The sequence below is a fragment of the Cynocephalus volans genome, chromosome 4 (genome assembly GCF_027409185.1).
Source record: "Cynocephalus volans isolate mCynVol1 chromosome 4, mCynVol1.pri, whole genome shotgun sequence".
NCBI classification, from domain to species: domain Eukaryota; kingdom Metazoa; phylum Chordata; class Mammalia; order Dermoptera; family Cynocephalidae; genus Cynocephalus; species Cynocephalus volans.
This window is the reverse complement of record NC_084463.1, coordinates 112,325,611-112,562,027: the sequence shown is the minus strand read 5'-3', so window position 1 is coordinate 112,562,027 and position 236,417 is coordinate 112,325,611. Positions and strand designations below refer to the sequence as shown.

The window sequence follows — 236,417 nt, the reverse complement described above, 5'->3', positions numbered from 1 at the left end:
AGGATGAGGTGGGGGGTAAGGGACTTGAAGAAGGCTGCTGGAGCTGGTAATATTTTGTTTCTTGATCTGAATACTGGTTACATGGATGTATTCACTTTAAAAATTAATGGAGCATACACAGTAATTTGAGCATTTTCTTGTATGTATATTGTACATCAATCAAAATGTATGAACTTATCACAAAAATAGTTAATTTTTTAAAATGAAGCCATGGGACTACATGCTCTGTAGGGTCCTTTTTATATTTATGGTCTCCATTTCCAACTCCTGGGTGGCCCATGTCACTCAGAAATCCATAGGTCCTCAACTAGGCAAGTTCTGTCCCCAGCCCTTCTCTTAGCAGATCACATGTCTAGCTAAGCTGGGGCTGCCCCTCAGCCACCCAGCACTGTTCTCATCCTGGTTCTGTCATCATCTTCCCTCAATAATTCCAATAGTGAGCGCTTTGTGATTTACAAGACAGGATCACGTAGTGGTGAAGGATATGGGTTCAAGGTGCCATTCTGTAGCCAAGTGTCTGTATAATCTTGTGCAAGTTACTTAACCTCTCTGTGCCTCTGTTTTCTCATCATAAACGGAGTGCTCACCTCATAATATTGTTGGGAGAACCAAGAAAGTTAGTATGAAGAAACTACTCGGCTCAGTGCCTGGCAGATAATAGTCTTAGCTCAATAAATGTTGGTTATTAGAATCTGATTTGAGACTCCTAAATGATATTATCATCACCTCCATTTTATGGACACGTAACTTGAAACCCAGAGTTTAATAATTTGCTGCAGATCGCATCACAGCCACTAACTGATAATATAGCCCTTAGTATTTGTTCTCCAAATTATCCATAGAATTCACAATTTTTAGCTGATATTATGGTTCTTCAGAATAAATACTGTATTTTCCAGCTAGGTGCAGTCACAGGACTAAATTCTGACCATGGGACATAAGCAAAAGTATTCTGTGGCAGCTTCCAGGAACCATTCTAAAAAGATAAACGGGAATAGACGCTCAGTTTCTTGTACTACCAGACTATGTAACACAGGCCAACCTTCCCACTCAGAATGATTGGAAAAGCTGGACAAAACATAAAATAAATTTGCTTGAGAGCATTGGAAGGCAAACAAAACTTACAGGGCCAAGATCTTGGAGAGGAAGAAGCCCAGAAAGATGAGCCTGTCACTTTGGGACCATTTTCCCCCTAGGACACCTGCCAATTGCAGAAGAGGCAGCTGAAAAGCTTAGAGGTTGACCAGAGAAGTTGCCAACCTCACTGGATAAGTAGACAAAAGCTCAGGTGCCCCCAGACTGGAGGGACTCCCATGAAGCCACCCCTTGCTCTGGTTTGGGAGTCCAAAAGAGTCCACTCTGTATACAAAGAGAAAATAAAAACATTTTTGGTTTAAAAAAACCAAACAAAACTGAGAAGAATTATTAATAGTTGACCCAAACAAAAGGAAATACTAAGGTGTATGGCAGAAGATAAATCATCCCAGATGTAAGGTGGTGACACAGGGAAGAATAAAGAACAAATAAAAGGATAAATATAGAGGTAAATCTCAAAGCATATTAACTATACAAAATAACAAAAGGAATGTTTTACAGTGTTTAAAAATATAAATCAAATTAAAATATATAAAAGGAGAAGCACTAAAACAGGGAAGTGAGCAAACGAAGATAGATGTTCTGAGGTCCAGACATCGTCTGGGAAGAAGTCAGAGTAACAATTTATATTGGACTTGAAAAGTCAAGGATCATGCTGTAATCTCTAGGGTAACCATTAAAAGAATAGTGAAAGAGTAACTGTAAGTACTGAGAAAACAGAGAAAACATTAGAGTCTAGGTGCTCCATTCAGACAGATTTCATAAATTGTGTAAGTAACCAATATCTGTAATATTTAAGGCAACTTTTCTTTTGCACTGTTTTTATTTTACTGTTACTTTTTATTGTACAGCTTAAAAGCCCAGGATAGAGGTAAACCAATCATCTCAAAGCAAATTAAAGTAAAACTCAAACTGAAGTGGCTTTCACTAGGAAAGGTATCTTTCCTAAATGTGAATGCCATCTGTTATGGGTCGAATTGTGTCCCCTAAAAAAGGTATGTTGAAGTCCTAACCCCCAGTACCTCACAATGTGACCTCATTTGTAAATACATCCATTGCAGGTGTAATAAGTTGATAAAATAGTATGTTAGGTCATACTGGAGTAAGGCACCCAATCCAAGAAGACTGGTGTCCTTATGAAAAAAAGGCAAAATTGGACATAGACATGCACAGAGGGAAAATGACTGGAAGACATAGGAGGAAGCCAGCCATTGGAGTCATGCTGCCACAAGCCCAGGAAAACCTGGGGCCACCAGGAGCTGCAAGAGGCAAGGCAGGATCCTCCCCTAGAGCCACAGAGGAAACATGGCTCCACAACACCTTGATTTTGGACTTCTTGCCTCAAAGAACTGTGAGAAAATAAATGCCTGCTGTTTTTAGTCACCCAGTTTGTGGTACTTGGTTATGGCAGGCCTAGGAAACTAATATACTATCTAGGGGACAAAATGGGAGCCACTGCAGATCATGATGAGAGTTTCATGGAGGCTCTGGATCCCAATCAGTATTCAGAGGTCGTTTGACCACATGAAAGTAGGAAGAGGAAGAGAGGAGCCAGCCAGAGCCTTTTGGGGAGCTCTTTGATCACTAAAAGCAAGGTGTGTTCTTGGGACAAAAGGAATGTGTGAGATGAAACGCATCTGGAGTGGGCGGTCTCAAGTGAGAAGCCTCATTGCACGCCTCCCTTGGGAAGGCTGGGATATTGGTGAGCATGTCTTCCAGGAGTCCCTCTTATCTGGGTGAAGGTAGCCCAGATGGTAGCAGTGGGTGGGAAAGCAAAGGCTTCTCTTGGTGGGCAGGGAAGGCCCAGGGCAGAGGGAGTTGAAAGACCTCGGCCTTAGTTGGTGACATGATGGACTGAGGGTGGGGATGTTTTAGGATCACACAGGATGATGCCACTCAAGGAGCCTCTGGACCCAGCCATGAGAGAATGTGTCCCAAGTTCTTTGAGAGAGAAGACCTGCTTACCTACTCTTCAGGAGTCTAATAATGAACTGTAGACATTGGTAGAGGGATTTCCTCACCTGTGCATGGTAGCCGAGTGCCAGCTGTAGAGGTGAAGCCCTAAAATCAGTAGCCCCTGCTGAGTTAGCTAGCAGAGGAATGGAGAACACACCAGGGCAACAGCAGCAGGGGCAAAGCTTTTAAGGACAGAAAGAAACAGGTACGAGCCACTTCAGACCCAGCCAGGCAGGGGAGGGTATCTGGAGTCCCAGTGACTCTTGGTGTGTGGTCCTTGTCATGAGCCACTGAGATTACACCCACAGACTTCATTGTCCTCTTTTCCGCCCCTTCCTAGGGCAGAGTGATCTTTGTTACTGTTGTAATCCACCTTCCCCCCACACCCCATCTTCAGACTTATGTGGCCTGGAGGAGCAAGAGTCTCCGCTTCCATCTTTGCTGGGGAAGATATTAAAGCTATTCATACTTCAGACGTGTCCTTTGAGGGAGGAAGATTAGAAGTATTACATCTAATGATGAGATGGAACCAGATATCCAAAGCCAGATGGTGTCTTCGGGAAACACTGAAGGGAATGCTTGAAGGACCGTTGGCCAAAGGGCTGTGCAAGAGGCTGGATGTCTGGTCAGCAGAGGCCAGTGCAGAAAGATGGTCCCCAAAGAGACTCCACATGCAGCTGGGTGAGCCAGATGACATCAGAAGAAGTGATGGAGCTCTGAGGAGTGCACTTCCTGGTCTAGTTTACTGCTCAGATCTCCTCTGGTGGAAACCGCCCCTTCTTACCCCTTGTGCTGAGCTGTGAAGTGTCATTTTCTGTTTCTGTGGTTGAGATTTGAACAGCTCGAGATTCACCATGGCCATTCCAATTACAGTGTCATAGTCTAGCCATTCTTGATTTAAAACTGGAGACTACATACAGCAGACTGTCTCTCTGCAAGGGAGGGAGGACTGACGGAGGGAGGGGGAGGAGCAGCCCCATTTCACAGATGAAAACATTGAGGCACAATCAAGTCATTTGATATCATCCGGGAAGCAGCTGCACAGCTGGATTTAGAGGACTGAATTAGTGACTTAGCCTGGGTTACTGTTCAGAAAGATTATACTTGTTGGTTTTTGATTTGTTTTCAAATTATACACTTCTGGCTTTGTTTACATATACATACATATATGCCTTCAAAATGATTAAGGAAACATTGGCTTTTATTCTGGGGATGGGAAGGAAACTGAATTCGTGGGTCACTGGTGCATTTAGAGCTGCTGCCCCAGTGTCAGGCTGCTGGTTCTAGTTTCACAGAATGCGGTTTCCAGTGACTGCTGCCCGCCCCCACCCCTTGCTCCTCCCCCACCTCTGCACAGTCTTCCTAAGGGTCTGCAAAGCCACCTCACTCTCAGCTGGTTCCCCAAACACTCCCTCAGTCCCCTTTCTCTCACATGCCCTTGGCCCTGTGTGCTTGGTTCCCTATCCTTAGGACTGGGGATGTCATTATATAGCGCCATGCTTCTGAATTTTGGAAGAAAGTATCCCCCACGGGTCTGTGACAGTGTGTCAGGGGTATTTGATCACCCAGGACAAAAGGCATGTTCCCAGAATACTTATTATTAAAAGATTTTTGTGAGAGGTGGCAGAGGTTAGATTCTGTCCTGAATGATTATTTTCATGCTAACTCTAACATGAAAATGCTATGTATGTATAAATGTAGAATAGAGGGAAAAACAAAATACCTGGTGTCAAAGTGACAGCTTTGGCTTCTGTTCCTAGATTTCCCCTGAGCAGGGCTGGGCCCCCATGTGTTGGGGAGGGGGCGAAGGGAAGGAGGGGAATCAGCAGGTAAGCACAAGGCACACTCCTGTGTGGGGACAGAGCGAGGCTGCACAGTCCTGTGGTCAAGGGCCCAGGCTTCCTTAGGTAAGTGCCTGAGTCTCTTTTTGTCTTAGTCTTGTCATCTCAAAATGGGGATACCGTTTAAGGATTTTGCTTTCAGGATTAGATGGGGTAATGCACTGGCAGAGCTTGTCACAGCACCTGGCAGGTGAGAAGAGCTGAATTCACAGTAGCTATGACCATTATCAGGATCAGAGGGGCTCCCCAGGGGAGCTGTGATGCCACTTGTTTTGCTTTTTTTGTATTTCTGAAAATGAGCTGGGAGACAGCATGAGCATAAAATTACCAAGCGTGCCCGGGGGGTTGAGGGATAGTGAGTTGCGGCTGTCTATCCTATCGAGTGTAGAAAGGCGGGGAGTCTGGGGCTCTGTGAGCAGGAGGAGGGAGGGCAGGTGAGCCTAGCACATGCCCAGGGAAGCTTGCAGAGCACCATCCAAGGTGGCCAGCTGCTCCTTGGAGCTTTTTACTCAGCATGCAAGTGCTCATAAAACCAGATTTCTGCAGTTCTATTTCTTTTTCATTGATATTCTGTGGAAAAGTGAATCATTTCAAATATCTGCTCAGCAGATGAAAGCTTTCAAACAATAGGGGGAACTTAGTGTGGAATGATAGGAGCCCCGGGGACTGACCACTTCATTATGTTGATGTGGCAATTCCTGGCATTTTATGTGCCCACAGTTTACCAGTTTGCATGTGCTAGGGTTAAGATCAGAGGAGAAACAAACTCGGCCCTGAAAGAGTGTCAGTTGAAGGAAGAGGCCAGTTCTGTGCAGAAGAGAGCGTTCCCGTTGAGTAATGAAATACAAAACCAGGCTTCCCCAGGGAAGAAGGCGAGAGAAATGGGGGTGGGGGGGAGGTAGCCTGGGTCTCAACCCACCCTCCCCAGCCCCGAAACTAGTTTTCTCTGTTGAGAGAATACGCCCAAGGCGAGTCCTCGTCACTCCTTCTCTCCCATTTGAATCCAATCTGCTGGTCAGGTAAGTCCTTCCAGGTGCCCTGTGGTAACAAAATGTCTCATGTTAATTCAGACTCCCACACGAAATCAGAGCTGTGTCCAGGTTCTTTCACTGAAAAGAAAGAGATGAAAGGGACACTGCCCTCGGAGGTGACAGACCAAGCCCACAGGAAAATGTTTTGATTCCTGAGACACAAAACCATTTCTTTTTGGTTCATTTCAGTATTTATAGCAGTGCACATATAACACATTTCCATCCGCCCGAATTGTTCCCAATTGTTGGAGCAAATTAATCTTTTACAAGCTACTCAGCAGTGAAGTTAGAAGATAAACAGTAGGTGAAATTGTACACTTTCCCCTCTATGTGAACCTCCTTACTACAATAAACTCCCACATTTGTGCTCGCCACGTCTGAAGACTGCCACTCTGTTCATGTGGAGGCCCTGGCTGTCCCCTGCCACCTCTGCCCTGCTGAGGTAGTTCTCTGATCAACCACCTGGGTGGGGCATGCTGCCATTTTCAGTTTGGAAGGAAAAGCCCGTAAATCTGCTTCCTGGGAAGAGAGACATTGCTGAATTGTCATTTGCCTCCAGAATGCAGAAAACATCAATTTCATTGCAGCTCATCAGAGTTGGAAACACCTGCCACTTCCTTTCTCAGTTGCAATTAACAGGCTGCATCTTGGCATTGATTGATTCCAAGCAGCCTAACCCTGCCAAAGTCAAGGTTTAAATGAAACCGTACAACCTGATATTATTTTTCACAGTTTTAGAAACATGAACTTATTTTTATTGCCAAGAAGCATTATGATAGAGGGAGATATAAAGCTTTATGCTTGAGATAAACGTGAGTAGAATAGATTGATGCTTATAATAAAAATAGTTCTTTATCTTTGAGGGCAGTACTTATTTCTGCATCTTTGCATTTACTTGGAGATGAAGTGGAAAACTAATATTCTTTCTATATCCCAGCACCTAGCACAGGGCTGCAGAACCCCACAGGCATTCAGAGAATGTTAAACAAACAGATCAATAAATGAATGGCTTGGGAGAGTAAGCTTAAGATCTGTCTTCTTGGTCCAACTTATGTAAAATTCTGAACTTATAACCATCATAAGCCCTTTGGTTTAACTTAGAAGCTGTGTGAGACTGCGAAATACGACCTGAAGCTAGGGCTTTATGTCCCATTCAGGGTCCTGTATTGTTTGGCTTTGATCACGTTCACCAGGGCTCTTTTATAAGGCGGTAAAGGCTCTGTCCGTTTGCATATGGAGAAACTGTCTTCAAAATGTACAATATTGTGAATAAGGAATGAAATCATTTAAAATAGTTCAACAGCCATAATATTTGTGTCCTTTGGAAATGTCATTGAAATAGTTTTTATGTACTGGTAAAACAGGAAGTCAGTGTAAGTAGAAAACTGCTAAGTATGAGGTCTTAACTTGGCTAGATAAGACAGAGCCTTAAACCACAGAACACAGTGTGTGGAAGAAAGTGAACAGATTGCTTCTCTCATCTTCTAACAGAATACTGGGACCAAGAACCACTTTCCTTCTTGGTCCTCTTGGGAGGATCTATCTTTTAGATGGAAATATAACAAATTAAAATAAGTGGCAATTAATTGTTTTGCACAATAACCACCCAGACACTACTCATTTGAACATCATCTGTTAAATGGATACAAGCATCCAATGGTGCACTTTTACATGAATGAAAAACTGAAGTTATAGAATGAAAACTATGAAGTTACTAGAATGAAAACTGAAGTTATAGATCTCTTTCTTAACATGAGTTAACATTCCTGTGCATCTATAATCTTACCTCTAAATGCCTGGTGGCTGAAAATATTATTTTGACTATCTCCGTATATCTTTAATACTCCATAACTCACTGACCCCAAACATCTGGGTTTTTTGTATATTAAATCGATTGTATACTAATTTCTTGGTGCTAATAGGTCTTCTCTACATTGAAACACAGGAAAACCAGAATTATGAGGAAATAATATTATCATTTCCACCAAATATACAAATAAATAAAAACTGATAAATAGTCAGAAGTGGCACAGTTTTCATAGTACATATGTAGATAGGTAGGTAGGTTGATAGATATACAGATAGATAACCTCCACATATCCCCTAGTAGTAGAAATCAGGCACTAGGGCACATGATTTAAAAAAAAAAAGAAGGAAGGAAGGAAGAAAGGAAAAGGGAAAATAACCATAACCTTTGGAACTGGGTATATCACAGAAAGGTTGTGTTTAAATACCACCCAAAACTCTGACTGACTTGGAGAAGTCCAGTCGCACATCTAATTTCTGGCTTGTCAGCTGGCCAGATTCGTGTGCACAGACAGCAGCTCAGATAGAAGTGGTTCATGGGTCAACTTATATTGAGAAAAATTTGGTCTTGAGTGAGAGCCAACTGTTGCAAAGCACCTTGTCTAACAACACATTTAAACACTTGCAGAAATGAGAGTGGCCAAATATACAACAAAGAGTTCCTTAGTCTCTCATCAATAACAAACTAAATCTTCAAAGAATCCCACTGAGGGAAAACAATTATTTTATGACAACATATCACCATTTAAAATCTTCTCTTCTTTGCTTCCCATATGAACTGTCAAAATGCTCCAGGAATTTTGACATGTCAGTTCACAAAGTCCATCTCTCCGCTTTCTTTTCATATTGAAAACGTCATAAAAAATCCATGACCCAGTTTGGGATTTGGTAAATGGGGACACTGCCCTCAGCCTCACCTTGGAGTCAGAAGTAATTTTGTCCTTGTCCCATAGAGCTCCTGGGCAATCCCTGGGGAGAATCAGGACACTTCTCTGTTTGGGCCCAAGAAGACCGCCACGGAGAAGCTCCTTTGCCTTGTGTTTGGTTTTAGCGGCAGCACCAAACTCATCAGTATTTTATCAATAGATGAAAGAGTTTCCCTCTCTGCCATCACCAACCCTTATAAAAAGAATACTTCAAAATCATTCATTTTCTAAACATGCTTTTCATTATGTTCCAGGAGCCATAAAGAGAGTACTGTGGGAACAAAAAGCTTTTTAAGGCCAACAGTATTTGGTGAAAACTAACAATCCTGCTGGCATAAAGTTAGTTTTATTTCCTTTTTTCTTTTTTTAATAAAATTAAGGCTCAAATTATTAAACTCTCATTGCTTATGTATATTATATGAAGGCTTATAAATACACCTGGTAAATTAAATTCACCCTGGATTGAATTAACACCTGCTATATGAGTTATTTGCTTTATGTAATCAGTAATCTTGAGGTTTCTCCTCTTTCTCTGGAAACACAATTTAAATATTAACCTAATCTTTAAACTGCTGCTGCTTCTTTCTGACATTTGGAAACTGGTCATCCATGCAAAAAAAGGCAAATAGGGATATATTAATGAAAAGGCCGCTTCTTAAAAATCTTAAAACATGTAACTCAAGGAACTGGGAAGAAAAATGATAAAAGCAGCAGCAGGAAAGTCAAGCCTTTGTGTCACCTTCTAGGGGAAACAATGCTGGTCATCAGCCAAGGACACCTCCAATCTGAGAGCCTGGGTGAATTTGACTGCCAGTTTCCAAAGAGTTTTTGTGTTTTCTTCATTATAATCTCTAGAAGAATCTTGGGAAGCTGTATGAGAGATTATTAATTTTTTAAAAAATGCAGGAGGATATAAATTAAGTTCCAGGCATGATAAATCCTGCAAAAGGACTTGTGGGAATGTATGCTTGGCCTGGTCCGGTCCGGCTTGCCTTGAGGCACAGGGACGGCGGGCCTGCTCAGGTCCTGCTCAGCCGACAGCCCCTGGAGGACAGGAAGCTTTCAAAGTGCTGGTCTTCGGCCTTCTCTTTCACGCGTTGTTCCTCTAAGGAATCTACCAGTTTGTCCCTTTGCTCAATCACTTGCATCATCTCGGTGAATATTTCTTGTTCCTCATTTAGATCGTCCGCATCTTTCTGGCTCTCTAAAGAAAAAAAGAAAAACACTCAGGTAAGATTGGGCCCCAGGAGAGTTCCTGGCATGGGCGTTCTTGGTTGTTATGTTCTGCCCTTTAATTTCAATGGAGAAAACAAGGAAATGAATTTAACACCAAGGAACAGCCCTTAAAGCCACAGATTAGAAAGACAGGTGCTTTGTGAAGTAGTCAGCTCCGTTTTCATCTTGAGACTGTATATAAAGCAACAGGAGAAAACCGCTTTGTGAGAAGGAGTTAATACCAACCAGGACCTATCAATTCCCCCCACTTCCCTTCCTGCCCCCAAAAGAAACTAACAAAAACAACAAAAAAGCTGTTGCCATAAACATGTCTGAGCCACAGCAATGAACTCTATGAGAAAAGTTTCTAAGTAAACCATCTGCACCAGTGGCTACTATTTCAATGATGAGAATCTTTTTTTCATTTGTCCCTACAAATGACAAATTGTAGCCTCTTGTGCAGAGAGATACGTGGACTCCAAGTGAGGCCACAGCTGTCTAACAGGACATATTTCCAGACTGACCCTGTTCTTCCTTTTCCCAGTAGGTGACTTTCTTCCTAACTGTCCTGACACACCCAACTGTGTGAGGAAGATAGGATTGCTGTAATAAAAGGAAGGGCGAGAGTAAGAAACAGGTAGTAATGACTTCCTGGCACTCAAAACAGGATTTTAAAGCCATGTTTAAGTCTTGCCAACCAGATTGCTGCCTTGGGAGAAGACTTTCTAGATCTCTTTAGGCCCTCCCATCTAACACAGGAGGACCAGGCAGTGGCGAACCCGACCCCAGGGCAGAGAAGGCACTGGGGTCTCTCCTCAGGCTGAGTTCTGAGGTCTGGGCCAGGAAGAAAGTAGGTGTGATGAAAGGGACTCAAGATGCACCATGCCCTGTGTCCTTCCTGTTTTATGGGAGGGAGAAGAGAGGCTGCAGAGGCATAGGGTGAGGGCTCTGAGCTCAGGTCTTTCCATTCTGGGTCTTGGAAGCAACCAAGGGGGCAGGAAATGTCCTACATCACCTGACAGGAACTCGGGGGCTGAAGAACTCTTGGTGGCCCCTTGTTCAGAACTCTGGAAGAAGCCAGTTTGAAGGGCGCCCCTATGTACAGACATGGGGCAGTAATTCAAGGCTGGGCAGAGCAGAAGGGTCTGAGTGTAGCTCCCCAGGTCTCCGTCTGCTGTGTGTGGCCTGGGCAGAGCCCAGAAGTGCCCACTTGCTCCAAAACTACCACGGGTAGCTGGCGAGTGGACCTGCCATGAGACGCCCCATTTGGGGGGAAGTGATCCACAGTGAAGGCTGTCTGGTAGACATGACACCAGCCGTGCACCTCAGCTGCAAGCTCTGACACAGAGAGGGCCAGCCCAGTGACAGAGGCAGTGGTGGGGACCTGGTGCATCAGAGCATTCCACACAGTCACAAGGTCACACACCCTACCTCTCCCCATTGCCTGGAAGGCACCCTAGGGAGAAACGCAGAAGAAAGCAGGGGCCCTCTTCCAAACTGAACGTTTTCATCCCAAAGAGACCGAGCGTTTCCTACAAGGACTGTTTAAATGATTGCATCAGACTAAGTTTACCACAGTGGGATAGAGAGTTTTTGTTTTTTTCCCTGCTAACTAGTGGGAGGAGGCTTACGTGCAGAATGAGCTCGGGTACAGACGAAATGAAGCTACATTTTTGGGGTACGTCTGAGAGGAGTGAGAAAACACATGAATTTCACTTCTTATTAAGAATTAAAAAGAAACAATCTTAGAGTCTTTGGTGGTATTTATATGACTATCCTAAAACAGAACAAATTAAAATTTTTTTTATCACATGTGTAAACCAGATATTAATTAGACATTATGGTTTGTTAATTTAGAAATATTCTAGGATTGGTATTCTTTATTTAAAAAACGACACAGAAAAATAAAAAATTCCTCTCTCAGGCTTGTCAAAGAGGGACCCATCTGAGCCCCTCCTGACAAAAGATGATGTATACCACTTTAATCTGTTCTGTACGGTGCAGCTCTCAGGATTTTGTTAGAAATAGAATTCTGTTGCTATAAAGAAACAGTCTGCAAATTACTATCATATGGGAAAAGAGACCCTGTGGTCTGTTCCTAAATCTTAGCCTTACCGTTTACCTTGAGTGTGCTATTTAAATTCTCTGAGATTCAGTTTTCTAATCTGTAAAATGGGGATAAAATACCTAAATAAAAATGCTGATGGTGTCCAATATTTACTGAGTGCTTGCCCTGTACCAGGCAACCCTAGAAGGTAGGTGTGATGTTAGTTCCATGAGGTATACAGACATTATTTAACTTGTTCCTTTACACCTAAGTCTAAATGTAGGAGAATCATGCATAGATCTGGCCCCACACAGGCACAAAACACAGTGAATATGCCTTTCTGGCTGGAGCCATTGAATGCATAAATCAGTATACAGTATGAACAGAGTTTATTTCTACTCTCCCTCCTTCATGGTGGTATGATTTTCTCATGTGTGATGCCCTGGCCCAGCCCAGGCTGGGAGGGAATGTTTCCTTTCCGATTTCTCAAGCCTGGCAGAACTAGGCACACCTTCCTCTGGCCCAGAGCACCACTGCAGTGGCCTCAGTGTGCTATCATTGCTGGTCTGGGCGGGGGTCTCCCCAGTGAGACCACAGACTCCCAGAGGGTAGGGGCTGCTCATTACCACATGCCAGGTCCACAATAGGTTCTCAATAAACACTTGTTAAATGAATGGATGGACAAGTGAATGAGTGAATAAATGACTTTGTTCCTATCGGCACATAGGATGGAGGAAAATGCTGCCCTCACAGCTGGAGCAAACAAAGTTAAATGGGGGCTTGCTGTGCACATGCTGGTGGGCGAAAGGAAGGCTGGCTCTGTGCTTCCTCTGACTCTTGGGCTGGGGGTGCGAGGCGGGAAGAGCGCTCCGCTCTGGGATTTGCAGCACACTCTGCTCGTGTCTTTCTGGGGAGAAATATCTTTGACAAGGGCCCTAACCATTTCACCATACTCACCCGCCTTGAGCATTTTTTCTCTTAATTTCTGCTCCAGTCTGCTTTGGTGATCTTCTAGTTCTAGTTCTTGGGCCCTGGATAAGAGAAAATGTTCAAACTTTGTAAATAGTAGGGATTTGTGTAGGGACATGGACGAAAGAGCCCATAGATGGTAGCTACTGCATTCCTTTTGTCTTACCAAGACTGGGGTCATAGGAGAGCTCTAAACTGAAAGTTCTGCTGTTGCCGGGCTCACTAAAGGTGCCTAGAAAGATTGCTGAGATATGCTGACCTCAAGAGATGATGGGGAGCCGCTGATTGCGACGTGACCTCAGCAGGCTTTTGGAAGCCCATCCAGACCACCCTTTGTGGATGGGCTGGAGGTAGGGAGAATAGTGAGGAAATGACTAAATAGTCCAGGGCAGAAGCAAGGACAATCTGAAACTCTTCTCTCTTTTAGGACTTCGACATGACTTCAAGTACCACCTCTAATAACCCCCAAATCTCTGAGTATGGTAAACAAGAAAACAAAAGTGAGATATTTTGTCCAGGTGCAGTCAATAAAAGTAGACATTCTCCAGATGTGACAACAACCAAACATGTCTCCAGACATTGCCCAATATCCTCCAGGGGTATTGCCCCTGCTTGAGATCCACTGGTCTAAGGTAAAGGCCTTGCCTCTCAGGAGCAAGTGCGTCCGTTACCTTTGGTGATTAGGCAGACAGATATGTCTAATTCTGGGTTTGGTTAGTGTAGTGGGTTGAATGGTGACCCCCTCCCCTCCCAGCCCCCAAAGATGTGTCCATGTCCTATGCCCCGGAAACTATGAATGTGACTTTATTTGAAAAAGGGGAAACTATGAATGTGACTTTATTTGAAAAAGCATTTTGCAGATATAATTAAGGACCTTGAGAGGAGAGTATTTTGGATTATTCCAGTGGGTCCTAAACCCAATGACAAGTATCCTTATTAGAGACAGAAGAGGAGAAGACACACACACACACAGAAGGCCATGTGAAGACAGAGGCAGAGGCTGGAGTGATGCAGCCACAAACTAAGGAATGCCTGGAGCCACAACAAGTGGAAGAGGCAAGGAAGGGTCCTCCCCCAGAGCCTCTGGAGGGAACACGGCTCTCCCAACACCTTGACTTTGAACTTTGGCTTCCAGAACATGAGAGAGTAAATTTCTTTGTTGCAAGCCATCCAGTTTGTGCTGCAGCCCTAGGAAACTAATACAGTTAGCAAACCCATCTGGGCTCTCATACATAGCCAAGCTAGCCATAATTGTTAATAAAGGTGATTTTTTGATGTTCTGTCTAATGATTTGGTTGCCTTCTTTCTCACCTAGTTGAGAACTCAGCCAGGGAAGAGTGGTTGCATTCATTACACCCCTTCGATAACCCCCAAAATTACCTCTCAGGGTGGAGGTGAAAATGAAATAAGACAGCATAAATGAAAGCACCCAGCACAACTTGCGGTGCTCAATTAATTTCTATTAAATGCTACTTTCCCTCCAAAATGGTGACAGGTATAGTGACCTTCAACTTTTTCAGAGTGTGGTGAGATCCAGCTCTACTTTCTGATCTCCCAACCAGGCTGCAAACCCTCATTTGGAGAGGACAGCCAGACAGATCTCAGTCCCTCATTCCTAGAGAGCCACAGGGAAGTGGCCAGGCAGGTCTCACAGAGCCCTTTCCATGATTCACAGTCTGAGGCTAGACTGAAAGTAGGGGTAGACTGAAAATACCTTATCCAAATGCCCTTCAGCTCCAGACCCATTGCTTGAAATCTATTTCAGTCATAGGACTCCACAGAGAGAACAGACAACTAAAGATGCTTTGCACTAATGCCAGTATGATATGCAAGACACAAAATATCAATTTGCCTCAATCATTATTCTGTATGCACAAAGAGAAAAAATCCTGGGACTTCAACCTAGGAGGGTGAGCCAGCCTCCTCCCACCCCTTTGCTTTTAGGACTCACTGTTATCTGTGTTGCCTTACTTACATGATCAGTAGCTCCGACTCATATCGCATTAATTTATTCTTCTCCAGAACCAGCTTAAACCATTCCTGCAAAAGCTGTGCTTCATTCTGTGTGCCTGAATCTGCTTAAGAAATCAACAGCAAATGGGTTAGATTGGCATTTCTCTCCCCATGATCAAACTGCTTTGGAGTCACTTTAGCGGGCCGTGTTTGTAGCAAGCAGGGCTCTGCGGGCAGCAGCTCCCCACACCCCTGTTGATGCCTTGAGGTAATGGGCATGACCAACAAAACCCACCTGCGCATATTCTGGAGGAAGGTCCTCTTGGATATTTAGGGCATGACAACATCAGCTCCAAGGATCATATGCCCTTGATAACGTCCTACCACAATGACTCTTTTTCCTACTTGTATGTCCCCCATGAAACATATATATTTATGCATAACATCTTTGACCAAAGAAAACCCTAGCTGCTGGCTACTATCTCCTTCTCCTTTTTTCTCCCGAATCAAATACCTACTGAGTACCCAGGTGGTATGTGGTTCCCATCATGGGGCAGGGAAGCTCACACCACATTTGGTCATAGAGGAATGGTGACTGGCATTATGCTCTTTTGCACAAATAAAAGCCAAATGACAAAAGAAAAGGTTATTAGCTTTGAGTCTCATGGGGAAAAAGTTATATTCACACATCTTACAACTTGGATTATGGCCTTTATTAAACAGACAAATAATCATGAAAAAATTGGTATTGCTTCTTAGATACTCATGTTAGATGCTAAATGTTTAGAAACTAAAATGTTAAAATCTAGGCATATTTGAGAAGTAGCAACATAGAGGTGGCTTTCTAATATTTCACTCTGAAATGAGAACACATGCTGTATGACAATGCTCATGGCCATTTTAGGATTTATACTGGAGGGTCCCGTAGGCAGGGGGTGAAACAATGCAGGCATAAGATTTGTATGGCCTTAACCACACAAAGCAAGTTGCTTAACCTCTTGGAGCCTCTGCTTCTTCATTGGCTAAGCTGGACTAACAAGACACATAGGCAATACAATAATGAGCTGCTGTTTATTACACAGCGATCATATGCCAGTTGATGAGCAATGTGTCTGAAAAGTAGAATCTCATTTAATCCTCACAATAGACTCACCAGTAGATTCTATTATAATCTCTACTTGAGATCTAAGAAACAAAGGTTTAAAGATTAAAGTAACCTGCCCAGGTTCACAATAAATGGTGCAGCGAGGACTTGAACTCAAGTGTGTCTTACCCTATGCCCATGCTCTTTGCTGCTATGTATGCCTCTCCCTCCCCTCTTTTCAATCCCTCTCTCTTTCTACCATTCATGTAAGGTAAATAATGCCCCTAGTACATTGCCTTGCACATAGCAAGTAATCCATATAAATTAATTCCGTTTTCTTTCTGTCTCCTTGACTTTTTACTGATAAAGAAACTAGGGCCCAGAGAGTTTATATGCAATGTCCCAAATTATATAGTTGATAGGCAAATGGGTGCTAGAATGCATATCTTGATTGCTGGTCTATTCATTCATTCATTCATTCATTCAATAACTCATTAATTGAACACCTATGTGCTGGGTACTGTGTTAGGTACTGGGGATAGAGTGATACGTAATACTAAATATCACAAGAAATTTGGAGATAGTAAGGTATAGCACCTCCTACAAAGGATATTGTTAGGTAATCTTTTGGATCATATGGCCTCAAGGAACTAGAATAAAATAAAACTTTAGAAAACTGTCACAACAAAGCAACAAAAAAAAGCTGGGAATATAGAGGAGGAGGGTTTTCCTGGTTAGGGCATGAGGCTGGGCTTCCTGAGGGACGTGGTGTTTGGACTGGGGTATTGAAGAATAGATAACACTTTTGAGAGGAAATAACAAGGATGGAAGAGGGCATTTTCAAGAAGTTGGAAGAGCATGAAGAAAGATGAGGAGATGGGAAAGAAGGTGGTGGAGACAGGGATTGGGAAGGCCTAAGGGGACCTGGAGGGGTGGGTGATGAGGCCTGGGATTTTATGATGATCTCATCATAGAGGCTCCTGAGAGTCATGCTAAGGCATTTGTACTTTATGCTGTAGAACATGAAGAGACATTGCAGGTGGTGGAGTAAGACAGTGACATGTGGAGTTTTACATAGGAAGGATTAAAGGGGAAAGAGAGAGGAAGGGTGGAAATAAGATGTTATTCTTTCTTAGGTTTCTTGAATGAATGAAAGAACAAACATAAACATATAGAATGCCAATATCTTCTAAGCATTGTCTGTGGTGCTGGGGGACAGATATGAATAAGCACTGGTTCCAGCTCTTCAGGAAACTGGAGGCTTGCAGTCCACTGGGGAAACCAACACTACATAGGCAAAGAGAACACAAGATGCCCCTTGCTATGGGAGCACAGGAGGGGAGCAATTGGTCCTGTGCAGTGGAAGAGAGGGCAGGCCTCTGAGAAGGGGCAGCAGGTGAGCTCAGTCTAAAGGGAAGGGAAGCGGGTGAAGGACAAAGCATCTGAGGACATTAGTTGTTGAATGAAAGAACAACGTGTAGAAACCAGAGATTATATACTCATGTAACATAGAAAGAAGAGCATATGCTTTAAACTCAGACTTGGGATCAAACTTCTACTCTTCCACCTACCACTGTGTGGGATTGGGCAATTCACAGTCTCCCTGAGCCTCAGTCTCCTCATCTGTTGGGAAGCTGCGTTGGGATTATGCACACAAAGCCCTTAACCCAGTCCTGGAACACAGTCCAAGCTCAATAAGTGGTAGTGGTCATTATTCAGATCATACAGCATATGAGATGGAAGAACGCTCGGGGGTCATCGGGTCCAGCCACGGAGCCAGCACGGGAATTCCTTCTACCTCCTCCCTGACAGCTGGCTGCCCCAGTCTCTACTACAAGTGTACTTTCAAAAGATCATGGAAAGATTCATATTATGTTTTGATTCTATTTTTCCATGAACTTTTCTCCGTGTGATGAGGGGGCTCCCTGCTCTCCAGGGAGCTCACTGCATGGAAGTATCAAAAAATTCTTTCTATTGGACTTCAGTGGGTTGGTTGGCTTCTAGCCACTAATTCCAGGTTTTCCCTCTGGAGGAATATAGAAAACACGTAACTATATATTTTAGATAAAAGACCTGTAGATATTTGAAGACAGGTCTCACAATTCACTGAAGTTTGCTTTTTCATAGTTAGCACCTCTAGATCGTTGATCATTTTGCCTTTTGAGGGTGGCCCACCTCTGCTCACCCTCTAATTTTCCAGGATATATCTTAAAGAGAGTTCAGAGTCAAACAAAATGTCAACAGCCCAGAGCGGAGGAACACTTGCACCTTCCTACTGTGCTCAGGGATTGCAGAAGTCTTTTCAGCAGCATCTTCACTGTGGCTCTTATTAACTTGTAAATGAACGCTGGTCTTTCCACAGTAGTGGTGGTAAAGTCTGATGCCTTCATGTTCTGTTTGTACAACTGATCTTTTTCTTAACCCAATTCAAGACTTTATATGCATCTTGTTAAATATCATCTTGTTTATTTTGTCCCATCACGGAAAAATCTTTTGAATATTTTATCCAGCTGACACACTTCTCCCAGCTCTGGGATTTCTGCAGGATTAATAAATGGGCATCCTGTACCTTTCTGTGATATTGAAAAACAAAATGTCAGTTGGTACTGGACCAAGAACAGAGCCATCTGGCCCATCATTAGGCTTTTTTTTTTTTTTTTTTTTTTGTCGTTTTTTCGTGACCGGCACTCAGCCAGTGAGTGCACCGGTCATTCCTATATAGGATCCGAACCCGCGGCGGGAGCGTCGCCGCGCTCCCAGCGCAGCACTCTACCGAGTGCGCCACAGGCTCGGCCCAGGCCCATCATTAGGGACCCTTCTCAGCCTTGAGGTGGAGCTGACTCTAAAGGCACAAAACTGGTGTCATCCAGCCCACATTGCTCTATCTTGTCCATGAGGCTTTTACAGGAAATTTGATAACAAAATGATTTCCTGAAATCAAGCTCCACCATATCTGCCATGTTCATTGGCACTAAAGCCTTGCAACTCCACCCAGAAAGGAAAATGACATTTGTTTTTTACAGCTTCTCAGTAAACACCAGTGGTTCCTAGTAATCTCTAAATTTCCTTCTAAATACTCACAATTTCTTTCATAATCCTTTCTAGAATTTTGACAAGGATCAGAATTCCTATTTCTCTCCCATATGAAAAGTAGAAAATGTGTTCATCTCTAATCTTTTTGTTCTGGAATTGTCCGTGAGTTTTCAAACACTGATGTTATATCTGCAAGTTATTGCAACAGCAGGGACTTCATTCACTCAGTTCATTCCACAAATTCTGATTGAGCAATGCCACATCCAAGACAACCTGTGTACCACCTTTCACCTGGGCTTAGAGACCTGAATTCCCAGCTCTCCTGTTCTTCTTACCTATCCAGATTCAATCTCTTCTTCTAGATATTTGTTTAATGTTTCCAGATTGAGACCGTTTTTCCTGACAGAGAAAACAGAAAAGCTGAGAGTTGAAAGCTCTCCTCATCTAACATACCATCTGCCACAGCCCTGGGCCTCTCCTTTCCTTGTTCTTAATCCAAAAGTAACAGCTTAAAGGCACTATTTTGCTGTCTTTACAGTATTTTTTTTTGCTGTTTTTCAGATTCAGCCTCTTTGCTCCATTATACCCACACATTCTAGCCAGACTTTTATCCCAGATTACATGTCCCTTTTTCAGTCTTATGTGTCCTCCCAAAGTCTGGTCTGTTAGAGAGTGGCCTGTGCTGCCACACTGACTTCTGTTGAGGCCGTACTCAACAAAGGTAGGTTGAACTGAATCACTTATTTAATTTTCTCTCTTCGATGGAATACTTTGCAATTTTATTGGCTACAGTTCATTCTTTAGAGTCTTCCTTTCTTCAGTAGTCAAAATCACTTTGGGGGATATTTGGTCATGGAATCATATTCAGGTTTCTAGGGAATCTGCCTTCCCCAAGTGTTGGGTACAGATAGGTGGTGCCTAGCCTGGCCTTGACTTGCTCTCGACTTTAACAATGCACTGAGATGTTCCTTCACAATTTCCATTAACTCCCTGTCACCCACCGGATTCCTTTGTGGGACTTGGTGAGGTCTGGATCCGCGTTGCCCCTCCCTGTAGATACAGTACAGTGAAGGGAAAGAGGCATGGGCTTTGAGGTCAATCAGACCTGCTTCTGCCACTCTTACAATCGTGTGACACTAGGCAAGTAACCTCACGTCTGTCTGCCTCAAGCTCCCCCTGTGGAAAATGGGGAGGGTGATAGTACCTACATGAGGTACTATAATTGGTTATAGAGATTGAATGAAATGATACATGTAAAATGCTTAGCATTGCACTTGGCACAAGTAAACACTCAGTAAACTGTAGTATTGTTATTACCACATTGTCCTTTCTTCCAGTGTCTGGTATAGTTCCACGTGGATTACTTCCTGTTCACCTTTAAAACTCAGCTAGAATGTAACCCCTGACTTGATAATATGAGGGTACTTCCAAAAGTTTTTGAGAGAATAGAATTGAAAGACAGTACAAATCTTTCAATGAACTTTTGGAAGTGCCCTCACACATGGCTAAACTTTATCTCATAACTCAACTTGAGGTTAAGAAAAACTCGTAAATAATTATTACTTTTGGGCCTCATATCAACGAGAAGGTCATGCAGCTGGGTGGTCATCAGCACTCCTCAGGAAGACTCAAGTACCCAGTGCCTGCACAGATTGCCTGCTTAGCCACATCTCCATTTGGTCCCACCAATGCTGTTTGCTGAAAGCCCTTTCGGGGCAAGGTGGTGACTCCTATGTCTCAGAACCAGGATGAAGCTAGAAGGTGCTGTCAGCAGGCAAGCAGCCTCTGGCTGTGCATAGGATGGCCCCAGTATCCAGACCTTCCTCTCACCCTCCGCCTGGGTCCACAGTCAATGGCTCTTCCTTTCCTGCTGTTCTTCCATGTCACTTTTTCCTAGGCAAAATGTAAGGATTCAACTTGCTAAAATGAAATAATCAAAACCCAACACAAAACAACTTTAAATTAATAGAGTCATTTATACCAACCCATTTCTGCCCAAGAGTGCTCTCAAAAATGCTAAGCTCATTATGTCACTCTTACTGAAATTCTTCAATAACTCTCCACATCAAGTTCAAACCGACAAGCCTGGGAAATCTTAGTCCCTGCTTACCTTAGGGTGACTGGCATGTAATGATCGATAATTTTTCCTGAATGGATAGTAATAGAGAACAAATGAATAATCTATTCTTTAAAGTCATTTATTTTTAAACCATTTTCTTTTGTAGGTAATACTGAATGCTTCTCTGGTTGTGTACTGGTATGTAGCTTTTCCAAGTTTCCAAGTTGAGTCTTGTTCTGCCGTCTGGTTCATAACTATAATTCTTTAGATGTGATTTTCCACCTCTTTAGAATCTATGGGAAGTCCTAATTCGGTGTTTGCTGCAATTTTGGTAATGCATTCGATGTCCTCGCTGATGATCTGGGGCATTTTTTTAAGGGGGTAGTAGAGCAACTGTAGCGCTGTGCAGGGCATCTCCCCCAGACTGGCTGGATCTCAGCTCTTGCCTTTTGTTCTTTGGCCTCTGGTCAGCTCTAAGCTCCGGTGCTCACCCACAGGCCCGTTTCATTTAAGTCTCTACCAGCTTTCAGTACCCAGAGCTCTGGGTATATCACCTCCCACAGGCTCCTCACATCTGATGATGATAATCCAGAAAGCCATGCTGTGGATCTGGCCTGCTTCAGTCTTGACAAACCCAGGATGTTGGTAACTAGCTCATGATTCCATTCTGGGAGCCAGAGGCTGCAGCTGAAAAAGAAAAATTCTAGCCCTTCCTTTTAAAACCACTTTTTGATTTTGTTTATAACTGTATATTTATCATAAACAGAAAAAATGAGTTTTTCTTGTTTCCTAGCTTTATTGAAATGAAATCATTCTGTATGTAGTCTTCAGCAACATGCTTCTTCTACATTCAATATGATGTTACAAAAATACATCCGTGTTGCTCATTTACTTCCACTGCCGTATACATAATATTCAGTGGTATGAGTGGATCACAAATCATCCATTTTCCTTTTAATGGATACCTGTGTTGTTCTTATAGTTCTGCTATTATGAAGGATGCTGCTATGAACATTCTTGTATTGTCTTCTTGTCCATGTGGGCAACACATCTGGAAATTGTATTGGTCCATTTCTGTTGCTTGGAACACATCTGGTGAGGGTTTTCTTTGGTGGTGGCTTTCCAGCAATGCAAGAGTCTCACATGGCAGAAAATGGTGGCGCAGAGAGAGAGACCGCTCCTCGTGTGCTCTCCTTTTAAAGTCCTTAGAACCACGCCCATGACCACCATTTTTAATCCATTAATTGGGCATGGTCCTCAGGATCCAATCACCTCTTGAAAGCCCCACCTTTTAATTACCATAATAGGATTTCCCACCCTCTTAACAGTCACAGTGGGGACCAAGTGACTAATACCTAAAACTTGGGAGACACAATCCATATGAGGAATGAAATTTCCAATATTCAGCTTTGCAGCATAGAGCCAGATTGTTTTCCGAAGTGTTGACAATTTACACTCCCACCAACACTGAACAAGAGTTCCCCTTGTTCCTCAGCCTTGCCAAATACTTAGTATTATCAGATTTTTAAAGTTTTAATAATTTAAGAGTTTAAAATAGTTTCTTATTGAAGTCTGAATTTGTTTTTTCCTAATTACTAATAAGGTGAGTGTCTTTTTCATAGGTTTATTGGCCATTTAGTATTCTTCTGTAAAACATATATTTACAGTATTTGCTTATTTTTATATTGGGATATTTGCCTATTTCTATTGATTTGTAAGAGTTTGGGAATATTCTGGAATATTAATTCTTTTGGGGCTATATTTGTCCAATATATTTTCTGAGTCAGCAGCTTTTCATTTCCTGTACGATGTCTATTGACCACCAACGTGAGGTCAAAATAGATTCTTCTCAACTTTTCAAGTTTCATTTTTCACACTTAAGTCTTTAATCTTTATGGAATTGATTTGTTTGTATGGTGTAAGGTAAGACCCAATTTCATTTTTTCCTGTATGAAAAACTAATTGTCTCAGAATCCCTATTTCCTGTGATCTGCAATACTACTGCTGGTTTATATCAAGTTTTCATATATGTGAGATTATGTTTGGGTCCTTTGGTAACTTTCAGTAAAATATTAAAATTGGCTCCATAAAGGTGACACACATTTTTTGTTAGATTTACTTCTAGGTACCTTATGTTTTTTACGTGAATGTACATGATATCTTCTTTATTTCATTTTCTAGTTGCTTGATGCTGAGATACAGAAATGCAATTGATCTTTCTAGTTTGGTCTTATGTCCAGTCACTGTGATAAAGGCTCTTATTATTTTTAATAATTTATTTGTGCCTTCTTTGGGGTTTCTATGTAGACAACCCAATTCTTTTGGTGATTGTTAAATCACCCTTAGATTGACAAATTTTAAAATTAGTGGGACTATGTGTTCATTATATCCTTTGTCTTTTTGAATCTTTGCTATATCTGGGTCTATGTCTGCTCTTTTTCATTCCTTGTTTATTTATTTCTGTCTTCTTATTTTCAAAAATAAATTTAAGACCTTTATTAGTCTTTTCAACATTTGGCGTGTAATGAGTCCACTGACTTTCTACAGAGTAGCCAAAAAGGCTGCAAACAGAGCGGAATATGTGATGAATGTATCACTGATATTTGTTTAGTAAATTGGTCTCCCATAGACTGTGAACATCCCAACACAGCTTTGCTGCATGTGCAGAGCCTAACTATCCTCTGACCCTGAGCCATTCCTGTAACTAGTCAGGTAGATAATTCTGAGCAGCAGGTCAGGAGACCACAGCATGACTACTGCACAACTACTTGCTTCCTGGGAAAGGGGGGCTGGCTCATTCATTACTTGCTATAAAAGCTGCTGAGTCTTTGCCCTGGGCTCCTTAGTGGTGGCATAACCCATTGTGTGCGCAGGTGTATCTGGGCCTATCACGTCACAGCACGGGACTTGGGGACAGGCAACTTGTTCTACCATGCTGATGTTCCTGCAGATTGCTGTGTTGTGAGTAATAAACTCCTTGCTCTGATGCACAGAATTTCATTGTTTACTTTCAGCACCTAAAGAGTTGAGGCAAACCAGCCCATCATCTTTGAAGTCTTCTTGTTATTCATGACCATTCTCTGTAAGGTTGGAGTTATTTGCTGACAATATGCCGTTATATCATGTGATAAATAACATTATGGGTGTTTCCATTTTAATGACCACTTGTATTCAGACAACCAGACTTCTCTAGGATCACAGAGCAATCTCAACCTTTCCCCTGCTCTGCTGAGCTTTGAAAGCACATCACCACATGGAATGACTGACAAGGGGGTCGTTGCCCTTCAGTACATTTAGAGAACAAGTAGTTATAGAAGGTCACCTAAAGGATATCCATTCCCTAGAATCCATTCCCAAATTATGGCAGACTGTCAGAGAGGCATGCCTATGAACTATAGCATGCTGTTTTCATTGTTGAACTGTTTTTACTGAATTATTGTTTTTTGGGGTGGGGTAACTATGAGTTTACACTGAGAGATGAGGCATATGAAATTAATGCATTACACATATTTATAGAAACCAGCTTAAACCTCTCCTAGGGAGCATAGTTATAAGTAAATGTGAATAAATGAACCGACAAATGAATACAATTTGAGAACTCACTGACCACTGAGTTTAAGGTGGCACCCTCCTGTCAGTCATTCCACGTGGTTACCATGCTTTCAAAGGTCGGCAGAGCAGGGGAAAGGTTGAGATCCCTCTGTGACCCTAGAGAAGTCTGCTGTGTTTTGTAATGATAGGGATATAAAAGAAAAGAGAAGGAATTAATCTTTTTGAACATCTATTATATTTCAGGTCTTTTTGAGGTGCTTTACTAACATTGTTTCATTTAATCTTTTCTTTATACCATCCCTAAAAGGTTGGTATTATTAGTCCCATTTTACAGATGAGAAAATTTGGCAGAGGAGTAATTATAAAAAGGCTACATCAGGATCCAAACTCAGGAGTGTGTGACTTTCTATACCTGTGCTCTTTCCAGGACACCACAGTGTTACATAATCCAGGAAGTCATTATTCCTTCTGTTTCCCAGCAGCAGTCCCGATGAAAACCGTAGAGTATAAGCCAAACTACTTCCCTCTTCCTGGGTAGGTTTTCATTGAAATTTCTCATCATAATGTGTGCTCTTGCTGCCACCTGCTGGCAACCTTGCACATCCTGACTTTTTTTTTCTCCGTTAAACCCTCAACCTTTGTGAAGGAGAAACCATCTGGCTCCGAAAAAGGCAAGAAACTCAATACAGACAACCAGCTGGTTAATCTCCCCAAAAGTTGGTAAAGGTATAAGGGAGTAATAATTCTCCTCTATCTCCCTTGGGGAAAAATCCTTTCTCCTTTAAGCTGCTCTTAAGTTTTCATCAGATTTCATCTGTCTCTAGGTATTGAAAGAAAGCACAGAGGCTGTTACATGGTCTCTTGCTAAATTGGAGTATTCCATGGCTCCACTATGTAATACTGATCACCACAGTGACAACCAACAAACCATTAGGTAGCAAACAATGCTTTGACCAAGAAGAGTCTAAGTGCCTCTAGCAAAGCTAGGCTTGGTCTCCTCACAGAAGGTGGTGGACCCAGGGGAGTCAGACCACTGCATATCTTGTTAGCCTCCTGGTGCCTTCACCTGGGCAGCCACACCACGTGGGGACTCCACTGCCTTTGTCATAGAAACCACACACACACACAAGCCCTGCAAAACATAATGAGTTGTTATCTGGGGTGAATTGTTAGATTTTTGTTTTTCTTTGTTTCCCTTTCCTTGACAAAATGGGGAAAAACCCTTGCTGGGGGCGGGGGAGCTTATTTCTGACTGTTGGAAAAAAAGAAAGCAGGAATTGTTGTCAGGACAATTAGGAGCTCATCAAAGCCTCATTCTGCTCATCAGCCATCAGTGCCCTCCACCCGGCACCCCCGCATGTTCCTCTAATTCAATGCTCGCCTAATGAATAACTCGCAGGAACAAAAGACCCTTTCAGGCGGGCTCACATAATTATTAGAGGAGCCTTGCGTAACTGTCGCAGACTACTCGTGTTTTCAGGCCTGTCTCTAAATTTGGTTATTCACAACCTTTATAGCTCAATATTATTGCCTAACTGTGATCATTTTCTAATTATCCTAATAATACCTATTAAATAATTCCCATTAAATCACTTGAACCGGAGCAGCACAGGCCAGCTCAAATACAACTTAACCTAATAAGCATTGGTCATTCATTAAGCAACAGGGCAATTTTTAAAGGAATTAAATAGAATATTAAACTGCAAAGGAATATTATTATTGCACAAATGTTATTACAAGTTAGAGTGTATTAATTGTGATGCCTGGTTTGCAAATCTTCCATTCGGTCTTCTTTGAGGCCACCCTCCAGGACTTGATTCTTTTAGTCTCCAGCCTCTTGTTGATCCACATCTGTCACCCACACGAGGACAATCAGGGAGAAAAAGGCCCATAAACTTAACAGGGGAATTAAATTACCCAGGATATAAAGGGAATGAATGGAATCCATCTTCTGGCTGATTTGGCACACCTTTGAAAACACTACAAGCCGGCCAGCTTTCTTTAGCTATAACTCAAAATAACCTTTTTTGTTTGTTGTTTACATTGGGGATGAGGGAGATTTTTCAGAAGAAGCTTTAAAAATTTGATTTCTATAATTTAAATTTCAAGTGATAAAGATTAGAGAGACAATTCTTCAAAAGTGTATTCATGTGGATACTTAATAATATTTTGTAAAATAAGATAAGGTAGTATTTATTGACTGCCTACCAATACCCCTAATTCTCAAAATGTGAGGATTTTGAGCTCCATTTTTTAGATAAGGGATATGCAGCCAGAGAAGTTAAGTGATTTTTCCCAGGCCTACCCAGCCTAAATGGAGTGGAGCAGAACTTGAACACAGAGCTTTTGGATGCCTACAACTCCTCTTTTCTCACTGTACCACGTGTTGACATGTGTTGTTAATAGCAAACTGAAAGATGCCCTAGCTTTGTTGGTTTATTATTTTCATTTCTGGGGCTCTCACTGAAATCAGCAGATTCCTAAAGACAAGTACAGGAGCTTTCTCGATTGAAAATTTGACCAAACACCAAACAAGGGCAGTTCATTCTATAGAAAGTCCCAATTGCAGCTGGAGAGGCAGGCAGTGATTCTCATTCTAATCACTAAGAAATAGTCATCATTTTTCTAATGAAGCCTACTTCTGATGAGTGAATTTGGGTTATCTTTGCAAGGAAATCCACAGTGTATTTTACGAAGAAAAGGAACAAATATTGATTAACCATCTACTCCATGCCAGGTACTAGGCTGGGGGTTTTATGTAAACTGTTTTAGCAGCTAATCCTCACCACAAATCCAAGAAACAGGTTCAATCATCACTCCCATTTTACAAACAAGTAAATTGAGGCAAGAAAGGGTAAAGAGTGACTCCAACATTTCCCTGATATCTAGTGACAAATTAATCATGCACTAATGAAGCTAAAACCTCAAAGCCCCTTGCTTGGACCGGCCCTTGCCAGGCTCTGGGAGCAACCCTCACAGTTTTGCATGTGTGACTTTGTATGAGCCTCGGGCCTCAGAAAATCTGCCCCTGCTAGAACTATCACTCTCAAATAATTGAACTTTTAAAAGAACTGAAACCCTAAACTTTCACTGGGTTATTTACAAGTAACCTATTGTTTACATTATCACACACAGAAATGTGTTTTCAGTGTTTGGTTTTTCATTTTAAATCCCAAATACAGAAGCCTGAAGACATCACATAAGGAAACTAAAGAGACAATACCCACAACGAACTCTAAGGGCCCCTCCAATTCATTAGCCATACCACTTGCTGGGAAAAATATAGGAAAACGGTCAGGGCCCCTCAGATGTTCAGAATCTTGCCAAGCATTTGGTGTAAATATGCCCATGCACCCAGGTGTTCCTTGGCTATTGACGAATGTGATTGCGTATGTGCACCCAGGTGTCCTGGGTTATGGACTTGAGTATAAAGGACTAATGGCTCTGCTACAGGGCGCTGCCCCCTGCTTCTCAGGATGCTCTGGGAGGCTACTAGGTGGCTGCTCCTAGCTCTGAACAAAGCCTCATAATTTTTCACCCACGGCTCCCAGGATCTTTTCCTATTACCTAGCTCGTGGACCTGCATGTGAAGGGTTTGTGACCTAGTTTGTGCAACAGGCTTGAGGGGTCTGTGAGCCCAAGCCCTAGCTAGACACGACTGCTGGAGAGTTTCCAAACAATAGGGATTTTGTTAAGTCATCCCATACCTGACAACATTTCACTGGCCCCTCATTTGTTAAAGATATTTCACGTCTTTTCACCTTTGGCCTTTGCAGGTGCTGGGTACTGTTACCTCTGCCAGAACAATCTCCTCACCTCACTGGTTCCTCCCTGGTCCTCAGCCCTTCCAGGAAGCCTTGCCAGTGGCTCCCCTCCTCCCAGGGCCAGTCAGAAGCCTCTGGGCTCTGTTTGCATTGCACCCTGAGGCTTGTTCCTATCACAGCACACATCATACTGTACGATAGTTTGTCTATTTACATGTCTGTAGCCCTCAATGGACTGTAAACTTCTTAAAGCAGAAGCTGCATTATACTCATGGTTATAGAGCCAGGATCTTCATGTCTACCACACAGCAGGCATTCACCGGATGAGTTCTGTTTGAATCTAAGAATCTGAAGCTATCCGTGGAATCGTTACCATTTACTGCTTTACCTTGGGCCAGGCAATGTGCTAATTTAAGCCTCATAAATAGTTTCCTTTTAAATCTTTACATTTCCTCTGTAAGGTAGGAAACCACTATTATCCCCAGTGTAGATGAGAAAATGAAAGTTTATAAAGGTGTATAACGTGCCTGGCCCATGGGCATACAGGTTGTAAAGAAATAAATCGGGACTTTGACTCTAACTCCAGGCTTTGAATCATTACTAAAACTGCTTGAACACCCACATATTTCTCTTGAACTTACCTTAACCCCTGAATTGCAAAGAACATTCATACTAGCCAGAAGAGAGGCTGGGCAGACCAGAAACCCAGTTACGAGGCCCATAGGCTGACTAGTGGCCCTAGAAATTTCAAATTGGACCACCCGTTTGATTTTTCACATGTCTATATTGACAGACCCACAGTGGGTGACAAGGTCTCATTGCTCTGCCTAGATGGTTAGACCAGTGCTATTTTCAGACCATAGACACAGACCAATGCCGGCTACTTGCAATCTGCTGGGATGCCATACCTGCTTCTCCTCGCAACGCCTTCTCTAGCTTCACGCCCTGGATCTCGGAAGCCCTCTGCCGCTCCTCCACCTCCTCCAGCTGCCTCTGGATGGCCTGCAATGTCAGGATCGCAAGTCACGTGGGGACTCTCCACACGTGGAGTCATGCGAGGGGGCCGATTCTGCCACTTACTCTCCAGGAGGAAGAGGCACTCTAACTCATGATGTTACTGCCTTGATTGACTGGGCAAGGACCTCTGAGTTCCCAAACAACTAGACCTTGATGTTTCCCGTTTTTAGTATGACACATAAAAGCTAGGAGTCTGTGTGTGTGTATGTTCAATCTGCCCTCAAGTAGACTTTAAAACAGTCCCCTTTGACAAGGCCAAAGATATCCTTTAGGACAGAGGCTGTTGGGCTAGGTGGGTGGTCCTGATGGCTCCCAGACAAATGACTGGAGCTGCAGCCACTACTCAGAGTAGGGTAGGGGCTCTGGGGACAAACACAGAGTATGCTCACATTCTGTTTTTCCAAGAAGAGCCAGCAGATACCTCCCAAGAAGTTGGTCTGGAGCAGGAGAGCTGGGCCAACCCCTGGGACTTGGTGTTCCTTTTTCAGATTGTCCTGCTCCTGGGGCCGGCCCGTGGCTCACTCGGTAGAGTGCGGTGCTGATAGCACCAAGGCCCCGGGTTCGGATCCCATATACGGATGGCCGGTTCGCTCACTGGCTGAGTGTGGTGCTGACAGATTGTCCTGCTCCTGTCATCGGCTACAGATTATACCTATTCTTTCATCACACCACAGGTGAGTGCCCAGGGTTCTTTCACTGCAGAAGTGTACTGTGGCTGTGTTACTGCAGGTTATTAAGACAAGGCACAAGACGTTTAACCCATAAGAGACAAGCTCATTCTCTCCTGGAACTCACCATAGGCACCTTTTAAGGTTTAGGTTCATGACTGGGTTTGTATTTACACATTTATTTTCCCTACTAGCTATTACTCTCTTGTATACATTAGGAAGGACAATCAGGGTAAAGTCTTTTCTGTATATATTTTGTTCATCTCCATCAATTTTCTCTGCTTTCAAACAGCCCGCTGCCAAAAGGCACATCCCCTGGCAGAATGGACTTTGCTCCTGACCTAACAGGTATATTAAAGGAGCTGTCAGCTGTTTGGGCAGATGGAATGCCTGTGTTCCTCCCCTACCTTTCTTCAGCTCTGTCTCTGTATCACTCCCTTTCCTCTTTAACCCCACATCTTTCTAAATCTCCCCTGGGAAGTTCTGGTCAAGATGGTAGAATAGATGGTCCCCAGTGTCAATCTCTCCCAGAAATCAACCAATTTACAGCTATATAAAAAAGCAACAACAGCCAAGCTGGGGCCGCTAGAGCTCAGGGGAAGAGGAGGAGAGACCTACAGAGTGCATGAAGGTGGGAGAAGCCATGATGAGAGAAATAAAAAACTGCTGTGATCATTTCATGCCACTGCCACTTTAAAGCTGGAGCTGCTGAGCACACAGAGCAGAAGCCAGCAAAAGCTGGCAAAAGCAACTCCACTCAGATGAAGTTGTTTGGAGGCGGCAGGGGAAAAGAGGACCTTGGTGGCCCCCAGCCCAGCAAGACCACTAATAGGGTTCTCATGGACCCACGGAGGAGCGAGGAGCCACAAAAACTGAAAAAATGGAGCCACACAGATGCCAGTGAGTCATTGCAAGGGACGGGTGCACAGCCCATCCCATGGGAAGTGTTTGCAGCATGGGTGGTGGGGGAGACAGGTCCAGTGGGGGAACACTGGGGCACAGCAAGGACAGCTGATTTCCACCTCAATCAGTGTAGGACCACTCAGAGGAGACTGGTCAGGAATATAGAATTACATAGGGTGCAGTTTGATGAAAAGACTCAGGCCCAGATCAGAGTTACTACACAACACAGGTACACTGAGTCTCTGGAGAGCCAGAAGTACCTATAAAGTCAACCATTATAACCTGTGCTGCACAAAAAAACCTTCCCTAGTGAAGCAGCAGCAAAGCAGAAATTTAGCTAAATCACAAAGCTCAAGTACTGGTCCCAACAGAAAGTTCCCCCACTTTAGAAGTAAGCAAAGGACAAAAAAATTATTTCCAGCTCAGACACATCGCCAGCACCTTGGGTCTGCTCAGGGATGTGAGGCATGGATGTGAGGCATGGATCCGGGGACCAGAGCCCCCTCCCACAACCAGGCACACTGCGCCAGTGCCTCGGGGCCCGCCTGGGGACCTGAAGGATGGAGCCGGGGACCGGACTCCCCCCAACCAGGAACACTGTCAGTGCCAAGCAGAATGCCAAAAACATCATCTCCATGTGGGTGGCCCACCGTAGCCACCACAATAACCACGGCTGCTGCAAAAGCAGCTAGATGCCACAACCACCATGCAGATGGTCCGCCAGCCACTGGAGTGCATTGACACAAGGAGAGTCACCAGCAGAGACCAAGGAAAGGAAGAGGATGTTTCTCTCCTCAAAGCCCATTCCAGAGTGACAGAAGAAGCATCTGCTCTACGATAATATTGGGGGACCTGATCACACCTCTGCATTGGACAGATCATCTGGGCAACAGATCAACAGAGTAACCATTATTCTTTAAGGAGAGAAGAAAACTAGGGTAATTAGAGGGGGGGAGGGGAATGGGGAGAGATCAGACAAGGAGCATAAAGAATAAGTATGATTGGTAACAATACATATGCTAATATATTGATTTGATCAATGTATCTCAACACTGAACCCCCAAAATATGTATAATTAATTTTGATTCAATAGAAAAATAAATAAATAAATCTCCCCTGGAATCACAGGTACAGTGGCTGAGGCATCTTTGACCCTGTGCAGAGACCCAAGCAGGAGTGGGGCCTGAGCCACCTGGCTCTTCTTGTCTTAGCTACCAGTGTTTAAACTCCAAACGTAAAATCTGAAATAGATGGTAATTCTATTTAAAACTGCTTATAGTTTCATGCCCTCTTCTTCTCAGCCTCTCTTTTAAAGACAATTTTATCTTCATATATCCATCTCTTGCTGGCATGGTGTGAAATTGCTGACAAAGGGAACATTTAAATGACTATTACTGATTACTGTGCATTTACAGCTTTGTGGTTGTTATGGACTAAATTGTGTCTCCCCCAAATTCATTGTTAAAACCCTAACCCCCAAAGTAACTGTACTTGGAGACAGAACCTTGAAAGAGGTAATTAGAGTTAAATGAGGTCATATGGGTGGGACCCTATCCAATAGGCCTTGTGTCCTTATCAAAAGAGAAAGAGATACCGAATCTCTCTCTCTCTCTCTCTGCACACACAAAAAAGGCAGTGTGGGGATACAGCAAGAAGGCAGCTGTCTACAAGCCAGGAAGAGAGGCCTCACCAGACACCAAGTCTGATGGTACTTCAACCTTGGACTTCCAGCCTCTAGAACTGTGAGGAAAATAAATTTCTGTTGTTTAAGCCACCCAGTCTGTGGTATTTTGTTACAGCAGCCCAAGCAGACTAATACAGTGGTCATTCTTTAGAAACTAAGGATGAAAGTTTCTCAGATTAAAAAGGGCTACTATGGGTGCTAGCAGGTTAAGACTCAAAAGGCCTAATTCTTCCCTTATTACCACCTACTGTCTACAGTGAAAATATGAGGAGAAACTGCTGAGTTTGCAAGTTAATATCATAAAGACTTGTCTTGTTCCTAGATGAAAATTTGGAATGTTTCAAGGAAGCCTGTTTAGAAGTTGAAAGTGGACAGAGGTGAGTTAATGGGAGTTTTCTCTGTCTGCCAGGTGAAAGGGTCAGCCATTGGGAAGGGTAAAGATGGTTGTATTAAATGACTTCATTCTTGTCAGAAACAGGATGACATGGCCAGGTAAAGGGACTAGCTGGAGAAAGGGATATAAGGGTACACTGGATTAATATGAGTGCTCATTCTAAGTCCTTACGTCCTAAAACCCACTGTTCTTCAAAACTAGATTTGGGGTCATTGGGGGACAGAGAATGCCTTGACTTTCTGCTTTATTTTGCCTGTGACAGTGACAGAGGCGGGCAGATTACCTTGGGCAGAAATCTTTGAAGTAAGCAATCAGGCCAGGAAACCTATACTGGTATGCTGGATTCTTATGCTTTCAACTAATCTTGGAATAGAGACAACCCCTAATAGGTTGTCAGTTTAGCAAAGACACTGAAGGGAATTGGTGGAAGGTTTGTGTCCGCACAGAGGACAAAACTAAGGTCATTGCTCTGTGGCGGTCAGGGCTCGGGATGATTCCCAAGGCTATGTGTTGGTGCTGGTCCAGCCTCACTTTGCAGGTCATATGTGTGCAGATGGAAAGGTGGTTGGAAACAGGCTAGCTCAATGCCTGGGCCCACCAGGCCCCAGGCTCCCTCTAGGGTTTGAGTCAGGGCCTTTATAATGGCCACAAACCTGAGAGAGAATGATCTTACTCCAGCCTGTTTCCCCAAATACAACACAGATTCTCAAGGGCTTTAGATCCAGATTCCCAGGATCCCAGCCCCACTTGCTCATCTCAAGTTTGTTTTCTGACCTGAGCCTTATAAAGTCTCTTCAGTTCTTCTTGCTTAACCAATTGCTTTGTTGCTTTTTCCAGTTTCCTCCTTCTTCTAAGTGTCTTTTTCTCCTGTGAAAACCAAGAGAAAAGAAAAAATATGTCTGAGAAAAATAGGGTTAAAATGACAAAATATCATAACAGCCTTTTTCCCTCTCCAGCCAATGGTTCCTAACCACTGCTTAGCTTCTAGAATAATGACATTCAATAGAACTTTCTGCCGTGATGGACATGACCTATATGTGGACTAAAATGTGAAAGCCACCAGCCCCATGTGGCTATTGGGCACTTGAAATGAGATGAGTGTGAATAAGACGATGATTTTTAAATTCTATTTAATTTTAATGAATTTAAATGTAAATTTAAGTAGCCACAAGTGGCTAGTAGGTGCTGGATTGGGAAGCTGGGGTGTGTGTGTGTGTTCGTAAGGTGTGTAGTTGGGCGTGGCTGTGTAGAGTGCTGGCTGGGTTCAGTTGAGGGAAGGAGTAACACAAGAATTATACCTTACGTGGGTGCTACCATATGGCCCAGAAGTGACGGGCCTGGAGACAGACAGGCAGACCAACAGGCAGGCAGGCAGACAGACACATTCTCTTACTACATGAAAACCAGTTAACGACCTTAAATATTGCTTAGGTTGGGTCTACAGTGCTCAATTTAATCTAGGAATAGAGGAACGTATCTAAGCCAACTGAAAGTGCTGCTTGGCTTGAGGTAGGCATAAGATTGCTTCCCTTCCCTAACTCACTTTGCCAGTACAAATACAGCATTACTGTCACTGGGTTTTGAGTATGTCTGGGCTTGTTTAAAAAAAAAAAATTCAAAATTGATGCATGTAAAACATGTCTGGATCTTAATGGGGTCACTTCCAGGTTTTAGACACCAGAGAAAGGAGAAGTGACTGTGTGGCCAGTTCTACACACTGGTTGAGCGTGGGCTCCAGGAGCCAGGGAAAGCTGGCATCAATCCCAGCTGAGCTACACGAGCTCTAGCACGTCATATAACTTTCTTAACTCAGTGTCCTCTTCAGAGTGATGAGAAGGATTTAATGCCTACCTTATACTGATATTGTAGGATTAAATGAGATAACACAGGCCGAGACCTTTGCAGAATACTTGAAAAAAGATATGGCATAAATATTCAGCAAATAGCATTATTTTATTATTATTAACATTTCTATTATATTGTTATATTATAAATTAGCATGATTATCACTTTTTACTATAATCTATTATTTTTCATGTGTGTAGGAATACACATAATATATATATGTATACATACATACGTCCTGTACATACAAAATATATGTTCAAAATTGGGTTAGTTTTACTATGAGTCTGCCTTCTCTGAATATACACATCAACTTTCTACATATTAGGATGAGAATTAGAGCACGCTAGAGATTTCTTTTTAATGTTGGCAGAAACAAATATATAGAATTAGAAAATCGTTATAGCTAAGCCTAGTGTCGGAGCATTTGATAACTGTGGTTGAACTGAATGTTTGCTCGTTAAAAAGACTATAAATCCATAAGCATGAACTTGAGACCTCATAAGCCTGACTCTAGATACTCTAGATACTGCCAGAGCAACCTGAGTCCAATACAGAGGTCAGAGAGTGTACCTTGAAAGCATGTGTGTTTCAGGACTTTATAGATCCTTGAAATTCCGTCCCCCATCCCATGGGTAGAGATGGAGAAACCATCACTCTCTCTAGGAAAGCATCCAGCTTTGAGGCTTCAGAACCTCGAGAGGTCATCAGTGACAATGTTAAATCTCAATGATAAAATTTTGTTCTTCTAGAATTCTCCTTAGGACCTAGAATCCTAAAGGTCTTCTTCATCCTTGGGAGGAAATTTTGGCTCTCAGACTCAAACTTATCCCCTATCATATTATTTCTGTTTCTAGGGGATGACTTCCAGATAGACTGTCAACAACTTTGAATGGAGGTTCCAGGTCTTCTATTAGGGGACCCCTCCATTAGGTAGCCAGCACCTTTCTGGAAAGGTTGAGGGGAAAAGAGGGGGTGGGGATCAATGACAGCTGTTATCCAGTGATTGTCTAACTCAGTCTATATGGAGAGTCAGTTCAGTGTTTAAAGAGTATCTCTTGAGCTTCCATTACACTAACCTACATAATAAATTCTAGCAGTTATTGAGGGCTATGTGCCCGACACTGCACCGGTTATTTTATGTGTATCATTTCATTTATTTCTCAAATTGTACTTATTTTACAGATAAGGAAATTGAAACCCAGAGAGGTTAAATAACTTGCCCAAGATGACACAATTAGTAATTGCTAGAGCCAGGAGTAAAGCCCAGGTAGCCTGAATCCAGGATCCACATTTCATCTAGTCTATATTGCCTTTTCAAGCACATCCAGAACTCCTGCTCCTACAGAAAAGAAAAGTCAAAGTTTCCCCCTAAATGAAGACCATTTGATACAATTTCAAAGGGGAGCTGCCTCAAAAGCATCATGTGGTCTTAAGGTTCCCCAGCAGCAAAGCTGTTGAACCCTGACTGCTTTATCAAGAGTAAGCAAACAAAACCTAGAGGAGGAAAGAAGTCATTTGCTCCCTTTTATTAAAAGGATGTTGACATAGAAAGAGGATGCTTTATTAACACACATTCATACAGCCTTACGATATGCCGGGCACAGTTCTGATGTCCTCAGTGATGGTGAGGGAGGAGAGGAAAAAGGGTAAGGGCTAAGGAAGAAAAGACACACTAAAGGAAAAGAGAGAAACCTGGCAGAACCAAGGACAAAACTGCAGGATTTCTTCCTGTCTTGGTCTCTTAGATCCAGGCATCGGTTTGGGAGGAGAGATGGTGGTGGGAAGGGGTGAGACAAAGGGAAGAGGCAGAGAGGCCATATCTTGTCTCCAGTTTCCTGTGCAAAGGTTCATTTGAGCTGGCACAGGCTCTGTGCCACCTGGCTGGGGACACACCTGCATGGAATAGAAGAGACAAAGAAAACAGAGAACAAAACCTCCCCTCGTTCCTTCAGTGTGAACCCTTGGGAAGTCATAAAGAAACAATCCTCTCGCCAGCCTCCCTTCCCATAGGAACCAGCCCCATGAGAAGCCAGGTGCAGGGGGCGTGCTTTATCACCTGGCAAGAGTTAGTGAGGACTGGCTCTGTTCTGGGCCAGAGGAAGGACAAGGGGCTATTTGTGAGCCTGGTCCTGGATACCATGGTCTTGCTGTTTTGATGTGTTTGGGCCACTCTGTTCTTTTATTCTCCATGAGTGTCGAGATGGCTGATGATGAGCTCTCTGTCTCATCTGAATACAGAATTAATTCAGGGTCACTCAAGGGAATGATAGGGGCAGTAAGGAAAACCCAGAAGTCAACACAACACACAGAATTCATCTGTGCTGAGTACTGAAATGATCAGAGATGCCCACAGTTAGAACTGAGAAGGCCATGCATGCTCTCTCTCTCTCTCTCTCTCTCTCACACACACACACACACACACACACACACACGTCCCAGGCCCCTCCTGACTTGCTCTAAGCTGGGCCATGGAGAGTTGGAACCCTTGAGTGACTTGAGATGATGCCAAAGCTCCTAATGCCAGATATGGAAAAGTTGAGTCTAAGTAAATAAGCTTGGCTCTCTCCTTCCCTTCCCAGATCCTCACTGCTCCAAAAAATAAACACTACCAAAGCAGTGAACAGCTTCTCGGTCCACTCGGGAAGCATTTGGGTCCAACCATATAGCTCCCCCACTCCCCGCCAGTGGATAAGGAAACCAACAGTGGGCTTTGGGACACTTGTCTCTGTGTATGTGACATACAGACACATTTACAGATGTAACAATGTTTGTGTTTTTTATGTATGGGCATGAGTTGTTGAAAGAGTTCCCCAGAAATCTTAATGTTCACCAAGCAGAAAAGACTGCCATCTTCCCAGCTGGCACATGGCTAGTCCCTTCCACAGTAGGGATCCTCAGAATATCCACGTCTCGATGCAACTGCATGGTTCATTTCATATTTCTGATTAGAATAAACACAACATTTTCCATGCAATCTGCCTCTAGTGCTTCTTAAATGAAGCTGTGCTTCCCCCCAGGGAAATACGCATCTGCTTGTTGTAATTTTTTCAGTGGTTTGCTTGTTGGACCACATATTAAACCCACTTTAAGAGCTGTAGTCACCAAAGGGTTTCAAGTAAATATGCCTCTTTTTTTTTTTCCTCCCCAACTTGAGGCTCTGAGAAAGGCAAGCTTTTAAAAGTTTGTTGCTTTAAAGAGATAATTCTTGGGGAGTTCCAGGTAACAAGAGCACCCTGTTGGAAGCAATGAAACGTGATCCTCCTAATGAAACCACTGCAGATGGAGCCATATTGGGTCTGAAATCTGGATAGTAAATGGCCCCCACCAGCCAAGGCCTTCTTTGGTTTGCCAAATGCTGTTACCTTTGACTGCAAGGAAAGCTGGGGGTCAAATTCTTCATCTGAAGAGGAGGTGGTAGAAGAAGCAGCCTCTGTCACCTGTGCTCCGACAGGGATGTGCATGGAGCCTGGAATGGGAGCAGAAAAACTCACTGAACTGCTTTTCCTGCTTCATGAACCAAAGCAGCCTGTCCTTCCTCCCCCCTTACCCCCATTCCCTTCTGCCCTGCCCTCCCCTCACTGCACCTGCCAAGAGCAGGAGGAGGCAGTACCTAAGGGCAACTGAAAATTTGGCCCTCCTTGTTAATTACCTTTCTGGGTCTCTGCCAAGAGCTTTTGCAGCACTCTTTTCAAATTAAAAAAAAAAAAAGAAAAAAACAAAAAACAAGGTATTATGCAGAAATCAATTAATTCCTTAAACACCATTTATATGGTGTGTTGCTTAGAATGCATTCAGAGATTAAATCTATTACTAAAATGCATGTCTGAAGTTAGCTGAGTTACCTAAATGCTTGTGTAAGGTTTGTTCTGCAGAGTAATTGAATGCAAAAAAAAAGTCAGAGCCAGCTTTTAAACAAATCACCCTTCTGCGGCTCACAGCATCTGGCACCCATTTTTACTACATGACATCTGCTCAGTGTAAAAGAGCTGGCGTCAGAATGTCTGGTCATAGAAGAAAAAATCCCAAATGTAATCAGAAGCAAAAGGACTCTAAGCCTAAGGTTTTATCACATAGTCTCATGCAACATAAATATTTCATTAATTATGGCTAAACAAATGCCACTTTTATTTTCCCAACTTGCAGATATTATCACATCATTGAAGTGATGATTCAAATGCCCAGGAAGGGCAGTTTAAGATAGGGATGGCTCAACAATGCAGGGCCCCAGGGACAGTGAAGTCGAGCAAGAGGTAGATGGTTAGAGGCAGCAAAGTGCCTGTGTTAACTAAAATCTCTGGCTGGGGACCATGTGTGATAAGGCCTTCCAGGTGCCACAGGAGGCTTTTATTCTTCTCAGCAAGAACATCTGCCCCTCCACATCAACCTGATGCAGAGTTGAAACTTAACATCTGGATGAACCTTCTCTGGATATCGACTATCAGAACCAGCTAGGACTCTATGACAGGAAATGTACTGATCTTTATTCTGCCATGGTAGTTTGTATCTGAATAGAAATATGTGTTGAGTGGGGGGAAAGGAGGAGAAGCATTTCCAAGTCAACTAACATGCTCTCCAGCCTCCCTTCTCCCCGTAATTTTCAACTATTCATCCTAGTGGGAGAGACCAAGTTTTACAAAATACGGGTAAGTTTAACCTCCAGCAGCACATTTACATATGCTGTTATTCAAAGCAAAATAATGTAAAACATCTAGTTAATAACACAGCCTCTCTAGGGAGAGAGTTCACTGTTTTCCACTTTAATTTGCCAGATGGGAAAGCTCAGGTAAAGACAGAATCAGAGAGCAGAATAATAATGGGTGGAGGTATTGTTAGTGGTGAGCTGAGATTGTTTCCCAGTCCCAGCCACTAAATCAGTACTGAGTAATTTAGTCACTAAGTATTTACTTCTTAGTGTGTGAGCTTTAGAAACTAACCATCTCCTGAGTTTCTCAGGATCATGATTTCTAACTAGCAGAATTGTTGTGGAAGAGTAAAGATTATCAATGTAAAGTGCCTAACTTGGTGCTTGGTACTTTGCAGGTGCTTAAGAAAATGTTGCTGTTGTCATCATCATCATCATCAGCAGCCACTTCATCATCATCATAGAGCCACGTTAACAATACTGCAATATTAGTAAAACTGCTGAATTACCTTCATTTGTGGAAGAGATATAAACTAAAGTTGAAACTTTTTTTAATTTTCAAAAAATAAATATTCCAATAGAATCACTTTGAAATTGAGAACATACTTTGAAAGATAATGTATTTCTTAAATTTCCAGCAAGAACAAAGTTATATAGTTGCCTCTGAGTCTCTTCATCTTTACTCTGTCCATCATAGAGCCAACAATTCTAGGAGTTCACTTTTCATTTACAAAGTTACTTAAAAAACTTTGCAGGATTGCTACTCTCAGTCTATGATAGAGTGCCTGATTCTGGAGTTGATCTCCCACCATGAGTATCTGGTTCCAGACACTGGATAACAGGCAGTGCAGAACAGTGAAAAAGGCAAAAACAGAAACAAATGATGAAAGCCCTACAATTACAGTAGCTTTCTTCCTAGAGGCCCGTTTCAGACCACAGTGCAGGTAAGAAGAACCTAAACAAAGAACAGTAGATTCATGGAGTAGGAAAAACAGATCAGAATTTGGGCAGGCTGAGGCAGCTGAGATGTGTGGGGCAAAATACTGGAGAGGAGGGAGCTATGCAAAAAAAGAACTTCAGAAATAAGCATAGAAGTCCCTTTGAGCCTGTTGCTTAATAGAAACTATAGATGCATATGGAGAAACTTCATGAGGTTAGACAGATAACTACTGAGAAGTTGCAGGCTAAACAATCTTTAAAGCTTTTATAGGACTGGGAGATGTTCAAGTTTTACCTACCCAGGGTAGAACAAGCAGGTGAGGCGTTAGTAAAGACCACAGAAGTATCACATTGTTAATAGGGACAAATTAGCCCTAGAGTAAACATTATTACAGACTCACCGGAACAAAATTCAAAAACAAGACTTGAAAGAAACAAAGGCAAGTTACTTTACTGCCTGTCAAACATTCTTTATTGCCCATTTAACATTGTTTAAATAAAGAAATAAAATCTAGACATTCAACAATGTAATATTCACAAGGTATAGCAGCTAGTAAATAATTACTAGATATGTAAAAAAGTAGGACGAGTCTGATAATCAAGAGAAAAATCAGTCAATAAAAGCAGACCCAGAAATGATAGATATGGTGGAATTAGCAGAGAAAAATGTTAAAACAGCTATTATAAATATGCTTAAAAATTTAAAAGGAACTCCACAAAAGAATGTTAGGACTAATAAACAAATTCAGTAAAGCTGCAGGATACAAAATTAGCATACAAAAATCAGTAGCATTTCTATACACTTATACTTTCTGAAAAAGAAATCACGCCTACAATCCCATTTACCACAGCTATAAAAAATACTTATGAATAAATTTAACCAAGGAGGTAAAAGACCTGTACAATGAAAACTAAAACTCTGATGACAGAAAGTGAAGAAGACATGAGTAAATGGAAAGATATCCCATGTTCACAAATTGGAAGGCTTAATATTGTTAAAATGTTCATATTGCCCCAAATGATCTACAGATTCAGTGTAATCCCTATCAAAATTCCAATGACATTTTTCACAGAAACAGAAAAAGACAATCTTAATATTTGTATGGAACCACAAAAGACCCCAAATAGCCAAAGCAATCATGAGCAAGAACAACAAAGCTGGAGGCATCATACTCTTGACTTCAAAATATATTACAAAGCTATAGTAACCAAAACAGCATGCTACTAGCACACAAACAGACATAGAGACCAGTGGAACAGAAGGAAGAGCACAGAAAAAAATCCACTCATTTATGGTCAATTGATTTTTGACAAAGGTGCCAATGAGACAGACACAATGGGGAAATAATAGTCTCTTCAATAAATGGTGCTGGGAAAACTGATTATCCACATGCAGGAGAATGAAATTAGACCCTTATCTCATACCATATACAAAAGTCAACCAAAAATGGATTAAAGACTTAAATGTAAGACCCGAAACTGTAAAACTACTAGAAGAAAACATAGGAGAAAAGCCCCATGCAATGATTTTTTGAATATGACCACAAAATCACAGGCAACAATAGCCAAAACAGAAACACAAATTCAATAGCAAGAAAAGAAATAACTCAATTAAAAAAAGAACAAAGTACCTGAATAGATACTTCTCAAAAGAAGACATACAAAAGGCTAAAAAGTATATGTAAAAGTGCTCAGCATCACCAGTTATCAGGGAAATGCAAATTAAAACCACAATGAGATATCACCTCACACCTGTTAGAATGGCTATTATAAAAAAGATGGAAGGCAGTAAGTGCTGGAAAGGATATGAAGAAAAAGGAAGCCTTACACAGTGGGAATGTAAATTAGTATAGTTAGTATAGAAAACAATATGAAGGTTCCCTGAAAAACTAAAAAAAAGAACTACTGTATAATACAGAAATCCCTCTACTGGGTACATATTCAAAGGAAATGAAATCAATATGTCAAAGAGATATCTGCATTCCCATGTTCACTGCAGCACTATTCACAGTAGCCAAGATGTGGAATCAATCTAAATGCCCATCAATGAAAGAATGGCTAAAGAAAATGTGGTACATATACACAATGAAGTACTATTCATCCTTAAAAAAGAAGGAAATCTTGTCATTTGAGACAACATGGATGAACCTGGAGGACTTTGTGTTAAGTGAAATAAGCCATACATAGAAGGACAATACTGCATGATCTTCCGTATATGTGGAATCTAAAAAAAATTAAACTCATAGAAGCAGAGAGTTGAATGATGGTTACCAGGGTCTGGGGGTTGGGGGAGGGGTTTGGGTGGACATTGGTCAAAGGATATAAAATTCCAGTTAGATAGGAGAAGTAAGTACAAGAGATCTATTGTTCAACATGGTGAATCTAGTTAATAATAATTTATTGTATTCTTGAAAATCACTGAGAGTATATTTCAAGTGTTCTCACCACAAAAAATATGTGAGATAAGGCACATGGTAATTAGCTCTATTGAACCGTTCTACAATGTACACATATTTCAAAACATCATGCTGTACACAATACATATATATAATTTTTTGTCAATTAAAAAGTTAATTAAAAAAGAATTTAAAAAGAAAACAGGAACTTAGGACAAAAGTGGAAAACATAAAGAAGGATCAAGTGTAATTTATAAAAATGAAAAATACAAAATCTGAAATGATTTCACTGGATCAGCTTTAACAGCAGATTAAATACCACAAAGAAAAAAAAATCAGTGAAATTAAATAATAGCAATAGAAACTATCCAAAATGAAGCACAAAGGAAAAAGACTGAAAAAATGAACAGAGCCTCAGTGACAAAATCAAGTAGTTTAAAATACATATGATTGGAATGCCAGAAGGAGAAAGGGAGAGACAGGAACAGAAAAGGAGTTGACACAATATTGCTGAAAATCATCCAAATTGAATGAAAACTATAAATCCACAGTCCCAAGAAGCTCAATAAACTAAAAGCAGAATAAACGTCAAGAAAATCATAGCAAAGCTCATGATAATAAAATTGTTGAAAACTAGAGACAGAGAAAATCTTAAAAGCAGACAAAGAAAAATAATACATTGTACCCAGAAAAACAAAGATAAAAATGTCCATGGACATATCATTAGAATCTAAATAAACCAAGAAACCATAGGACAACATCCTCAATATGCTGAAAGAAAAAACCCCTGCCAATGTATAATTCTATATCCAGTGAAACTATCCCTTCAAAATATAGGTAAAATAAAGTTGACTTTCAACAACGTGCGAGTTAGGGTTGCCGACTCCCCCTGCTCCCAGCAGTTGAAAATCCAGCATAATTTTTAGTATTTCTTGAAAAAAGATTTCTGTATAAGTGGATCCATGCAGTTCAAACCTGTGTTGTTCAAGGATTTGCCAAAGGTTTTTTTAGAAAAACAAAAGCTGGAATAATTTGTTTCTAGCAGATAACAAAAATGTTAAATTCTGTAGCAGAAGGTATATGCTACCAGATGGAATAAATAATGCCAGAAATGGTAGTGAGGATACTTAAAAAGTTTGTAAAAGGATTTGTATTATCTTTTAAATCTATCTTTCCATGAACTTTTTGAAGTACCCGCGTATAATATAATTTTTCTTCTTGGTTTTTAACTTGGTTTTTGACTACTTAATGTAACATAATAAATAGGTAGAGATACACAGATATACAGAAAGATAGTAAGAAAGAAAAAAGGTTTTTAACATGCATTGAAGTAAAACGTATTACAAGAATGACAAAAGGGACTGGAAGAAGAAATGAAAGTATACTGTTATCAGAACATAACTATACCTGTGGCGATATAATATTATTTCAGGTAGACTCTGATAAGTTAATAATTCAAATCATAAACTATAAAGCATCTACTACAAATACACACACATATACACACATAACTCCCTATACTCACACACACACACACAATAGGTGTCAGTTCTTCCAAATTGACCTACAGATTAGAAGCAAAATTCCAGCAGGAATTTTCAATTAGAAATTGATAAGCTAATTCTAAAATTTGAAACAGAAATGCAATAGTCCTAGAACAGTTAAATTAATTTTTAAGAAGAATAAAAAGTTGGAGGACTCCCACTGTTTTTAAGACTTACTCTTTTGGGGGCTCAGAAAGTGATACCCCAAAGTGAAGGCCTCAGAAGCAGCCTCAAAAGCAAAGTTTTCCTCTGACCTCGTCCTGCCCTCCTGTCTCTCAGCCTCATTCTCCCCTAAGTGAGACAAAGACACTAGAATCCCTCTTCTCCAAAGCGGATCATAGAAACCAGAACTCCTTTTCCCCAAAGACAGACATAAAGACTAAACTTATACTCTATTTATACTCCTCCCCAACTTTCTGTCTTAGAGCAGGCCATAAAGAAATTCTCTGACCTACCTTGTCTGATGATAGGTCATAGGACCCCCACTCCAGAAAGGGTCCTGCCCCATGCCCTAGAGGAATAAATGCTACAGAGAGAGGCCAAGAAACATCTGAAGAGACAGGCCTTGCTGGGTTTCCCCACTGAGTCTTTTAGCATTAGAGCATACTTGTCTTGTCCAATCACATTTCTACACGGCTGTCCCCCCTTGATAGAACCTAAGCATAAAAATGGACAGTTTTACCTATATCTTTGGGTCTTCATTCTGAAGGCTCCCATGTTCACATAAAACCGTGATCAAATAAATTTATTAAGCCTTTTTTTCTTTATTAATCTGTGTTTGTCAGCTGATTTTCCAGTGAACCTTCAAGGGGTTTAAGGAGAAGTCTCTCTTGGCCACTACACTCTCAAGCTGCAGTAATCAAGAGAGCATGTTTTTGGTGTGAGGATAAACATATAGATCAATGAAATAGATTAGAGGGTACAGAGATAGACCTACACATATATGGTCAATTGATTATCTATAAAGATGCCAAAGTAATTCAATGGGAGAACAGTCTTTTTAACAAGTGGTGCTATTACAATTGGATACCTATGGGCAAAAAAACAAAAAAAGGACTTTATTCACTATAAAAAATTAACCGGAATTGGATTACAGCCTAAGCCTGAAAGCTTAAGACTGTGATACTTTTGGAAGAAAACATAGGAGAAATTATTAGTGACCTTAGGTCAGCAAAGATTTCTTAGCTATAACAAATTATAAAAGAAAAAATCAATAAATTTGACTTTGTCAAATTAAAAACTTGTGGTTTTTGGAAGTTACTGTGATAAAAATAAAAAGACGACCCACTAACCAGGAGATTCTCTAAGGCATATGGGAGTGCAAAAGGCCAAGAACAGTGAGGACAACCTTGAAGAACAGAGTGGAGGATTTACTCCAGACTATAAAAATGTGTTATACAACCACATAATGAAATGGTGTGATTCAGGTGCAAGGACAGACAAACCAACCAACTGGTGGAAAAGATGGGAAGGTTCAAAAACAGACCTGCCTACTTTATGACCTAAGTGTCACTGTAATGCAGTAAGGAGAGAAGGATGACTTTTTAATAAGGGCTGCTGAATCAATTGGATAAATAACAACTTGGAAAAGAAAGAAACCTTCGCGCTACCTCACAAAATACCAAAACAAACAACCAACCAAACAAAATACTATCCTAGCTTGATCATAGACTTAACTGTAAAAGGTAAAATAACAAAGCTTTTATAAAGCGTTGTCCAATAGAAATATAGGTAAGCTGTGTATGTAACTTAAACTTTTCTAGTAGACACAAAAATTTAAAAAGAAACAGGTGAAATTAATTTCAATATATTTTATTTATCCCCAAATTTCAAAAATATTATCATTTCAGCATGTAATCAATATAAAAATTATTGAGATATTTTACATAATTTCATTCATACTAACACTGCAGAATCTGGTGCATATTTTACACTTATCCCTATTTAGATGCTAAGTTTTTAATGGTTAATGTGAAATGCAACCCTGTCAAAAGAATAAAGTTGTGTTTAACAGAAAAATATTTTACACTACTTCCGTTTAAAATTTAAATTCATTAAAATTTAAAAAATTAAAAATTTAGTTCCTTATTCACACTAGCTATATCTCAAGTGTGAAACAGTGGGTTTTGTATTTGAACAGCACAGTTCTAGAAGATAACATAGAACATCTACATGATCTTGGAATAGAGAAAGATTTCATAAACAGGCAAAAATTAACCACAATAAAAGAAAATATTGATACATTTGGCTTTATTAAAATAAGTACTTCTGTTTATCAAAAGACACCTTTAGAGAGTGAAAAACCAAGCCAAAGAGTGGGAGAAGATATTTGCAATACGTATATCTAGCAAAGAACTTATATCCAGAACCTACACAGATCACAAATCAACAAGGAAAGGGCTGACAACACAATAAAAGTATGGGCAAAAGACTTAAACAGAGACTTCATAAAAGAGAATATCTACATAAGCATGTGGAAGGATATGCAACATCATCAGCAGGTAAATGCAAAAACCATAATGAGATTCCACTACGTACCCATAAAAATAGCAACATCAACAAAACAAAACTGAGACTACCAAGTGTTGGGAAGGATGTGCAGCAAGAGAAGCTCTCATCCCCTGTGGGATCATGTACACATTGCTGCAACCACTTTGGAAACCGTTTGACAGTATCTACTAAAACTACCCACAAGTGCCTACCCTCCGTCCTCGCAGTTCCACTCCTACATATACACTAACAAAGATTCTCTCCTTGACCAATGTCTAGCCAGCTCCTCTGAACCCTCTTTTCCACTAGGCCTCAACCTTGGCTTGTAAACAGTACAGACACTCAATACAAATGATTTCATTCACCTCCTTTCCCCACATTAAAAGACTTAAACAAACACTAATGTAGTTTCTGACAGCTCAAGACTATCCCTAGGATGGCCCTAGGCCCCCTTAAAGTACCTGCCTGAGAAAGCTCAAGGTTGCCAAAATAATTTATTTACTGTTTGTCTTAGCTAACTAACGCTTGACAGGGGCATCCCCCACTCCCACCAGTTCTTAGTGCATTTTCTAAAAAGGGCTTATAACTGTGAATCCTTCCTCTGTTCTTTTGAGATGTATATGTATCTGCTACCCCTCAGGAGTGTTTCTCAAGGATCTGAAAGCCATTTCTTTAAAATGTAAATATAATCATCAGGAAAGATAGGGCCACTGTCTCCCAGTCTCTGGGGGAAGACAGACTTCTTATTTTGTTAGTTGCCAGCTAACAGACACAGCTGGATTAATCTTCATTACTTACCAGCCTTTTGTAATTTTTCACTTCCCTGACTACTGAGCCCCTCCTTGACCACTTCCCTCCTCTCTCCTCCCTCACTCTCCCTGTAAAATGTGCAGTCACTTGCTTCTGTAGAAATCGATCTTAGGTTCATTTCACACTGGAACTTCTTCCCTATTGCAATAGTATATTATAGATTGAAATTTGTCCCTGCCACTCTAACTAGTGACTGGCTTCTCTTATCTTTTGCAATGTTCAACAGAAATGAGCGTACCTATGTGCACCTATGATATGTATAAAGGTGCTGGAAGAAGCATCAGTCACAATAAAAGCAACTGAAAACAACCTCAATGCCCAACAAGAGAGTTCATAAATAAATTGTGGTATGTTCATACAATGGAATAAATAAAATGTCGCAATGGAAAAGAACAAACCACTGCTGTACCTAACACATGAATACATCCCCCCACATAATATTTAATGAAAGAAGCTGGGCACAAAAGAGTACATACTTGTGTTGGTTTTCTGCTCTTGTGGAGCCAATTACAACAAATTCAGCAGCTTACAACAACACCCCTTTATCATCTTACAGTCCTGTAGGTCAGAAGTCCAGGCATGGGTCAACTGGGTCCTCTGCTCAGGGTTTCACAAGGCTGTAATCAAGGTGTTGGCAGGGCTGTGGTTCTCATCTATGGCTCAGGGTTCTATTCCAAGCTCATAAGTTTGTTGGTAGAATTCAGTTCCTAGTGGTTGTAGGGCACAGAGTGCTTTTTCTTGCTGACTGTCAGCTGGAAGTCAACCTTGCTTCCAGAGGTCTCCCGTTCAAGGACCTTCTCATAATGTGACAGTTTACTACCTCTTGGAGGCCAGCAAGATTATGCCTCTCTTGAATCTAACCTCAGGCTTCAGGAAGTCCTTGTTAATGGCTCATCTGCCTGATTAAGTTAAGCCTACCCAGGAAAATCTCCCTTCTGATGAATTCAAAGTCAGTTGGTTTGGGACTTAAATATATTTGCAAAATCTCCCAACCTAATCATGGGATGGAGTGAAATCTATCATATTCACATTCCCACCATATGCGTATGCTGGATTGGATTACACAGAGCAAGCACACTAGGGGGCAGGAAGCTTGGGACCCCTTAGAATTCTGCCTACCGTAATAGTGAATGCTCCAATTTAAAAAAAAAAAGCTGCAAAAGTAACCTAAGCTGATAGGAGTCTGATGGTAAGTACCTTCTGTGGGTGGGGCATATTACAGGGAGGAAGCAGAGGTAATTACACAAACGAGCACTTTGCAAAAATTCATCAGTTGTAGACTTAATATTTGTGGACTTCATGTATGCTATATTGCAATAAAAAAGTTTACTTAAATATACAAAAGATTCTCAGAGTGACTTCTTTAGTCATACACAGAAACAATAACTAGCATTAAAACTATCAAATGGGCCTTGGTAAGTACTTGAAACTAGTTTATGCCCCTGAGTCATTTAAATACCCTAAGTTTATATATATCATTAATTTACTTGGAAAGTTGTCTTGCAAAAATACAAAATTAAATTTCTGCCTGGCTCTTATTCAAGTGATCACAGATTTGAGGTACTTCAATTTGAACGAGTGTGATATTGTTTTCTTTCTTCATCACATGGACGTGTGCACCCACAAGTTAAACATTGACACAGTAGTGTCAGTGTGTGTATATGTGTGTGTTGGTGGACTGCACAGGGGAAAGGAAATAGAACGAGACTGATGAGCCTAATCTGATAGGCTATGTTAATCTTTACATTCTTAGGATACTGGCCTAAGAACACCTGAGAGAAAAATAAAGCTCTTCTAAGAGATGGGCCCAGGCACCACTTCCAGAACTGGCCAGCCCCACCCTAATTCCATTCTCTACACTCCCATTTTGTACCAAGCCAAAGAAGACACACCATTTCCTAATGAATATAAATAAAGCAGCTCTCCATGCTAAGTAAATCAAGAAAATACATTCACACCAACTTATTCTAATCATCACATACAGAGTCATATAAATGTGATATCAATGAACTATAGGCTAATCTTACCTATGAATTTAATGTCAAACTCTTAAATAGAATATTAGCAAACAGAATTGAAAAGTATATTAAAATAATAAGACAATATGACCATGTGGTATTTATTTCAGCAATGCAAGGATGGTTCAATGTCAGTAAATCTATTATATAATCCATAATATTAATCAAACTAAGGAAGAAAAAGTCAAACAAACATCTCAAAAGGTGCTGAAAAGACGTATGATAAAATTCAACATCCATTTGTGATTGAAAATACTCTTAATAAAATAGGACTGAAAGGCTATTTCCTTAAAATGATGAAATACATCTGGGTCAACCCAGAAGCCAGTATCATGCTTAAATGGGAAAATGCTTGCAGCCATCTCATTAAGGTTAAGAATATAATAAGAAAATCATTATCACTACTTTAATAATGTTGTGGAGATTCTGGATACAAAAGAAACTAGAGAAACAATAAATTAGAGGTACACGATTTGAAAGCAGGAGGTAAAATTATCATTATTTGCAGATGTTATGATTGTGTGTGTGTGTGTGTGTGTGTGTGTGTGTGTGTGTGTGTGTATGGAAGACCCAGGGGAATCCACTGAAAAACTTTTACAAGCAAAGAGAAAGCAGTGAAATATGTGGGTTCAAAATTATTATACAGAGATCAATAACTTTCATATATACAAACAATAGTAGGAAGATAAACTGGAAAAGACTTTGTTTACAATACCAACAAAAACTAATATGTCTAGTAATAAATTTATAAATATGCAAGATCTATATGATACAAAGTTTAAAATATTCCTGAAGGTCACAACAAAGATATGAACAAATGGAAAGGTAATTCATATGATAAATTTATAAATTCATTTTTAGTTAGTTTATAAACTTAATCCCATTAAAGTGCTCACAGGAATTTTTTTGGTACACAGACAAGCTGATGTTAAGTTCATACAGAACATTGAACAAGTAAGAAGAGCCAGGAAATTTTAGAAAAAGAAGATCAGTAATAAAATATTCTTCCTATCAGATAGCAAAATACATAAAGTAAAAGGCATATAAACCTATAAAGTTAGGTAATTAAAACAGTGTGGTACTGATACATAACAGACAACTCAATCTAATAGATGGTGTATAGATAAGTCCAAGTACAGGAATTTGATATGTGAGAAAGATGTCATCTCATATAAGAGGAAAAATTGGATTATTCACTAAATTATTTTAGAATAATCAGAGAGACAGAAAAAAAAATAAGGTTGGATCCATAGCTCACATGTCATATTAGAATAATTTCTTGATGTAAATATTTAAATGTAAAAATATTAAAAACAATCAAACACAAAGACTAAATGAAAGTGCAAGAAAACTCTCCTATCAACTTGGAAGATGCTCTTTTTAAAAGTGAAAAGTTGTTTGCAACTACTATATAAAAATAAAAATTTTATGCAAGAAAAACCACCATAACAAAGTTAAACACAAACAAGAAACTGAAAAAAAGTTTTACAAGAAAGGGCTAAATATCTCTTTTAATGAAGAGTCCATATGTATCATTAAAAAAAAACAAACAAACCAGAAAACAGAAAACTGGACAAATGACAGAAACAACCATGCACAGAAAAGGAAATACAAACAGCTCTTTAACATAGGAAAAGATGCTCAATCACCTTATTAAAAGAGAAATGAAATGTAAACTACTCCGAGATCTATGTCTCACCCATCAGATCGGTAAAGATTAAAAAAATAAAAGAAAGGACGTTGGGTAACACACCACTTAGTGCAAGTGTAGAAACAGTGCTGACTCTTGCTGCTGGGAGTGTGAACTGGCACACTGTGATGGAAGACAATTTGGCAGTATCGGTAAAATTCCCAGTTCACATGTCCTTCGTTCCAGCATTTCCACTTCTAGAAATGTATTGTATAAACAAATTCATGCATATGTTGAATGGTTTAAGTTCTCCATTAATTATTGTAGCACTGTTTGCTATAGCCAAAGATTTGAAATAACCTAAACTTTGCATCACAGGGAACTGGCTACATAAATTATGGTACATCTACAGCATCGAATATTGTACAGTTATAAAATAAAGGAGAAAGTTCTTTATGTACTAATATGAAATGACCTCCAAAATAAAAGCACACAAAAAGTATGTATTGTATGCTACTATTTGTTTAAAAAAAGAAAGACTATAATATGTAAATCTGCTCTTATGTGCATAAATTCTGTCTGGAAGAATGCCTAAGAAATATATGATAATATCTATCATCAGGGATAGGACCTGGATGCTCAGGGGCAAGACAGGGAAAGAGGATTTTTCATTTTGTGCATTTTGTCCCCTTTGATTTTGAACCATGTGGATGTATATTATCTATCAGAAAATGCACAGCACATTCAATTTTATGATTTGTAGTTATACTCCAGCCTGCCTATGCTTATTCTGAACTTGGCTGAAAGTAATCTCTTGTTAAGCTATGGAGCTCTTTGGTTAAGACACGAAAGAAGATAAATAATTTTTTACTTGAAAACTAATGTTCCAAAATAAAAGTGAAATAAGCATATGAAAAGGTTAAAAAAAAAATAAGGAAAAACAAAGTTGCTCAACAATAGGACAGTAGGATCACAGTTTGTTTAAAGCAATCAAACAAATTTTCACAACAAAAAAGAAATCATGTGAATGTTTAGCTAAACTGTCTCTAAGGAAATATACCACGACTTTGGCCAGAAGGAGAGGGAATTAGATAATACATTTTACTTTTTTGTAGCTATTTCCATATTGTTAAATTATTCTGATTCTTTGATATATTAATTAGTTTTAGAATTTAAAAAATTAATCAGATTTTAAGGTAAAAAAGCCTACCTTTCCATTGGTAACCAAATATACATAAAGTGTAATTCAAAGGAAAGAAAAAGCTACATGCATAAAATTGTTTATTCAATACCATATATAAAATATAAATATATTCATGTATGTAATTTATATATTCATATATACCTATAAGTTAAACAAATAAGAAAAGAGTTCATTAAATGATAATATATCAAGATATCCACCAGATGGAATATTCTATTAAATCACATTTACATATATTATGTAATAACTGGCATAATGTTGACTAAAAGAAGATAAAATTTCAGGTGCAACTTAGTAAAGAATATTCGTGTGGACAATGGGCGGGAAGTGGGGGAATTATGATTGATTCTTTGTCTCTTTTCAACACTTTCTATAACATAATTACAAAACTTTAATTTTTTCAGATTTTTTTTCAAATATTTCAACTTCAAGTTTTCTACTTTTGTCAGAATTTAATTTGAGAAGCAAAACGAATGAAAGATGCCTACTTGTTATTAATCCAGTGAGGATAACTAACTGCCCGGCATGAACTGCAGACTTTGATTAGGAAGGAGCCACTTACCTGCATCTCCCGCTGGAAAGGGAGCACGGGCCACCTGCCCTAGGAAGGTGCTTTTGAAAGGCTGCACCGGCTTCTGCAGGGGCTGGGCACTGTCCCCGGGCAGCACCTTCCCCTTGGGGCTGCTAAAGAGGTCCCTGAGGTCCTTTCTTTGTCTGGTTTCTTGGAGGAAACTCTCAAAAGATTTGTCTTTGTCTTTGAGTTTGAGGGAGGAAAACAGTGAGATTCTTTTCTTTGGACCCCTAGAAGCATCTGGGAAGGTCTCTTGCAAACTCACTTTCTCCAGGAGTGTGGGAACATCTTCCATCTTGCTGCAGGCTGAGGACCCAAGTGCAGGAAACATCTTGCATGGCTGATTGGGCAAACTATGGGTGCGGAGGGCAGGATCTGGAAGGCTAAGGTCTGAGGACAGGGCAGGCTTGGCAGCCAGGGTGCCCAGGGAGAAGAAGGCTGAGGCTCTGCTTGCCATGTTTCTCCCTGGGGACCGCTGGTCCCAGTCTTTATTGGAACTGGTTTTCCGAAGGCTGACTGAGCGAGTGAAGGCATGTGGCTGGCTGGTGGGCAAAGGTTTTGATTCTGGCTTGGCCCAGGGCTTCTTCCCACCTTCAGAGTTGGGCAGGAGGGGCTCCAGGGACCTTCGGATGGCATTTGCTATGAGCCGCAGGGGGGACTTGGGTGGATCCTCACTTCGCTCTCCTGGAACCCGTTCAGCCGGGGTCCCCATCTCCTCCTGAGCCTCCCTCGGGGCTGGTGGTGTCTTTCTCGCTGCCTGAGGGAGCAGCAAGGGGAGGACTGGTCTCAGCACCCGGCCTCCTGTAGCACTGTCAGCACTCTTCTGGGAAAGACGCTCCCCCGCTTTGAGGCGTACCCTCTCGGGGATGGAGTCATTCCAATCCAGCAACATGGTCTTCTGCTCTTGAGTGAGGACCAACTTCTTTAAGCCCAACTTCTTCTCTTCTGCCAGCTCAGACCTGCCGTCCTCTTGCCTCCTGGGTCGCATATCCCCTTGTCCTGGGTCCTCTGCAGCCCTGGGAGATAGCTGTTGGCCTGCCAAGCACCTGTCCTTCCTCACAATGGGGTGTGGGTCTCTGTGCATGCTTCTGGCATCCCCAAGAGGGGTCCCCGATTCCTGGCACCCATCAGAAGCCATCTCTGTGGGGCTTGGGAGGCTATCTCCAGCAGGGCTCACCAGGCAGTATTCTGCCCGCTCCAGCACTGGGCTGTGAGGCAGATACAGGGGGATTTCCTGGGGTGCTCCTTGGGCTCTGGCTCGCCTCAGAAAGATTGAAGTAGAAGGACTGAAATGACCTCTCGAGACCTGTGAGGGGGGGTTGTAAGCTGTCACCTAGAGAAGATGGGCAAAAATAGCAATTATTTAAAAATTCCCAGCATTTATTTATATGAAGGCAAATCTCAATCCACACTCTATTCCCTTTCTTTCTCTACATCTCAGATACCCAAAGTTGAAAAGAATTTTGCCTAAGATGATTTCAAAGGGCTGCTCTTTGTTCTAAGTGGCTGCCTTGGGACCTTCTGGGTTCTGCACTGAGCTGATTGAAGGCTTTTCTGGGTCCCAGATTGGGCAGGAGGCCAGAAGAGAAAGGAAAGGCATGAACCCTGCTCTTGACAGCTCCTGGGCCAGTGAGGGTAGGGCTGGCCTGGCCTCTGTGGGTGGCTGGGTACACAGGGAAAAACAAGATCCCCCTCAGCTTGCTCAGCCATGGTCCTTACGAAAGGGCATGTTCTCCCATTAGTATGTTCCTCCAACAGCCAGGAGACCAAGGCTTCATCCTTGGAAGTTATCAAGGTAAAGAGAGACAGTTAACCTCTGGGTGGGAGCTGTAGTAGCAGAAAGATGGCCTCTAGGACTTTCCAGTGACCTTTCTAAATCTCACGCCTTGCACCATTGAGAAAGTAGCCATTTCCAGCATGCAGGAACTTGGTCCTTGGCAAAGGAAGAAAATAAATGGACTCTAGAAGTAGGGGCTGTGCCTGCCAAGAGCTCTCTGGTGCCCACGGGGCAGGTCATAGGACGGGGGCATCACAAGGGCACACATCTTCTCTGTCTTGTATACTCTATCTCCCAGAACCTAGAACAGTGCCCAGCAGGGAACAAGGGCTTGACAAAAACATATGGAAAGGAAAATGTCCAGCCCCACATATCAACGATGGCATTTTCTATTCAAGGAGGATGTTGTTCCCAAGGTTCTGGATGCTACCCAAGGCCCCCTCCCTTCTGTGCCTGCCATCCTTCGGCTGAGAGCTTCTCAGTGCCCTCTGCGAGTTCCTCAAGGGCAAAGCATGAGTCTGTGCTTCTCTGCAACCCACAGAACAGTCCCATACCTGGCACAGAGTCCACACCCTGTCAAGTCTGCTGAGGGAGTGGCTATGTCCTTGGGGATGTCCGAGGAGCAGGATGAGCTTTCATAAAAGGCACATATGAGGAAGGTCTGGGGCGGACCCTTGACAGAGCATCTCTCTGGCCTTGGCTTTGCACTTGGCTTGACCTAAGGGTGCTTGGAATCCAGAATTGAGTGTGGAATGTGGGAGAAGTGCAGGCAGCTCACCTTCCTGACACCTTGCAGGGCCCTCAGGGGCACTCACCTGAGGTGGGGAGGAATCACCTGGAGTATTCCCAGGGACGCTGGCTGAAGAAGATGGCAGGGAGGACGAAGAAGACAATGAAGAAAGAAGAGACGTTTCCTTTGGAGGTGATGCAGTTCTTTTGTTCATTGGTGTCAGATCTACCAAGGAAAGAACACACTCTCCATTACAGAGCTGTTATTATCTTATTTTATCATGAAAATAGGAGGTTTTAAGTGAAGCTGTAACTCTAAAAGCAGAGTCAGAAAGAGGGAGATGTTGGAGACCGATGCAGAGGTCCCCAGTGCCCACAGCCCGGGACTTGGAGGAATAGTATAGGAGTGGCAGGGTCCTGTGGGGGAAAGGAGGTCCCAGGATGAAAACTCTAAGGACCAATGTGTTTCAGAGTCATGTGAGAATGTTCCTGAGAGATGTCACAATAGAATGTTTCTTGGAAATGGACATCAACCTCTAAAGTTTCCTCTAAAGCCATTGTGGTTGGGAGCTGAGGTTGCATTAAATTGCTTAGTCAATGAACCATCTGAGCTTTCTTCCCACAAGATGCTGGACCATTAGCAGTGGGCACAGATGAGATTCAGCATTTGCCACTAATGAAATGGGCTCTTCCTTCTCACATGTGCCCAGGGGCTCTTGGACAAGGTGGTTGGTTTGAGACTTTAAGAGAACACAGCGAGGTTACATGAGTATCAAGTCACGTGAAGCATATGGAGTGGGGTCCATGCCAAGCTCCTGCTGGTCAGGGAGCAAGCGGGATGCTGTGTGTCTGCTCAGAGAGGCATGAGAAGGGAGTGTGGCCGGGGCCCTAGGACCACCCTAAATCCCAACTGTGGGGAGCTGAAGTCATCTCGCCCGGTTTTCTGACAGTGGTAGCCTGCAGCTCAATCAAGCTCATGGGCTTGCTCTCCCTCCTCCCCTCAGGTATGGCAACACGAAATCTAAAACCCCAAGCATTTTGTCTCCATATTGAACCATTTCCGATCGTTTGTCCTCAAATAGATTCAGGTAAACACCAGGCCCCTTTCCGATGTGCCCACTCAGTATCTGACCCTCCGCCCCACCAGCTCTCCCAAGAACCGCGGCAGCATGTAACTGGATGTCCCCAGGAACTGCCCAGGACTCCCTGCTTCTGGCTGCTCTGCTGACCCATTCAGACTTTCCTCCGACGTGTCTGACCTTCAGTTTTTAGCTTAATTCTTAGCTCAACCCAATTCCCTGGGCTCAGTTTCCCCAAAGATCTGGGTGAAAGGCTCTTCCTCAGGGACCCACACAGGCCATGCCAAACCCAAATCCCACCCCAAGAAGAGCCGCATCGAGCCCCATTCATACATGGGGAGCACACAGCTGGATTTTCAACATCCTGTCCTGCTCTGCTCGTTCCCAAATGCAGACACATCAGACCGTGCACCCGCGTCTCCGGTCTGAAAGGTGGCTACCACACACCCATGCCCAGCCGGCTCCCGAAGGAGGCCGCCCGGGTGCGGCATAGGCCAAAGGTGACTCCGGGGCAGGTCGGAGCGGAGGCTGGGCAGGAAGGAGCGGCGGCGGAGGCGGCTGGCCTGCCTCCCGTCCTGCACCCCCACCGCGGCCCACAATCAGATGGTTCGAGCCTAAAAAGGCAAACCTCGTGAGTCAGTTGTTGCCTCGCTTCCTGCCCTCGGCTTGCCAAATTCCTGCCAAATCCCTTCTCCCCCTCTCCCTCGCCCCCTCCTTCTCCTCTCTGCCATCTTCTGAGTCAAACTCCTTAACTTGTCTCCAAGTCCCCTCAGCTCAACAAACTCCCTTTTTGTTTCCCTGAGGAGCCCTCAGGGACCTTCTGATGCAGAGCCAAGGATCCCTGGGGAACCACGCGTGACAGAAAAGCCTTGGGGTTCACAAGGTCATGACCTGGAAGCTTCTCCCCCTGCCTGAGGCTGCTCATGTCTCCCTCCGAAGGTGGTAAAGGGCACCCTGGAGCCCCACCCCCTTCTCACTCACACCTGCTGCCCGACACTGAGCAAGTTAGGTCACCCTCCAGTCCCTCATCCCCAAAATGGGGAGTCTAGCACTGCTTCAGGGGGTGGTAGAGGGAAGAAGATGGGATAAAAAGAGGTGCCCAGTGGTGTGGGACACAAAGTAAACACTATGTGTCAGCTGAGCACGAGTTCCATCCCCTCCCCACCCTCTCACACACACAAGAGGTGTCCAGTAAAGACACTGCTGAGCCCCTGACCTGTCCCAGAGGGGGTTGCACACCAGCCTGAGACAGGATTTCTCTAACTCTTGGGCCCAGGTACTCCCACTTGCCACCTCACGTCCTCCTCTGCCAGCCCTCTTCTTGAAACCTTAGGATTCTTGGCCCTGGGCAGGGGCCTTGGTCCTGGATGCTGCTGGCTCTCAGGGTCCCTTTGTGCAAAGGGTCCTTTTGATGCACAGGCCAGGGCCTGCATCAGGCTCAGGAGCTTGTGCTACTGCCTCTCTGCGCTCTCTGGCAATGGCGAACTTTCCCCTAGATCCTAGAGGTCACTCTGGTGAGCATGGGCAGCTGAGCAGGGTGCCGAGGGCAGTCACATAGTCCCATCCACCCTCTTGCCGGGGGCTTGGGACAGAATCAGCCATGAAGGGGCAGTGAATGCCTCTGGACAGGGGTGGTGCCCCATGTTCTGCTCCCTATTGCAGAACCAGCCCTGCCCACTGGGGTTTCCTTTTGGGCAAAATGAAGATAATCGAAGATGGCTCTTGTGGCTTTTAAAGCTGGGGATTTTCACTGCTTCCTAGAATGTGGAGGTTACAGGAGGCTCAAATGCTTATCAAAGTCTTGGAGCGCCCTCTAGTGGCGGCAGCCTGCATTGGCCTGAACCCATGTGCTCCATTTGCACTCAGTCCAGTCAACCTATTCTTTAGTTCATTGATTAATTGATTGATTGATTTGTTCATTCATCATTCATTCAGCAAACAAGGACTGAGTATCTCCTTTAAGCCAGACCATGCCAGGCTCATAGAAATTATTCAAACTCAAGCACAGCCCTCAAACCAGCTTCATATTCACTTGAGAACTGGGATACTCGATTACTAAAGGCTAAAGGCTAAGGTCCCCAGGCCCACCCCAGAAACCTTGCCACTGTTTAGCAGTCCTCTCTCTCCTGTGCCAGCCTCCCGACCCTGCTGTGAGGGACCCCCGCCAGTCTCCCTGCTCTCACCCCAGGCTGGGACCTCCCTGAGGGCAACACTGAGCCACTCACCCTGGTGGCACTCAGTAAAGTCAGCTGGAAGCATCGGGAGGGACTTTGCACCCAACAGACCTGCCGAGAGGAGCAGGATTCCAGAGACTTGGGAGGGGTTGGAACAGGGGAGTAAATAAGATGATCGACAAGTGACAGTGTTAACTCCCTCTGTTCTCTCACTGCCTGGGGGCAGATGATTCAAGAGTCATTTTAGGTTGTCCCCAGATGAAGCAGCCTGAGGTGCTCCCTGTCCTAGCCTGACCCTGGAGAGGGCAGGGGTCTGGGGGTACCGGGTAATGACTCCCTACAGGAGTCAGCGTTGACTCAGAAGGAAGGAAAACTAGGGCTCTGTTCCAACTACAACAACGTTTCTTTGTCTAACCCAAGGCCTTCCTGGGTCCACCTCTCCTAGAGCAAGGCTGGGGAGGGAGTGTGAGTTCAGGGAGAGGTAGAAGGCAGCCCCTTTCTCAGGGCCCAGGGAGGGAACTCCTGTGCCCTAACTGCTGCCAGATGCTGTGACTGTGTGTGGTCACTGCGCCCCCTTGTGGGAACCTGCCTTCTCGGCACCCACGCCAGCCTCTGCTGTAACCAGCCCTGCTCTTCCAGAGGATGCTGGGACCAAGGCCTGCTTAGAAAAGGAGAAGGAGTGTGTGTGTGTGTGTGTGTGTGTGTGTGTGTGTGTGTGTGTGGGTGAGTGTGTGTGTGTGGGCGTGTGTGTGTGTGAGTGTGTGTGTGTGAGTGTGTGTGTGTGTGAGTGTGCGTGTGTGTGTGCGTGCGTGTGTGAGTGTGTGTGTGTGTGTGTGTGTGTGTGTGGTTTCCTTTGTTGCTTTGCCTACAATCGCATGAGGACATTAAGCTGAGGTCCAGCCCACCTCCAGTGTACTGAATCAAATCATACAGAGTCCCTGGGCCTCGGTTTCCTCATCTGCGTTTCAAACAGTTTGGAGCCCATGATTGCTGAGTCCCCTTCCAGGTGAGAGTGTAGAATCTTAAGGCTCTGTGATTCCAAAGCGGGGGGTGGATGGTGATGGGAAGGTCCCAAATCCCTTGGAAAATGCTTACTTTAGTCAGCAGCGGAAATAAAGTCGACCTTATATTTCTTGCCCCTCTCAGCTACAAGGCCATGACAGAGCAGATACCATGTAAGGAATGAAAACAGCTGCCCCTGAGAACTAACCAGAGAACTCTGGCCCTCCCCCAGCCCCAGAGAGCTCATGACTCACTCCACTGGAATTTTCTTCTCCAGTTCTGGTATTTGCTTGGAGTTGGAGACTGGAAGCTATCAGCCCATTGCAGAGCTGTGGTGGAAAAAAGAAAAGGGCAGGGAAGAAGAGGAGGAGGAAGAGTCTGTTAAATGTGTAGAACACACAGGGACCTTTCTCGTATGGCCCATTCACCAAAAGTTAACAGACTAATGATTAAAATTGACCGAATGCTTTCCTTCCCTCAGACTGCATTTCCCTGTCCCCACAACACACACCTCCAAGTCTTTCATTCATTCATTCATCAAATATTTACTGAGAACCTGCCATGGGACTGGTACCATCCTCTGTCAGAAAATGCCTCAAATTGTGAGCCATCATTCTAAGTCACTGGTCATTAATAAGCATCTACATGCGTACATGTACATATGCACATATTCATTCATTCATTCATTCATTCATTCATTCATTCATATCAGGACAGGCCTTTAGAGCTGAGGCCTCACATCTATGTTCCATCTCTGTAATAGATAAAAGCTGGTGCTGCTCTGATTAAAGCCAGAAAGCTGCAGAAATTTCTACCCTCTGCCTCCCCTACCCCCGCAGAGCCCTCAGACCTTTTGGAAACCAGTTTAAACTGAAGCTCTGGACAATCTTTTGGCTTGATTCTAATGGAAACACATTTTTTGCATTACCTTGTGTACTGTGTACTGAAAACCCTTCTGCCCAGTGGGGCCTTGAGAATTAGTTGAGCAAAATGAACATCAGATGCAGAAGAAAATGGGTCCTGGCCAGTTGGGGCATGAGAAAGGGCAGAGGGAGCCAAATGCACCCCGTTCCCATGCAGGTGCTCAGATTCGGTCCCAGGCTCCAGGCCTCTGTGCTTCCCTCACAGCAGGAGAGACAGAATGTGCTGATGCACACTGAATGCTCACACAGGCGGGGCCAGGAGCCGTGGGAGGAAAGCAAGCCCCCACGAGTGGTTTGGGTGTGGGCAAATGGTGGGGGGAAGGTTTGAACACAGGACTCTCTGAATCCAAAGCCCAGCCACCACCCTCTTCTCTGTAGAAACAGTCCTCGATAGTCCATCCCCTGCCACTTCGCAGAGTTGGGCCTCAGCTTCTTCCAAGCCAGGCGGGGCAGCACAGGTGTCACCACTGTCTGGGGGCTTCCCTTCCTCAGGACAGGGTCCTACAGGGTCCTTCAACCCCACAGCTCCTTGGCTCCTCTCCCCTCACCCCATCTGGAGCTGCTTTGTGCCTGCTCTGTTGGGTGGGCTTCCAATCCCATAGACCTATTCTCGAAGTCAGTCCATGGGTGAAGGAGGAGCCTGTGTGCATGGGCACAGGGCACAGAGCGTCTCTCCATGACGAGATGGACCGCCTCCTCCAGCGCAGGTCCACTTCCTCCTGCCAAGTGCTGGTGTGTTTCGCAGGCTGGGCGTTTTGCCTAAGGAGCAAGTAGGCCTTAAGCACCCCTACATCCTGCTAACTAGAGTCAACCACTTAATTGCCTAATGGAGACGTTTCTCAAGAAAAACTGAAGATAGCTTAAAGCTCTGATTGCGTCTCCTCAGCTTTTAACTGTGTGGAATGGAACCTATTAGAAATGGCTAAAATTCATGAGATTTTCTATCTCTGGTGTGCATAAGGCGCACACGCACACATTCTTACCACAACAGGAACAAGCACATGGTAGTAATGGTTTGATCTGGTGATTCTGAGCAGCATAAAGAGGGGCTGGTTCCCTTCTTTTAGCTGATATTTTATGTGTATTCATTTTATTTATTTTATAGGAGCACTTTTGGAGATCTCAGTGTATGACCCACTGCAAAAGGAGTGAGAGGATAAGTAGTCTGTCATATGGTGCTGATGATATCATTTCATTCTTACAAACTACAAACTAGTACTGTCCTGCATATGCCACTGGACCATCCTGTTATCAAATTATTGCCAGAAAAAATGGATAAATATCAATGCTTCAAAGCCAGAATAATTTGGGAGCAGATTACCCTCCTAAGTCTAATTGGTTTATGTCTAAGGATCCAATGCACGAGACCAATTCGTTTAGTTGCTCAGGTGTGAATTTTACAACTAATTCATGCAGGCACGTGCTCCTTGAAGCTGCTCTTCTGTGGTTCCCAAGACTTAGGACAATGGCCCACCTGCATCGAAGTTCCTGGGGTGCTTACACAGAACGCAGATGCTCGGCCTGCCCTGGACCCAATGCATCTGAATCTCTGAAGCTGGAAACCGGAGAATTTGCCTTTTAAACAAGATTTTTAAGAACCACAGAACTAGATGTTTTAGGGGAGTGTTTTCCATGGTGTCATAACACAGGGTATAAGTTATATTTCAGGCCATCATCTTGGGCATGCACTATGTTAAAGAACTTTGAGGATGTGACAGTTCCTTGATGTGCCGAGGCAGTCCTGGAAATCTTTTAAGTGGTGGCAAAATGTACATGACATAAAAATCACCATTTGAACCATGTTTACATATAGAGTTCGGTGGCATTAGGTATATTCACACTGTTGTACAACTATCACCAATATTCACTCCAGATTTTTTTCTCATCCCGAACTGAAACCCTGTACTCATTAGATAACTCTCAATCCCCTCCCCCTAGCCCCGGTAACCACCATTTTACTTTCTGTTTCTATGAATTTGACTATTCTATTCCACTTATACCTCATAGAGCTGGAATCATTTAGTATTTGTCTTTTTGTGTCTGGCTTAATTCACTTAGTATAATGTCCTCAAGGTTCATCCATGCTGTAGGATGTGTCAGAATTCCCCTCTTTTTAAAGCTAAATAACATTCCATCCTGTGGATATACCACATGTTGTGTATCTGTTCATTTGTTGATGGCCATTTGGTTTGTTTTCCCCTTTGGGCTATTATGAATAATGCTGCCATGAGTGGGGGCATACAAACCAGGAGTCTTTTTAAAGTAGTCTCCTGGTCTGTCCGGCATTCGCTCAGCCCACCTCGAAAACATTTATCCAGTTGAGAATTGTGGCTAATGAAGCTCAATAACAACCACTCTGATGTTAATCCTACATTGCGTGGTAAAGTGATAGGCTTACCATGACCAGCAACACAAAACATGGCACTTGGAGTCATGTTTTGTGTTTATGCTCTCCCTGCCAGCAAGGGATGCTGCAAGAAACAGCCTTGGGAACACCCTGGCCTGTGTTTTCTGAGGAGCTGTTGCTTAAGACAGGATCTAATACATCTTTCAATATCATCTATCTGACACGAGCCTGAAACTTTCTATAAGTTAAGCAATAGGAAAAGTTGTGTCTGCTCTGAGAGCTGCTGTAAACCAACACATTTTTTCTTCTTGCTCAATGAGAATAATAATTATCTGTGTTTTCTTTTTTTTATCCCCTGCTGTCAGAAAATTCAGAATCAGCTTTGTGATTCGACTAGAGCAACTGTTTAGGACTATGGTCTGCCTCTCTGGGGTCTATACCTCCTACACTGGTCTTGTTAACCATGTTTCTAAGGCTTCTCTTTTTATGTGTGTAGACATATACTTTCGTTTTGTGTCTTTCTTGTAAGTTGCCAAAATTGAGGAGAGAGGAGAAAAGGAGGGAAGGGATGAAAGGCAGGCAGCCTTTGTGTCTGTAAAGGAGGAGTTTGGAGCCGGGGAGACGGAAGGGTGTATCAAGGGCAAGCAGTAACCCAGCTAGGCACAGGCCAGTCCTCTGCTCACTGCCCGTGCTAAGCCTTTCAGGACACCCCACAAATGGTACTTAACAAATGTGTGTTGATGACAATTTGCCCTTTTTTAAAATGGCTCACATGAGAGGGTAAATTCAGAGTTTTCAGAGTTTGAAAATATCTCTGAGTTCTTTCTGGCCCGAGCCTGGGAAAGCATCACTTGTGAGACCATCCAAAGACCTGGTGGAATTCTGCTCCTGAACACCAGAGGGCGATGCAGGACCACTCGAGCTACTGCTCTCCAGGGCAGCTGAAGCTATTGGCGCTGCTGGTGGCAAGTTTCTGTTAGCCAGTGTCTTCCCAGGCTCTCCCAGACATCAGACGATTTCACAAATTGCTGTTGGCTAAATCAAAACATTCAATCCCAGGCCGCCTTTATTAAAATAAGCCAGACTGCTGAAGACAACTACTTCTAAGTGGGCCAGAGCTTAGGAGATAGAGTGACGCAGCAGCACTGGGCCACACCTGAGTCCTGGGAAAGCACTCAGGCTGTGCGCTTACCTGTACTACTCACCTCGCAGGGTCGCCCTGGGGATGAAGTGGGCCATGTAGGGGAGGTCCTGGCCCACTACAGCTACTCAGTGAAAGTGCACTTACGATTGTGTAGGTAAAGCTTAGGTGCATCCCACAAACCCCAAGCACCAGTAACGGCCTGTGCTGCCCTGAGTGGCACTTCCAGGCGGTGCCCGGGAGACCGTGCTGCTTAGGGCTGCATGTTGTCCAACGGCAGCCGGGCACACCTCCCTGCCCTCAGGTCTGTGGGATGCTGGAGGGGCACCGAAGGGACACCCGCACGGGAAGCAAGAGGGTCCTGGCGGTGCCTTATCTCTGCTGGCCTGTGACATACAATGAATGACCAGCCAGGTGCCTCTAAGTCTTCCCACTTGGGATTCCAAAGCTTCTCATGGAGGATGCCAGGCCTGGATCCAGACCCCACACCCCTCACTTATACACTACTCCCCAAAGGCTCCAGCCCCACTGCCTCTAAGCCTGAGGGCTTGCCCTACTGTCGCCAGGTCCTCTGTGAGGAAATGCTGGCTGCTCCCCACCCCCACCCCATGTCCCAGAATGAAGCAGGCCTGTTTCCCACCCAGGCAGGCCCTCTGCTCACCATGCACAGGTCTGTGTTCCTCAGAGCACCGTGGAGCGACTGTCCTGGTTAGGGCCTCCCGCAGAGAGACGTGCCTGGTGAGGGGCTCTGGGACAGGTGGCGATTCAGGCCGCCAGGGTCTCTCTTCACAGGGTTCTGCACTAGAGGCTCCCCTGCTGCCATAGTCAGACTCTGTGTCAGAGCTGGAAGGAGGAAGGAGGGAGGGGGTGAGCCCTGGAATCCACCCCCCAGCACACTCCACACTGTACCCTGCTCATCACTGCCTCTAGCAGACTGGGGTGGGGTGGGGTCTTGGGGGAAGACCAGTGGTTTAGTCACCTTTGTGCCCAGTGCCCAGCCTCAGACTTTCTTATGGGCTGACTTGTGTCCCCCAAAATACATGTGTTGAATTTCTAACCCCCAGTACCTCAGAATGTAAGTGCATTTAGAGAAAGGGTCTCTAAAAAGGTGATTAAGTTAAAATGAGGTCATTATAGTGAGCCCCAGTCCTGTATGACTGGTGCCCTCATAAGAAGAGGAAATCTGAACAAAGACATGCACAGAAGTAAAACGCCATGTGAACACAGCTATCTACAAGCCAGGGAGAGAGGCCTAGGACAGATCCTCCCTCACGGCCCTCAGTAGGAACCAGCCCTGCTAACGCCTTGATCTCAGACTTTCCAGCCTCCAGAACCATGAGACATAAATGTCTGCTGTTTAAGCCACCCAGTCTGCGGTACTGTGTTATGGCAGCCCGGGATGACTTTCCAGGCTTGGACCAGTGCAGAAGGAAGCAGCCTGGCCAGTGTCTGATGGGCTATTTGTATGAAGCTGGTCTTCACCTTCACCATCCCTGACCATGTCTAAGTTCCCTAGGGTCGAATAAGCTCATCATTAGGGACTTTGTCTTAAAACTTCAGGCATTTAAATACTACTTCCCTCCCCCCAGAATAGATGGGGGGACAGAAAAGACTACCTGGAGGGGGATGGGTAGTATTTAACATGGGCTTTAAATAACTACAGGAATTTAAGCAGCAGAGAAGTGGAGGCAGGGTGTCCTAGGCAGAGGGGACAGCCCAAGCACAGATCCAGGGGAGAAAGTTCCAAACCTGCTGGGCAGAGACATTTTAGTAAACATATATACATATTCACTCTCTCCCTGTACATATAAGGCTGGCATGCTTCTGTCCCCTAGACCATGGTCCGTCGTCCACATGTGTGCTCTGGTGGACTCTCGACCCATCAGAGTGCCCAAGCCTGGCTGGGCATGGCACCTCAGTCCTGTTCACCGACTAGTCCCAAGGTGGGTGTGTGATGCGGGCAGTACCAGTTGGAGGGTTACCTGGAGATACTGGGTCTATGGACATGAACTGATGGATATGGGCTGAGGCGCTCAGGAGCCAAGAGTCCCACACGTGGAGACAGCCTCTCTGTGGGTTGCGGCAAACGTGCTATGCAGACAGGCAGCCCAGGAGAGTGGCTGAGTCTCTGGCTCCAGCCTTGCCTAAAGTGAGGGCCACCCTTGGACTTCCCAGCCAGATGAACTAATGAACTTTTCTTTGTTATTAGAGCTAGTTTGAGTGAGTTTCTGCCTCTTACAATGGAAACAGTCCTGCCTAATTGAAGTCTAGAAGTCTCTGAAGGCTGCGTGACGGAGGGCAGGTGCCTTCCCTTGTCTGGGCCCTGGTTTTCCATCTCAGTGACTGCAAGGGCACTCCAAAGCACAGCTGTCCCACACAGACATGTGCATCAGAATCATCTGTGGGACGTGCTAAACACTGCTCCCGGGCTCCATCGCAGAGTCTGAAGGCTCAGGACTTCATGAACTAGTTGTCCATATCCCAGGTCTCCATTTTCTCCACTTGTGTTCCCCACACCTACTCCAGTCAGGTTTCTGCCCCCTCACTACACCGGGAGCATGTTTGTCAAACTTAACAATGACCCTCCTGTTGGAAAACCCACAGGTCACTTCTCCATTTCTGCTCTCTGACGACTGCATCTCTTTTCTGTAGCAGCTCCGACTCAGCGAGCCGTGCCCTCCTCCCGGAGGCACTGTCCCCTCTCGGCTCCCACAACTCCCCTCTCGTGCTTTCTCTCCTCCCCAGGGGGTTTGCCAGCTCCTCCTCTGCTTGCCCACTGAGTGTTCAAATGCCTGGTGCACCTTGCTGGGCCCGGCTCTTCTTCATTCACAGCTTTTCTTACTCCATAAGCGACTCTGCAGACCCCGTGGCTTTATAATAGTCTCTGGACTCACCATCTCCAGCCCTGCCACCCAGAAACTCCAGACTCCCATATCCGACTGCTTACTTGATGTCTGCACAAAGACACAGGCATCGCAAACCCATCCCGTCCAATACGGAACTCTTGATTTTCTCCATAAACCTGCATCTTCCCTGAAACCCTGCCCACCCCTAGACAGTTGCAACATCCATTCGGTCCCTCAGGCCAAAATCTGGGAGTCGCGCTTGAATTCTCTTTCCCTCCCGCTGAGCGCATTGGCAGCCCACCTGCGTGCCTCCACCCTGTCCCTGTCCGCAGGCTCCCAGCTGCTCCCCCTGCCTTCACTCCCGCCCACCCTGCCCCAGCCGTCCTCCACACCAAGGCCTGCTGATCTTTGAAAATCGTAAATGAGATGTCACTCTTTTACTTAAAAATTCTTTCAGTTATGCCTAGAATGAAGTGTAACCTTCCTACCCCGTCTCACTCATCTTCCTCCTGCCTGGCTTTCTGCTGTAGCCCTCTGTCCTTCTCCCCCTCACTGTGTTCCAGCCACACCGATCTCTTGTCACCTCTGAGACATCAGGGTCACTCCTACCCAGGGGCCTGTGCGCGAGCTGTCATCACTGTGTGGATTCCCCTTGTCCCTTGGCCATCCATTCTTGTCGACCAGGTCTCAGCTTCCATGTCACCTCCTCAGGGAGGCTGTGGTAAGTTGTCTGCAGAAGTGGTTGTGATCACTCCCCTTGGTCCACACTCCTTTGCAATGGGACTTTGCAATGGGACTTTGCAATGGGACTTTGCAATAGCCCCTCCGATAAATGGTGAAGTTTATTTCCCACCCCTTGAATCCAGGCTGGCCATGTGACTTGCAGTGACCAATCAGATGTACTGGGAATAGCACTGTGCATTGCCCAGCCTGGGCCTCAAGAGGCCTTACATGGCTCCCCTCTGTCTCCTAGGGCCGCCATGTGAACAAACTTGGGCTGCCTGTTTGGTGATGAAAGACCCATGGCCTGGTAGCCTCCTGTCACCCCAGTTGGTAGCTAACTATGCCCCAGAAGCAGAACGCTGCTGGTCTAAACACACAGGTAAGCCCACCAAGACCAAAACTGTCCAGCTGAGCCTGGCTCACACTGTTGGCTCATGTAATTGTGGGTGTGATGGTGGTTGGTTTAAGTCACTCACTTTTGGGCTGGTTTGTTATTCAGCATTATTGTGGGAATTGATAACTGATATGGAGGCCTTTCCTGGCCATCCAGTCTAAGGCAGCTCTACTGTCTCTCTCTCTCATATATCCCTATTTTATTTCTCTACCTGGAACATATGTGATGTTCCTTTTGTTGACTGCTTCCTTATTTGCTGGCTGGCTACCCTGTGATAGCAAGGACTTCATCTTGTGTTGGTCACTGCTACATCCCCAGTGTGTAATAAATAACAAGTAATTGGTGCCTGCTGTTCACTGGCCTCCTGAGTGAATCCAGTGTGTCTGGGAGGAGGCCTGGAGCATGCATTTGTGATGACCACTCCAGGGATTCTGATGCAGGTGGTGACGACAGCACTCGGAGAAAGAGTCATCAAAGGCCCCAGGGTCTCATCTCTCTTGTTCCTACCCATACCCACACATCTCTACTGTATTAGTCCTTTTCTGTTGCATATAACAGGGTATCTGAAACTGGGTAATATATAAAGAAAATGAAATTTATTTCTTACAGTTTTGGAGGCTGGGAAGTGGTCCAGGGAGTGTATCTGGTGAGGGGCTTCTTCTGGGTGGAAACTCTATGGGGTCCTATGCTGACATAGGCAATCTCATAGTGAGGATAGCAAGAGCTCTTTAACGTGATCACTTGCTCTCCCTAAAAAGCCATGAGTGCCACTCCTGTGACAACCCAATAAACCATTCACCCATTACTCCACCAATGGATTAATCCATTCATGGGGGCATAGTTGTCATGATCCAATCACCACTTAAAGGCCCCATCTTTCAACTCTGCAGTAGTCTGGTTTCCCACCCTCTTAACACTGTTACATTGGGGATCAAGCTTCAGGGAGTTTTGAGGGGACACTCAATCTACAGCACCCACCTTACAGTTGGAGGGCTGTGACAGGTGACACCCACTCTCTCTGTACCCCTCACTGCAGCCTGCATGACAACTGCCTCCTGGGGAGAAGATGTGGGGCCAGGGCCTTTCACTTTTCTGATAAAATAACAATTGCTAACACATGTAGTGTTTATTATATGCCGGGCATTGCTTGACACGCCTTATGTATATTAATTCTTTGATCCCTACAACTCCCTCTGAGACAGGTACTATGATTGTCCCTATTTTACAGATGAGGAAGTGGGGGCATGAGAGGCCACACTGCAAGTGAGTGGAGAGACGACCGGATCCTGAATGCTGTCCCCCTCCTTCAACTTGGTTCCGCCCCCACTCCATGGCAGCCTGAGCATACCTGCTGTCCTCGCTGCTGACCAGGACACACACTGCCAGCACGTCCTGCCCAGCCACGTCCTCCCCAGGGCTGATCCGCACTGAGGTCCACTCGGAGGGCAGGGGAGCGGTGACCCCACCATCCACACCTTCCACAGCACAGCGCTCTGGCTCCGGAATGCTCTTCGGCTTCTTGGGGGAGGTGGGCTCATCTGCTGAGAGGAGAACAGGGTCTAGAGAGATGGTGGGAGTGAACAGCCCCAGCAGGGCACCTGCTCCTGCAGGGCTGTGGGCCGGCTGCTGGGGGGAGGACAGGTCTGGGGTCAACTTGGACTCTCCAAGACTGATCTTCTTGTCCTCTGTGCCACTGCTCTAGCCCCACCCCCCAGCTGACCAGATGCCCCAAAGTTTAGAGCAAACTGTGTGTGCAGGCATGGACACATACATCATCCCACTTCATCTAGAGGGAGGGTCCTGAAATGTTCACAGCGCCCACCCTAGCTCATGGGCCTCTGAACTGTTGTTGTCAAAACTGCAGTGTCCACTATGTTGCTAAATCCAGTGGTGACATCCCCATTCTCACCTCACGGGGCGCACCAGCAGCACTGGCCCAGCAGACCCCTCCCTCCTTCTGGAAACAGCTCTCCACTGAGCAACCAGGACAGCACAGCCTGTTGCATCCTCCTTGCTGGCTCTCTCCTTCTTCCCTTGCCCTCGTGACCCTGAAAGGTGCCAGGGCTCAGTCTCTGAATCTCTTCTTTTCTCTGTCTACACTCACATGCTTGATAATTTCATCTTGTCCAGACAACGCTGGCTTCCAGATTTATATCTCCAGCTTGGATGTGTCCCCTGATTCTAGACTTATAGATACTACTGCCCACTTGGCATCTCCACTTGGATGTCTAACGGACATATAAACTCCACATGTCCCAATTGAACTGTCCCTCCTCATCTGGCCCCAAAACCTGCTTTACCCACAGCCTGCCCCACCTCAGTGAATGGCAATTTGAGCCCCCGTTGCTCAAGTCAATCCCTTAGAGACATCCTTGACTTCTTGCATTCCTCATTCTCACGCAAGCCTCCAGCATATCCTGATGGCTCTACCTTCAGGAGCCCAGTGGCCTCTCGCCACCTCCTCTGCCACCGCCCTCTTCTCCTGCTGCATCACAGAGACAGCCTCTCCCTGGTATCCCCGTTCCTCTCCTGCCAGGCCCCGCTTCTCGTCTATTCTCAGCACAGCAGCCAGCGTGACCCCGTTAAAGGGAAGTCACGTCATGCCACCCCTTGCTCAAATCCTCCCACACCTCCTCACTTCACCCAGAGTGAACGCTGAAACCCTTCCCGTGGTCTTCAAAGTCCTGCGCCACTTTGCCCCAGCACTGCCCCTGGCTCACCCTGCTCTGCCCCTGCCACCTCCTTGCTATTCGCTAGCACTCTTGATGCCCGCCTGTCACGGGCCCCTTGCACTGCTGTGGCCTGTGCCTGGAAGAAGCCATCCCCAGACATCCTCAGGCAGGGCTTGCTCAGTGCCTGCAAGTCTGGTCACATGTTACCTTCTCAGTGAGGCCTTCCTGGCAACCTTATTTAAAATCATAGCTGACGCCCTCAGCACTCTCCATTCCTCTTTATTTTTATTAGTAGTGCATCTTGCCGTCTAATAAACTATTCTTTCTTATTTTGTTTATTGTCTCTCCTACGCCTAGAATGTGAGCAGTGATTTTTGTTTCGTTTGTTGCTAGAATTGTGCCTGGTAAAGAGTAGATGCTCAATCAATACCTGCTGAATGAATGAATGAATGAGCCCAGCTTCGTCTTGGCCACTAACTAGCTGGTGACCCCTTCTTTGGTCGCATGGGAGCAGGTGTCTCTTTCCCAGGCAGAGACCTCGCCTGCACTTGACTCCTCTTCACCTCTTCCCACGCCCCTCCCCTCCCAAAGGTCGTTATCTTTTTCCTGTTTGTCTTTGCCTACTAGATCTTTTCTATCAGTACTTAAACATGCTGAAGATCCTCCTGTCTTAAGCAGACTTTTATCCCAGTCTCCACGCCTGGCCCCACTCTCTGGTCTTCCTTCCCAGCTGGTCTTCGTGGGGGAGTCTGCTACCCACTTTCTCCAATTCTTTACCAACCCTCTGTGGTCCTGCCTGTGCCTCCAGTACTCCCAAACTGCCTCAACAAAGCTGCCAGCAGCCTCCCTTGTTGCTAAATCCACTTCACAGGGCTTTGGGGGTCTTCCTGCAGCCCATGACCCTGGCCCCCCTGCTCTTAGGGACACTCTCTCTCCTTGCCTCTCTGGCTGGTCCATCTCAACCACCCAGTTGTCCAGCCAATCCCTAAACTCTGGGTTCTCCATGCTTCCACCCGAGCACTCTTATCCTTTTACCCCATGTATTCTCTCTGGGAGATGTTATCTGCTCCCTGACTGTATTTACCACCCGTGTAGGTAACTCAAGAAATGTTGATTTGTATGTGAAATGCCTCATGTTTTAAAATACTGCATAGGCCAAATGAAACGTGTGCAGGCAGATTCAGCCAGGGGTTGCCAGTTTGTAATAACCCTGGTGTGTGTGCTACTTGCCTACGTGAACACTTGTCTGTACACTTGTCTACACACTTGTCTACACATCTGTAGGAGCAGTACTGGGAGGGGAGGCATTTGAAGAATATAATTGGATTTTTTGCAACATGCATATAATAATAAGAATTACAACATGATGATGGTGGTGGTGCTGGCAATAATAATAATAGCAGTAGCAGCTTACTTTCATTGAGGGCTCTGTATATACCAAGAATTATTTCAGCATCTTGAGCACTAAGTCTACGAAATCTCACACTATTCTCTGAGAAAAGCATTATTATTATCCCCATTTTCCTGCTGAGAAAACCAAAACACAGAGAGGTTACGGCACTGGCACATGGTCATATATTCCATCAGAGGATGGAGACCAGTCCGAATGTCTGTGAGTACAACAGAAGCATGAATGGACACCACTGCATGTGGCCTTTATCCTGGAAGTTTGGGCTGGAATATGTCCCTGTTCTTCACTGCCTCCCTATAACAGAGCTATGCTTTGTCCTGTGACTTTGCAGTCATTCCCACTAGAGCAGGTGGGTGACTTCCCTGTCCCATTGATGTGAGGCTTGGCTGAGGCTTGGCTGCAAGACTTGCTTTAACCAGTGGAAATTCATGGAAGTGACGTGAGCCTTGCTGGTTTGGCTTGTCACTTATGCTCCTGCTGGGTTACCATGAAAAGAGCTCGGCCCAGATGGCCGCTGCCCCTTCAGCCTGGGTCCCCCATTGAGGGTACACAGTACAGACCCAGAGCCACCCTATAGCTTGGAGCCAGGGTGGTCAATCATATGGAGCCCAGACCACCTTAGGACCTGCAGCCTGAAGTACAGCCACCCAGCCAACCCCAGACTCACCAGTAAGAAAGCAGATGCTATCAGCCACTGAGATCTTGGAGGCTTGTCACATAGAATTATTGTGGCAGAGACCAGACTCTATACGTGGCTTGTGTGTGCCGGTGAGCTGTGTGCCCAGACACTTACATATCCAACAGATGCCACTTGTGCCCTCCCCTGATCCAGGCCTGTGCTGGGGATTTGGAGAAGAATCAGCCACCCTGGTCCCTGTCATCAAAGATCTCATCCTGTCCCACAGGGGAGCTAAGGCAAGTTCACAAACATCTGCATGATAAGGTAAGCCATCTAAGAGTGAGGCAGAGGGGAAGGTAAAGGGGAGGGAGATCTGACTTCCATGCAGTAGACACTTCAGGTGGAAGGTGCCATTTTAACTGGGCTTGAGGATGAGTAGGATTTGAATGAACAGAGAAGCAGAGGTGGTGCCCGGGGTGGGCCTCTGTGAGCAAAAGCAAGGCAGGAATGCACTGCCATCTGCATGGGAACGAAGACACATCCACGTGGCTGGAAGGGGGGAGCATGTGTAGAGGAAGCCAGTGGGAAATGGCGGCACTGACATCGGACTGAGACAGTCCTTGCATGGCAAGTCAAAGAGTGGGTTTCACTCCAGGAACAACCACTGAAGGGTTGTGAATTGGGGACTGGCATTGTCAGATTAGCTGCATGGAAAGGTCACTCTGGTTGCAGAGTGGGTGGTGGACTGGAAGACCCACGAGGAGGTGAGGGGGACGAGTGAGGGGGCAGCTGTGATGACTGGGGGAGACTTCCAGCTGAGCCCCAACAGCAGGACTGGGAGAGCGATGGGGTCAAGGGCAGCCCAGCAGCACGAGGTGGCTGCAGATGGGAGGTGAGCTAAGCCAGGCTGTGGTGGTCCCAGACCCACAGCTCCCACACCTCAGGGACCAGACCAAGCCCTCAGCATCACCCAGCATTCTGCTTTTCTTTCTCCTCCTTCCAGAGAGCTTTGGCTTTGCCAGCAGGGCTGAGGGAGCGTAAGGCTTGGCCTGGCTCCCTGGGCTCCTGGAGGGCAGAGGGCATGGCTGACCGATGACGCCTCAGTACAGCAGGGCCAGGGCCAGCATCCTACAACCTGCTCATGCGGAGAGCCCCAAAGGAGGACATGCTCCTCCTCTGCTTCTGCCCCCAAGGCTCAGGCCACAGGCTACTGCTGGGTCTCTGGGGTTCAGTGCCACTGCCAGGGGGAATGTTCTCCACTCAAGCTTCTACTTCCAGACACCACTTTCATTCCCTGGAGGGCTCCTGTCCACACGCAGGTACCAGCAGTGGTGGTCCTAGCACCAGCACCAGGAATTATACTATCGATGACAACAAATGCAACGCCAGCTCGTTGCTGAGTGCCTCCAGGCCTGTGCAGCTCTGTATGTTCATCATCTCTCACATCCCATGAGCCCTAAAAGAATGCTGTTATCATTGCAAGAGTGGAAGAAAGTGGAGTCCAGAGAGAGTGACTCAGACAGGGCGGCCACCTGGGTGCGCAGTGCCGGGCGCCACTGTAGCCATGTCTGCGGCCGGCCCCAGGTGAGGAGCCAGGTGTGCTCACCTGTGCTGCGTACCCACACTGCCACCCCCTGGTTGCCTCCCCCAGGCCATCTGCCCTTTGTCTTAGACTTTGCCTGAGGTCATCTGTGTACATCAGGAGAATCCAGGACTACACCGGGGACTGGAGGATGCCAAGAGAGGAGGTACATGGGGTGGGGGTGAGGAGAAGGACCCAGCACCTCCCAGGGCAGCTGCTGTGGCCCCCTGGTGGGACGCAGGCCTGCTCAGAACCGAGCACGTGGCATCTCAGCGCTCTGGCCGGACACCTGCTCTCCGATGGAGGACGAGACTCTGGAAATTCTAAGTGCTAGGGCCAGGCCCACCTGCAAGCTTAGGGAGGGCAGAGCCAGGCAGTATCCGGGAAATGCCTGTCCTCACACACCAGCCCCAGCAGCCATGTCCTGAGGCCTTGTCTTGGCCAGGCCCCTGCTGCAGGGTCAGGGTCAGGACCTGCGCTGTCCTGGTACTGACGGGGAAATTGTTCCTGTTTTCTACCCAAGTCTAAAAACTCTTCCACTCACCCCCAGAACCCAGGGAGACAACGAAGCACCATGTCCTTCCACATATTGTTATTAACCCCGTTTTACAGGGAAGGAAACTGAGGCCCAGGGGAGTCATCTCACTGTCCAAAGGCACGCAGTGCCTGGCTGCCAGAGCCACGTCTGGAACTGGGCTTGGAGAAACTCCCCCTGCCGTCTTGTCCACTGTTCTTGCTGAAGAAAAATGTTGAGAAAGAAATCAGTGGGACTAAGGGTAACAGGATCCAGTTAGGAAAAGAGAAGCCAAGTCAGGAGACCAAGATAGGAAAGTTAATACTGGAAACAATGGTGTTGGAAGAACTGAAAAGCCAGAGGAGGACTGGGAGGCAACCAGAGACAAGTGACAGCAGGAAGCTACTGGCTAGAGGGACAAAGGGGAGAGCTGGTGTCACCAGAGCTCAGGGCCACAGCTCCTGCTAGGTGCCATGCAGGAGATGGGAGGGACACCCCGGCTTCTCCCTCGACCCCACCTTCTGGTCTCCTCCAGTGCTTCCAGTGGTCAAACCTCACAGGAAGCGGCTGCAAGGGTGCCTGGGAAATGCAGTTTGCAGGGTGACAGCTCAGAAGAGCCGAGCAGGGAGGACGAGGAGCATACAAGTGCAAACAGGAAAACGTCCGGGGTACTCAGCACACAGCAGTCTCCCACACTCCTGTAAAGTGACTGTACTGGGTGCAGGGACACTGACAAGCCCCCAGCCGAATAGGGGAGGGCCCTGGAAGGGGCCTGTGTCAGGCAGTCCCTCCATCCACTGCCAGGGGATGTCACAATTGCCCTGGGAGGGAGATTTGCTTGATGCCAGTACCAAGGTCCTTTGTGGTGCCTGGACCTTTAAGATAAAGGAACAGGTGCCCAAAGCCAGAGCTGCTGCCATCTGGGGACTCCTGACAGTGACTCCTCAGGTGAATTTATGGGAATGGAGTGTCCAGGATCTTTAGGGGATGACTAAATTCATGGGTAGCCCTGGACCTCTGGGCCCACACTCCACCCTAGGGCACAGCTGCCCTGCCTTGCCGTACTCTCGCCAGGCGTCCAAGGCCCAAAGAGTGGGTGTCTGTGCAGGTGTGTATACACACAGGCACACTCTCTGCTGCCCTGAATCCAGGGCAGACAGCATCACCCAAGGGGCCCTTCCTGGCCTTAGCAGCAGCCTTGATGCAGAGACCAATAAACTAAACTAAATGCAAAACCACAGGGAAGATGCAACCTTTGACAGGGGTGGATGTGGGTCAGGCCTAGGCCCTGTCCCCATGGCCCGTAGCAGAGCTGGACTGCTCCTCCCCCGGATCCCTCATCCTGGAAAGTGGCCACACACCAGGGGAATACCAGCCCCTGGCCAGGGGACCAGCAGGATCCTTACAGCTCACCTCAGGGCAGGTGGGAATGTGGGCCATGCCACAAGTCCCCGATGGAGTCTCCAAAGCCAGGGACTATGCCCTGGCCTGGCTGGGCCTGGCATGGGTTGGGGGTGGAAGAGAGGAAACCTGATCTTCTGGCACTTCTAGGCCCCCACCAAGCTGAGGAGTCAGCTTCTTTCTCTGGGGGTGGGTCCTCCTGTTGCTGGGCAGGCAGCGTCTCTGGGTCTTGGTTACAGGCACTTGCAGGATGACTAGACTCAGGAGATCAAAGCCAAGTTGAGCCACCCACATGCCTTGGTGTGGGGGCCCCAGAGGCAGCTTCAGCCCCGCCCTCCAGTCCAGGTGGTGGTAGGTGGAGCATTCCCCACCCCACTCGTCTCAAACCTGCCACCTGGACTCTGTGTCAGGACCCCAGAGCAGAGGACAGTGAGGAGGTGACAGAAGATGTGTGTGACCCAGTGGCCTGAGCCTTGATGCCCCAAACTAGAAGTTGATGTTCTAGTTCCCACTGGAACTTCTCTGCTGCCAACCTCAGGCCTATCCCTGAGAGGGGGCACCCAAGCCCCATCTGCCACTGTGTGGACCCAGCTCTGCCAAGAGATGTTTGTGAAGATGACACCCTCAGAAGGCAAAATGAAAGCAAAATCAAAACTCTCTCCTCACAAACAAAGGGCTCTGCAGAGGGCAGCTGGACGCACAGCGACCTGCTTCTCCTCCCCCAGGTCTCTCCCCTGACGCATGGCTAGATGCCAGCAAGAGCTTCCCCCGCCAGGACTGCTGCATGCTCCCCAGTCAGAGGGCCAGGCCAGAGGGCATACATTCTGCAAGTATTTGTTGAGGATCCACTATGTGCTGAGCTCTGTTCTACCTGTTGGGTTACATGTGTTCAAAAGAAACAAAGGTCCCTGCACACATGGAGCTTAGGTTCTAGTGAGGGGGCAAACATGGAGAAACAATGCACACAATAAATGTGTGAACTGCACAATGTGGCTGCAGGTGGTAAATGCTACAGAGAACCTGTCTGGTAGGGTCGGGGGAGCAGGATTGCCAGGCAGTGCAGGCTGCAGTACTAAACGCGGGCCTCACTGACAGGGAGACCACAACGAGATGTGGAGAGAGGGTGGGGTCACCCACAGGCATACTGGGGAGGGGCGTTCTTGGCAGAGGGAAGAGCCAATGCAAAGGCTCTACGGCAGAGTGTGCCTGGAGTTCAAGGAGGCCAGTGTGGCCGGAACAGGATCAGCAGGAGAAGAGCTCAGAATACAGGGGCCAGACCACAAAGGGCGTTTGAATCCATTACACGCTTTTGGCATTTACGCTGAGTGAGCCGCTGGACAGTTTTGAGCAGAGGAGAGACCTGAGAAATTTTTAAAGGGTCACTCCAGCTATTGTGTTGAAAATAGGTTGAGGGATGAGAGTGGAAGCGGGAGGCCTTACAGGAGCCTGCTGCAATGACGCAGGGCAGGATAACAGTGTCTGGGGCCAGGCAGCGTAGAGGTGGCAAGAAGTGGACAGGGTCTGGATGTTCTTGGAATTGTCTGGTGGACTGTGTGTGGGGCTAAGAGAAAGAAGAGTCAAGAATGACTCCGAGACTTTTGGGCTGAGAAACAGGAAGAGGGGAACTGCCATTTCCAGCCATGGGGAAGGCCATGGTGGAGCCTGTTTCAGGGGAGAATGAAGGGTTGAGATGACCAGCAGACAGCCAGGTGGAGTCGCAGGGTCGGAGCAGGAAACAGCGAGAGCCTGCGCTCCCTCTTTGCTGAGACTTGGGGATTCACTAAAGCAGAACGAAAGTCCTGCTGGCAGGTGGCAGGAAAGGAGGGGAGCTGAGGCCTGGGTGTCTGAAGAGAGGTGGCTGGTTGTCTACAAGAAGGCTGGGAAATCAGAAAGCTAGAGGAAGATAGATAGTGCCACCCAGTGTGATTTGAGACCTCTGTCTAGTCCCCAACCTGCAGATGTGCTGTCAGATGAGCTCCAGCTGATCTAGAATGTCCTGAGAAAGTCTTCCTGGGGACATTCCCTGCTGCACAAAACCAGGAAAGTGCTGTCTAGAATTGGACAGAGAGCTCTTGCTGCCTTGAGTGCCAGGCACCGTACTGGGCATGCTCACCCATTCCACCTTCACGAAACCCTGTACCAGAAGCATCATTAGCCCAGTTCACAGAAGGGAAGTTCACAAGGCCACTGAGTCAGTACCAAGTACTGGGAGTCAAAGCTGGGAGGTCAGCCCTTGCACCAAAGTTCCCCTTAGAGCAGGCACCTGAGTCCCAGTCAGGGCCCCCCGTGTCTCCCGGCTCCTTCACAGTTGAAGATGTCCCTCGGGACTCACCTCCCCAGTATCATGGACCTTCTTTAACATCAGTACTGACCTCAAGATTGCCACAGGAGCTGAGGAGCTGAACGTAAAGTGCCCGGCTCAGCACTAGCACAGAGAGGATGCTCGATATACAACAGCTGGCCCTGAGGCAGTAAAAGCAGCAGAAATTCCTTTTACTTAAGGAATTTTTTAAAAAGTTGTAAAAACGTATGTGTTCACACAAATAAAAGAACAGCCCACCCACTCTGGTTGACCCACTTATTGTACTTAATATTCAAGCTGTACAGAGATTTATTTCTTCTTCTGCATTATTTCCTTAAGATAAATTCCCTGGGGTAGGATTACTGGGCCGACAGGTCAGAGACCTTTTCTGGATCTTAATAATTGCCATATTGCTTACCAGACATAGATTGTCCCAGTTTACTTTTTACTCAATACTGGTGATTAAGTTCACATTTTTTCTTACAATCTACTTCACTTTTTTTCTTTACTAATTTAGTGGGTGCAGCATAACTAATGTACATCCTTTAAAAGCCCAAGTAAGCACATTTTTTTGTAAATGCTTGCTTTTTTTTTAGTGTTTACTTTTTTAATTAGCTGAAGTGTCAACTGTTTATTCACAGGTTTTCTTCATTCATCACTGGGTCTTTAATCAATTAATATTAACTGATCACCTACACTGTGATGTGCCTGTGAACACCTGCTTTAAATGAACTCTTTAAATACCATGGCAATGAACTTCTTTGTTACTACATTTAACACAGATTTACCCCCAGTCTGACCTGACTGCCTATTTAATATTTTCATTTTTATTATTATACGCTTAGTTTTAAAATGTAGGTAGTCAGATTTGTGTCATGTTTTTCCTATGTAACTTTTGTGTTAGAGTTTTTAAAGCTTAGAAAGTTAAAACCCCATGATTTACTATGTAATATTTAATTCTTTCATTTTACTTTAAAAATTTTATGTCTCTAATCCGTTCTGGCTTAAAGAATATTCTATCAAACATTATTTATATAGAATGTAATATCTGAAGAGCCCAAACAAAACAGAAACATCTTCAAATAGGTACAGGAAAGTCGACTTGAACAAAGTTAATTAAGCATCTTGACTAGAGGACTCCTCAGAGACATAACATGCTCACACATCTAGTAGGTCTCCAAGGTTGGGAGGACTGGCAAGCATAAAACATTTCTCAAACTTGGTGACTACGGAACCCTTTGTTCATGAAGCACCTCTTGGGGTACCACTCTTTGGAAAATGTTGCTTTAACCCAACTTCAAATAAAAAACTTCAAACTGTAAGCTCCCTAGAGAGGGGATTTTTTGTCTGTTTCTTTCCCCTACTGTATTCCTAGCACATAGCAGATGCTCAGTAAATATTAGTTGACTAGACAAATGAGCACATGCATGGATAAAACAAATAAAACAAGTCAGATCTAGTGCAGCAATACTGACGTGCATACTCTTGGAGATGTAGGAGGTGCAGGGACTTTGTGCGGTTCCCTGCTGTATCCCAGGGCCTAAAATAATGCCTAGACACATAAATGTTGAATCAATGAATGCATAACAGAATGAGTCACTTGCCCAACCCAGCGCCTGACATCCAGTCCCTAACACCCTTCCTTGAATGGAAAGGAAAGAGTATCTCACCTGGGAAAGAGCACAGGACCCCTGTTCATGACCTGAGGCAGCTCTGAAAGCAGATCCAGGTGCCAGCAACTGGGCTCAGAGACCCAGGGTCCCAGAAATGCCCCTTTAGAGGTGCCAGGGCCCTCACAAAGTTCACAGGTGACTTTTCATACCAGCGACAGAAGCCCAGCTACATCCAGGCAGGTAATGGCAGGCATCCCACCTGGAGAGGTCGAGAACTGGACTTCCTTGGCCCTGCCCAGGCTAGCTGAGTGAGATGCCACATCCTTCCCTTAAACACAGTCTGAAGTTGGGCCGGAGCCTGCCATGGGTGTTGTACTCAGACAGACCCTATGGGCAGAGCCTCATAGCATAAGATGCTGAATGACCTGAGCCTTTGGGGGCAGGGGAAGTTTCTTAGGATGGCAAATGGCTTTCCATCTGATGAGCACCCCTGTTATATGTTCATGGCCATCCTGAGACCAACACTCAGTCCTTCCCTCCTTACTCATCACCTATCACTCAGCTGGGCCAGCGTGAAATGTCCAAGACCTTGCTTCACTGTATAAGAGTCTAAATTAGTGAAAGGTTCATAGGTAAAGCTCTCCTATAGGGCCATGGCTTGGATGTGTGGAAGAAATAGGCACAGGCAGCTGTCAATACAGTCTGTTCCTAACAGCTGAGGTGACGCTGACCCTCACCCACTATGCCCAGAATCTAGAATAGCAAAGTCAATGAGTTTTCAAGAAAGAGACCCCAAAGCTTGGCCCAGGAGCATTGGTGACATTTTCCAAATATTACCCCTAGGTAATATTTCCTTTCAGAGTTCCCCAGCACAGCCCCAGAGAGTCCCGTGTCACCACAAGTGCAAGTCTCGCCAGCAGTTTAGGGAAGATGGACCCCTAAACCAATCCCTGTGTTTGAGGTTTTAGAAGCTTCCATGGCAAAGAAGAGAGGAAACAATGAGCTTTATAAAGAACCATATTTATTTCCATTTACAGCATCAAATACCATAAATAAAGCTAAACATTGTTTGCTGTGTGCAAAATACAGGGTTCTGTGTGGCACTGTAAATGATTACCAAAGGTCACAGACATGCCTTGCGATGAGATTGGGAGGCTAGTTAAGGAGGTGGCTAGCTAAGGAGGAGGGCACTCTTTGGTTGACATTCTATAAAGGGAGGGAGATTCTGCAAAAGAAGATAAGAGCAACGACTTGGTACTGGCCAGGGTCTGCACACATGCAGCAAGGGTGCAGCAGGCAGGCTGTGCAGACGCCAGGAGGTCAGGATGGCTCGGAGCCACATGCAGGACAGACACTGCCAGGCCTGGCTTGTGACAGCTCTCTGGTGCTTGGTGTATCATTCCTCTTATTAGCACTTTGACTGTCTTGCTGCTCCAGGTAAATGAGTCAGCGGGAATATATGTTTTAAGAAGAGCCACAGGGGCATTTAAACTGGCCACTCCAGGCTGAACTGAGTCATTTCTCAAATACATCCCTCCTCTGGGATGATGGCTGCTCAGCAGAAGCTCCTGCTTCATCTGGGGCTTTATGAACCAAGAGAGGTAAGAAGAACCACAGCAAAGCCCTTGGATCTACAGTGCAATAGAGAAAGGATTTGCTAGAATAATTGTGATTACGTATTCAAAGTACAGAGCATGGGTCAAGCTTGTGATGAAGCCTGGGTGTAAATATTTTTAAATAATCCCTCCAAAAAGAATCACCTATGGTTTTGATCAATGACATTAGTAATCTGTATATTAGGATCAATTTAAGAAGATGCTGGTATGCGTGAGCTTTTCAGAAGCTGCTAGACAAAAGTGTCCTTTTCATGGCAACAGAACCCTCCCTATGGTACTGTCTCACAATCAGGGTAAGTGGCATCGCAGGCACAACTGACAAAGCATGCACACAGGCTGGCGCAGGGAACAGAGGGGAGGCGGGGCATGCACTTGCTGTGGACTGGGCGGTCGGCTCCAGGGGAGTGGAATCAGAACATGCCTTCAAGCTGAACATTACCCCACGTAACTGCCTATGCCACCGAATGAGTCCATTAGTATGCAAGACACTCACAGTTAGCACACCCAGGAGCACCAGTGGGGAGGACGGGGTGCGGAAAGCGGGTTAGGGGTTAGTACCACTCTCTGAAAATTGGCAAGAGAACCAGTCACCTCAGAGCAGAAGTGTGTCAGCCAAGAAGTGGGTGTAGCACTGGAAGGCTGAAATGAACTGACGGCCACAGTGTAAGGTTGGAGAGAGAGAGAGACAGAAAAGAGAACTTAGTATGAGAAAAAAAGGAAAATGCATGACAACACAAGAAGGCACCAGAATTGAAAATAGGCAACTATTTTAAAAAAGGGAAACCTCCCCTGAACAAATCACTGCTTGCTTAGGAGAGATGAACCTTTCTGGTAGTGACCAGCTACTTATTTACAAGAGTGGGCACGTGTAGTCTGCAGATGGCCAACATTCCACCGTACTCCACCGAGAGCTACAAGTGCCCTCAGGACCGTCTGCCCCCATTTCACTCGACCATATTCATTCTTGGATGTGTTGAGGAGGCTTAGAGGTGTTCACTCCCTGTCCCCCCAATCCAGCCATGTGTATCGATGTTGCCCACCAGGAAGTTTCAAGATCTTGGACCATATGAACATCTTGGACTTTGGACAGGCACACCTGTCTCACCAGAGTAATTCAAACCAGTCTCCTTATGGCCATAAATGACATTCTTAGAGATGCCAACTCTAGCTCCATGGAGCACCCCACAAAGTATTTCAGCCCACCCTGAGCTGACGGTAATCACAGTAACACAGCTGTTCACATCATGACTTCAGGATTGACTTTCTATAATCAAACATAAAAGGAAACAAGGGCTCCTCTCACCATGTTGAATATTAAAATCCCACTCAAAATTGGAAAACATACGTGAGGACAATCAAACTGAGGACAGTTCTAACAAGGACCGAGGTGCCTGTTCCCACAGACTTAGCCACAGCCATGCCTCTGTTTTTCTCAAGGATTTCAGGGGTGTTTGTAGAAACGTACCCCCCCCCACTTTCTTCCCACCCTGTAGAAACGTGTTACCTCAAAACTCTTGAGAGCTCTGGCTCCTCACCCACACAGGCTCCCTCCTCAGATAATCTAGAGGAATCGCTAGCGTTAGCAAATGCACAGAGCTATCTTGGGCCCAGCAACTCTGGATGCGTCAAGCACCGTAGAAGGCCTTTCTCTATCAGACCCTCGAAGGTTTGACCAGGCCCTGCAGCTGCATGTGCCCGGGCAGAGAGGAGTGGGGACAGCTGAGGACTCTTCTGGATACCCAGCATGAAGAATGCAGGTGGGTCCAGTGCTCACGTTTGCCCTGAATAGGGCATATTTCCATTGAGGCAGTCAGTCAACAGCTTCTGTTCCCAACCTTCCCAGCCATTCAAGTTACAGTAGAGCTCCCCCAGAAGGTCCTTTGCTAGGGCACTGGGAAATGCTTCTGGCTGTTTTGACCAGATATGCAAGGCTGCTGCATGGCTGAGCTCACTGGGCAGCTCACGCTTCCCAGCAGTACCCTGAGGTGCTAACAAACCCCGTCAGTGTCAAGGGACACCATGGGGAGAGAGCAGATTCTTCCACTCCATTCAGCCTCACCATTATGGATCCTGAGTGGCCTTGGCTCAGCCTGTAGCATGGGCTGAGGGACTTGATAGGGAGCCCCAGGGCTTAAAATGCCACCAGCTGAAATAGCTTGTCCTTAGCATTGCATCAGCTTGACGAGCTCTCCATGGTCAAGTGCCCATGGGCTCTCACTGCAGTGCCCATTAGTGGGAAGGGAAAATGTATGTTTGTAGCCATCTGGTTGAAACCAGTGGTTGTCTGTCCTTTGGCTGTGGTTTGGTATGGGGAAAAGCCTTTAAGCTACTATTTTACATCAAAACAAGTGAGCAAAAAAGTCTTCCTCCCTATGGGTAGACAGATAACAGCCAACTACACACTAATATGTGCTTTTGTAGGTTTAATTCTATTTCATCCTTCTATCCTTTTCTTCTAAAATAATTATGCTTATGTGTTGCAAAAAATTGCCATCTGTCGACAAGTGGCATCCGGGTACATAAATTGAAAGGCACTGATCAGGAGATGGCACGCTCACTTTTGTGTACATAAAATCCCGTCATTAACTTTGCAGGCAGTGGATATTACAACTCACTGCAATGTGGAAAGGGTTTGTAAAAATGGTTATAAACTTCAAATCCATGTTTAGAAAAATTGGCACTCATAGAAAAAAGTGCTTTGTCTTGGCTTATTAAACATTAAAAATTGAAATGTAAACCCAGAAAAATGGCTCGCTTTCGTATAAAAGAAGTACAAAGGTATAAAAAATATCCTTCATGTCGTCCCCGGTCCTAGCACCATGAGCAGATGTTCACCCTGATGAGGCCAGGTGGAGGTGGCCAACGTGAAACTCTTTGGCTTTGAGCTAATTGGTTGAAGAATGCTAGGCTTCCTGGCCAGAGCCTTAGCAAAGTTCAAACACATTGCCGTCTAACTTTGGAAATGTTAAGGCACTTTGGGGATCCAGGTGCTTCAGTGGAGCTTGACCGGGAAGCACCTGAGCACCCAGTTGCAGATGCTCTCGAGGGAGTCCCCTGACTCCCTGTACATGGTGGCCAGGACCTCAGAGAACACCCAGAGGAGCGGCAGCCCAAGGCTCAGGAGCTCGTACGTGTAGCGGTAGTTGTAAGCATTGTCCCTGATATGGAGGCCAGCGGCGCGCAGGAGTCCCTGCATCCAGTCAAGCAGGTCCCTCGGCAGCCTGAGAGGCCAGCTCAGCGCCTTCCTAAAGAAGGAGGTGGAGATACCTGGGGGGCTGCCTTCTGGTGTGCCAATGGCGGCCACTGCGCAAGAACTCTCGGTGGGAGTGTCTCGCCGAGGAGCTTCCTGCTCTTGCCACGTCCCCTCCTCCTGAGGAAGAGATTGAAATGAGGGCATTTAGTGCATGAGTCTTGCAGAGGACTCCTCCGCAAAGCTGGCTAAGAGAGACAATACAAACTGAATTCTGCAGCCAGTCCCCAAAGTAATCTCAGCTCCCCCACTCACTGCCAAAGCGGGGTGCTGAATATGGTCATGACATTTCTGGGGGACAAACTGACCACAGGGTTCAGGAATCTTCAAACCATACATGCTCTTTGACCAGCAAACTCACTTCTAATGATACATATGAATAATTTGGAATATGGATAAAGATATGCATACAAAGATGTTCATTGTGAGAATATTTGTAAGATAAAAATATCAAACAATGTAAAGGTTCAACATGGGACTAGTGAAATAATTTATTGACCATTCGTAAAAGTGAATATTGTACAGACATTAAAAATTACACTCCAAAAGAATTTTTAATGTCATGGGAATCTGTTCTTGATATACTGTTAGTAAACAAATGAAGGATACAAAACTGTAGAGATGGGATTCCAACTAGGTTAAAATATATTAACAGAGGATAAAGTCTGGAAGGGAATGTTACAAAATGTTAATTGTAGTTTTCTCAGGATAGAGTGATTATAGGTGATTTAATCTTCCTTCTTCGTATACTTTTACTATTTTCCCATTTTTCGACATTGGCCTATACTACTTGAGGAATTAGAAAAAAGTTTGAAGTGGTGGGTCCTTGCTGGTGGTGGGTGATTAAGCTGGAGAGAAGGTACTTGCTAAGAGCTACCAGAGGGGGCGCCACCACAAGCCATCTATAAATCGAATGGGTTGGTCACTTTGCTGACATCCAGGAACTTGTGAAAGGATGTGAAAACCATGTGGAAGGACAACTCCATACCAGGCATTCCTGCAAGCAGCACCCTGTGGCCAGGTGGGCCCCAGGTACGGACAGACAGACCATGCAGCTCTTGCACGGCTGGGCATGTAGCCCTGTCCCTGGCACCTGGGCAAGCTCTTCTCGGCTGCTTACAGGAAGCCAGCACAGCCATTCACCTGGGAGCTGGCGTGTGGAATGGGACAACCAGAGTCCGGCTGAACAGATGGGGCACAGGAAACACCCACACATGAAATAGAGGCTCTCTTCTTTATCTGTGAGTAGGCTCAATCCCTCCCCGGCCAGAAAAACTCGCCTAACTTTGAGGATCCCTTGGAAACTGTCTCGTGTCAAGCATCTTCCCTGTTTCACCAGCACTTTTGAGACAACATACCTCTCTTTGTTGCTTCAACTCTGCCCGTCTCTTCCGTTGCTTGCTACTGGTTTTACAGAGAATGAAATGAGGCTTGCAGTAAAATTTGCCTGTAAAAAGAGACACACACACAAAGATCTTTCTCCTGTAAACCAGAACCACAGCAGACAAAAGCCAAGTGCCCACCACTGTCCAAGTCAGAAAACACCAACAATGGAAACAAGCCTAGGATGTCCCAAACATGTACACAGCTTCTGTCACCTGCCTTAAAGAAGTGGTGCTGAGATGAGGCAGGAAGACCCTTTGCTGACTTGGAGACAGGCTCCAGCATGGGTGGGGGGAGAGGAGGACTCCTGGGGATGGGGCTGAAAGCCTCAAACCAAACGGAGGCCAGGTTTCTCCACAGGACCAGTTTCCAGGCAGCAAAATGGACAGCTCTGAGTACCAACTCCATCAGGAGTTCCTGAGGGTGGGAAAGGCTGAGAACAAATGGCAGCCACGGTGGGAGCAAAAGACTCAGGTAGACACACTTGGGGAAACTGGCTGCTGCCTACGAGCACAGGCATCTTCTAGAACTTTCCTGCTCAAGGCTACCACAGAAGCAACAGTGATGGTAATGATGGTAACAATAGGGAAATGTGGGATTCACTGTATATCAGCACTATTCTAAATGCTTCACGTGAACTATCAATCAATCCTCACAACCACCTTATAAGCTAAGTGCTACTATTATCCTCATTTTACAGATGAGGAACTGAATGATCAAGAGATTAAGCGACAGGTTCGAGGTTATGTGGCTAGTAGCCAGGTGGTTTAGTTTGAGGGTATGTAACCGTAAGCCCTATGCTGTGCCACCTCTCATGATGTATGACAGTGCAAGGATCGAGTGCCGAAAACTAGGAAATCATCACTCCTCCCAGCAAGCACAATTCCCTCATCAGTGATTTCTGTTAGGCCACGTCTCAGAGGGCATGTTTTCATGATTACTTTTATAACACATACTTTATAAATAATATTAATAAACTATCCTTTGTTGAACCCTATCACATGCCAGGTGTGCCAAGCACGTTACACAGGTCATCAGGTTTTGTTTTCTTGGCTACACAGGGACAATGGAAGGTGGGGAGACTAAATAGGGGTACATAATGCCTCAGCACACAGTAGGTGCTCACCAGTGCCACACACCACAGGTGCTGGTCTCCTTCCCTTCCCTCAGCCTGCAGGCAGCACCTCTCTCTAGCAGGAGTTCTCACTTTCCTTAAACAGCTTTCAGGAATATGACATCATATTCCCTGCTGGGGAAATGTTGGGTGTCCCAGAGCCTCCAGAGGGATGGGAGCCCAGGCCGAGGCCACATCTGAGGCTGAGGCCAAGGCCAGAGCCCAGTGCTGTGCTGCCCCTAGGGGTTACCTTCGTCACAGTCGAAGGCGTAGGCGGCCAGGCGCAAGGTAGTGGCACAGATGCTGCAGCGGAAACATTCGCGGTGGAAGAAGTGACCCTCAGCGCTCAGCCGCTCCATTACATACACACGCTTCTTACAGAAGTAACAGGTGTCGCTGCCACCCAGGTTCAGGGGAAACGCCTTTCGCATAGATTCCTGGGGATCAGGAGGGAAGAGCAGTGTGTTAGGGGCTTGCACTGAGTCTTCAAATGTCAGGTCGAGGCTTTCAGAAATTCTAAACTGAGTCCCAGGGACCTTGAGGGCCTCCTATTTGTGTTCCTGTCACTGCAGCACAGAGTGAGGGGTGGGAAGGCACGTTCCCAACACAGACCCCACCCTGCAGGGGCTGCTGTTAATTTTACTCCCAGACAGGCAGGTAGCAACAAGGCAGGCCTGGGGGGGCTCTCCTCCCCAGGCTCGCTGCTCCGGAGTGATGTTGCCTGGTTTGGCAGAGTGGGTGTCACTCACATGTCTGCCTGGGATCTGTAACCCAGGTTACATGTTGCCAGCCTCTAGAGTGAGGTCACTGAAACTGCCCTGCTGAGGAAGTTTCACCATCCTTGTCCCCCCTGCAGTGACTTAGGTCAGGCAAGGAAAGCTTGTGGCATCAAATCTGTTCAAAAGAACTGTGGAAAAGGCAGAGGTTGCCTCTGACAGCCCACCAGGCTGCCAGTTAAATCCCTAAAAGCAAAGGGGGAGGGGGAGGGCCAGGACAGGGGTATGCCTGGGTGATCCCAGGGGAACATGCCAAAAGGAACCCAAAAGAATTGTCAACTCAAATTGCTGGTGATGACAGCAAGTGGCCTAGTGTGGAGAAGGGAGAACTCAAAGGAAAGGGATGTTTTCTCTGCTACTAATTTCAGCTCAATGCAAAGGGCCGTTCAGGTTGGGCACTAAACACTGAAGATAAGAGATGTCCAATTATGCGGACGGCCACACATGGGCCTTTTCACCGAGCAGTCTTCCAGAGCCACAGACAGCAGGGACGATGCTCAGTCTTGGAGATGACCCACAGGGGGCCTGATCAAGGTCTGTTTTCAAGGAAATGCAGCCTGCCTCTAATCTCTGCTCTGATCCAGCCCATTCACAGCCCCCTCTTGTCCTGCGAGAAGGGGAGACTTCAGAGGACTGGGCCATCCTCTCTGCATCCCGAGCGCCCTCCCTAGGAGACCAGATCCAGTGCCTGTGGGTGAAGGCTGAGGGGTGCATGTCCTTACCAGGTCTGGAGAGGTGGTTTGGGCCTTAGGTCTGTGATCATTCATGTACAGATTGACCAGGACTTCAGCTGCAGCCCCTATTCCGCTGGACACTTTCCCTACTGTCAGCTAACCAAGTGTGGAGGCGGAGGAGACAGAGACAAAGGCAGAGGCCAGTTAGCACCAGAAGGAACATGCAAACAGGCTAGAGGTGGGAGAAGGCTCCACATCCACATGCAAACAGCACCCAATGTCCCGGAGCAGCAAAACCCAGGAGCAGATGGCAGGCATTCTGGAGACGCAGAAAAGGAGAGAAATAAAACCCTGAGACTGTAAAAAGACAAATACCAGGTGATTTCACTTATCTGAGGTACCTGGATCAGCCAGAATTACAGACACAGACAGTAGAAGGGTGGTTGACCGGCTAGGGGGAGGGAGTGGGAGTGATTGTTTAATGGGTACAGAGTTTCAGTTTTACAAGATTAAAAGAGCTCTGGAGATGGACGGTGATGATGGTTGCATGACATTATGAATGTATTTAATCCCTCTGAACTGTACACTTAAATATAGTCAAGATGGTAAATTTTATTTTATGTGTATTTTAACACAATAAAAAAAATTTGTTTAAAAGGATTAGCAAACAAGAAACAAAAATGCAGTGGCCCTGGGTGAACCAGGTGGCCAGCAGAGCTGCACCTGCGGGGGTGCCCGGCTTTCAGGAGTTCCTCGCATCTCTCACCACCCAGATGGGGCAAATGTGTCCCAGAGTGGAAGGGAGCTGTCCAAGGACAACTATTAAGCAGATGGTATTCAAGCCTCCCGACCCCAGCCCCGGGGCCTTCACAGCCTCTCTCATCCAGGGCTGGGGTGAATTGTGCCGCTCAGGCCCCATAACCCCGAAAAGGCCTGTAAGCACCTGTGTTACTGTGACCTCCAAAAGCCTGCAAGACAGAGAAGTGAGTACAGGAGAGAAAGAAATCAGAAACCAAGCCCTCAGAGACAGAAGGCTAAACTGCAGCACCCTCGTCCAGGGACCCTCCTCCTCAGAGAGCCGTGGGCTGCTGCTTCGTGAACAGTGGGGCCTCACAGACCCGGGGGCAGGGCTGGGACCCAGCTCCACCACCAACCGGTTCTGAGACCTGGCACAAAGCACTGAACTCCCGAGCTCAGTTTCCCATTTAGGAAAATGGGGCTTTTGTGCCTGCCTCTTGGATTTGTGGGAAGGACAGTGACAGCATGTGTGCCAGGGTGCCTGGCACTTAGCAGGGGCTGGGCCAAGGTTACTCCTCTCTCCCTTAGTCCCCTGGATTCAGCCTGCCCCAGCCTTCCCTGCAGCTCCTGGGTGCAAAGTTGATGTCTGATCTGAGTCCCTCCCACCAGGATCACAGACCACCTTGTCAAGGAGAGCAGTGGCTGGAACGGACCCACTCTGGGTAGGTGGGGGCAGCAGAAGGGGAGCTCCACAGCAGGCCCCAGGTGGCAGCACCCAATGCTGGGCAAGGCCAGCTCAGAGAGCAGGAGGCAGCCGTTCCACACGGGCTCCCAGGAGCACTGCCTGAAGATGTGTTGTAGATGCCTGTGCTTCTGAGTGCATTCGTGAATGCCTGGATTCAACCAATGTGTTGAGGAGCTGGGGAGGGGGTGGAAGCCAGCAGTCCAAATAGAGCGTGGCATAATCACACATATTCCCATGAGCAAACCCCAACCTGCTCCCCCTTCCCCACTGGCTCTGAAAGCCCTCCAGGAATGCTGCAGTCTCCTCTTAGGGGAGCAATCACATGCAGTATGAGATTCCAGAAACACTGCTTCTGATCCCAAGACCTTGAGGGAAGGGAGGCTCCAGACCCTCCATAGCCTCAAATCCAGCTTCTGGGGATGTGGTCAGACAGCAGCAGTTGAGGTTGCAGGGCCTTTGGGCAAAGGCTGGTAGCCATTAGGACAACAAATAACAATCACTTGTATGTGGCTAAAATAACATGCTCCATCTAAACCCAAGGCTGCTCTTGGGAGGTTACATCTAATCCAATAAATAAGTAAAGCCTCAAATATAAAGCAAATTACAGCAGGATTGCCACAGCTCCCAACTCCTAGCAGTGGTGCCCAGCCTCAGGACCTAAGGCAGACTCATCAGATTCCAGTGAAAATGTGGTCACTCAATAGGGATGAACAGGAAAAGGGATGCCCAGCAGGCGGGTGAGAACAAGGCCTGGGAGACTCTCGTGCCTTTTCTCATTGAGGAAGCACCAACACTGAAAGAAACTTTGGAATAGTAACTCCAGATCATGCATGTGGCTCTTGGAAACTGCAGAGAACGTGGCTGTAGGCCTGCTGGGGGTGGCTGATTCCTCAGGCTGAGACAGCCATCAGACTTTGCAAAGCCTGCCACTTTACAGGAGCAGCAGCTGCCAGGCCAGGCACCCCTCCCACCCCTGCTCCCATGCTGGCCCAGCCTGGGAGAGATTAGGATTCTGCTTCCAAGCACACTCCCTGCCATTTTCAGGAGGCTACAAATGCCGAGAAACTTGGCTCCTGCTTTCAGGAGGCAAGGTTCAGGTGTATTGACTCAGGACAATAAGCCATTGTTTGCCTGATGTCCCATCCCCCACAGGGGCCCCCAACACAGCCCTCAAATAGGGGCTGTGGAATACAGGGTGCTTCCTAGGTTTATATCAAGATGAAGAGGAAGGAAAGGAGGGAGGTCAGATTTACCCTCAGTATTGTCCACTCAGCTCCTGAGCGACTGTCCCCGTGGGCCCAGTGTGTGAGCTGGTGCCACCACATTCTCCCAGAAAGGCACCAGAGTGATGCCATGACACCCGTGCACAATTACTGCCTCCCCTGAGTTAGCAGAGACTGAGACTGTACTTTCTGGGGCTTTAAATACAAGTCCCTAATGAGACCTTATTAACCACTTAGCTAATAAGCACTTTGTACTACTGAGCTTCTGAGCAATCCTGACGTAGGGAGCAATTACGGAAGCATGCAGAGGGTTGTGAGGCTGCTCAGAGGTGTTGCCAAAACACATCTGCTTGGTCGTCCTGCCAGCACAGGGCCCTGCCTAAGTCACCTGGCCAGGGGACCCAGGACGAAGACCACGCCTGGTCCTTCCTTTCCTTATGAGGCCAAAAGGCTCCTTTCTCCCAGTGGCATCCATGTGTCCACTGTGAGAGGGTGACTTTCTTTTAAAAAAAGAAAAGACAGGGGAGGAGGGAAAGGGAGGAATTGGTAAAGGACCACGATAATCAATTATATTGGATACTAAAGAATATACTAATTATCCTGATTTGAACATCACATATTGCACACAGGTATTGATATTCAATATTGTACCACACAGATATGTACAATCAACTATGTTCCAATAAAAAATAAATTTAAAAAAAAAAAGGATAAAAGCACTCTTAAGGAAATCAACATTGGGCCTCCCACCTGCCCTTCCCAACCTGATAGAAACTATCCCAGAGTCAACAAGAGGTAGACTAGAGCTTCCTTGGGAGGTCACAAGGAAGCCAAGTGATAGAGAATTTGTCTCAAGGGATGAGAAAGGGGCCTTGAAGCACACTCCAAAGACCAATGTGAGGTCGAGGGTTACCTTCTACTTCCTGACAGCAAGATGGCCTTATGGGCTCCACGAGAGTGAGGATATAACTGGCTGGCTTCTGCTAGCTCAGTGCTCCTCACACTATCTGTAGGCAATGACCAGGTTTTGTTTCTTCTCTTTAAATCTCTAATTTAATTTTCATTGTGGCTTGCTACTTCTGGATACAATAAAAGTAAATGGCTAGAAATACGATCATGTGCTTAGATGTATGGTGATGTCAAAGTGCTCTGCAAGTTTCTCATGCTCACTCTTACTATGCTCACTGGGTCTCAGACCAACCTGCCCGTGGACCACACTTTGAGTAGCACTGCTCTGATTAACTGGGGAATTACCAGGTTCTTAGGATCCTGGGAAACAAAGAAATGCTCAACTTCTCTTCCAGAACAGTCATCCTGGTGCTGACCTCAGAGTAAGAGCCAGAGATTCTCACCAAGGAGATTCATGCTTTGGAGGGCAGACCATCTATGTCCTGGGCAGTGCTGGTCAAGAGGAGCACTTACTTTTTGGCTGGGAGTAATTTATCTAAACACAAAGTTGGGCAACTGATGATTTGGCCAAAAAATGATATTTCAGTCACTAGTTTTTTAAGAATTAGTAATTTTGGAATCCCATGGGACTGTTTTTTGTAACCTTTTATGTATTTTTCAATATTCTTATAATGTTCAAGAATTTGGGTATTTTTTACTACCTTTTTTTTCTTTTGAATTCTATTTTTCAGCTAATTAATTAGAACAAGCTAGATGACTGGACATTTCAGGTAGGCCATCATCTCATGTTTTGTTAGGTTAACCCTCAAACATAGCACTTCCCTCCTTTGAACCTCAGTTTCCTCATCTGTAAATGGGAAGCCCACTGCCAACCTTGCAGGGCTGCAAAAATAGAGTCTATAAAAGAGTGGGCCGTGCCTCAAATGTGCTGGGCACCCAGGAGGCATTGGCTGATAGTCAATGAGTCCAAAGCCCAGCTGTTTGTACAACTGTGCGCTTCTGTGTTCTGGGACTTCTTTTCTCCTAAGTGACTTGCACTGTCTTCTGCATGAGTAGGAATGACGTGGCCCGCCCATGACGAGCACACTGTCTTCTCTCCCGAGCCAACCTAGATTCTAACATGGTGACACCAACTGTCGTCACAAGCACCAATGCCAGAGGCTGTAGAAGATGGCTGGATCTCCACAAAGAGGTGCTCCTTGGGCAATCCTGTGACCCCCAGTTCAGAACGTGACAGTCCCTGCCTGGATGTTGGAGCATTTCTTGCCTGCACGTAGCTGGCCCATCTCCCCTGACGTCAGTGGTCCTGTCTTATTTATTGCTACATTCCTGACACCAGGAAGATACTCTGAATGAAAGAAGAAGCAGGCTCCAGGGCCCATTTGTGTCCAAACAATGGTTCCCACCTAGGGCTTGGAACTCACTTCTCCCCAGAGCTGGGGCACCTGTGGCCAATATGGCCTGCTCTGAGCATCAAGCAAGCCCGCATGAGTCAGGGATGGGAGTAGAGCTTCCAGGGCCTTGGAGCAGAAGGGAAGGTGTCGACAGGTAGGGTCAGAGGAGGTCTCCTGAGCCCACTTGGGCAAGAACCTAACTGACTGAATGAGAAAACATCAGAGGACAGGCTGTTGGACCCGATTCCTCAGCTATATGCCCAGGACAAAGGAAGAGGAGGATGAGGAACTGAAACCACCCTCAGAGGAGATACATTCAGAACTGAGATGCAGGCAGGCCTCTGGGACTGTGACCTCCTAGTGGGAGCCCACATCGGCCCACCTTCATCCCCTGGTACCAGGTGCCATGCTGCTGATCACACGCACTTCACCATCACAGCTCTGCGAGGTGGGTCTCATAATCCCCCTGCGCAGATGAGGTGGCTGAGGTGCAGGGAGGCTCTAACTCACCTGAGGCTGTACTGTTCTTAAGTGGCTGGGATGGATATGGACACCTGAAGGTGGCTTCTTTTCCTTTAGAAAGAGAGGAATCAACATGCATTTTAGGTACAGGAGCTTTCTTCTAGAATTCTCTTCCAGTGGGGAAAGGGAATGCCTACTAGATACTTCAGGCAGTTTGCATATGTTAAGTCACTGCAGTATTCCAGTCATCCTCAGAAGTGGCTGTTGTCAAATCCATTTTCTAGGTTAGGAAACTAATCCACTCACTTGTCCGAGGTCACACAGGAGTAATTGGTCCTCTGAAGTCAAGTCCGATTCCAAGCTCATATCCTCCTCCCTATTATCTCCTGCCTCACTAAGACATACCAGGACACTGCCAATTAAAATCCCCCAGGCTTGGATGTACACAGGAGACCTCCAAAAAGCTGCCTCACTGTATCCCCAGGGACAGAGAGAGAGAGAGAGAGATATGAAGAGGTTAGGTATGGGCCCTGAGATCCATCTTCAAGGTCTATCCCTATACCAGGTGAAACAAAGGCAACCAGAACTTGCCCAGCACCTCCCTGTTTCCCTCTAACATGCAAATCTCTAGCATAAACCCTGCAGATCCAGTTTTAAAACAAACACCCCAAGGGTACAGAAATCTGCTTTTGCAATGCTCACTGCTCTTCCAACCCAGGAGGACTCAACAGCAGTTCCCAGCCCAGTGAAGGGTCCCCCTTGCTCAGCTGTGCAAACACTCAGCTGCCACCTTGATCTTGCCAGAGCCTGCCAGCCTTGATAAATGGCAGGCAGCCACACCACAGCCCAAATCAGCAGCAGCCTCCCTTCTTGAAGAAAGAAATTAATTAATGGTTGATAGGGGTCGATACCACTGAAGGAGTGGTGAGTTGATGGGATGGGCGAATCAAGTGGTGCTGGGGACATAAGATTGGACATGGATCCCATTGTCCAAGGCCTTGAAAGACAGACTCTGGCAAGAGTCTGGGCCCTAAATGAGAGGGCCTCATGGCTCCCTGTGACTGTTCAGGCCAAAAAACCAACAGGACCTTCTGAATTTCAAAGCAGAACATCAATCTGTGAGGGCGGACAAGTGCAGACCGAAGTCAGGGCCCTGGCCACATCTCTTGGAGTCGGTGACGCAAGTTTGCAACCCTGTGAATAACATGTGCTCCTCATGATAAGTCCAGCTGAGTATTCCCAGGAGGAGGTGATTATTCCTGGATCTTCAGAATTGGGGTGTAGGGCTCTAGGACAGAGGCAGACACACTGCTGTCTAGGAGGTGGCCAAGGACTAAGCATCAGTTTCCTAGTGCATTTTTTCTTCTTCTGGCTGCCTTGAATTAAGGCAAATTTGGGTCACTGGGCAATCAGAGAAGACCATAGTCTGTTTCAAAGAAGCATTAAGGCCCCAGGCTCTCTCCTGGGGAGAAACTCCCCAAGATGCACCAGGATGAAATAAAACCATTTATCACCAAGTCATCATCTGCTTTAGTAGCAGCCAGTTCTCTCCTCAGAGGAGGCTGTGATTCTGCCAGATTCTGTATGTACAAAGCCCAGTGTGGAATCAGTGGTGGGGTCCAGGGAGGGAGGAAGGTTGAGGTGGGCTGTGAGGCAGGCAATATCGTTTCCAAGACTGCTTGAAACTGGAAACTCACTGCTGCATCCCTAACTGCCCCCAACAAACACAGTGACACCTGCAGGGGCCTGTGAGTGCAGGCACCTAGAGAAACTAAGGCACAGAGAGGTGAAGTGACCTGCTGGGGTGGTGCCTTCTAAGAGCTCCCCGACCATTCCCAGCTGCATTGGGAAAGGCACAGCAGCCTGTAATCAATAAGTTGGAAGCTGTTAAAATAGCTTAATTACACCACCACCTGATGGCCAAGGCTGGCTTGGGAGATGGGATAAGAGAAAACAGGGGTGATTTTCTACCACAACCTGGCAGAAACAAGGAACAAAACTATAGAGGTGTGGGCCAGAGGACCTGGGGTTGGCCATCCCAAAGTCGGTCCCATCTGCAGCATTCCCTGCTCCTGAGTGTGGGGCTTTACATGGACACAGCCTCTGGGCTGGTCCTTCTGATGAGGCCTCCATTCACCATTCACGCCTGGTGACTGTGGTATAGAGGAGAGAGTGCTGGACTGGGAGCTGGAGTCCTGGGCTCTACTCTGCTCCCTTATCCTTTGCTTACCTGTGGCTCTGCTCCTGCTCAGTTCTCATGCTCACAGGAAGACCCACCCCGTCCACTCCAGTAAAATCACCACCCTTCCCCCAGCCTCTAGGTCAGTGCCACCAGCTCTGATTTTTCCACAGGAAGTAACATCTTCTACCATATGTAATTTACTTATATTTTATATTATTGTTGATTGTTTACTTCCCCCTACTAGAATGTAAGCCTCATTAGGGCAGAAATTTAACTCTTGTTCATTGAAGCATATCCCAAGAGCCTGAAGTGCCTAATACTGAGTTGTCATTCAATAAATGTTTGCTGAATGAATGAATGTTCACTCATTGGCTTAATGAGAGATACTGGTTTAAAGCTTCCTGAAGTGCCCCATGGAGAAGCAGCAGGGGGTCTCGGGGGGCGTGATGATGATGTGACAGGGGTTTACTTACTGACAGGAAGGGTCTCTATTAGACCTGGCAGACCCCATGTTCCCAACAGGCTGCCTGCTGCATCACTTAGAAGGAACTGATGCCTACTGGAAACCGAGTCAGGGGGCCTGGGAAGCATGGTGGCTTTTCTTGCCCTCTCAACTCTGAAAGGGCAGTGACCAAGCCAGGGCTTCCTGAGGATGGAAGAAAAGCAGGGCAAGAGAGGGCCTTGGCTGGCTCCAGAGAGGGGCTGGACCAGAGAGAAGCAAGGCATGGGTCTGGCTGACCAGCGAGAGGCATGAACCACTGCCTGGCCTGTGTCCAGGTGCCCTGCCCCCTCCCATCATTCTGACAAGGGTTCCAGTGACCTTTTCTCACAGCAGGAAGTATCTCCTGGATAAGACCCCTTTCTCTAGTTGGGCAAAAAGCTACCCTGAAACCTTGCAGACGGTGATGACAGAAATGCCTGTCTCCACCCATACAGTTCACTCTGACATGAGCCAGGAGTCACTCTCTTATTGGGGAGAAAATAGAGGCCCAGACAGGTCAGGAGACTTAAGGTCAAACATCTGATCAGTGGCTGACCTGGAACAAGAGGCTGGGATCTTGACATCTTGATTGTGGCTATTTTCAGTGGCACTTAAGATTGAAAGGACTTGTGTTTCTCTGTATCACCTCCTGCTGCCTTTCTGGGGATGCTTCACATCCACACTGGGGACCTTGGAGGCGTGGGGCTGGGAAGATTCCATGCTCCTTTCTTGGGTACCCTACCTACATGCTTCTCCCCACAGAAGTAGGGGGCTAATGGGGTGGGACTCCCAGATACACACCAAGAGGCAGCTTCTAATTTTTCGCTAATGCAATGGCTTGGAGCTGGTTTGTGCATCTGCTTAACATCACAGAGATAAGCCAGCAGTGCCTGACATGGGGCACTAGCACAGTATGTCCAGCCTCGGTGGGAGCTGGATGGATTGGATGTGTTCAGAGGAGCACATGCTGGGTGGGGAAGAGACCCCACACCCACTCCACAAGCAACAGAGGCCAAGCTTTCCCCTCCTGCCCCAGCTGGGTATTGTTCTTGGCATAGTAGGTAACAGGAGGACAACTGGAAAACATAAAAAGTGCCCCAGAACCCAAATGTAATCATTGCTCATGGGTGCATTTCATTATCGACTTGACCAAAATTAGCTCCCTGCCTCCACCTCTCCTCCTAGCCAGTCTCTGCACTACTACCTGACTCATCCTTCCAGAACACAGAATGGCTCTTCAGTGGCTTCTTAAAACCCAGAGGATAAAATGAAATTCCTTTACACGCAAAGAGTGGGCTCACTTTCACCCTCAGTCTCTGCACCCCCCATAAATACTTTTATCCCCAAATCCAAATCACTAGACACTGTCTTCTACTTCATGCAAGTCTGGTCCACCTACCTTTGCACGTGAAAGCCCCTCTCTAAAACGCCCCCTGCCCTTCACCTCTCTCTAGTGAAATCCTCCCATGTAACCTTCAACATTCGGTCCTGTACCGCCTCCTTCCTCTGTGAATCCTTCCCTTGGCTTCTCCCCTCTCTGTTCCTACAGTCTTACCCATTATACCTCTTAGAGAATTATTTATTTAATTAGAAAAAAGTTTTTAGGCAGCTGGCCAGTATGGGGATCTGAACCCTTGACCTCGGTGTTATAACACCAAGCTCTCACCAGCTGAGCTGACCAGCCACTTCTTAGAGAATTAATGAATAATGTTGTATTGGGTTTACCATGTGAAACTGCCATTTTGTTAGGTCCAAAACATCCAAATGTTGGTAATTTCATAGAGTAAAAATGTCCCTTATTTCTATGCTGATGTGCTGTTTTCCCGTGTGACTATAGTAAGCGACTGTACTTCCCTCTGCTTTGTTCTGTCAGCACCTGGCACAATGATTGGCATACAGTGGGTACCTGATGAATGCCTGCTGAATGAATGAGCATGGTTTGGCAAGGTTTAGTATGCTGCCTGTTAGGCCATGTTGTGTGCTCTAACACACAAACAGAACCGAATCCAGGACTGTTGTAAAATATCTTGCAAATTTTCATCCCAGTCAAGCCAGACTCCCCATGTGTGCCTGTGCAGGTCAAGCAGAGCATGAGAACATCTCGGATCACTCAAGGGTGGGGGCAGCCAATGATTCAGGACAACTACCTTTCTGGCAGGAGAAGCAGAGTCAACAGTCGGCAGAGAGGAAGGAGCAGCTGGACCAGGAGATGGAAGGCAAGAGGGAGAAGACGGAGGAGGTGTATGAGACAGGCCTTGAGAGAGTAGTTTATTCTGCATAGAACAGAAATAGAGGAAACTAGGATTATCCAAGGGACACGCACAGGGTTGCCCACCTCTGTGATGCAGGCCCCGCCTGTGCACTCAAAGGTGGGAGGGAGCGGGGGGGGGGAGAGAGACATCGAAGCCCCTCTCTCAGGACAAAGCAGAAACCTGTCTTGAGCCCAGCAGGATTTTCTGGCTCCTGGTCGCCCTGAGTTCTGCTATAACTCCTCCAGCTCCCTTGTCATATCAAAATAGTTTAAGAAGATCCATTCTGTTCCTGCCTATATCCACCCCCGCCGCCAGCGCTTATCACTGAAGCCCTCACCCTGGAGCTTGGTATGAAGCAGCAGCAGCTGCAAGCTTAGGAAACAGGAGTCCTGGGCTGCTCTGGGGCAGATGGCCACAGCAGGGGCCCTGCAGCTGTACACAGACAACTGTGCTGGCCTCCTGGCTGCCGTGTGCAACCCTCAAAACGAACTCACTATAAAGCATCCTTCCCAAGTCAATGACTCCACCAAGTAGCAGAGGACACAGGTCTGGAGCAGACCGAGTGACAGCAGGGGAGGAGATATGTTCTAGTGACAGGCTTGCTGCAAGCAAAGGACGACTTTCCACATACATTCACCTGCAGGATCTCATTGTCAATACTTTCAGCTCCCTGTGAGCACACGCTCATCTTTCCAGCAAGCTTCCGAATAAGTAACTGGCTTGGAAGGGGCTGTACTTCCTATTCTAAGGCGAAGCCATTCTTCTTGGCTCAAGGTTGCCTCTTATGGAAGCAGAGCCCAGGTTATGACATGTGGTTAACCTCGTCATTCAGCGTCTCCCTGATCAGGGCTGTAGGGAGATTTCTCTATTGTGCCCCAAAATGCCACAAGCCACTGGTTTGCTTTCACCTTAAAGGCACCATCATTCTTGGAACTGGCCAGCTTTCCCTCTTTCGGTTGACTCTTAGGAAGCTCCGAGCCTGCTTAGAAACTACCTAGCGTTTAACAGCCTGTGTTTCTGTTTGGTAACGTTTTCCTGGGACCTGAGCTTACTTTCCGGCCTTGGTTTTCCTTTTGTCATGATGTATCTACTTATTTTAAATCTTCTCATTTGGATCTTTTTTAGATGCCAGCTTGAATTCTCGAGTGGCTTGAAAAATGAACAGCTCCTCGTAATATAAAAGAAGGAGGAAGGAGTAATAAATCACACTACAGAGCCTGGTTTGCGGCCACCTGGCTGGCTGTCCCACATCTGAGTTCCCAGGGCTCTGAAAACCCCATATTTACCTGTGGGGAATCCCCCTGTCCAAACATGGAGGCGAGGTGAGCCGCCTTCTCCTTAATGTTCTTTTTGTGAAATTCCCTGTTGGCCAAGTTCTGAGCCCTCTTCTGTAGTCCAGGCAAGAAAGGAAAAAGAAAAGAGAGAGCATGACAGAGGCTATGAGGGTTGCCCCCAAGGGAGAGGCGAGGGAGGCAGTCTGGGGGCTTGTCTGCTCACCACACACAGCAGGACAGGAGACAGGAGTGAGCGGTAGGAGAAGGGACCCGCCATGGGCAGGAGAGGGAGAGAGGGGAAAGGAAGTCACCTAGACATGGACAGAGGCAGGGCAAAGGGTGATCTTTCACCTGAAGAATCTTTTCTTCCACTTGCTGCAGCCGCCGCAGCACCCCAGAAAGGGCCAGCGCTCCCTGGCAGGTAGGAGGCAGGGCTGTGGAATTTTCTGGCCCACCCAGCTGCAGGTCAGACTTGGCTCTGGCTCTCCAGGGTCTGCTTGGGCACTCACCACCAGCAGACACTTGATTGAGCTCTCTGAGCACATGCCCGGTCACAACCACAGGGGGCAACTGGGAAAGAGGGAAAATCAAGCTTCCTTCCCTACTGTGGCCCTGTCACAGACCTGCACTGTAAGGAATCCCCCAGAAGGACCAGAAACATAGGGCACACCAAGTGCCACCCTAAGCCTCAAGTGTTGACTTTCCACACTTGCATCAGAATCACCTGGCACCCTCATTAACAATGAAGTCTTGGGCCTCACCCCAGACCCTCTGAATCAAAACCTGTACAACCCTGGTTCTCAATCCTAGTTGACCACTGAAATTATCTAGCATGCTTAAAAAAAACAACTCAAGTCTGGGCCCAACTGCCAGAGATTCTGATTTGATTGGTTCAGAGTCAGTGTGGGACATTAGTATTTTTAAAAACGTTTCCCAGGTGATGCTTATACAGAGAGACAAAAATCACTGCATTATATCCACATCTACCTTGCTCAACCTCCGCTACCTGGAAGCAACAAAAAATTCCTAATGCTGACCAGACTTCTTCGAAGTTTGTGGTCCATAATAGTGGTTCTGTTCTAATTCCAAACTCAGAGACGCTAGCTGGAAGAAGGCACAGCCCGTGGCTGCAGCTGTCTCCCTTCCCACCACACAGGTTCTGGTCTTACCCTTTCAATGCGTGCAGCTGAGCAATGCCCCCCTCCCCTCCAGCCCATTCCAACATCATGCCACTTTTTCATCCGTTTGGAAATCAGCCTATTCAAATGGTCTGCTAGTAAAGCTAAGTGTTGCAGGTGCACCTCACAAAATACCCCACGTGACACAGTTTGTTTTTCTCCAAGCAGCACCACCAGCGCTTGGTGTTTGGCCAGTCAAGACCTCTGACTGGCTGAGGGATCAATGGCACCTATTTGAAGGTGCTGCATACTTGGTCACTCTTTCCTATAAGGGAGGTGATGTCAAGTCATGTCCAGTTGCAATCAGCCCTATTTGGGGTATGGAGAAAGCCACTGACCCCACCCCTTTGGATTAAAGTCCCCCCCTGGCTTTAGCAAAACAGCATCCACTGGAAGGAGCCCTACCTGCCTTTTCAGAGGAGGTGCCAGGCTGGGCGTGGGCTCCTCCGGCTTGGGGCAGCAAGAGTTAACAGGACAGTCAGAGGAAGAGCACAGGACGGGCTTACCTATCCCTGAGACATGGTGTTCCTGGGAGGAGAAAGGTGAATCCGAAAGAGCAGCCGCAGGAGACAGGAAGGAAAAGCTGAGTCAGATCAGATACTTGGAGGGAGGAAAGGAGCAGGGATACACAGTTGGCAAGTGCAGGGAGAGTGCAGGGCTGAGCTCCTGCAAGCTGGGCCCAGCTGGGAAACTTGAGCCCTGGCTCCCTGTCCACGTGAACAGCAATTTCTGGAGTCCGCCTTCTCTTGCATAACGTGTGAATCCCAGGGAGGCCTTGCTTTTGGCTCCGACATAGGTCCCCGGTGAGCACTGCTAGAACCCATGCCAAGCCAGGTTGGCCAGCCCAGGAGTCCTCCTGGAGGTGGGAAAGCTCCCTGCCCCCTTGAGGACAGGGATGCTCCAGTGCTTCTGATGGAGTAGAACCTTCATCAACACTTGGGGACTGTAAGGGGCCAAGCCTCCAGATGAGGCAATCGAGAGACTTTTTAGAGAATTACAAGTCTTAGGAAAATGGCCTGTCATAATAAAAATCTCTTCCTTTCCTGGGGAAGTTCAGTTAGTCCAAGAGGAGCATGGTCCACGCCAAGACCAAGAAGATGTCCACGAAAGCTAATTAACCAAGAGTCTGTCCTTCTGAAAGAAACCTACTTTTGTCATGTAACAAGTATTCTTCATGGCAAAACCAAACCTCTTTTCCCAAGCTTTTTAATGTGACAATAGGACCCCAAGGGAAATTCAGGGGAGCAAATGGAACCCTGAGGCACAGACCCCCCAGCTAGAGTCAGAGAGAAGCTGTAGCCTGACCCACGACATTCAGCCTCCTTTTGCCTCAGACTAGCTCCAGACAGACACAACAGCCCTGCCAGGCTGACCTAAGGGTACAGGGAGAGGGTATAGAGAGTCTCAGAGAACACATGGGAGGTTGGCTCAAATCCATGTAGCCCTCTGAGTCAGTGTCCTCTGGTTTGGATGGGTCTTCTCACCATGAACTTAGATAGTGTTCTCCCAGCCAGCATCTCAAAAGCTTCCTCAAGCTGCACCATCTCAAAATTGGCTGTAAACCAAGTCATGGTTGCAAAGCAAAACCAAATTAGGGAATTAATTTCTTCAATGCAGAACATCGGCAAACTATGGCCCACAGGCTTAGTCTGGCCTACTGCCTGTTTTTGTAAATAAAGTTTTATTGGAACACAGGCACACTCATTTTTTTTTTTTTTTTTTTTTTTTTAGGTATTGTCTATAGCTGCTTTCACATTTTAATGGAAGGGATGCATAGTTGCACAGAGATAGTATGGCCTCCAAAGTGTAAAAAATTTGCTATCTGACCTCATAGATAAGTCTGCTGACTCTTGATCTGGAAGAAGCTTGAGTCTCATTTTAACCAGGCGTGGCTGGCATATACGTGAAATATGTGAAATACGTCACTAGCCTGAACATTTCTGATTTCTCAGCAGGTTCTGGTCACAAAAAAAGCAGGTCCAGTGAGTGTGATATGACTCACCTGCTTCAGGAGTGAGGGGTTCCGAGTGTTCTCCTCAAACTTGGCCAGCAGCTGATTTGCCATGGACTTGACTTTGTTCTGATTTCCACCTTCTTTACTGCTGCTGCGCTCTTGATTGGAACCCAAGCTACGGCTGGAGAAGGCTGCAGGCTGAAAAGGTCAAAACAGTATATTGGTGGTTGGATCCTGGAACCCAGATATGAGGGAGGGGTCCTGGGGATCCAGGACACAGGACTAGTTTCCTGAAGGACTTTCTTCATGGTCTAAAGATGTGAGGCAGAGGCACAGGGCAGTAGAGACGATGCTCACAGCAGGAATGTGTCTTTGCGAAGGATGGATGTGCACACCCAGGCTTGGGAGCCAGACAGTTAGGGCTTGAATCCTGACTCTCTCATTTTCCAGCCCTGTGACCTTGGCAAATGACTTAACTTCTCTGGTTTCCTCATCTATAAAATGGGGGCAGTAATCCACTTCATATCGTTTTTGCCAAAATCAAATATAATAATGAAGTGTTGTCCAAAATAGTTTTCAAAATACATCATGTGGCTGAGAAGAGGTGAAAAGTAGGGGGGGATGAAGGAAGCAAGAGCGGGGGTCAGTCAGGCAAGGCACAGGCTCTGGGGGACTTTCACCTCCCTTCTCTGTATCCCACCCCCAACCTCAACCAGTCCTACTCTGTTTTTGCTAACTTTTGAAGAACTTTTAATTTAGAAATAATTTTAGATTTATAGAATAGTTGCAAAGATAGCACAGATTGTTCCTGCATATCCTTCACCCAGCTGCCCCTGCTAACATCTGGAATAATCATGAATCATGACATTGTTATCAAATCTAAGAAATTAACATTGTCTTGATGCTATTAACCAAAGTATAAACTTTATTCAATGACACTGGTTTTTCCATTAATGTCCCTTTTCTGTTCCAGGATTCAATACAGGATCCCACACTGCATTTACTCATCATGTCTCATTAGCCTTCTCAGCCTCTTCCAATCTGTGACAGTTTCTCCATCTTTCCTTGTCTTTCATGACCTTGACATTTTTGAAGGGTATTGGATAGCTATTTTATAGAAAGTCCCTCAGTCTGGGTTGGTCGGATGTTTTCTCAGGAAGACTCTGGGTTACAGGTTTTGGGGAAGGGTATCACAGACATGGATGCCCTTTTCATTCCATCATATTGGGGTACATGACATCTATATGATTGATAAGTGGTGATGTAGACCTTGATCACTTGGTTATGCTGTTTTATAAAATGGAGTTCCATGTAGGATCTCTTCCATCTGCTAACAGTAAAAACTTGAATATCACCGGTTCTCAGTAAGGACGTCTGTCCCCCCTCACTGTAGGATCTCCTCCCGTGGGCTGCGGAAGTGTAAATGGCACTGCCACATCAATTGGGCAGTAAGCCTTCCCAAGAAGACCATGCATCTCCCTCACAGGACTGGCATTCTCAAGACAACAAAGATGTGTTCACTTAGAAGAAATTCATGGGAAGAGGAAAGCTATAGTCAATCGTTTTTTCAAAAGATCCCTAAAAGTAGCAGCCCCAAGGGAAACCTTCTACATATATAGCCACTCTGAAGTGTTGGACGAACAACCAAAGAGGCACTCCCTACTTCAAAGTGTGAAATGTGACTGTGCACATCAATACAGGCTGGAGTGAGAAGAGGAAGAGATTACTGGGGCGACCACTGTTTGTATAAGACCAAAGTTAGCCAGGACAGTGGGCCCTACAAGCTAGCACTTCCCAGACATTAATGTGCACACAAACCATCCAGGGATTAATCTTCAAAGCAGACTCCATTTCAGTAGATCTGGAGTGGCCCCGAGAGTCTGTATTTCTAACAAGTTCCCAGGTGATGCTGATGCTGCTGGATCTTGGACAGCACTTTGAGTAGCAAGATTTTAGAAAGAATGATTGCTTTGAGGTTGACTTGAAGTAAAACAGCTGCCCCAGAAAAACAGTCCAGAGCCATCTCAGAAGGGGCAGATGCAAACCAGATTTCTCCCCACTCCAACTCCAACGCTGCCAACAATAGACGCAGCACAAACACCCCCTCAAATAAGCCAAGGAAGAAAGGTAGGAAAAGACTTCACCCTGAGACAAAGTGTACCCAGGGGAAGCTTCTCGGGAGGAGGCAGGAGCAGATCACAGGCCCTGAAGGTGGAGAGCCGCACCCGTAACCTGGGAAACGGAATGTCTCCAGCCCTGTTAATCAGCCTCTTCTTCCTGCTCTAAGATGAAGTCAAACTGTCCCTGTTTGCAGATGACATGATCCTATATATCGAACAGCCTAAAACCTCTACAAAAAAACTGTTGGAATTGATAAATGATTTCAGCACAGTAGCAGGATACAAAATCAACACACAAAAATCAGTAGCATTTCTTTTCTCCAATAGTGAACATGCAGAAGGAGAAATCAAGAAAGCCTGCCCATTTACAATAGCCACCAAAAAAATAAAATACTTAGGAATAGAGTTAACCAAGGAGGTGAAAAATCTCTATAATGAGAACTACAAACCACTGCTGAGAGAAATTAGAGAGGATACAAGAAGATGGAAAGATATCCCATGCTCTTGGATTGGAAGAATCAACATAGTGAAAATGTCCATACTACCCAAAGTGATATACAAATTCAATGCAATCCCCATCAAAATTCCAAAGACATTTTTCTCAGAAATGGAAAAAACTATTCAGACATTTATATGGAAAATAAAAGACCACGAATAGCCAAAGCAATGCTCAGCAAAGAAAATAAAGCTGGAGGCATAACACTACCTGACTTTAAGCTATACTACAAAGCTATAATAACCAAAACAGTATGGTACTGGCATAAAAACAGACACACTGACCAATGGAATAGAATAGAGAATCCAGAAATCAACCCACACACTTACTGCCATCTGATCTTTGACAAAGGCACCAAGCCTATTCACTGGGGAAGGGACTGCCTCTTCAGCAAGTGGTGCTGGGATAACTGGATATCGATATGCAGGAGAATGAAACTAGATCCATACCTCTCACCGTATACTAAAATCAACTCAAAATGGATTAAGGATTTAAATATACACCCTGAGACAATAAAACTTCTTAAAGAAAACATAGGAGAAACACTTCAGGAAATAGGACTGGGCACAGACTTCATGAATACAACCCCAAAAGCACGGGCAACCAAAGGAAAAATAAACAAATGGGATTATATCAAACTAAAAAGCTTCTGCACAGCAAAAGAAACAATTAAAAGAGTTAAAAGACAACCAACAGAGTGGGAGAAAATATTTGCAAAATATACATCTGACAAAGGATTAATATCCAGAATATATAAGGAACTCAAACAACTTTACAAGAAGAAAACAAGCAACCCAATTAAAAAATGGGCAAAAGAGCTAAGTAGGCATTTCTCTAAGGAAGATATCCAAATGGCCAACAGACATATGAAAAAATGCTCAACATCACTCAGCATCCGGGAAATGCAAATCAAAACCACATTGAGATACCATCTAACCCCAGTTAGGATGGCTAAAATCCAAAAGACTATGAACGATAAATGCTGGCGAGGCTGCGGAGAAAAAGGAACTCTCATACATTGTTGGTGGGACTGCAAAATGGTGCAGCCTCTATGGAAAATGGTATGGAGGTTCCTTAAACAATTGCAAATAGATCTACCATACGACCCAGCCATCCCACTGTTGGGAATATACCCAGAGGAATGGAAATCATCAAGTCGAAGGTATACCTGTTCCCCAATGTTTATCGCAGCACTCTTTACAATAGCCAAGAGTTGGAACCAGCCCAAATGCCCATCATCAGATGAGTGGATACGGAAAATGTGGTACATCTACACAATGGAATACTACTCAGCTATAAAAACGAATGAAATACTGCCATTTGCAACAACATGGATGGACCTTGAGAGAATTATATTAAGTGAAACAAGTCAGGCACAGAAAGAGAAATACCACATGTTCTCACTTATTGGAGGGAGCTAAAAATTAATATATAAATTCACACACACACACACACACACACACACACACGCACACAAACCGGGGGGGGGGGGAAGAAGATATAACAACCACAATTATTTGAAGTTGATACAACAAGCAAACAGAAAGGACATTGTTGGGGGGGAGGGGGGAGGGAGAAGGGAGGGAGGTTTTGGTGATGGGGAGCAATAATCAGCTACAATGTATATCGACATAATAAAATTTAAAAAAAAATTAAAAAAAAAAAAAAAAAAGGAAAGAGCAAAAAAAAAAAAAAAAAAAAAAAAAAAAATTATCTCCCTATTCGCTGGCTTCTTGCTCCCACCACAAACAAGAGTTGGGAAGCAACATTTTTTGAAGGGATCACCCAAAGAAGCCGTAGAAAAGGTTTAGACAAGGGTAATTTGAACTCATTGGATAAAATGAGTTTGTTCACATTTTAAAATGTGAACTGAACCCCAGGTTTCCTTTATCAGTGCTCTCCTTTGACCGTCCCAGGAAATGCACTCCCTGCAGGTGGGCCTCGTGGCTCTATTTATTATAAAGCTCGCTGTTGTGAGACGGAACAAGTCACAGATGTGGACAGTCTGTCATACAAATACACAGCAATAAAACCTCTTCAGCCATATATACTGGAACAAGTCTTTCCTAAGTCCTATGAATCAAGTATCAATGTACGAGGATTATGTAAATTATCCCACCTGCCTCTAAATCAGCATTTTGACAATAGCCAGTGGGCTAGTTAAACTGGCATCCTACACTTCACTGACAATATGTACGCTTGCTTTTGTGGAATTATAATGGATTTTTTGGATGAATTGTAAATTTCAGATCTCTTTAAAGACCTGAGGAAGCAGGAACTGATAACTCTGCTGATCAGTTTTTCAAAAGCAGGTGAGAGATTAGTGCTCTCCTTAGACAGAGTAGCCTGCAATTTTCTTCTTTACCAGAAGGTGGCACTTGTGGGCAGCAGAACATTTACCTTAAAGATCAAAAGCACAGAAAATGTAAGAGTACAATGTCTAGGTAAAAAGTGAGACCGTTGGTGCCTCTTTAGTGCTTATTATTACTAATGATTACATATTGATTAACATATATGTCAGATACCATGTTTTATATGTTATATACATCATCTTACTAATCATTAAAAGTCCTGCAAAATGTTATACATTTCAAATGTATCATTGCATTTTATAGACATGAACCACACCCTGGGAAGTTACATTTCTCAAGGTTACATAGCTAGTAAGTGGTGAAGTGGGGGTCAGGACCTCAACTGTTTCCATCAAGTCAACCTTGGAAGCCTGTGGTTCACAAGAGAGGAAAGGACAGAGGGCCTGGGCTGCTGTCATAGTCAGGTGAGCCCGTGGCCACTGGTGGTCAGAAAACGGGCCTTTGTTTAAATGGACGCTGCACACAAACCTCTTCCATGTTACTGAAGCCTTTCCGCCTTCGTTTGTTCATGTCATTCTCCTCAGTTTGGCCATCCACCTGCAATGGCCAAGAAAGCATGGTGAGCTCAGGGCAGACACAGAAATGAATTACCTGCTGTGACAAACGCTATCACAGAGTTTTGTTCAGGCACCGTGGAGGGAGTTTTACCCACTTAGGGAGCCAAGGGTTTAGTCATAAGGGGATGTGAATTACATCCCAAAAGATCATGATGAGATATCCCAAAGCAAAAGAACCCCTGTGACATAATCAGGGCAGGGAGCATCTCCATCACAATGTGACCTTGAGCTCAGAGCAGTTCAGGGTCTTGTCCAAGGTCACAGCCAGGCCAGCTGATGCCCTCAGCATGCTGCCTGTGGAGACCACTTGGGGTCTCTCTCTGAACCTTGGAGACCTATAAGGAGGTGACACTGATTCACCTTGCAAGGATTCTCAGGGCTCAAATGAGCTATCCAGGGATTTGATGGCAAATTAAGTCTGCAATTCAGTCACCATCATGGCTACTAGTGAATTATATTTTACTAACTTCAAGTAAGCATTAGATATAGCCTGATGACTAGAGTGAACACACAGGCCAGTTTGCCTAGGGCAGTTCTGATTTACTGCCTTTCCCACCCCCACCCCTGCCCATCCCTGCATAACTATTAATAGGACCACCTTTCACTCTCAAAAGTACCCCAGTTGCACAATAGATTATGTGGCTACCCTACTGAGAACACCTCACAGCCCACTCTGTGCTGCCTGATCTGGACATTTAAATCTGGGAAGCCCCAGTCTACCCAAACCTTTTGTATCACCCCTGCAGTGCCACCAAAGGGCAATCCCGTGGTCAGGCTTGTCTCCCAAGGGGATGAGCAGGGCTGCACAGGTTGAACCAATGCTATGGGCTGGGGTGGGGGAAGGGGCTGAATTCAGTATCTTCTATTCACCCTGCTGGGTAAGCCTATCCTTGACATTGCTCTGCCTCTCCCTTCTAGTGTTAGACCTCTCCACCATCCGTTTCCAGTCCCTGGGGACTTCTGCAAATGGCTAGCTCCCTCAAGACCATGGAGCCATGTCCCACTGACTATGTGTCCTTTCTGCAGGGGGGCCTCCTACACTCTAAGCGAGGCCTCCATAGCAGTCCCAGATTAAATCCCAGCCATTGTACCACTCTGGATTTAGTAGGAAGGGCTGCAGGCCACCTGTTCACCTCAAACCCAGGTGTGCAGCCCAATCACCCCCATAAATCCTAATTTACCCAATCACAGGAGGATTCTTCTACCTCCTGGTTGTTCTGAAACAATAACTCCAGGAGCCCCAGCACACAGTCTGCATGCACCCACTTGCCGCCAGTGGAAAGTACCTGCTTCCCCTGCTCTTACATGCCTTGTCATCCCCTTCCCTTCCCCACATTTACCAGCACTCTTTTTTTCTTTAAAGACAAGATCAACCACAATTTAGTCGTTGATATTTGCTCAAAAAATTGACCCAGGCAGCATAAAACAACAGATAAAAGGGCCCCACCTTCCCTTCAACATTTTCCTCAGCTTCTAATAAATCATTATTCTGTGAATGGAAATTATTCCAACCCAAAAGCTTGGGCAAACACCAAGAGAAACAGATGACCTTATCTGTAACAATGCTAGCTCTCAGAGGCACAGGCTGTCTGGGCCCCCAGGTCCACAGCCTGGGAGCACTGTTCTGGCTCTGAGACTGGAGTCTGTAAAGTACAGAATGTTCTGCCCACCAAGAACACTTCATTATCTTGGGTTTTCTGGGGGGTTTTGTTGTTGTTGTTTGTTTCCACCTTAAATGAGGACTTGGCTTTTCCTCCAAAGAGCAACACATCTTACTCTCTCTTTTGCACCCAACAGCCCATGATAGAACTGTACAAATAATCAGAGCCTACATAGATCCAAACCAGCCATGAGAGCCACAGCTCACAAAAGGCATTCCTGTGGAGGGGTGCCCAGCCAGCAGCTTTTAAGGAGACCCCAAAACCTTCAGGGGGAGTAAGGAAAGTGGATGGGGCAACTTCGGCTCCTCTGACCCACCTTGACCCATGAGATGATAAAGTGCAGTCTATATGGAAAGGTTAGCAATGCACATATCCAGATGGTTTCTACTTTTCCTTATGGATTTATCATTGAAGCATTGATTCTCAACTAAGACCTAGATTAAAACAAGACTGTAAATTCAAACCTAGAGACTTATATATATATTTTCTTATCCATATATTTATATTTGGGAGCCAAAATTGCCTCAGTACTCCCATGCCCTTGGATGCTACTTTACAAAGAATTGAAAATACAAAGAGGAAGAAAATATTTACCATGCCTAATCATAGAGCATGAGAATAAACGAATAACTTGCTTTCTTTTCCTATTAATTTTTCCAGCTCCTTCACCCTAAGAACACCTTGTCATCATGATTTCCCAATGATTTGAAAGAGTCTATACACCAAAAGGCATTAATTGGTTTCTCATTTAAAGAATCAAAGACATAAATCTGCCAATCTGATAGTTTATTTGATTAGCACAATGTTCTAATACTGCCTGAGTTAATGTGATTTTAGTTCAAAGCAAACAAACTTTATATTTATTTAGCTGGTATAGCTTAATTCTGGAGAAATTTAGATGTGGGTCACAGGAAGTGAGATTGGCTACAGCAGGCTATGGCCTGGTTGAGTCGGGCAGCAGCTATGATATTTAGAAAGATGGCCAGTGATACCACTAGACACCTCTTTCTTTAAGGAGTCATGGCTTTGAGCTCTGATACAAATTACTTCCCGGCTGTATGGCCTTAGGATAATCACCTAAGTATTCTGACTTCAGTTACCTTACTTATCTCATACTGTCTAGCTCATAAGCTGCTGTAAAGATTAATGAAATCACGAATGCAAAACACTTCTAAGTGTTGTACAGGTATTAGACACTATTAGTGGGGTTAGTGTGAGTGACAGAATTTTAAACATTTGAATTGTAGTTCTGGCTTGACACTTACCACCTATATGACTTATCAAAATTTAATCTCTCCATGTCCAAGTTTCCCCATCTACAAAACTGAGATGAGAATATATTCCCAGCCTTCCTCAAAAGGTAATGTGAGGAGCAAATAAGATGTATAAGACAGTGCTTTGTACACTGTAAAGGGCTGTATTGATCATGGTTGCAGTACAGAACCAAGTGTTCAACTCAAATAGTTTTACTCATCTTCTCAGAAAACAAGCACCTTCATTTTATCAGCATTGCTAAAGGAAGGGAACTGTCATTCACTGAGCCCCTTCCACGTGCTAGATGTGGTGCTCAGACCTGCAGTATGCATTTGCTCACGGCTCCTCTGCATCAGTGCTGTGACATACGTGATATCACGCTCATCTTGCAGACAAGCAAAGGAACCTTCTGAGAGGCTCAAGCATTTGCCAGATCCCCAGCAGGCCAATATATGTGTTTGTCTACCTGGCTTCAAACTGTATTTCCAATCTGTAAATCAGCTCAGAATCCAGGGCTGAGGTCGTACAGAGGAAGGCAGTGAGAGCAGCCTTGGCAGTGACCTGCAAACCACAGGTGCCTGGAGGGGCTGCCCTAGGGCCTGCGCTTGCCCAGCCTCGGAGGCCGGCGGCATCACAACCCAGCACTCTTGACTCTCCTGAGCCTCCTTCAAATCTCAAGAATGAGGAGTACTGGAAACCTAGTCGAAGCTCTGGCTGCTGGGTGGGTGGTTCAGTGAGAGAAGCCGGGGAAGGAGAGTGAGAACAACTTCGAAAGTCTCGTGAGAAGGTGAGTGCCCCAGAGCAGGGTCCTAGCTTGTCTTGTTCACTGCTTTATCCCCAGTGCCGAGAAGAGAATTCAGTGTCAAACTGGGGCTCGATAAATGGTTGTTGCATGAATGGAAGAGGCACTTCTGCTTGTAACTGCCCCCCTCCCCCAGCTCTTTGGAAAGTGTTTGTGTAGGAGGGTCAAGAAAAGGTGGCTGGGGAGGGGACCTGGCTCATTCAGACCAGATGTTGACACATGTGAGTCACCCTTTGTGGACTCCACTCTACCAGGGGCCAGGGCTGGAGGAGGACCTGGTTGAGCAGGATAAATCCTGGGGCAACCACCTGGCCTCTGGGATGGGCTTTCCAGGGATAGGTGAAACCTTTGAGTTGTCCCCCAGGAAGCAGACTCCAAATGGGACAAAAATCAGATAGCCTGCACATTTATGTAATGTAACATGTGTAATGACTGTAGTAGCCATAAAGACAGGCCTAGGGGATTTCAGAGTCTTGTGTGCAGACATTCTCCATGTTTGTTCAGGACCAGATTAGAGTGGACTCAGCATACCTTGCTTGTGAAAAATGTTAAGGCCAAAGAGCACTGCAAATAGGTTCCCCAAACCAAAACAGTTTCAGATACAACACAAAATGGGGCAATGGTACACAAAATGGTACACAAATGGTACACAAAATGGTAAAATGGGGCAATGGTACTTCCCAGGTGGTCCCAGTCACTGTGCTGGCATTGAGTGGTGCACAATATGCTGGGGCATTTCAGAGCTGACTGAGGCAGAGTGTGACCCGTGGCTTTACCAACCCACCCACCTACTCAGCAGAAGTACTCAGTCTTTTTGAGGAGAGAGAGGACAAATAATGGCCACGCCAGGCACCTACTTCAGTGACCAAATCTCTTTACCTATCCAAAGAGCGGGGCACATTTTCGACATTAAATGGGGCTGTGGGAGGGATCAGGTCCATGTGTCTTAACTCCTCTCAAGATAGGCAGCCAGGGGGCACACCCTGGAGGGGACTGGACATGGTTCAAAAGGACCAGAGTGGAGCTAGGCAGAGCCCCCCAACCCCCTAAACATTTCCCAGAGGAGCCAGAGGAAAGAGGAGCGAGGCCCCGTAGCCCCAGCGGCCAGGCTGGCTCCCGACTTCTGGCCATCCTGCCTCCTGAGCCAGTGCTGGCCGGCTGCTGCAATCCGGTCACTCTGCAAACAGAGGTGTGGTGAGTGAAAGGTTTAAACACCCCTCTCCAGTTCCCTCTGTGGGCTAAGTGGTGGCAGGAACAGGGTGAATGGAGATGGAGGTAAGTATCTGGCTCAGAGAGCTTCCAGAAAGGCCACACTGGCTTGCTTGGGATGGAGCATCCCATAACAGGGGTCCTTAGCCTTCCAAGAAACAATGGTGGGCTAGGGTGGAACAAGCTGGCAACTGGTCTCCAGAAGACAGCGCTGGCTCAGTGGGCACACCAGGCAGTACAGTCCTGACATAGAGCCTGTAAGTCGGGCAGCTCAGGAAGCAGAGTGGGAGAGAGCAGCTGCCTGGCCAAACAGTCCAGCAGACTGGCACACACGTCGGCCTTCCCAGCCCATTCCTTCCTATAGCCGGGTGGGGTAGAAGCTTCAAGTACCCTGTTCCTGCAGTTAGCAAAACAGCTGCTGCAACATTCCAGGGACTGTGCAGGCTTCGGTGGAAAAAATGACCCCTGCTTGCTAAGCCCAGGGGAAGAAAGAAAGAGGCCAGCTGACCCACCCCGCCCTGGGCAGAGGGGCTGGTGGGCAAGGCAGGACTGGCCAGGGGTGAAGAGACTGTGACCTGGAGTGACTGAGAAATGTGTAAAGGCCTGCAGCCTGCTGCTGTGCCAGTAGAGAATGCCCTGCTGTTCCGAAGAGAGGCGGCAAGCTCTGGGTGGGACACTCACACCTGCCCCTGCCCAAGCCGGTGGCTCGCTCTGGCCCCCTTCTCCTTGGCCTCTTTTCTCTCCTCTGCTCCCATGGCCCACCCCAGCAACCCCCCACTCCTGCCTAGTCCTGACATTTGTCTTCTGCCCCAAAGCATCTAAATCCCTCAGTCCTGGCCCATCCGGCTACCCTGTGGCCTGGTGTTGTCTCCTGGACCCATGCTGGAGAGACACTCTCTCCCTGGGCTTTCTGCCCCTTCCTGCCTCTCTGCCTGCCCCCTTCCCCATCTTCCCTCCTGCTGCTGTGCCTCCATCAGCCTCTTAAATTCTCTTGTTCCCTGAAGTTCAAAGCCTTGGTCCTTGGTCTTCTCCCTACCTTCCTAGTATCTTATCTTCTCAACCAGACTCTAAGATCAAGCGTCACATCACTTTGCGTGTCCTATCACTGCACACCTGATAAATGCCTTTTCATGAATGAGCTAATTAGTGGTGAAGGAAGCGTGATGCAGGGGCAAAGCAATGAAGTACCACTCAGTAGTGTGTGGCTTTGGGCAAGGCACCCTGCCTCTCTGGGCTCTATTTTTTAGATGTAAAATGAGCATATTAAGCAAGAAAACTTGATTATACCTCCCATAGTGAGATGCCATCATTCAAATAAAATTGTAATTGCTCATTAGGACTCTGGTTCCCAAACTGTGTACCAAGGCACCCTGAGGCACCATAATGAACTCACAGAGGAGCTGCCGGATATTTTAAATTTTCTAGGGAAACATGATAATGTGTCAGACACCTTGCAAAATACTCCTATTAAGTTATTTGAACTTAGCTACTTAATAAACAGAATTGCTAGGTATTTCTTTTGCTCTAGGGGCACCATGAAAAAAATTACAGGGACACTAAGTGTGCTATAAGTTGAGAAAATTTGGGAACCTTTTTTATAGGCTCTGAGTTCCTCAAAGGCAAGGTCCATACATTCTTCATTTCTGTATATTTGCTCCCCTCATAAAAATAAACAAAAACTAGAGCCCTAAAGTTGGCATATAGAAAGGCCCAATAAACATTTGCTGAATGAATGAATAAAAATTAACGGAACAAATGTGTAAATGTAGCATCACCACTATACACTTTTGCCACTAAACTAATGGCCATCATGTTCCTGATCTAAACTGCTCAGCAGAGTGAGAAATCATCTCATCCGCATCTCTTAGGAGGCAGAGCTAATCAGATACACTTTAAAAAATATTCTCCAGCATGTCCTCTTGGCTCTCTACCATGCCCTTCCTATAATCACTTTTAAGTCACTGAAACTAGCTACACAGTGCCAGGGAGAACTTACAAAAAAAGTTACTAAACCCAGTTTCACTCACAGCCTCTGTGAGCACTTGATCGGCGTGATTTAACAGCATACACACACTGAGAGCACGAAATTCTCCCTTCAGCTTATCCCATCCATGTGTAATGAGAAATCAAACAAAGACCAGGCCGAGACTTACTCGTGGAGTCCTCTTCCTTGGAAATGTGAGGTTGAGATAGTTATTAGAAATGGATGATTTGGCCAAACTGAGGTCAGCATTTTCTCCATAGTGTTTGCGCCAAGAATCTGTTAGGAAATAAAAGCGCCACTGAGATTTGGATCCCGAGACCAGAAGGTGCTGTTGTAACCAGGGGATGTTGTAACAAGGTCCCTCTAAAATCATTCTCTCACTTCAAACTAAAGATATAAATGTCCTGGGTAGGGGGTGACAGATTTCTATGGTAACGTCCCAGTGACGGAGCAGGGGAGCCCCACATGGCTCCTACACAGACCTACTCACACAACAGGTCTGGGTGGGTGAGGTCACACTATTTGGCCTCAAAGTCAAAGGGAAAGCATTAGTCAGCCCCAAAACAGAGGGCACCAATGTAGGAACATCCAGACTAGCCACAGGACAGAGATGGCTCGAGGGGCCGAGTGAGCCCCCACGCAGGTCCTCACCCATGGGCCTCAGTGGGGTGCCCCGGAAGAGTTCGTAGAACTTGGAGAGGTACATGACCATGCTGAGCTTGTCAGGCTCCTGGGCTGATGCCATCTCTTTGCCTGTGGTCACTGGAGGGATCCCAAACTCCCGCTCAGCCACATCAAATGCTAGCTGATTGTTCTCCACGGCGTTGTCTTCATTCAAAGAGTCAAAGTTGCTGGAGAATCAAAGCAAAGTGAAGAAGGTCAGAGAGAGGAGATGGAGGTGGGATGAGCGGAGCAAATATGGCCCATAAAGAACACTGGAGGTGACAACTCTGCCAGGGGTCAGCAAGGCTGGGGAGAGGTTGAAAGAGCAGAGACCCCCCCGCCCCCCAAGAAGGCACTAACGCATCCTTCTCACTCAGAGAGGGACCAAGGCAGACTTGGGCCACTGCCTGGGCTGAAACCATCAGAAAATGATTTAAACCTCTTGGAAAATTTATGAGCTACTCTACTTTTAAATATTTCCCTTATGTTTTCTTCTGTTTAATTACCAGTGTAATAGGGGCTTCTTGTAAAAATAAAAATCCAGTTATATATATCAAATAAAACAAAAAGTGAGAGCCCCACCCCCTTCTCAAGGCAACCCCACTGCCTTATGGTACCAATAGACACCCCTTAGGTAGGCTTCCTTCCAGCCTCTTTTGCACATGCATGTGAGGTTATATTGATGTTGATTTAAATATAAATGTATTGTGCTTTGGACATCTCCAACTGTTTCCAGAAACTTAATCTGATCTTCCCAATGACCCTGTCATTATTCCCAATTCATAGACGAAAAGTCTAAAACTCAGAGGAGATAAGGGGCTTGTCCAATGGCACATAGCTAACAGATCTGAGTCTCAAACCTAATTCCTTTGGCTGTAAATCCCTCAGACTGGTTCCCAGAACTAGGTCTTGCCTACCCTTCCTCTCCTGGGGTAGAGCGAATGCTAAAATTTCCAAAGTGTAGCAACTGGGGGTGGGATGGGCACCAGAAAGCAATGATGGAGCCTGAGCCCATTTTTATCCTCACATATTAGGGACACATATCAAACATGTTGCTGACAGTGATCAGTACAAAGAGAAAAGAACACATTTATAAAAAAACTCAAATTGAAAACTGAATCAAGTAGTGAAGATTCTGCATCCAGAACAGCTCTGGTATCCTTTGTCCCCAGGGTCCAGTGGGGCCCCAGACTCACATCAGCTCAGGCCGGAAGCGGTGGATGATAGCACACAGGGCTAGGCCACTGCGCCAGGAGGTGGTCAGGTCAGTGACGTTGACGTGCCGGTAGCCCTCGGTCTGCTGCTGGCACCAGGTTAAGAGCTTGCTGGGCCGGATGTCAGACTCTGTAGGAAGTGGGGCATGGGCAGTGAAGCTATAGAGGAAACCTCAGGCTGGGGATCCTTCCCTGCCAGGAGGCTGGGGACCAGAGGCTGGGGCAGGTGGCCACTGGCATGGGTGCAGCCCCCTGAGGACTGTTGCATGGGGGCCCAGTCAAGAGCATGGCAGGAGGGCAGGATGCCAGGACAGGAAGCACACTCTCCTCCTTCAGAGTCCCTGAGACTGACTGTGGCCAGACCCTGGGTTAGAGGCCAGGAATACAGACCCTGTCGACAGCACACTCACTAGTAGGGCAGACAGACACAGAGGCAAGTGATGCTGGCATGGTGCTGCAATGGAGGGAGAACCAGGCACTGCAAGAGCATGTGAGCCCGTCTGCCTGGGGAGCAGAACTCTCTAAAGAAAATGTCTCAGGGAGATGCATTCAAGCTTGTTCTTGAAGAGTGTCTAGGAATTCAGGCTGGCTGGTTAGCACAGTTGGTTCGAGCTCCACCTTGTAACTCCAAGGTCAAGGGTTCAGATCCCCAGACCAGCCAGCCACGAAAAAAACAAAAAAAAACCCCAGTGTCTAGGAATTCATTAGACAGAAGAAGGCATTCCAGGAAAACAGAAAGGACTGTGCAGTGGCAAAGAATCCAGTGAAACCTGCCATGTTTGCGTAGCAGTAAAACAGTTTATTACAGCAGAGGGATGTGGTGTGTGGAGGGGAGGAGTAAGCTGAGTTTGCCAAAGGAAGAAGAGGAGGCAAAGTCTGCACAGGCACAGGCACAGAGACCTCTCTGAGCCACGCTGGGAGCTGGCCCCTGAGCACAGGCCCATGCCCAGCACTGTGCTAGCCCAGGAAGCTCTGCCCAGTTCGGGGGACAAGACCCCCACACTGGAAAGAACAGCAAAGGAAAAGCAAGTCTCAGTGAGATAATTCCACAGTTCACATCTACTGTGCTAAGAGCTCAATGCAAATGAATACATTTAATCCTCACGATGACTCTATGGGTAGCAGTTGTCCTCTTGCTCTTACAGAGGAGGAAATTGAAGCACAAAGATGACAGGCACCTGCCCAAGGTCACACAGGTAGCAGGGGCAAAGCCTGTGTCACCATGGCCATGGAGGAGGCTAACTCCCTGCAAAGCCCCTCCCAGCGACCCGGTCAGGGTCCCAGGAGGGTGACTTACCCTGCCTGGAGAGGCTGACAGATTTCCTCACTGAGCCCAGTCTCTCGAGAGGTGAGTGGTCCAGCTCCTTGGTGATGTACAAGTGCTTCACCTACAAACAAGAGACACCACATGCCTGCCCACCAGTGTCCCCCAAACCTTACTCTCAAGGCCTCTAAACTCCACCCACCCCCTGTTCAGTGCCTGCCACCCTTTTCCTCTATCGCTGGAGGGCATGACCGTCAGTGAGGGAACCCAGATGACCTGATCATAGAGCAATGAACCTCAGTTATCCACTCAAATGAGTGAGTGTGAATGTGTGTGAATGTATGTAATTGGCTCATTTTACAAATTCACACTATTCTATGGACAGCAAACACTGGGGGTTTGGTGGCTCTGGATCAATGGGAGAAAAAATGGACTCCAGGACCATGGGTGGTTAGGAGAGGACATTTGGCTAAACAGATTATTGGAGAGAGATATGATCTCCTATGCACAGTGATAAGTTGCCATATGTGAATATATGCACGTACGCATATATGTACCCACCAATATGTGTTCCAGTTCTCTCCTGTGTGCTAGAAAGAATGCTGATTCTATTGTGCTCCTGTGACTCTCCTTAGCAGAAGAAATGGTCCTACCTTTAGGCCACAGGCACTGGTAGCCTCTGTCCCAGAAATGTGTGACAGCCAAGATTTAATGTGACCTCCCTCCCTTCACTGAGTGCAGAGTGACCCAGACGGGTCCCAGGGACAGACTTACCTGATGGCGCCTGACACAGTTCGAGTTGAGGTTCGGGTACCGTGTCCCTGGGTCCAACGTGTACTGCTCAAAGTTCTTGTTGATGTTCTCTGGGGTTGTTTGAGGTAGCAACCGGTAAAGACTCTCTCTGGAGGGTGGCAGAATCCAGAGGTCAGGGATTGCTCTTGCCACCTCAGGCCTCTTTCCCCAACACCCCCCCCCACTTCCCCCATTCCCCTGGTTCAAGGGCTTCTTGGATGTGTTTGTGTAGCCTTCCCTGTGATGCCTGGCACTCGTGGTTCTTGAGAACTGCAAAATGGGGAGAGGGTCAAGGGGACCAAGAGGAAGTGGTGTCAGAGATGCTGGCCTCTCTCCCCAGACAGAAGGCAGGGACGCAGGGCTGGCAGTGTGGTGACCTGTGGTTTTGCTACACTGCGTCCCGTGGTCTGTCCCCCATGACCACAGGCCTCCACACCCAAGTCCATCAGGGGCCTGTGTCTATCAGCTGTCACAGCCACGTGGCCAGCTGCAGGGGTCTGGGAGGAAGCCCAGGATCTCAGCAGCAGGAGAGGACTGGGAGCCACAGAAGCCAACCCCCAGTCAGGGAGGGACACTCAGCACTTTCCTGGAAGACTCCCTGAGACAAAGCTCTCTGGCTCTTGGGCAAACGAGCAGCGTCAGGGAGCCCCGATCTTAGGGTCATGCCAGACGAAGACTTCTCTTTGGCATCCAGGGTCTGAGGTCCTGGCTACCGGAGAAAGTCACTGAAGGAGGCAGATTATGATGGAGAAAGCGTCCTTAGCGATCCTGATGATCAAATCAGGCCACATGTGGGAGGGGAGATAAGAGGGGGGCAGAGCTCCAGGTACAGCTGGGAGTCACTTGACAGCTGGTCCCACCCCCTCTTCTGCCTGAGCTTTTGACCCAGCCCTGCTAGGAGCCCTGCTGTCAAAACTCACCTTTCAGCCAGCAGCTCCAGGGGAGGAGTGCCTTGGTCCCAGTTCTTCACCATCCAGGCCGTGTCAAAGGCTGCCAGGAAGCCACGGGCACAGCCTGTGCCCATAGGCCAAAATGGCTGCAAAAGAAAACATGCACAATTCCTGCTGATTCTAAGGACTCAGCCTGCTATCCCACTCTACCAAGAACTCAACAACTGCTAGCCCCGTGTGATGCATGCACTGGAGGGACAGAGAGGTGACAGGGCAGCGACCCTCTGCCTACAAGGATTTACCACAGACACAAACAGCTATAGCGCAAAGTCAAATGTAAAAGGCGCTATGACACAGGCACAGCAAAACTGCTGAAGGGCTCAGAGAGGGAAAGAAAATTCCCCCTGGGACAGGGAGGTGGAAATCAGAGTCGGCTTCATACAAGAGTCGCATTTATGCTGATTTTAAAGAATGAATAGGATTCTGGTCTTGATCCATTCAGGAATAGCATGGGCAAAGTCTTGGTGGCTGGAAAATGCCAGAGCCTGATAGAAGAACAGCCATGTGGTTTGGACGTGGCACAGCACATGGGAGGAGTGTACTGAGAGAGAAAGCAGGGAGACTGGGCCAGAGTAGGGTGGGTGCGGAGAGCTCCACCACGGAGCGTAAGGAGAGTCCACGCACGTGATGGGCAAGGCCCAAGTCAACCAAGCTAGCCTGGGTCAGGAGCACCCAAAGCATCATATGGAATTTAACTCTTAACTTGGGACAAATACATAAATATTTTCTGGTTGGTGCTTACATGAAAGATCATTCATTTAACCTAAGGGTCCTCGCACTTGCAGATTTGCTGAAAAAAATTGTGAGCAGGGAAGCCATGGATGGAAACTGGACTTTGGGGTCCCCAGGCCTCTCTTGCACCCAAAATGATCTCCATGCTGAAAGGCCACAAAGGGCCACCCACATGAGGAAGTAGTCTTGGCCCAGCTGAGGGTCAAGGATGGTCCATGTAGAGCAAACAAAGGCTGCTTAATTTTGTACTTCATCAAAGAAGTCAGCCCAGAAGAACCTGGAGATGGCAGGGAAAGCTTTCCCACCCACGCACACGCAGAATGGGTTCCTCTGAGTTGAGTGAAATGGTAGGCTCTGAGGCCAGGATGGCTTGGCAGAGTCCTGCCAACTGGCTGAGAGCCTGTCCTTCCCCCAGATGCATGACAGCAGATGCTACCAGCCAGAACATAAATGCAGAGATCTGTCCTGTAGCAGGCTCCAAACACATGTGGTACCTCAAGCAAGCTGTCACCCACGAGGGCCACGAGCAGCTGGTGTGCCTGACGCTCGCGCACCAGGGCTGCATTCTCTGAAGCATACATGGAGGTGAAGTCAAACATGGCCACGTCAGGCTGCCCATAGTGATTCATGGCATAGTCTAAGGATGGCAGCTGGTAATTGGTGGCAAAGTCTGCAGCTTCTCGGGCATAGGAGAGCAGGTTGTCCTGGTTCACATTCTCTGCACACAGCAGCATCTCTGTGTCGATGTAGTCCTGGGGAAAATCAAAACACGGTGAAGCAGCCTCCCCCTCTATATACTAGTAGCCAGTATTCATACCACTTCTTGGCAAAAGGACACGGAATAGGTCTGTACAGTGAGGCTTATCAAAACAGACATAGAAAACCATGGCAAAGAGAGTAAAGAGGAAACACATCAGCCAGCTGTAGAGGATTTACAGTCTTGATTAAGCATCATATTTGGCTTTGAGCTTCCCAGCATCCTAGGCAAAAGGGAAATGTGATATGTTACAGGGCTTTCCTTATCAGAAAGAAGGAAGCATACAAATTCCTTAAGGGATTCAATTTTTTCCTGGCACTCAATTCTAAAATGTCTGTCTCACGCAGGGATTTCAACAGAGCACATCGAGAGTTGTACCAAACAGTGTACTTCATAGTCTTGCAACAAAACAAGCAGCACATTTGATATGGCTGGTTCTTGTGACAAATTTCAGTACCATTAAAAGACAAAAGAGTAAGCCAAGAAGTGTGATTTTATAATGGACTGAGCTAAGCTAATGTGGTCCAGATGTGTGTTTAGCAGTCAAACAAGACCAGAAAAAAAACATGGGTGCTGGACATGAACTCAAGCCCCTTCTTGAGAATCAGTTACCCGTTTTCTGGACAAGCTGAGGACTGCTCGGGGCTTGGCGTTGCTCTTGGGGCTTGGCATTGCTCATAGATTGTTAATTGTTACACTGTCCTGCTGGGGGGTGGAGAACCCTGACCTTGGAGGACCAGGAGGATATCCATCCTGGAGGGACACCAGTAATGAACCACAGGATGTCAGGGTCTGACGAAAGTGAGAAAGTTTAGAGTATTCCCAGCATCCAATCTGCTCATCATGTGGCTAATGAGACTAAAAGACCACTTTTCCCAGAGGTAACCCAAAAGGTGCATATACCCAGGGGGAGAGGGAGGGGACTAGTGTGTAAGTTGAACACAGGCTTTGGGGTCAGCGAGAGCAACAGGTCAAATTCCACCTCTGCTGTTGACTAACTATAAACTTGGGCAAGTTATTTGACTTTCCGAGTCTCCATTTTCTCTTGTGAAGTGGGAATAACAAAATCTATGTCACAGAGCCATGCAAGGACTGAAAAAGATTGCACACATGCAATCCCTAGCCCTATGCTGGGCCCATGGGAAGTGCTCAGTGAGTGGGAATCCTGTCCCCAGTAATTCATGACAGCACTACATGCAGCATATGAGGAAGTGCATCCTGGACCATCCCAGGCACCAGCAAGAGCATTCACAAGGATCTCAAATGGCACAGCCTCATCTATACCCAGAGTGACGCACTCTCTCAATTTTCTAAATAGCCATGATTTCAAATGCCTTGTTCCAGAAATTCTACTCTGCTAGCAAAACATAAAACCCAAGTTAAACATGCCTAACTGCCCAGCCCCTCCTAGGCAAAGGTGCCCACTGAACCTGCTTCCTGCACCCCAGAATGCTCCTTCACTCTGACACAGTCAGCTCCAGACTGCGAAGGCAATGTCAGAGGAACACCTGCCCCAGGCTGCCCAGTCAGCAGCAGGGCAGCAGAGGCTGAAGCTCATTGCCCACACACCTGCTATGTGCTCAGCCAGCTGCACCCAGCTCTGCTCACAGCCTCTGGCCACAGCTCAGCTCTCAGTAAAGACCTGGGCGATGTGGAGGAGGCCCAGGGGAGGGCTGGGTTACTAATGCTGCCCGGCTGGCTGCCGGCACAAGGTGGCAAGGAAATAGGTGCATTCTTCTCTGACAAGCAGCAATGAATGGTCACCATGCTACCTGGGCTCCAGCCGACACCCAGAGAGCAGGCTGACCTTGGGCTACATGATCCTTATCCTGAAAATGCAGCAGCGGCAAGTGTGGGGGCTCTGGAAAGGCTGAAAACCCAACCACAGCAGCTGCCAGCCCAGGGACCATCACTCTGTGAGCTTCTCCTTCCAACCCTGCTGTCTTTAAGTGTGAAGATGCAAACTCACAAAGTAGAAGCCAAGAAGGCAGCAGGCCCAAAAAGCAGGTGTCCAAACAAGGCTGAGAAGTTCTGGAGGGAATCTACAAACCCACCATATGCCAGGCGCTGTGCTAGGTGCTCTGTATACATACATATACATATACATATACACATACATACTTGCTCCTCCTAAGAACCCTTTCAGACAGAAACTATTATTCCTATCTTGTAGATGAGAAGACAGAGGTTCAGAAAGGACAGAGTTCACCCACGACCTTGAGTGAGTATGTGGCAGAGCCAAGATTCAGCTCGAGTCTTTTCAACTGCCTGAATATGAGCTTCCCCCCACACCATGACAAGGGGCCACAGCATGAAATTCACAAGTGAAAGCATCTCTATGTGCCACTAGGATGAGGAGCCCCCACCTGCCTCTAAATGACATGTGACCTCCCAGAGCTGAGTGAGATTTGGAGAAGGGGAAGACTCAGCTGACTCACATTAACACATGGGTAAAGGTCTCACAGCACCACACACGTCCCTGCAGAAACATCTGTGTGTGTGCTGGCATAGCTCTTTTACCCAGCACTCGTGCAACACCAGGGGAAACGAAGGTGGTAAGCAGGCGCTCCCTTCCTATCCCCTCACTCAGCTTCTGGCAGGACGACGTCTGCTCCCACCCCAGGTCACGGAGGGAAAGACACTTGGGAAATCACAGTCAAGAGGTACATACATTAATGATGACACCTTTGTCAAGCAGGCTCTGCTTCTTGGCTGTCATGACAAAATAGTGGGTGCAGTCCTTGTAGTAAACAATGTTCTCAAGATCAATCCCTGAAAAGAAAAGCATTCATAGACTATTACTTCCTCAGTGCCAACTGTGTACCAGGTGCTGTATTTTGCCTCATGACAGGTCTTGTTATTTATCTGCAGAATATTCACATAAGAGACATTTTTAAGACATACAAGGCTGGAAAAGATAAAAAAGAATGCCAGAATTTACCCAAGTCAAAGCAGTTAGTTTTTATAGTCCCACAAAGATGTTATTTCTTTAGAACTCACAGCATCTGGGATTGTGGGCCTGTATTTCTAGGTTAGAGCTGGGTAAGTGTTGCAGAAAGGCCAAGCATGAACCATAGCCTTGGGAGCTAAGCAATAACACAGCCGGGATTGGAACCCAGGACTATCTGACTCCAAGTCCCATCCATCATCCTCCATGTGGCCATAGAGAGCTATAGGAATTCTCCAAAGACCATGCTAAGGAGTATTTCTACCATTTCCCATCCTGTATGTGAAAACCCAGGTGCAGTGGTAGGAATGCCTCAGGTTAGAGGGCTGGGTTGTATATTTTTGCACTTTACACCAGCTGCAAAACATTTTACAGACTAGGTTTCTGCATTTAAAACCATGCTGTGAGATGTGAGCTCAGCTCTGTGGTTCTCAAAAGGTGGCCCAGGGCCAGCAGCACCAGCATCTCCCAAGAACTTATTACAAATGCAAATTATCAGGGTTCCACATTAGACCTACTGAATCAGACACTGGGGATAGGGCCAGCACTCTGTGTTTTAACAAGCTCTCTGGGCGATTCTGATTCACACTCAAGTTTGAGAACCACTGGCTTAGCTTACTTGAAGGAAAGGAAAGGAAAACACATGGTGACATATCAGCAGTTAACACAAGGCATGCTGGGTAACCATAGGAACACCTTTATTATGGTTAAATAGGAAACAGCCATCAACACAGAGGGCCCCCAAGAGAATCAGAGGAAATTCATTGCTGTCACTGTTGTGAAACAATGGCCCAAGGTGACAATCACAGCAAAGTTTAAAGGAAGCTCATTGAAACATTTGCAAAATCACACTCAATGACCTGTCATAATTTATGTTTGGTGGTTTAAAACTTTATTTTCTTGGTTTTTGAGGGGAATAAGAGCTTGCCGAATTCTTAAATCATTCCAAAGGACATAATATGGTGGAGGGAAATATTAAAACTATTAATAAAATAATAAAATATTAAAACTTTTACTATTAAAACTTTTAATAAACTTCAACTGTGGGGAAACTCAGAGCGCCATGCCATGGGCACACGTTGTCGTAGCCAGCAACTAATCCCACTCCTAAAAAATAATCTTAAATAATTCAACAGAAGCAGCTTTATCTGTAACAGTAAATAACTGATAGCTGCATATCAGAGGTCAGCAAACTTTTTTGTAACAGAGCAGATAGTAAATATTTGTGGCTTTGTGGACCATATCGTCTCTGTCGCCACCACTCATGGTAGAAGCAGCCATAGAAACAACATAAATAAATGCGCACGGCTGTGTCCCAATCAATCTTTATTTATGGACATTGAAATGTTAATTTCATAACATTTTCATGCATCACAAAATATCATTCTTCTTTTGATTTTTCTTCAGCCCTTTAAAAAATATAAAACCGTTCTTAGCTGAAAGGCAATACAGAAACATGTGGCCAGCCATCGTCTGCCAATCCCGGGTTTAAATGCTCAGGCAGTGACAATACATCTACTTCATGAGATATTCTGCAGCTCCCAAAACTGACCATCGGGAGGACTGTGTGTAAAATGTGGTTAAGGAGAAAAGCAGAATGACAAAGAGGACGGCCACGATTAGAGCTAGAGCCGTGAAGAAAGTGAGCACGTGGTGGAATTACGGGAAAGGAGTCCATGACAGTGAAGACTATTCCTGTGCAAGGTGGTCAGACTGAAGAGGATTTATTTCCAGTAGAAAGATTTTATTTACCACTGTTGTCACACTGCCTTTACAAGGAGAAACATATCCATGCTTTTAACCAGGTTAAATGGAAAGAAAAAATCTGGAATTGACTAGATTGGGAGCAGGTGATTCATCCCTGTCCTTCCCCTCTCACTGCTTTGCTTTTCCCCACAACCTTATCACCACCAGATGTGTTGCCTGTTATTCGTTTATTGACTGTCTACGCCGGTAGAATATAAGCTCCAGGAGAGAGGGAGTTTGTTTTGCTCACTGCTCTATTTCAGGCCCTAGCATCTACAGACATAGTAGGCGTTCCAGAAATATAAACTAAGTGAATCAATACCTTCTATCCTCTAGGCCCATGGCTGGGTGACAACTATGGCCAGTGAGCATCATGTTCCCTGGGCATCCCTGGACATGCCTCAGGGGAAGGGTGGCTGATGCACTGCACAGAAGCAGCCAGGCTTCTTCAAGTACCGCCCACAGGTCACTGACTCCCTCCTCAGAGTGTTCCCTGAATCTCACGCTGACTTCGGGTCCAGAGCCAACCCCCTGCATTAGGATGGTTTGTGTGGGTATCCCTCGCTGGATGGGGAGCTACTTCAGGAGGGATCATGTCAACCTAGACTTTGTACCCCACAGTATTAAGAACTGGCACGGAATGGGCATTCAGTAATTGCTGACCGAGTAAACAAATTTGATCTATTTTCATGTACAACATCCAGAATGTTCCCTCAAGAACATGCCCTCTTGTCCTCGAAGGAATCCTGCTTATTTATTATCTGAGGAGAAATCTCTGCTTCTGTTCTGTCACAGTAAGTCCCCCCAGTCCCAAGAGCCTCGGAAGCCAGCATGCTCCTCTATGCACTTTAAAAACTGTGGACAATGGCCTGGTCTGGAGAAAGGTGAAGGTCCCACCTGTTTCTTCTTTAAGGTCCTGAAAAAATTTCTGATTGAAGATGAAAGCCACACCGCTGATCTCTTCCACCTTGGCTTCAGCAGCACTGTTTCTGTTTATGAAGTTGGCGGTGACTGCAATGGCCAACTTCCCACGGAATTCTTTTCTTCTGAACCCTGCATGGAGAGAAAGGAAAAAGTGGGTCTTTCTTCTGGATTTGGTGTGAAAATGGAAAATGATTATTGGGAAAGCTATTCTCAGACACCCACAGTCCAATGAAACCAGAATTCTGGATCTCTAGAAAACAGGAGCAGGCAGAAATGCTGAAGTTTGTTCCCAAGGAGGAAACATGTCACCAGAGGCCTTTAGAAGTCAGTGGGACTTGGTCCTTTTCTAAAATATGTAGAACCAATACCCTGGTTAGGCATTGACAAATAAAAACCTAAAGCGATCTTCTCTAACAGGCAATCACAGGTTCATCCTTTTAAAGAAGTGTTAGGTATTGTTGCTACATACACTCATGAGAGACCCACGTGCACTTGGACCTTATATAATGACAAGCACCTTATTAGCATTTTTCATGGTTTTCCCCCCTTTGAAAAGTAGGATTATTAGACTGAATTCCTGCAGGACAGGGATTTTAACAGATTTTCTTTGGATCTCAATTGTTATGGGCTGTATTGTGTCTCCGCAAATCCATATGTTGACCTAACTCTTAGTACCTCAGAATGTGACCTTATTTGGAAATAGGGTCACTGCAGATGTAATTAATTAAGATGAGGTCATACTGGAGTAGGGTGGACCTCTACTGCAGTATGACTAGTGTTCTTATAAAAACGGAAAATTTGGAGATGAACACATACAGGGAGAACGTCATGTGAACATGAAGGCAGATTGGGGTGACGCCTCTACAAGAAATGTCAGAGATTGCCTGCAAACCAGCAGAAGCTAGGAGAAAGGCCTGGATCCAGTTCTTCCTCACAGCCCTCAGAAGAAACCAACCCTGGCCACACATTGATCTTGGACCTCCAGCCTCCAGAGCTGTGACACAATACATTTCTATTGTTCAAGCCACTCAGATTGTGGTACTGTGTTGGGCCAGCCTGGAAACTAATACACCAATTCCCAGTGACTAGCACTTAGTATATACACTCAATAAATGTGTAATGAATTAATGGGATTCTAACTTGCAATTACTTTAGTACTCTAATTCATCAGAATTCTTATAGCTTTCAACGATTTACATTAAAATTGCTTTGAATGGTGGGGATACAGAGGTCACATTTCCATGGAGCATTTCCTCCTCTGGTTGACCCATTTTGTCGTATTTGCTCAAATGGCTCTGGGCTTCCCTCTTTCCTTTTCATGCTCATAAAATGCCGAACTGTACTCAAGCCAGGTATGAATCCTGGACTTTCAAATTTTCAGACTCACACTTTTACCAAACCACTGAAAGGAACCCATAAATTCTAAGAGTACAATATCCAGGTTGGCAGTTTAAAAACTCCTCGTCATATATTGGTTACTGATTGTGAGGAGGAGAGTGTGGAAGTGAGAGAGAAGGGAGTGGCAGGCAGCACTGGTGACTGGCGGTGGGACAGGCCTCAGCCAGGCGGCCACGCATCCTGAATCTCTAAGGTCAGCCCTATTTCAGGGGTACGCCCTCTCCTCAGAGCAGGGGCCCACCCCCACCCCCGTCAGACATCTGCGGCCCTTGAGGGGGGCAAGCTCAAAAAAAAGAACTCTCCCAAAGACATGCCACTTGTGGCCATGTTGTTTACAGCCCATGGTCTCAGATTAGCAGAGTTAGCATAAATTAGTACAACCTGTGGAGTAATTAATCTTGGGGCTGGGGTGGAGGTGACCAAAGTGTTTCCAGGTGATGGGGTTTCTTTCCCAACCTGACTAGATCTTACCCCAAGGAGCGCAGCTTTGCACCTTGACAGTTTGGCAAAACTTATCTAAGTGCCCAGCAGCGGAAGTGCTTAAAAGTTATGAAAAGAGACGGGCTCCTCCTTCTGTAGTACTATACTTGAAATTAACTAATACCACCCATAGTATAAAAATGTTTATCCTGATGAAGTCACTGTGAAAGTGCTTAGCACCATGGCTTCCAGCAGGTACTCAATGAGTGCATGCTGATTTGCCATGGCTCTTTATCTTTACAAAGCATTTTTACATATGGAGTCTTTTCCCAGCCCTCTTAACAAGGCTCTGAAAGGGTTCTGCTGTCCACATTTTACAGCTGAGGAAACCGAGGTTCAGAGAGAATGAAAGGCTGTCCTCAAAACAGGAGGATGGGTCATTCCGCCTCAGGCAGGACCATCTGCCCTTCTATCAGGACCCCCACCCAGGTTTGGCATCTGCTATCCCGCCCACCTTTCTCCAGCCCCTTCCCCACACACCCCCCTCCCACTTCCACCCTCCCACCACAGCCCCAAGAAGAAGAGTCTTCACCTTCCAGGGTGTTCCTGCGGCCATCGGCGCCAATGATGACATCAAACTCAAACTCTGACAGAGAATGGTCTGCAGGGAGGAACTCAGCCCGCCAGCCAATTTCTACCAGGACAGAAAAAGGAGATGAGTTGGCAGAGACAGTGAGGAGTGAGAGCGCTGATGCCTCCTCCGTGCGGCCATGGGAAACAGACATGCAAATAGGTATGTGCACCCAGCCACCTCCAGAGGAGAGGCTGGAGCAGCCCAGACTTGAACCCTAACTTGGTGTCCTGCTGGCTTTAGCGTCAGCTCAATTCGGGACACAGTGAACCAGCAAAGCCAAGCCCGTGCCTGGTTTTTACTGGCTGTTGCTGGAATCTGTCCTCAGTGATTCTCCAACTAGTCTCACTTGCACCTTATTTTTCTCAACAGAGCCCACCGTGTTCTCTCCACAATCCCACATTCCTCAGGGCCTTCCCACTGCTAAACAGACCCAAAACGATGTGCGGGTGTAATGAAACCAGGCTGACTTTCTACTTTGTGCTCAGAATGTCTGCTGTGCAGTACATTGCCTTTTGTAAAAACATTTCAGGTGAAGCCTGGCTGGTTACCCGTAATTAGAATTTTTTATTTCACTAGAGGTCTGGAAAAGGTAAAGAGCAGCACACAAGTCTCTGGGTGCTAGATAATGAAAGCTGTCCTGCTATAAAAGCCAATTAACGCCTCCCCTAAATTCTCAAATACTCTGGGCAGGGGACTGTGAGGAAACTGCGAGGTGTCTGACACTAAGCTGGCCCCAAACTCAAAGCCCTTCCCAGGCAGTAGAAGATCAGGACAGTAAGATGCAGAGGCATCACAAACAAATTCTCTGATGGTGGTGTGTGTCAAAGAGCAGAATTTAAATAAACACATTAAAAGGAAAAAGAGAAACAGTACTAAATAAAACATACTTATATGGGCGAAACTTATGGTTTATAAATTATAATTCAATATACCAAATAATATCTTGAACATTTATTTCATAGTTGCTCCAGAAGCCTCACTCTCTTTACTGGATGTTAACATATCATACGGCTACAAGTGCGACCATGTAGCTAAGTGTGAACACACACACATGGCCCGAGGAACATGTGAACGAACTTTACCAAACAACCAAATTTATGTCTTCTATACTACTTATTGATGAGATTTCATTTGTCAAAGTAGCATTTCCTAGTGACGGAGTAAGCAAATTATAGGTTTAATGGCTTAATAATAAATTCCCTGAGAGCTGAAGACCAAACCTAAAGTGATAGCAATGGGCAAAAAAGATAAAATATCCTCCGTTAGGATTATGCCAAACAGCTCCAAATAAGAATAACTTGTATAGAAACATCCACTGAGAGCTGCAAATGTGATTTCCACTTTGCAATATCTGATTTCTAGACAGAAAAAGAAAATTATACTGTACTTTGATTTTCTTGATCTTCAGGAGGCTCTAGAACCTTCACAAACTCCACATTCACATGGATTTCAACTCCCAACATCAAGGCCACCTTGAATAGAATGAGCTGCAGCTGCCGGATACCTGTTGGGGTGGAAGGAGAAAGGAGATGAACTGTCAGTAGCAATGCCCGAGTGCCTCCTGTATGCAGACACTGCTCAATCATCTCTGAGCACAGCAACGTACCAGCGGTGACCATTACTGAGCACTAATTATGTGCCAAGCACTCTGTGTTTTAACCCTTAACAGTGGCTCTTTGGGATCATTATTATTCTCATTTTATAGATGAGAAATTGAGACTTAACAAGATTAAGTGACTTGCTTGAGGTCACATATAGCAAAACTAGGATGTGGACCGAGGTCTGTCTGGCTCCAAGACCCTGCCCTAGCCATCATGTAATGCTGTGAGAGGGAGACTCTGTCTTTCTTGCATTTTTCCTGAGCTGGGCTCTGGGTTTGATGAGATGATGAGATAAAGATGAAAAGAGGAGACAGAGAGGAAAGGCCCATGAGTAAAGTCAAGGATCAATGGCCCACTACGTGGGGCCTATGCCCAAGCTCTTCACCACCCAGTGTACGGCTGGGTGGGAAATTCTCCCCACGGAGCTGGGTCATGGTTCTCCACCTCCTACCCACTCTTCAAAACCCGCCCCCAATGAGTGGAACCTCAGTCCCTGTTTTGTCCCCTGCCATTCAGCACAGATGGGTATGTCTCCAAATGTTTTTCTGTAGAGTGATAAATTTTAAATTTTCTGTGGGCCCCTCTGTATTTAGTGGGCTTAGCTCATTTAACATTTATTGAGCATCAGCAATGTGCCAGGTTCCTTGCTAGGCACAGGAGACACGAAACACACCTGTAACGGAGGAAACACAGGTAAACAGAAGGGGGCAGGGCCTGGTGGTTATGGGGGAGGACCAGCAGAACAGAGCCTGTGATGGGGTCCTGGAAGCCAAGAGAGGAGGGGCCAAGCATATCAAACCCCATGGAGAGATTAAGGACTATGAAGGCTACAGGAGGTCAGGGCACTTGGGAGTTAGGAAGGCTCTGGAGACCTTGGTGAAAGTCTCTCTAGCCTGGTGGTGGGGGAGAAATTAGACTGCAATGAAGGGGGTGTGAACAGATGAAAGCTAGGACAAATGCTCTGCAGTAAGGAAGGGTAATGGGGTAGTAATGGAGGCTGGGGGGCCAGTGTGAGGTGGGAGCAGGAAGACTAGGGACAGGGGAAGGGGGCAAGGAGACCAAGAGGGACTGGAGTTGGAGAGAAGGTGGCCAGCTCTGCCTCTGCCATGGGGGTGCCAGGAAGGAATGAGGGCTTGGCAGAGGAGGAGGGAGGGGGCTGGAACGGGGAGTGCTGCCAGTGGCCTCCCCTCCCCTGAGCACAGGAGGGCGGCCCTCTGCTGAGACCAGGAGGCTGTGGTGGAAGCCTGGAAGAGCCGCAGCGGGAGCTGGAGGAGGATGCTAACACAGGACAAGTGAGAACCGCTAAGCAATGCTGAGCCTGAGGACGGAGCTGGGGTGGACACATGGCTGGTCTGAAAGGAGGCTGATCAGCTGGGGTTTAAAAAACCCAAACCACAGGCTGGCCCCATGGCTCACTCGGGAGAGTGTGGCGCTGGTAACGCTGAGGCCGCGGGTTCGGATCCTATATGGGGATGGCCAGTGCACTCACTGGCTGAGCGTGGTGCAGACGGCACCAAGACAAGGGTTACGATCCCCTTACCAGTCAGAGAAAAAAAAACCAAAACAAAAACCCAAACCACCTCCTGCCACAAACCAGTCCTTCCAGGGGAGGCCTGGCCTCTCCCCCTGGTTTCATGGCTCCTAGCCTATCTGGTTCCAGCACACAGCAGGTACTCAATAAATTCTTTTTGTCTCCCTTCTGACAGGCACTGGAGCTGCCCTTGACAATGGCCATTCTGACCGTCTCAATTTCATTTCCAGAGTCCTGCCAGTGCTTCTGCATGCTGCAGTATTTCCAAGGAGCAGTCATTAAACAAGAGCCCCATCGAGGAGGGCAGAGAGGGGCTCTTGGCTGCAAAGCCAGCCCAAAAGCCCCAGGGCCCTCACGGACCTCCTGGTGCCTGGCTCTGCCTCTCAGGAGGACTTGATGAGAAAGTGGAGCTCTATGTCATCATGCTGAGTTGGTGACCAATATACATTCTTCCGTGGGTGGTAAAGAACATCCTGCAAGCTGACACTGCAGCTTTCTGGGCAAATGCAAATTTCTTTCTGTGGACTCCTGGAATTTTCTCATCCCAAAGTGGGAATGAACTCCAGGGCCACTGCTGGCAATTTCTCCTGTGTCTGAATAAATTACACCCTATGCAGCTGATAATTCCCTCCAGTCATTTCTGCCCAAACCCCACTCCCTTTTCCCATCAATTCTTGTCGTCATAAGAACATGGCTCTCAGGGCTCTCCTCCCACCCATCCCCACAAAAAAAAAACACTGGGTGATTTCGTTTCTCAGCCTTTTGGCTAAGATCAAGGGTAGAAAAACACTGGGTGAGAGAATGCAGCTCTGCATGCTGAAGTCTGGGGACCATGGCTGCTTCATGCTCACTGTACACCACTGGATGTAAAACATTTTCCTGAGCTCCTACTATGCACCAGGCATAGTACTATGTACATTACAAACTGGACCTCACTTAATCTTCTCAGCAATTCTGGGAGACAGGCATTAATCACACTTTACTGGAGACAGAACTGAGGCTTGAAGAAGATAAGAAATTAAAGCCAGGTCATACAGAAATGGAAGAGACAGATTTCAAGATTTGAACCCAAACCTGTTCAAACCCTTCAACTCTCCCTACAGTGTTATCCTCCCTGACCTTCAGGGATCACTATTGCCCTATGTAAAAATGGCTAAAGACCTCCTCTCTGCAAAGTTGCAAGGAGGGATGCTGCCCTTTCCAAAGCCCATCTGCACAGACCTTGTCCTGAGAGACCAGACTTGAGTAATGTCAGAGCAGAAGAGCCTTGGCCTTGCCCTTCGTAAGCATTCAGGGAAGGCCCTCGACCTGAAATCCATGTTCTATTTCCCTTCCTATTCTGGCTGAAGTCCCATCAGGATGCCCTCTCTCTCTCTCTCTCTTTTTTTTTTTTTTAAAGCTCAAGGAAACTTTGGTATGGCACCTGTCAGGAAACATGAATCCAACTGTGTCATTCCAGCACTCGCAGCACAATGTTCAAACTCCTTTGCACAAGAGGGTCCCAACTACCTGTCCCATTTAATGGTTTTGTGTGGCTCTCTCCTCTAAACTTGTCTAGGGAGTGTGACTAACTTTATTAAAGCACATTTTATTAATGACAAAATCTCAAACAGCTCTCTGAGAGTACAGACTATGCTATTTACCTCTGACTCTGTTTTCCAAATTTCACTCATTTATTCAACAGATGTTTATTAAGCATTTGCTATGTGTCAAGTGCTCTTTTATGCCCCAGGGATACTGTGGTGAAAAGACATGCCACACAGTCCCTGACCTCATGGTGCTTACAGCCTAGTGGGACATAGCACTGGGCCTGGAACAAAATACAAAGCTGGCCTTTCACTAAATGTCTACTAGTGGGATGTGTGGAGCCCCGAGAGACTTGCAAGATGGAACAATCTGGGGACTCTAAGACATGGAGAGATGTGCCCACCCAGGGTCAGCCCCCTCCCATCATGGAGTGCCACCACTGGCTCCACTCACTGATGTGGTCGATGGAGCCAGCACAGAACTTCCCATAGAACTTCTTGGCGCCCAAGCCCCGCAGGTCATGGATGGTGAAAGGCCAGAGGTGCAGCACGTTGTTCCGGGAGAAGGTGTCCCTCTTCTCCACCACGACCACTTTGGCTCCCAGGTAGGCAAGTTCAATGGCAGTTCGCAAGCCACATGGTCCTCCCCCAACGATGAGACACTGCGGAGGTGAGAGAGGAGAGAGGTTCTCAGGAACCTCCAACATCATAGACACAACCCCCCAGTCAGCAGTGTAACTGAGGAGCAAACCCCAGTCTACCCAAATCAACCAGCAAGCACAAACCACATGCCTGTGAGGGCCTGTCACTCATCCATCCAACTCACATTACCTGTGGGCCTACCGTGCACCAGCCCTGTGCCAAGCCCTTGAAGGATGCAGAGGTAAAGGGACTAAGAGAGGAGGTACAGTAAGATGCACATGAGGTTCAGACTCAGACTGACTGGATGAAATCCCAGCTCTGGCATCTGAGCTTAGTTTCCTTATCTGTGAAGTGGGTCTACTACTCTTTCCTCATAGGGTTATTGTAAATAAGATCACTTTTAAAAAGCATATGATACCTCTTTGTGATCTTAGATCAGGCAATCGTTTCTTACATATAACACCGAAAGCACAAGCAACAAAAGAAAAAAATTGATAAATTGGACTTGATCAAAATTAAAACTTTGATGCTTCAAAGGCGCTATGAAGAAAGTGAAAAGATAGCCCCACAGATGGGAGAAAACATCTGCAAATCATATATCTGAAAAGGGGACTTGCATCCAACATATATAAAGAATTTTTACAACCTAACAATAAAAATACAAATAGCCCAATTAAGGAAAGGGCAAAATATTTGAATAGACATTTCTTCAATGAAGATATACAAAGGGTCAGTAAGTAAAGGAAAAGATGTCCAACATCTAGGAATGTAAAATGGTGCATATGCTCTGGAACAGTCTAGGCAGTCCTCAGAAAGTTAAACATAGACTTACCATATGAGCTAACAATTCTCCTCCCAGGTATATATGCCCAAGAGAAATAAAAAAAACATGTCCATATAAAAACCTGTATGTGAATGCTCATGGCACCCTTACTCATACTAACCCCAAACTGGAAACAACCCAAATGTCCATTAATTGGGGGATAAATGAAATGTGGTATATCCATACAATGGAATATTATTCAACCATAAAAAGGAAGAAAATTCTAAATATGGATGAACCTTGGAAACACTGTGCTAAGTGAAAGAAACCAGACACAAAAGGATGCATATTGTATGATTCTATTTATGTGAAATTTCCAGAACAGGCAAGTCCCTAGAGACAGAAATAGATTAGTGATTGCAAGGGAATGGGGGAGGGAGGATTGGGGAGTTACTGCTAATGGTTACAGTTTTAGAATGTTCCGGAATTAGTGGTGACGGCTGTACAACTTTGTGAATATACTAAAACCACTGAATTATATACTAAAGAGTGAATGTTATAGTATGTGAATTACACCTTAATAAAAAAATTGTATGAGAAAAAAGCATATTGTTCAGAGCTTGGAATACACTAGTGTAAACGTTGTTATTCTTATTGCTGAGAACTAGTTCCTGTCTTTTGGGAACTCTCAGGCTAGGGGTAACTTCAAATTGTGAAATGAATCACTAGAACCCTGTGTGGCTGGTTCCATTTGAAGCCCAGAAGGGGAAATGCTAATCCTGCCTGGCAGGCTGGAAAAGACTCCCCAGAGGAAGGTCTTTAAACATTAATATTATTATTACTGTAGCCTACACTTGTTGAACACTTACTATGTGTCAGATACTGTTTGAAGTGCTCAATGTATTTTAGCTGTTAGTCCTCACAACGAATATAAGGAACTATTGTCATGCCCATTTCACAGATGAGGAAACTGAGGCACAAAGCAGCTAAGTAACTGGTGCACAGTTTCACAGATTGAAAGGGGCAGAGCCAGGATTCAAACCCAAGTGATCTCATGCCAGAGCCCACGATGTTGTACTGTTTCTGGTTTGCCAGGAATAAAATGAAAAAAGAACGTTTCAGCAGAGGGGATAGCCCATTCAAAGAGAAAGAAGTTCAAGGTGGATGGAGAGAAGGATACTTTGGGAGAAGAGAGGGGACAGAGAGAAAAAAAAATTAGTTTGAAAACAGATGTTGAAGGTCTGAAATGCTGACTGGAGTATGGACTTGGTCCTGTTGGCACTGGGGCCATGTGGTTAGGGTGACAAGACAGGATCTGTATGCATCCCATGCTGTTCCTCAATGGGCACTGCATGTTAAACAAGACAAGGTTCTTTCCCCAGGGATGACATGCAATGACGTAGATAGCTGTACTGGGCAAAAACCCTTCCATTCAAACAAAATCTCATTAGAAGCACTAATACTACCTAAAACCAGAGGAAAAGGGCAACCCTCTGGCTGAAAGAATCAGAAGAAGTTCCTTCCTGAGGCAGGAGTTTTCCTGTGGGGTTCTCAGGAGCTGAGGCTAACCCCAGCAGGCAGGAGGCAAAGAGATTTGCACCCACTCCTCAGCCCTTGACATTGCAGAGGCATCTGGAAACCTCCCTCCTGCTCAGGATCAAGTCTTATCTTAAAAAAATACATTCCTCTTCCTCTAGCAAATATTCCATCATCCAGTTATCACTCAGCGGGGCCCCAAGGGTCCCAAAGGGAAAGTGCAAACAAGCATATCAGAAGCTCCCACACCACAACCAGTGTGGCTGACTGATTGGAACCTTCCAGAGAGTTTGTGGACACCCAATTAAGGGAAATGAAGTCACCACTGAGATACAACTCGCTCCATAGATGTCAGGGAGTGGGCGTGATGCCCCCCCTTCCTCACTTTCTGGACAGAGCTGCCTGGAGAGAACCAACTTTCCCCTGGCCCAGCTCCTTGTCTCACACCCCAAACAGCTCTGTGGCTCGGACATAGCCAGACAATGACAGTTATTTCAAAGCACGACTCCAAACCCTGGCACTGGTGAGGTTTGCTTTGGGGTTAAGTCTGGATTCACTGCATTTCTTTATAGTTAGTGCATCTTTTCCTGTTTGCTGAGTTCTCTCCCTGCAGGGCCAGGGATGGAGTAGGGGTGGGAGGATGTGGGGTGAAGAGGGGAGGGAACGGAAGAAGGGGAGCCACCTTGCATCCTCCTGACCACCAGGCCTGACCCAGCTCCACTCCCTGGACAAGGCAGGAGATCCCTTTCCCACCGGTCGGGGGCTGCTGTGCATTTTGCGTGCAAACAGTAGCTGGTGTACTGTTTCTGGCCTTCCTGGCTAAACCTGAAATCCCATCAATGAAAGCCAGTTTTCCCACCATCCTGAGCCCCAGCACATATTTCAGGCCTGAAATTTCAGAAATGCCAGTCATACCATAATCTAAAGTCAAAGCAAATACCAACGGGCCTAATTATATAAAGGGAGAAAATTTGGTGCAGATGTTATCAAGGCTGGAGAGAGGGCTGGTTGGCAGTGGCCTGGCCAGTTCCTCTCCGAACATGTTTGTTATGATTAACATGGGAACTCAGAGTTCTGACAAGAGCCCGAATACCATAGCAGCCACATGCCTGGGAAGAGGGGCAGCAGAGAAGAGGATTTCCCTGCGGGCCCACTTTTGATGCACTGGCTGGTGGGCGTGGAACTGGATGCTGGGCGTGGTCAAACACACCACAAATGCAGAGGGTTGTGATAACTCTGCCCAAAGGAGTGCTCCCCTTTCCCCATACCCATCTGGGCTCTTGCTGCTGAGGACTTATTTCCAAGGAAGGAACGTTTTTCATTAAAACTCAGCCCTGAGGCCTTCCTTTAGCCCCCAGATTAGATCGAATGCCCCTCCCTCATGCTCCCACAAGCTAGTACCCCAGAACTAAGCTCTGCATGTTATAGTTACATGACTGGTCCACAGCCAGCCTGAGTGCTCCTCAAACGCTGCCCATGTCCTCTACACTTCTGTCGGCCCTGAGCCTAGGATGGGGCCTGGCACACAGGAGCCCTCAACAAACAGATGATGGGTAAATTAACTTTCTACACCTTCCCCACCCACCTGGTTCTGGCTCTCCCTCTGCAGCCAGCCAGGATGTTCAGTTCATGTCAGCAGGGGTAATGTGTGCAGATTCCCACCCAGCCTGGGGGAGCCAGGGTCTGCCAAGGCCACCAGTATCACAGACAGATGTCAGCATATCTGTGTGCTCAGGCGACATAAGTTATTACCCAGTGGGGAGCCAGACAGATCCAACACCAGCAGGAAATCCATTGTATAGATAAGCTTGGCGGCGGTGTTTAGGCCTCCACGTTAGGGGAGAGGAGAGACAAACACCACATGGAAAACCAGTTCTATTTATCAAGGGGTGGGAAGGGGGGTCGACTCACCAGTCAGGGCAGAAGGGTGGGGGCCCCACAGCACAACCCACTTCTGAATGACACAGTGCCCCTCTTCCCAGCCCACAAGTGAGTGGGTGTTCTGGGACCGTGCCACAAATGTGCAAGGGGTTTAGTCCCTAGAGGGAGACACTATGGGGATCAGGGGCTGAGCCAGGGTTTAGTGGTCTGCAGGCTTGACTTCCGCTTCTGAATTCTGCCTCTGCTTTCCTGGGGAGCTGTGTGCACACACTACAGCAAGATGGAGTACAGGAAGCCAGCCCCTGGAGGCAGCAGGCAGGCCAGGGTTTATTATGTCATCTCAGTTGTGCTGTGCCCAGCACCTTCTACTAGCCAGGCACTGTCCTAAGCACCTTGCAACTGCCCCACAAAGGTGTTATTAACATCTCCACTTTACAAGCGAGGAAACAGACATAGAAGAGTTAAGCAGCTTGCTCAAGGTACCTTTATTATCCCCATCTTTGAGTTAATACATGGAGACAAAGACGGTAAGAAATGCCTTCCAGATCTCATAACGTGTACATTTGGATTCAAACCCAGGCAGTGTGGGTCCAATGTGCGTGCCCTTAACACTTGTCAATAAAGCTTGACAGTGAGCCCAACCTTGGGGGGTGTGGCAGGAGGAAGTGAGGCGATTTCATTCCTTCCCTGAATCAAGCACAGGGCTGCCTCCTGGACAGAGCCAGAGTTCAGGCTGAGTTCATGGAGCCTCTGCACGGAAGGACAATCTGTGTCCAGGCTGAGCCTCATGTTCTTCCCCAGGGTGGAAGTTTATAGGCCGGAGGGAGCTGAGCCTGTGCAAGTCCTGAGAAGCCATGATGGTGGGTGCCACGGCAGTAGGAGTTTGGACTCAGACAGTGCAAATCTTCTCTGATGAGCTGGTGGCCCTGGCAGCAAGCCAGGAGACAGGAGGTCACACATGGTGCAGTCTCCTGGTAAGCAGCAGTGCTCCAGCACACTAACCCACAGGCTGGCTCCCTGGGGCAGTGCTCTGGTGGCAGGGACATGCCACCATACTTCCCGGTGGAGCTCCACAGCCCCATTGGCTGTCAGGACCGACCACTTAACTGAACCCAGGCAGGAAGCCCCTGACTGTTACTGGGTTACCATGAGTAAAAACAGCTTGTTGCAGAATCCCAGGATGGGGAGTTTTCAAATCCAAGGTGCCATCCATACGCTGGTGTGGGGGGCTTGCAGTGGGGGGCCTAGGCTCCCAGCCTCACTTCTGCAGGGCAGCACTGGGGGGACTCACAAGAGATGCAGCCCCCTAAGTTTCTGGCCATGGAGGATCCTCTCTGAGAGGGGGTTGGCCAGACAGGGGCTCTTCATGGAGACTTCAAGGGCTGCTCTGGGTGGGGAGCTAAATCTCATCTGACTTGATACGGCCTTGCTCACTCCCGACTCTCTCCTGTATCTGGGTCACAACCGATTATTCCTGAGTAACAATTACACACCACTTACTAATTTCAGAAATTTACAGAAAGGAAGTGGAAAAGATATCCTAGTCTCTGTACTTCCCCTCAAACATGTAATACTAATTCCCCTGAGAAACATTCCATTCCTCTCTGTCCTTCCCTTCTAGTCTGAGCTGGTGCTCTCTTCCTCTTACAAGCAACTGTAACCAGTGACCACAGGGTCTGCATTTTCGAGGACAATTTCCTTTGCAAACATTCTGTCCTTTGGCCTCATAAGTACACTCATATTGGTTGCCTCGTCTAGAGGTTATTAGCACACTCCTCAAAACTTGTGCTGTCTCTGGGTGCTATCATCCTCATAGCATCTCCCCATGTTAAAGCACAGGCTCCCTGAAGTCGGGGGGTGAGTGCAACACCACACTTCACTTCACATTTCAAGGTATACAATGAACAGTGCAAACTCAGTCCCACCTTTGTTGTTGCCTGCGCATCCTATTGGGAAGAGTGACAGTAGTAATAGTATTCATAATAGCAATAATAAAAAATGGAGCTGCCACTTATTGCCTGCTCAGAACGTATGAGAACTGTGCTAAGCACACCAGCAGGAATGAGTCTCATTTCATCCTTACAATAACCCTGAATTAAGCTTATTCATCACCATTTGGCACATGAGAAAACTAGAGCTCAAGGACTTGACCACGGTAATAGAACCAGAGTGAGAGCTAACCCCTGATCCCAGAGTTCATGTTCAGAATCATAATCCTGTATTAATTCTTCCAGGTTTCGGTGGGGTTTATACAGTAGAGTACTAACATTCTCCCTCCCATGTAAGATGTGTAAGGACTGGTGGGACGGCTCTGTGGGGTTCTATGCCTGTGTTCCCAAACTTCAGGCAACTGTCTGGTTGGGAACTAGAGAAGAAGAAAAACAGACACAATGAATGCTAGATTGTTTGGAACAACCTGCTACTACTGTAGAGATTTGGAGAAGGAAGAGATTAGTGATTTTGGTAAAGAAAGGGACCCCCTGGGAGATGAGCCACGAGTGGAAACTTGAGGCTGGGATTTGGAGAGAGAGAAGAAATGGCAGGCTGAGAAAGAGAGAGGAGGTTTGCAGGGTAGTGGAGATCTCAGGCTGGGCTAAAGGGAGTGTGAGGCTAGGGATGGAGGAGAAGAAACCACGCAGGAAAGGGAGAATGAACTTGATCATGAAGAGCCTTGCACGTCACACCAAAGAGTTTGGGCCTTATTCTCCTCCTTTGGCTAGTACAGGCTTGGAGTAGAATAAAAGTGCTACTTTAGGACAATTGTTTCCAGAGCAATAACAGTGATGGTAAGAAGACAGAAAAGACACTAGAGGCGGAGAAAGCAGTCGTGGCAGCATTTGGAACAGCTGATCCGCCCTCTTGCATCTCCCCCACCCCACAGATGCTTGGGCACCTCTGCTGCTGCCCCCCATCTTCCTGACCTCTACACTTGGGAATTCCCAGGACTCAGTCTTGGTCCTCTTCCCTCCATGACCTTGACACCACCTAATTCCATGGCTTTAACTGCCAACTACATGCTGAGGATATGCAAAGTGATCCCCCCAAAGGGATTTTCTCACCTTTTTCCAACAAAATAACTAAGCTCAGATGGGGGAGACGACTTCAGATGTCAAAGGTCAGTTAGAGATGACAGCAAATCCTCAAGTTTCCCAAGGGAATTACCACTTGGCCAACTATACTTTGATCTATCTTCTGGGGGTGGGTTACACGTCTGGCTGTATAGGAAAGCCCGGCATCCTGGTGCTCCAAAAGACACATCCCAGTGTGTTTGCATATAGAAGCAAAGGAGCTCTGAGCCCTTGCCAACAGCAGGAGGCAGGTGATGCCCTTTGCAGCTCACATGCCTTCCTGCCAGAGAACCAAAACTTACCAGTGGAATGTCATTTTGACTCAACTTGCAGCTGCCACAGGAGAAGTCAGCAAACTTACTCGAGTTCTTGATAACTCCAAGTACGTCACTTTACACTACAAGTGGCTGGTAATTAAAATGTTTTCGAAACTGTGAATAGACCACAATGTCTAGACATTGGGCGACTCCAGTCCTACACCATCCCGCTCACCCATGATTATTGTGCGATAGATGCCTATGACCTGCCAAAGAATGCACTGTTTTATTAGAGAACCTTTAAGGGCACTTTTTTGGAAGGCCTCTCCTTACAGCCTGCTGAGAGCTGCTTAGGAATTCTGTCTGCCACCGCAAGGAGGGCAGGCCTGGGCATCTGGGACACCTGCTCTCTGGAGGCAGGCCTGGGCAGTGGAACGTGAGCCATGGCTCTGGCATCACCCTCAGGCTGGCGGGAAGGTGGGACTTCCAGGATCTGGGTCTATTGTGTCATCACTGTAACCCTCCAGGGAGAACAAACAAACTTCTTCCCCAGCTCAAACCAGGGACACGGGATGGGGGGGGTGGGGGTGGGGGTGGGGTTATTAGACAGGTGAGGGTGTGGTTTAAGCTCTGATAAACTACTAAAGAAAAATAAGGCATTTTGAAACCACTACCCTAAATCCCTGTAATACCTGATTCTACCCATGAGCCAAGGAGAAAAGGATACCTATCATTCACTCATTCATTCAAAAACCACTCAGTTAAAGGGGCATGAAAAGCAACTACAATGTATATTGAGAAGTAAAATAAAACTGGAAACAAACAAAAAAACCCCAAAAAACACTCAGTGATCACCTTTCTTCTAGGCATCGTGCTGGTTGCTAGGGAAACAGAGATGGACACGTCATATTTCTTGCCCACAGGTACTCACACTTTAGCAAAAGGAGACACCGAAGGTTCCCGAGCAGGACAGAGCTCAGCAACTTTACACAGAGGGACCGGGAAAGAGCAGAGGCAAGGAAGCCACTCTCAGGGGGTGAAGTGGTCTCACCAGGTAGGAATTGAAAGGAGGGGCTGGATGACACACATACGACCTATGAAGGTTAAGAGACTACAAATTTGGGCAAGGGAATGAAAGGAGGAACTGAAACTAACTCAGATTCTCAGAGTGGGAGCATGGTAACACTGTGAATGAAGATTAAGTCAGAAAGAAGAAATCTAGGGAGAAGTAGGAGAGAGGAAGTATGAAATTATTTAGTTTTCTATTTGTTGACTGTTAGGTACTGATAGTAAATCTGGAAGGCTCATAGAAATTCCAGTAGTTGATCCAGAAAGCCAACAGAGTAACAGATATGGATTTTCAACAATAATTGTAACTCTTCTTTAATGGAGGTTTACTATGAATAGGTATGCTACTGTCAATCTCGCTTAATCCTAACTAGAATCCTATAAAGTAGGTATTATCATGCCCATTTCACAGATGAGGAAATGGAGGTTCTGAAATGTTAAATACCAGCCGTCAGTCACAGGTAATCTGACTCTGGCCATTATACTCTTTCTACTGTGCCCTAAAACCTCCAGTTTTGCAGTCATTGCCAACAAGAAAAGATTAGCTCATCCAAAGTGAGAGTAAAACAGTTCTGTCCAACAGAACCAGGTTTCTCAACCTCAGCATCATTGACATTTTGTTGCGGGGGGCTGTCCTGTGCAACCCTGGCCTCTACCAGCTAGAGGCCAGTGGCAAACCCCTCTTCTCCTGGCAGGACAATCAAAAATGCCTCTGAATATTACCAAATGTCCCTGAAAGGCAAAACCACCACCAGTTACGAATCACTGCAATAGAAATATACTGTGAGCCACCCATGTAATTTTAAATTTTCTAGTAGCCACATTTTTTTTAAAGTAAAAAGAAACAGATAAAATTAATTTTAATAATTGACTTAATCCAATCTAACCAAAATATTATCATTTCAACATGTAATCAATATAAAAAGTATTAATGAGATATTTTACAATCTTTTGGTTATATGAATTCTCTGAAGCCAGGTGAGTATCTTACACTTAGAGCACAGCTCAGTGTGGACTTGCCACATTTCAAGTGGCTCCCATACTGGACAGCAAAGAGCTAGAAGAAAACAGAAGGGGATCGGCCGCACTTATGGATGGGTGGAGGAGGAGGAGCAAAAGCAATGCTGACAGTGGGCAGAGGCTACAACAAGTAACTTCCAGGGATCCTAGCAGTTCAAGCTTTTCCTCTCCCCCTCTGAGAATAGTCCCTCGCCACGAACAACCTGCCTACCCTGGGGGATGGGGGTGCAAGAGGGGAGTGAAGAGAGGTGAAGGGGAAACCAAGGAGAGCCTCGTAGGGGGATGGGGTGGGAGGGGGACCTGGGAAGACCACCCAGGCAGACAATAGGGAGTCACTGTAGACTTTCAGCAAGGCAGCTGCCAGACGCCAGCGAGAGCGCTGAGGAGTGAGACGGATACAGACAGCTCATCCGCTCTTGGGAAACGCCCAGCCACCTCCACCAGCGGGTGCTGACGCAGGGCTGATGCCAGCCCAAGGAACCGCTGAAACAAAACCACAGCGTCTGAGTCAATCTCCAGTCCTCCAGTCTGTTCCAGAAAAGTCAAGGCCTTGCCTGGGGGCACTCAGCAATGATCAACATATCTTTGAGGAATTTCAGATGGAAGGGCTGGGGGCTTGCCACTGTGTGGGCTTCATATATTCTCTCATTTGGCCACTGCTACCCCAGGGAGGGAAGTGTTATTCTCCCCACTGTACAGATGGAGACATGGGACCATGCCCCTAGAAAGTGCCTGGGCCAGGATGCTTCCCTAATAATTTAAAGAAAAAAGGACTTACCTGAAGCACATAATTCAAAACTAAAACTTAGAGATGTTCCCCCTTGAATATGAAATCATTTAATGAATCAAACACCTTATGTAAGGAACAAAAAACATAAAACCCCTTACTGTTAAAAATGAACAGCTCCATGGGATTAAAGAGAGAAAGGAAGAAGATAAAGAAAAGGCAAATGAGGGCAGGAAGAGGACAGAGGAAGATGGACAGGAAGAGGAACGGGCAGAGGCAGATCCCCGCGGGGAGAGAGCAACAGAGGAGTTCCCCTTACTGGTGCTCTGTGCCCTCAGACTGCCCAACCCTTCCACAGTCAACTCAGCCCCCACTCTCCCACTCCCATTAGGAGCCTGAGCCCATGAGAGGCACCTGCCCTAGCACTCTCTCTCCTTTCATCCTCATTTGGCAGATGGGTAGACTGAGGCCAGGGACTGAAAGCCAACCTGTGTTCTTTTCACTATATTACAGGCAGAATGAAGAGTTTATGTTTTTTTTTTTTAATTTAGTAACCTTAAAGGGGAAGGTTACGTATGGTATTTACACACACACACATGCACAGAGTGCATGTAAAGAGGGCATTGTAAATTATAATGCTTTTTATGAATGATAGTTATTAAACTTACCTTTTAATACAGAGAGCTCACTGTACTCTAGACAGGCATATAAACCTACTTTCAAAGGGACTAAGGCTCACTTAGAGAGTTCCTTCTAGTCTGTTATTCAACTAAGCCAAAAAAAAAAAAAAAAAAAAAAAAAAACAGCTCCCAAAGCCATGTCTAACCTCTGCTTCATCCCTGAGTAGGCAAGGTTGTGTTTGTTTTTCAAAACCCACTTCTTAAGCACTGGAGAGCTCTCAGCCACTTCCCACAAGTTTCCAGCACAAGCGCGGGCTGCAGTTAATCCTATAAAGGAGGGCCTCCCCTGCAGCTGGCTAGAGAGCTTCCATCTCCCTGCCTAAGTAGGGAGGAAAGGAAACTTCCACCAGCACCTGGAGCCAGAGGCCCCACTCAGAGCAACTGCACCAACCTCCTAGTTCTAGGCCTCCTTTGCTGATCACCTACTATGTGCCTGGGAGGCAAAGGGTTATGGCGAAGAAGGTGTGGGATTTCAAAGTCTTTGGTGGTATTTTGAAAACACAATTGCAGTCTGGGTAGGTCTGGCATCCAATTTGAAGTAGTTTACAGGAAGCAGGACAGGGTACAGGGGTGTCACCTTGGTTTTCTCAAGGCCTCCAGAGATCCTAGAGCTTCTTTTTTTTATACACTGTATGTGGCCTTGGCCATCTTTGCTGCCTTCCCTGAGACAGCTGAACAGTGCAGTACAGCACAAAGAACACTAGGGAATAGAACCAAATAGAGTTCTCAGCCTCTGCCCACTGAGAACTAAGAGCTAAAAGCTGAAGGGCTCTTGCATACTAGGCACCTGGTCTCCTCCAGCCTCAGTCTGCTCATTCATGAAATAATAACAGCAACACCTACACACGAGGGAGTTGCTCAAAGGCTCAGGTTCTAGCCCTAGCCAACCCAGCAGGCAATGGCTTGGAGATGGCCAGTCCCCGTCATGGGAAAGGGAAGGAAGCATGAGTGACTAGGACCAAGAAGAAAGGATACAAGGAAAGAAGCTCATCTTCCATGTGGGAAGACACTCCAGAATGGCTAATGGGTAGAAAATGTCTTCACTGTTCTAGCACTAAATAATAGTAATGGTTTTAATTCCAACAGCAACCACTTATTGAGTGCTTCCTTTTTTTTATCTCCAGCATTTAGAACAGTGAAATCATGACCCTGTCTCCATCCATCCATCCATCCTTGTTGGATGAAAGCAAATCTTTACTCTAAGCTTTTTACAAACACTTCACTTAAACAGGAGGAGTCTCAGGGGAGGCAGGCGGGGAGCCCTTCCTCTAGCCGTCAGCCTTTTCATAACTCCCTAGGCTACATAAAGCCTGGCTTCCTCCCATCCTGCTGTACAAATGCCTACAACAGAGAGATTCAGAAGGCCCAGCTAACGAGAGAGATTCTGAGCACAAAGAGGCTGAGCTGATGGTTCCTCCAGCCAATATGTATGATGGCGATAACCTTGCCAACTCCCGAGGCTTGACGGGGAAATTAAAAACTGTAGGGCCCAGTATGGGTTAATTACCACTGTCGTTATTAACCACCAAATTAAACTTATTCAACCTCCCTTCCCCAGCAGACTGAAGCAATGGATCCCCCAAGCTCATTCTTGTGTTAGTAAAAATATGGAAAGCCCCGGTGGTGGGCTTGGTTTAATGCAATGTATGGAATCTATTCAGGAACTGTCTCAGAAGAGCCCAATTTCATCATTAACCTGAACATCAGACATTCCCTGAGACAGACAGTGCAGGACACTACAGTCTAGGCATCCTGTGGAAAACGAGGCTGGCGCTTTCCCCAGCTTACCTCTCCTGGGCTGGATCTCAGAGAAGCAGCCGACCACCAACTCTGTAGCCTATGGGCAGGTATGTCTGTGGGTGGTGTCTGCAGTGGTGCCCTCGCCTGGGACACAGGCACCCATAGTTAACTACTAGGGGCATGGTGAACAAGGAGCAGCTCGCAGGGCAGCCAAGAGAGAGCACACCCTGCTGTTCAGATGTCTTTTACCCTGACAAACAGTAATAATGACAAAGGTAGTAATCTTACTCTGTGCCGGGTATTGTTCTAAGCATTTTACATATATTAATTTATCCAGGCCTCACGATCACCCTCTGAGTTGGGTATTCCCATGTTACATTAAGGAAACCAAGGCACAGAGAGGTTAAGTAACATGTCTAAGGCCACACAGCTGTGAGGTGCAAATCCAGGTTGGTCTGACCCCAAAGACCATGCTCTCAGGCACAGCCCCATACGCACAACATGATCTCACTCCTTAATGTGAAGAAATGACAGCCTTGAGGGCAATCTATTTCAGTGGCACCGTTGGCACACCTACATCTCTCATGTACTGGGGCAAGAAGGTTCCTCTCACCTCATCAGGCCCTAGCCAGCATCCTACTGGTGATATTTAGTGCACAAAACAGTCCATTGCCCTCTCTTGGCTCAGTTCAGTCTCAGAAACATCTGCTTCCTCACACCCAGCTCTCTTGCACGCCCGTGAGGAGCACGGGTGGCTCAGGTCCTGGGGTCTCAGCAGAGTGGCAGCTCCATGTCTGGGCTGGGACAGGAAGGAGGGCGTGCAGAACATGGACAATGTCCCTCAGGCTGAGACTCTAGCGATCATTTTAACAAACAGTGGTCAGTCAGGCAAATCATACATGTTCACCTACTCCGAAAACTGAATTGAAATAGAATATAGTTTCCAAAGCCCAGAACAGTTAACTGAAAAGCAAAACCACAATGTGTGTCATCTGAACCAAACCACAAGATCTTTTGATTCAGAGCTTAATTAAGGAAAAACAAAAAAATGAGTCCAGATATGGTTTCATGACATCATTGGGCCATTCCCCCTCCCCCCACATACTCCTAACTTCCTGTACACAGAAAGCATGCCATCGTTTTAGCACATTTTCACCACGACAACAATAGGCTACATTTTTCCATCTAAGAACAGTTGGCTTGAAATAACAGAGAAGCAGCGAGAATAGACGTGGGTCTGCAGAGACTTTGGGGACAACAATTAATGGGTGTACCAGGCCTGTTGCTGGCTGATCTGCACACTAAGTGTAGGGACTGGTCTTGGAAAACGTTATACCAGAGGTCCTCTTGCAGGTGCTCCAGGGAGCACAGGACCAGCCTACACATTTCCAGCCCATGAGGTCAGGCTGGAGGTAAGTCAGGGAAAGTCAAGGTGGACAGCAGAAGGGTCAAGAAAGGTCTGAGAGCCTTTGATTCTCTCTGCTGCTACAGGAATGGAAGACTGTCACCCCATGATGCATTACACCACCAGCTCTGGCTCCAACAGCAGTGGACTGTCTGGTGTGGCCTTAACAGAGGGAAAGACAATGAACCACAACACATTTGAGAGACCTTAGAGAGACCATCTACTAAAACCTTTCCTATCACACAAGAGGAACCAGAACAGAGTAGGGACAGAGGGAGAGGTGAATTTATGTTTCTGAGGACTTCTACTGCTAGGAATGATTTTTTCTGTGTGTGTTAAAGCTGGTAAGATATGTCTTAATATTGCTGTTTTACAGATGCAGAAACTGGGGCTCCAGCTAGTAAAGTAACTGGCCTGGGGTCACAAAGTGAACAAGTGGAAGAGCAGAGATTTGTGGCCAGGTCCTTCCCAGGCTCTTTCCAGAGTGCCCACAGGGCTCCTGACCCCTCCTCCCAGCTCTGTTACGACAGGCCAGAGGGCCTCACCCATTTTTCTGACATGGGCCACTGCAGCAATCTGCTAAAGCCTACGGACATCTTCTCAGAATATTATCTTAAATGCATAAAACCAAATGTTAACACATTTAACATATCTCATACTATATGAAATAACAAGATCTAGATGCAGGTCTAACACCTCACATAAATTCCAAACAGTAATAAAACCATAGGTTGAGACATCTGCAGCCACTGCAAGAAGAAATGAAAATGTCTGTGATTTCTATTGGTGACAAAGTCACAGGCACTCCTAATGTAGATTTGCTGCCTACATTCCTAATTTGGGGATATGTTACATTTCAGAGGTTAGTGAAAATAAAGGGTTTTTTCCTCATTCAAGTTCACATATTCCTGAAGATCAAAAATCCGTATACCAGATCAGCACTGCTATGAATCCCCAGCCTGGGGGATGGTTGTCAACCTTTTTCCTAAACCTGTAGGACAAAATAATAACAGTTCCCATTTACTGAATGTTACCATGTTGCAGGACCCCTGCCAAGCTATCTTACTTCCTACTTACAGCCATTCTTTGAAGCGGGCAAAATTACCATCTTCTTATAGAGCAGAAAATTTTGGTTTCAAAGCTGAGTCTTAAAGCAAGTTAGACACATCTACTTACTGCATGTTCAAGTTTCTGGATTATTGCAATTAAAGAGATTGCAAAGCAAGCTATTTTACCTGAAACTCCCTATTTGGCTGTGCAAATTTTGAATTAGCATAAACAAAAACAAAATAAATTAGATGCTGAAGCTGATACAAGGCTACAAACTGCCATCCTTAACCCCAAATTTCACACTACTAAATCCATCAAAATAACTTCATGGTACCAGGTTGTTAATTGAGAACTTCTAATAAGCAAACACTCAAATGCCAATTTCTAAAATCAGAAATTTATAAATACAAAATAATGCTTTTGCCTACTTTAAATGGTTTGGGCAGGATTTCTTTTGAAAATGAAAGTAAGAATAATATCTTATCCCTCTCTGTGTCCTTACCACCCAACACTAAGTGTTGAAGAAATAGTGTGGTTAGAGTTACATAGAATTTTATCTTTTCAGGAGTCACTTTCTCCATTGTAGTCCAGTCCTCAAAGAAAGGTTGAATGGCTAGATACTAAAGCCCGGAACCCCTAGTAGTAAACATTTGTCAATTCTTCCCTTTATCCCCATGGAATTCTAGGCAAGTCATTTAACCCAGTTAAGTCTCAGTGTCCTCATCTATAAACTAGGGATAACAATTCCAGCCCTTATTACCTCACAGAGTTATCAAATGAGAATCAAATGAGATACTATATACAAAATTGCTTTATGAACAGAAAAGCTTTATACCATTGTGATGTGTCACTAAAATCTAACAAGTGATACATCATTCAGCCTGATCAAGAGCTTCAGAGGAAGTCAGAGAGGCGAAAATACAACGGGTTCCTACAGCATGAGAGGGGCACCACAAATCAGTGTCACTGAGTTCAGTAGCAGCAGCAGAAGGGCCAGCGGTATGCTCTTCATGGAAAACCTTCCTGCTGAGAAAACACTGGAAGAATCTGGACCTGTTAACACTCAGGTTTATGATCCCTTGCAAAGGAGGATTACACACATTCTCCCCACCCTCAAGGACTATGGCTTACCGTCTACACCTCAGCATTCTCTAAGGAGACGAGAACTTCAGGGATGGTGGCCGAGGACAAGTAGCCGAGTGCTCAAAGGTAGTCATAGTCTTTGCTAACCCCAAGGCCTCTAGCAGCCCTGAAAAAAAACATTTCTACTGGCACAGGGGGAATAAAGCCAGGTTACATTGAGGAGGGAAGACACGGGTATGAGGAGTGCAGAGATTATCTTCCCAGGAGTTTGGTTGAGAAGGGAAGGAGAAACAGAGCTGATGATACCAAGTTTTGTGAGAAATCCATTGGCTGCTTAAAAAGAAGGGGCTGAAGGAATAGGGAGGGAGGTAAAGTATGGGAATGGCTACTGTGGGAATGAGGCAGACGGAATATGGGCTAGATTTTCTTCCAAGGCTGTCCCAGCAGCACTGAGATACTCAGCATTGTTATCCTAACTTGGTCATGAGACCAACCAGCCGGGCTCTGCGTCTCTCTTACAGTGCCAGGCAGCCCTCAAGGGTGGGATGCAGAGTTGGTGACTCCAGTCTCCTAAGGTGGGTCAGACTGAAGTCAAAGGCTTTGAGAAGTGCTGAACATGACTGCAAAGGCAGAACATGGGCTCCATGATGGGCAAGAAAATGGAGCCATGGGGAGGCTGGCAGATGGGTAGAAAAGGGAGGAGTTGACTGAAGTGGAAATCTGGGTTACAGCAGGTTTCGTGAGTGACACAGCGAGAGAAGCAGCAGCTTCAAGCTGTGGTTAGAGAGGAGCTTTCCCAATGAGAGAGTAGGTGGAGCTGTTCTGGGTGGTGGCCAGCTCCCAGGTGTGGCTGCTGAGGCGGAGGACCTCTGAGGACAGGGTGCTCAGTAGACTGAACGTTGAAAGTGCCGATGATGCTGGCCAGAGGTAGGGTGGGGAAGGCTGGGAGCTGGAAGAGGTGTGTGGCTCGAGTGCCGCAGGTGGGAAGGGAGCTGTGGCACACGAGACTGGTGAGGTGGGAGACGGGCTGACCAGGCAGAGCGCCCGCCAGGCTGGAGCTGGAACTTTGATCCATAGGCACTGGGGAGCCACTGAATTTGAGCACAATCGCAATCAGAGGTGTACTTTGGAAGAATGACTCTGCAGAGATTGGTAGCTGGGCTGAAGGGGAGGAAAGGTGAAAAGAGAGTTCAGAGACTGGCAACTGTGATCACTTGGGTAGGAGATCAGTCAGCATCTAAACCAAAGTAGGAACGGTGGGACTGGAGAGCAGGGGACGGATGTGAATAAAAGCACCAAGAAAGGTGCAGCAGGACTCGGCAACTGATCGGATGTAGGATACAGAAAGAAGCCAGGAGTCCAAGGTGATTTTAGGGTTTTGAGCCTTCAAGGCTTTGAAGAAACAGAGGAAGGGAAGCAGGTGTCAGAAAGACAATGGTGGATGTGTTTAAAGGTGCTGAAGGGGCATCCTGAAGATGTCCAGAATGTACCTGAGTTGAAAAAACAGCTGTGACCTCCAGTCACCAAAACGTGTGGGGATTTCTCCCTACCAGCAACCAGTTCTGCAGCAAACACCAGCTGGGTGTCCTAAATTCAATTCAATTCTGACACTTTCTACCTGGAGGTAACATCAGATCCCACAGGTTGAGGGCTCAGTTCCCAAGACAGTCCCCTATTTCAGATGCCAATTGCAAATAGTAGGTTGTCATCTACAAGTCTGACCCACTAGCTATAAATCAGGGCTTCCCATGATCTCCTCCCTGGGTTTGATTGATTTGCTACAGTGGCTCACAGAACTCAGGGAAACACATTACTTTGTTTACCAGTTTATTATAAAGGGTATTACAAAGGACACAGATGAAGAGATGCACGGGGTGGGGTGTGCAGGAAGGGGTAGCAGAGCTTCCGTGCCCTCTCCTGGTGCACCACCCTCCAGGCACATCGACATGTTCAGCTATCTGGAAGATTGCTGAACCAGTCCTTTTGGGTTTTTATGGAAACTTCATTACATAGGCATGACTGACTAAATCACTGGCCATTGGTGAACAACTTAACCTTCAGCTCCTCTCCCTTCCCGAGGTTGGGTGTGGGACTGAAAGTCCCAACCTTCTAGTCATCCTTGGCCTTTCTGGTGACGAACCAAGTCCTGAAGCCATTATCCTGAAGCTTTCTGGTGACTTCCCCCTGCCCCAGCCACCAGTCATCTCACGAGCATACTAAAGACATTCTTATCATACCAAGGGGTTTAGGAGCTGTCTGTTACAAAAAAGGGAAGAAGATCGGTGTATATTTCACAGCAGCAGAGTACATTGGTGGGGTCCTAGGGCTCAGGAGGGAGGCATGGGCTAGAGATAGACATGCAGAGTGTCATCTTCATGGGGGTGGTGGGCGAGTGTAGCTAAGACACCCCTGAGGGCACTCCCAGAAGAGGCAAAGGAAGTCAGAGACAAGCCCTTGGAGAATATCATATATGTACCGTGGAAAAGGAGAAAGTGTGAAGAAGACTTTTAAAAATGGGTCAAAAAAAAGTCGTGTCATACCCTTATCGAACACTGTATACAAAAATTCACTCAAAATGGTCCAAAGACCTAAATGTATGAGCTGAAACTATAAAACTCCTGGAATAAAAAATAGGGCAAAAACTTCACAACACTGGATTTTGTAATGATTTCTTGGATATGACACCAAAGGCACTGGCAACAAAAGAAAAAATAGATGAATTTGACTTCATCAAAATTTAAAACTTTTGTGCATCAAAGGACGCTGCCAATACAGTAAAAGGGCAACCCCACAGAATGGGAGAAAATGTCTGCAAATCACATGTCTGATAAGGAGTTAATATCCAGAATATATAGAGAACTCTTAAACATCAACAGAAAATACAACCTGATTCAAATACGAGCAAAGGACTTGAACAGACATTTCTCTAAAGACATACATATGGACAATAAGCACATAACGAGATGCTCTACATCACTAATCATTAGAGAGATGCAAATAAAACCCACATTGAGACACCACCTCACACCCATTAGAATGGCTACTATCAAAAAAATAAACAAAAATTAGTGAGGATGTGGAGAATCGGAAGCCTTTGTGCCCTGTTGGTGGGAATGTAAAATCGTGCAGCCACTATAAAAAGTGTATAGCAGTTCCTCAAAAAATGGAAAATAGAATTACCACATGATTGAGCAATTCCACTCCTTGGGTATACTGTGTACCCAAAAGAATTGAAAGCAGGGTCTTAAATAGATATTTGTAGACCCGTGCTCACAGCAGCATTATTCAAAACCGTCAAACGTTGAAGTAACCTGCGTCCATTGGCAAAGGAATGGGTAGAAAAATCTGCTTTGACCACGTCAGCGAAGTCACAGCACATTGGGAGATTTGGGATAAGTTGCTAGTCATGTCCACCTGTCCTGGAAAATGTTATCATAGGATAATTTTTTAATTAGAAGCAGACAGGACGGCACCAGAAAGCCATAAAATAACTGAGAATGCTTCCTCCTGGTGACCTTTACCGTAGGTCCTTGCATGTAGGATGTAACCTAGCAACAAGCTATATGTCATGTACAACCAATAGAAAACCTGATGCAGTAATTAGGCGGGGCTGCCCTTCTCTCTCTTCCTGTTGATCCTTCTCCTCCTTATGATTATAAAAGTCCAGGCTCTGCCGGCCCTCTGCGCAACACATTTCTCAGGGCGACATGACTTTTGTGTCTTCCTGGTTGCAGCTGTCACATTGGCTCAATAAATCCCTGCTACATGTATTTGGCATCCGTTTCTTTTTAGGTGAACAATACATACAACAGAATATTATTCGGCCCTAAAAAAGAAAATTCTGACACATGCTACAACATAAATGAATCCTAAAGACATTATGCTAAGTGAAATAAGGCAGTCACAAGAGAACAAACACTATGCGATTCCACTCACGTGAGGTACTTACAGTCGTTGATTCATAGAGACAGAAAGGTGGCTGCAGGAGCTGGGGGAGGGGGAAATGAGGAGCGATTGTTTCATGGGTACGGAGTTCCAATTGCACAGGATGAAAAATGTTCTGGAGATAGATGGTGGTGATGGTTGCACAAAAATGTGAATGTGCTTAATGCTGCTGAACTGTACACTTAAAAAAGGCTAAAGTGGCAAGTTTTATGTTTTAAAAAACAGTTGTGTCACAAACAGTAACAACAGTTTCAAGAAGAAGGAGGTAATTTTAACAGGTACCAGGCACTTTAAATGCTTTACATGCATTTTTTCATATAGCCTTCACCCCAGGCCTGTGAGATAACTATCATCATTATCTCACAGAAGAAACAGGGACTCCAAGAAGCAAGGCTGCCCAGTTAGTAAGCCAAGGGTAGTGTTCAGTGCTATGGATATTCCGGAGGATTCTCTTCCAAGAAGACTTTAAACAGAGGGGCCAGGTCTGCCCTAACCTCGGCAGCGAGGCTGGTTTCAGCGCGTCCCTAATCTGCTACGATGAGGTGAGAGAGCAAGCAGCTCCTCTGAGACATGACAAGCACAGGACGTGACACGTTCTTTAGGCCTGAGACTGTTGTTTCTCACAGATGGGAGAGACCCTCAACCACCTTCACGTTTCTCATCCCCAAGATTTTGCAATTCCTTCCATGAGGAAGTCAGATTGCGTGACATTCCACTCAGAAGCCTTCTCTGGCTTTGCATCTCAGTCAGAGTAAAAGCCACAGTCTTCCCAGGGGTCTTAAGGTCTGCACCATCTGGGTGTCCCACTCTCTCTCTGGCCCATCTCTCACCCCGGCCCCCACCCTGGCCTGGCTCCCTTCAGCCATGTGGGTCTCCTTGCTGTTTCAAGAACGTACTGAGCACATTTGCTCGTCAGCACCTCTGCACCTGCTGTTGTTCCCTTTGCCTAGAATTCTCTTCCCTCTAAGAGCCACACGCTCATGACTTTACTTCCTTTAGGTCTCTGCTCAAATGTCACTGTTTCATAGAAGCCATCCCAGCACATCCTATATAAAACAGCAGCCCACTCCTGCCTGGGGTCCAGATGCATCCCCGGCTGTGCTTTATTTTCTACCTAGGACTTGCCACCATGCGACACACACACACACACACACACACACACACACTCTCTCTCTCTGACTCAGACCACACACATTAGTTTATTGTCTGTCTCTCAGTGACAAGAATGTAAACTCCAAGAGGACAGGGATTTTGTCTGTTATCTTTGCTGCTGTATCTCTAGTGCCTAACATGTAATAGACACCCAAAACAATTTTTTTAATGAATTAATAACTGAAAAAATTTAACTCAAGGATGGCAATTTTTAAAAATAAGAGTAAATGGAAACAGTTTGGTACTTCCACAAAAAGTTAAAAACAGAACTACCACATGAATCAGCAATTCCACTCCCAGGTATATACCCAAAAGAATTGAAAACAAGAACTCTAACTAAAACTTGTACATCAGCGTTCATTGCGGCATGACTCATAATAGCCAAAAGGTGGAAACAACCCACCTGTCTATCAGTGGATGAATGGATAAACAAATATTGTATATAAATACAATAGAATATTATTTAGCCCTAAAGAAAAAGGAAACTCTTACACATGCTACAACACAGATGAACCTGGAGGACATCATGCTACGTAAATAAGCCAGTCACAAAAGGACAAATAGTGTATGATTCCTCTTATATGAGGTAGCTAGAGTGGTCAAACTCTAGAGACAGAAAGTAGGATGGTGGTTGCTAGGGGCTGAAGGGAGGGGAGGAGTGGGAGTTATTGTTTAATGGGTACAGAGGTTCATTTTTGCAAGATGAAAAAAATTCACAACAATGTGAATGTACTTAATGCCACTAAACTGAATACTTAAAAATGGTTAAAATGGTAAATTTTATGTGATGTATACTTTGCCACAATTTTAAAAAACTAATAATTAAGCTATGGGAAAACTTTTAAATATAATTGGAATAACTTGGATAAGTAAATCTACTTTTCAACTATAAATGTTATGAAATCTAAATACAGATTAAGTATTTCTGATTAAAATTTAGTATATGAATTGAGATATCCTATAAGAGTAAAATGCATGGGTGCATCAAAAATTCTTGGAAAAATAGAATTAAGAGATAATAGGAATCTTCCCGTAAACTTTTTGAAGTCCCTTCATGTACACCAAATTTCAAAAACTTAGCACAAAAAAAGTAAAACATCTTGTAATTTTATAGTGATTACATGCTGAAATGATAACAATTAGGATATATTAGGTTAAATAAAATATATTATTAAGGTTGAAAAGGAAATGAAGTTTTGACACATGCCATCACACGGATGAACCTTGAAAATATTACGCTAAGCGAAATAAGCCAAACACAAAAAGACAAACATTATATGATTCCACTTATATAAAATATCCATAATAGGCAAATTTATAGAGATAGAAGGTAGGTTAGAGGTTACCAGGGGCTGGAGGGGCAGGGGAAGAGGGAGTTCTTGCTTAATGGTTACAGACTTTCTATTTGGAGTGATGGAACATTTTGGAAATAAAAAGTGGTAATGGTTGTACAACATTGTGAATGTAATTAATGCCACTGAACTGCACACTTAAAAATGATTAAGATGGCAAATTTTGTTTTATGTATTGCTACAACTAAAAAAGAGACACATTAGGAATGAAAAAAAAAAACAAAACAAAAAGAGTAAACGCAAGAAGTCTTTTTCTTAAAGCTAGAGGGAAGCAACAAGCAGTTGCATAGTAACATCAGTCTGCTGGCTCCTTGGGTGGAGGGTAAATGAAACTTCTCCTGGACTTATTCTGCAGATATGGATTTCAAAAAAATTTCCCAGGTATGATCCTCAGACTTAGACAGCTCTCCCCCAGAGAAAGCCTCCTGAGAATAAAATCTTTCCACTGCAGAATTCCCATGAACAAACCTTTGGTGATAGCCTGCTACCCTGTATCTATATCTCTTAAGACCATGACAGCAGGAGGTGCAGAGTGTGCCAGGTGTCAGTGACATATGTCACATACAGCTGAAGGCTCTGAGCAGGCTCTGAAGTTATAATATTCTTGGTTTATCTTTCCTAGAAGCTGCACAGAAGCTTGAGGTGAATAACTTTTTTGTGTAATTTAATTTATTATGCAATACATAAAAAATATAGTATATACTATTACATTTACAACTTACTTCCCTTAAGTACACTTCTATATGTTACATATTTCAATATTTTTTATTGCTATATACGTTAATACATGTTATATAGAGAGCTGGTAGCTTATAACTGATCATCCTATATCTACCAAGAACCTTGTAGTCTCTCACCCTTGTCTCTTGCAAACTCATTTGCTGAAAGGCCAAGTAGGAAAAGACCCAACTGCTTGACCCAGCAGATATTTGGTTCTCTTGTACACCAGTCTGACTTCTTTCTCAGCCCAATCCTGCTTCGTACCGATTCCTTTCACAGGTGTTGATTGCTAATGAACATTTTCCACTCCAAACACCTTCTGAGCATATGCTTTTGAAGAACTCAACCTGCAACAAACACCTATTATGTGTCAGGCATTATACTAGGTGCCAGGGAATCAGCAAAGAACATAAAGACAAAAACTCCAGCCCCCATGGAGCTTATATTTTAATGGAGGTTCTGGGAACACTTTTGTCTATGTGTTAAGGAGACGAATGTGCTAGAGCGGCCCTTTCTACCTTTTTCCTGTCTCAAAATCAAATGTGATGGCTGGAGCTACAGCAGCCACCTTGTGACCACAAGGTAACAAGTATGAGGAAAAGCCACATTGTCTAATTCAATAGCCACTAGGTACCTGTGGCTATTGAGCACTTGAAATGTGGCTAGTCCAAATTGAAATGAGCTGTAAAACACACGCAGGACTCCAGAAACTTAACATAAAAACTATAAAATATCCCCATAATTATTTTTTATATTTACTACATGTTGAAATAAAATTGTGGATATGTTAGGTTAAATAAAATATATTATTAAAATTAGTTTCACCAAATCTTTGTACTTTTTAAATGTAGCTGCTAGAAATGTTAAAATTACACATGTGGTTCACATTATATTTCTATTGGACAGTACTGGCCTAGCTAACCAGAGAATACAGCTACTGAACCCCAGCCACCACCTGATTTCTCTTGTAAAAAATCAGCCTCTATTTGTTTTAGTGTCTGTAGTCAGGTTTTCAGTTACTTGCAGCTGAATGCAACCCACTAATCCAGTGGAGGAAAACAACCTCAGAGTCTGGCCCAGTGACAGCCCAAGACCTGCTCTGTGACAAGAGGCCTGGTTCTCCATCCAGCAGAGTAGGAGGTAGACAGATATAAACAAACCAAGTGGGAGAATTCTCTGGCCATGGAATATACTGATCTCCGAGATATTTTTTATTGGGGGTGGTGGGGAAGCAAAATAGAGCAAGAGTCTCCAATGAGCAGGAAAGAGGGAAGCCAGGGTGTACCTTCCAGTCTGGGAAGCAGAGTGTTAAACTAGTTCATGGTTTCCTTTTGCTCTGCCCAGTGGTACACATTTATTTGGATAATCCCAGCCAGAAATTCCCTAGGGCCCTATGCAACCCTGGGTGGGCCAGGAACTGCAAGAGGTTTTTCTTTTTTCTCCAAGAAAAAGGAAGCGCAGCCTTTCAGTCTCACAGGCCTATTGGCCGATTTCCCGTCCCCCTTGAAAGCTCCATAGCCAGCCAGATGTTATTCAGGGCCAGACAAGGCTGTGGTCATCATCCCCGCCCCACAGCGGAGGGGTGCTCAGGGAGCAATGCTCGCATGCAAATTTGGACAGAAGCTTAAATAAGGAAATGAAGGGACAGGACGGTACTGGCTTCTGCAAACCCACTATCAAGGCTTGGAAATACCAGGGCTCACCCAGTACTGCTCCAGAAAGAAGCCCCTTGAGCAATAGAGTTGACTAATCTATTCGTGAACATCTTCCCTGTGCCAAGCCCTGCGCTGGGTGCTCAAGAATCACGGATGAGCCAGACACGGTCCCTGTCCTCAGGTCAGGGGGAAAGAGACAAACAAAGCCATTCAATGTGGGACACTCATCAGAAGATAGCAGTAGGACCAGAGAGTCTAGAACCCACTGGAGCACCAACCCAGACTGGGAATGAAATAGGAGAAGGGGCAGTGGGGAGGAGGTGGTCAGGGAGAGCTCCCAGGAGGAGGCGAGGCTTGCTTGAGCTGAACCACAAAAAGAACAAGTTAGCCAGGCCAGGCCCCTGTTCAACACAAAACAGCACGGATTCTCCATGGGCCAGGGCCCTAAAAGCTACCATTATCTGATGAAATTCTGAATATGTGTATTCAACTTGATACACTTTATGTGTTGTTCTTTTAAAGATTATTCATCTTCACTGATAAAACAAACTTCTTTTTTTTTTTTTTTTTTGTCTTTTTCGTGACCGGCACTCAGCCAGTGAGTGCACCGGCCATTCCTATATAGGATCCGAACCCACGGCGGGAGTGTTGCCGCGCTCCCAGCGCCGCACTCTCCCGAGTGCGCCACGGGCTCGGCCCTAAAACAAACTTCTTAATGAAACCATCTATATCAAACTATTTTGTGAACTGTAAAACACTATGCAAATGTTAGGTGGTAATAATAGTAATAAAATTATCATCATTATGGGGGTGGGCAGAAATCCCTACCATATCGCTGCTGGACTGCTCTTCGCTCAGTGGCCCTTCTCAAGGCCAACTGGCCCAGGCTCCAGGACTCAGAGGGTGTCCATCAACACCCATGCAGCAAGGCCAGAGAAATCCAAGCAGGCATCACCCGCAGTGTTATCTCCCTTTTAAAGAAGGACTTTCCCTGGCACTCCCTGCACTATCAGTCTGCTCCAGGGAGGAGAATTTGACAATGCCTATCATTTTAAAATGCAATGCAAATACCCTTTGACTCAAAATCTCACAATCTACCCTATAGATATGCTTTCACGTGTACACAAAGAAGTATGATTAAGAAAATGTGCTGCAGCGCTGTTTAAAATGGCAATAGATAGGAAACAATCTCAGCAGTTAATTGTGATATAGCCATGAAATGAGAAACCATAAACAGCCATGAATAAAAGGGTTAGAGCCATACATACCAATATGAAAAAAATCTCTGAGATGTGTTTTTGTGTGAAAAAGTTCAGAACAAATATATATAGATTTTTCCCATTAAAAAAATAAGGGAGAGCACACATGCATACATACCATGCATGCACATATGTAGAGACTTTCAGGAAGACTGCACAGGAAACTATATAGGAATTGCCACTAGAGAGGGGAATGGGGGAAAAAGAGACTTCTTTTCACACTATATTGTCTTATCCTACTTTTTTTTTTTACCATGAGCATGCACTTCTTTTTTAAAGAAAATTAGTATTTTAAAAAAAGGCAAAAGTCTTTATTTATAAATATATTTATTAAGTAAATCACAGTGGACCTGAATTTATCACTTCCTATGAAAGTCGCCAAAAAAACAGCTTTTTCTTCTCAGTATAATATTGTTGGGAATTGGGAATTAGATTTACTCAAGCCCACGAATAATGTCCAACACACCCACGCATGCAAACCCCACATACTACAAATGGAGCTGTGATGATAAATGCAGTCATTAACACAATCCGATTGGTATCCAGGCTTGAAATTTGTTTGATGTAGTGGTGCCGGCAGTCCATTGTCAGGTACATGGACAAATCCAGAGTTCACTTAGGCTTTTTGTTCGACTAGGACAGAATTTCACACCCTAGAGACCACCCTTTGCTTTATCAGTTATGAATGCAACGGTCCATATTAGGCAAAGTGGTCCTTGATGTGCCAGTGCAGCTGCGGTGAGTGATTTCAGAGGTCCGGAATGTCAGATAGGCTTATCCAGGCCAAGAGATAGCAGCCTTCCACTCCCAGCGTCAACCCTTCCACTCTGACACCCTCCCAACCCAACCTCTCTGCCTCCCCACTGCGCTTTGCCTGGGAAGCTCAGGAACCACTGACAAGCTGGGCCGAGAGCATAAACTGGGGCTTAGGCTACACACTGGGGAGGGACAACAGAGGCAGAGATGGGGGCAAGGGTCATGTTCAGGAGCAGATGGTGCGGGGTGACCCTACTAGATGCTCACAGAATACAGCCATATCCTTCTAACAAGATAACACAAGATCTTTTATTACATAGGCTGGTGCTATGTAATAGCTGGGGACAAGAGTCCATGAGTCACTTCCTGCAAGTGTGTTTTTATGGCAGTGATGTACAAATGCCTCCTGGTCTGTAATGGTCACCTGTGACTACTGAGTAATCCCATGGAGGGTGGAAGGCAGAACCTGGCTTGGATCAGGAATCAGTCCAGTGTCAATGGTTCTCCAGGTCCTCTGTATGACTGTAGGACCGTCTCCTTACAGCCTGGCCCCAGGAGGCCCTTCTCCCTGGTCTCCTCTTTCTATTCACCCATTCTGCTCTCTCTGGCTCTCACCCTCTCCCCACACACTCCTCTCCCATTACATGATCAGCACACTCACCCTAGAATATATCCCTCTGTCTGTGTTCCCCTCTAGCTGTTCCCCCAGCTCTACAAATACAAACGCTTGCTCATCCATCAAGCCTTACATCTTACCTCCTCTTCCAGGAAGCAGCCCCAGACTACCCTAGTGGTGGTGAATTACTTGTTTTTCTATCCCCCTGCAGACCACTGTATACACCTCTCTTGCGGCTTCGGATATTACTGATTATCAGGGCTAAATGTTTACTGATCACTTATTACGTACTAGACAGCATTCATATAATTTAGAATTTAACAAAGATCATCTGATTTAATCCTCACAGTAACTTCATGAAGTAGATACTATTATCATTTTCATTTTATAGAGAATGCTACTGAGGATCAGCGATATTAAGTAATACCAAGGCTACAGAGTTAAGTGGCTGATAGCTACCTAGGCAAGTGCCTGGCACACAGCAGCTGCTCAATAATTATTCACCTCATTAATGACTGAATAAATGAATAAATATGGAAATAATTATGATTCTGTCTCCTTTACAGAAAGCTCCAATGAGAACCACTTATTTATTTTTCCAACCATCCTCCCCATCAAATGCCTAGTAAGGTGTAGGGCACTGGAAACAACTGCTAATGAATGAATGAACAAAAAAATCTAAGAGCAAACCAAGAAAAAGAGTCCAAATCCCAGCAATGCCACTCACTAGCTTCAGCTGAATAACTTCATCTTCCTGGGCCCCCTGTTTCTCATTTGTCAAATGCAGAGATTGTACATAACATTCTCTTAAATTCCTTCCAGCATTAAAGGTTTATATAAAAAATGACCAGAGTTCATGCTTTTGTGACACGGCAATGCCCATTCCAAATTATGCACTGCAGGTTCTCTGGGTTGTTTGACTCAGCAACACTACTCAATTGGATGTGACATTTGAGGCAGGTGCTACCCTGATGCAGAGCCTATATAAGTCCTGAAAGAGTTAATTTGGCTTGATCCTTGGTTCACCCCATTCTTATTGAAACAGGGTCACACCCAGGGAAAGAATTATTAAGTGACTGACAAAACCCTCATAAATAATAATCAATACTAAACAATGATCCTAAGTTAGAATATGTAACTGACACTGTGCCATTGTTCTAGAGACCTTCCAGGTCATTCTCCTTGGTCCCTGGCACATCCACCAGAGCCCTTCTTTGAGCAGATCCTGGTCCCCAATCTCTCCCTACCAGCATCAGCACCACCCACTCACCAACAACATGAATGACGTGGCACAGTGCTCAGCATGTGGTAGGAGCTGATAGATGCTTGTGAAATACTGAAGCCCAGATCCATTCCAGATGGTACAGTGATGCATCCACATCACTGCAAAGGCAGGGGTTCTGACTGCATTTCATTTATTCTCACTCTATCTGTGGCTAACCGGGAGCTTGGCTTTGTGCCTGGTACCTGACCACACCTGTGCCATATGCTTTAGCCTTAATGATCAGCCACATGCCTGCTAATACCCAGCATTTCTTGTTTGGCTGATGCTTAGTGTAAACTATTACACCAATGGGTAAATGTGCTATGTGAGCAAGACAGTGTCTGTTTTGTCAGAAGAGAGAGAGGACCCCTCTTCTGTTTTTTGCTTGACTCACAACAAGTACAAGCACTAGCCTTAGAGCTGGGCATTAACCATTTGCACATGAGTCCAAGATGGAGAGAGAGAGCCTATACCATAACAAGAATGCAAATAAAGTCATTGTAGAGGACACCTGCTGTTTATCTGTCTTGCACCTCCAGTTCCCTGGAGACCTGATTCTCCTTCCTGTCAATCACGTGATGCTTGAAAGGGCTGCCCATCCCAGTAGCCAGTTCCCTGGCTTTGATCCCAGTAGCCAGTTCCCTGGCTTTGGCCATGATAACTGGTCTAGAGGTGAGTCAATCAAAATCCTCCCCTGAACCTTTTTCAATATTGAGCCAGAAGAGAAAGATTCTAGCCTTTCGGGTCATAAAGCTCTAAAGATAAGAATGAGAGGCTACCAACACGGAGAGAAATCTGTTTGCAGGAGGGAAGAATGCGGCCGACACAGAACAAAACATCCAAGATACAGACGGAAGAGGAAAGGAAGGGAAAGACTTTGAGTATCTAGACCTTCCCGTTTACATGAGTTGATGATCTCCCTATTTTATCTGGTTAGCTTGAGCTGGGTTTTTGAAATGTGCAGCTCAAGTGACCTAACATAGTCACAGCCCATACTTAGAGTGCATTTTCAAATATGCCTTTCACTCCTCCGCATCCAGGTAGTTTTTACAAGATGGGCTATCACACATTTAAAATGTCTTTGTTCCTCCTCATTAGAAAGGCATAAAAATTCCTGGGCAAAACCATTCTTACTCAGCATCACAAACTAAAGACTTTTTCTCTCCCTTTGTATCTCAGGTGCCAATGGTGACCTACCAACCACAAGATAAAAGGACTGTTCTATTTCACGCCATCAAAGCTTGTAAAATAGGGGATAGCCAGACAGGCTAGGCAACCAGCTAGTGAATTTGAAAGGACATCTTCATGGTGGTCAGCTCTCCATTCCATCCCTCTGCTAGCTGACTCGCTCTAAAGATCTCTCTTTAGATCATCAAGAGGTTCCCTCAACAGCCACAAAGTGTTAGGTGTGTGGGGCAATGATATTTTCTAATAAAACAGCAGCCAGTGGAGCCAGGCCACCTGACTTTTATGAGATATTTTTCAAAAGAAAGCCACCAAATACAATTACTGAGAAGGGTGGTGCTCTGAGGGCTAGAAGTTTCTCCCTCCTGTAACTCTGAAGAGCAACCCAGTTAACTATGAACCATGAAATTGCAACTGGGAAGGGAGGTGCCCAGGATGCTGGTCCCACCCCTTTCGCCCCCACCACCCCCATTTCTCTGCCTGAAGCTGGAGCTGGGCTGGTTATGGGCAGGCACTGCCTGGATGGCTCGCATGCTCTGGGCTGAAGCAGTGGTTTCAGCCTGATAGAATACTCTTCCTATGCCCCGTACAGTCGGCGCACCCAGGCTTGGAAGAGCTTGGCAGCTGTCTTCCCCAGGGCAATGGAAAGCAGCAGTATCCCACGGTGGACTCAACAGCTTCTCATCACCAAAACAAAAGCACAACAGTCCTGATTGCCATGGAGAGTTCAATCCTCTTGTCCTGGGATTGGCACCAACTGGAATTCCAAAGGTTCTAGCTGAGCTGCCTCCTGCAAGGTCTAAATACAGCACATTTGACTTTAACCTAAACACACAGCCTGGATCAGTGCCCAGGGCTCACAGCCCCCAAGGGCCAGGCAAGAAGTCTTGACTTCTAGCTGCCCATGTGGCAGGGGACATGTCAGAAGTATCAAGATGTGATGCGCTGATCAGCCCTGTGCTCACTGATGCTGTCTACAGCCAAATAACAGTGGCTGCCATCAGTTTGTGCAGGGTTAACTACAAGGGTGATCCTGAGTAGAGACATGCACCCTGGGGAAGGGGTGAGGAGACAGAGAATACAGGGGTGTCGGGAGGAAAAGAAAGAGAGAGGAAAGAAAAGGCAGTAAGGACTAAAGACCTACTTCTTAGCCAATTGGTTAAAACAGGGAAACTTTCTAAAATGTTTGCTCCCAGGGGAACACAACTCTCCAATTGTGGAATTTAGGGATTAAACCCTGGAATCAGACAGACCTAGGTTGCCCTCTAGTTGTGTGACCTTGGGCAAGACAACCAACTTCTCAATTTCCACATCTCTAAAATGGCCCAAAGGACTACTGCAGATGTTCAATAAGATCACGACGGCTACTAGAAGTAGCTGTGGTAGGAGCAGGAGGATAATGTCGAGTGTTCACATCATTCCCTCAACCTTGCCGTTGGTTTCACTTCCTTGGCAAGAGCACAGCTCCCAGCCAGGACAATCTGACATGTGCAGACAAAGGCATCCTTCAGCTGAGCAAAAACAATACAACACTCACACCCACATCTATTAAAAGACTTAGAATGGCAAAATGGCAACAGCTTTCTAACCTCTCACATGTCAACCACAGGCCCTGCAAAGGTAAGAAACGTCTCTCCAGGGTTTCCCCTTACCTTGGTGTTCGTACACGCCTTCCCTCGCTTGTACTCTTTGTGGGAGCCGCGCTTGTCCAGTTTGTACCACAGGGCTTTGGCCTTCCAGGTGGTCACCTTGGACTTGAGCTTGGAATAAAAGTTTCTGTGATCCAGAGGGTCTAGGTCCAGATGTCGCGTGAGGATATTGAAGGCCTGCAGGGTACCTTTGCACGTGGAAGCCTGGACAAAGTTCTCAAACACCTGCCCCGCCTGGCTCTGCTTCTCATCCTCATTCTCCCCCATGGTTCAGGAGCCACGTGGAGCAGTGGTGTTGACTGGACAGAGGAGAATACCATGAAGTACCTGGAGACACGTCACACCTGCAAAGGCAGGTGAAGGCAGAGGTGAGCTCCGTGGGCAATGAGGGAGGGTGTGGAATGGCTGCTGAAAAGTAAGAATAAAATTCCTTTAAGACATTAAAATATTAACCATAATATTTAATGTTTAATACTAACCACAAACCATCTACAGAAAATGTGTAATCGTACCTCCTAACCTGGCAAAGCTGCCTTGCTGGCAATCTCTTTCTCCTCAACACCCCACTCCTCCTGCTGGCTGAAAAGAACCACAGATTGCACAAGGCTATGCCCTGGCTGATGTCAACAGTGCCTGGTCAATCTTGTTACAAGCCAGATGATTCTGGAAATACTGACTAGTAAAAGGAAAAAAACAGAAGAGTATACTAGATTTAGCATCACTGAAAACCTACCATTTTTGGTGCTGCAAATTGGCTGACTAATGTGAATATAACCTAGCCACATTACATTAGTGTACAGACAAAGAAAAAAAATATCCAAAGAACGTTCCTCTCCGGGTTTCATGACCATCCCACCTATTCTTGGATAAACTTTAAAGTCTTTCTTTATTAGTTACCAGAGGGCGGGTCTTTTCCCTATACAGATGACAAGTGACAATTTCTCGAAATCTCTTTCTGCTTCTGGTATCTGCTGGAAGCATACTGTCAACCTCAGCCGGACACACACAGAGAAACAGAGAGGCACGTGGGCCTCCTCCTCCCAGTGTACAAAAGGAGTCTGTGCTTTGTAAATCCAGGCTGGGAGCTATTTGGAACAAGTGCTTCAGCTGGTGGAAGGGAAAATGCGATGGGTGTTCATTCACATCACAAAAATAGCTTGCCTGGGTTTTGGCCATGGTCCTTTCTCTCTGCACCACTCTAACCTCAGGCATTTCTTTGGAAAGTCATTTAATTTCAAAGGAACAAAAATAAAGTAGAGATGGTTTTCCAAAGCACTAGCTATTTTTCCAGACTCCAAAGCTAATGCAAGAAGACAAGTGTGGCAGAGCTCGGGCTGACCCAACTGTCAGGAGGGCTTGGGAGAGTCTGTAAACAAGAGGGCACAGCAGACTGAGTCCCCGGCAGAGGGCTGGCAAGAGGGGGCCAGCAAACGCACAGAGCACAAGGCCTCTGGCAGCTCCCCACAGACATGTTCATCCTCGGCATGGCTGGATTAAGGAATGGTTTTATAATACTAATGTTTACCTGTTCCTTAATCTCTTACTCTTTCAGCAACAATTACTGGTGCCTTAGCAAGAGTCAGCATCACACTAGGTGGCGGGGATGCCGAGATGGCTGACACAGGGTCAGGCCTGGCCTGGTGAGGAAGTCAGGCCAATGAAGAGTTGGTAACAGGACAACAGGCAAGCGCTGTGGGATATGAACATGGCACGTGGGAGCCCAGAGCAGTAGTCATCCTCGAGGAGTCCGGGGCGGGGGCCACAAGAGGAAAACGCCAACAAAGTTCCAATCTTGGGCACAAGGTGGATTTCACCATGAGGCTGGGCATGGACATTCCAGGCAAAGGAACCGCCACACAGAGGCGTGAATCTGGAAAGAGCTGGTACGGTTGCAGAATGACGGCAAGTTCAAGGTGTCAGGAGTTCAGGATTCGTGAGGGGGTATGATGGGGATGTCCAGGGCAGATTGTGGAGTGTGTCCACGACAGGCCCAGGAGAGGGCCTGGCTTCTTCAGTAGGCCATGAGGAGCAGGAGACAGAACAGCCAGGGGACAAGTCCTTGGGAAGATGAGGTGGCAGAAGGTGGATGGGAGGTGGGGGCAAGGAGCAGCACTGAGGAGAGATGCTAGGAGAGTGAAGGAAGAAAAGCACATGCCAAGGAGCACAGAGGCCCATGGGGGCACCTCCTGGAGGAGCAGCCTGCTGGGGGCAGGTGAGCTCCCTGGACAGCAGACACTGAAGGGCGAGGGGACACCAGCAACTCCCGTAGGACCCTGCCTTCCCCTCCCTCTTTCCCCAGGAGCTTCCAGTGTGCACATTTGGATTGTTGGATGGCTTTAGAACACTAAAAGCAGAGAATGCTATTTATCTCCTTCTCTAATCTCTTACTCTTGGAGTTCATCTTCTCTAACCTCACCGTGCTGGGCTGGAGACTAGTGTGCAGTCCTAGCTCCAGGCTGAACCCACGTCCACACCGCAGCCAGGCCTCTGTCCTCCATGGGGCCCCACTTGGCTACCCAGGGCCACAGCCCTCTGCAAGTTCCACACACTGGGGAAGCTGGCCCTGCGCTCTGCCTGGTACGGATGAGACAGACGCCTTCACGGATGCTCTCTCGGCTCCTTTAATGTCCGCGGCATGCACTTCGGCATCACTCACATAAACACTGCCTCCTACTGTGTCTCAACTTTCCCCATGAGCAACACTCGCCACCCAGAGAATATAAACACAAGGCAAAGTCGTGCGCTTTTCAGCACGCACTAACAGTCTCAGTTGATCTACCTTTGGAACCACTTCTGGCCAGCACTGGGCAAGAGATGCGGTAGCTGATCCACAGAGACAAGGCTACCTGGATTCTGCTGCTCTCCTGCAAGCCTTTCTGAGGACGGGCAGGGGCTGCAGAGAGAATTACAAGTTGCTGGAGATACTGGAGCCTGAATCCAAAGTTTGGCTTAGCCCTTCCCTGCCTTGCACAAGCTACTTCAGCCTCAGTTCCTCTGCTTGTAAGAGACAGATGACAATGTCAACCTCGCCAGCTGCTGTGAAGGGCAGAGCCTGGCCCTGGGAAGTGCCCATTAGATGTGGTAACACATGCTGTGTCCGCTGCATGGGGCAGATGTGTATCTGGGACAATACACCAGTTTAGTTGCCAACTCCTTGTCTAAAATCATGAACTGTTTTAGAGGTATCAAGCCAGCCTGACTCCCAGACAACAATTTACAAACTGGAAGAACCTGTCTCCTCTCAACCCCAATTGCCTGCCCTCCTCCCCCAAAAGAAAAATGAATAACGTAATCTTAGGGCCCCAGTGGAGCCAAAGGCAGTGCTGAGGCTGGGGTGGGTGTGGGAGCTCCAGGAACTAGTCCTTATCTAGAGGGAGATAAGGGGAGGTGGAGGAAGATGGGTCTACAGGAGCAGATAAACGCAGCTTGGACACATTCTCCAGCAGCTTGTACCAGGCTCAGACCTGCCTCCCTGGATCTAAACAGTCTAGCCTCAACTTTTACAACCAGCTTCCCAACTTAAGTCAAGGACCTTAAAAATGACTCTAACACACATGGTGGGTAGCTTTTCTCATGGGAGAACATCAGAATATTTCGAGTTAAGCAAACCTAAGAGTGAATCTTGTCTCAAGCACTTGCTAGCTGTGTGATCCGAGGCAAGTTCTCTCTCTGCCTCAGTTTTCTCATCTGTAAAATGGGGATACTGCTACTCACTACATTAGGTTGTAGGAATAAATGAGATTGGTACATAATATATTTAGCACCTGGAGGCTACATGATAACCAGTACTCACCACTATTCTTCAGATGGCCCAAACGTCATCAGATCAAAAGGAAGAGAAGGAGCACCATTCATGACTACTGAGACTAGTTTTCCAAGTCAAGGAGTTTCGCAGGTACTTCAAAAAGTTCGTGGAAAAACAGAATTGAATATACTTTACTTTTATACATATACTTTAAAACTAGAAGACAGGGACTTTCAATTTAGAAGATCTGGATTCAAAATCACTTTCTAGCTGTGTGGCCTTGGACAACCACCTAACTTCTGAGTTTTAAGTTCCCTCCATATAAAGTGGAGAACCCCATGCAGGGTAGTTTTGGCAATGAATTGGAAATGGCCGACCTAGCACTTAGAAGGACTTAGTGAGTCTCTGGAAGAAAAGGCTTGAAGCTCAAAAAGTAATACCTTGATGGATACCCTTCACCTGCCCCAAAAGAAAAAGGTCAAACATGTTTTAAGTCAGAAAATTCTGGGTGACTGGCTCTTGTTAAAGTCTTCCTTGTTAACTACCACCCAGCTGTTGCCTTTTTGGAGTTTGATATGAAATAAAAATAAAACCAACTAGCCAGAAATATGAAAGGCTTCTGCATTTTCTGGGAAAAAAACAAGATGTGATACTTTAGTTTCCAAGAATAGCCTTGAAGCAATTTGGTTTTTGTCAACTAGAGTCCCTTATTTGTGGTTCTTCTGCTCCCCTGCCTATGTGACTTCATGAGTCACAAAGCAATTCCCTCTCCCTGCTTCTGGCTGCTGCAAATTTAATTCAGGGCTTCGGATTGGATTGCAGGGAACAGCATTGGTAATGGGCTCAGCCCACAGCATCTGGGAGAGAAAGTTCAGAGTCTATGCAGAGTCCCTGAGCACCTCTCCAAATGAGAGAAGGAGCCTCCTGGTCCCAGTTTTGCCTGTGCACTCACATTTAAGACTCCCATGCCTTCTGTCTTCCCTCAGCTTCATCACCTGCCAAACGTCATGTCAAACAGTGTGACCAGACTTGTCACAAATGACAAAGTTCTATAAAAACTTAAGGAGAGCTGGGGAAGGACACCGGTCAGAACTTTCCCACAAAACAGCAGTTTGGTCCAAGAGGAAAACTCAACCCTCAACCCCACCTCAAGGCTCACAGACAAGATCTGTTTCAAGGTAAATGTAATCTAAAAACAAAATCCTCCTCCTTGCACTGCCAAGCTGCCCCATTTAAAACTTACCATCTCCCAGGCCTCCCTCACCAAGGAACCACGGGGCAAGGCCCAGTTTCCTTGGCAACAGAATAGACCGTTCACCCTGCACTTGCAGGGTGGCCAGAAGACTAAAAGTTTCAGTTGTAAGCCTCACACACAGAAGACCCTCAGTCATGGCTACCCGAATCCAACACCTGGATGAGGCAGGAGCCAGTCAAGGGCTCGGCAGGAGGAGATGACTCCTATACGCTCCATCCCTGCAGAACCCACGAAGGGCAGGAACACCTGGTTCACAGGTGGTGCCTGCAGACCCCATCTTCCCACCTGGCCCAGGAAGGCCAGGGCACTAGGCAGCCAACCAAAAGGAGCAACTCCAGGTTGAGAAGGGACTACAAGGGCCACCTTGTCCTCCTTGTCATCTCCTTCCAGCCAGGTGTCCCAAGTTTCCCTTGGCCACAAATGAAGGGTGCACTGCCTCCTGGGGCCACCTGCTCCACCCTTGCCTCCTCTGTCTGGAAGAGAGCCTCAGTGAGATAAATTCTTCTTAGACATTTGCCACTGAGAGAAATTCTGTCTCTTCAAAGGTTTCTTTACTGTTCCTGGTTTTAGCTTCGACATTACCCACAGGAAGTTGAAGCCCCTTTCCAAATAGGCTGAACCCCCACATGCGGAGTCCTCTTACAAATGCCGTCTAAGGAAAAAGCATTCAGGAGACTCACTGAAAACTCAAACAAGTGACCAGGCTGTAGCAAAAGCCTAGCCACTCCCTCTGTTGCCACACTGCCCCAGAGCGAGAGCTTGGAGAAAAGACTCCAGGTCACTATGACCTGGCTTCTACCAGATCCTCCACTGAGAGCCCGAGTTCATTAGGCTCTTGCCCTTCTGGCCGCAGCCCTCTCCCCACTCTTTCTCAGTGGTGAGGGGACTCCACTGGTCTGGCCTGTAGTGGCTTTCACGTTCCCACCTCCTCACCTCCATTCACTGCCATGGAGCCTCTCACAGAAACAGGCCCAGGGACAAGCCAGTGAGTCAATCCCCACCCTCCAGGGTCTCCTAACCTGGTGTCAGGAGACACCTGTATGCTGACCAGCCGCAGTGCCAGGAAGGAGGGAAGGAAGCCAATGTCATCACGGGCCCACTACCACCACTTTCACCTGCGTTAACATAAGGAATCCTCACAACAAGTCTGTGGGGTGCTATGGTCTTTTTTCTCTTCCTTTTTTTGCTTCTATAAGCAGGGGACTTTAAGAAAAAAAAAGTAATTCTAGAATTTGCCCATCTCCCTTTTCTGTAATGCAACTATTAGTTTGCCATATGTAGTTGCTATTTTATGTGTATGTGTGGGTATATGTATGTGTGTGTATGTGTGTGTACATGTATATATACTCTGTGTATATACGTATGTTTATATGTGTGGTGTGTGTGTATATATATATATACACATCACATATATATATATATATATACGTATACAACGGGTCTTCAAAAAGTTCACGAAAAGATTCACATTATCTTTTAATTCCATTTTTCCACGAACTTGTTGAGGTACCTCATACATATGTTTTTAAATTTTCCATAGGACTTCTGGCCAGCATTCCACATCTCCGCATGTATTGCGGAGCCTCTCTTCTAGGAGAAGCTAAGCCTTTCACGGGGGAAGAACTCTGGCCTGGGCGTGAGCAGGCTATGAAGGTTCGAGCCCCGGCCTGCCCCTCCAGAACACTGGCAGCCGGCAGGCACTCACAGTGTGCCAGACCCCGTGCCAGCTCCATAACAACCATTGTCTCCTTTAACCATCCTTGTCTGAAAGAAGATAAGACAGAGATTGATGGGGGCGAGTCACTGCCTCAATGTCATACAGGTAGTGACTGGGGTGCTGTGAAATGAGCCCAGTTCTGTCTGGCTTGAAAATCCACACTCTTAGCCACCAGTGGAAATGAGCCATGCATATGGAAACAACACAGCCTTCCTTTTCTGAAGCCGTTGTGCAAATTAAATCAGTTAGTTCTATGGTCTCTGAAGATCTTCTGGGCTTGGAAAGTTTACAGCAGTCAACTGTAAGTTATGATGCCGAACAAAGTGTGAGGTAGTCCTTTAAAAATAATATTTATAAAGACATTTAGTCCATGGGGAAATGCTTATGACATAATGCAGAGTGAAAAGAGCAGGATGCAAACTAGGAGCTCGACTTAATTTCAACTCCATGAAATAATATCTATAAGAGAAAGAAGCCAGATGTGAACAGTGGGTATGTGTGTGATGGTATTTCAGGTGATTTTTATTTTTAGCTTTATACTTTTCTGTGTTTCCCAAATTTTCCATCAAGAGCGTGCACAACTTTTGTAACTCCCTCGTCTCTCCATAGTCTGAGTGCAGGGGTCTCCTCTCCCCAGCTGTCAGTCTCAACAACAGGAGATGGGCTTCTTAACAAGTGCTCGGTGGGACTCAGACTCTAGGGCTCTGTATGGCTCCACAACACTAGCAGTGCTGGCCATCTGCATGAAGCCCTGACGTGCTAACTTAATGAAGTGGCTTAAATTTTAACAGGTCAGGGACAAGTCTCCCAAGACTGTGTTCCTCCCAGCAGCTCTACTCTCCGGCCACAGGACCCACAAGTCCAACGTGGCAGGCCCCCTTCTGAAGAGCCATGCTCTTTCACACTCTGGGTGGAATGGGAAAGACAATGCCTTTGACCCGAGTCTCAGCTGTGCCTGCAGGAGCCCCTGTTGAACTTCCCAAGAAGGAAACCCGTATGCATGGTTGACAAAACAGACCATTTGACAATATAACCTGCATCTTGCCACATAAACAGAACCCATCTTACCAACAAAAACTTAGCAGCCTATTCTGCATATGCTCTGAATCATCTTGATCACACTTTGGGTGCCCAGAAAAACTGTGAACTCTAAATTCTGATTTCCGGGAGGTCCGTCTATGTCAAAAGTAACAGTGAGAGGTACCCACAATAAGCAAATTTAGAGAGACAGAAAGTAGAATGGTGGTAACCAGGGGGATGGGGCAGTGGGTAATGGGGGGTTATTGTTTAATGGTTGCAGAGTTTCATTTTGGGGTGATAAAGTTCTGTGGATGAACGGTGGTGAGGGTTGTACAACAACGTGAATGTACTTTATACCACTGAACTATACCCTTAAAAATGGTTAAAATGGTAAATTTTATGCTATGTATATATTTTATCGCAAAAACAATAATAAAAATGCATGCAAAACAAAACCACCACCACCTAACAGTGGGAGCTGCCCAAGGCCAGAATACAGAATTTGTGGCCTAATTAACAAGTTAATTTCCTAAAATAATTTTGACTTAAAATGTAATAAGCAAAATAAATCATTAGGCTAGTGAAAGAAACTTGCTCTTTTTTATTTGTCTCAACAAAATAATTTTTAACTGCTCTTTTTTCTTGTTTTTAAAGTCATCTAGACACCTCTCATTCTTCCTTCCAAATCTCGTATGACCCCAGAAAGCCTATGGGAGCTCAGCCCTGCCAAGTTCCCAAATTTTCTCTCTTATTCTGCCTTCCCCAGGCTCTCACCACTGACACACCCCACCCCAGCTCAGCACCTGTGAAATCTCATTCACCACCCCAGAGAAGGCTGGGTCGGTCCCAGCTCCCTGGTCTTAGCTCCCAGGACCTACCACACATTGTCCCACCCAGGGAGGACACTCCGACCCTGTGTTCATGCACAGTGCTGCCAGCAGCCTGTGGTTCCTTGAAAGCAGGGAGCAGATTAGCCCAGATCCACTGGACATGCCATCAGGCTCAAATGACTGCAAATAACGGCTGTGTAATTAAACAAGGCTTCTGCCCCTCAAATCAGGGCTTGGCCTACTTTTTTACTGACTAAAATCAGCTTCAAGGACATTGGCTATTCATAGCCAATTCATATTCCTCCTTTTGATTCATTAGGAGAATCCAAAAAGCTTCCCCCATTTAAACCAACAACGTATGATATTTCATATACTATACTTACTGTTCCTAAGCAGGGCACATGGATGTGAGCAAATCTTCACCTTCTTAATTCCTAGTTCTCCTTCAAGGATCCTCTCCTCTAGATACTCCTCACCTCCCTTTCCCAAAATGGGTTGGGCTCATCCCACAATATCCCACAGCACCCTGTTCTTACCTTGATTACAGTAAGTTATTCCATGTTGAAGTTAATTTTTTACTTCCCTACCTCCAGTTCCCAGCACAAGGCCCTCTCTATACAGTATGTGCTAAAGGAATAAATGAATGTTCAAACTTTGGGAACATAAGAATTGCTGACATTTAATGAGCAGCTATGAAGTCTTGGGCAATGTGTTAAAAGCTTTATATGTATTAAAGTAGTTAATCATTGTAACACACCAAAACAGTGTCAGATACTATTATTATCCCCATTTTTCAAAGAATTACAGAAGTTAGCAATTTGCCCAAGGTCACACGGTAGAAGTGGTATAGCTGTGACTGGAAGGCCCATAGCTAGAGTTCAGAGGCACATCCTTAACTGCTCCCACCCAAAGTGATAGAGCCAAGGGTACAGAAGCACTGCCTTGCACATCAAAGCAGGGACATGGTCTCTGGTCTAGACCTTTGATTCATGATTTCTCCTACCCTTCTTTTACCAAAGGCCAAAATGCTAGATCTGTGACAATGAGATCTCACTGCAATATCCAATGAGCACAGTAGCTACTTCACCAATAAAAGCTCAGTTGAGAGGTGACTTTCGAGCCTTGGTGGGTATGGCAAGAGAAAGGCTAGCTGACCCCGGGCTGCTTGCTCCTTCCTCCTGGGACCTTCCTTGCAGCTGGGAGAGCCCAGGTGACCAGGTTCTGGGTCATAGAGTGTGACCAGGAGTGACATATGCCACTTCCAGGACTGGCCCACGAGGACCTGCCATGGAGATCCTCCATGCTCTTTCCACTTCTGTCAGAGCACTGCGGCCTCGGAACCCACGTGCTGAAGATGGCAGAGCCACGAGAAGGAAGGAGCCAGGTCCCCTGCACGCCCACTTGGAAGAAAGCCCTCTGTGACTTGAACCTACATTCGAGAAATAAACCTGTAGTAGGTGAAGTCACTGAGAATCGAGGGTTTATCTGTTAGGCAGGATGCATCAGCTTCACTAATACAGTCGGCATCAGTGGTGAGTATGTCAAATTTGGCCTGTGTCAGAAGGCACTCCCTCCCGCTAGGAAGGTGGCTCACACGGGAATTAACATTCCTCTTACTACCACCGCTGTTGTAGGCCAACTTCCAACAACCAGCTGTCATTTTATATCTCACCTTCCATTGGGACTTCAATATCCTGAAAAAGTGGCTTGACCCCCAGAAATAAGCCTGCCTACCCCTCTACTTAGGCACCCCCATATTCACACCCCCTATCTTGAAAAAATACACCCTTTCTCCATTTGAAAATGGTATGACACAGGAGAATAGGACAGATAAGCTAGTTCCTTGGTTTCTATAACACCCCCCAGTGCTCAGCTCCTGAGTCCCTGGAAGCCGACGTGATGTGGTGGAAAGAACACGGACTTGTGAGTCACAAAGTACTTCCTTGAGCAAGTCATAAACAACACAGAGTTCCTGTGAAAATTAAATGAAGGTGCCGCTCACAGATGTGCTCAGTAAGCGTCGTTCCCGGCACACCATGTGGGGATAACTCCCACCACCTTGAACTCCAGGTGGCCCAACTGAAGCGAGGCAGAAATTGGGGCATTTTCCCACAGAGGGTGATAGCAGCTCTTTTTCCCTGTAACCAACCTTCTGCTGAGGTGGGATGGCTGAAGGCACATTTCCCACTGAGGCTCTGTCCAGCACCCCCTTAAAGTCACTCCCCAGGCGAATCTTAGCCTCGGGGTAGCACTCTCTCTCCTGACTCGCTGAAATTAAGCATCAGGGACCTGAATCCTAGCAATTAGGCTGAAGGATAGAGAGGGATACTGGGGAAGAGGTATAGAAGTCCTGGCCAAGTGAACTTGGAAAGGCTTTCTGGCTAACACCAGCAATGCCTGCTTGCCGTGTGCACAGTACCACACCCGGGAGCTCAGGACGACTGTGGAGCCATCCCTGCCCAGCAGCTCACGATCCAGCTGTGTCTGCTGGAGTCTGTCCTCCAAAGGTCCCCCCGTTTTGAAGAATTGTGCCACTTGACCGCATTTTCCAACTCCCTCCAAAAGGATCGCTGCTTAGCAAAAGCTTTCTGGTATTTTCCAATTTGTGAATTTATCAATATGAAGTCATTCCCAACAAGGTGCACGAATTCAACCACAGTTAGATGTATATTTATGCCTTCATGGGAGAAAACAAACTAGTGCTCTCCCTTCTTCCCTTCCTAGTCAAGGTTCTCCAAAGAACGTCAAACTTTGCAATGTCCACTTCCTCACCTCCCACTCACCCATCAATCATCCACAATCTGCTGTCTGCACACACACCACCCCCGCATCATGCCCCATATCACCAACAACTCTGTTGCTAAGTCCAGTCACGCACACCAGGCCTGACCTTGCTCACGGTCTCTGTCCATTTTCAGTCTTTTGCAGATGCCTCTCTTTCTACCTGCCCCTGGAGGAGAAGGTCCTGATCTTCACTCTCCTCTTGCTCTCAGGGAGCTCAGCACTGCCACAGTTCAACCAGTAGCTATGTCCTGATGATCCTCTGAGCTGTCTCCGACGGGGGTCTCCCTGCGGCATTCCAGGCCACGAGTCAGCTGCCAGTTAAACATGTCCCCTCACTCTCTCAGAGACCTCACACGTGCTCTGTCTACCTTCCACCCCCACCTGTTCCTCCTCCCACAGCCTCAGCCTCAGTGAACAGCACTATCTGCACCCAGACTCTCAGCCCCGTCCTTGGAGTTGACTTCCTCTGCCCCTTATCCCTCATCTTGCAGAGCTGGCCAGTCACCAAGTCTCGCTTCTTCGATAGTCTCATCCACTGAGTCCCTTCCTCAGAGGTTCAGGTCTCCATTAACTCTTACCTGGACCTTTCAAAATCAATGCCTTCCCTGCCTCTAAGATTCACCTCCCTTCAGTCCACCAGCTTAGTCCTCAAACTGCTGCCAGAGAGAACTTTCTATGAAAAACACAGACATGGTCAGGTTCTGTTTCTCTTTAAAATCCATCAGCAGCTCCCTGACAATCTTCAGGGAGAAGTCCAAACTTCTTAGTATAGCAAAGCAAAGACACCTGCATGACCCAGCTCTGCTTCAGCCTCCCAGCCCCTCATCCTCTACAATCAGCAGTTCCCTGATAAGCTGAACCCCTTCACACCCCCGCCCCTATGCCTTTGCTCATGACAGTCCCTCTGTTTGGATGCCCATTCAGACTCTGTGCACTTCGTCTTCAGAGCTGAAACATCAAAGGCAGCAGGTGTCATGGGTCCCAGTGTAGACTCTGGAGTCAGGAAGACTGGCTGTAAACCCTGACCCCCCACTTACTAGGTGTGTGAACCTCTGCAATTTATCTAACCTCTTTGAACCTCAGTTTCCTCATCCATAAAATGGGGATAATAATAGTCCTGACCCATTGGGTTACTAGAGGATGAAACACAGTGATGCCTGACTAGGTAGTACTCTCAGCTGCATTGTTCTTTGAAGCCTCACCCTGCCCTCCCTTCGCCCCTTTTCCCACACTCTATGTGGTGCAGGTGCATGTGATGGTTCACACACTCTATTGCACTGATCTACTTGCAGGCACTGCAGGTCCTGGGGCCTGGCACCTGTGCCTCTGGCAATGGCAGATGCTCAATAACAACCACTTGTTGACAAAATTAGATCAAGAGCGTCACACAAAATTCAGGATATGTGGTGGCTTGAACTGTGACTGTTCATAAAGCTCTCAGGGCTCCCTTTACCCCTCTTCCTTATTATGCTCAATTCCTGAAGGTGTTTGGGCTCTCCCTGTGGCTGTCTCAGACTGGCTGGCCTCTTCTCTGCTCATGTCAGGTCTCTGCCTTACCTCTCCACCCACACCTCCCACTCGAATCTTACCCATCCTCTGAAGCAAAGTCAGCCCTGCAGCACTGACTGAAGACATACTATGAGCTGTGCCCCATGGGAGCTTCACAGTCTATTCAGGGATTCAAATTCAAATGAGCAATTATTGTTAAGGGCTGCAGCAGAAGGGGTGGGTACTAAGACGTATGGACCTAGACCTGGGAGACGGAGGGACAAAGTCCCTGGAGAGAAGCTCATGGAGAAGGGACACCAGAGCTTGATGTTAAGGGATAAGCTGGAGGGTCCAGGTACAAAAGCTTCTCCATCCCTTAATCTCCTTTCTTTTCCATTCTTTTAACTCTGGAGTCTAGGTCAGAGGTCACCAAACCTGGCTCGACAGCAGCTCCACCAGAAAGTGTTCAAACGTTCACCTTCCTGGGCCCACTCCTGAACAGAATCTCTGCAGCCTGAGGTCCAAGGGGAAAAATGTTTTTAACTCCCCAGGAAATTCTGTTGAGGAGCCAAGTTTGGGAACCACTAACCACATTCAATTTTATTTACCAAGAACCCACATTGAGCCCAGGGTCTTGCTGGGCACTATGGATACCAGGCAAATAAGATGTGTCTCCCCATCTTCTGTGGCACTACCACAGGGGATAGGGGTAGACAAACAGGTATAAAACAGGGTCACATGGGCACAGGCCATGCCACTGGCACTTCATTTACCTGAACCCATCATGATTTTTGAACATTAATCTTGTCTGGAACACTAACATATAAACTTCTTGAGGAAAAGCCCAATGTCTTGTTTCTTTTCTATTTCCCAGAGTATTCACCTCAGTTCCAGGTACTTAGTTGGTACACAATTAATATTTGACTCAATTCAACTTTTTGTACTGTGTCCTTTTTTTGACTAATTCACCTATTAATACGTTGTCTACTGGTTTTCATCTTTGTAATTCCAGTGCCAGTGTGGTGACTGCTCCCAGTGGGTAGTTAGAACATATCTGTTGAATGAATGAATGTTTACCAGTAGCAACTGATCTCAGGAGGGATGGAACTACTTCCACTGTACCTCCTCTAGAGTTCACTTAAAAGATTTCTAATTTTTTAAATTCGAGTTAGAGACCTGTAATTTCAAGATTAATTTCCTGATATGCAATTACATAGCCTTTGTTGTTTATATTGCCATTAATGTTGTTAACAATGTAAATAACACCTTCCTGGATCCCAGAAGTCAGCTAGCCTCTGCATGAACATGCCTGGGCCGAGGTGGAGATGCTTGTCCATTCCTTCTGTTAAACCATCCACCCAGCCAGCAGTTTAGCGGGCCACACCCCCTCACCCCAGTCCCTGCATAAGGACCTGTAAACTGCACTCAGCCTTTATGAGCAGGTGTGTACACCTGCACGGACAGGTGAGCCCTGCCTGAGTCACAAAAGACTAATGGGCTGTTCAAAGCCTACCAACATGTCAACATACTTGGGAAGCCTGGATCTATGATTTCCATGTAAAATCCCCTATTCTTCAGAGAAGCAGCAGTGACACAGCAAGGACACCCATCAGGAGGTGCTTGGGAGACATGTCTAGGCATGGGACTTTCAGCCAAGGGGGTTAGGGGGTGCTGGGCAAGCAGAAGTACCAGCAGAATGGCCAGCAATCCCCGTGGTTTGTTGCTGCTATTGATGTTTGCTAGTTTGTCTGAAGCCCTGAAAACAAGACTGATAGTCTTAAGGTGGTGTGGATCAAAGATCATCTGGCCCTCCCTTTTGGCCCCAGCCTAGGAGATATCTTTATCAGATACCCTTTGCAACAAGGACCAAAGGTATTTTTTTCTGCAGTGTACGTTGGATCTTGGATAGCATCCAGGCAACTCAGTCTGAGACCTTCACTTCCTTTTTGCCTTTGCTGGAAATGGAAGGATTTACTTGCTGATTATTCATTCATTCATATACCCATTCAACAGATACTGATTACTACCAGTATGATCAGTGCCAGGCAGTGTGCTAAATGAACACGGCTTAACAGTTCTCAGATACAACCTCAGGAGAGTGAGCAGACCAGCAACTGACAGGGCGAGATGGCTCTGAGAAAGTATTTCTTCATTTCACCAGGATGCAGCCCAAGTGGAGCTCTCTGCTTATGGAAAATATGCTGCTATCAGTAGGCACTGAAGATGTCTGAGCAGAGGTGAGAGATAAAAATGGTTTCCGCCCACTCCCTTACTGTGCAGAGGAACTGAAGTCTCCGGGAAACTATTTTCCCCAAAGATCTATAAAGCCAATTAAGGTTCCAGACAGTAAATACAGAAAGGTCTTTCTGATAAGACAGGATAGAACCAGTCCCTAAAATACGCCCAACTGCTGAACTGACTTTTGAGGAGACTTGTTGGCTTGACAGGTTACATTTCACCTGGCAGGACTGGGCACACACTGGTTTGAAAGTCCTACAACACCTACCTACTTGGTAATGGTTTTGAGTCCAGCAGCTGAGAGCTGCGTAGACCTGTGTGGGAGGGTGGCCTAGGCATCAGGAGAAGGATACCGACTCTCCAGGGAACACCCAGCCCATGTTCCTGTGAGCTTAGAGATGTGGGGACCAGTGCTCTAGGACTCAGCAAGGGCCTTGACTCCCGGGCCCCAATCTCCAACATCCAGAAGCCCCAGGGGACAGAACCACAGATGGTGTGACCAAGCCAGTGAATTTTCCAGGGTGGTGGGGAGATGGTCTCCCACACTCCCAAGAAATTTGTGTTGGTTGAATGAAGATGCTGGACTCTTTCTTTGGTATCTGGGCTCGTGCTCTGACAAATACATTTGCTAAAATAAGCAGCAATTATCTCAGAAAGGATTTTCTCTTTCCTCATGAAGATACAAAACCCAGGGGCTACAAGTACAGACTGTTGATATGAGACCAAGAAGCCTTTGACTCCAAAGCACTCTCCAGTTTACTGGTCCACTCCTCTCTACAGAGGTCACTTCAGGCTCAGAGCTCAGTTTCCAAAACACGTTTCCTGGGGCAGACCTCAGGAAGGTATTCATGGAAAAGGGGGACAAGCAGGACCAGGAGACAGAGCTCCTGGATGGCTCTCCCTTCACCGTCACTCTTTCCACTCCAAAGATGTGGTATTTTAAAAAGCTCTGGCTCATCCTTATGGCAAATAATCTTCTTCCTTGCAAATGTCATCCTTAAAAACAGCCACGTATTTTCACTGGTCTTTATTTTTAAGTAGCTTTCTCAACCACACCCCCAGCTCCTGCAGAATTGTGTGGCCCTGTCTGGAACGCAAAACAGTCCCTGGAGAGACAGTCTGCACATGAACTCACAAGGGTGTTTGCTCTCAGCTTATTTGGCAAGAGGAATCTGAGATGTCTTAAATATAAACTGGTGGTGTGGCCTGTCCCACCCCATTCCCTCTGCCTCATCAATAATCACCTCCACTGGCGCATGAGACACACAATGTAGAACTGCCTGAAAACGAGCCCCATACACGAGAACCTTCCTCTACAGAGAAACACCTGGAGAATTCACATCTGGAGAATCTTTGCTGATCTCCACTGAAGTTTCCTTTAATGAATCTTACATAGCAGCAAGCTGTGCAAAGCTCTGGACAGTCTGGTTCCAAACCCCCCTCCTCCTCCTCTGTCTTCTCTCAACCGAATGTTCCACTCTTTGTACCCTCAGCACACAACTCCTGCTTACTTCCAAATACCGAATCAGGCTCTTTCATACCATGCCTTTTCCTTGGAAAGCCCTCTGCCTGACAATCTCCTATTCATCCTCCAACATCCAAGCCCCACAGCACCTCCTTGGTGCAGTCTTCCCTGTGCACCACTCTCTTCTCAGTGCTTCCAGAGCACGTGGTGTGTCTCTCTGTGATAATGCTTAGACGGCAATGACTGTACACATCTGTCCCTCCACCAGGCCAGGCCATGAGCTCTAGGGAGTAAAGGGACTAACTTTTACTCACCTTTGCATACCAAGAACCAAGCCCAGGGCCTGGCAGTCAGAAGTCCCAGGATAAATGCTTAATGCCTTGCTCAGTGCCTGGCCCGTGACACCCCAGCCCTCCCTCCTCTGTGCAGATAGGCCATGTGAAACATGGAACAAGGAAGGGCTTTGGAGTCAGACACCCTGTGTTTGAGCCGTGGCTCTTGTGGGACATGGACAAGTTATTCAGCCTGTATCTGCCTCAGTTTTCTCCCATGACCACCTCTCAGAGGGCTGCTGTAGGGAACAGACAAAGTAACATGAGGGTACTTCCAAAAGTGTATGGAGAGATTCATATTATCTTTTACTTCCGTTTGTACACGAACTTTGTGAAGTACCCTCGTATATGTAAACCTAGTGCCTGTCCAGTGGAAAGAGCTCAAGATACATTTCCTTGAGCTCAGTAGGAAGTGTGGGACCAAATAGAGTCCTGTAGAAAAAAGTGAGTGGTTTCCATGCCATCAACATAGCGACAGTTAGCCAGCCTCTAGCCCAAAGAGCCCCTCACAGAGCAAGGGACCATGCAGGCTGCGCTCAGCCCACGCCCTTTACTGGAGGTTCTTGGAATGAGACCTGCTTAGCAACAACATCCCTGTGGTTTTTATCTGAATGGCAAACCCACAAGAGGCCACTACTGCTGAGACTGGGCCATCATATCCTCCACTTCCTGTCCTGGGTTAATCTTTCACCCCAAGCCACACCATTAAACAGAATAATGCTGACTCAACAGCGTTAAGTCACTAAGTACAAGTCAGACAGCCTGCACATAAGCAGCAGCTCCACCCAAGTTTTATTAGGGCGGGTGTGGGGGGCCTGCTAACATCTTAGACATTCATGTTCAGGGTCCAAGAGAGAAGTGGAAGGCCTGGTGGACAAACCCATGGGAGGAGGCTACATGGCGCTGGGGAAAGAGCCACTTGCAGGGAACCAGGAGGCCTGGCTTCCATTTACTTGCACCTCTAGCTTGCTTCATGGGTTTAAGTCCTGTCTCTGGGTCTCAGTTTCTTTACTCATAAACGGGAGAAGTGGATTAGATGACCTGTAAATTCTTTCCAGCTTCAACACTCTACCACTGTAAATCTTAGAGACAAAGCCATCTTCCTCAACCCTTCCCTGTTTCGTGTTAGCTGTCTTTCTGAGGCATCTCTCATCTCTCACTGAGCAGCCTTCCACCAATGCTACCACCTTTATTGCTCCAGAGTCTGGTCGCTCTGATCACAAAGCCTGGCTACATGTGAGGCATGTGCTTAAGAACATATTTACTACCCTTTAGTCGAATAACTCAATAGAATACAAGTACTTCAGGGCATCAAGAACTAGGATATCCCAACCACAGCTAATCCCACTCCCCTCCTACATGAACCAACCTCCACTCCTTAGCTCTCCAACACTCGGACAGTTATACTTGCTCCCTGTGCTACACGGTGGGAGGCTAGGGCAGCAACAGGCTGTTCTTAACTGTGCTCTGGCATATCTCAGGGTTGGGCAGGGAGAGGTGGCAAAGCTACAAAGGCCAAGAAGAGAGTGCTTATGGAAGCAAGCTCTAGCTACATGAGGAAGTGACCTGGAGGGGAAGATGATGCTAATCATGAGGACAAACAGAGTGGGCACTAAAGACCACAGAAGTCTAGGAGACTCCTTTAAGATGCCATCCAGCCCTTCATGTCTCCCTCATTTCCTTAACAAGAAATCCTAGGGAAGATGGAATTCTGTAACTTGCCCAAGGCCACACAGCTGTCAACAGCCAGCTTTAGAACATGGGTCTTTTGGTCTCAGCCCACTTTTTTTTTCCACTCTACTCTGCTGACCTCAAGAGTCTAATGAGGCCAACTGGAAACCCTGCAGACTCTAAGAAACATGGCCCTAGCGACACTTAGGGAAAGAGTGAGCCCAGCAGATATTTTGATAACTGCCTTGCCCGATCCTATGTAGTCCTTCCCAACTTGACGTAGTTTTCTTGTTCTTTCTCCAACCCTTGCCACAAAATCTTGGGTAGTTAGAGGTCAGTGAGAAGGAAGAGGTGGGCCTCACTGTCCCTACAGAACCCTAAATATCTAAGATAACCCACAACTGTTCCTCTTCCTTGGTCTAGAAAAGGTTGGAGGGAGAGTGGCAGGAGGAGACCGAATTAACCCATTGAAATTCTGAACTGTTTAGGCCAACAGTATTATTCGTGGGCAATTACATGGGTCATCTGAAGATTTGTGATTAAAGAAAACAATAGAATCTGCCTCTGCCAGGGACCTTTCAAAGATCAACATTTGACAGATCATTTCAGCATCAGGAGGAGGAAGCTCCGAGTAAAAAATTCAAGGAATTAATTATTCAGTGTGCATGACCCAGTTTCCAGAGGTGAGTCTGGGTGAGAAGAGAACTCACCATTTCCTTATCATGGCAAGAAACTCAAATACGTCACAGGGTAGTGCTCTCTTTGCTGCCAGAGGGCATCCATTTATGGTTAAGAGTGGCCAAAAAAAAAAAAAAAAAGGCAAAAGTTCACTCATTCAACAAATATTTATTGAGCTCCTCGTATGTCCCAGGCTCTCCAGGGATTTGCATGTGGTTGGAGTTTAGTAGAGGAGAGAGATCATGGAGTTTATAAACAGGAGGCCTGGATTGTGTCCCAGCTCAGTTCTGAGACAGCTACATTACCTTGGGCAGGTCACAGCCTAAGTCAAATTTCTCATCTGTAAAATGGGAGTAAATCCACCCGCCTGATCATGAAGATGAAATGATCTTTATAAAATGTAAAGTGCAACATAAACATGAGATGTAAACAATAATGACATAACATGACACACTTTCCCTGCCCTAGAGAAGTATATAATCTGGTAATGGTTTGGAAAATAATCCAAGGTACCTATTTGGCAAGCATCACATTCTCTGTAATTTGGGCAAATTGTATGTTTCAACCTGCCAATGGAGATGGAGCTGGTGGCCAGTCCCCGTCTCCCAGTCTGTACGCCCAAGAAGTTGCTAGAAAGGGTGAAGTAAATTTCAAAAGAGCAGCCAGGATCTACCTGGCCCTGTGTCAAGCCTTGACTGAATGAATGGGCCAGGAGAGACCCAAAATTCAACAGGGAAAAGAACAACTGGACGTGTGGCCAATCAGAAACAAAACAATACAAAAACACATCTGGCTGCCTCCTAGGAAGGAGGCAGCCAGAGGCACACACTTCCCTACCCCCTAACATTTCAGACAATGTGGGAATTCACTGCCTGTTGCTCAACCCACACTGTGTTCTGCATTTCTCTAGGAAAGGGAAGGGTTCTCAGGCTGCTGCAGACTGGCCGATCGGGACCTCTTTGTCCCGGTCTTACTCCAGACACTGAGTCAAAACTCCCAGAGCAGGTTTCCCCAGGGCCCCGTCAACCCCTTCTCATCCTGCCATTCGGGACTCTCAGCGTGACCCCTCATCGCCACATGGATCCTCAGTGCCCACCATGCCAGCCTCCAAATGCCCAGACATACCTGCCTGCTGCCCCTCCAGCGGGGCCTTCCCAGCCTCAGCCTCCTGGAAGGGCTCTGATGCTCCCCTCACCCTAACCAACCCCCGTCCCCGCCACCGAATGGAGCTCTTCAAGGCCCTGCCCAGGCTCACACAGGCCAGTTGTATTCATCTCTATAGTCCCTCTAATGCGGGGCTTTCTGTAAGCCCTTCACCCTCTGTAAATGCAGATTTATGATCCCAAAATGCTCTCTGATTGCTGTATACAGGAGGGAGGCAGAGGAGAAAGAGTAGAAAGGCTGTTTGACGGGAAGTCCAGGGCCTGCATTCTAACTCTCCATTGGACACCAGTTAGTTCTGTAACCTTGAGAAAGTTTCTTCAGGTCAGGCCTCAATTTCCCTGTTTGGTAATAAAGGGTTTACTCTAAATAACCTCTCTAACTATAAAGTCTGGTATTACAGAAACCAGACTAGCCTGGGACCGAGGATGCGAGTCCTGGTCCTTATTAGCCTACAGCTGCAGCAGGTTATCTGACTGCTCAGACCCCAGCCTCCACACTATAAAATAAGTGAGGATAATATGAGTACCCCACCCCCTGCCCCCTGGCTGCGAGGCTCCCATGAGACACTGTCTGTGATAGAGCTTCATGGACTATAAAGTCCGGACCAAACCTTGGGGTTTGGACCCCTCGAGTCAACAAAGAGCTATTGACCACCTGCAACCTGCCAGGGACTGTGCCTGCCAGGAAGGAGCTGCCCGGCTCAGATGGGAAGGTTGGAGGATGGTTCCTTGCCTCCGAGGCTCCCACAGCCGGTGGGTGAGACAGGCCAGTGAGCAAGCCCTGCTCAGCCAGTGGGGTACCTGCGGCATGAACACTGCGCCATGGGAGCGCACAGGAGGAGGCGCCAACCTTGCCTGGGGAAGTTCGGGAGGCTACACAGAGGGAGCAGCGTGTCCCCAGAGACATGGGTGCTGTTCCAGGACTGCAGGCCTGGAGCCAGTGCACAGAAGAGAGGCAGGGAACAGGGCTGGTGAGTGAGGCTGAGGTCCAACTGGAGAGGGCCTTGAAAGCCAACAGGAGAGTGACGGTCAGACGTGTCTTTGAGGAAGGTCTCTTTGGTAGTGCTACAGAGGACACAGCAGAGGGGACAGAGAGTGGAGCCAGCAGGACAGCAGGAAGGCTCTTACAGTAGCCCATGAGGGTGAACATGAAAAACAGGTTCGTCGTAGATTTCTGCCTACACCAAGCCTTCTGCACCCTAAGCCTCCACAGACATCTGAATCTACAGAAAGATATAAATGGGTTTGTTCTCAGCATGGAGCCTGAACAGGTGAAGATGCCGCAATCATATTTTCAAATCTTGGACAAATAGTGTAGGGTGCTCTGAAGTCACTCCCTATAGAAACCGCCTGGCCAGACTCTGTCCTTGGCACAGATCTGGGTGGCCACAAGGCTGAAACATCCTCAGAGCTGGGACTAGGGTCACAAGATCTGAGCTGCTGGTCTTGCTTAGGGGTAGGGCAGGCAGAGATGCCACCCACCCAAACACCACCGAGTTAGATGGGCCTTTCCCCTCCCAAAGCAGATCTGTCCCATCCCTGCCTCTCCTGACGGCAGGGGAAGGCTGTCACACCTTAGAGGTTGACAGCAAAGACAGAGGCTGAGGAAGGAAATGAAGGTTTCACCAGCCATTGTTCCTTCAAATGGGGCCACATGCACTTGGGCTTGAAGAAAGAGTCCAAGTGCACCCACACTTTCCTAGGCCTGAAACCATCCCCCCAAGAGCTCCTCAACAGCATAAAAGAGACCCACCACTGTGACTTACTCACTGGTTTCTCAGGCATCACAATGGTTAAAGTCTTCTCCTTCAAGGATGAGCTGCACATGGGTTGCCATGTTCCTTTAAAAACAAGAGCCCAACGATTAATGTCAGTTACATGATCTTATATCACAGCCTCTTATCTTCTCCCCTCTATGAGGTCCACAGACTTGTGCACTTTACCCAGCAAGAGGAAATGGACAGAGAATCTCTCTGTTCTCCACCAAGCTCTGCATGTGAAGAAAGGAACAGTGAGGCAGCTAAAAAATTCTATTGTCTGCCACTATCTGGGCACCCAAAGGGCTAACCATATCTCTACGCAGAGACTTTGCTGAGAGGGTAAGACAGATCTAGATAAGAATGCTTTATTAGCTGCTTTAGTAAAAACAGAAAGTGCCAGAATTGCTGAACTTGAAACAGAATGAAAGTAAATCAAGCTGGTGTAAAACTTGACAAGTCACCAAGGTGAAATTGGTCACATTTCCTAAGGTGGAAAGTTCCAAACTGCTAAATAAACTGGGAAGTTATAAAAGTAGACCATCTGATCATGGCTTGAGTTTCCTAAACTAATGATTATTTTGGCTTCCAGTGACCACCCACAATATTTAGTTCTATTGCTTCTGCAGAAAATGTCTCTACACCTGTTTGGAAAATGGAGCCCAGAGTTACAAAATATTTCTAATGATTTATGCTCACATTTTTAAAGACTCCAAATGTCTAAGAGGTAGCCTCAAGAGGACAAAAACTAACACAGATATGAAATTTGAGATGTGGAAGCGGCAATATTCCTGCTCCAGAGAAGTATGCACACTTTGCTTAACAGAGTGGTGGGCCTTGTCCACATAAACACACACACACATTCCCTCTAGCACACAGAGAGCCATGTTTCGAGTGCTGGCAGATGGGACTCACTGTTCAGAATTCTCAGACTGCAAGTGGGAGAGAACCTACGAATTGCCAGGCACTGGCCATGCATGGAATCAGCACTGCCAGAGTCTGGACCTGCTTTATCTCAGCAGCTCCTCGTGGATAGGAAACAGGCTGGGAGTGCAGATGGTGCTTGCCAAGGGCCCACAGCATGGCAGAATTCACACCCAGGCCTGGCTGACCTAGTGCTCATGGTCTTTCCCACCAAGCTGAAGTGAGAGGTGTCCCGGATGCCAACACCTAGCACAGCCCAGAGAGCCTAGCCAGCTCCAAGGGCAGCCACCTGGGCAGAAGCTGCAATTATGCCCATCATTGGCACCATCACCACCAAGCCCACACCCCTCGGGCCTGTGCCAGCTGACAAACAGGCCGGCCCGCTCCAGCCACATTCTATCAGCCTGAGCTATAGGCTCCATGCTGCTGCCTCAAGCCAGAAGTCAGAGAGGCTGGAGGCCTTGACAGATCTGCCCCTGCTTCTCAAGGGAAACTCATGGGTACAGTGAGTGGGGAGCTGGGCATCCTGGTGCAGAACTTTACCACCAGTCTAACAAGGTTTGAGAAACCAGAGACCTCCTCATACTCCCTAGATCTCAGGCATGGAAGTTCCTACCCATGTAGGGATGTTGCTGAGACGAGCATCAGAGAATCAAGGGGCTCTTAGAGGTTCTACTTGGGTCACCTTCATGGTGGGATGGAGGTGAAATCTCACAATATATTTCATTTTTGCTTAAGCTCATTCAAGTTGGGTTACTGTCCCTTGAAACCAAGAGTCCCAACTAACAAAAGCACTCAACAAATGGCTGGATGCTTTATCATCATGAAATCCCATCCAGGAAGATAAGCCAGTTGCACATCCTCGGTGGAACCCAAGCAGCCGAGGAAAAGCAGACATGTGCAGCAGGGTGTCTGCACAAACTGAACTGAGGGCAGGCCGCTGCAAGGCCCTGGACCCATGCACTTCCTGGAAGAGGAAGACGCTGAAACCAAGAGAGCCCTGAGGTCCCTGGCTGAGGACCCAGCTCAGGCCTGGGTCCCCTTGCCATGAGCATTAGGAAAGGGGAAGAAGAGAGAAAAGAAAGCTGGGGCTGATTTTCATTGACTTCAAAGTGGAGCAGAAGAAAACCCAGATACCTATTTAAAGTGACTCCTATTAGAGGAAGTAAGGGAGAGAAGGGGGAAGGGGGTAAGGGAAGAGAAATTGCCATGTTCGAGCACTGTGCCGCGCACTGTGGGTCACACTCCTTCACTTGCATGATCTTTTTTTTTTAAAAGATGATTGGTAAGAGAATCTCAACCCTTGGCTTGGTGTTGTCAGCACCACGCTCAGCCAGTGAGCGAACCGGCCATCCCTATATAGGATCCGAACCCGTAGCCTTGGTGTTATCAGCACTGCACTCTCCCAAGTGAGACACGGGCTGGCCCACTTGCATGACCTTATCTAACCTTCAGCACCATGCTGGAAGCTGGACGATCATTTAACCCATTTTCCAGATAAAGACACCGAGGCTCAGAGAGATCTATAACTCACTTGCCAAGGTCACACCACCAGTGCCTCACACCCGTTGCACCCCACATGCCGCCTCCTCAGCACACTCTGGTACCTGAGCCTGAGGCCGCCTCGCACAGGCCACTCCTGCTGTCACTCACACCTGTGCTCACACCTGCCAAAGGGTGAGGGCAATGTCCTGCTGCTCCCTTGTCCGTAACCAGTCAGAGGAAGGGGCTGCTGTAAGGCACAGACAGGCGAGGCGGCATCTTGAGCATCCTTGGGCAAGTTTCCTCCTCTAGACCTTAGTTTTTTTAATTTCAAAAAGCTCCAATGTGTTTTTATGAGATGGCATGTATCAGTGGGTTTAATCAGGATGTGCCTGTCAGAAATCCATGGGGAGTTTTTTCTCAGTCAACAGTCCCAACAGATTCTGACTTAACAGGCACGGCTACACAGTGCCTAACACAGCATAGTGCTCAACAATGGTCTCTTTCCTTTGTCTCATTTTCTCACTGCCTTCTGGGCCAGCACTCAAAGATAGTCTCTTCCTGTACCCCCACGCCTTTTAATAGCACCCTCTTAATTCCCTCCAGGAGAAGAAGCTCCACCTTCATGTGCGTTTTCAAGGGTTTTGAGAAACAGGGGGGAAAAAAAAAATCCCAGGCCTGGTAGCCAAACACACTGATCACCTCCCATGTCCCCTGCAGCATGAGCATAGGTGAACGCACAAGTGAGCACACACAGCCGCCTTCCTCTGCAGGTCTCAGCAGCCCAACACCCAGGTCTGCATGGGCACAGACTAAATAACAATTGGAGATGGACTATCCAGACGCAGCATCTGCTGGGACAAGAGGAGACGCAGCCCAAGATGGAAGCTGGAAAATTAAACTGGAAACCATGATCTGGAAAGACCTGAAAATCCTAATGATCACAATAGTGTCAAGAAGAGCAGCCTTGGCAGGGCCTGGGCTGTACCTGTGGGTGTGGGGGAGCTCAGTAAGCCATTCCAGGGGGCCCTCACCTCTGACCCTCAGGATATATACTTCACAATGCCACACACTACCCGGTGCCTGCCTGGCAGCTAAGGGTTTTTCTGTTTTCCAGCAGCCAGCTTCAGACAGGGGCCCCCTCAGCCACGGGGGATTATCCAGGCAGGTATTTTCCTTACTTTTTTCTTTTCATAGCTACATTTTGTGCTATTTAAAAATTAAAAGGAATGGCCGGTTTTCTCCAGGGCATGACTTGGTGTCACTCCCCCTGGCTGGTGCAATGTGGTGCCGCACGGTGCCGCCCTGCCTGTGGCTGGAGTGGCATGCAGTACACTGGCAGGATCCATGGGCTGGAAATCTGAAAGAGGATGGAGCACTCAAGGGGTCCCATTTCTAACCCCACCGCCAATCCCCAACCTGGTTTCCCTTAAACCAGCCAGGAAAGATGATTCAATAAGCATTTGCTGGTGGGACTGTCAGGAATACTAAAGAGCATGGGAAACAGGGGCCAGGATTCGGGAGCAGAGGCCACAGAAGGAAGGGTGCTGCCTCAGGGTCAGCCCGCCCCCGGCCTGGACCCCAGCCTTGCTGCCTGCTGGTCGTGAGGCCTCAGGCAAGTCATCTCAGCTCTGAGGCTCATTTGCTCCCCTTTGGGAGCTGATGTCTACCTTATAAAGCCAGAATGAGAATTACATAGGATAATACATATCAAAAAATAACAAAACCTGCCACATATGAGCCGGAAACTATATGTAAAGAGCTTTGCATGGATTATTTCCTCCAATTCTTATAACTTCCCTGTGAGGTAGGCACCACATCCTCAATTTCAGATGAGGAAATTAAGATTCAGAGAAACCAAAGCACCTACCCAAAGTCACACAGCTCATAAGGAACAGAGCTAGAACATAGACCCAGGCCAGTCGGACCCCAAAGTTCCAGCCTCTGCTCTACTGCCTGGTGCATAGTAGGTGCTCAAAACTTATCACCTGCCTTCCCTTCAGGAGTCAGAGAAGTGAGGACAAAACTGTCAGGAAACAGGTAAATGCTGAACTGGGGGCTGTTTCCACTCAGGGGACATGTGGCAAAAACGGGGGTAGTTTTGACTGAGATTGTTCAGGAAGAACTTCCAAAGTAGACAGGGCTGAATCCAGGCCTTGGAGGATGAGGAGAAAAGGCCAAGGAGAGAAAGGAAGGTGCTGCAGAACCAAGGCACAGAGCTGGGGGCTGGACAGATCCAGGTGTTGGGGCAAGACCAGCAGTAGAGCCTGGCCAGGGTGCAGGATGAAAGAAAGGGGGACTGGCCTGAGCCATCACCTTGGGCACAATTCCACATGGAATTTCTCTCACCTGCACTCCAGAGACCCTCCTGTATCTGATCCTCCAGTCACACAACAATCTTCAATGAAATCACGAAGCACAAGTATAAAGGCCCAAAGACTCTCTCCTCCCACAGCAGGCTCAGAACCCGGCCAGATAAGCAACTGTTGCTGCCAACTCCCAGCCTGCACTGCTCTGCTGACCTGCCAGACCCAAGTTCTAGCCCAAGATCTGGGGTGCTTGGAATCTAAAATGCTGCCACATGCACATAGTAGTGCCACCACCTCCCTGGCACTCAGGGTTTCCAGGAGGGAGAAGCGGGTACAGGTGAAAACGGGACTGTAGGACATGAGCTCCTCATGGCAGGGTCCCTATCTTACTGGACTTTGTATTCTTCACACCTGCTGACACATCACAGATACTTCCTCAATAATCTTTTGCTGAGCTGAAATAAATAAGGTTCTTCTGCTTAAGGAACAACTCTACAAAGTTTAACAAGTCTGGATTAAAGGATGTCCTTGAGCCCTGAGCTTAGTGCCACCTTAGCTAGAAGGATCATTTGCCTGTTTCCCTTCCCGCCCTGCCCCAGGGTCTCTGCTGCAGACCCCCAACAGCCCCTCTGCATCCTAGACATGGCTCTGAGCCCTGCATCTCAGCACCGGTTCACTCTCCTGGCTGCAGTGTGGGTTCCATCCTGCCCCCTCTCCTCCAGCTGCAGGTTCCCTTGGGGCACGTCCTGTTCAGGTACTGCGGCTACAAGTGCTTAACGCTCCAATGCCATCCCCACTGTCTCCATTCTCCTCCAAGCCCTGAGTCCCAGCCTGGACCTGGGACTCACAGAGAAGGGAAAATGGGAGTGGAAATGATCCAAGCAACTCTGATCATCGGCTCAGCTCAAAATCACCATCATGTGCTCAGATTGGAAGTAATAGGACCTGGAGGAGGGACTTAAAATATAAAGGTCTGTTGGTCACATGGCCTTTTCCCAACCTTCTTCAAGAAAAGGGATAAAGAGGAGATGATGAGATGTCTTTGGGGGGGATGGTCAATCAGAGCCTCCAGACCAAGGCTTCCTAGGATGGGCAGGGGAGCGTCTATTTCGCTACCTTCCACCTGCGAGCCTTGGGCAAATTACTTAACTCCGCAGAGCCTGTCTCCTTACCTGTTCAATGGGGACAGTGACCAATAACCACACAGGATGATTGTAAAGACCAAATGAAATATGAATGTGAATGGGCTTGGCAAACTGTAAAGTGCTCCTTGAAATATCAGACATTTTCCATAATCCTGGGAGGTGGGGACTTCAGGTCAGAATATGTAGCTTGGAGAGAAAAGAACTAGAAACATTACATTTGGCAAACCTCTTTCAACACTTTCTAGTACAAGGCACAAATCTCCAGAGATTTTTTTTTAAAAACACTGATTGAGATCTATTCACAGTCCAGGGAAGGGGAGAGCTACATCTACATCTATATTGTAAGGCAAAGCAGAATGTTACAGGAGCAGTCCTGCAGAGAGGATGGAACATTATATTCTGACATCCAAGATTGGGGAGGTTTTCATAATAACAATATCATATACAAATAATAACTATTAGCATAATAACAACTCCTTCTGAGTGCTTGCTATGGCCCAGGCATTTTCAAGGTGTTAGATGTCTTCTCTCATTTGATTCTCATAACAACCCTATAACATGGGTTCACAGATGATAAAACTGAGACAAAAGGAGGCGATTCCTACCTTGGCCTTATGTGGCTGGTAAGTGGCAGAGCCAGTATTTGAACCCATCGGGCTCTGCTCCTTCAGCACAGAGAGGAGACTGGGTTAACGAAGACAGTCTCAGACAAACTCTCGATGTATGTAGCTGAAAGGCTCCGATAAGGTCTGCAGGGCTGAGTCACTAAGGGAAAGTGCTGACCCACCCACAGCCCCTCCCACCCATGAGCAGCTCCCAACTCCGGGCCCAGACCTCCTCTCCTCCTGCCCCCCACACCCGCACTGCCCCTGGTCTGTTCTGGAAGTCGGCCAAGCCTCTGCCCTCTCTGAGGCTCCGTGTGGACACCTAATACCAAAGATGACTGATGTAAGAACCTATATGTCAATGTCTATATTTACGCAACAGAACACTCATGAAATAACCCCAGCTCTGCCACTCACTGGCTGTGTAGCCAGGGTGAGTATCAGCCTCTCTGAGCCTCAGCTTCGTCATCTGTAAGATGTGGTTGAAACTGATTATCTCTGGACACTGTTGCAAAGAAGAAATGAGATAATATGCCTAGTGCAGCACATGGCATGCTGTCAGCTCAATAAACAGTGGTTGAATCAGAAGACTTTACAAAGGATTTCCATTTTCCAAAAGCATTTTTTTCATGAAATATCTAGTGGTAATGGTAGTATTCATCTAGTATTCATCAGCCACTAAGCTAAATCTATTATATGCATTACCTTGGTTAATCCTTAAAAGCATCATTATTTTCTTCATTTGACTTAGCTTTAGGGAAAAAAGGATGTGCCCAACACATTAGATTTATTCACACATACATATATATGGTACTATGGTTTGAATGTCCCCTCTAAAACTCATGTTGAAACTTAACCCCCAATGTAACAGAATTAAGAGGGTAGGAAATCTAACTATGATCTTTAAAATGTGCGGTGTTTAAGACGTGATTGGATCATAACGGCTCTGCCCTCATGAATGGATTAATGAATTAATGGAGTATCATGGGAGGGGAACTGGTGGCATTACAAGAAGACTAAGAGAACTCTGAGCATGTAAGCACACTCTTGCCCTCTTGTCATGTGATGCCCCGCACTGCCTTGGGATTCTGCAGAGAGCCCTCACTAGGAAGAAGACCCTCACCAGATGTACCCCTCAGACCTTGGACTTCTCAGCCTCTAAAATTGTAAGAAATATATTCCATTTCTGTATAAATGACCCAGTTTCAGATATTCTGTTTAAGCAACATAAAACTCAGACATTTGGAGAGACACATGATCAAGCAAGCTAATATCAACTGGGCACTTACTATATGCCAGGTCTGTTCAAAGTATACTATATACAGTAACCCATTTCATCCTCTCAAAAATATGCCTATATAGTAAGTATTGTTTTATACCCATTTTATAGATGAGGAGCTGGAGGCACAGAGAGGGAAGTGTCAATCAAGTAAATTTTTTTTTTTTAGGTCCTGGTCATCTCCTCCTGGAATCTCAGCCTCCCAGTCTCAGCCCCCCTATATACTATCCTTCAAAGAGCCACTAGGGAGATCTTCCCATACATGGCACTCCTCTGCTCAAGAACATCCAGGGCTTCTTGCTGCCTTTTATAGCCAAAGATCCCAATAGGTTAAAGAGGATCAACTCTGGACTCAAGATCCCTGCAGGATCTGGTCTTGCCTCCTTCCCTATGGCCCAGACATTTCACTTGCTGGTTTAAAAGTCCCAGTGACAGGTTGAGTCAGTGAAGCCATCTCTGACCACCCTATTTACACAGCCCTCCCCCACCCCACCCAGCACACCCTCTTCCTTCGCTGCTTTAGTCTCTCCACCCTGCCTCCCATCGCCTGGACTCCCACACATTTAACTTACTGGTTTATTGTCTCTCTCCCCCACCTAGCACATAAGATGCATGTGGCAAGGGATGTTATCCTGTTTTGTTTTTCCTTGTTGCGATCCCAGCACCTAGAACAGTGCCTGGCACAGAGGAAGAGCTCGTAAATACCTGCTGAATGGATGAATGAGCAGACATGTAAAATACCTAAGAAGAAAATGTGCAGATGTAGCGATGGTGGGAGAAGGGCTGCATGCCTCCAGCCTCCCTCTCTGCTCCCGAGGATGTTCCTGGAGGACAGGATGGAGATGCCCGGACTGAAATGCTGAGAAGCCAGACCCTCTCTTGCCCATCCTCCCTGGGATTTACAAGCGCTCCCCATGAGACTCTAGGCCCTCATCCTCCCATCCCCGATCCAAACCTAAACACACTCAAACTCAACCTCACTCTCTCTTTCTCTCTCTCATTGAAGGCCCTTGGTTTCTGTCCTAAACTCACCTGCCCAGCCTCATCTCCCTCCACCCCCCTTCAAACCAGGCCCTTTCCCACTCCTCCTGGCACAGTGCCCACTAGAGATGCTCTCTGCTTCCTCCTTCCATTTATCCACCTGCACTTCACCTACCCTTCAAGATCCAGATCAAATGCTCCTGCTGCCTCTTCCTCCAGGAAGTTTTCCAGGCCCTCTCCAGCCCACAGAAGACACTTCACACCCACTGCTGTCTTCTTCAGTCATGTGGACATTAGTCATGAATTACCTTATGACTTGTCTTCTGTGACTGAGCTAACTGTTACCAAAATCTGCTGTTACTTAATTCTTTCACACACATGTCTTGTTTTCCCAAGAACACTATAAATACTTTGGGAGGAGAGGTTGAGCCTTAGCCATTTTCTCATCCCTACAGCACAGGGCCCAGGGCACACAGCAGGTACTCAATAAATACTTCACAGTTAATATTCCAAGGTAAAAACCCACCTTCACAATGAAGTTGTTTCCTGGACTGGCCTCTCCCAACACCCTGGATTTTTTTCTTCAGAACCTGCTCTGATCTTGGTTATCTGTCACCTCGTCATGGGCCTATGTTTTCAGAGGGTGTTAGATCCATTCTGATCCTGCTCCCTTGTGCTGAGCAGACCAAGATGATTTGAAAAGCACCCCAGGTGTGGCAAAGGAAAGTACACAGTGCTCCAGGCAAAGTCAGAGATTCGGAATGTTCCAATTTCCTCAAAGACTGAGTTCTCCAGAGGAAAAAAAACATGGTGTAGGTTTTAGATGATTCACGGCAGAAAACCAACATTTGAGGCTCAGGTGCAATCGCTGAAAACCAGCGCTCAGTAAACTAAGATTACAGCAAAAAGTAGTCAAATCTCAAGTTACTTCTGAGCTTTGGAGAGATGAGAGTCGGGAGCGAGGAAGCCCTGTGGACCGTAGCCCCTCTACGTGCCGGGCCTGTGCCAGGCTCCAAGGCAGTCTCCCTGCTCCCCGCCACAAGGTAGGCAGGCTAGGACTGATTCACACCTGAGAAGCTGAGGTCCAGGTGGGGACTTGGCGGAGTCCGACTCAAGCAGGTGAGTCACACTCGTTTCACACAGCCTCAACCAGTTCTCATGTAGCCATCAGGATCCCCAGGTGATCTGTGGGTTTTAAAAAACCTTGAAGAGGGAATACACTCACTGGGTTCCAAAATCAAAAAGCACAGAAATATACAGGCAGTTTCCCTCCTGCTCCTGGCCCCTTGTACCCAGCGGGCGCCCACTCTGAAACAGGTAACCACTGTTACTAGTCGTGCCTTGCCCTAATGTTGTGCACATACACACAGATACAAATATCCTCTTCTTTACATAGCCATAGGAGATGATACACACTTCTCTGGGCCCAGATTTTATCTTTTAAAGGAAAGGAATTGGAATGGGCAGGGAGACAGAGTATCTCTACGTAACAAGAAAGATGTGTGTCTGTGTGAAAAGCCCATGAAACAAAAAGAAATATTCTGGAGAACACACAGGTGAGGAGGGAAGACTGAGGCACAAGCCACCGTGGACACGGAAACCACCGGGCCTGTGGCTGACGCAGTCCCCAGGGCTAGCCTGAGATAAGCTTGGGGGTAGGACTGGCCACCCTGACAGCGCTGCAAGCCCCAGCGGCCAGAGGCTCTGACTGCCACCCTGAGAACTGCATCTTCTAGAAGAGAGAGGAAGCATCCACAGGAACAGGGACTAACCTAATTCCCTAGTTCTCATGATAGTGGTGGAATGGATTAGTGACCAGGAGTTCACAGCAACTGTGGAGGAAAAACAATCATTTCCTGTGAAACGCGTGAGGCCCAGAAGGGGAAGTTGGTGTGCAAGACCAGATCTGAGAAAACAGACTTCTAATGGCTGGAGGAAGTGGATGCCTCAGCCTCGCAGAAAGGCAAGTGCAGCTGTGCCACTGAGGAGACAGGGGAGAAATGGGAGGAGAAAGGACCAACATGGACATGGAAGAGGAGAGGAGATGTGGTAGGAGCTTAGTTGTTATTTATTTAAGATATCTAGATACTTTCAGCGACTTCAAGTTTCCTGGCCTGGGAAACTTACATACCAGAGCATTGAAAAAGTTCACAGATGAGATACTACACTGCCTAGTGCAACGTCTGTGGGGCAGCCCAGAAGCAGCTGGCAGTGGTCTTGGAGGCCTCTGGGAACTGAAAAAATGTAATGTCAAGGTAAGTTCATTTCTTTCTCTGATGGGATACTTGATGGTAGATGGAGAATTGCAATGGACGTGGCATATCTAGCTTCAAGAAGGCATCTTGTCACAGGTCAAAGCAGCAAAAGGGCAGAGACTAGGCATGAGGCAGGTCAAACCAGTGTTCCCAAAGTAAGCTGATTAGAGATCTGGTGTCCCCTGAAGGAGGTCTCTAGCAGTGTGCCAGAAGACTCTCTCCTGATAAGCATGTTATCAGCACCTTGGGTGATGCTGTAGAAGGCATACTTAAATAGGATCCTGAAAGAGCTCAACAGATCAAGGCTGCACCAAATTTACCAAGTTGAAATTTAACAGGGATGATTGTTCTAAATCAGATGGGAACAAAACAGGCGGCTCTGCATTTAAATTCTAGAACCACACAAATTTAGCACAGGGGAGAAGCAGCTTAGCAACAGCACATGTTTAAAAGACCTGGCCAGCAGTAATGTCAGAGACTCAGTAGTGTGAGGAGACTGCAAGAAAAGCTGACACAATATTGGACTGCATTACAAGAAGTAGAATGTCCTGAGCTAGGGAAGTGATGGCTACCTTCCCCTGCTATGGTTGTACCATGAAGGTAATATATGGTCTGAGCACAGCCTTTGCTGTATAAAAAGATATAGACAAACTGGAGCATGTTCAGAGGAGAACCACAGGGAAGGTAAAAAGACCTGAACCCACACTATGGGTTGTTGCAAAGCTAGGGCTAATGTCAGAATCCTGCCGACTATGCCCATCGTAAAGCGACACAACTATGCCAGTTGTCGAGTAAGGCAAATCATAACTAAAGCCAAAATGTTTCATTATTTTACATAACTAAGTTTCCATTTATGTTGTCAGAGCTAGTGCTCAGACCCTTCAAACCCATTGTACAGACTGGGTCCCCAGACCTCTCATGTGCAGGTCCACACTAGGTAATGGGGAAAGATCCCAGGAGGCATTGGCAGACGACACAAGCTCAGTCCTCAGCAGCAGCGGCGTCAGCAGCCTCTCAGAGGGTTCTAGGGACACTGGCAGCAACAGCCTCCAGCAGCAGTAGCAACCTCCCCACGACCCCCCTGGGGGTATCCTGGCAGTGGAGGACACTGTGGATCAGAGCCACTCATCTTTTATACTTAAGTCCATAACCCAGGACACCTGGGTGCACATGCGCAATTACATTAGACAATAACCAAGGAACACCTGGGTGCATGTGCATATTTACATCAAGTGCTTGGCAAGATTCTGAACATCTGAGGGGCTCTGACCGTTTTCCTTCACTTTCCCAACAGTTGTTAATCTGCAAGACGATGACTTAGGAGAGAACAAGTGGGCTGTCTTTAAATACCATATTTCACTGCTTAGAAGATGTATTTTTTTCCAGTTATGGAATGTCTGAAAGCAATGCATCTTATAATCCCCCAACATCTAACACTCTCTCTCTCAGGATGCAGCTGTAGCCTGGTTGTCATTGCCTCGCAGATGGAAATTTGACCGTTATTCCTCGGGACTTATCTGGACAGCTGCAACCTTTGACATTTTAGGAGCCTAAACACTTAAAGACATCTAAGGAAGAAATGTGAGTCCTGGTTATTGACAAAATACTTTCATTGACACCTTCTGGTAAAATCAGAAAAACATCAAAACTTACTAAATGGGTGTCAACAGCTGGAAAAAAATCCCAGAGACAGCAGAGATGAAGTGCGGCACACCTGACCGAGAGATCACACGTCAGGGAACACGGACATTGGAGACTCTGAGTCAAAAAGCGATTCAGAGGAGGTGGATTCTGAAAGTGAAGAAGTTTTAGAAACACTTTAAACCAATTTATTTTTCTTTTTATATAAATGCAAGAGTGATATGGAATAAAAACATGTCTAAAAATTTCTCAGTACATATAAAATAAAATTTCAGGCTTAACGTTGTGCCACAGTTTAACTGGCAGCACTTTTTCTTTCTTGAGGGTACATAAAATAATGGTATATCTTGCAATCAACGTTGTCATAGATTTGATTTTTTTTAAAAAAACAGTATCTGAAGAGCTGTCACATGGTGGAGAGATTAGACTTGCTCTCTGTGACTTCCAGAAGGAAGAACTGGGACCAAATGGCAGAAACTTTCAGGAGCCATCAGGAGAAGCTGTCCAAAGATGGGACAGGTAACATGTACTGTGCAAACCCCAGCTGGACCACCACAGTGGAGAGGTCAAGCACTCAGTAGGGTTAGTGAGGGTTAGTGACAAGGCCCTCCCAGCCCTGCAGCTCCAGGTTTTATGAGAAGGCCTTCTCACCATAAAAAGAAAGGTGTCCCATTTTCACTGCACATGCAGGTGCTTTGACTGAGCCATTGTCTTAAAAAGTCACTACTTAAAGACAAAAACCACTCAGGGAACAGTACTGAATGGGAGGCCCAAGACAGCAAGGTACCTGCCCACATCTGTGCTCCAAGATTCCTGTGGGCCAACTCAGGAATGGAGGAGGCCACCTGTGTGCCAGGCAGCATGACAGGTGTGTTACACCCACGGCCCCATTTAATCCTGACAATCACCCTGTGAGATAAATAGTATCACTCCCATTTTACAAAAGAGAAACCCAAGTCTCAGAGAAAGTATGTAGCTTGCCCAAAGTTTTACAGCAACTCTGAAAACCATCTTCTGTCTAACAACATGCTTCACACATAGAGGGTACTCCAGAAGTCTGGGTTGGCAGAACGAATGCACTGAACTGATCAAGCAATCAATGAACCAACTTGGTCTCATAATAGTAGCACCAGGAAAAAAGAAGGCAAGCTGGTTTCAGTGCCCCACCTCCCATCGATAGCTCCCCCGGGCACTAAATGCATGCCATTTGCTGCTTGCAGGAGCAATTTATTCCACCACATAAAGCAAGGGTGTCCCTGAGACATATATGGCAGAAAATAGGTGCCAGCAACTATGCTCAAATGTGAAAGCCATAAGCACACGAGGTTGCCATGCCTCCCACCTGCCAGATTAACACTGGAAGCTGAGCTCAGCCTTTATCCACCTCCCCATGGCCAGGATGTCCAGAGGGCCGGGAGACAGGCTGGGGAGTCAACCAACCCCCTCACTGTTCCAGCTGCAGGTGCCAGCATGTCCAGCTCAGGCCCGCCAGCAGGCCCAAGCTTCCTCCTCAACTGGGGAAGTAAATTCAAAGTGTGCACCAGGAAACCAGGGCAGGATCCACCTGAAGGGGGTATGCAGGTGATTGTGAGGCCACAGAAGGGAAGGAATCAGCCTCATTTCAGAGGATGAAACACGATGTTCTGCAAGCATCTGCTGCCTATAGAAACAATTCTTATGAAGGCTGTCCTTTGGAGGAAGGGGTCACCTGAATTTCTGCCCCATCCAGCTTTGCTGTCCCGCCGCACACACACAGGCAGGCAGGGAACTCCTGCTCCTGATCCATGGGTGCCCACCCCCAGAAGGGCTAAGCGCCCAGAGAACAAAGCCACCAAAGCTCAGACAGGCACGCGTGGTGGTACAAGCTGCAGAAAGTGACAGATGTCCCATACACTAAGACCCTAACTAGGGAATTCAAAAATGGGCTGGGGATTAGCTCAGTTGGTTAGAGCACAGTCTAATAACACCAAGGTCAATAGTTTGGATCCCTATACCAGCCAGCCATGCCCCCCGCCCCCACAAAAATATATATATGGGCTGCCCTTCTTACAAACTGAAAGACAGGGCTGCACATGCCAACTTCCTTCACAAAGAAGGCTGTCGGGCAAAAACCAGGACACAAACAAAGGCTTACTTGGGGCCCAGCCTTAACTGCTCCCCTCCCTGTTCCCCACGGTACTCCTTGGTCCAGGCAAACAGCAGCTGTCTGGTCAGTGCACACCTCCCGTGCACAGACGGCAGTGCAGGCCTGACAGACCTCACAAGCTCATCCTGCACAAGCCCATCTGCCTGAAGGACAGCTCGGTCCAGCTCTCTCCATCCATCTCCAATGGCTTCCCACTGCCTGTGGGTTAAGTCCACACCCCTACCCCACCACACCCGCAGCACACAGGGCCCTCCACACCTCAGAGCCAGCCTGGTTCCAGCCTTCGCTACCCTAGGCAGCCCCCATGTTTCTACCATGTGGCACCTTGAATGTGCTCTTACATTTCTATATCTTTCTGTGCTACTATCTCTGCTTATGGAAATCCTACCTATCTTCCAAGGCCCTTCAACCAACAAGCACCACCTCCTCTGGGAAGTCCCCCTGATTCCCCCCATACTGCACAACTCTATGCACATTCCGATCTCTATCTTGGTGTGCAGGGCATCAGTAAGCTTGTCTAATGCACCTCCCTCCAGGCGTGAGAAGAGCCTCTGCTCCTGTCATTCATCACGGGGATCACTCATCACAGGGCCCGTGGTGCAACAGCTGCATACTATGAGCTCACGAGCCTTGGCTTATGGCTGTCCATGTCCTCACCCCCATCCCAGCACCCTATTTACAGTCCCTTTGGATTCCTTCCTCCACCTTTTCCCAGCTGATTCATCCCACGCCCCGTTCTCTCAAGGTTCAGTTCTCAGCTTTGGCTAATCAGACATAAACTAATCTTTGTCAACATGTTGCCCTTTCCAGTTAAATTCTATATTTTTAAACAAAGGCCCTCTGCAGACAAGGGCTGAAAACAAAGGCTCTGGGGGAGGTGTTCTTGATAAGGAAAGATCTTGGGACCAAGGCTAGCCAGGACTACAAGTATACACATTCTAAATTCAAAGAATGAGAGTTGTTAGAAATTGGGCGGTGAGGCTCTGTCCTTCAATAAACGGAATCTCAGGGGCGGGAGCACTGTGGATCAGAGCCATTCGCACTTTATACTTCAGTCCGATAACCCAGGGCGCTTGGGCACAATGCACAATTACATTAAACAACCAAGGAACACCTGGGTGCACGTGCATATTTACATCAAATGCTTGGCAAGATTTTGAACATCTGACGGGCCCTGACCATTTTCCTTCACTTTCCCTACAGGGCCCTTCCAGCCTGACATCCCAAGGTCCTGGGACTCACAATTTCCACCTACCCCCCCCCCCCAAGTCGGTGTCATTTGTCACTACCCGGATTCCACTCCCTCCTCACCTCCAGCCCCACCTGAGTCGAAAGGGAAAGGGAAAGCTAAAGCTCTCCAGCCGATCAGTAGGTGGCATGTGAGGGCGGGGCTTCAGCCATTGCAGGTGGGAGGAAGAGGCAGAAGTGTGGGGAGGGTGTTGGTTTCTACCGACATCGAAATGCTATGCTCATTCACGCCATCTGTCTCAGCCCAGAAAAAAGACAGTCAGCTGATTGCCTTCACTTCCCTAGCCTACCTTTTAAAGAGATTACAACTGCCTGCTATATTTAAGTGTTGCTCTAAAATCAGGACATATAAGGTCTCCAGGCCTGCATCTGAAGGTTTTCATAATGGGCAGAGCACAGGAGCAATGAAGAATTAAACTTGGAGGCAATCTAAACGGCATTGTGCAGCCATGCTGATTAAAGATCCTTTAAAATAGCCTCTCTTCTCTCATGCTGAAGATGAAGATGAAGTTTTAGCAATAAACAGACATCTGTTAGGAGCTTCTGAAGAGATACAACATAAACACGCCAGGGAGCAGCCATAAACAGCCCAGAGCCCTCTCCAGGCAGCAGGCAGCAGCAGCATCCTGCCCACCGATGGGAAGAGAGGGACCCACATCCCAGGAAGCCGGGACAGGGTTTGCAGCGGTGAAGGGCAGAGAAGGAGGTGGTGCTGAGAGGCTGGGGAGGATGGAGGTAGGCTCCCTACGAGCAGGAGGAGGTGGTGAGAGAGCTCAACATGGTAGGAAATGGAGACCTGGCTGCCTTCTGCAGGGAAATAAAAGCTCAGGAACCCAGCTAGAGGATTTCCAGGAAGCCAGCCAGAAGATTCCATGCCAGTGTCATTCATTCTGGAAATGGGTCACTCCTTAAAAGTGGAAAAAACTGACATTTTTGAGTGTGTACCTATGCAAGGTACTTCCCAAATATTTTAATATCATCTGTACATCATTCCCTTGAATATGTGTAATTACCTCCTTTTCAAAGACTAAAATACTGGAGTTCATTAACTTGCCCAAAACCACATGGCTAGGATTAAAACCCTGGTCTGTCTTAGCACATTTTGTTTGTTTTTGCCTATATTACCTGCTTCCAGAACATGCCCCTGAGGTTTATTCTCAGTACCCAGACTCTCTGAACCACAAAATCTAATGTAAAGAGATCACACATCCACCATGTAAGAGTGTGTGGGTGAAGATCACGCCTCCATGTAAGAGTATATAAGTGAGGACCACACATCTATGTATGTATGGGGGTAAGCACCATGCATATATTTATGTTTGTAATAGAGGTGAGTACCATCCATGTATGTATGTATGTATATGTGGGTAAGTAGTTTTTAAGAGAGCCCAATATGTCAGATACAAGATAACAGACACACCCAGAGATAGAAACCTGGGCCTAGCAAGAACTCCCAGGTCCCCTGGTTTGGGCAAACCTGGAATCCAAAAGAAGCCTGAGGTAATATCCAATGCCTCCTGCCTCCTTCACAATGGTAATGTGCTATGACTCCAGACAGGTGGCTGGGAAGTCCTCCCAGCATGGACCCCATGGTTCCCAAGGCCCCAACTGCACATGCCCCACAGGACATTCTGAGGAAAGAGATTGACTAGATCCTCTTCATGAGAATCTGGAAAGAGGCTGCCCGATCACCCTTCATATTCTGCTATTCTGTTTTCCCTTTCATCCAGCTGTCAGATACACCCTCCCTCCAAGCAGGGAGCTCCTGACTCTTATTACCTTTGCATCAAATTGCGCAAAGCCCAGCTGTCCTGACACATGGAGCTGTCAGTGTCCTGACTTTACAGCAGCCATGAACTCTACACACAGCACGCGGACCCCCTGTTCTGCTCCCCTCAGATGAACAGTTATCCAACAGAGGGGTCAGCAGCCAGGCCCCTGGCAGACCCTGGGCCCACTCTGCCCAGGAAGCAGCTCTCCTGATTGACCAAAAGGCCCACGTGATTTTTTCCCAGGCAATTCTCCATCCTCCCCACACTTCATTCTCCAACACAAGCTAACCCCTGAGATCCTGCTAATTTTCACCAGGTAGAGTCGGTGCTCAGATAAGTGGCCAAGGCTCGCAATTCAGAGACAAGAGCAAAGAAGCAGTGTGTGCACCTCACACATTGCTACCACAGCAGCAAGGCCAGAACAGGGTGTTCTTAGATTCCCAGTTCCGTCTCTGGCATGTGCTGGGCTTCTGCACTGGGTGTGTCAGGATCGTGGGCTTACAAACGTCCCACAAACCCTCTGTTGCAGCAGCTCAGGGACCAGGGGCCACTGTTCAACTCCTGCAGAAAGGGCATCTTCACAGGACATCCCCCACTGCCTAGGGAAGAAGAAAAACCTGAGGCCCAAATCAGCAGGAAACAGTCCCTGTTCTAAGGCCTGTCTTCACCTCTGTGTTCTGCCAAAAGAAATCTGACCAAGCCTTGGAAGGAATGTATCTGGACAGCCACTGGGAGGTGGGGATTTGGGGTGGAGAGGAAGGCAGAGAAATTACCTTGACCCTCAGGGGAGAGAAACATTAGTCCAAATAAAGAACACACTAAAAACCCCAACCCTAGAAACACTAGCACTATCCACATACACGCAGCTCCCTGCCAGACACCACTGGGACAGGCCATGTTTTCCTGTAATGAACTGTAGTAATGTTTAGAGGCACAAAGAGGTACAGAGCAATCCCATTTAAGAAAACTGTACCAAAGCTGGTCACCATACCTGGCTCTTCATGTGAGACACAGGGATAGACCCTCCTCAACAGCTCACAGAGAATGAAGCACCTGAATCAGACCCTGTGGTTGACCCCATCCTGCAATGAGGGTTTGTTTGTGAACGGAGGGCCCACATTGCCCATCAGTCCCAACAGTTCCAAATTTCTGAGACCGGATGATTGATGCTTTAGGAAGGAGAAGCCTTATCAGCCCAGCCCAGTCATGCTTTCTACCTTTGGGGAGGGTGTGGGGGGGAAAAACAGAAACTGGTGGAGGGAGGGGTCGGGCATCCCAAAGTGAAGTGAGCAGGGTGTTTGGTCATCAGGCCCTTTCCCAAGAGGACGAGACAGGCTGCTGGAGCCTGGAGCTTGCCCTCCTGCCTTGCCTCAACATGCTGTGGCGTTTTGTCTCCCTCTGATATCTCAACCTCCCTGAATAAAAAAAAAAACAAAATTGAGAGCCTCACATTACAAAGATTTCATTGCGGGGGTAGCAAAATGAAATTCTCAGGAAGGAAAGGGAGGAGGTAGAATGCGAGAGAGGGTGAAGCTATATGGGTTTCGTATCTTCCCATCTCCTACACCCCATCTGTCTTTCTTTTCTAACTTTTAGGAAGTCCAAGTATGTTCATAGTTAAAATAAGGATCCAAGAAAATATCAAAACCCAATAGCTGTGTGACTTTTATCTGCACCTATAGCTGTATCAAATAGTACATGTATAATTTTGTCTACCCATTCCAAATTGGTTGAAGGGAGTCCTTTTTTTTTAAGAAAAGAAATAAACAAACATTTAGATTTTCTGTTATAAAAATAAAATACTTTTAGTATAAAATTTTGGGGGAAAATGCTAAAATGTAAAAAGGAAAAAACAACTTTAGTGCTACCATCCAGAGAGAAAGACTTAACATTTTGTTGTATTTCCTCTTAATGGAAAATGCTGTGTTTAAAAACAAAAGAAAAAACAAAACAAAACAAAACAAAAACCCAAATCTTCTTTTTGAGGGCAGTTTGCAGGGAGGGCTTTTAATGGGTGGGTAAAAAGACATCTACCAAAGTGCCCAACATGCTTAAGGAGATTTGCAAGCCATCCAGGGACGAAGTGCATTTTCAAGAGAACAGGCACATCTTTTCCTTCCCTCCCAAGCCTCTGGTCTCCTTCATTAGGTCGCCCACAAAGGTGCCAGTGGTGATGCTATCTCTACAAAACAAATTCCGACCAGACTCTTAAATGTTCATTTTCTGTCACAACCTGCCCCAGCTGCAGATGAACAGTGATTGGAGAAAGCCTCCACAACTCACCCAAGTGGGAAGCAGGCTAGAGAAGGCTCTAGAAGGAACAAAGGAAGAAGCTGCCCAGAAGGAGAAGGAAAAAGAGAAGCTGTGTGGCATTCTTCACCAAGCCCAGCACTGAGCATCTGGGTCATAACGTGATCACCACTGTGGTGGAATTCAAAGCTTGGGCAGAGACAACCTCAGTCCCCATCAGTCCCACATGTGATCTGGAAAGGCCACTTGCTGATCAGGGCATAAAATGTGGCTGCCTGGGCTCCCTACCACAAACCAGAGCCATGAGGGTGAGCACAGCGAATAGTTCTCCCATTATTTCAGGTTATTTGCAGATTGATGCTTGCTGAAGAGACATCCACACATGAGCCGTCATCTTTTTTCTAAACCTCTTTTCTAAATGCCTGCACAGACAGTCATGCAGACTCACAATAGGGTTCATTCATTCATTCAAAACACGTTTCCTGAGTGGCTATGACACAACTGTACAGATGCTCACAGAGCCTCCACCATGTCCTGGGCATGGCTTCAGCATGGCACAGAAGCAGACTTAAATCTCAAGAGGCTTGCTGTCTAGTAGGGGAGATGGGCACTTAAAATGAAGGGTAGTTGCTGATTAAAGGGAGGTGGGCTTCTCCAGATTAAAACAGGCATAAAAGGACTAACAACCAAATGCAGCATACGGACTGGATCCTGATTTGAACAAACCATCTATAAAGGTCATTTCTGAGACAATCAAGGATACATAAATATGAACAAGTGATACCAAAGAATTACTGTTGGTTCTGTTACATGTAATAAAGGCAGTGTGGTTATGCAAGAGAATGTCTTTTTTAAAAGAGATGTATGCTGTATTATATAGGGGCAAAATGACATGACATCAGAGATTTGCTTTAAAATACTTCAGGAAGAAAGAACAGAGAGAAGGGAAAGAGAGAGAAATTCGTTTGCAGCCTGACATCATCTTGACAGCTATTGGAGCTGGGAAATGAGTATATGGGGCTCATTATACTATTCTATTTTTGTGTGTTTGAAAATGTTCACAATATTTTTTAATAGAGGACTGCAATATACCATGGTAGATACCCTAATGGAGACTGGTATAAAAGGCTAAGGGAATACAGAGCAAAGAGCAAGGAGGATTTGTGAGAAACAGAAAATAAATCTGCCAAGTTTATGAGTGTTTTAAATGCCATTTTATAGTGAGGTGAGAAGACATGCTCACGAATAATTACAATACAAGGTGGAGAACAGTAAGTACAGCAGAGGAGCTGAGCATGCCAAGCCTCTAGAGTTCAGAGGACAGCCACAAGGTTTTTCTGCTTCCCACAACATTTAATTCCCCATACACGGACCTTGTACAGACTGAGGCCAGAATCCTAGCTTGGTCACTCACTAGCTGTGTGATGGGGACAAGTTGTAAACTTTCTGAGTCTCAGTTTCCTCATCTGTAAAATGGGGATAATCCCACCTACTTCATCAGAGGCTAATGTGGAGATCTAATAAAATAAATGAAAAGTTCCAGTATGATGAACAGTATTTTCTTCCCTGGCTCTTTAAAGAACAGAGACCATTAGCCCTCTGATTAGCAATGTTCAGCCCAAATCTTCTTGTACCCATACTGCACCTCCTCCCACCAGAGCCAAGGCTCTCCACCAAGAAGGCAGGACCTCTACTCTTTAGCAGTGGGGAGTAAAGGGGAAGCAAACCCAGCTGGGGTTGTGAAAATGGGTGGATAGAATAGAGAAATACCCCAATCGTAGGCAGAGAAAGAATCAAAGATTATCTGGCTGTTCTTTGCAGCTCCTGGGAATGGGCCTCCAATGGCCATCACCAAAACTGGCTGGAGCCCCAAAGCTGATTTATACCAAAGTGTTATTGATTGGTATCAGGCTAATCATGATTTTCTTTTGGAAGATGGGATGAGCAGAAAGCCAGAGCCCTGGGCCTGAAGAAGAAAGGGGCAAGGATAAAAGTGATGTCATATTATAAAGGTATGTTCAAACTGTGGATCTCAATCACTCCACAACCATAACTGCTATACCCCATCACCTGACCCCACCCCCAAACACACACACACACACACACACACACACACACACACACACACACACACACACACAACTAGAATCGGTCCTAAGGTTTAAGTTATTTCAGCTAACAGTCTTCCTAGACTATCCCAGAAACCAAACCTCAGAGGTAAGTCCAAGTCAATGGTGGAAGCAGGCTTCACCCCCAAAATCACACCCAAACACCAGCTGTCAATCCCACCCCATCACAGAATGGCCAACACTACCCAACACCCTTGACTGCAGGACAGGGTTGACAACGGGTTTGCAGGTTGAACAACCTGGGTTAACCTGGCTCAGTTCAAGTGCTTTGCTAAAGAAGAATCCCCTAAAATCCTGGTGTACAGAATCTCTCAGAGGCCAGGAGGTTCCAGTCAGCACACAGAGGGGCCAAAACCCTGTGCACAGCACACTACTTTCCATAGCCATGAACAACAGGAAGAGCACTAGACTTAGCACTGACGGAGCCTGGACCTGGCTCAGACACTTTCTTTGTGACCTTGAGCACTTACCCTACCTGAGTCTTTCCCCATCTCTAAAATGGGGAGGTCAAAATTCTACAGAATTTGGAGAGAAACCGTGAAGTCAGCTGCAAAAGTGCCACAGGACAGGACCTGTTGCCCAGGATGCACCTAATAAATCTGTCATCTCTCTGCCTGAGGGAGACTCGAGGTCACTTGTTGGGTCCATACCCCTGGGTGGGGGATGGGCATAGAGGGGGCACAGGTCCCAGGGAACCCAGGCACACAAACGTGGGTAAGCCAACTTGCCACTAGCCTTTTTTCCCGTGGGAGCTGCCCACAAGGGAGCTGGTTGGTGACTTCATCCTTCACCAAAACCACTCAAGACTATAAGACTGTAGTGAGCAGGAGAGACTAACAGCAAGAGAGCCCCACACACCGCTGCAGGCCCGGCGGGCCCTTCGTGCTTCCAAATAAAAGGTCTTTCCACTTTAAGAACCCAGGCCTCAGAACAAACAATGTGGAAAGAGCCACACTTTGACTCTGGTTTCAACACTCCTCTTCCCCATCCAGTAAAGGCCCTTCCCAGTTCTGCCGGTGAGGCTGATCTTGGATAAAGTTAACCCCACCTGCCCGGCTCAGCAGCCCGGTCTGCCCTGGCAAAGCCTGCACGCAAGATCCCTCCTCTCCCCAGGGCCCGCCGGGCAACGACAGCGCAGGCACCGCCGACGCCCCGGAGAGGGTGCTCCTGGGCCTGGGGTGAGCGCGGGCCGCTGGGGGCTGCGCGACTCAGAGGACCTCGCCGCGGCCCCTCGAGCTTCCGCCATGGCCCCGGCCCCAGACCCGGTCCCGGCCCGCAGCCGGCCAGGCCACTGACATGTGGCCCAACTTAACTTCCTGTTATTAAGGAGGGAGGGGAACGAGGGAGAGAAAAAAGACGCTCAGTGAAGAGCCGGGAAAGGACACGAACGGCGCGGAGCACAAATCCTGGGAAGCAAAGTTTAGGGATGGTCTTCTGGCGGGGACAGGCGGCAGTGGCGGCGCGTCGCGCCCGCTCCGTGTTGACGTTTGGGATTTTCTAGGCTTAGGGTCTGGGTTGGGGGCGGAGTAAGAGGTATTTCGGGGCACCGGTGGGAGGCTGTTACTACGTTCAGAGACCGGCCAGGGCCGCCTGGGCTCCCCCAGCGGCGCCACCTGCTCGCCGCGCGCCCCACGGGGTTGCTTGGAGGCGGGGGATGCTGCGGCCGCACCTGACCCTCCCGGCCTCCGGGCAGGACGCAGAGTCCATCTGGGGCTGGCCGGGTCCCCACCCGCGCCCGCTCGCCCTCGCTCCCCGGAGCCCCGCGCCGCCCCCGCCTTACCGAAAGTCGCGCGGACCACGGGGCCTCGGACAGCGCCTGCCTCCGCCTCGGGACCCGCGGGCCGCCTGCAGAGCTGCGAGCGAGCGAGCGAGCGAGGCGGCCCCGCGCAGGCTTAGCCGGCCGAGCGCCCGCAGTTCTGCGCCGCGCCGCGGACGGGCTGGGAAACGCCCCCGTCGGCGGCGCGGCCAATGGCAGGGCGGCGCGGAGCCCACCCCGCCCCCGCCCCGCCCCGCCCCCGCGGGGCCGGCTGTCACCGCGGCAGCCGCCGCGCACGTGGGCTGTAGCGCTGACCCGAGCGCGGGGAGCGGCCAGGCGCTCCCACCCTGACCAGCGCGGGTCGGAGAGCAGCGGAGAGTGGATGGGAGCGGGGCGCGGTGGCGCTGCCAATGAAAGCCCCGGTGTTGGTATACTGATGTCAAGGGAGCGGCAAACGCTGGGCCTTATCCTCCTTGGCCTAAGTAGCTGGAAAGCAAGCCTCAGAGTCCCCCTTCTGATATGGGGAAGCCCTGTGGACCTCCCTCCTTGCTTTGCTCCTTGACCACTCTGGGCTTCAGCAAACCGCCCGTCTCTTCGCTTCACCTGGTGGGAAGAAGGGGCAATGGTGCAGACCACCTGTGTTACCTTGCTCAAATCACCTACACGCCCTCTTCTCTTAGCTCTCAGATGGCTACCTTAATCTCTGCTCTGTCCACCTTGCCGGGTTGCCCGTACCCCGCGTAGCTCCAGAAAGCACCATTCACAGAAAACACAGTGTGAATGGTGTGGGGCCTAGCGAGAGATATGAAGCACTTTGCAGACTGTAAATATTGCAACACCTTGCACAGACTGCTCTGGTAGCAGTGATCATGAAACGGGGATCCCCATGGGCAAGAGCCGCGTCTGACTTACTTCTGGGGCTCGGGGCCCATCACAGGGCTTGGCCCAATGTAAGCATTAATAAATGTTCTTGGAACTCAGCTGACCTAGGGGGAGGAAAACAGTCAGGGTTGGGCAGTGAGAAACAGTATTGTAGCTCCAGGCCACTGGAATGTCCCCAGCCCCAGCACCCTCTGGGGAGACTACGTTCCCTTGTTGGGCAAGTGCAAACAGAACAATTTCCCTGCTTCAAACCTGGAGCTTATTTTTTTTTCTACCCCTTACCATGTGATCCTACTCCCAGCCTTTTGGGATTTCCCAGGGACTGTGCTACCAGGCAGCTCTCTTAGCATCTCAGAAGTCAATCAACTTCCTGCAGATAAACTTTGCAGTAAAAGCAGTCCCTGCTCAGTTTGCAAGGCTCAGTCAGCACCTACTCTCAGAGGGACAGTATTCCACTCTGATGAGTTCATAGGAACTCTGGCTGTGATACCAGTTGATGGTGTGCCCTCCGCAGATTATCTCGTTTAAGCCTGGCTCAACAGGTAAACATTTTTATTATCATCTCTTTTTGCAGATGTGGAAGCTGAGATAAATGAAGTAAAGCAACTTGTCAAGTTCACATGGTTAGTATCAGAGTCTGGATTTGAGCCCAGATCTGATTCCAGAATCTTCATGCCTAACCATTATGTGCTGGGGCGTCTACAGCCCTGCCCATGCCTCATGGGCACTGGACAGGTCAGGTCTTTCTCTGAAAGACCCACTCCCAGCCCATCCAGACATTCTGTTGAGCTCAGGCCTGGGCACTGTAAGGGAGAGAAGACCCCACTGGCCTTGCCCTGCCTTCTTTGTGGAGTGATACAGGAAACCCAAGAGAGTGAGAAGCTTAAGGAAACAGTGTGACCTCTGCCCCCAGCCTTACTTCACTGGACATAAAGCCTCCAGCTATTGGCCTGGGCCTGAGTATGGAGACATAGTCAGTCACTCATTTAACAAATGCTACTGTGAGCTAGATGTGGTTCCTGTGCCCACATAACTGATAATGCAGCAAATGAATAACCAGAAGTGCACAGTGCTTCGGGAGCTATATTCTTTATTACTTTTATTTATTATTATTATTTTTTACATCACCTTACCTATAGCACGACGTTCTCCCTTCAGATTAAAACAAATTTAACACTATTTTAGGAACACTTTGGGTCAACCAAATTCAACAGAGAGCATTGCTTAGTGCAGAAGTTCTAGGGACTAAAATAAAACTTACCAGTGCATTCTCAGAACCTCAGCTCTCCACCCTACTCCCAACCCTTTAAACTCAGGGGGCTCAGGTTAGAAAGACCCTTGCTAGGTAGGTTTCAGGGCTGAACTTTTCCTTGGATGTAGGGAAATCTGGACCTGAGAGGGGCTAACTGCATGGGGGGAGATAAGTCTTGAGACTTCTTACGCCCCTCACCACCTCACACAAGCCACCCTTGCTGGCCATCTCCCTGGGGGTTGAGAGGAATGGGTTCAAGATGTCACAACTGCCCCTGCTCTAGACAAAGTAGTCATCATGGGATATCCTGCTGGACTGTGACTCTGTCTGGGAGTTTATACAACTCATCTCTTCAAAGAAAATACCATGCAATGTTAGGGTGATTCTTAGAGGAAATATGATCTAGCCCCTTTCTTATCAGGTTAAAGAAATAAGAAATAAATAAATGGAGGCCCAGAGACAGGAAGGTGCTTGTGAGGATCACAGAGTGAGTGGGTTCCAGGTCTCCAATGCCCCTTTCTCACTCTTAGCATGCCAGGCAAACTCAACCTCCTTATGCAGCAGCTCCATATTCTATATTTAATAACAATCTCTTTCTCAACCCTTTTTTCTAGGATGCTGCTTATGGAGGATATCTGGAAGATGCAGATGGCCACTTAGCATCAGAGGGTGGGAGAAAAGGAAGGCTCAGATTCATCTCTAAAAATATCTCCATCTCAGACTGGAGCAGTGGGCCCAGCAGCACCACGCATGCCTCCTCTGAAGGAACTCCAGCTGGCGGTCTCCGTCATCGTCGGTTTTCTACCTGATGGTGTTCCAAGAGGGCTGTGGGGGTGTCAGGTCTGGCTTCCTTTTATTTCCAGCCTAGCAATTTGATCCAAGAAAGGTCAGGGTTGAACTAGGTGGATTCCCAATGGGCAGATTTTTGGTAGAGAAGCCAGAGTGCCTCTCGAGGTGTTTGAATGGCCAGAAAGAGAGTTGCACTCAGCTCTCGGGCCCCTTCCTCACTTCCATATATTCCAGGAATGGGTTAAATAGTGAGTGTGGGTCTTACCAGCTTCCTCCCCAAGCTGCCATCAAAGGGCTTTGGTGTTTCAGTAGGAAGAAGAAGGCTGGTATCTGTGCAGAGTCCAGAACTTGTTAAATGATGAGAAAAGGCTGATTGGCCCCAGGCCACCTCAGGAGCTGTCTCTGAGAAGGACTTTCTGAGCCAGGAAGCAGAAACATTTGTACCTCCCTCAGACAGACTCGCAGTGTATGAGAAGCAAGATCACTGGGACCTTGTTCTAGCCCCTTATCATCCTGATAGGCCTCAGAATGCACCATTTGTCCACGGGTAGGACAGTAAAGTTTTCAAGGTCCCTAGGAACTCATCAGGTCTACCACACTTTCAGTGAATTTCCCGGGGACTGTTTGGGGAAGAAATGGCACCTGTCCAGGATCTGCCAAAGTCAGTAATGGCCTTGGAGGCACCACAGCACCTTGGGAAATGTGTGCGTGTTACCAGCAATTGTGAGAAATTGGGTGTGGGAGAGCTGTGAGCTGCAAGCTGCAGCTCTGGGCAGGAGATGATATCCCACTCAGACATACCTGCCAGCCAGAGCAAATAGAGACAGAGACAGAGTGGACATGCAGAGGGGAGGGGAAGAAACATAGAGTCACTAAGTAGTCCAGCCCCAGCCCCAAATAGACTGGGATAATATATATACATATACGCATACATACATATGTTCAAAGCCAACTGTGAAATCCAAGGGCATAATTTTGGTCCCTAGAAACACAGAGACCAAACGATGCAACAAAACCCAGTGTACCCTCATGGTGGGCTGGGCCACACCTACAGCTTAGGTAGATTCCTGTCCATGCAAACCTGAAGCCTGTTCCAGGACACACTGCTGTAATTGAATGGAGCTAGGGAGGCAGCTCTCAATTGTGCCCCCAAACCCTCCACAGAGCAGGTAGCAAGGGGCAAGGACAAGAATACTCTTCTCTGTTGTAGTCCATGGAAGGGACTCAGTCAAGTTCATCTGTCTATCCATTCATATATCCATCCAACAAATATGTACAGTGCAGTTATTCAAAGAGGTGTTATAGCCAAGTTGTTAATAGAACAGACTCTGAAGTCAAGGTGCCTGGGTTTGAATTCCATTTCTGCCACTTATTAACTGTGTGACCTTGGGCAACTGACTTAACCTTTTTGTGCAGCAGGTTCCTGACCTGTAATAGGAGAATAGTAATGCGGAGATACATGCATAGAACAGTGCCAGGCACATAGTAAATGATATAGAAGGGTTTTTTTTTTTTTTTTTTTTTTTTTTGAGTAAATAAATTTGGGGCTGATACTAAGGTGGGTACAGAGAACTAAAGTTTATAAGAGGCATTGATTCCATAAGGTCAGGGGCCTGGCTAGTTCCCAGCATCAAAAGTGTATGTTATGTCTCTCAGCCACATTTTGAGATAGACACTAATATCACTCACACCTTGGAGATGAGAAAATCTTAGAGAAGTAAAATCACTGGCCCAGAGTCCCCTAGGAACCAGCATATGGCAGATTGAACTTAACTGGCAGACTTCCAAGCCTGTGCTCACGACACTCTCCCTAATCTACCCAGGGTGCTTTGGACAGCAAGAAGAGAGTGGCCTTCCTGGGGACCAATGGCGGCGGGGGGAGTGGGAGAGGGGGAAGCTTTCACAGAGGATGCCTAGCCATGAGAGATGAATGAGCCAAGAGAGAGGAATGGCAGGCCAATGCAAAGGAGTGCTGTGAGCCCTCTGACAGGGAGTGACCAAAATACGGAATCAGAGGTGAGGCATGGAACAGGAGCTGAGGGGCAGGGGAGTTCCTCCATCCATTCATGGAGCAGATGCTTACTGAGTGCCTGCCATGCTCCATGAACTGTTCTGGGTGGAGGGGATGTGGCAGTCAATAAAACATGAAAATAGTCCAAGATGAAGCTAGAGAGGAAGGCAAAAGACACATAAGGGACAGTAGTAGCTAATTTTTTGTGTGGGGGGATAGGGTTGATTGGCTACCTCCCCCATTGCCTTATTTTGTAACATGGCCTGCCCTCCTGGCTGCAGGACTGGGCACAGCTCCCAGGCCTGGCCAGCCATAGAGACCCAGTGGTGATAATTCCAACAGACATGCATATATCCAAGCAGAATTCTTCTTCAGGACCAGCGGATAGATACAGAGAGAGAGAAGCTCTCTCCTTCCGTGGAAGTTAGGGTTACCAATAAATGTGTTCTCCGTGCAGTGGAGGAGAGCTGACTACAACAGACGAGAAAGAGACTCCTTATAACTGAATAACTGAAGAGTCCAGAGGTGAACGCTCCTGCTACCTTTCTTTGCAATTCTCTTGGCTCTGCCTTTCTCTGTGTTGGCTTTGTTTTCAGGCTGGTTTTCCTCATTGTAGCAAGTGCCAACAACTCTCATCATTACAGCCTTCCTTATCTGAAAGAGAGCATTTCTGACCCAGCATTCCAAGCAGGAGTTCTGCGATCCACTCTGATTAAATTGAGTCACATGCCCACTTGAACCCATACCATGGCTGGAGGAATAGAATATGCTGATTGTTCCTGCCAGTTGGGGCCCCCTCCTAGTGCTGGGTGGGCTCAGCTTCCCCTGCAACACACAAGCTGCATGGCAGAGAGGTGACCACCTAAGTGAAAGTTGAGTACAGTTAGGAAGGGAAAAGGATGGATAAATGGGATAAACATGTCACACAAGTATAGCAGATGCTGTCAGTTTCCATATATGCCAGTGGCTTTCAATGCAAACACCTCTGACTCTCCACCCAAAGATTTTCTCTAGCCTCAGCAGCAGGCTCAGCCAATGCACAGGGTAGGCCAGAGGTATGGAGATTTAACACCACTGGGAGCAACCTTTAACCAAGAGTGGACAAGGGTTGGTGGATTATATGAGGGGTCTTCAAAAAGTTCATGGAAAGATTTGTATTATGTTTTAATTCCGTTTTTCCATGAACTTTTTGAAGTACCCTTGTATATTTTTCGCTACTCAGGGGCAATATCTTGGAGGTGCGTTCCATATCTTGATCACTGTCCTGGAGCTTTCCAGCAGGACGGACCCAGGTGCCCACAGCAGCACTTGCTCATTAACATGCCCTTCATTGCCCTCCTTCCTCACATCTCCCCATCACAGTCCCCCAGTCCCTTACGGTGCTTCCTGGGATCACTTCCCAATAAACTGCTTGCATTCAAATTCTTATCTTGGGGTCTGCTTTTGTGTAATCCACCCTAACACAGGAGGGTTAGCTCATCTGAGGCTCCCTGACCTTGTGTCCCTTGAGAGGAGCCAAAGTGTGGTAACCTCATTGCACATGGCTTAAAGTACCCAGCACATGCAAGGTGTCAAGGAATGTTTGCTGAAGGAAGAAAAGGAAATTATTTAAAAACAAACAAAAAATTTACCAAGAAATGTGTTTATACCACCCAACCACTGTTTCTCTAATGGGCTTGAGCTGTAGCCATAGACCCGGGCCCGTATGAACCCTCAGAAGGAATTTATGCATTTTACCTCTTAGAAAGTTATGTCATCCTGACCTCCTGCCCTATTATCCACTCCCCACTCCTGCCCCCTCCCACACCCCCATTAAGCTGTCTTCAGTGCATTTTGTAGTGGAGAAATACTTTTTAATGAAAATTAAATTCCTGCCTTATCACTTTTCTCTTAAATATTTCTTCTGGGTACAGCTTAGATGACTAAGAAACTACCCAGTGCAGCCCACACTCTGGTTCAGAAGGGGTGCTCTCCCCCTTGTGAGATTAGGGGAGCCTCCAAGCATTACTGGAATGGAGCTGTGTCCCCAAATGAAAAAGCACAGACCAGCTTCACAGATCAAGTTGTGTTGGAAAGAGCTCCAACTCCAACAACTTGGGTTCCAGCTTCTGCAATCCCTGATGGTGTGACTCAGAGCAAGCCAGTTAATGAAAATAATAATCCTTCCTTTCTAAGATCAGAGTATGTGTTAAATGCGATGATATATGTAAAGGCATATTATTGGCTGTCAATGAATATTACTTGTTTTCCCTCTATTTAAAAGTATGGTGGTTTTGTATGGTAGCAACTTGAAGAACTGTTTCCCAGAATTCTCTTTCCTGAGAGGTTGTGAATTAGGACTGACACAAGAGACATTTGCATGAGATTAGGAGGCCGACTTGCACTGGAAGGTCAGCACAGAGCACTGGGCATCACTGCAGCTTGTGAGTGTTGTTGGTTCCAGCTCCTCTAGCTCTTCCAGGTTCTCCTCTTTCATTCAGGGGCAGGTGTATATGCACCAGCTTGGCGAAAGGTGCAAGCTGTTTCTAAGGGTCACTGTATCGCCAAGGCTAGAGGTGGTGAGAAATAAACATGAATTCTTCCTTCTCCTTGATGGTTCCAATTTGCTCTTGGTTTGACCTACTGCACACCCAGTTTTCTTCTCACTGGCCAACCTTGCAGACCTAGAGCAACTTCCGGATCACCAGTAGACACTGAGGCAACAGCTTTCTGTAGACCTCTTAGCCAGCTCCCACAATTGTGTATACTCTAAGCCCTATAGTGATCTTATATTCCACATCGTATTAATAATCCTGCTTCCCTTATCAAACCCTAACTGTTCCAATAGGTAAGTAAAACTGCCACTTCTTCAGTGCCCACAATGGCCATACAGCATCACTTTATTTATCTTCACAACATCCATAGAGGAGGCTGAGATCATTAACCCCATTTTACACTTGGGGAAACCAAAGATCAGGGAGGTTAAACCGTGTGTCTTAGTAACTGGCAGAACTAGGATTCAAACCCTGGTCTGTCCATCTCCTCGGCCTAATCTCTTGTCACTTGGTCACTCTGAAACTTATCATAAGCACATATCTCATTAATTATAAAAAAAAGTACTGTAAATGTAGTGGATACTTATTAGAAATAGAAAAGACAAACATATCTGTTTAAAATGTCTAAGATGCCAAAGAAATGGCAAAAAATAAATAAAAAGAGAGAGAGAGAGAGAAGGCCATGCCCCAATAGTTGGAAAAACACTGACAGGCAGGAGTGAGCTGTAGACCTGCTGGTCTGCAGGCAAGCTGCACATTAAGCAAACTGCTTCAGGCAATACCTCTACTGAAGGTCTGATCACTCGGTGTACAGGCAAGTCTGAAAAGAAATTTGATTTCTGGCAGAAACAAATGCAATAGTTGTTTCTCCGCACAGTTTATCACTCAGCACCCTCCCACTGGCCAACAATTTCTGACAGTCCCACTGGGAGAAAATCAAAGAGGCGATTGAGTGAGGGCTGCCCTGGATTTGTGCCTGAGAGTCACAGGATCCCAGAACAAAGCAAGAAGGCACCGGCCACAGCGGCCTTCTAAGAATGCCTGAGAGGCCAGCCCTCGAGGTTTTCTAACTCCCTGAGGGCCATGGGAAGCATCTTAGAACAAGGCTGTGGCTGCCCCTTGGGTAGCATGGAGCAAAGCAAATTTATGTGGCGTGGTTCACTCTGGGTAGCGAAGAGGACTGGGACTAGAGGCAGCAGGAAGGCCAGCAAAGAGACAGCAAGAAACATCACTCCATGGGATCCGGCCTGCCTCTCCACCGCTACCCAGCCCTCCCCACCCGTCCTGGCCCGGGCTTCCTGCTTGGTGTTCCTCCTTCCAAGGTCTCGCTCCTCCTTTCCACCCAGTGATGACTGTCACTCCCTTTCAGACTGTGTCACAGGTTACCACCTTGAAAAGTCTTCCTTATTGCCCTGGTTCATGCTCCTTCCACATTCTGCAAACAGACTCACCCATGTCCCTGTGGAGTTTTATATCCTCTCTAGCTGTTTCTTATAGGCCTATTACATCTCCCTCAGAGAAGTACACTACCTCTAAAATCTTTTTCCTCCTTATGTTAAAAATAAGCTTTATCCTTTTTAAATCAAAGCTGTGTCCAATCAAAAAGAGCAATCAAAAATAATAATATAAAATATATAGATAATCTCATCACCCAGACATGTGGATCATTAACACCTTAGTGGATATGGATTGATTCCCATCATCAATATATGCACATATGAAATCTTGTAGCTATAGAAGCAGTATGAAAGAGTGGTTAAGAATTTGCACTTTGTAGTTAAATGAGCTTGGGATGGAATCTCAAATCTAGCTGTATGACCTTGGATAAATTAGTCTCTCTGAACCTCAGTTGTATGTAAAATGGGGATAGTAAAGTTGTCATAAAGTTGCCATAAAGTTGCTATGAGGATGAAATTAAATGAGCCACATGAAACACACAAAGCATGGTATGTACAACCACTATTGGTGTGTGTGTGTGTGTGTGTGTGTAGTAAAATACATATAACAAAAAATCGACCATGTCAACCATTTCAAAGTGTAAAATTCAGTGGTATTTAGTAAATTCACAGTGTTGTGCAACCATCACCATATCTAGTTCCAGAGCATTTCTATCACCCCAAAAAGAAACCCCATGCCCATTAAGCAGTCATTCCCCTTCCCCTCTCCTCCTGTCCCTAGGCAGCTCTTAATCTGCTTTCTGCCTCTTTGGAAAATCACTACCTTTTATCTTCAGTCTTTCTAAGTTTTTCCCGACAGCTTTAATCATGGTCAAACTTCTCTCATTAAACAAAACAAATCAAACTAAAGAAAGAAAATAAAAACAAAACCTACAAAACACACATACAAAAATTATTTGAACTGTCTAGAGCCACTGCTCTGTCTCTTACCATCAAACTTCTAGAAGAGTGATCCTTCCCCACTCTCTCTCTGTGCCTCCATTCTGTCTCACTTACCCTAAACCCTACAACCTGGCTCTTGTTAGGGTGACAAGGCCCTCCCCATGGTTAAATCCATGCTCTATTTTTGGCTTTTATCCTCCTAATTTCTTTACACTACAGGACACTGGTGATCACCCCTCCCTGTTGAAACCCTATCTTTCCTTTGTGTCCCAAATACGTCTTGTCTGCCTCAGTTTCAGTGCTGCAAGAGCTCCTCTGCCTGCTCTTCTGTCTCTACGTCTCTGCTGGGCTGATCACATGCATCCCCTCTGCTCCAGCTGTCATATGGACACCAGCAACTTTCAGCTCTCTCCCCAATTCCAGATTTGTATGTTCATCTGCCCATCGGACGTTGCTTCCTGGATGTTTTCAAGAAACCTCCAAGCCAACATGTCCAAACTGAATTGTCCAAAACCCATTTGACGGTCTATATTCCTAATGTTACTAATGGTAACACCATCCACTCAATTACCCAAACTCGAATTTTCAGTCGTCTGTAGTTCCTCTCTTTTTCTAAATTTCCTTTGCCAACTGGATAACAAATCCTGTTAATTATAGTCCAGAAACATGTCTTGAACTTTCTCATTCTTATCCAACCCTATTGCCACTGTCAGTGCAGGTCCCCAATGTTTCTTTTCTGGACAACTACAATAACCTTTTCTTTTTGTTCACATATGCCCTTTCCATAACTCTCAGAGTTATATTCTTCAGATACAAAAGTGATCATGTCATTCTCCCACACCTCCTAAAAAATATTTCTTTTTCTGGCCCTACCTCCTCATCTCCATCTCCCAGAACATGCAGACCATGTTACAAATCCTCCACGCCTCTTCCAGGTGAAGCTGCCTCTGATTCCAGGCCACAGTGGACCTAGGTTAAGCCAATCAGCAGTCTCCACCTCTCTAGCCCCAGTAATTCGTTCAGGCCCAAGTCAGAGCCAAGTCAGAATGGAAATTCTAGTCTCTTACTGGAGCTGCAAGGACATCAGACCGCTTCTTTACACTAGACGAGAAGAAATAAGGCACAGAGACTGGAACTGCTGCATCTTGCAAGTAAGGGGAGGCTGAGAATGCAGTCATCACTGGGGGTGGAGGAAGACCTCATCCTGGTGACATCTTTTGTCACTTAGATCAAACCCTACCCAGAGCTGTATACCCTTTGTCTGTTTTCTGTTTGTTTGTTTTAATGTAAGCCAATATTCCCCATTTTATTCTTGAAATACTTCGAGTTAGGTTTTGTGTTACTTGCAAACCAAACTCCTTACTTGTGACCCTTTAAGCCACTGTTTCCCAAATTTTGCTGAACATTAGAATCACCTGAGGGGATTTTAAAACTCCCACGGCCAATTAAATCATAACATCTGGGGGTGGAAGCCAGGCATCAGTAGCTTTTAAAGTCCTCAGGTGATTCCAATGCATAGCAAAATTTGGGACCCACTGCTCTAAGCAAAGTAAGCCACTTCCTCTAAGCTTCTCTAGCTCCCTGCCCACCAATTTACCAGAGCTCTTTTCATACCATATAACTGGCCAGCCTTCCCCTTTGGACTCCGAGCAAATTAATGCCAGATTCATGTCTCTCCCTTTTTTGCCTTGCATGAGGTAGGCCCTCAGTAAGTGTTAATAATGAAGAAATGAATGAGACAGGTCTGTGCCATCTTCCTGTGCATATTTTCCTTCATGACACCTTGTACTGGGTATAGGTGACTCCATGCAGAATCTCGTGTGATTGGAAGGGGCACACTGTGGTAAGAAGCAGAGCAGAGAGTGGTTTCTGGTGTTTTCATGATTAGGCTAAAGGTTTCAGCATGTTTAAACACTGAAAGAAAGAGGCAGCTTAGAGGAAGAAGCCAAAGTCTGGAGAGGGCAGATTCGACACTTGATGGAGCCGATCCTGTAGTATGGGGTATAGAACACAGGGGGTGGGATGAACCTTGGACCAGAGGGACATGGGTCTCCCGTGGAGACAAGAGAGGATGGATGCTGAGATATTCACCTGTGTGCGCTTCGGGGTTGTTTTGCTTTGTGCACTGTTTGTTAATTTAGGTGAATTTCGTTCATGTGGCTGGAAGTTTACTGTACTGGGGTAGAGAATCAATTACTGCTGGGTGGCAGAACAAAAGACTTGTAAAGTTCTCAGCTCCTGCTGGGCTTGCCTTACCCACAATGCCAACAGCACACAATCAGGTGCTTTCAGAGCTGCCTGAGTAGAGCCTGTTATTTGGACTGAGGCCAGGCTTATTGTTTTGTATTATTCATTGCAGAGAATTTGGTTCTCTCTTAAAGGAACTCTTTTTTTTTTCTGCCTAAGGAGAAAAGCAAGCACTTCCTTATGAAGAACACGACTTTATAACAGGGTTCGTGGTAATGGAAATCCACCTGCAGAGTCTTTGTCCATAAAAGCCTATGCACTTACAGGTTCGTCAGCAGAATGGTCAGAGGGCTCTTAACAGTTTTAGAGAGAGATAGGAAGTTTCCAGCTAACAATGCCCTTGGACACTCCTCTCACTCCCCTTCTCTAGCTGTTTTCTTATCTGTCAAAGAAGGGCATGGGCCTGCAGGCTGCCTGCTTCCTTCCTCCCTCCCATCAACATGTATTTACTGAGCTCCTGCCATATGCAGGGAACTGCTGTAGGTGATGTGGGGAGATAAACAGAACCGATTAAACAAAACCCACAGCGTTAAAAAAAAAAAAAAAATCAAAAAAACATTAAGCCATTGTCCCTCCCTCAGTTCATTTGTAATTTTGCAGGGAAACTATAACCAGAATCACTCTGCTGTGGTGCAGGTTTTCATCCCCTCTCCTTTACCCACTTCCAGCGGATTCCCAGTCTCCCTGCCCTCGTTTACTTTTCCGCCCTCCACCGCTTCTGCAGCACATGTCCGCGAAGCACGAGGTGGGCCTGTCTCGTGCTGTCACGTGCTGCCCTGCAGCCCCACGTCATGGCAGGCACTCCCATGCTTTGTTTGCTTCACTCAGGTTCTACTCTTCTTGTTCTCTGTGTCTTGCAAACTCCTATTTACCTTTCAAGGCCCAACTCCGTGCTTTCCCTGTAGCCACACTCTTGGCAGAATGAATTGTTCCCTCCTCCTGTGCCATCCCTAACACTATAAAACACACCTCAGTCTTAGCATTTATCACTGTATGATTATTTACCTGTCTCCTGCATTGGGGGAGGGGTGGACCTTAATTATTTTTGTTTGCTCAGTGCATGACACTTAGCTGGTGCTGAATTAATGATTGCAAAGTCGTAGAGTATCATCTGTGAGAAGTATGCAAAAACATGACTGCACTTTGCACTCCCAAGCCATAACCATGCTTTTGGGGAAATCCTGGAGACCAGGGAAGTGGAGATTTTTTCCCATAATATTTCAAACGTAAGGAAAGAAAGTATAACATAGCAAATACTCATGTACTCAACAACCAGCTTTAACAAATTTCATTTTGCCCTATTTGCTTTAGATCTTTTCTTTTTCTTTTTTTAAAGGTATATACTTTATAGTTAATGCATACTCTATACCCCAAAGGGATCCATTCCCTTTCCTCCTGAATTTGGTGTTTATCATTCTAATACTACAGAGGCATATATTTCTAAATAATGGTTTATACTGTTTATGTTCTTAAACATTTTAACTTCATATAGATGCATTTCATATGTATGAAATTACAGTTTGCTCTTCCTCTCAACATTACCCAGATACACGTGGGCTTATTTCTGGGCTCTCTGTGCCATCCCATGTCTGTTTATCTATTCTTGTACTAATTCCTTAATACAGTATCAGTGCCTTTGTAACAGGTCTTAACAGCTGGCAAGGTAAGTTTTTCCACCTTGTTCTTCAAAATCATTTAAGCTATTCTTTGGCCTTCTCTCTTCCATATGAATTTTAGGACCCACTTGTGAATGTCTATGAAATTCCTTATTGAAGTGGGCATTTCATTAAACTTATATACTACTCTGAGTCTTTGTGGTTCTGAGTCTTCCCATCCACAAGCCTAGCAAAGCTCTCCAGCTGTGCAGGCCTCCCTTTGTGTGGGATGTGCAAATGAGCCCCAGAGCATCATTCCCAAAGGAATCCCCAGAGGCACAGTAAGGAGGATCTGAGCAGCTCTCCCAGGGCATGAGCGTAACCGGCCAGCAGGAACTGAAGGCGTGGGCTGTTCAAGCCGACTGCCAAGGTTAGGCTAGCCCAGAGACAGCAGACAGACTGAACACCTACTGCCACTGCCACCTAATCCACTTATGGCAGATACAGTCCACCAAAGAGCTCTCTGCCCCTAAACCTGAGGTTCTCAGCTTCCTTCCCAACCTGGTGCTTTAGGCAGCCCCCCAAATTAGAGCTGGCACACCAAGTGAAACCATTATACTATCCAGCCTACATGTCTCCAAGCAGACAGGCACTTGCTGGGAGCCCATGACAACCCAGCACTGGTGGCTCTGGGGGACTCCATTGCCTGCACAGAGCTGTGAGCCTGCCCTGTCCATAGACAGAAGTCTGGGCATCTCAGGCATGTAACCTCCTCCCATTTTAAAGATTGCTTCTCTGGAGAGAGACAGTAGATTTTAGGCAAACCAATGAGCTGGATAGACTGGAGAAATACTTTGCTGCAGGATCTGGTTTTGACTTTTCATTCCAGCCACCAGGCTACTCTGTTTTTAAATGTGCAGAGCCCTTAAAATCTGGTCCCTGAATGCTTGGTAGTGGAAGCCATTTATATCTCCTTCCACCTCTTATGGAAACAAATAATTACCACGTAGGATAAGATTACAACAGAGGTTTTTAAAGCCCCTTTGCCTTGCTCCCTTCTGTACCTTTTGCACTTAGCACACAGTAGGAGCTTATCACATCTTGATGCAGATTCGTTGAGTATCTCATGTCAAGCCATGGGTTAAGTGCTTAAAAGATATGAATCTACTTTGTCCTTACCACAGTGGTAGGGAAGATCATCTCCATTTTGCAGATGAGAAAAAAATACTCAGGGAGCCAAAGGGACTCATGCAGTCAGGGTCACACAGCAGGCTGATGATAGAATCGTGAGCTGAGATCTATCTACCTGTGACTGTGGGTTCCAAGTCAGTACTCTGTGCCTGTAGCTGCCTGTCATGAAAGGGAGGTGAGGAGGGAGGGAAGACAGAGAGGGAGAGAGGAGAAAGAGGGATGGGAGAGATGATAGAAGGGAAGGAAAGGAGGCATTTGAGGAAGAGGAGAGGGACAGAGGAGGGAGGGAGGGAGGCTGGCGGTGTTGTAGGCTCCAGGCCTGCCCTCCTCCCTTTCCAAGAGTCTATGTCCTGGGTCCTGTGAGTCTAGAAGCCCCATTCCAGAGTGATCGTGTATGTTCCTCAGAGGAAGGAAAGGAAGAGGAAGAGGAAGGCTGAGGATCGTCTCTGAAGGGGGCATGGTTCTTTGAGGCCTTACGGGTATAGAGGAGAATCCTGAGACCAATTACCAAGGTAGCCCTGCCCTTTATGATGGGGACAGAAAAGCCACAGCAACCCTGTGACCACAGTCTGGGTGAGGGACTCAGTTAAAGACCAAAGGAAGCACCAGAGGGATGATCTGAAGAGCATCATCTGGTTAAACATAAATAAAAATAAAAAAAAACTCTTCCAGAATACGGAAACTATCTATAGGGTGCCGCTCTGGAAATGTTTTTCTCTGTTCAAATGTTCTGTTACATGCACGTATTACAGTAGATAAAATTCCTTTTATCACGCTTAATTTGCAGGACACAGTTCAAAGGCCATCCCTGCGTCCCAGTGGTTAGGCAGGGAGGAGAGTGTGCGAGCCGGGGGTGGACCTGTGGGCATGCGGAGGCCACCGCGGGGAGCGCCTGGCACGCCTGCGAGCTCAGATGCTCAGGTGAGCCACCACTACGTAAGGCGCATGGCTAGGGCATTACCTCAGCCAGGAAGGAACCACCCTGGACTTTTGACTTCACTTTCCCTCCCTCTGTCCTGTGCCAGCTCCCTGGGGCTCCTCCCTTTTCTGATAGGTGCTGAAGGAGTTCTATGAGGCCATCTCTCTCCCAGGCTCTCTGGGGTATGGGCTTAATTAAAAACCAGTCCAGTTTGCCCCTCAATAGGAAACAGGGCAGACAGGATGTTGGTGCCAAAGCAAGCCAAAAACCAAGTCAGTATGGAAGGCATCCGCCAGCTTCCTGTCATAACCCTCTGGCCTCAGCTACAAGGCCTGCCGGGGCAGGAGCAGCGGGGGCTGGAGCCCTCAGGGGAGTTAGGCTGGCAGCAGGCCTGGCAGGGGCTCTTGGGCAGGTGGGTGGGGCCTGCCATTTGCCGAGGATACTTGTCCTTAGGTGGACAGCAGCATCTTGCTCCTGAGGGGACTTCCTGTCTGAAACAGGAAGTGGTTTTGGACTGAGGAACAGGATCTGGCCTATAAGAGGAAAAGATAGGGGAAGTTAGCAATACCTTAGCATCCTAGCCAAATGGGGCCCAGGGGACTCCCTGGTCGCTGGGAAACCCGTGAGAGCTGGAGAAGAAGCTCAGTCACCCAGATTGGGCTGGGCAAGGGCTGGAGCTGAGAATACAGGTGTGGGCCCAAGGACAGACCTTCCTTAGGAACACCTGGATCAAGAACACAAATTCCCTCTTTCTCACTGCCCAGATGGGGCTTCCAGTACTGGGTCAGGTCGGTTTCACTGGCTTTTGGGCCTGGGTGAAGCTAATCAGGACAGTTGAAGATCTCCAGCCCCTGAGAATGGGTCTGGCTAGGGAGAGCAGATCGACACCTTCAGTCACACTGTATGGGTAATAAGGTGAGAATCTCAGCCTGAACCTGTTAATAGTCTGATTTTTCCCTCCATAGCACCTAGTACAGTGTTGGCAAAGCACTTGGCAGCTACTGACTGTATCAGTTCACCTTTGAAATTACACAATTGTGTTTTCTCATGCCCATACTGAAAAGCCCTCAGAGGTAAAGGGTCCAAGCTAATGCCTAGCAGGTGGGCCACCTCCTCCCCTCCTGGCCCTTGGCAGGCAGTGATCATTGGTCAGTCACTGCATTCTTTCCAGCTGAGCCTAGAGCAGTAGACAAGACTGAGCAGGGCCCTGCAGGCCCTCCCCTCAATTGACCAGTGTTCACCATTCCCTGTGTGATTAAGTGAGGAGCCAGAGAGAATGGACAGAAAGCGTTGCTGCAGGGAAGGAGGGACCTGGAAAATAAAACCGTCTGTCTCTGTTATTCTTTGCCTCGATAATGCGGTACAATGGAAGCAGATTTTATTCCCCAAAGATGGTCCCAACAATACCTCCCATCCTATATTATCTTTTGAAATGTGGCCTTGCCATGTCCTTGTCCAGAGGTGGCATCTATTTCTTTACCCTCTTAAAGGGTAGGATGCTGTGACTGTATTGACCAATAGTATGGAGGAAGTGACACTAGGCTGGTGCTGCCACAGCCCTTAAGTGGCCTGGCAACTGCCTCTTCCTGCCTCCTGGAACCCAGCCGCCTTGTGTGAGAAGCCCATGCCACGTGGAGAAGCCACACACACTCAGCAGCCCAGCTGAGCCCCGGATGACAGCCAGCACCAAGTGCTAGCCTTCTGAGTGAGCCACCTCAGACACCCAGTCCAGTCGAACTCTCACTCTGGACATCTAACCGCAATCATATGGAAGACCCCAAGTGGGAACTGGCCAGACCTGAGCTTGGAACCGGCACACTGACACTTCCACTAAACGCTGCTCAAAACAAACCTCAAGGCCAGCCCATATTCAGGGGGTGGGGAGATTGATTCTATCTCTTGAAGGGAGGAGCAACAAAGTCACATCACATCACCGAGAGTGTGGACAATGGAAGGATGGAGAGTTCTGGCTGTTTTTGCAATTAGTCTATCATAACAGCTAATGAGGATATCAAGTTTGCTGGGGGTTGTGAGAATATAAATCTCCCCTCCGTTTTGACTGACATCTGTAGTTAAATCTCCATTGCTCAAGGTTACTTTTCGAAGTTTTAGCTTTCCAGCCTCTACATGAAGAAAGGTAAGGGAAAAAGGGGACCCATTCTAAGGAGTTACTTTTGGTGGCCAGCCTTATTTGTCAAATGCTAGTCCTGTGGTTTTCAAATGATGCTCTGCAAAACCCTGGGGCACTGTGGTGGTTTCTCGGGACTACCACGAAGGAAATGGGTGTGGATAAGTGTGAGGAACTGTGGGTCTCCACCTTAACCAGGGCAGCTCTGTTCTCTCTTGTGATCTCCCTTGGAGAAATGTTATGCAGCTTTGAAAAAACAAAAAGATTTGCAGTCCACTGAACCAGACCAACCTCTCCATCTTATAGAAAAGGAAGCACTCTTAGGAAAGTTGAGTGTCTAGTCCAAGTTACTCAGCAATTGAGTGTCTCGGCTGGTATTAAAACCCCAGTCTGCTGACGCGCCATTCCATCCAAGGCCAGTTCTCCTAACTCACTCTCCCTGCCCCTCACTGGGTTCAAGATGATAGAGGATTGCTGTAGCCTGGTGGATGGGGGAAACTGAGGCAGTCAGAAGGGATGTTCCTGACACATCAATGCTTCAAGTCTCCACTTGCCCACCAATTAAGACTGTTCATGGCCCTTGAACTCTGAGCTTCAGTGACCTCCTGTCCCTCAGGCACACACCCTCACAGGACGATCCCTACAAGGCTTGATCCGCAGAAGAACCACAGACAATTCAGGGCATCATACTGGCAGGCAGGCTGGACTGGCTGGTCAGCTCCAGGGTGGAGCAGGGCATACTTGGTGGAGCTGATCCTACAAGGGCCGATGGAGCTCCATCTGGGAGGAAAGCTCCTGTCCCAGGAGAAGGCCTGGTCTTGCTTGGAGCCTGTGATCTCCTTGTTCTCCTCCCAGTGTGTTAATTCCATTTCTGCCCAAGTTAGTTTTTTTAGGACATGGGCTATTTATAGCTCCCCAAGCCCTTTCCAGTCTGTTTCCTGTTCAAGTACTGCATTAGTCACCCTAAAGTGTCTCAGGCAATCTCCACGTCCCTGCCTGATCCCAGCCACAGGGAACACAGGGATGCTGGTCAGACTCAGGGCAGATCCCAGTGGGGAGATGGGAAGCAGGAGGCAGGAGGCTGGCTGGGAGGCAGAGGGGGGCATCTCTCGTACCCCATCCTCTGTGGCATGAAGCCCTGAGTCCTTATGGCTTCCTGGAGTTTACTTGGCCCTTGGAGACACACAAACTGCAGAGGCACCTCCATTTGGCCGCATATTTTTGCCATTACTTGATGACCTATTTGCATGCAGCTCTTTGCAGAGAGCTTCCTCCCGAGCCATATACGGTGATTTCACTGCACCACAAACTGAGGCTTCTATTTGCAGTCAGCAATCCTGACTTCCTCCTGCCTGTCCCCACATCCCTTCCTTTTTCTGTGGACCACCTAGGCTGCCCTGAGCTCCTCACAAGCTCCCTTCTCACCAAGAGTGGTTGGTCCCAGGAACTTACCAGCCTCATCTGAGGCGAGGGCCTAGAGACATGAGCTGAGTTTTTGTATCCACAGGCCCAGGGAGCAGTGACCTCTGAAGCTGAGGGGAGCAAGAGGGGGCTTCAGGCCAGGGAATGGGCAAAGGGGCCAACAACCAAGCCCCCTGTGCCTTTTCACCTTCCTGTGCCTTCATTCATGCTGCTCTCTCGCCTGGAATGCATGCCCTGGACCATGGTGAATTTATCAAGAGATCCATTAATAGAAATCTCCAGCAGGCCAGCAACATGCCCTGGCAGCCCCTGACTGCCTTGAGCACTTTGATCAACCTCTGCAAGTCCTTAGTGAAGGAGTTGAGTGCAGGGTTTCTGAGTCTGAACTTTCTGGAGACAAAGGAGAGAAAGGTGGAGGGAAGTCTGAGGTTCTATTTGCACAGCAAGTGGTCAGGTGGCCTACACCTTAGAGACTGAGATCTTTCCAAACCATAGCCTCGCCACTTCCCAGTCTCCAAGCAATGGGACTCATGTCCCTTGAACCAAGATTCTGAAGGCCTTCGAGGTGACTCTTTCTAGGCTCTCCTTGGAGGGCAATGGCATGTTCAGTCCCAGCCTCAGGGTTGCCCACCTCAGAGCAGCAAGGGACCACCTGATATAAGGTGGTCACTGAGCATCTGCTTTATTCCAAGCTGCCTGCAGGTCCTGCAAAAACAAAGAATCAAATGCTCAGAAACAGTCTTGGTGAGAAGGTGCCCAAGCTAAATGCAACCATCCTATCTCACTCAGAGAGCTGGCATGCACACTGGCACCCTATGCAGAGGAGGTGGAGAAAATTGAGCATGAGACATGTATACCAGGCACCTGACCAGGCATCCCAGGGCTACTCCTGAACTGTGATGCACACCAACAATCTGGCACAACTATTTTTATTTCCATTTGGTTTCCGTCCTAGAAAATGCATTATAGACTGTCACTCCACAGAGCTACTCAATTACATCCTTGGGAGTACAAGACCCTGGAAGACGCCATCAGGGACGTCTGAGTCAGACTTAATGAAGGGTGAGTTTGCTTCTGCCAGTGCTGGAGGCCTCAGGACTGACTCCCAGGGGATGGGTGATCCAGGGGCAGGGCGGTGACAACAGCACCAAGCAGGGACTTCCCCTATTCTGGTCTGAAGGTGAGACCCTCATCCAAGCTCCTTTTAAAACAAGGCCATCTCCCCCTTCCACTTTTTAAATTACACAAATTAACACACATACAGAAAAGTTCATAGACACTATACATTCTAATAGATAACCGTAAAGCAAACACCCATGTACTCACCACTCATGTCAAGAAATGAAACACTGTCAGCCTCCCAAGCCTCTTGCATGTCCCTGTCTGATCATACTCATCTCCTTCTCCCCTAGACTTGTATGGCGTCTACTTCCTTTTCCTTTAGTTTTTACCACCTGACTTTGCATCCCTAAAGAAAATAGTTTAGTTTTACCCATTTTAAGCTTTACAAGAATGAATCACGTTATGGGGTTTCTATGTATCTTGCCTATTTTGTTTATTTATTATGTTATGAGATTCGTCCATGTCATTGGTGTAACTGTGGTGCATACATTTTCACGGCTGTATAGTATTCCATGGGATGAATATGCCATTTTTATTTATCCATACTACTGTTGTGAACACTTGGGTTGTTTCCAGGTTTTCACTATTGTGAATGATGTTGCAACGAATATTCTTGGTATGTATATCCTGGTGCAAATATTCACGCATTTCTCCATGCCATAGAGTATGCGTGTCTTCACCTTTACTAGATAATAACAAATGGTTTCTCAAGTGATTGCGCCTCCTCTTGCTCCCTCTGCTGGGCAGTTGTAAGCAGCTCTGCTGGGGCAAGGAGGTCAGGGGTTCAGAATTGCTAGTCCCACAGAGGAGCTTCAGGAGGAAGAATGTCTGTTGAGAAATTAACCTGTGTGTGCCTTTGTTCCTTTCCCTGTCTCACTTATAGGGCCTGTCAGCCTCTGCTATTGCAGCTCTCCATAGCTGAGCCCAGTAGTCCCCCTACCTCGGGCACAGTTCACGGGGGCTCCCAGACTCATCTGGTCAAGGACATGGTGGCCAGTTGTCATCTGAAGGTTAGTCCAAGGGGAGTGGGACCTCAGCCATCAGACAGGAAGTCAGAAGGGATTGACTCGAGGTGGAGGCTTGAGCAGGGCTGATGTCAGGATGGCACTGCCAAGTCTGGGACCTGAGGCACGATGGCTTCTTGTGGCAGCCTGGGAAAAGCAGAGATAGGAGATATTAAGACTCTCACTAAGCCCAGAGACCTGGAACACACCCTGAACTGCCTTTAGCATAGTGTATCACTTACAAATTTCCTATTATAACCAAAGAGCTTGCTTGAATAGTCTTAAACAAAAAAGGAAAACTGATGGGCTTGTAAGAAAATATAATGATAGGCCTGCCTTCAGGAGAAGGTTGCTCCAGAAACTCAAACAGTATCATCAGACTCAGGTCCTTAGACTATCTTGTATCTGCTTTAGGAGAGTCAGCAGTTCCTAAGAAAGGGTAAGATGCAGCTGCATAGAAAAGAGAAGATTCTGGAACAGGAATGGAAACCAGTATTCCAAGCTGAGGCCAGGTGTCGGCAGGATCTATAACTGGGATAACTCAGGGTATGATCCCCTTGTCTAGACACAGTGTGTGCACCCAGAGTGTACCTAGTGCCTAGTTAATTGCTTTCTTAAGCTTAAGGATTAGCAGACACACACAACCCTATAAAGTCATGTTCATATCCTCAGATTCCTAAAAAATATTAATCTATTATTATTCCAAGCAACTGGGAGGGGACTCCCAGAAAGGAAAGAAAAAATCAATGTTCTTACTAGATATGAAAATTTCAAATATATTTTCTATACTAAAAATTGGGAACTGAGGTCTGATTTAAGATTTGGCACCATTTCCAGGAAGGTAAGGAAATTTAGATTCCAACATGCTGTTGGAATTTCTGGGATATTTCTATGGTGTGTGAGACCAAAGAGACAGAATATTTGAACTCAGGGCTGTCTTGGAAAAT

The 236,417-nt window shown here is 46.5% G+C and overlaps 1 protein-coding gene across 4 annotated transcripts; it reads right to left on the bottom strand.

Annotated features, from left to right (window-relative positions):
• Positions 1-9,591: 9,591 nt before the first annotated feature.
• On the bottom strand, positions 9,592-214,158 carry MICAL2 (microtubule associated monooxygenase, calponin and LIM domain containing 2). 4 transcript variants are annotated; one of them, XM_063092700.1, is made up of 38 exons: positions 214,060-214,158; positions 190,123-190,197; positions 167,974-168,314; positions 135,952-136,159; positions 132,227-132,343; positions 130,798-130,899; positions 128,361-128,516; positions 125,442-125,542; positions 122,508-122,765; positions 121,252-121,367; positions 120,314-120,440; positions 119,573-119,663; positions 118,258-118,405; positions 117,050-117,249; positions 116,568-116,674; positions 109,400-109,468; positions 103,992-104,141; positions 102,395-102,517; positions 101,163-101,381; positions 100,824-100,925; positions 99,433-99,558; positions 94,671-94,733; positions 89,200-89,307; positions 87,952-88,138; positions 86,563-86,651; positions 85,222-85,324; positions 69,573-69,762; positions 64,923-65,104; positions 60,105-60,179; positions 55,682-55,821; positions 53,081-54,422; positions 40,532-40,545; positions 38,208-38,282; positions 33,772-33,861; positions 29,240-29,333; positions 14,862-14,961; positions 12,875-12,948; positions 9,592-9,859 (listed from the first exon to the last, which is right to left on the bottom strand). In XM_063092700.1, the coding sequence occupies exons 3-38, from the start codon at positions 168,235-168,237 to the stop codon at positions 9,675-9,677; spliced, it is 5,895 nt and encodes a 1,964-aa protein (XP_062948770.1). In that variant the 5' UTR covers positions 168,238-168,314; positions 190,123-190,197; positions 214,060-214,158; the 3' UTR covers positions 9,592-9,674. The 4 variants fall into 4 exon arrangements, with proteins under 4 accessions (XP_062948770.1, XP_062948772.1, XP_062948771.1 ...); XM_063092702.1 differs by lacking the exons at positions 9,592-9,859; positions 12,875-12,948; positions 14,862-14,961; ... (7 more) ...; positions 64,923-65,104; positions 69,573-69,762 and adding exons at positions 81,338-81,969; positions 82,546-82,603; XM_063092701.1 differs by lacking the exons at positions 9,592-9,859; positions 12,875-12,948; positions 14,862-14,961; ... (7 more) ...; positions 64,923-65,104; positions 69,573-69,762 and adding exons at positions 81,338-81,563; positions 82,546-82,603.
• Between the last annotated feature and the right edge of the window lie 22,259 nt (positions 214,159-236,417).

Excerpts from the sequence above, each read along its gene's own strand:
- MICAL2 (XM_063092700.1), bottom strand. The coding sequence starts at position 168,237 with ATGGGGGAGAATGAGGATGAGAAGCAGAGCCAGGCGGGGCAGGTGTTT. Across the intron at positions 132,344-135,951 it reads TGGCTCCATCGACCACATCA|GTATCCGGCAGCTGCAGCTC; the intron begins GTGAGTGGAGCC and ends CCACCCCAACAG. Across the intron at positions 85,325-86,562 it reads AGTTGAAGCAACAAAGAGAG|GAGGAGGGGACGTGGCAAGA; the intron begins GTATGTTGTCTC and ends TCTCTTCCTCAG.